The sequence below is a fragment of the Bufo gargarizans genome, chromosome 6, assembly GCF_014858855.1.
Source record: "Bufo gargarizans isolate SCDJY-AF-19 chromosome 6, ASM1485885v1, whole genome shotgun sequence".
Taxonomy (NCBI): domain Eukaryota; kingdom Metazoa; phylum Chordata; class Amphibia; order Anura; family Bufonidae; genus Bufo; species Bufo gargarizans.
In genome coordinates this window covers 374,534,926-374,823,283 of record NC_058085.1, presented here as the reverse complement: position 1 = coordinate 374,823,283, position 288,358 = coordinate 374,534,926, and the positions used below count along the sequence as shown (strand labels likewise).

General features: G+C 43.7%; 1 protein-coding gene across 1 annotated transcript; it reads left to right on the top strand.

Annotated features, from left to right (window-relative positions):
- The first annotated feature begins 45,359 nt into the window (after positions 1 to 45,359).
- RBM20 (RNA binding motif protein 20) lies at positions 45,360 to 263,866 on the top strand. Its single transcript, XM_044299840.1, has 14 exons — positions 45,360 to 45,481; positions 185,722 to 186,646; positions 198,038 to 198,099; positions 198,179 to 198,264; positions 202,604 to 202,704; positions 212,675 to 212,818; positions 213,266 to 213,397; positions 236,889 to 236,968; positions 237,055 to 237,673; positions 240,173 to 240,271; positions 248,116 to 248,704; positions 252,088 to 252,189; positions 252,367 to 252,488; positions 259,782 to 263,866. The coding sequence occupies exons 1-14, from the start codon at positions 45,396 to 45,398 to the stop codon at positions 259,890 to 259,892; spliced, it is 3,258 nt and encodes a 1,085-aa protein (XP_044155775.1). The 5' UTR covers positions 45,360 to 45,395; the 3' UTR covers positions 259,893 to 263,866.
- The last annotated feature ends 24,492 nt before the right edge of the window (positions 263,867 to 288,358 follow it).

The window sequence follows — 288,358 nt, the reverse complement described above, 5'->3', positions numbered from 1 at the left end:
CTTAGACCGCCGCTCAGGCAGCGTGATGACGTCATCGCGCCGCCTGCACTGGCCTCTGTGGAAAGGGTAAGGAAGACGCCTCTCCCCTGCCCTGCAGCACATCCGTATTGCTGTCCTGAGGACGGCGATACAGATGACTATGGAGATGAGCGCTTCCACAATCGAAGTGATCATCTCCCTGTGCCCTGCTATCGCCTCACTTTGCCTAATTGGCGGTGTGGCCCTGCTGGCAGCCCTTAAAATTTTGCGCGTGGGACAAAAGCCCCCCACCCCCACGCTACGCCACTGTATGGGGGTCTGATCTGAGGTGTGATATGGGGGTCTAATCTGAAAGGTAAGTGGCTATGTAAGGGGGTATTTTTTGAACCGGTGCACATTATAAGGAGGTATTTTTTTGTACTGGCACATTTTATAAGGGGGTATCTTTTGTAGGGTGCACCTTATAAAGGGGTATTTTTTGTACTGCCACACATAAAAAAAATAATAATATTACTACCTTGGGACTATGGGAGCATTGGGGTCATTATTACTATTGGAGGCACTGTTAACACTCTAGCAGATAATTATTTCTATTTTTTGGGACTTTGGGGAGCACTTTTACTGTGGGGGGCACCCTGGCACAGTAGCAGCTTAGCACAATTATTTTGGGTGACATTATGTGTACCCTATTAGTGTTGGGGACACAGTTTCCTTGGTGCAGTTACTTTTTAGGGCACTGTGCGGGGGTGCTATCTGTGCGGTACTAGTATTTTCAGGGGGACTTTCTGCAGTATAGTATAAGGGAGCACAGAGGGCATGGTATTGGGGGTGGCAGGATGGGGTGTTTAGAAGGTGGGGAGGATGATGGAAAAGTAGGAAACTAAGACATCTGTTTGTCAAACTCTGCAGAAACAAGACACAGCTGAAAGAAATCATCATGGCGGTCTGGTCTGAATGGAGAAGATGAGGAAAGAGAACGTCTACATCAGGGGAGACATCACTGGATGTAAGAGGTATGTGGAGCTGTATTACCCTGTATGTTTTGTAGAGCTGTGTGTAATGTTTTCCAAGTATGTCTCTAACAGTAGGGCTGGAGGGAAGGGGTTAGGTTGTTAATTTGGCATTGGGTGGAGTTGGGGCCCAAGCTGAAATCTTGCACCAGGGCCCCTGACCCTTTAGCTAGACCCCTGGTGTGCGGTGTAGTATCATGTTAGTATAGTTTCTCACTGTGTTACGATATTATGTTGTTGTTTTTTTCCTGTGGCTGCATAACAGCGCTGTGTGCTTTTTTTTAGCACTATATGGTGGTAGTAAATGCGACGGACTCAACCGCAGTGAAAGGTTGCCATGACGGGAAGTGAAGCAACAAGGGCACAGGGCCCCTTTTAGTGATATGGATGGTACCCAGTGTAGGAATGACAGAGTGGTGTAGGGCGGTCTAAATGTTCCTTAAAGGTGTTGCACGTGTCACGGTGCTCCTACCTGGATACGTTGGACCCCAATAAATTGAGTCCAGACCTTGTATGTGGTTGAACAACAGCTTTACTTGAATAAACTTTCCTTCAAACGATTTAGACCTCTTGGCTTGTCTTGGCTTCCAACAGGCTTTGGCATTAACTGTGGCAGGCAAACACCTCTCTGCTACGTCAGTTGCTCTCTGGCTCTGCTGTACTAACAGGATAGCTGTAGAATTTAACTTTAGCTGTAGGCTGTACTTTTATCTGTAATCTGGTCTGTCTCTAGCTTTATCCAGGGAACTTTCTCCTCCTGGCTTCTGGGGCTTTTAGCTGTGGCCTCCAGATCCACCTGAGCTGAAGGTGCTCTAGCTGTCCAAGGCAAGGCTCGTCCAACGGGGACGGGCTCCTGCTACCTTCCCCTAGAAGGGGGTACTCTAGACTCCTAACTACCTAAACTCCTTCCTAGAGGGAGAAAATAGAATGGAAAGAAGGTTCCATTCTATGTAAAATAGCTCTGCTATTAATGCCGCCACCTGCTGGTGAACCAGGCACATTACGCCTTAACAGTTACATAACAAGAAATATGAATTCACATTTTGCAGGATCTGGAAATTAATACATATGATGTTACATGGTTAACCATAGGAGATAGTAGCAAGGTGTAAAGGTGGTAATGCACCTCTGGGGCACAGCCGAACTATTTCAGAAGTTTTACACAATTCTACTATTTTTTACACCTAAACTACAAATAGTGGTCAATGTTTGGTCAGTGTTTCCCATCAGTGATTATGAGCCAAAACCAGGTGAAGGTCAAAAACACAGAACTGGTGCAAATCCTTCCATTATACCTGGTCTCTGTGCAGTCTCCATTCCTGATTTTGGCTCACAATCACTGACGGAAATCACTGATCAAACACTGACAGTGTGAACTAGGTCTTATTCTTGGTTTGGCCCTGTACCCAATGAAATGACTTCCTGGTCATAAATGAACCAATTGACTAAGCACTCCCAGCCTTCAATTCCAGTCCCACCAGTGTCCCGACTAAGACTAAGGACATCTGTCCGAAACGCGTCAACAACCACTTTGTGCGAGGATCTGTTTGTACTTGGATTTGTTACGTTCAATAAAGAGGAAGTTTTTTACTGAATATCATTCCAGTGCCGGATATTTTTCCTTTCTTCATATCCCTAGTGTCCCGCTCAGGAAGTGAGGTGTGCCCCATGAAACTACCTCCCCAATCTCTGCAGATGCAGACACCCTCTTGCATATTACTTTTTGTCGGCTTTTACTATCGGTGTAAAAATAGCTGCGCTGCCCCCGTCCACTCAGGGAGAGATTCTTTCCGCTGAGTGTAGTAGGGGACAATGCAGGGTGCAGAGGAATTCACAGGTCAACCTTTTTACTAGCTGAATACATGGCTGCCCACGGGTACTGATTCAATGAGGAGCGCCGCTCGGGACGTGCGTGATTGAGCCCTGCAGAGGGGCGGTGCGAGGAGCATTGTATGCTATGCGGTGTATGTTGTATGTTTGGGCATTAGGTTTTTATATGGTTTCCATAACTGGATGTGCTCTATTTATGGACCTGTAGATGGGACTTTTCTATGGTGTAAGCCCCGGCCTTGCTGTTTTCTTACGGTTTCAGTTACATAAGTGCGTCTGTGGGATTCTGCTGGGAGTACGGAGAGCCTACAGGATAGTTGATGTCTATGGCCGCTCGTAACACATCTGCCCTTGGCAGCAACGAAACAATCAGGTTCAGAATGTGACCACGACCACCATGTGTGAATAAACCCTTCCTATTTTTGACTCAAGCCCCGCTGCCTCCAAATTGTCCCTCTTTGCTCATTAATACCTGTGTATTTCTGATTTTACCCAAAATGCGGACAGCTATTCCCTGTCAAACCACTGTCGTCCAGCTTTCTGCAGACCAGGAATGGTGCAAACTTTCTGTATTATAGTACACCGTCCCCTTGATGGGAACCCAGGTAAGAGTATAATGCACTCAAAGATAGACAAACAGTGGAGATAATCCAAATGAGAATAGGGATCTGGTTTTTAAAGCCGATGAATTTCTCAGTTGATGGACCTATGTGTCTCCATGGTTACAGACTACAAACAATCCCTGTGTGTAGTCTGATCCTGCAGCCATGAAGTCAACTTCACGGGAGTCTGTCACCACTATAGGACGTTATACACTGGCTCTGTAGCACACCTATACATTAATGTAATGGTACCTTTGTAAACGCCTCCCCAGCCTCTTTTTTTGCCCGCCCTCCAAGTCCCTGCGTCATTGCTAGGTCCGGCCGAGATCCTGCGCCTGCTCCACCGGCCCGGTGCGTGCGCACTACGTAAAGCGATGCCGAGCCCACAATGGGCAGACTCCCTTTCAGCTAGTGGCCATACAACTTCAATATCTGTCAGCCGACAACTATTCCTCCCAACTCCCCCATACACATGCACACTTTAGGGTCCATTCATACGTCCGTATGCGGATCCGCAAAACACAGACACCGGCAATGTGCGTTCTGTATTTTGCGGACCGCACATCGGCGGCACTCTCATAGGAAATGCATTTTCTTGTCCGCAATTGCGGACAAGAATAGGACATGTTCTATTTTTTTGCGGAAGGGATGCGGACCCATTTTGCGGACGTGTGAATGGACCCTTAGGCTGGGAATGCATGTGTTCTCAGCTGGGAGAGGGGAATAAGCTGCTGCCAGTTTCCTCTGACGGCAACGTATCTCCCTTAAGGATAAAGGATCAGACATGTTGCAATTCAATGTTGAAATCAGAGGTTTGAGCTCACATTAGTCGGTGTTCGGGCAGCTTTATCTCTATGTAAGGCCTATAGCCTGGGGGGGGAGTCCCAAAATTAGGCCCATATAGAAAACCCCTTTCAATGCACAATCCGTGTGACCGTGTGATGTGGATTCGCACCAGGCCGGTGAGCGGCTCTACTCCGGGTCTTGGTGCTCGCTCTGAACTCTTCCTGTTGATCTTCACAGCAGCTCCACCACAATGTCCCCGAGTCGGGTGCACAAATGTGCCGCATGCTCCACTACGTGACCGTCACTGGTTAAAAATGTTTTACAAGTTTCTCACCATATTGAATAGAAGGGGAAGTCCTGGGTATGAATAGCTCGTCTTCATCGATTGTCAACTGAAACAACTGGAGATTACGGCAGATATTTCACGCCTGTGCACAGACTCTCCTGTGATGCCCTTGTGATGTACTACCACCCTCAATATTGTTTTTTTTGCCTAAGTGTGATGTTTTGGTCATGTCCACATTGAAAGGCATCAGTGGGACCTCTGGGACCACCTAGAATGAAGGGGCTGTGGTGCCTTCAGCCTTTTTCCAGATCCATCCCAGACCCGGCGATATGTAGGGAATTACAACATTCAAGCAGATGGCGGTGTGCCGCAGTTCCTACATGGCACTGGGATGGTGAAGGTGCTGAGCAAATAACATCAAGGTACACTTTGTTCTACACAGTGTAAATACCCCTGCTTGCTGTCAGTGAATGGAAAGAATCCTGTTAAATAGGTCACCCCAGAATTACAATGTATCACCTATCCACAGAAGAGGTGATGTGTCTGATTGGTGGGGGTCTGACTGCTGGGACCCCAATGATAAGGAGAACGGGGTCCTGTGTCCCCGTTTCAGTGGAGCGGTGGTTGAGCATTGTGGCTCCATCCCAAGTCTTTGGGACTGCTGAAGACTACAGCGTTTGGTTATCTCTGCAGAGTTTGAATGCAGTGACCTCCGCTCCATTGTTACGGAGACAAAGGACCTTGTGGCAATCGGACCCCCACTGATCAGGCGCTTTATCCTGTGGGTGGGTGATAAGATGTTATACTGGGACCACCCCTTTAGGATCCTGAGGCTGACCCTCACATGTCTCATTACAGTGTATTGGAGTGCTTCCTTCTAAGGAAAAACAGGGTTTCAGCTTCATGGAAAATTAAAAAAATTGGGTGTTTCCATTCCTTGACTTTTTGCTTTGACAAAAAGACACTACTGCTCCTAAGCCTTTGCCCATCCAAGAAACGCATATAAAAATGGAAGCAGACAGCAAAAAAGTTCCTGAAAATGTACAAGGGCTGACAATGCTAAAAAAAACTGGTTCTGCCCCAAAAGAAAGAGCAGGTCTGACCACTGCGACCTCCGCCAATCACCGGAGCAATGTGACACGAAAAGCGCCTCTTCATCTGCTGTTTGGCTTTTTGTGGGTGTCCAGAGGGGCATTAAGGTCATCCATGTGGCCACCCCGTGCTTTCTCATAGCGGTCAGTCCCCCCGCTACCATTATGCTGCCAATATCTGTGGTTGGCGACCCCTTTAAGGCATCCACTATATTTACACGGGATGTAAATTCCCGATCTATAATATAATACAATAGATAAATACCGTTCTAGAAAAGGATGTTTTCAGGCTTTACGCCCCACTGGTAGGACATAGCACACATTACTCAGAACCCACGAGGCACTGCAGCACCTACCGCGCGGATATGGGAACATCTAGTCAAGTGATGGAATGTACAAATGTTTGAGGTAAACATGAGGTTAAACCCGACCATAAACCAGGACTGCAGAACATATTAAAGCTGTCACATACGGTGTTTTACAGGACAGCAGCTGTCCCATCCCCATGTAATGGATAGCACAAAGCTTGAGGTGCTTTCTCTTAGCATGTATGGGGCGGCCTGAGTCGTCAGCAAGGTCACCTCCTCATCAACAAGGGTCTGAACTGGTCAGAAAGATAGAAAGATCTCTGTTCAGGGACCAACTGACCTCTGACCAATGGAGAATCAATGCTAGGCAGCAGCTACTAACGAGTCAATGATTGTGTGCAGGGATGGCGGATACCAGCGCCATTATACCACCGCAGGGCGTTCACATCTAAAGAACTGAAAGGGCCCCCCCAGTCTCAGGTGAATCATTCTATTCAGTTTTTAAAGATCTCTGCTGCTTGTCAGAGAATGGAACTATTCATGTTTATACCCGGAGGGCGGGAGACAGCTGCAGAGCTTGTTACTAGAGAGGACGTTTGGGCCACGTGGTGGAAATTCTGCAACAAATTACAGCGCAATACACGTGAATGGGACTTTCTAAACCCTTTCAATACCTAGCGTGGATTTGCTGAGGATTTTTGCTGCAAAGATCAAATGTCCTGTAAATCTGAAGCAAAATCTGCATAGAGTTAGGCCTCATGCACACAAACGTATGTGTAAAAAAAAAACGGATGATGTCCGTATGGCATCCATAGTTTTTTTTTGCGAATCTGTTATTTTTGCGGATCCATTGTAATAATGCCTATCCTTATCCACAAACTAGAAAAAAATAGGACATGCACATTTTTGGGGCGCGGGGCTACGGAAATGACATACTGATGCGGACAGCACATGGTGTGCTGTCCGCATTTTTTGCGGACCCATTGAAATGAATGGGTCCACATCCTATCAGCAAAAAAAACGGAACGGACAAGGAAACAAAATACGGTCGTGGCATGAGACCCTACAGATCTGCAACCTTTGTACGTATCCTTAAAGGGTTTGTACATATCCTTAAAGGGGTTGTCGGGGATTCTAAAAAGTGTCTGGAGACATGCACAACCCCATTCAGATTAATAGAGCTGCTGTATCTATCCCCTGACTGGTGAATATACCCTGAGGCCAAATATGGGGGATAACTATTGGATCAGTGGGGGTCCTACCTCTGGGATCCCCACTGATCACGAGAATAAAAAAAAACGTACGCCACAGGGCCTACCAAAATGAGTGGAGGGGCAGGCCAGGCATTGTCACCACCAGACATCTGAGAAGCTCTGACAGACGTTCTTCAGAACCTCCTCCTTGAGGTTCCTTTTGTTTTGCTTTCGTTTTCTCATCTCGTTGGCCTCTCTCAGCTGTCATGTAGTTGCACTGATTGCATCCCTTTAAATCCCTTCCCATACTGCATCACTTTGCGGTTTATACAACTTCCTGGAGTGTGTGCATGCTGGATGCTACTACTGAGTCTTGTACAGATAAGTTATGTTCATTCATTTGTGTTTTCCTGTTTGCTGGATCCCAGGTGACCCTGACTCCCTCCGTATCAAGTGTAGGGAGCCGGTGGTCGTGTCCCCTCACTATTATAGGGTGTTCAGGTGTTATACAGTCGAGGTACGAGGATATGCGATCATCTACCATTGAGATTTTTGCATAGGCTGAGCAGTTAGGGAGAGAGCCAGGTCTGTTGCAGGGCTCTCCCTTTTGGTTCCTTAGTTTTGGATCCAGTCAGTCGGATCTTCATTTTGTGTCTTCTAGTTTTCTGTACACCTTCCGTGACATTATAAACCGCCAAAACCGTCTCAAGCATGGATCCGGTTTCACTTTTGACTGAACACATGCAGGGTCTTTCATTGGAGGCAGCAGATCTCCGTAAAACTGTTTCTCAGTTTCAGGTGACCGGTTCAGCTTGCGTTCATGGAGTTTGTTCTGAGCCTAAGATCTCTCTCCCGGATACGTTCTCCGGTGGTAGTGAGAATTTTGTTCGTTTTAGAGAGGCTTGCAAACTCCATTTTCGCCTACTTCCCCATTCCTCTGGTGATGAGGAGCAGAGGGTGGGGATCATCATCTCGCTGCTCAGGGATAACGCTCAGTCCTGGGCCTTTTCGCTGCTGGTGGGGGCACGGCCCCTCTGTTCAGTGGATGAATTCTTTTTAGCCCTGGGTCAGATATATGATGATCCGGATCGTATTGCTCTGGCTGAGTCTAGACTACGTCTTTTATGCCAGGGTAAACAGTCCGCATAGATATACTGTTCAGAATTTCGGAGATGGGCAGCTGATACTGGTTGGAATGATACTGCACTCCGAAGTAAATTTTGCCATGGTCTTTCAGAGGGATTGAAAGATGCATTTGCCTTTCATGAGACCTACCTCCTTGGACTCTGCCATGTCTCGGGCCGTTCGTATTGATAGGCGTCTTAGAGAGAGAGGAGAGATCACTCCTTCCTGTCATACTCAGTCCAAGGACAGTGTGGCGGTCTCATTCAGTGCACAGGGGTCTCAGTCGCTCTCAATCCCTTCTGAGCAGGGGCCCATGCAGCTGGGTTTGCTTGCCTCTGACAATAGAGGATTCAGCTCTCATAGGAAGGTTTGTTTCTGTTGTGGAGGTATAAATCATTTGGCAAATGTTTGTCCCTCTAGGAGATTGAGGCAGTTTTTTGAGAGTAATAAAGAAACAAAAAGAAAAAAATCCTCTAAAAACGTTCCATCTGTTACTATTGGCAAGGTTGATGTGGAAATTGAAGGTTTTCCGTTTGCTTGTAGTTCCCGTTTTGTCCTACCTGCCAGGGTGGCGCTAGAGAGCAAGAAAAAATTTTGTGTGAGATTTTTGTAGATAGTGGAGCAGCTGTCAATCTCATTGATAATCAATTTGCTATAACTCATGGTTTCCAGGTATGCACTTTGGGAAAGGATATACCTGTTTTTGCTATTGATTCCGTTCCATTTTCTCAGAAATCGTTAAAGGGCATAGTTCACAATATCCGTTTGATTGTGAGTGATACTCATGTTGAGGATGTGTCATGTTTCGTCCTAAGCGGGTTGCCTACTCCTCTAGTGTTGGGGCTACCCTGGCTCACTAAACATAACCCCACCATTGATTGGCAAGCGAGGCAAATAAATGGTTAGAGTGACTTTTGCAGAGAGAATTGCCTCACGACATCTGTTTCTGAGGTTTCTACTAAGACTGTACCATCTTTTCTCTCTGAATTTTCGGATGTGTTTTCTGAGAGTGGTGTTCAGGAATTGCCCCCTCACAGGGAGTACGATTGCCCTATTAATCTCACCCCATACGACCCTCGAAGTCACCTGTTGCCGCTGGTTTTTTCTTTGTTAAGAAAAAAGATGGTTCTTTAAGACCATGTCTGGATTTCAGGGAGCTGAACAGTATCACAATTTGTGACCCTTATCCGCTTCCTCTGATCCCGGACCTGTTTAACCAGATTGTTGGGGCTAAAGTTTTTTCCAAGTTGGATCTAAGAGGGGCATACAACCTGGTCAGGGTCAGAGAAGGAGACAAATGGAAGACGGCCTTCAATACCCCTGAGGGCCATTTTGAGAATTTGGTTATGCCTTTTGGTTTGATGAATGCTCCAGCCGTCTTTCAGCATTTTGTGAACAGCATTTTTTTATCATTTAATGGGGAAATTTGTATTAGTGTATCTAGATGACATTTAGATTTTTTCTCCTGATTTCAAAACTCATAAGGAACACTTACGTCAGGTCTTGCTCATCCTGCGGGAGAATAAATTGTACGCTAAACTGGAAAAATGTGTGTTTGCGGTTCCAGAAATTCAATTTCTGGGGTTTCTTCTCTCTGCTTCTGGTTTTCGCATGGACCCCGAGAAGGTCCGCGCTGTGCTTGAGTGGGAGCTTCCTGAGAATCAGAAGGCGCTGATGCGTTTTTGGGGTTTTGCCAATTATTACAGGAAGTTCATTTTGAATTATTCTTCTATTGTTAAACCACTCACTGATATGACCAGAAAGGGGGTAGATTTTTCTTCTTGGTCAGTAGAGGCGCGTAAGGCCTTTTCTAATATCAAGGAGAGTTTTGCTTCCGCTCCCATCTTGGTACAACCTGATATTTCTCTACCCTTCATAGTTGAGGTTGATGCTTCTGAGGTGGGTGTGGGTGCGGTCTTGTCTCAGGGTCCCTCTCCTGCCAAATGGCGACCGTGTGCCTTTTTCTCGAAGAAACTCTCCTCCGCAGAGAGAAATTACGATGTGGGAGATAGGGAGTTGTTGGCCATCAAGTTAGCTTTTGAGGAATGGCGCCATTGGCTAGAGGAAGCCAGACACCCTATTACCGTGTTTGCTGACCATATGAATCTGGCCTAATTGGAGTCAGCCAAGCGTCTGAACCCGAGACAGGCCAGAAGGTCTTTGTTCTTTTCAAGGTTTAATTTTGTTGTCGCGTTCCGCCCTGGGGTTAAGAATGTGAAGGCGAATGCCCTGTCACGTTGTTTTCCGGGAGGTGGGAATTTTGAAGACCCGGGTCCCATTTTGGCTGAAGGTGTGGTGGTCTCTGCTCTTTATCCTAAATTGGAGGCAGAGGTTCAGGTAGCCCAGTCAGAGGCTCCTGATCTTTGTCCTCCTGGGAGGTTGTTTGTGCCTCTCGCTTTAAGACACAAGATTTTTATGGAGCACCACGATACTGTCCTTGCTGGGCACCCGGGGGCAAGAGCCACAGTGGATCTCATCGCTCGGAGATTCTGGTGGCCGGCGCTTCGTAAGTCGGTTGAGGGTTTTGTGGCAGCCTGCGAGACCTGCGCTCGTGCCAAAGTCCCTCATTCACGGCCATCAGGTCCTCTCCTTCTGTTACCCATTCCGTCCCGTCCTTGGACACATCGGTCCATGGACTTCATTACGGACCTGCCTCGTTCCTCGGGGAAGACTGTGATTCTGGTGGTGGTGGACCGTTTTAGCAAAATGGTGCATTTCATTCCTTTTCCTGGTTTGCCCAATGCTAAGACGCTGGCGCAGGCATTTATTGATCACATTGTCAAATTGCATGGTATTCCTTCAGACATAGTCTCTGATAGGGGCACACAGTTTGTTTCCAGATTCTGGAATGCTTTCTGTTCTCGCTTGGGGGTTCGGTTGTCATTCTCTTCTGCTTTCCACCCGCAGTCGAATGGCCAGACAGAGCGCGTCAATCAGAATCTGGAGACATATCTGCGCTGTTTTGTGGCGGAGAATCAGGAGGATTGGTGTTCTTTTTTGTCCCTTGCTGAGTTTGCTTTAAAAACCGTCGTCAGGAGTCCTCTGATAAGTCACCATTTTTTGGTGCATATGGGTTTCATCCGCAGTTTGGGACATTCTCTGGAGAGGGGTCTTCTGGTTTACCTGATGAGGACAGATTCTCCTCGTCTTTGTCATCTATTTGGCAAAAGATTCAGGATAATCTAAAGAGCATGAGTGAGAGATATAAGCGTGTGGCGGATAAGAGACGTGTGCCTGGTCCGGACCTGAATGTTGGTGATCTGGTGTGGTTGTCTACTAAGGATATCAAATTGAAGGTTCCCTCCTGGAAGTTGGGTCCTAAGTTTATTGGGCCTTACAAAATCTTGTTTGTCATCAATCCTGTTGCCTACCGTCTTGATCTTCCTCAGACTTGGAAGATCCATAATGTTTTTCATAAGTCCTTATTAAAACCTTATGTCCAACCCATTGTACCCTCGTCTTTGCCTCCTCCTCCGATTGTGGTTGATGGTAATCTTGAATTTCAGGTCTCTAGGATTGTGGATTCTAGTGTTGTCTGCGGTTCTCTCCAGTACCTCGTTCATTGGGAGGGTTATGGTCCTGAGGAGAGGATGTGGGTCCCAGTGACGGACATTAAGGCCACTCGTCTCATCAGGGCTTTCCATAGGTCCCATCCTGAAAAGGTTGGCTCTGAGTGTCCGGAGTCCACTCGTAGAAGGAGGGGTACTGTCACCACCAGACATCTGAGAAGCTCTGACAGACGTTCTTCAGAACCTCCTCCTTGAGGTTCCTTTTGTTTTGCTTTCGTTTTCTCATCTCGTTAGCCTCTCTCAGCTGTCATGTAGTTGCACTGATTGCATCCCTTTAAATCCCTTCCCATACTGCATCACTTTGCGGTTTATACAACTTCCTGGAGTGTGTGCATGCTGGATGCTATTACTTCTTCTACAGATAAGTTTTGTTCATTCATTTGTGTTTTCCTGTTTGCTGGATCCCAGGTGACCCTGACTACCTCCGTATCAAGTGTAGGGAGCCGGTGGTCGTGTCCCCTCACTATTATAGGGTGTTCAGGTGTTATACAGTCGAGGTACGAGGATATGCGATCATCTACCATTGAGATTTTTGCATAGGCTGAGCAATTAGGGAGAGAGCCAGGTCTGTTGCAGGGCTCTCCCTTTGGTTCCTTAGTTTTGGATTCAGTCAGTCGGATCTTCATTTTGTGTCTTCTAGTTTTCTGTACACCTTCCGTGACAGGCATGTGCACAGCATGTCCAGCCCTCTCTATGAGACTGCCGGGGAAAGCCGAGTTCAGTGACCCATAGAGATGAATGAACTGGCAGTGCTTATGCCTCACCTGCCCCTCCATTCGTTTTGTGGGGTAGGTCCTGCAAGATACGGGGCCCAGGAGTAGATTGGCCATAGACCTTAACCACCTCTGGACCGCCTAACGCAGATGTGCGTTCCGGAGGTGGCAGCCCTGCGCACAGTCACGCATATACGCGTCATCTCGCGAGAGCCGGGATTTCCTGTGAACGCGCGCACACAGGCGCGCGCGCTCACAGGAACGGAAGGTAAGCGAGTGGATCTCCAGCCTGCCAGCGGCGATCGTTCGCTGGCAGGCTGGAGATCTGATTTTTTTAACCCCTAACAGGTATATTAGACGCTGTTTTGATAACAGCGTCTAATATACCTGCTACCTGGTCCTCTGGTGGTCCCTTTTGTTAGGATCGACCACCAGAGGACTCAGGTAGCTCAGTACAGTCGCACCAAACACCACACTACACTACACCCCCCCCCACCGTCACTTATTAACCCCTTATAAACCCCTGATCACCCATGATCACCCCATATAAATTCCCTGATCACCCCCCTGTCATTGATCACCCCCCTGTCATTGATCACCCCCCTGTCAGGCTCCGTTCAGACGTCCGTATGATTTTTACGGATCCACGGATACATGGATCGGATCCGCAAAACGCATACGGACGTCTGAATGGAGCCTTACAGGGGGGTGATCAATGACAAGTGGGTGATCACGCATATAGACTTCCTGATCACTTCCCTGTCATTGATCACCCCTCTGTCATTGATCACCCCCCTGTAAGGCTCCATTCAGACATCCGCATGATTTTTACGGATCCACTGATACATGGATCGGATCCGCAAAACACATGCGGACCTCTGAATGGAGCCTTACAGGGGGGTGATCAATGACAAGGGGGTGATCACGCATATAGACTTCCTGATCACTTCCCTGTCATTGATCACCCCTCTGTCATTGATCACCCCCCTGTAAGGCTCCATTCAGACATCCGCATGATTTTTACGGATCCACTGATACATGGATCGGATCCGCAAAACGCATACGGACGTCTGAATGGAGCCTTACAGGGGGGTGATCAATGACAAGTGGGTGATCACGCATATAGACTTCCTGATCACTTCCCTGTCATTGATCACCCCTCTGTCATTGATCACCCCCCTGTAAGGCTCCATTCAGACGTCCGCATGATTTTTACGGATCCACTGATACATGGATCGGATCCGCAAAACACATGCGGACGTCTGAATGGAGCCTTACAGGGGGGTGATCAATGACAGGGGGTTGATCACCCCATATAGACTCCCTGATCACCCCCCTGTCATTGATCACCCCCCTGTAAGGCTCCATTCAGACGTCCGCATGTGTTTTGCGGATCCGATCCATGTATCCGTGGATCCGTAAAAAATCATACGGACGTCTGAATGGAGCCTTACAGGGGGGTGATCAGGGAGTCTATATGGGTGATCACCCCTCTGTCATTGATCACCCCCCCCCTGTAAGGCTCCATTTAGACGACCGCATGTGTTTTGCGGATCCGATCCATGTATCCGTGGATCCGTAAAAAATCATACGGACGTCTGAATGGAGCCTTACAGGGGGGTGATCAGGGAGTCTATATGGGTGATCACCCCTCTGTCATTGATCACCCCCCCCCTGTAAGGCTCCATTCAGACGTCCGCATGTGTTTTGCGGATCCGATCCATGTATCCGTGGATCCGTAAAAAATCATACGGACGTCTGAATGGAGCCTTACAGGGGGGTGATCAGGGAGTCTATATGGGTGATCACCCCTCTGTCATTGATCACCCCCCCCCTGTAAGGCTCCATTCAGACGTCCGCATGTGTTTTGCGGATCCGATCCATGTATCCGTGGATCCGTAAAAAATCATACGGACGTCTGAATGGAGCCTTACAGGGGGGTGATCAGGGAGTCTATATGGGTGATCACCCCTCTGTCATTGATCACCCCCCCTGTAAGGCTCCATTCAGACGTCCGCATGTGTTTTGCGGATCCGATCCATGTATCCATGGATCCGTAAAAATCATACGGACGTCTGAATGGAGCCTTACAGGGGGGGTGATCAGTGACAGGGGGGTGATCACCCTGATCACCCCCTGTCATTGATAACCCCCCTGTAAGGCTCCATTCAGACGTCCGCATGTGTTTTGCGGATCCGATCCATGTATCCATGGATCCGTAAAAATCATACGGACGTCTGAATGGAGCCTTACCAGGGGGGTGATCAGTGACAGGGGGGTGATCAGGGAGTCTATATGGGTGATCACCCCCCTGTCATTGATCACCCCCCTGTCATTGATCACCCCCCTGTCATTGATCACTCCCCCTGTAAGGCTCCATTCAGACATTTTTTTGGCCCAAGTTAGCGGAAATTTTTTGTTTGTTTTTGTTTTTGTTTTTTCTTACAAAGTCTCATATTCCACTAACTTGTGTCAAAAAATAAAATCTCACATGAACTCACCATACCCCTCACGGAATCCAAATGCGTAAACATTTTTAGACATTTATATTCCAGACTTCTTCTCACGCTTTAGGGCCCCTAAAAAGCCAGGGCAGTATAAATACCCCACATGTGACCCCATTTCGGAAAGAAGACACCCCAAGGTATTCCGTGAGGGGCATATTGAGTCCATGAAAGATTGAAATTTTTGTCCTAAGTTAGCGGAAAGTGAGACTTTGTGAGAAAAAAACAAAAAAAATCTATTTCCGCTAACTTATGCAAAAAAAATAAAAAATTCTATGAACTCGCCAGGCCCCTCATTGAATATCTTGGGGTGTCTTCTTTCCAAAGTGGGGTCACATGTGGGGTATTTATACTGCCCTGGCTTTTTAGGGGCCCGAAAGTGTGAGAAGAAGTCTGGGATCCAAATGTCTAAAAATGCCCTCCTAAAAGGAATTTGGGCACCTTTGCGCATCTAGGCTGCAAAAAAGTGTCACACATGTGGTATCGCCGTACTCAGGAGAAGTTGGGCAATGTGTTTTCGGGTGTCATTTTACATATACCCATGCTGGGTGAGAAAAATATCTTGGTCAAATGCCAACTTTGTATAAAAAAATGGGAAAAGTTATCTTTTGCCAAGATATTTCTCTCACCCAGCATGGGTATATGTAAAATGACACCCCAAAACACATTCCCCAACTTCTCCTGAGTACGGCGATACCAGATGTGTCACACTTTTTTGCAGCCAAGGTGGGCAAAGGGGCACATATTCCAAAGAGCACCTTTCGGATTTCACAGGCTATTTTTTACAGATTTTGATTGCAAAGTTCTTCTCACACATTTGGGCCCCTAAATTGCCAGGGCAGTATAACTACGCCACAAGTGACCCCATTTTGGAAAGAAGACACCCCAAGGTATTCTGTGAGGGGCACGGCGAGTTCCACGAATTTTTTATTTTTTGTCGCAAGTTAGTGGAATATGGAACTTTGTAAGAAAAAAAAAAAAAGAAAAAATCATCATCATTTTCCGCTAACTTGTGACAAAAAATAAAAAGTTCTATGAACTCACTATGCCCATCAGTGAATACCTTAGGGTGTCTACTTTCCGAAATGGGGTCATTTGTGGGGTTTTTCTACTGTTTGGGCATTGTAGATCCTCAGGAATCATGACAGGTGCTCAGAAAATCAGAGCCGTTTCAAAAAGCGGAAATTCACATTTTTGTACCATAGTGTGTAAACGCTATAACTTTTACCCAAACCATTTTTTTTTTTGCCCAAACATTTTTTTTTATCAAAGACATGTAGAACAATAAATTTGGCGAAAAATTTATATAAGGATGTCGTTTTTTTTGCAAAATTTTACAGCTGAAAGTGAAAAATGTCATTTTTTTGCAAAAAAATGTCAGCAGCAATAAAATACCACCAAATGAAAGCTCTATTAGTGAGAAGAAAAGGAGGTAAAATTCATTTGGGTGGTAAGTTGCATGACCGAGCAATAAACAGTGAAAGGAGTGTAGTGCCGAAGTGTAAAAAGTGCTCTGGTCATGAAGGGGGTTTCAGCTAGCGGGGCTGAAGTGGTTAAAGGGCTTCTGTCACCCCACTAAAGTCTTTTTTTTTTCTGGGTACTTATAATCCCTATACTGCGATATATCAATACATAATGTTATTAATCATTTTGGTTCAGTAGATAATGGAAAAAACAGACTTTTATCATATGCAAATTACCTGTCTACCAGCAAGTAGGGTGGCTACTTGCTGGTAGCAGCCGCATCCTCCTCTCATGTTGATTGACAGGGCCAGCAAACACGCTCGTTCTCTGCTGGCCCTGTCTGCAATCAAAATCTGGCGCCTGCGCCGTACCTGTCTTCAGTCGGCGCAGGCGCACTGAGGGGAGGACGCTCGCTCGGCCGCTCCTTCCTCAGTGCGCCTGCGCCGATGACGTCACATCTACACCCGGAGCAGGCGCACTGAGGAAGGAGCGGCCGAGCGAGCGTCCTCCCCTGAGTGCGCCTGCGCCGACTGAAGACAGGTACGGCACAGGAGCCAGATTTTGTATGCGTTCGCTGGCCCTGTCAATCAACATGAGAAGGGGGCGTCTTTATGAGAGGAGGATGCGGCTGCTACCAGCAAGTAGCCGCCATACTTGCTGGTAGACAGGTAATTTGCATATGATAAAAGTCTGTTTTTTGCATTATCTACTGAACCAAAATGATTAATAACATTATGTATTGATATATCGCAGTATAGGGATTATAAGTACCCCAAAAAAAAAAAAAGACTTTAGTGGGGTGACAGAAGCCCTTTAAAGGGAAATTTCCCAGTGGGCCGATGCCCAGGGGGGCACGTGGGTCCTCCTCACGGCCGGACTGTGGAAGTTTTTGGGGATGTATTTTGTGATGCACTGCGGTATTTGGCTTTGTTGGGGCGGTATAATGTGCCACAATATCGTATTGTTGGCCCTGCCTTCCATCAATTTGGGCCTGACTACAAAACAGGGTCACTTTTAGTATTTTTTCCAGGGCCACTTTAAGTTCCCAGTCCGCCCCTGACGGGGCCCATGTTCTTGTGATCAGTGGGGGTCCCAGTGGTAGGACCCCCCCCCCCCACCAATCTAATACTTATTCCCTATCCGTCTATTGTGTACTGTGAGAATGTCTACACAGCGGGCCAATTTACTAATCCTAATATGTGTAAACCTAGTAGGGGGATGTAGGAGGGTAACATCTGGAAGTACTTTGATGGTTGTCTGCTATTTAAAAAGTCATTTTTGGCGACAAAAGTTACCAAATGTCACATTAATGACCGAGTGATTTTTCAGTTTAATGTAATTTTTTATAATGGTTCCATCAGTTTCTACTCCACCAGGCGACTAGAGGGGACTGTAGACAGTTTTTGCGACCTCTCTGGCTAAAACTCTGCCCACAAAACATCTGTCCACGCCTTAGTAAATACAAAATGATGGGCATGGAGCAAACCACAAAAAAAGTCACAAACACTTCATACATTTGTCACATTTCCTATTCCAACAAACCAGCTAGAACACAAAGCACAAAGCCTTTCATACAGTATTGGAGAAAACAAGTGGTGTGCAGGGCACTCAGATATCCGGTTGTTGCAAGGAAACGTACCACATATATGGACATAAAAATATTTATTTAATATATATTAGTAATAAGATCCAATTTAGGCTAGTTTCACACTAGTGGCAGGGGACTCCGGCAGGTTTTCCGATGGGTGAACAGCCTGTCGGATCCGTGCTGCCGCCAGTGTACACGTGCCGCCGGAGGTACGCTCCGTCCCCATTGTCTATAATGGGAGTAGGGAGGAGTTCCGGCGACAGCACGGAAGCGCACGCCGAGAGGGGGCCGGGATAAAAGTCCTGCATGTAGTTCTTTTATTCAGGCCCCTTCTCGGTATGCTCTGCCGTGCTGCCACTGGAACTCCGCCCCGCCCCCATTATAGTCAATGGAGACGGAGTGTACCTCCGGCAGCACACGTGCACTTGCGGCAGCACGGATCCGACAGGCTGTTCACCCGCCGTAACAGCCTGCCGGAGTCCCCTACCTCTAGTGTGAAACTAGCCTAATCCTAAAAAACCATAAACAAATAATATACATACAAAATACATCAAAGGTAAAAACATTATAAAATAGAGGAAAAACATGAGAATAATAACCCCCTATCAATAATTCAAATATATATTGGGTAGGGGTGTGCACACAATATATGTTCCATTCTTAAAAAGTCCATGATTTGCACATATGGATTGGACAATATGGTTTATATAATGGAAAAAGTATTTGAATTTAAAGCAGCATATGTTTAGATCTTAAATGGAAAAGCAAATCAATGTTTTTTTTTTTAAATGGATATCTGTAAAGCAGAGCTCTGTGTATAAATAAATTAGAGTTGTTGCGATACCAAATTTTTGATTCGGTTTCGATACCATGAAAAAGTATTGCGATACTCGATACCATTCGATACCACGCGAAAAAAAATAAACCAAAAAAGCCACGTGCATTCTGCATGTTTAAAAATGGCGAATCGCGCAGTTTTTATTAATTTTTTTCTGTTCCGGCGTTCTGGCGATATCTAATATGTTTATTATTTATATATTTTATATATGTGAAATTGGGAAAAGGGGGTCATTTATACTTCATATTTTGGTGGGGGTTTTTTTAACTTTTTTTTTTACACTTTTTATTTAATAACTATTTCCCCTCTTAGGCTACTTTCACACTAGCGTTCGGGTGTCCGCTTGTGAGCTCCGTTTGAAGGGGCTCACAAGCGGCCCCGAACGCATCCGTCCAGCCCTAATGCATTCTGAGTGGACGCGGATCCGCTCAGAATGCATCAGTCTGGCAGCGTTCAGCCTCCGCTCAGCAGGCGGACACCTGAACGCTCCTTGCAGCGTTCGGGTGTCCGCCTGGCCGTGCGGAGGCAAGCGAATCCGTCCAGACTTACAATGTTTACAATGTAAGTCAATGGGGACGGATCCGTTTGAAGATGACACAATATGGCTCAATCTTCAAACGGATCCGTCCCCCATTGACTTTCAATGTAAAAGTCTGGACGGATCCGTTCAGGCTACTTTCACAGTTAGAATTTGTTTTTACAATATAATGCAGACGGATCCGTTCTGAACGCAAGTGTGAAAGTAGCCTTAGGGGCTAGAACCTGGGATCTTTCATCCCTTGTCCTATTCAGCTCTATCAGGGTGAATAGGACTTCACACTGTCCCTGCTGCTCTGTGCCTTGTGCACACCGCATCAGGGATGTTACCATGGCAACCAGGGCTTCTGTAGCGTCCTGGCTGCCATGGTAACTGATCGGAGCCCCAGGCTTACACAGCTGGGGCTCCGATCAGAAGCTGCCACTGCACCACCAATGAGGGGGAGGGGAGAGGTCCCTGTGGCCACTGCCACCAATGATTTTAATACTGGGGGGTTGAGAGGGGCCGGCGCACTGTGCCACCAATGATTTTAATGGGATGGGGGGTTGAGGGGCACACTGAACCACCAATGATAAATTACCCCTTTATACAGGAGGCGGGTACTGGCAGATCAGCAGTTAACCCCTCAGGTGCGGCACCTAAGGGGTTAACTGCCTCTGATCGCAGCTCCCTGTCAGGGGCAGGGTGCCGGCAATGCGATTCTGCTGCCGGCACCCGCCTCCTGTATTGTGTTAGACTGACTTTCACTATCAGGCCACACAGAGCGGCGCCCAGCGATGTCCCAGCACTCACCATTAGTCCTGGGCGCCGCTCCGTTCGCCCGCAGTGCCCCATTACTGTCTCCTCTCCTGCTCCACATGCTGCTCATTACTATCGGAGCGATGGGAGGAGACATCAGCTTTACTAGTGGGCGTTCCTTCTTCCTGGCTGTAGCGCTGTCCAATCGCAGCGCAGGGAGAAGGAACGCCCACTAGTGAAGCTGATGTCTCCTCCCATCGCTCCGATAGTAATCAGCAGCATGTGGAGCAGGAGAGGAGACAGTAATGGGGCACTGCGGGCGAACGGAGCGGCGCCCAGGACTAATGGTGAGTGCTGGGGCATCGCTGGGCGCCGCTCTGTGGGAAATGGGAATAGTCCTATTTGGTAGCGCAGAGCGCCGCCCCTCCTCCGCCCCTCTATCCTCATTGGTGGCGCAGTGCGCCCGCCCCTCCTCCCCCCCTCTCTTCTCATTGGTGGCAGCAGCAGCAGCACAGGGGGAGGGAGGACAGCTTCCTTCTCCCTGTGCTGCTGAGAGAACATGAGCGCGCCGATAGCAGCCCAGTATCGAAAAAAACGGAAATCCCGGTATCGTATCGATACCGGGACAAAAGTATCGATTGGGTATCGAAATTTCGATACCCGCAACAACCCTAAAATAAATAATATGATGCTGCCTTGTGATCACATAACACAGGCATCCTCAAACTGCGGCCCTCCAGCTGTTGCAAAACTACAACTCCCAGCATGCCCAAACAGCCTACAGGTATCAGCCTACAGCAGGGCATTGTGGGAGTTGTAGTTTTACAACAGCTGGAGGGCCGCAGTTTGAGGATACCTGACATAACACATATGCGTCCGGTTTTTATTGTAGCAACGTCCTTATACCCCGCTCAATTCAACTGGCTGTCTTGTATAAATGTTGCATCCGGAATAGTAAGTGTCCGTTTTATATACATAGTAACATAGTTTATAAGGCTGAAAAAAGCCATCTGTCCATCCTGCAAGTTGATCCAGAGGAAGGCAAAAAAAAACTGTGAGGTAGAAGCCAATTTTCCCAACTTAAGGGGGAAAAAATTCCTTCCCGACCCCAATCAGGCATCAGAATAACTCCCTGGATCAGCGACCCCTCTCTAGTAGCTATAGCCTGTAATATTATTACGCTCCAGAAATACATCCAGGCCCCTCCTGAATTCCTTTATTGTACTCACCATCACCACCTCCTCAGGCAGAGAGTCCATAGTCTCACTGCTCTTACCGTAAAGAATCCTCTTCTATGTTTGTGTACAAACCTTCTCTCCTCCAGACGCAGAGGATGTCCCCTCGTCACCGTCCTGGGGATAAATAGATGATGGGAGTGATCTCTGTACTGACCCCTGATATATTTATACATATTAATTAGATCTCCCCTCAGTCGTCTTTTTTCTAAAGTGAATAACCCTAATGTTGATAATCTTTCAGGGTACTGTAGTTGCCCCATTCCAGTTATTACTTTAGTTGCCCTCCTCTGTACCCTCTCCAGCTCTGCTATGTCTGCCACTATGTTCACAGGAGCCCAAAACTGTACACGGTCCTCCATGCGTGGTCTGACTAGCGATTTGTAAAGGGGTAGGACTATGTTCTCATCACCGGCATCTATGCTTTTTTGATGCAACCCATTATCTTATTGGCCTTGGCAGCAGCTGCCTGACACTGGTTTCTACAGCTTAGTTTGCTGTTTATTAAAATTCCTAGATCCTTTTCCATGTCAGTGTTACCGAGTGTTTTACCATTTAGTATGTACGGGTGACTTGCATTATTCCTTCCCATGTGCATAACCTTACATTTGTCAGTGTTAAACCTCATCTGCCACTTCTCTACCCAAGCCTCCAATCTATCCAGATCCCTCTGTAGTATATACACAGTATACTGTCCACTGTAGTATATATACAGTATACTGTCCTCTGTAGTGTATATACAGTATACTGTCCTCTGTAGTATATATACAGTATACTGTCCTCTGTAGTATATACACAGTATACTGTCCTCTGAAGTGTATACACAGTATACTGTCCACTGTAGTATATATACAGTATACTGTCCTCTGTAGTATATATATTGTATACTGTCCTCTGTAGTATATATACAGTATACTGTCCTCTGTAGTATATATATTGTATACTGTCCTCTGTAGTATATATACAGTATACTGTCCTCTGTAGTATATACAGTATACTGTCCTCTGTAGTGTATATACAGTATACTGTCCTCTGTAGTATATATACAGTATACTGTCCTCTTCCATGTCAATTACTTTATACAGTTTAGTGCCATCTGCAAAAATTTATATTTTACTATGCAAGCCTTCTACAAGATCATTAATAAATATATTGAAGAGAATAGGGCCCAATACTGACCCCTGAGGTACCCCACTAGTGACAGTGACCCCATAATACTGACCCCTGTGGTACCCTACTAGTAACAGTGACCCCATAATACTGACCCCTGTGGTACCCCACTAGTAACAGTGACCCCATAATACTGACCCCTGAGGTGCCCCACTAGTGACAGTGACCCCATAATACTGACCCCTGAGGTGCCCCACTAGTGACAGTGACCCCATAATACTGACCCCTGAGGTACCCCACTAGTAACAGTGACCCCATAATACTGACCCCTGAGGTACCCCACTAGTGACAGTGACCCCATAATACTGACCCCTGAGGTACCCCACTAATGACAGTGACCCAATCTGAGTGTGTACCATTAATACCCACCCTCTGTTTTCTATCATTGAGCCAGTTACTTACCCACATACAGACATTTTATATACTAACCTTTTATGTGGTACAGTGTCAAATATATATAGCAGCACAGTTAATTGATAATAAATACTTCACTGATGTCCCTGAATGTAACTTGTTGCGATCTCCACATTCATAATAATTATAACTTAAATAAATACATTACCAGTCTATGATCAGGGAGCTGTATATGTAGAGTGTAAGCAGGGCCGGTGCAAGGATTTTTGCCAACACAAGCGAAGCTCACCTGGCCCTGGCCACGTCTGCAGCAGCTGGCTTCTCCTCTGTGTGGTCCTGGTATCTTCTCTCTGCTTCAGACAATCGCTGGTTTGAGGACCGTCTTTTTCGCCCTCTAAGACGCACCTAGGTTTTAGAGGAGGACAATAAGAAAAAAATATTTTCCATTACACCTCAAGTCAGACCAGCAATCAGACCCCCAATGTTAATCAGACCTCAGCTCACAGCCCCAATCAGACCCCCAATGTTAATCAGACCTCCGATCAGACCCCCATGTCAGACATCAGCCCCCCATGTCAGCCATCATGCCGCCATGTCAGCCATTAGCCCCCCATATCAGCCCCCATCCATCATGCCCCCATGTAAGCCATCATGCCCCCCATGTCAGCCATCATGCACCCATGTCAGCCATCAGCCCCCCATGTCACATTTCTCCCCCTCCATGTCAAATCACCCCCCTATGTCACATCAGCCCTCCATGTCACATTTCTCCACCCTCCCCCAGGGTGCGCTCCACATTTTTCCACCCTCCCCCAGGGTGCGCCCTAAGGCAGCCGCTTGGTCTGCCTTATGGTAGCACCGGCCCTGAGTGTAAGTGTGTTCCTGCAGCCACTTTGCCACGTGTTACGGGACTGGCGATCCTTCCTGCTCCTAGTTAGCTGATCAGTGAGGACTCCTGTTTGCTGTAAGGGAATTTATGCAGAGTCCATTGCTTCATCAGTTTGGATATAAGTATTCCCTTGTGTACTTTCTCCTCTTTGCAACCAGACGCGTTTCGGAGCTTCATGCTCCTTCATCAGTAGTGGACAGTACACTATTTTCTGGATCCTTCTAAAGGTGGATCTTTAATTGAGGGTAGGTATTTGTAACGGTATCAAACATTAACACATGGAGTGGATTTTGCCGATCTTACAGGCAGTGTTATGCTCTCACATATCATTATCAAATAAAACGGCATCATCGCTTTCTCACATAAAATGATAGTAAACAGTCACTACTTGCTTATAATGACCATGTATCTTTATAAAAAAAATCTCAGGTTGCAATAGAATACTATACAAGAAAGTGTGGATAAACAGCAAATCCATGCATCAAAAACGCACCTGCATTTAACGTGCGTTATTGATTTTAAGTTTTTTTTTCATTTTTGTAAATCTATGATTAATTTAACAGGTTATAAGAACCCCAGCTATATTCTGGGATATCCAAGACTATATAAGGGGTATATAATCAGATCTATAGAGAAATAGCATAAGTATGGAGAGCACCAATGGTATACAGGATCAACCCAGACATATATATTATTATTTCCCATTCCTGCATCGTTGTATGCCATATAAACTGTAATGGTAATTAAAATGTTTATTTATTTTATATATTTTTTTTCTTTTTCTTATTTCTCAATGCTATATCTTTTTGTTTTCTTCTTTCTACTGGTTGTCTCCATTTTTTTTTTGTCTCTCATTTGTATTTCCCATTATCAGGTGTACAAAGGGATTAATAGGGATGGGGGCCTACCAAGGAGGGGAGATCGAGGTGCTGGTAAAACAGCCGGACCCCAATGTCCCTTCCTCGATTGGCACCCATCCTGGATCTACAAGAAGCCAAACAGTTCCATTTCTGTATTTAGACCAGCGGGGATTATTGTGTCAAACTCTGAGATTTTTCTTGATTCGGCTCTGGACATATTAGCGATATGATTGCCCCCTCTCCATGGTCTCCTAACCTTTTCAAGGGCCGCAAATGTAAGTTTAGTAGGGTTTTTATTGTGACATTCTTTAAAATGTTGTGAAACCGAATTTTAAATCCCTTTTTGATGTTTGTAATGTGTTCCTCTACTCTCTTTTTCAGTGTTCTTTTAGTTGTTCCTATATATTGTTTGTGGCATGGGCCCTCTAGGATGTATATTACATCGGTTGTATCACAAGTCAAACTGTCCCTAATTACATGATGAAATTAATTTTTTTGCATCTCCCGCATCGATGAAAGCCTTTTAAGAGTAACCAATTTGATTTAGTCCCCATTGTCCTTTTATTTGTAGTTAGTGCAATTATCAGACCTAAATTGGGTGCTTTGGCGTATGTTATTTGGGGAATAGTTGTTGATATAGGTCCCATAACTTTGTCCCTCAATAAATGGTACCAATGTTTCTTAATTTTTTCGATTATCCGATATTGTGAGTGAAATGGAAGTACGATACGGAGATTATCATCTTGTTTCTTTTCCTTCTTGTTAGTTGTAAAGAAAGTATCCCTATTAATTTCTCTAACTTTATTCAAAGATGTTTCCAATACTTTGTCCGGATATTGTTTAATTGAAAACTGTTGTTTTAGTTGCATGGCCTCATTTTCAAATTGTTCATTAGATGTACTATTACGTTTAATTCTTCTGAATTGACTAGTTGGAATATTCAATAACCATCTAGGGAGATGGCAGCTTGAGTATAAAATATAGCTATTTTTCATGATAGATATTACATATCAATCTATGGTTGGCAATCCTAATGGTTAAATCTAAAAACTCTATTTGTGTCCTGCTTATATTGGTTGTAAAATTTTAATTCCTCTCATTAGTATTAATTTGTTTTAAGAAGGTATTTAAATGGTCCAAATAAATATGATGTCGTCAATGTAACGACGCCAGACACCTTTCATACATTAACCCCTTACAGTGTCTGATGCTGGATGATAAATCTGGCACACCTTTACTGTCTAGTCTAACTTTACACCACCTATTAGTTGGATTACTTTACACAAAAATGTGCCCGTCTGTCAGCGCAAAATGTGTCAAATGTACTAAGAGGTACAGGTCTCTGAATAAATTTGGTGCATCAAATGGCAGCCCATGCATTAAAAATTCCACAATGCCACCTATGAGCTAGTGTAGATTTCATATATAATTTATGCCCGTGTCTGGCATTAATTATAATCAATCTGAGGGGCCGCAGAGGCTATGCCTTCTCCTGCCTAGCCTGACCCAATTATCTTGCTACTTTTGAAAAGAGTAAAAAGTTACAAATTATTGTGCAGTGATGATGTGTGCCATAATTTTCAACTTTAAGCCAATTTTTTTAGATGTCTTTTGTGGTGTAGAAAGCTTTATAAATGCGCCCCATTATAGCATTTTAAGCACTTGTCGTAAGACACTAAATAAATGTGGTGTAAGGCATGTACTGCAGTTTTTTGGCACACATTGCATTAGAATGCTGGCACATTTTGATTAGTAAATCTCTCCCCGCTGACATTTGCATCATTTCAGTGGTGTTTTTGGACAGTGTTTTGTCAGGCGTTTTCCTACAGATGGTTTTCAATAGGACTATAAAAACATATAACAAAAAAGCCAAGAAATACTGCAAACGAAAAACAGGGTAAAGCAAGGCTTAAAGGCTATGTACACCTTTAGGGGCATTTTTTTTTATTATTGCATAGTACTCATTTTGAGCTAAAAATCTTTTTTTTTGCAATTGGTCTTTATTTTAAAAAAATTGCCCCATCCTCTGTATAGCCTTGAGATTCTCTAGCAGCAGGCTCTGTGTTTTTACTGTGTTCTGTCAGGCTGCTCAACTGATGGCTCTAAACACTCATTGTAGCTCAGTTCTTATCTTACTGATAAGAAGGTGGCTTAAATAAGTGTTTTTGACCTTTTAGTAATTCAGTGATAAGGTTTAGGACACTCACACAGCTAGACAAAAAGTTAAACCTTTGTGACAGAACTGCGGAATATTTTTAATAAAGAACAATTGAAACAATTATTTTTAGCCCAAAATGAGTAAAATGCAATAATAAAAAAATTGCCCCCAAAGGTGTCATAGAGACATATAAAAAGTTTAAATCGGTCGGGAGAGCCTCCCATAGTGCGCTCTCTCTCCTCATTGCTGATCACGGAATTGAGATGGGCCGATAAACTTCTATTGAGTCTGTCTTCTGCAGCGAGGAGAGAGAACACGATACGTGAGCACGTCTCCCCTCATTCTACAGATTCTCAGTGCTCAGACCTTCACCAATCTAAACCCTTGCAGCCCCAGAGGGTTTTTTTCGTTTTTGTTTTTCACTCCCTGCCTTTCAGGGGCCATAACTTTTTTATTTTTCTGTTCACGTAGCAGTATGACAACTTTTTTTGGCGGAAAAAGTTCCACTGATTCCACCATTTGATATATGATGTGGGTAGGGGCTGGAAAAAAGTTCCAAATGGGGTGAAATTGGAAAAAAAAATGCAATTTGTTTTAATACTGAACAAAAAATTGAAAACTATTATAGAAATAGAAAATAATTTTTTTCTTTTCATCACCATATTCTGACCACCATAACTTTTTTGTAATCGTGTTTACGGAGCTGTGTGATGGCTCATTTTTTGTGGGGCGATCCTGGACTTTTTTCACACACAGCAATGCCCATGATGTGTATTTTTTTAAATTGTTTATGTATTTTTATTTTCATTTTGCGGAAAGGAGGGTGATTTGAGATTTTATATTTTTAAAAACATTTTTTATAGTTCCCATGCTTCTCTTATAGACTCCAATGCATTAGCATTAGATTCTATGAGAAATACACTATGGGGGTCATTTATTAAACTGGTGTAAAGTAGAACTGGCTTAGTTGTCCATAGCAACCAAGCAGATTTCACCTTTCATTTTCGACAGCTCCTTTGGACAATGAAAGGCGAAATCTGATTTGTTGTTTTGGAAAACTAAGCCAGTTCTACTTTACACCAGTTTGATAAATGACCCCCTATGTTCCTACGGACCTCTGCCACATGCATTGTACATTGTTTAGCGGCTGTGCTTAATATTGCAGCACAATCCCATTCATATGAATGGGGCTGAGCTACTCAGAGGCTATGTGATCTGATGTAATGTCACAGGACAAGGCAAGGGCCTCTTCAAACAGCAAGTGGTGGTGGTGGCAGGAGTCAGAGCCCCATAATCAGATATTGATGACCTATCCTGAACTATGCTAAAAGATGTACAGTGGCATGCAAAAGTTTAGGTACCCATGGTAACAATTACTGTTACAGTGAACATTTTTTTTATTTTCTTCTTTTACATTTTCAAAATAACAAAAAAAGGAAAAAGAAGCAAAGGTTTGGGCCCCTTGCATGGTTAGTACCTAGTAGCACCCCCTTTGGCAAGTATCACAGTTTGTCTTTCAATTCTTGTTTGAGGGATTTTCATCTATTCTTTCTTGCTAAAGTCTTTCAGTTCTTTAAGATTCCTGGTTTGTCTTGCTTGCTCTGCTCTTTTGAAGTCTATACACAGATTTTCAATGATGTTCAAAAGATGGGACTGTGAGGGCCATAATAAAACCTTCAGTCTGCACCTTTTGAGGTAGTTTCAGGTTGCTATTTCGTCAGTTTGGAATGTAATTTAGAAAGGCAGTTAACAAGAACAGTGGAGATCAAGAGAAAGTCTGGAAGACTTAGAAAAATGTCAGAGAGCAGCTCATAGGATTGCTAGAAAGGCAAATCAGAATCCCCATTTGACTGCAAAAGACTTTCAGGAAGATTTTGCAGACTCTGGAGTTGTAGTACGCTGTTCTACTGTTTAGTGACACCTGCACAAATATGGCCTTCAAGGAAGAATCATCAAAAGAACACCTCCTGCGTCCTCACCACAAAATTGAGAGTCAGAAGTTTGCATACGGACATCTAAACAAGCCTGATGCATTTTGGAAACAAGTCTTGTGCACCAATGAGGTTAAAATAGAACTCTTTGCCCACAATGAGCGAAGGAATGTTTGGAGAAAAAATTAGATGAACACCTCTCCAACCATTAAGCATGGGGGTGGATTAATCAAACTTTGGGGTTGTGTTGCAGCTAATGACACGGGGAGCATTTCACAGGTAGAGGGAAGAATGAAGTCAATGAAATTCCAGCAAATTCTGAAAGCAAACATAACACCAACTGTAAAAAAAGGTGAAGCTGAAAAGAGGACAACTTCCACAAATGTAAAATGATCCTAAACACACCTTAAAATCCACAATAGACAACCTCAAAAAGGTGCAAACTGAAGGTTTTACCATGGCCCTCACAGTCCCCTGATCTGCTGAAGGTTTTACCATGGTCCTCACAGTTCCCTGATCTGAACATCATTGAAAATCTGTGGATTGACCTCAAAAGAGCAATGCATGCAAGATGGACCCGGAGTCTCACAGAACTGGAAGATGTTTGCAAGGAAGAATGGAGGATGATCCCTCAAACAAGAACTAAAAGACTCTTGGTTGCTACAAAAAGTGTTTACAAGCTGTGATACTTGCCAAAGGGCGTGCTACTAGGTACTAACCATGCAGGGGGCCCAAAGTTTTGCTTTAGTTTTTGCTTAAAATACAAAGAGAATGGGGGAGATTTACTAAGCATGTTGCACCAGAATTATGGCAGAAAATGCACCAAAAAGAATGGCGTTTTGATTTTCTCCAAATATATCAGCAGTTTTCTCCATAATTTTCACCATAAAGAATGCATCACGCCAGAAATGAGTTATAAATGTCAAAGTGGGCGGGGCTATCAAACTGGTGCATATTACGCCTCATTTATCATCCTCTTATGGGCAGAAATGGCTCAAATTGTTGCAGACATTTAATCCAGCAGATGTGGTGGTGGTTTGTGCAAAAATTTGCATTTATGGAATGAAGATGCGACTTTTTGTCATTAAGTCGCATTTATGAAAAGTGAAACCAACTCATGGTGGGAACAAGTGATAGGTAAGTATTAAAACAGGATGCAATTATTTTTTATAATATGAGCTAAACAGGGTTTTGTCAGTAAACTGACATCCAACAAAAACAAAACAATAGCAAAAACTTCCCAAAAGTCGCAATTTACCAGCGGAAATGTCGCAAATATGCTTCAAAAGTTGCAAGTACGTTTCAAAAGTCTCAAGTGTAGTCTGGCAGGGGGTTGGCTGAAATGGCGCATTTTGGTTTAAAAAGTCACATTTTAGTGCTGTTGGTGTTAAAATGTCATCATTTAAGAGAAATAGGCAGATAATCAAGTTGACATTTTAAAAAGTCACATTTTACAAGTGGTGTGCGCCTTTTAATATATGAGGTAAAACAAACCACCAGATTTGATTTGTAACTTTAGTATTTTTTGGGCGCAAATTACGCCATTATTGATAAATGTCCCCCAATGTGTTATCTTTACCTTTATGCCTTTTAGAGATCATTTCATGTTCAACTTGTTTAACGGTTCACAGTAACAGTAATTTGGACCAAGGGTGCCTAAACTTTTGCATTATATCACCACCATTATGTTTTTTTCCAATCTCAAAAATCTTAGGAGACACCTTTTAAATGATTTATTTTGGCGGCCATGATCTGGATGTGCACAGGTGGCACACTTATTAATGGCACCCACCCTCAGATAATGACTTACCCAGGTGACAAAAGTGGGGGTGATGTCTGAGAATCTGTCTGGAGATGGCTCCAGAGACGCCGCTGTGTGTTTGTATGTTTTGTAAATGAGTGTCAGCTATAGCCGGCCACACACATAACACCGCCAGGTGTCAAGACCAATGTCTATAACCGTACAGAGCAAATGGCAAGGAAATGCAGAACATACATAGAGATCCAACCTGACAAAATAAAGCCATCCTGAATCAAACACTTCAATATTTTATTAAAGAGGTTGTAGAAGCGGGTGCGCCATGGGGGTCTTACTGCTTTTCTCTCACTTTTGGATGGAACGGATCATTTTATTCTTTGCAGGGAGTCCGGTGGTCCCCATACCCACTAGATGGACGGCAGATCCCACTGACATTTAATATAATGTGTGTAGGAACCTCTAGCAAGTTGCAGGAAATAGTTGCTCAGTTCTCCGATCACTTGTAGCAGGAGTGAGAACATATAGAGCACATGGTATAGTGATGCCCCAGCTTTACCAATGGGCACACACCAGGTAGGACCGGCCATTGTTTTCCAACATTAGGAAACTGGAGCAAATACTTTGGTGGATCAGCACCTATTAAAACAATTTCCTGCAACCTTTCCTAAAACTGATTGCTTCTACAGTTTGCATTTCTGCGTTGTGGAACTATTTTGATCGGAGGAATTCATATGATCTCCTTCTGAGGTCAGGAGGAGAAATGCCACTTCTGCTTCATGATGTCAAATGCAAAAATCCCCTCTCGGCCGTGCATCAAGCAGCTAGACGGAGGGAGGGTAACCTGGACAGATGTCTTTCTCAGCCTTGTTAACTAGATGGGATAGATGAAGCGATGAGAGACTGTGCCGTCCACTCTCCTTCACAGCCACAACTTTAAGTGATGAATGATGAGAACTGGAGTGACTAAAGGCCCCTAAACCTGGGATGGCTCTTGGTCGTGTCCTGCACCGGGATGGCGTGTGCGCGGGGAACATCTGACATGGCAGATATGTTTAGGATGCTGAGTGAAGTGGTGTTGAATTCTATAAATGCAAACAATGCTTAGATAATCAGGGATACAATGTAACCTTGTGACTGCAGATACTGCTCACACTATAGGAGGATCAGCTGCCTATGGCTCAGTGTTTTTCTACCTGTCTCTCAGTAATTTGTGCAGGCAAAATATGGCCGTTTGTCGACAACTGTGCACAGTCTCTGATTTACAGGGAAGGAGTTTAACTATCGCTTGTGTGATCCTTGGGTTAATTGGCCGAGGCCTTTGACCTTCATGATCAATGTACTCCAGATGTCACAGAAATCACAGGTGCTAGACACTAAATGAATATGTCCTATGTATTTCTATGAGATAACAGAGACTCTAAGCAGAGGATCCATCTTGTTGCAGGTCCTCCTCTTCATCTTGACACTATGTCAATACAGAATAACTACTCTCTCTGGAGTCTGGTCAGGGACTCATTTGTTTTTTGTGTTCCTCTAAACCTCAAAGGACTTCAACAATACAAGTCATCAATGCTTTTTCTGCCCCGCTTCAGCTTAAGGGGATAGTGACTTTCCTTAAGGAGACCAGTTGTGTACGGAGACTTAGTGGCCATGCTCCATGGGAAAATAATATGCAAAGAAGTATCTCCCAGGTCAAAGAGAACTTTCTCGCTAGTGCCTCCATTTGGAAGTGGTTTCCTATATGTCAAAATTTGACTATTTGGTTTGGCTTTTTACCATGTCATGTCTGAAGGCTTGTTAAAAAGTCAGACTCAAAAGGAGCCACTTCCAAAAGGTGGCGCTAGCGAGACAGCTTCTCTTTCCCTGGGAGATGCCTCTTTGTATATTACCACCCCACTTTATTATTGATCACTGCCAACACCATCATGCGGACAAGGCTGTCTACACAGCGGACAAGGCTGTCTACACAGCGGACAAGTGAGCAGCAGAAGACAGGAAGTGACGGTCTACTGTGTGCTCTAGTGGCCAGTGTGAGAACTGCAAGAACTAAAGAGGTTCCTTTTTTGTGCATAGTAACAAAACAAAAAAAAGCACCAATAAAATGTTTATAGCATTGAGGGGGCATGCTGACTGCAGTGGGTACCTACTTTAGTTTAAATGTTGCTTGTGGACAGCCGTAGTGCTTCCGATCCATGCCTCCGTTCCGCAATGCACAGTATCTTCTGGTTTCACTTGAATGGGAAGCAATACAGGCACGGACCAGCTACAGTCGTGTGCATGAGGCCTAAGGAAGGAGGCCAACATTGCTGCAGTTGCTGATCTGCCAGATAAACTGAGGCTGGCTATGCAGCTGGAATATATGGCATGCATCAGAACTGAAATCTGACCGATGCCCGGAATTCGGGCGATGAAAGTGGGGAGGTGGTCCCGAGCAGGTGGACTACACTCTGTGCAGAGGAGAGAGGGCAGACGTTTGATTTACTACATCATAGATTAGGCCGTGTTAAGGGATCACACTGGGATCATAGGAAGGATAACACCATCAAAAATCTTTCAGGCCTATATGAACGGCGTGAAAATTTTTGTTTGTTTTCAGTTTCACTAAAAGCACCAAAAATGCCTAGAAGGGACAAAGCTGTGAGGTAGGATTTCGTTGGAGAAGGAGAGATCTACATTATTGAAAAAGTCACGTGTTTGATTTATCTGCATTACCTTCGGTGTAGTCTGGACTTTGCAGTGCAGAATAAGTATCTCATGTCCTATAGAGTCGGTGATGTGAAAACTCCAGACAAAAAACACCAGGAGCTCCAGCAAGCTGCATTTTTTAAAAGAAGCAAGAAAGACAAAAACATCACTTACGGTAATTAAGAAAAATACATTTCCTATAGACCTTCAGCTAATATTGGGAGCTGGTGCTTTTACTGCAAAAAAAAAGCCACAAGAATGCAAAAGTGTTAAAACACGGCATTGCAAAAAATATGAGTGAAAACTGCCTAAGGCCACCTGCATACGTGCAGATTACGAGCATTTTTTTCACCCAGATTCTCATGCGGTAAAACGGCAGTGTAAATCAGTGCCAGCAAAGTATATGAGATCAGACAAATCTCACGTAGACATTGCTTTTTTTCTTAGGTATGGAAATTAATCTGCTGAGCGGATTTTGAAATCTGCAGCATCTTAGCTGTTGTTGCTTTTTTCTTGTGCGGATTTCACCCTTATCAACGGAAAGGTGAGAATATCTGCATCAAATGTGGACCAATAACCGCATAAAAACCCCACATAAAACATACCAAAAATGCAATAAATAATGCAGATTTATGTGCGGTTTTAGTGCAAATTTCATTTGGATTTTCTGCACACAAATATGTGAACACGTGTAAGAATGTAAGATCCGCACCACTGATTTCCGTGTGGATTTAATGTGCATTTCTGCACCATATCCGCGCCAAAATCCGTAATTTCTAATTGTGGATTTTGGTCCAGGCTAGAAGAGGTTTTGGCGCCCTTTCATTGAAAAAGGTAAAATCTGCAGCTAAAACAGCAAACATAATTGACATGCTTTGAATTTGGAAATCCACGCAGCGGGTCAATTTCCGCACAGAAAGAATCTGCAACATGTACAGGAGATGTGTGTAATCTCATACACTTTGCTGGTACTGTACCAAGCACCGGAATCCGTGCGTAAAAACCATACATATTCCTCAACGTGTGCAGGCAGCCTAAGCGTGGTGTCTCAGGGGCTTTCTGTGGACTTTCTTGTGCCGTTTTTGAGCCAAAGCCAGGAGTGGATCCAGAAGAAGAAGAAGCAGAAGTCCTTCCTATATATTTCTCATTCCATTTTAATCCACTTCTGGATTTGTTTCAAAAGACAGCATGAAAAACAGCCAAAAATGTTTTTGTTTTTATTTATTTTTTAAAAGCCATGTGTGACTGCCCCATTATAACATTTGATGAAAATAACACTTGGCCGCTCGCTGATGGCTTCCAGGCTACTGTTTTCTTCACACTTCAGAGAGAAATAATAAAACTGAAAAGTAAGTAAAAAATTTAAAAATCCAATGAGGATATAAGCAACTAGATTTTTCATCTGCTTCCCATACATCAGATGTCATGCAAACCGGAGTGTCACTAAATATTGTTTGCAGAAATGTATGCCACTTGTGTGAATGGATCTTACAGAAACCAATGTCCCTATCGCAGATATGGCGGCAAGCAAAGTTCATGGGGTGTTACTATATATATATATATATATATATATAAATGAAGATAGATATGCATACATATATATAGTGTATCATGTCATACCCCCATATGGCAGTGGTACACAATATATATTAAGGGGCAGCAGGCAAAGTTCATGAGGAGGGTGTATGGCGGTGATACACTATATCAGGTATGCCCAACCTGCGGCCATCCAGCTGTTGCAAAACTACTACTCCCAACATGCCCTAAAAGCTGCAAGCAAATATCTTGAAAATGGTGAAGAATCTAAATATAAAAGTATATTAGAAAGTTGCAGAACTGTTCCCATCTTAAACATTGATGGTATATTTTGAGATGGGAATATCCCTTTAAGTTTTATTTATTTATTTAAGGGGTGTTCCACTAATAAATAATATATCTATTGTACAGACTATAAAACATTTAGCAATAGTTACAAATTATCCAGTAAGGACTTATGATATTTGCTTACATAGTATAGCGCCACCTGGTGTTCAAAGTGCATAGCAATGTGCATATCCAGCTACTGAGCTGAGAGGCGGTGGATACTCAAACTCGGGTCACTCTCCCCAATGTTGGATCCTCATTTCTGTTCTCAGTGTACTGATCCTTTGTTTACAGAACAGCAGTAAGTACAAATGGCGTCTACATTGCTGGTCAGAGAAGGGCCGGTGTCTGTGCAGGAGCATGGCAGTATACAGCAAGGTGGAGGACACTGCTGCTGAGCACTTACAAGTACTATTTCTTTTCACTATTCCATGGTACAGTCAGGAAACTGGGAAGTACTTGGGGCAATATCTACAGCTGCCAGAGGGGAAAGGAGACTCACTGGGGCTATATTTACAGCTGCCAGAGGGGGAAGATGTATTTTTAAGGAACTCACTGGAAACTGCATTTACAATAGTCCACCCAGAAAAAAATATGAAAAAGGTTTACATTTGCATCAAAACAGATCTTTCAAATGGTAAGAAACTGAAACGAGAACAGGTAAATATTAATTGAAACAAATTTTTCCTGTTTTTGCCCATCTTTTCCCAATATAAGACCTACACAAGATTAAAAAAAATCTCCAATTCAAAAACATTTGAATAGAAGAAATACCATCATTAGGGTACTTTCACACTTGCGTTGTTTGATTCCGGCAGGCAGTTCTGTTGCCTGAACTGCCTGCCTGATCAGGCAAACTGTATGCAAACGCATGTCATTTTTTCTGACTGATCAGGCATTTTTCAGACTGATCAGGATCCTGATCATTCCGAAAAATGCCTGATCAGTCAGAAAAATGCATTGCAATACCGGATCCGTTTTTCCGGTGTCATCCGCCTTAGGCTACTTTCACACTAGCGTTTTTTTTTCCCGGCATAGAGTTCCGTCACAGAGGCGCTATACCGGAAAAGAACTGATCAGGCATATCCCCATGCATTCTGAATGGAGAGTAATCCATTCAGGATGTCTTCAGTTCAGTCATTTTGACTAATCAGGCAAAAGAGAAAACCGCAGCATGCTACGGTTTTATCTCCCGCGACAAAAACGGAAGACTTGCCTGAATGCCGGATCCAGCATTTTTTTCCATATAAATGTATTAGTGCCGGATCCGCATTCAAAATACCGGAATGCCTGATCCGTCCTTCTGGTCTGCGCATGCGCAGACCTTTAAAAATGAGAAAAAAATAAGTACTGGATCCGGTTTGCCAGATGACACCGGAAAAAACGGATCCGGTATTGCAATTCATTTTTCAGACTAATCAGGCATTTTTCAGACTGATCAGGAAGTATGGTGGTGGGGGCATCATGGTTTGGGGCTGCTTTGCTGCGTCAGGGCCTGGACGGATTGCTATCATCGAAGGAAAAATGAATTCCCAAGTTTATCAAGACATTTTGCAGGAGAACTTAAGGCCATCTGTCCACCAGCTGAAGGTCAACAGAAGATGGGTGTTGCAACAGGACAACGACCCAAATCATAGAAGTAAATCAACAACAGAATGGCTTAAACAGAAGAAAATCCGCCTTCTGGAGTGGCCCAGTCAGAGTCCTGACCTCAACCCGATGGAGATGCTGTGGCATGACCTCAAGAAGCGTCAATTTTGACGTAAATTTGTTTTCCCTTAGTCCTAACAGCAGCACAAGTGGGGTATTCGCCCCTGTGAAGCTGGTCAGGACAGGCGGAATTTTTGCTGAATAAAATTCTGCATCTCTAGTAATTAATTAATTAATTAATTAACTCCCCCCTCCTTATATAGGCCGCCCTCACACAGGGCTAGTTGCTTTTTTAACAAGTAAACATAACAGCATAGAGGGAGGGATATTTGTGTGCTGCTGTTAGGACTAAGGGAAAACAAATTTACGTCAAAATTGACGCTTCCCTTTCGTCCTAACCAGCAGCACAAGTGGGGAAGTAGCAAGGAACCTCACACAAATCTTGGGAGGGCAAAGGACTAGCACTAAGTAGCTAATAATCCCACAGGAGTTAGAGAGCTGACCTATGGACGAGCAGCATCTAACACGGACCGTCCAAAGGCTGTTCCCTCAGAACGCCTATTCTCTAGGCGGTAATGGGCAATAAAGGTGTTTTGCGTGCTCCACGAGGCAGCCGCACAAATTTGCTCTAAGGGGATTAGCTTCCTTTCCGCATATGATGTAGAAACTGCCCTTGTAGAATGGGCAGATAAGAAAGATGGCGGTGGTAAGTCTTGGGACGTAAAAGCCAGCTTAATAGCGTCCTTAATCCATCTGCTCAAGGTGGGCTTGGAAACCTTGAGCCCTTTATTGTTTCCCGAATAAGAGATCAGCAGATTTTCTGATCTCCTGAACTCTTCCGTTCTATTCAAATAAATTCTAAGGACTCTTGGGATGTCCAAGGAAAGTAATCTCTCCTCCTCAGGAGAGTTAGAGGTAGGAGACAACACCGGCAGTGTTATCGTCTGGTTGGTGTTCGCAAACGAAGGAACCTTTGGTAAAAAGGTAGGCAGAAATCTTAACAGGACCTTGTCCTGCAGAAAACTTAAGTATGGTTCCGCTGCCCCCAGAGCCTGGAGCTCCCAAACCCTCTTGGCTGATGTTATGGCCAAGAGAAAGGTAACCTTGAGGGAAAGGTACTTTAAGTCTACCTGTTCCAAAGGCTCGAAGGGGGGGGAGCACAACCCCCTTAGGACCACTGGCAGCTCCCACTCAGGGATTGGTCTCTGGATGCTGGGCCTAAGCCTCTGAGCACCCTTAAGGAACCTCTTAATTAGGGGGTCCTGAGAAATTGGCTTACCAAGGCATGCTGACAAGGCAGCGACGTGAGCTCTCAATGTAGATGGGCTTAGACCCTTGTCTAGACCATCTTGCAGGAATTGAAGAATCTCAGAGAGAGGAGGATCTGAGGAAACTACCTCTCTATCCGTGCACCATCGCATAAATATCTTGAATATGCGGGAATATTTCTGATTCGTAGAATCCGCTCTGGAGTGAGAGATTGTTCTCAGGACCTCCACCGAAAGCCCTCTAGCTTCTAGAAGGGACCGGTCAGTCTCCAGGCTGTCAGACTGAGCCTCCTCAGATCTAGACAGGGACCTGTGTCCTGATACACAAGGTCCTGTATTAGGGGAAGTCTCCAATAATTGCCCTGACTCATCTGCATGAGCTGGGTGAACCAAGACCTCTTCGGCCAGAATGGGATGATGGCTATCACTGAGGTCTGGTCTTGCTTGATCTTCATCAATACCCTTGGTATCATGGAAATTGGAGGGAATACATAGGCCAGCCTGAACCTCCATGTTATGGACAGAGCATCTATCGCTACCGGATTGTCCTCCTTGTACAAGGAGCAGAATTTGCTTACTTTGGCGTTCAGACGGGTTGCCATCAAATCGATCTCTGGAGTCCCCCAGCGTTGGACTATCCTGGAGAAGATGTTGTCGTTCAGGGACCATTCTCCTGGTACCGGAAGGCCCCGACTTAGGCGATCTGCTACTATATTGAGATCCCCTCTGATGTGAACTGCCACTAGATGAGATAGATTGCTCTCTGCCCAAGATAAAATCAATCCCACCTCCCTCAGGAGGGTCCGGGATCTCGTACCTCCCTGTCTGTTTAAATAAGCCACCACAGTCGTGTTGTCGGTCCGTACTCTCACGGCTTGACCCTGAATGAGAGGTGAGAAGTGATTGAGGGCTAACCTCACCGCCCTTAGCTCCCTCAGATTGGACGACAGGAGTCTCTCCTGAGGCTTCCAGGTATTCTGAACTGTATTGCGTCCCAGATGGGCTCCCCAGCCCAGAAGGGAGGCGTCCGTGGTCAGGATCACCCAAGTAGGTTGGGTTAGAGGCATTCCATCCACTAGGTTCTTCCACCACCTGAGGGAGGAACGGACTTCTGCAGACAGGGAGTGGTTCCGATCTAGGTCTCTGGGTTTGCGATTCCAAACCGCTAAGACTTCCTCTTGTAGTGGCCGAAGATGCCACAAGGCCCAAGGTACTGCCTCTGCAGACGCTGACATGTGGCCTATCATCCTCATTAGAACCCGAATAGACACCCGCCTGGGGGGTAGGAGAAACTCTGCAGCCCTTATTACTTTGTCTCTCCTCTGAGGAGATAGATATAGGGTCATTAGTTGTGAATCTATCACAAACCCCAGAAACCGCCTTGTAGTAGAGGGGACCAGCTCTGATTTGTCCCAATTCACGAGCCACCCTAGGTTCTGCAGAGTGTGGAGAGCTTGTTGAAGCTGGGCTTGTAAGATGCCTGCGGACGCGGCTTTTAAAAGCCAGTCGTCTAAATAAGGGACGACCTCTAAGCCGAGGAGCCTTAAGTGGGCGACCACAGGAGCCACAACCTTTGTGAAGGTGTGTGGAGCAGAGGAGATGCCAAAGGGCAACACAGCAAACTGGTAGTGCTTCACTACCTCCTTTATGCAGACAGCAACTCTGAGAAATTTCCTGTGGGCCGGACAGATAGGAACATGAAGGTAAGCATCCTTCAGATCTATCGTCACCATCACATCTGCCGGGTTCAGGATGTTGAGGACTGAGCGAATGGTTTCCATCCGGAAACGCTTCTTTCTGATAAACCGATTTAGGTAACGCAGATCGATAATCATGCGCCAGTCTCCTGACGGCTTTGGAACGAGAAAGATGGGAGAATACACTCCCTGACCGAGCTCTTGAGGAGGAACCTCCTCTAAGGCCCCTTTGACAATGTACTGGAGTACAGAGTCTTCCAGGATCAGTTGTCTGCTGGGTGTTAGACGTCCTGTGAGGACGAACCTCTCTTGAGGTTGGGAACTGAAATCGATCCTGTAACCGGTGCTGATGACCTGCAGCACCCAAGGATCTGGAATTATTTTCTCCCAAAAATTTCTGAACAAAAATAAACGACCTCCTACTGGAGGATTCAGGCAGGGAGATTCGTGTGGGAGTGAGGGGGGTGGGGACGGGGAGGTGACGGGCTGCCGAGAGTCATTGCTCAGCCCTGCGGTTCCCGCGACCGCGACCTCTACCTCTCCTGTTAATTTCGGAACGTCTCTGGTTCCTCTCTCTTCCTTGGAATCTCCCCCCTCTGCCTCTCCCACGTCCTCGAAAGGATTGCTGAGGGAGTGACTTTCCCTTCTTGTCTGCTAGACTCTCCATGAGGCGGTCTAGCTCGGAGCCGAACAACCTGCCAGGCTCGTAAGGGAGGGAGCACAAATTAAATTTTGACATGTTGTCCGCTACCCAGGGCTTCAGCCATAAGGGCCGTCTGCTGGCAGCAGACAAAGCCATTGACTTGGCAGCAAGCCTTAGCTGCTGCTGAGACGCATCCGCTAAAAAATCAATGCCTAATAGAAGGGTCTTGAATTGATCCAGGATGTCATCTCTGGCGATTCCCGAGTCTATGTCTGCCTGGATCTTCAGCGTACGGGCGCGAATAAACTCAGACACCTCGGTACCGGCTATGGCCACAGAGGCAGAGGCGGACGCCGCAGCATAGTTGCGCCTAAGCGAACATTCTGCGCGTCTATCCAGGGGATCCTTCAGGTTACTCCCGTCATCGGAAGGTACCAAAGTTCTTTTAGAAAGCTTGGCTATCGCCATATCCACCTTAGGCGGAGGGACCCAATCCAGGGAGTCCCCGTCCTGTAGGGGGAACATCAGCTTAAACCTCTTGGTTAAGACCGGTCCCTTTTCTGGATGTTTCCATTCGGTCGCCATTAGTTTTTTAAGCGACTCGTCCACTTTGAAGGCCCTTGGCCCCCTAGCGGTGGAGTGTGGAGCTTCCCCATGCTCAACATCCTGGTCCCTTGACCTGATGGAGCGCAGTAATCTTTGTGTCTTCTCCGCCGGAAAAGAAAAGACCGACTCCTCTTCCTCAGAGGAAGAATTCTCGCCAAGCGAGATCACGTCTTCTGACATAGGAACAGGCCCAGGCGAGGCCTGCCTGGGTCTCTTGTTGGAGACCGCCCCCTTGATCTCCGCGACGGAGGTGTCCAAGAACTCCTTCATCCAGGAAAACATTTCAACAACCGTCGGCTCAGGATTGGCTGGCCTAGGGCGGCAGCCTGGACAACGATGAAACTCGTAGCTGTCGGGTAACGGGGTGCCACAACTGGAACAAGCCAGGTGCTTCTGCTTGTGGGTGACTTTTCCTAGAAAAGAAGTAGGCACTATTAAAGCTGGTTTCAACGCGCCCAGGGGGTCAAGCGCAGACGTCAATCTTACCTTGAGATGGTGACGTCATGACTCTAAGAATTCTGAACAACCTAGAACCTTCTGATCAGAGTAGGTACTCTCACAGCCTTAGCACTGGATCAGCAAACGTCAAGGTCAGCTGCACACAGGAACTGAGTGCAACACTGACCCTGCCAGCAGCCTGGCCTTATATAGCAGGAAGGGGAGGGCCAGGGGGAGGAGGAGCAACAGCTCCTGCCCCAAAAATCTCCAGGCTCCCCACCCATTTATAAAAAACGAAGTTTTATTAACAACTTAATCGAATTCGCTCCTCCCCCCTCCTCCACAAGCACCATCAGCTAATTCGCGCTAATTCGCGCTAATTCGCGCTAATTTTTATCGCGGCGGCGATTTTTTTTTTATTTTTTTTTTGCGGACCGGAAGTGACAATGACGCACTTCCGGTCTCGCGTCCGATACACCGGAGCTGAGAACCGATCTCAGGGCCGGCCGCAGATTACAGAGGAGGTAGGAGGGGAGCGCAGGAGCGGAGCGGAGAGGAGACAGGGGGGAGGGAGCTCACAGCTCCGCTTACTGAGTACACCCTGTCAGAACTTACCGGCTACCTGCAGCCAGACCGTCTCCATACTTACGCTCCCAGCCAGGCAGGAGACCTGTAAAAGAAAATTGTAACATTAAGACAAAATAAAAGCAGAAATTCAGCAAATTTCTCCCCCAACTACTGAGGGAGAGACTCAGAATAGAGTCTAGCCTGTCAGACCAACACACAGGACAAAATAAAAGCAACTAGCCCTGTGTGAGGGCGGCCTATATAAGGAGGGGGGAGTTAATTAATTAATTAATTACTAGAGATGCAGAATTTTATTCAGCAAAAATTCCGCCTGTCCTGACCAGCTTCACAGGGGCGAATACCCCACTTGTGCTGCTGGTTAGGACGAAAGGGAAAGCGATTCACACCAGACATCCCAAGAATATTGCTGAACTGAAAGAGTTCTGTTAAGAGGAATGGTGAAGAATTACTCCTGACCGTTGTGCACGTCTGATCTGCAACTACAGGAAACGTTTGGTGGAAGTTATTGCTGCCAAAGGAGGTTCAACCAGTTATTAACTCCAAGGGTTCACATACTTTTTCCACCTGCACTGTGAATGGTTACATGGTGTGTTCAATAAAAACATGGTAACATTCAACTCTTTGTGTGTTATTAGTTAAGCAGACTGTGGTTGTCTATTGTTGTGACTTAGATGAAGATCAGATCACATTTTATGACCAATTTGTGCAGAAATCCATATCATTCCAAAGGGTTCACATACTTTTTCTTGCAGCTGTATTAGGAGTTGTAGTGCAGGGGACTACAGGGGGCAATAAAAGGGTTCTCTTGGATATTGATATTGACTGTGCAATGGTCCTGCACCCCCTGCCGATCAGCTGTAAGAAGAGGGCTGCGGTGCTCGGTGAGTGCCACGTGATGTCACATTCATCAGTCACGTGATGTCACATTCATCAGTCACATGGCCTAGGCACAGCTCAGTCCCATTTAAGTAAATGGGGCTGAGCTGTGATACCAAACACAGCTGCTACCAAAGAAAAGTAAGTAGAGTTGGCGCCGGCGGTGGAGAGAAATCAGGAGATTCTGAAGCCCTGGAGCAGCCATGTCCAGAGTGTAATATAATAAAAATAATACCTTTTCGATCCCCTACTGACCCCGTCCCGATGCTTCCCAGACCCCCGACTAGTCTCTGCACTTCCTGGTTGTTGTGGGTTACTACTACGGTCAGTGATTGGCTGCAGCTTCACGTTTGTATTATGATGGACTAGGAATTACATGGACCGGCCGGTGACCCGGAAAGCCTCAGGACAGGAGCGGCGGGGGGGATCGGTAACTGGTATACTGCTTTGTTATTTTACGCCACTCTGATTGTTTTTTAAAGCTGACTATACACCAATGGCGGAAATGATGATTCACGTCAGCTGACACTCCACAATTGTCTACCGAAAAAGTGGTCGTCGTGTAGGATTCATCGGGCTCTATAAGACCTGGCAATAGTCGGGCTCGGTAGCGATAGTCTGCCTGTGTTATACCGCCGCCGCAATCTTTAAGCAGGTTTAAAAATCTTCGTTGTCTAATCACAATCTGCTGCCAGCAAATAATGATTCAGTACGGGCGATGGCATAGCGATCACTGCTCCCTATACTGTGGAGGAGATCCCGCATATAATAGCAGCAGTCTCCTCCACCGACGAGCAGGCGATTGTTGGGAAAGAACGCCTCTCTTGACAATCACAAGCAAAATCTGTAATAAATCCAGCCGCTTGTTACTTTGACATGTTTTAGGGGAGAACATTCTCAAGTGTATGAAGGATGGTCCTTTTAGCATCACCAGCTTCATCCCGAGCAGAAGCTGGTGGAGTACAGATGCATTCGTGGTGGGGGATAACAATAGATAATTGGTGTCCAAAACTGCAGAGAGTTAACATGGAGGAGCAGGAGCACATTGGGATGGATCAGAAGGGTTAATGTGGCCAGGCACAGGGGACAGTCTGATGGAAGAAAGAACAGTAATGATGGGCGATATGTCCTGGGTGCAGGGAATTACACTGGAGCGTAGCAGCTGGAGCACATCTGTGTAGGGATAGGGGGTCTATCTGTGTAGGGATCGGGGGTCTATCTGTGTAGGGATAGGGGGTCTATCTGTGTAGGGATAGGGGGTCTATCTGCGTCGGGATAGGGGGTCTATCTGTGTAGGGATAGGGGGTCTATCTGTGTGGGGATTGGGGGTCTATCTGTGTAGGGATAGGGGGTCTATCTGCGTAGGGATAGGGGGTCTATCTGCGTAGGGATAGGGGGTCTATCTGTGTAGGGATCGGGGGTCTATCTGCGTAGGGATCGGGGGTCTATCTGTGTAGGGATAGGGGGTCTATCTGCGTAGGGATCGGGGGTCTATCTGCGTAGGGATCGGGGGTCTCTGCGTAGGGATCGGGGGTCTATCTGTGTAGGGATAGGGGGTCTATCTGTGTAGGGATAGGGGGTCTATCTGTGTAGGGATCGGGGGTCTATCTGTGTAGGGATAGGGGGTCTATCTGCGTAGGGATAGGGGGTCTATCTGCGTAGGGATCGGGGGTCTATCTGCGTAGGGATCGGGGGTCTATCTGCGTAGGGATCGGGGGTCTATCTGCGTAGGGATAGGGGGTCTATCTGTGTAGGGATAGGGGGTCTATCTGTGTAGGGATAGGGGGTCTATTGGCTAGATCTGAGACACTTGATGGAATTTGTGGAGAGGAAGATGCAAGAGGGATATACAGGGTTAATCTATGGAGTCTGATCCTGGATCGGGAATAGTTAACTTGTAGAGGAAGGGCAGGACACTAGTTGTCAGGAGGTCTGTTTTGTCCTGGGATGGAAAGGGTTAATGTACAGGGTCTGATGTAGGACAGGGGGCTAGGCTGGGTCCTTTCTCTTTCTGAGTTTTTTCTTCGAAAAAATCAGTCTATGAAAAACATCTAAAAAATAAATGCCCCTCCGAGCAGACTGTCAGAAAAGACAGGAAACTGCCTGAAAACGGCTACAAGGACACAAGCGCAAGGTGAAGCCCCCAGCACCATGCGTCCACACCTGCAGCCAAGTACACACGGGGTCGGGGCCCCTCACAGGCCTCTCTGCGGGGCTCCTATAATCTCCTGGTTATCTGGACCCTGCGGTTTTTACTGTTTTAGAAGCAGCCTTTCTGAGACAGGGGTCCTGGATTGGAGAGAGTCATCCTGAAGAACAGCTGGGGGGATACCAGGGGGTCTCCAGGGCTGGGCAGGGTTAACTTCTAGGGGCTTGGAGTAAAGTTTTTTTTCCTGTTTGGTGGGAATGATAGCAGGGGCTGTAGTGTCCCGGACTGGGAATGGTTAACAGAGAGGGGCGTGTCCAGCAGTCCAGGCCCCTGTCATGCTTGTTGTGACAGCCCCCCAGCCCTGCACTGGATGTCAGCCGCGGCCGTCGGGGGATTCGCTGCTGCCCGTGCTGAATGCTATTGGCAGCCATGAGTCAGGCCAGGGGCCCCCGAGAGCAGGAGCAGCCCGGGGGAGCCAACCGCCCTCAGCTGGGACACAAGTAAGTCCTGGGGGCCACACTGTGCGGCACAAGTCAGGGGGGGTCTGTGCTGATCTGCATTTAGATACATTGTATCCAGCCCTCCCCACTGTGTACCCGGCAGTCATCAGGTCACTATTGGGGGGATCAGCCCCTGGACAAGGGAGAGCAGCAGGAGCTTCACTTTACAATGTCACCATCAGGGTCAGTGTATACACTGTATAATATCACTGGGTGACTGTATATATCAGAGCCAGAGTCAATATATACTGTATAATATCACAAGGTGAGCGTATATACAATATGAAAATCAGGGCAAGTCCATAGACTGTATAATATCACAGTAATGAGGAGTTTATATACAATATGAGAGTCCGGGTAAGTGTATAGACTGTACAATATCACAGGGTGAGCATATATACAATGTAAGGGTCAGAGTAAAGGTATACACTCTATAATATCACAGTCACGGTGAGCATATGCAATGCCAGTATCAGGGTGGGTGTATATAATATCACAATCAGACTAAGTGTAACTGTATGCCATGTCAATCAGAATCAGGGTGGGTGTATATAATGTCACAATCTGAGTCGAGATGAGTACTTGTGGTTTGTTGTCACAACAGTCTGTGAACATGTACAAAATGAGGCACAAAATGACTGTTTATACAATGTCACAATCTGAGTCAGAGCTATATACACAATGTCACTATCATAGTCAGGGTTATTGTCTATTCATTGTCACAGTCAGAGTGAGTGTATACAATGTCACAATGACAGTCAAGGTCTGTATATATACAACCAGAGTCCTAATGAGTATATAAAATGTATTAATCAGAGTCATTGGTTTATATACAATGTCACCATGAAGTGAAGTGAAACAATGTTACAGTCAGGGTTATTATATATACAAAGTCACAGTCAGGGCCAGTGTGTATGCAGTACAATGTCACCATGAGGGTCATTCTGAGTTTATATACAATGTACAATCAGAGTCAGTGTGTATACAGTGTCATAGTCATAGCATTGTTCATGCAGAATGTTACAGTCAGCGTTAGGGTTGTGGTATATTCAATGTCACAGTCAGGATGTATACAGCCCTACGGTTTTTGTGTCAGTGGCTCTATCAATCAGACCATCTATGTAGAAATGTTATAATGATCTGTTATTATTGTTACTTGTTTTAAAATAATGATTTTTAATATGAAGGGAATAACTGCGTTCACTACCAACGATATCACGCACCTTCCATCAGTGGCCAGTATTTCCATTGTGCCTCCCAGTGAATAACCATGTTACAGCTGTACGGAAAACACAATGAAAAGTTATCAGAATGCGAGGTCCGGGTTTAAATATTATGGACACTGGTTCCTGACGGAAAGCTGTAAAATCACCTGAAATTGTGAATTAGAATGAATGTGCAGACAGTGAGGAAGTGGGCGCAGTGAGAAATGACAAATGTCACATCTGGATGTAAGTGTGAGGAGGACACAGGAGGCCATAAACCTAATGATAAGTGTTAAGAGGGCAATTAGCATCTGATGTCACCAAAATAACAGGTTTGTTGATTCTGCCTCATCTGTGGCAACACATTGAGAACTTGCTCAAACTTCTTTTTATTACTTTTTACGATCATAGCTTTTAATGAGCTCTTGTACAACACAAGCAGCATTACCCAAAAACCGTATCAGAAACCGCAGGAGCAATGTGACTGAAAATAATTCCCATATTAGAGAAATCGTGCAGTGATGTATGTTGGACTGCTGCTTATCTGGGTCAGATCCATATTGGCGGATATAATAAGGTGAACTACAAAGATAAATGACAGATGATATCAAATCACCAACATCACGGCTCTATGGCTGGGTGTTTACAGATACTGCTGAAAATAGATACAAAGAGAGACACAGATGGATGGATAGATATGAGATAGATAGATAGATTGAAAGATAGATAGATAGATACAGTAGATAGATAGGAGATAGATAGATACAGTAGATAGATTGAAAGATAGATACAGTAGATAGATAGGAGATAGATAAATAGATAGATATGAGATAGATAGATATCCCAAAAAAATAATGAGGCAGCGACTGGGAAAATTAACGGGTCAAACACCCTTCACTGGAACTTATTATTTGTTTTTAGATACGTTTTGTGGATTTTTGCCTGAAATCCAAGAGAGATTGCACCCAACCTCAACACTGACTGTGCTGCTGCTAATTTTTGTTTATTAGATAGATAGACAGATACAACTATTAGCAGATTCCTCAGTCAGTGCCGCCTATCCAAGTACCAGGTCTGTAGCACAATATTAAAGGATTAACTCTGTTCTACAAATATCACACAAATGATATCAAGGTCAGAGGGCATATATGGGCTGATGATAAAATACTTTGCAGTCAGTCCTCTACACAATCCTTAGGCTACATTCACACGAACGTATTTTGCTTCCGTGTCCGTTCCGTTTTATTTGCAGATTGGATGAGCACCCATTCATTTTAATGGGTCCACAAAAAATGCGGACAGCACACCATGTGCTGTCCGCATCCGCATGTCCGTTCTGTAGCCCTGCAACAAAATATAGAGCATGTCTTATTCTTGTCTGTTTTGCGGACAAGGATAGGCATTTTTACAATGGATCCGCAAAAAATAAAAAACGGATGCAACATGGATTTCACACCGATGTCATCCGTATTTTTAGCAGACTTAAATATACATATGGTTGTGTGAATGTAGCCTTATCAAGAGACCTTAAAAACCAAACAAGTTACAGATTTTCTGTCAATTACTTCTCTGCTGTGGAGGGATTAATATTATACCTAAACATTTACATGTCAGGACTTTACTTCACATTATCTGCCCTTGTGATGATACTGCTCAGAGGGTGGACCTGTGACAACCATTCATTGTTATATCTCATATCTATCTGTCCGTCTATCTTCTACCTATCTCATATCTATCTATCTATCTATCTATCTCCTATCTATCTATCTATCTATCTATCTCCTATCTATCTATTATCTATCTATCTCCTATCTATCTATCTATCTCATATCTATCTATCTATCTATCTATCTCCTATCTATCTATTATCTATCTATCTCCTATCTATCTATCTATCTATCTCATATCTATCTATCTATCTATCTATCTCCTATCTATCTATCTATCTATCTCCTATCTATCTATCTATCTATCTATCTATCTATCTATCTATCTATCTCATATCTATCTATCTATCTACTATCTATCTATCTCCTATCTATCTATCTATCTATCTATCTATCTAGCTATCTATCTATCTATCATCTATCTATCTATCTATCTATCTCCTATCTATCTCATATCTATCTATCTATCTATCTCCTATCTATCTCATATCTATCTATCTATCTATCTATCTATCTCCTATCTATCTATCTATCTATCTATCTATCTATCTCATATCTATCTATCTATCTATCTATCGTTGTTAACCCAAAAAAAATCATTTTTTTCTGGACAACTCAAAATCATTAACAGCCAACATTTTTTCCAGACAAACTGGGAAACCATAATGAATGATAAAGATCAGATACATGTCTATAGCTCAATATAGTGATAGGAACTCAACACCAGCATTTACTGTGAGCTGTAAAATTATTATAATTACAACCAAAATAAATCTAGTCAAGTACCACCAGTCGTCTCAAAAAAATCACAGACACATCTATATTTTTCACAGCCACAGGAAAAAAGTTGCCTATTTTTATGGACTGTCCAGAAATTTCTGGACAGTTGGCAACCCTGCTATCTATGTATCTATCCATCTATTTCATATCTATCTATCTACAGTTCATCTGTCAAAACACTTAGAATAAGCATAATCTGCCGCCTGCCCCGCTAGCGGGCCTATGGTGTGTATGCCGGCCCTGGCTACGCAAATATTGTAACTTGTACCGTTTTCAACATGTCCTCCTTTGGCTCTGAAATGTGATCGTGTTATTTTGAAACTTCACTGCATAACTTTACGTCTGTTGCCATGTTGAGCTGGCGTTCCGCCCTCACCGGCCATTAATTCACTGGAATCTTTTTTTAATTGTTTTCAATTAGGTGTATCATTTAAAAATATAAAATTGAAGCTCGCAGATTAAAATTAGATGAAGCTGTCTATTTTAACTTTTGTAGATTGTTACAGATTTTACAGATTTTACAGATTTGCCTTTGTTACTGGCAAATGATGATTATTACTTTATTTAATTAAATTGATTGTTCTGTTTATATAGAGAAAAATACTGAAATTATAAAACCTTTTGTGGCGGACGATGCTCTTTAAATCACTTTTAAAAATTATGTTTAATAAAAAATAGAAATCTGGATTTTAATAACATTTTCTCCAGCTCTATAATCACTGCCATGTACACTTAATATCCAATAAATTACTCTGCAGTGAAGTTTTTATTACATGATTAAAGGCGCGGAGATTTGAAGGCGAGCTTTAATACCTCTTCAAAACGCTAGCAACTGGCTTTAACTTTAACTTGCATTATAATCTTAAGTCCTGTCGTATCGGACACACAGTCCACCGCAATATTTATACAATTTTTAAGTGGAAACGAGAAATGTATTTAAAAGTCACAAGAGAAAAAAAATGTGTTATATAATTTTTTATGTGTTGTTCTGCATTATACGGTATGTAGGTATTCGTGTGGCCCGTCTTCTACTCGTACCGTCTCAGTGTTACTGGTGCAGATGTGCAGGTTTTCTTAGTGAAGGGTATTTTTTAAATTGCTTACATGGCAGATCATGGTAAAATGATACTCTGGTAAGAATACGGCTCACACGTGGCACCTAAAGCACTTTTTTAGCAGGTATTTTTATGGGTTCACTATTTGTATTTTCGGACAAATAAATGGCTGTGTTGCTGTTTTCACACATGCAGTTTTTGGTACCTTTTTTTAACCAAATACACAGCAGATACAGAAGAGTCGATAAGTTCTTACTTTATATATTTTGATCCACTATTAGCATTTGTGAATCCAGCTCTGTTTCTGTACTCATTCTAAAGTACTATATTTAGTGATTGTGACTAATATTGTAGCAACTAAGCACAAAGGTGAATTAACAAAAGGAAATTCGAAATTTCAAAAATTAAGAAATGTTTTCTTTCACTTCTAGAAAAGGAATTAGAAAAATAATAACCTCTACAAATAAAGTTTGCTTTCTCAATGTTATAGCAGACAGTTTGTAACACATATGTTATATATAACTTTACTTTACTGTGGCATGGTGTATATTGTATATTGACCAATAGGGAATAATTAGGCTGAGAAACTGTATAACATGAGAACCACGAAATCTGTCTATTTTTTATTTATTTGTATTGCTTCGTTGGAGCCTTTTTTTTCTAGTATGTTAAGGCCGGAAAATCCCATTTCCCTTGTAAATCTCTACTAGTTGTAAGTAATACTCCTGGGTCGTAGATGAAGCCGAATGTTGCGTATTGTAGACATTAGGACTTGTTTTCCATTGTACACACAGGAATGAATTCAGACCTGTTGTGTGATAGCTACGACTTTACTTTCTGCTGTTGTTGTTTTGTTTTTTTGGGGGGTTGGAAATGTTCTCAGTATAAAATGGCCACAAGGACCTGGCAGCGATGACTGAAGTATGTCAGCTGTGTGCGGAACGGGATAAAAGGTTTAAAAGCCAATCAAACATCTTAGAGTTACTGTCACATGAAAGAAAGTGAGAGGGCATGTGCTGGGCAATCTGTTCAGTCCGATGGGATTTCTGTGAACTATGGAATATCTTCCCGCCGGGCTGCAGTTATATTCATTTCAGAATAATCAGAGACATTAGAAGGGTTATCCAGGATTATTCATAATCTCAATGTTCTTGTTACACTTTATTTATTAACGTGAAAAAAAATCCAAACCACGGAGGCCATTTCTCAGAGAAACCACATTGCGGAGGATCTGCTATATATTACACTAGTCCCTGAAACCCTATTTCACTCATAAATAAACTTATATTAAAGGGGTCCTCTCACTTCAGCAGATAGCAATTATCATGTAGAGAAAGTGAATACAAGGCACTTACTAATGTATCGTGATTGTCCATATTGCTTCCTTTGCCGGCGTAATCACAATACATTAGTAAGTGCCTGGTATTCACTTTATCTACATGATGAAGTGAGAGGACCCCTTTAACATAAGTTTATGAGTGAAATAGGGTTTCAGGAGAAAAGTCTAATTCCCAGTATTTTCCCAGTCTCGCCATCAACAAGCAATAGACCACTGGTCTCCAACCTATGAGGAAATTACAGTTCCCATCATCAACAGCTGGGAGGCCACCACTACCATGGACTCGTATATAACCCTCTGTAGTCTGGATCACACATTGTAAAAGGCATCTGTAGCCTGATGACGAATTCACCCAGCAGGGAGTAGATGCAATTCTAAAATATTGTGGAACTGCCATTATTATTATTAGCTACAGAGGAGAATCTAACTTTTTATTTTCTCCATAGGGAATTGCATTTGGATGCTTGCAGATAGTTACAACGTTAAAACTTTATCTTTGTAATAAAAACCCCACAGGCTTTGTAACAACAAAAGCTAAACGTTAATATTAGATGAAACCATATTACCCCTGAGGAGTGCAGAGCCGCCCCTGTGTAGTGCTGGGGACGGTCCTGCCAGGAACTACTTGACCCGTTAACTGAGTTCTGGCCGGGGTCTGGAGCACAGGAACGGAACACGATCAAGTGTTTCATTTCCTTCTACTAAAAATGATGATGAGATGATGGCACAAGAACACGATGTGAAGTTGCCTATAGTTCTAGTCTGGTTCCTTTCAGCACTCATTGAGTGTTGACCATGTATAGAGCTTCTGATGCAGAACGTGCCTGTTTCTGGACGCGTTTGCTTGCAGACCAAGGCATAGCTATATACTGCTGTTATTTCAGGGTCTGAAATTCTGGCCCTGTCGTCTCATTTCAAAAATGTCATAGGGAAGCGGATTACAGAACGGTTCCTATAGTCTGGTATGAGAAGAGGGTTGTCACGGGCCGCCCCAGTCTGGAAGCCCACCTGAGCTGAACAGCATGCACACTGTTGGGGTTGTGGGTAATACATTGGGCAGCTTTGGTTTTGATTGCCCTTCACACTAACAGGGAACATGTTATTCCAGGATTTGTGGGAGTCATCTCATAATAATAAGGCTGGGGGACTGCTGGATGTTCATGTCTCACAGTAAAAAGATTCAGCGAAAAATACGGATGATGTCCGTGTGCATTCCGTATTTTGCGGAACGGAACAGCCAGCCCCTAGCAGGAAAGATGAAAGGACCTTAACATGTAGAGCTTGGAAGAAAGAGGAGACAGAGGGGATATGATAGAGACTGCTAAATACATAAAGGGAATCAACAAGGTAAAAGAGGAGAGAAGATTTAAAAGAAGAAAAACTACCACAAGAGGACATAGTTTTAAATTAGAGGGGCAAAGGGTTAAAAGTAATATCAGGAAGTATTACTTTACTGAGAGAGTAGTGGATGCATGGAATAGCCTTCCTGCAGAAGTGGCAGCTGCAAATACAGTGGAGGAGTTTAAGCATGCATGGGATAGGCATAAGGCCATCCTTCATATAAAATAGGGCCGGGGCTATCCATAGTATTCAGTATATTGGGCAGACTAGATGGGCCAAATGGTTCTTATCTGCCGACACATTCTATGTTTCTCATAGAACAGTCCTATCATTGTCCGTAATGCAGACAATAAATAGGACATGTTCTTTTTTTTTTTTTTGTGGAACGGACATGCAGAAACGGAATGCATACGAAGTAACTTCCGTTTTTTTTGCGGATTCATTAAAATGAATGGTTCTACATACGGTCACCAAAAAAAAAACAGAATCGTCACGGAAAGAAAATACGTTTGTGTGCATGAGCCCTTAATGATATGAGAAGTGGGCCTCATCCACTGCCGGCTAAAACTGCAGGAAGTGCCTGCAAAGCCCATCAGCACTTGTTTCTTCCAGTGCGCAGGCTCGGCAGTAAATGATCTGGCTGCTTTGGGCAATGACTTTTCTCCATCCATCTCGTGGACATCATCTAAATACATAAAAGCAGTAATAAATAATAATAATATAACGCATCTGAGGGGCAGGAAGTCATTCTGATTTCTGCATGTGATTGGCTGCTGTGGGATAGGGCGCTGCTTGTTATATCCTGGCTCAGTAGACTTATGATGGTCGGGGTCACAGATCTGTCAGGGGGTATCCTCAGAGATTGTTCTGCCATTTTTCCAGATCAGCTGTGTCGCTATCAGTCGATTCTGTTACCTCCTTAATCTCTTTTGTGGGAGACGCATTTATCATGTGCTTAGAACTGCGAGGTCTGAACAGGTGGTGAAATCTGTTCTTCTCTCTATACATTAATGTAAATGGCGGTGGATTGGCCGGCTTGTCCTGGGCTGCTTTGCTCCAGGGGTTACATTCTTCTCCTCTTGTGATACATACACGTATTTTGTCGGGTTTGTTCACACCTACGCACGTTTCGCTTTTATAGACTTAGTCCATTTATATCATGTTGGTATCAGGTTTGTATGTTTTTATTCCTTTTATTATTAATGAAGGAAAAAAATGACTTCTAAATCATAAATTATTTCTTTTATTGTCACATAGATTGCAAGTAAAAGAAAAAAGTCTAAATCGTGTAAAAATAATTTGTAAAAAACCCAAAAAACGCATCTCACTTTTTTATTAATAACCCAAAAATATCAAGGAGTCATTTAAACAAGTAAGAGTTAAAAGCCCCCAAATAATGAAAATAACTTAGTTTAAAAAATATATTTTTTTCCAAATACAATCCAGGTTCCTGTTGTAGAGCCTAGTCCTGGTGGGTCATCTTACTGGTGAGAGGCTTAATGTATAGCCGTGATTCCGCACCCTTCGCATTCTTTCAAGTATCTGCCACATGTCGCTAAATGATCCATAATTATCCCTCGTAATCCTCAGGAATACTCGGCAGGAAATGTATTCTGCTCAGGGTGTGAGGGGGATTAACCCATTAGCCCAGGTATCACAGGGGCCACTCCGTTAGTGTGAAGGCTCATTGACACCACCGAACACCTCCTGTCCCTCGAGGACGTGGGATGTAGCGACATATAAAGTTACTGGTGTTTTGTTCTCCTACAATTTGGTCTTGGGCCACGTACACGCGCTCTGAAGCCCCCTCCTCTCCGCAGGAGCTCTGCATTTACATGGCACATATTATGATAGTGGTTTTGAACAATGGAGGTCAGATAAATGTTCAAATCTTTTATTATGATTCGCTCAATACCTTCCTGTTCCAGCCAATGGGTCATTTAGTTCCCATACAATATAATGTTAATTACATAGTAAAACAACCCACGCATTTCAGCCCTCGGGGTACTTAGAGAAGGGTCTGGGGGGCTATCATTTGTAGCACAGATTTGACAATATGAGTAAAAGTTACATTTTATCTGAACTGAACGACTGACTTTTCTGGATTTCCTTGTGTTTTACTGGATTGTGATTCTTTGTGTGGCGTTACACGTCAGCACCGGGGATAACGGGGACAACCTGGTGACAGTTTTCACTTTTTGTGAGAAAGCAGTTGTTACCATAATGAAACATTGCTATTTTAGAATTATGGATGTAAATGATCAGAATTTGATAACATGACAGCAGAGGAAAGGCAATTGTAACATAACGATTACAGATTGGTAATGGCTTTACCTTGTGCAGTCCAGTCCCGAAGCCATCGCCGTTCGGGGATCGCAGCCCGTACATCATCTACACAGCAGACCATACTTGATGAAAGTCCTGGAGCACATTTATCCATAGTTTCTAAACTGCAATAAAGCGGTTCTCTCACTTTAGCATATGGCGTTTATCATTAAGGGAAAGTGAATACAAGGCACTTACTAATGTGTTGCGATTGTCCATATTGCCTTGATATTCCATCACATTATACACTGCTTGTTTCCAGCAGCGGTGGTTGTGCTTGTACAATATGGGAAAAAGCACTGGCCTCCCTGATGGCCAGGACCATAGGAGCGCACATAGGCACGCCTGCGCAGCAGCTTCAGTCTCAGCCGGATTATTTTTTGAATATATGATTACATGGAAAAAAAGAAAATAAAATACAAGCAACTCTGATCCTGATGTAATGTATCTGCCTCACTATACACTGGATGCTAACAAAAGGAGGTCGACATTTTGGTCACTTTTCAGGTTGTGCTGTTTACACTAGGTGTAGGGTCAGCAGTCATATCATTATCATCACAGGCAGGATTACAATGAAAGGTAATGCCATTCCCTTTCACCATTACCAAAAGCTCCCCCTCCTGCTCTCTGCAGTGACCTCTGCATATGCCCCAGATCATGCCCACAACTCAGAGCGTGCCCACAACACAGAGCGTGCCCACAACACAGAGCGTGCCCACAACACAGAGCATGCCCACAACTCAGAGCGTGCCTACAACACAGAGCATGCCCACAACACAGAGCGTGCCCACAACACAGAGCGTGCCCACAACACAGAGCGTGCCCACAACACAGAGCATGCCCACAACACTTACCCAAGAAGTAATTTTCGGTCATAGATTTCCTATGTCCTGGTGCCAGTTGTAAAGTACATTTTTTGGAACTTTTTTGAAAAACATAGATGCCCCTATAATCTTGCAAATAAAATAAAACACAAAGAATAAAATTATACAATTAGAATTTATTTCTGTATAAATTTATATAATTAATCAAAAATGAAGGTAACCTATTTCCCCTGATTCATTTGTATCGTAGATGTAAAGAAATAAATCTGCATTATAAATATATATCACTATAAGGTATCTACCTTCAGCCTATGGATACTTAGACGATCAGGGTGTCTGTTTCAGTAAATACTTGTATTTCCCATTACACAGTTTCTTATAACTCTACGTTACACTATTCCTCTGTTATTCCTCCTATGTCTGAATGAATTGGCAAGTGGTTGTTACCAATCTCTTTGCCAAAGGCGTGTGTCCTCACATTGCCTGGCACTGTCAACACTGATTGAACTATATGAGAGTGTGCAAGGAACCCCCCTCCTACCCAATCTGGTAACACCCAGGTGTCAGTTTATTCATAGATTTACAGGAGGAATAACAGAGCGGTGGCATAGTGCAGAAAAGATGCTCCGGGGCACGGACAGAAACACCATGGAAGCAATCTGTAGTGCTTCCGTGGGGTTCCGTACCGCAGCTCCGGATTGCGGACCCATTCAAGTGAATGGGTCCGGGGATGTGGGGAGCAGATTGCCGGTGCCTGCATATTGCGGAGCCGCTGTTTGCCGCAATACGGCCATGTGCACGAGGCCTTCATCAGATATCGCAGGCACTGCTCAAATTGATGACAGTTTTAACATAAAGCCAAAACCAGTCCCCGCAGAATTTTTGAGGTTTTGTATTGTGCTATAATAAACTTTTCCATCTATAATCGCTTCAGTAGACTTCGTCTAACATGGAAGTCTCCTCCTTTAAAGCTGCCCAAGAACTGAAGGTGCAGAACCTGAGTCCTGAGCAGGGACTGAGCTGTGGCAGCCGGCTGCCAGCCTTACCCACACTGTGGGCAGTGAGTAAAGGCATATTATTGATCATGGATGTTGCAGAGCTGGCGTCATACAGCGTTTTCTGGATGCGGGGATGGAATTCCTCACATCTGTGGCTCAGACGTCGCTCCATTTCGCTGTAATGTTGTGTTTAAGACTCATTGCACAGAATTTCAGGGATATAATGTCCTGAAACAGAAGAGAGCTCTGAGGGTGAGAGGAGCGATAGCCTGCAGTCCGTCTTCTGTCACGTGATGTGTATTCGTATCCAATCCATCGTTCTATGTTATCAGCCACTTCACCCCGGACTAGGTCTGCACGAAGGGATACGTGACTGGAAGAGCTACTTTATGTGACATGCCTCCAGTGCGGAGGACGTCCGGAGACATTCACACCTGTGTCTGATACCTGGGGCTCCAGCACTATGTGCGCTGTGTATTTACGGTGCTGGATCTTCACACGAAGCGCTGTTAGGCCTCTTTCACACGACCGTATGGCTTTTCAGTGTTTTGCGGTCAGTTTTAAACAGATCCATTGTTCCGTTTTTTGTTTCTATTGTGTTTCCGTTCTTCCATTCCGTTTTTCCATATGGCATAGTTCACACAAACGTTTTTTGCGTACCGTATACGGGCCGTTTTTTTCGTTCCGTATACAGAACCATTCATTTCAATGGTTACGCCAAAAAACGGAATGTACTCCGTATGCATTCCATTTCCGTATTTCCATTCCGTTCAAAGATAGAACATGTCCTATTATTGCCTGCAAATCACATTCCGTGGCTCCATTCAAGTCAATGGGTCCACAAAAAAAACGGAACACATACAGAATATACTCGTTCCGTTTTTGCGGAACCATCTATTGAAAATGTTATGCCCAGCCCAATTTTTTTCTATGTAATTACTGTATATACTGTATATGCCATACGGAAAAACGGCCCGCAAAACACTGAAAAAGCCATACGGTCGTGTGAATGAGCCCATATACAGTAATTACATAGAAAAAATTGGGCTGGGCATAAAATTTTCAATAGATGGTTAAGCAAAAAAACGCAACGGATATGGAAGACATACGGATGCATTACCGTATGTGTTCCGTTTTCTTTGCGGACCCATTGACTTGAATGGAGCCACAGAACGTGATTTGCAGGCAATAATAGGACATGTTCTATCTTTCAACGGAACGGAAATACGGATACGGAATGCATACAGAGTATATTCTGTTTTTTTTTTGCAGAACCATTGAAATTAACGGTTCCGTATACAGACCGTATACGGAACGCAAAAAACAGCCCATAAACAGAAAAAAAATACGGTTGTGTGAAAGAGGCCTTAAGCGTACCCCGATGAGGTTGTGGACACAGCTCCATCAGCAGCGGGTGTCAGCAGAACCTCATGATGTGTCTGCAGGGTGCTGATGGGTTATCATGGCAGCCTGGGGCTAATGAAGAGCCCCAGGTCGGCCATCTTTGAAGATGTCTGACAGTGTTACAAAATACACTGCAGTACAGAAGTCAGGTAAAGTAAAAAGCTAGGAAAAAATAATAAAAAATTAAATATTTTCTTATTAAAACACTTTACAAAGAATATATATAAAAAAAAAAAATGTACACAATACTGCTTCCATGACACCAATTATGACCCCCTCTATAAAACAAATTTAATCCACACGGTGAAGGCTGTAAAAAATATAGCAGGATTGCTGTTTTTTGCTCATCTTGCCACCCCAAAAAAAATGAATAATGTATAATAAAGTAATATATAATAAGTGTTCAAGAAGCTGCATCTACCAAGAAAAATCAGCTCTCACACAGTAAATGTGACGGGTCTTGGAACGCAGTAACAATTTTGTAATGGTTTTCATTGTGCAAAAGAAGTAAAAAAAAACCTGCATAACTTTGATATCGCTGTATTCATACTGACCCTCAGAATAAAACCCTAAAAACGGTGTTGGAAATTACTGGCGTTTCTCCACCCCCTCCAAAAAAATTATAAATAAATTATATGAAAAAAAAGAAGCCCCTGTGTTGACAAAACATAAATAAAGTTACACGTCTTAGATTACAGAGGTGGAAAAAAACCTCAAATTAAATTTCATTAAGAAACATTTTTATTCCTCGCAGAGCTGATATTTCAGTTTTCAGTTATAATTTATGTCCTAATCGACGAGAGAAAGATATAACATTTTGCTGTAACATAATATTAAATAATTAAGTTACGGTTCTTATGAACCCATTAACACAGGTAATTAGTGGATTTGTCCTCAAGTACAAACCATCATTATGAGAGGAGCGTTCCGTTGTTTCACACGGGGCTCATGATGTTATAGTAGTAGCATAAACTGATTAAATTACTTAGAAAATAGGGTAACTAAGTTTAAAAAGTACTGCCCTCACGATGAAGTTACAGCCTCGCTCACGGACCTTACAGATTATATGTCTTGCCTTGTTAAATGGACGTTACAGGTTTGTTAATGTTACAGGACGTGAATGCGCTTGGCAGGGCGGCGAAATATCAGCGAATGTGAGCAGTGACCGAAAGACTAAAATATCTAATACAATTTGTAACACCGCAATTGATCATCTGATTGTTAAGCTTTCTGTCAGAGTTTCAGGTGGTCGCTGAGACCACACAGTAACGTTGGAGCTCGGGAAGGATTTCGGAGCTATACGCCGAGGTTAAGCCTGCAGCTTTTAGTTCTCCATAGCTGTCTATTATAAAGGGGGAAGCACTTCAGCTGCCACACGCGTTATAATAACCTGCAGAGGATAAGCCCGCCGCCGTCCTCTGTGTATCATCTATACGTGTGCAGGTCACTGCAAAATAGAAACTGTCAGGAGAGATAAGAAAATTCAAAGCACATGAATAAAAAGCGCCATTTGAACATGACGCTAAACTCACCAGACATGTGCCAGGGTGGATCGTACAGAAATCACACAAAAGGTGCGAAGGAAACTACATCTTGTAACCTTGAAATTTTGCTCCTAATGAAAAAGTCCAAAGTAGGACTTGTCCGATCTCGCACAGGTTGCCTTAAAGTATTACGGAAATGTTGGACGCGCGAATGTGGTGAATGATTGTGACAAACTAACCACATTAGCAAACTGAAACCTGACGGCCACACAGGCCAAAAATGGCGGATGGATCATTTGTGAACATGGGGCACGTCCTTGCACCTTTTATGTCCTAGTTACTAGTTCTTCTAGTGTATGGAGGTTGTGGGAAGAGGAGATCACCGCCAGAAGTCCTATATGTTGGAGCATGGGCACTGAAGCATCGCTGTGTGTATGCAGAGTTTCTAAAGATAAACTTTTCCTGATTTGTTACCACAAAGAACAAAATGTGATTGCAGAATAGTATTATATTTGACCACATTTATTATTACATTTTTTTCACTGATTTTGAAAGTAACTGCACAAGTAAAATAAAAATCCATTTACAATTAAGCAAAATCAAAATTTTACGAAAATTGTCTTTTTACTCCAAAAATGAGAACTGCTCAGGAAATGACCTTAAGGGCTCATGTACACAACTGTATGTATTTTGCGGTCCGCAAAAAACACGGATGACGTACGCGTGCATTCCGTATTTTGCGAAACGGAACAGCTGTCCTCTAATTGAACAGTCCTATCCTTGTCTGTAATTCAGACAATAATAGGACATGTTCTATTCTTTTGTGGAACTGGCATACGGAAATGGAATGCACACACAGTTACATAGTTAATACGGTTGAAAAAATACATACGTCCATCAAGTTCAACCAAGGGATCGGTGGGGACGCGAATCCCAGAAGGAAGTGAGACTCAGCTTTCTACACGTTTTCATAAGCATTAGGCTATATTCAAACGTCAGTATTTTTCTATATCCAGAATTTCGGTCCGTTTTTTGCGGATCCGTTGTTCCTGAAAATGTTTCCGTATGTCATCCGTGTTTTGCGGATCCGCAAAAAACGGAAACATGTATAAATTTCACAAAGCAAATAAAGTTGTTTGGATTTCTTTGAAAAAAAATTGAAAAAAAAAAGTGAATAAGTGATTTCTGTGGGCAGGATTTAATTTCCAGGAACAGATTCCGCATAAAACGGATGACATACGTAATGACATACGAATGTCATCAGTTTTTTGCGGATCTATTGACTTTGTATTGTACCAGGATCCGATTTTTGCGGAAAAGAATAGGACAAGTTTTATATTTAATCGGACATACGGAACGGAACAACGGAAACGGACAGCACACATTGTGTTGTCCGATTTTTTTCCAGGACCCATTGAAAATGAATGGGTCCAGAACTGGTCCTGATCTGTTCCGCAAAAAACGGAACAGATCAGGAAAGAAACAACGGACGTGTGAATGGACCCTAAATGTCATTTACTTTTAAGAATTCGTCTACACCCTTTATAAAACTGTCCACTGTTCCTGCTGTGACCACGTCCTGAGGAGTCTATTCCACAGCTTCACGGTTCTTACAGTAAAGAAGCTTTGACGCTTCTGGAGACAGAACTTTTTCCTCTCCAGTCGGAGGCAGCGCCCCCTTGTCTTTTGAGGACATTTTACATGGAACAGCTTTTCACTGTATTTTTTGTTTGGCCCATTTATATACTTGTACAGGTTAATCATGTCCCCCCTTAGATGTCTCTTCTCAAGACTAAATAAATTCAATTCTTTTAATCTTTCTTCATAATTAAGACCCTCCAGGCCCCTTATCAGTTTAGTCGCTCTCCTCTGTACTCTGTCCAGCTCCAGGGCATCCTTTCTATGGACTGGTTCCCCAAAACTGAACCGCATATTCCAGATGAGGCCGCACCAACGCTTTGTAAAGTGGTAATATCACATACCTGCCCTGCGAGTCCAGGCCTTGTTTAATGCATGACAATATCCTGGTGGCCTTAGGAGCAGCTGATTGACATTGAATGCTGTTATTTAATCTACCATCCACAAGGACACCCAAATCCTTCTCTATGACTCCCCCAGTGCTACATCACCTAGGACATATGAAGCACAGAGATTATTACTACCAAGATGCAGAACTTTACATTTATCCACATTGAACCTCATTTGCCAAGTTGATGCCCAATCACTCAGTCCAAGTCTAGTTTATGGACATCTTCCATAGACTGTACAGTACTACACAGCTTAGTGTCATCTGCAGAAATAGATATGGGGCTATTAATCTCATCCTCGATATCTGTATTAAATAAATTAAATAATAGAGGGCCCAGCACTGAACCTTGGGGTCACCACTTATAACCCGGGACCATTCTGAATAGGAATCATTGACCACAACTCTCTGGACACAGTCCTTCAGACAGTTCTCAATCCAATTACAGACTATATTTTCCAAGCCTATAGACATTACTATATTTATTAAGCGTCTATGAGGGACAGTATCAAAAGCCTTTGAAAAAATCCAGAAACACTACATCCACAGCCGCCCCTCTGTCCAGGCTTCTACTCCCCTCACTACATCCACAGCCGTCCCTCGTCCAGGCTACTACTCACCTCACTACATCCACAGCCGCCCCTTTGTCCAGGCTTCTACTCCCCTCACTACATCCACAGCCACCCTTCTGTCCAGGCTTCTACTCACCTCACTACATCCACAGCCGCCCCTCTGTCCAGGCTTTTACTCACCTCACTACATCCACAGCCGCCCCTCTGTCCAGGCTACTATTTACCTCACTACGTCCACCCCTCTGTCCAGGCTACTACTCACCTCACTACATCCACAGCCGCCCCTCTGTCCAGGCTACTACTCACCTCACTACATCCACAGCCGCCCCTCTGTCCAGGCTACTCACCTCACTACATCCACAGCCGCCCCTCTGTCCAGGCTTCTACTCACCTCACTACATCCACAGCCGCCCCTCTGTCCAGGCTACTACTCACCTCACTACATCCACAGCCGCCCCTCTGTCCAGGCTACTACTCACCTCACTACATCCACAGCCGCCCCTCTGTCCAGGCTACTCACCTCACTACATCCACAGCCGCCCCTCTGTCCAGGCTTCTACTCACATCACTACATCCACAGCCGCCCCTCTGTCCAGGCTTTTACTCACCTCACTACATCCACAGCCGCCCCTCTGTCCAGGCTTCTACTCACCTCACTACATCCACAGCCGCCCCTCTGTCCAGGCTTCTACTCACCTCACTACATCCACAGCTGCCCCTCTGTCCAGGCTTCTACTCACCTCCTCATAAAAACAAATCAGGTTAGTCTGACAACTTCTGTCCTTGGTAAACCCATGTTGGTTATCACTTATTTTTATTTTTTTTGCAGACCCATTGAATGGTTCCGTATATGGTCCATAAAAAAACTGAACAGACACGTAAAGAAAATATGTTTGTGTGCATGAGCCCTAAGTGTAGTGTATGGCTGCTCATGGTCAGACAGTACAAAATGCACCAGATTTATTAAGACGCACAATTTATACAAACCACTCCAATTCCAAGTGCAAAGTATGGCATTGTTACAAATGTGGGCCTTTGTTCAGTCTTTAAGGGTAATGTATTTACATGACTTTTTGTTCTCATTGTTTGTAGTATCAGTATGAAGTCAAGGGTTTTGCTCATTTTTTGCAACAAAGTTACAAAATGTCACACAACATTTGTTAAATCTGTCACGAGAAATAAATGTGGATTTTTCAGGCTAAAGTCTAAGGGCATGCGCTGATTTTCTGCACAGTTTTGGAGCAGTTTTTTAGCTTCCCATTCATTTTAATGGTGCGGATTCCACTCCAAGATACAGCGTGCTGCTTCTTTTTTCCATTCTGATTTTTTCAGCAAGTTCTGCTTGAAATGAAATGAATGGGTGGCTTTTCAGAGGTGTTTTTTTTTCCCCAAAATGCCCTAAGGCTAGTTTCACATCTGTGGCAGAGTTCTCCAGATCAGGCATTGCCAAATAGTGCTGCCTCCCGCTGGACCCCATTGACTAGAATGGGATCTGGCCGCTCACTGGCAAAGATGCCGGGATTAGTCCGGACAAAACCTGCTGCACACAACGTTTTTTGTCCTGCCGATTCCCAGCATCCTCTGCCGGAACAACCTGCCGGAGAGCTGTGCCGCGGATGTGAGAGTAGCCTCATCATATTTGTTACAACATTTCCATCAGTTTGTACACCACCGATGGACTTGAATACACTTGTGACTATTTTTGTGACTTTTTGCAAAGAGTCACAATAATAAATCTGGCTAAAATGCAGACCCACACATAAAACATCTGTCCGCCCCAGGCCTGACACAAACCACCCTAAAAATGACACACAAATGTCATAAATCTACTCCACCAACAAAGCGGGCAACATCACTCCACTTTTCTGGAGCAGAGCACTGGATACGTTAACCCCTTGTTTCCATCCTAGAGACAGGAGTTGGGACCGATGCTGTGGCTGTGTTGCTGACGTGTTACTTTAGTTCTATCGTGTGTGGTGTCAATTTTGAGGGGACAATTGTATTACATTTATGGCTTGTGCAGGGTTTATGTCCCCATGAGATGGAAAAAAATAATTGGAACGTATTTGCCAGATTTCACCCTATGCATTGCAAAGGATTAAATCCGTAGTGAAAATCTGCAGAAAGAATGGACAATTGGCGGATACAAAATCCACACCGCGCGGTCATTTTCCACAGGGAGTGAATGGGATTTGTTAAAATGTCATCCACTTTGCTGCCCCAGCGATATGCTCACTTCCGCTACGGGTGGACGTATTCTTACTGTGAGTGTTTAATCCAGCTATTAAATTCTGTAATATTTCAAATGCCATATGCAATATGGCATTATTATGTACGGGGCTTCCAGCTGTCCCAGGGGAAGGCATGTAGCTACAAAAATATCAGATAGAGGTAAAGTGATCCACATTTCAGGGGAACTGCCGACAGAACGGGAGCCCCTTTAATTTGGGGTCACAGACCAGTTCTGTTATTTTTTTATTGCTGTTTTATGAGAAACTCGATGCATCTGTTTCCTTTCAGGCACAGAAACAGCAGATGGGCAGAAAGAGCAGCTTGCCATATCGCACCCCTCCATGATCCCTAATATTTTATTATAGGGAACCAAAGATTCAGAATTAGGTATCAATCTGATGTCGGGAACTGAGGAAAAGCAGAAATCCGTGCTAGGGGCTGATTCACATGAAGGGTCCAGGAAACAGTTTGTGTGTCAGCCGCACCTTTCAGACCAACTGCGGCTTCCCTGACTGAGTGTTTTATGATTCCGTCCGTTCCTATCACATCCTAGGTCTGTTGTACTGCGCTCTCATTCCTGCACCGAGCACGGCCATGTGAATAAGCCCTAACAGACTAGTTCTACAGATTTCCAGTTGGCAACTCAAAGATTAGGTGGTGTTTGCTGCTGATTCCCATCACAGATTTGTATTGCGCAGCTTACCCTTAGGCACAAACATTGCAAAACTGTAAGGCCTCTTTCACACGGGCGTCGCATGTGAGGGCTGGATAAGAAAGCGTTTTAATGCATTTTGCACGCGCGTGAGAAAAATCGGCATGTTTGGTACCCAGGCCCGAACCCGGACTTCTTCACAGAAGTTCGGGTTTGGGATCGGTGTTGTGTAGATTTTATCATTTTCCCTTATAACATGGTTATAAGGGAAAATAATAGCATTCTGAATACAGAATGCTTAGTAAAATAAAGATGGAGGGGTTAAAAAAATATAATAATAATATAACTCACCTTAATCCACTTGTTCACGCTGCCCAGCTTCTCTTCTGTCTTCTTCTTTGATGATCAGGAGGAAAAGTACCTGTGGTGACGTCACTGTGCTCATCACATGGTCCGTCACAAGATCCTTCACCATGGTAAAAGATCTTGTGACGGACCATGTGATGAGCGCAGTGACATCACCACAGGTCCTTTTCCTCCTGGGCATCAAAGAAGAAGACAGAAGAGAAGCTGGGCAGCGTGAACAAGTGGATTAAAGTGAGTTAAATTATAAATATTTTTTTTTAACCCCCTCCATCACAATTTTATTAAGCAAAAACCGCACATTTTCCCGCAGCGCACCCGCATCCTATCTGGCCCTCACACGCGACGCCTAACAGACAGAGAGTGCAAAGATTTTATTATATTGAGCCGCCATTTCATTTGGAGAACGGGCACGTTGTATAACCGAATGGATCAAAAGAAATTAGTAAACAGGTGCAAACAATAGTGAGAAATTCTATCTCTATTTCCAGTCCAGAGTGGACAAACCTGCCAAACATGTCAGCAACCGAACTGTTTGAGAGATTACGTTATAGCTTTATGTAGTATATGTAGCGCACTGGAGTAATGGCAATGCCCCATGGATAAAAAAATATGGAAATGATCTCATATTATCCAATCCAGGAACATGTTGGGGGGGTGGGGGGGTTTACATGGCGGGGCCTCCTCCACATGTCTGTATCTGTGATTCTGTCAGTGATATGGTGAATTGGTCGTATACTGCAGTTTGTTTCTGCTCAGACTTTTTGGCTGACATTACGTAGTGTCTAGCATCTCTGACAGACTGCATCCAATGCTGTGACTGGCAGGTTTTCATAGGGGACGATTAGTTTCATGCCCGTGGGTCTGGACATCATCAGGGCTGAGCAACAGGTGCAGGTTTGGGAGTGGTTTTATTTCTAAAAGAAAAGCTGGATCAGCGCTTTCCAGACATCTCCTCTAACAGAACATAAAACCTGAAATATTAGGATCACATCTGCGCCGCGATGAAACCAATCTGTACGTTTTGTCCTTTCCCCGCTGTAGTCTATGGGTGACCTGGTTATAATTCATACATGGAAAATAGTTGTTCTAAGCCCTTGAATACCGGAGGTTTTTTCGTTTTCGCGGTTTTTCAGCCTTGTCTTCCCAGAGCCATAACTTTTTTTTTTCAGTCACATAGCTGTATGAGGGCTTGTTTTTTTGCAGGACAAGTTGTACTTTCAAATGCCACCATTTACTATGGCATACAATGTAGTGGGAAGCGGTAAAAAAATTCCAAATGGTGTGGAATTGGGAAAAAAATGCAATTCCGCCACAGTTTTATGGGTTTCGTCTCTACGGCATTCCCAATATTATAAAACTGACCACATTTATATAGTTTAAGAATTATTTTTTCTTTTCATCGCCATATTCTTACCCCCATAACTTTTTTATAGTCATGTCTACGGAGCGGCTCACTTTCTGTGGGACGATCTGTAGCGTTTATTGACACCATTGTGAAGTGTGCGTGACTTTTTGATCACATTTTATACAATTTTGGGGGGTATGTGAAGCAATGAAAAAATGACGAATTGGTAATTTTGATGTTTCTTTCTATTACTCTATTTGCTGTACAGGATAAATATTTTAATAGTACAGGAGCTTTGGTACACGGTGATGCCAGTGATCATTATGCTTTTCTGTTTTTATTTTACTTCTATGTAAAGGGAGGTGATTTAAATAAAAAAATTAAAAATTTACTTTTTTTTTTAGCCCCTTCCCTAGGAGGCTACAATATGCAACACTGTGATTTATTTCAGCTTAGACTGTAGTTCAATAGAACTACAGTCTAAGCTTCATTTGCGGCTATGCTATTTGCCACCTGCAGGCCTCCATAGGAACTGTGGCTCTGATACGCTAGGTTTCTTCAGAGAGAAGGAGCGGCTCCACTGATCACTGCATGGGAAAGCCAGTCCTAACCCAGAAACGTGCACTTCTGTTTCTCTGGCATTTAGATGCCATGGTCATGCTCGACCACTGCAACTAAAGAGTTAAATGTATGCGATTATTGCTGGTATGCAGCAATATTGCTGGTTGCAGACATTAGCCCCGGGCCTCTGCTGTTTGAAACAGCAGAGACCCGCCAGCTATGGCGTCATATTTAAAACATGTACTTCCAGGGGTTAATAAAGTCGCCATATTCCCAAGAATATGCAGCAAGTAAGCATACAGAGTAAGGCCTCATGCACACGGCCGCTGTTGTGGTCCGCATCTGAGCCACAGTTTTTGCGGCTCGGGTGCGGACCCATTCACTTCAATAGGGCCGCAAAAGATGCGGACAACACCATGTGCTGTCCGCATCCGTTGCTCTGTTCCGTTGCCCCGCAAAAAAAAATATAGCATGTCCTCTTTTTGTCTGTTTTGCGGCATTTCTACAATGGGCCGCCTGTTCCGTTCTGCAAATTGCAGAAGGTAAACGGGCGGCTTCCGATTTTTGCAGATCCGCGGTTTGCAGACCGCAAAAAATAGAACGGTCGTGTGCATGAGGCCTAAATCAAGCAAAATAATTTTCCATAGAACTATAACTTTTTTATTTTTCTGTCGACATATGAAAACTTGTATTGTGGGGCGAGTTGCAATACAGAATCCAAGGATCCATTTAAAGGTTTCTATAACACATTGAGAAACTGTAAAAAATTTATTTGTGGGGTGGAAATGAACAAAATCACAAGTCCGCCATTCACAGTGCAATTAAAATGCCATGTCTTTAGCTGCAGGCCAGTATGAATACAGCGATACAACGTTTATATAGTTTTTGTTATGTTTTGCTACTTTAAAATATATATTTTTAAAAACATTAGGGAGTAATAAGGTCATCGTGCAGACCACAGCCAATGAATTCCAAAACTGCTGCCAAAGCCACTCCGGGTATTAGAAAGCTAAGGCTATCCCTAGGTTCTTCACCAAAGTCCGCTGTGAAGCCGAATGGACTCTGCTGCTAGGTGACATCTGTGAAGTTTACAACAGAAAACTGGGGTGGGCACACTAGTGGCAGACCTTCCAGAATGACGGGGAGGTACAAAAGAAGTCAGCAAGCAGGGTCAAAACAAGAAGAGACAGACACAGCTAATGTAGTAAACAAGAGGTTAATCCAGGCCAAGGTCAGTTACCAGGAGAGAATTTATAAGGAACAGCAGCCAGAGGTTTAATCCAGAAACACAACAGTAGTCAGTTTCTCCAGGAGAGTCAATATACAGGAATATGATATTGCTCAGTATCACAAGCAAGTTAATTAGGATAAACTTGATTGACTTTCCTTCTGGTCACATTGACAGGTCAACCAGCTGGGACTTGGATGGTCGGCACAGTAACCCTCTGTCACGCTTCGGTGTGGGAGGGAAACACCACACCGAGCATAAGAGGGAAGGGGGGAACAGGGAATCAGGCCTAAGAACTAGGGAAGGAAGATGGATACCTCCTAGTAAAACCCTAACCAAAATCCTGACTGACTACCAGTATGAACAGACCCCAGAGTTAGGTATATTCATATGCAGGAATACCTAGAGTCCTATCTAGCCCTATAGGACCCTGGTACTAATGGCAGGGACGAGACTACCTGTTCCTCCAAAAGGAAGGACGAACAGGAGTCTTCTTCAGGCCTAATACAAACAATAGGGAAATGCAACACACAGAACCCAAACAAAATCCAAAAGAGAAAGGAAAGACTTAACTTCAAAGGGGCTATGCACCAGGAACTCCGCTGAGAGCCACACACCAGCAATTCACAACTGAAACTGAATCTATAAACCGCACAGCATAGTGGGAGAAGCAACAATAAATAAGAAAGTGTAAATGACCACATTAGCAACACCTGAGGCAAGGGGTGCGGCCATTACCAGAAACAACACAGACGCCTATTTATCCACAAGGAAAACCTGTCAGATCAAACCACGTGTTGCCAGTCTCACAGATCTCCTGCCACCTGTCGGGGGAACGTCCGTGACACCCTCCTAGCACAGCCCTGCATGGTTTGGCTGGGTGAACTCCTGGAAAAAAAATAGCTTTTTGTCGCCATATTCTGACAACCATAACTGTTTTCTTTTTCTACTGATGGATCAGTGTGAGGGCTCTTTTATTTTTGTGGGCGGGCAAGTTTCATATTGATACAATTTTCATGTACAATTGACTTTTTAATAATTTTTTATTTAATTGTTTCAGAGACAAAGTGAACATAAAAACAGCAATTCTGGCATTAGGGATATTTTTTCTTACTGCGTGTAATGGATAATATCATAATGTCATATTTTGACATTTTCAAATATGGCAATACCAATTATGCTTATTTTTTATATGAGAAACTCATTTTTATTAATATTTTTTTTAAAACTTTACTCAGCTGATTTTTACTAGATCCTGAATGCCATAGCAATCTATCCACATCAGAAGACAAAGGCAGCAGGCTCCCTCCATCTAACCACTCAGATACCGCTGTCACTATTGATTATGGCATCTGAGCAGCTAGCTCCAACCCCAGCCTCTACCAGTGGGTGTCAGCTGTGTAAGGAAAAAAATATTTTTCAACAGACCTCAGCTCAGAGCCCCAATCAATGTTAACCACTTCACACCCGGGCCATTTCCCCCTTTCTGTGTTACTTTATGTGGTAATAACTTTAAAACGCTTTTACTTATCCAGGCCATTCTGAGATTGTTTTCTCCTCACATATTGTACTTCATGACAGTGGTAAAATTGAGTCAAAAAATTTCATTTTTATTTATAAAAAAATAGCAAATTTACAAAAAAAATATAATAATTAGCAAATTTCCAAATTTCAATTTCTCTATTTTTATAATAGATAGTAATACCTCTAAAAATAGTTATTACTTTACATTCCCCATATGTCTACTTCATGTTTGGATCATTTTGTGAATGTCATTTTATTTTTTGGGGACGTTAGAAGGTTTAGAAGTTTAAAAGCAAATCTTGAAATTTTTCAGAAAATTTACAAAACCCACTTTTTAAGGACCAGTTCAGGTCTGAAGTCACTTTGTGAGGCTTACATAATATAAACCACCCAAAAATGATCCCATTATAGAAACTACACCCCTCAAGGTATTCAAAACTGATTTTTACAAATGTTGTTAACCCTTTTCCACAAGAATTAATGGAAAATGGAGATGAAATTTCAGAATTTCACTTTTTTGGCAAAATTTCCATTTTAATCAATTTTTTTCCAGTAACAAAGCAAGGGTTAACAGTCAAACAAAACTCAATATTTATTGTCCTGATTCTGTAGTTTTCAGTAACACCCCAAATGTGGTCGTAAACTGCTGTACGGGCACACAGCAGGGCGCAGAAGACCCCCTGATGCACCCTTAGAGTAAAAATTCCAAAAAAGTGCCCCCATTTTGGAAACTACGGGATAAGGTGGAAGTTTTGTTGGTACTTTTTTAGGGTACATAGGATTTTTGGTTGCTCTATATTACACTTTTTGTGAGGCAAGGTAACAAAAAATAGCTGTTTTGGCACTGTTTTAAATTTTTGTTATTTACAATGTTCCTCTGACAGGTTAGATTATGTGATATTTTTATACAGCAGGTTCTTATGGACGCAGCAATACCTAATATGTATACTTTTTATTTATTTATTAAAGTTTTACACAATAATATCATTTTTGAAACAAAAAAAAATCATTTTAGTGTCTTATAGTCTGAGAGGCATATTTTTTTTTTACAGTGTTTATCTGAGAGGTTAGATCATGTGATATTTTTATAGAGCAGGTTCTTACAGACGCGACGATACCTAATATGTATACTTTTTTATTAAAGTTTTACACAATAATAGCATTTCTGAAACAAAAAAAAAATATATTTTTATGTCTCCATGTTCTGAGAGCTATAGTTTTTTTAATTTTTTTATTGATTTTCTTATTTAGGGGCTTATTTCTTGCGGAATGAGGTGACTGTTTAATTGGTACCATTTTGTAGGACATACGCCTTTTTGATCACTTGGTGTTTCACTTTTTGTGATGTAAGGTGACAAAAATTGCTATTTTTTTACACAGTTTTTATTTTTTATGGTGTTTATCGGACGGGGTGGATCATGTGATATATTTATAGAGCCAGCCGTCATGGACGCGGAAATACCAAATATGTCTATTTTATTTGTTTTTCCCTATTTTTTTATATATATATTTTATTTTATTTTTTTCTTACTTAATTGGAGATTTTTTTTACATTTGAAACACTTAATTTTTTTTATTTTTTTTTATTTTACACTTTGTGTCCCTTATAAGATCATACATTTGACTTCATTTTTTTTTTCACTATTGATTTCTCCTATAACTGGGGCTGACATAGTAGCCCCAGTTACAGGGGAAATACACCCCCCAGAGAGGCTGTACAGCGCAATACAGCGCTGTACAGCCTCAGTGCAGGGCTGATTGAGGTCTGTGAAAGACCTGACAGCTCCTGCACTCTCCCGGCCCCGGGTGAGCGCTGTGTATACAGCGATCCAGAAGGCAGTGACACCTGGGCACTGTCCCTGCCTTCTCTCTGGGTTGCCCTGATGTCACTGACAGCGGTCAACCTGCTCTTCAGCTGCACGATTAGCGTGCAGCTGCGATCTCTGAATGGACGTTCCAGAACGTCAATTCAGAGTTAAACATCCACGCATAGGCTGTTTATATCCTATGGGCGTCTGTAAAGGGGGTTAATAAGACCACTAATCAGTCCTCAGCTCAAACCCCCCAATGTTTATAAGACCCCCAATTAGACCTCAGATCGGACTCGCAATGTTAATAAGACCCCTATTTAGACACTCAGATCAGAGCCTCAATGTTAAAACCCCCATTCAGACCTTAGATCCGACAAAAAAAAATCAATCAACTTACCTCTCCTGCTCCGTTCGCTTGCGTCTATCCAGGGATCCAGCACTCTTCCTGAGTTCACAGAGCAGAGCTGACAGAAGAAGCGGTGAGTACGGGTATTTGCCCCATAAGACGCACTGACATTCCACTCCCACTTTGGAGGGAATAAAGAGTGTCTTATAGGGTGAAAAATACTGTAAATAAAATAAATAAAATGAGAAAACATAATAAAACCAAAAAAAATTTAGAAATATAAAAATAAAACAGCTACCACCTCTTCCAAAAAACCGCACACCTCTCCAAATCGACACACCACGATTGCAGAAAACACATTTTGCAGGCTGCAAAGGACAAATGAGAGAACGTTTTTATAGAAGCCCAAAATAAGGACAATGCAGTCATAAAAAATGCATTGAAAGGAGTCTATATCCCCAAGATTTATTGGGGCAGGACTCCCGGTGGATCCTTAGTGGGACTATGTACTAGTTATTTCTTCACCTTTGATCAGACATTGTACACTGGGCTTGTCCAGGTGACGCAACAGACTTGAGGATTTCAAGTCTTAGGGTCCATTCACACGACAGTATTTCTCGGTCTGCATCCTTTCCATGATTTTGCGGAACGGGTGCAGACCTATTCATTTCAATGGGGCCGCAAAAGATGTGGACAGCACACTGTGTGCTGTCCGCATTGGTAGTAACGTTCCGTCGCCCCGCAAATTGCGGACAAGAATAGGCATTTCTATCATGGGGCCGACAATGTGCGGTTTTGCAAAATGCAGAAAGCACATAGCTGGCATCTGTGTTTTGCGGACGTGTGAATGCCCCTTAATCCAAGGAAAATGTACATAGTGCAGACCATTATATAATTCTGTTGAATTTCCTTAGTGAAGTCAGGGCTCTTCCCTACAGTAGTTTGGTGGGTTTCACCAGTTTGCAGAATGAAAGATGCATGGAATAAACATAAAAGGGAACTAAACCCGGAATAACATAAATAACACAAATGGATTTAATCCATAGTGCACATAGAGCTATGTCTATAAGGTGGTCCCCGTACTGCTGTCATAAGTAGTTTAGGAGAGATCTTACAAAGAACTCCCCCCCATTTTTCTCTATCTTTGGCTACAGAACGGCTAGGTGAATGAGCATCACACACACACTGAACAGGAAGGAGAGGACCAGGGATTAACCACACAAATGCCAGCAGATTATAGGAGTCCCTGTCCTTGGTCCCGACAGAGACTTTCTCTCCCACTCCCCTGAGATCATCTATCATCTTCCTCTCTGCCTTTTCATCTTGCTCATTCTGCTCCAGCCAATTTCATTTCACCCCATTTACCCATTGAGACAGAGCTCAGCAGTGCAGAGAAGTGGTGAAGGACCTGAGTGATGTCACCACATTGGTGGAGTTCCTGTGCTGTGTGTGAGAGTGTTTCTCTTTTTAAGGCCTCATGCACACGGCTGTTGTTTTGGTCCGCATCCGAGCCGCCGTTTTGGCGGGTCGGATGCGGACCCATGTGCTGTCCGCATCCATTGCTCCGTTCCGTGGTCCACAAAAAAAATGGCTGTCTGTGCCGTTCCGGACGTGTGCATGAGGCCTAAGTTGTCAAATACTAGAACCTGTAGTTCCTGATACTTCCTGTAATGTCCTCTGATAGCACATAACATCCTAGAAATGCTGAGAGTTGTAGTTCTCTCCTGTTATTATATTACTCTTGATGCCATGGCCACTGATGCCCCATAATAACAGTCTAAACATGCAAGGAGTTGTAATGCTCTCCTCTTATACCCCTCTCCATGTAATGGCCACTGATGAAACCATATGCTGGAGTTGCATATGCTGGGAGTTGTAGTTCTGTCCTCATACTCCTCTCCTCTCTTATTGATGCCCCTAAATAACAGTCTGGACATGCTGTGTGTTGTAGTTCTCTCCTCTTATACCCCTCTCCCTATAATGTGAAATGATGCCCCATGATAAAAGTATGAACATGCTGGGAGTTGTAGTTCTCTCCTCATACCTCTTTCCCTATTATGTCCACTGATACCCCATAATAACATGTAGTCTATTTACAGCTCCACATGGTTGTAACCAAATCTAATTTGTACTATCACTAACTAGTAGATGTAGCCACCATCACTGTATAGACAAACATTATCCGTACTAAACCTAGCCCCCTCCTCCTACACTTCCTGGCTCACATGCACTAGCATCGGAGGGGTAGAGGAAGGGGGGAGAAGTCATGGCTGAAGCCTGAGAGGACAACTCATTGCTTTTCTATTGTATTTTTCATGGTCTGCAATTGTGATATCTAACGAAACGAGCAAATAACAAAGACAATGAGATTATGTTATGCTTTGTTGGTTGTTTTTTTCTATTAGAATTTTGGGTTTAGTTGCCCTTTAATCTGTCAGTCCTCACAGTCCTCTCTTTCAAGTGGCTTTGCACTTCATTCTATGCCACGGTATCTTAAGTGGAACTTATCACTGGCACAAATGAAATGACTGAGTCTGCAGCAGTGCTGCCAGATCTGATACTAGACACTGCATGAGAAGCCGGGCACAGGTACCCACACTGCCAATGGCGCGCTCATCAAAGACTCTACTGTTACTTTTATGCTTAACCCTTTACTAGAAGAAGTGAGGGCTTATGCAATATTATAAAATATTTAATAAAGATCCGACCATATGCTGCACTCTGTCACAAGCGTGCCTCAACTTACCATTTAACTGGGTGTCACATGACATGATGTCTGACTTGTGGTTATTATAGGTGTGTCACATGACATGATGTCTGACTTGTGGTTATTATAGGTGTGTCACATGACATGATGTCTGACTTGTGGTTATTATAGGTGTGTCACATGACATGATGTCTGACTTGTGGTTATTATAGGTGTGTCACATGACATGATGTCGTCTGACTTGTGGTTATTATAGGTGTGTCACATGACATCATGGTAATAAGTGTGTCACGTGACATAATGTCCAATAAGTTGGTAAGTTATTACATGTGTGTCACATGACATGATGTCTGATAAGTGGTGGGGTTATTACAGGTGAGTACTGCGGTATATCATGTGCCCATTTTCCGATGACTGTCAGGACGGCAATGTCTACGAGTCACGCTGACAAGACTTACAGGGGTCAGTGATGGGGCCTGCTGGCTGCTCGCTGTATAAATAGTGCAGGGCGTTGAGCTTTCTTTTTATAATGATTCAGAGAGGAGTTTATGTAAAAACAGTCTCAGTGTGAACGCTGCTCAGCAGCTAAATATATCAGTGAGGTCAGAGCTTGACGCCATATTAATAGGCCAGTTAGATTCTCTGCTGGGTCTCCCCATAGCTGAGCCAGGACTGCACCTATATACAAAGAGCCAATAACTATAACTCCTATCAGAGCCCCGCAGTGCTCTGTGTGCCAGGCGGAGGTTGGCACAGGCCCATGTCATCACCATTGCTTATGATCACAGTACAGATCAATACCAGGTGACTGGTACCAGGTACAGTCTCCATGTTTGCAGGTGGGGGGAGGAAGGTGCGCTGGAGCTGGCTTGAAATGAAGATCCGAGAGTGTATATAGGGTACGGGCACCATGACTATTCGTCTGAGTGGCTCCATCTCTGGGACTACAGTACGGTAATTGGCATAGAACATGTGCGGGGATAAAAGCTCTCATTTTACATAATGCAGCCAGGTAATGAAAAGACAGATAAATGTATGGCGCTTGTAAAAACCTCAAGAAATTCATGCTTTTTACAATACTTTTTTGGCGGAGATGTTTTTTTAGTCAAACGTTTTACTTGCATTTTTTCCAACATTTTTTCCCAATAGAATATTCTATGGTAAAACACCTGAACAGACACCATATCCAAAGCCTGCTGGCATTTAAAAAAAACGACAAGGGACAAACATGTCAGGAAACGTATAATTTCCTGTGGTTTTGGTGTCAGTTTTAAGTCTGTCTTTGCTTTGTCAGGTTCTACCAAATTTATGAAATGACGCACAGTAATAATATATTTCACTCAAGAGCCACCTGGTTTACGCCTCCGTCTGTGAAAGTACAGCAAGGGGCTGCATAGAGACTTCGGGTAATAACTTCCTAAATTAATTTGTACTGTAAAAAAAACATTTTCCGAAATCTCTGGTTTTGTTCCAAGTGTTACCTTGGAACCGAACCAGAGTTCGGGAAATGTTTTTTTCACAGTACAAATTAATTTATGAAGTTATTACCCGAAGTCTTGCAAGACTTCACAAAATAATAACTTCGGCTCATCAGAGCCAATACATTCTGCTCCGTACAGTATTAGAACAAAGTTTTATGCAAATCGACTTTGGATATTTCATCCGAAGTCGATTCGCTCATCCCTACTGGGCATAAATCCTACTGAGAGGTGATTGCCAGAATTCAATCAGAAAAGCGGCCACATTGCAGGCGACAAGTGATAAGATTAGTCCACAAGCAGCAGCCGGTGCTCTTGGACACGGGGACGCTACCCCAGCACAATGCTTATGCAAGATGTGACCAAGTACAGGGCAGGACAGGCAGTAACCCACAGAGGGATATGGATGATGGAAAAGGTCATTTATCAGAAGAAAATCTGCAGCCACTTATAGAAGGACTGCGGACAGAGGTGCACCACCAATCAGGCCAGGCGAGGCAGCACCAGGTAGGGGCAAGAGGGGCGGCAGCGGAAGGGCCATCGGCAATGAGCACTTTCATTGTGGCAAAAGGTTTAGGTTAAGAAATTGGCATGGGGGGGGGCACCGTATCAGTTTTGGCCTCAGGCAGCAGAAAGGCTAGGAGCACCCCTGACTGCGGAGGACAGTTATTACGTCCTATAGTTACCCCAGATAAGACCAGAGCATAGACGGAAATTTGTGGTCTGCTGATTACGAAATATCCAGTGATAAATGTGTCACAAATTGTGCAATATTTTTATTTATTTTACTTACTTATATAACGCTGACATATTACGTACTTGCTTATAGAGCTCACAATATAAATATCCAGTGATAAATCTGTCACAATTTGCACCATTATCTTTTTATTTTTATTTTACTCACTTATATAAACTTAGATATTCTGTACAGACATTCTCATCACTCTCTGTCCCAGGGGAGCTCACAATCTAAGGTCCCTATCAGTCTGTCTTTGGAGGATAGGAGGAAACCGGGGAACCTGGAGGAAACCCACGTAAACACGGGGAGAACATACAAACTCCATGCAGATGTTGTCCTTGGTTGGATGTGAATCTAGGACCCCAGCGCTGCAAGGCTCCAGTGCTAACCACTGAGCCTCACCAGTGGTTAGGGTAGGGAAAAAGCACTGGCCTGTATGTAATTTTTCCCTTCCATAACCGCTGGCGAGGCTCCTGGCGCATGCGCACTCTGCCGTGAAATTTCCCTACCCCGTCGTTGTGTGCGCCTGCGCGGCGCGGCACACCTCCTCACGTCATGTCCGGTGCGACCGGAAGTGACGAGGGTAGGGAAATATAACGTTACACCGGCCCTGACAATATCCTGCCCGCACCGCTGCTCCAATTAGCATAGCCAGAGCACAGGCTCTGCTTCAGCTTTGGAACGGTGTCTGTCCTGTCAATCTTGCGTCAGGTAGCCATTTCCTCATCTGCAGGGACAGCCCCACACAGGTGGAAAAGCCCTGCTAATGAGGGGAATTGATTCGCTAGAATCGCTAGTTAGAGCCGAATTGCTCATCTCTAATTTATGTTGATTATTGAGCCCCGATTCCTCAGGGCGGTATGTAGAGGGTCATCATTTACATCAGTCTCACAGGTGAATTTCCCCATTTATTTATTTATTATACTCACCTATATAGCGCTGATATATTCTGCAGCGCCATCACTTGGTGTCCCAGAGGAGCTCACAATCTGAGGTCCCTATCAGTCTGTCTTTGGAGTGTGGGAGGAAACCGGAGAACCCGGAGGAAACCCAGGCAAACACGGGGACTCCATGCAGATGTTGTCCACTAGGATCCCAGCGCTGCAAGGCACCAGTGCTAACTACTGAGCCACCACTAACCACTCAGCCACCACTAACCACTCAGCCACCACTAACCACTGAGCAACCACTAACCACTGAGCAACCACTAACCACTCAGCCACCACTAGCCACTCAGCCACCACTAACCACTGAGCAACCACTAACCACTGAGCAACCACTAACCACTGAGCCACCACTAACCACCGTGCTACCCATCTCCCATAGACACTGTGGTGCATTTGTGACAAATCAGGCCACACCCTTAGGGTAGGTTAGTTTTTTAGAAGAGGTCTTGAGGCAGATTCGCCTGCAGGTTTTTCAGCCAAAGCCAGAAGTGGACATGAGATGAACTGGAAATATAAAGGAAGGACTGGATCTACTTCTGGCTTTGGATGAAAAACCTGCAAGAAAATCTTCCTGAAATCTTCCTTCAAATAAGGCCCCATTCACACGTGCGCAATTTCGTTCCGCATTTTGTGGAACGGAATTGGGGACCCATTCATTTCTATGGGGCCGCACGATGTGTGGTCCGGCTCCGGAAATGCGGACCCTCACTTCCGTTCCCGAAAAAATAGAACATGTCCTATTCTTGTCCGCAATTGCAGACAAGAATAGGCATATTTTATTAGTGCCGGCAATGTGCAGTCCGCAAAATGCGGAACGCACATTGCCGGTGTCTGTGTTTTGCGGATCCGCAAAACACGCTACGGACGTGTGAATGGACCCTAACTCTGTGTGAACCTTCAGTTAACCCCTTCTCTACCAGTGCCGTACATGTACGGCGCTGGAGTGATGTGTAAACATGGTGCCCGCTCGCACGTGCAGCGGGCTCCATGGCCGGGAGATCTCTGCTGTTTCAAACAGCAGAGACCTGTGGCTAATTACCGTGACCGGCATCTAAATGCGCAAAAACCCGCTTGCTACCAATGCCCTGTGTGGCCAATGTGGGCATCGGTAGTTGCGCTGAATACTTTTAGCCTCTCTGACGAGGCTGAAAGTGTTCATGCTGCAATTCTTATTTTGGCAACCAGATGGCAGGCCAGGATAAGAAATGGGCAAATTAGGGTTTAAAAGTCAATTTAAAAATCCCTGATAGAACAAAACTTTAAAATTTGAAAACATTATTTATAGGGTCATATCAGAGCTTCAAAATGATCACAAAGTTTAAATCACCCCCCTTAACGTATGATTAAAAAAAACAGTACCTAAATAACAATAAATATAAACATCATGGGTATCATCGTAACCAAAAACACCCATACTATTAAAATATTTTAAAAAATCCAATACGGCGAATGGCGTAACAGAAAAAAGGGTAAAAATGGCCAATTTGCCATTTTTTCATTGCTTCTCTTACCTAAATAAAATGTAATAAAATGTGATCAAAAAGTCACGCACACTTCAAAATGGTATCAATAAAAACTACAGATTGTTCCTCAAAAAATGAGCCCCTAAACAGCTCAGTAGACATAAGGATAAAAAAGTTATGGGGGTCAGAATATGGTAATGTAAAAAAAAAAAATTTTTAATCAAAGTTGACATTTATTTTTACACTATTTAGACATAAAAAAAACTACACATATGGTTTATCGTTGTAATCATACTGACACAGAGAATGAAGGACATGGGTCAGTTTTGCCATAAACGAAACGCCGTGGGAACAAAACCCGTAAAACGGTGGAGGAATTTTTTTTTTTTCCAATTCCACCCCATTTGGATATTTTTTCTTTCGGTTCCCACTACATATTATGCCATAATTAATGATGGCATTTGAAAGTACAACCTATCCCACAAAAAATAAGCCCTCATACAGCTATGTGACCGGAAATATAAAAAAGTTATGGCTCACGGAAAATAGGGAAGAAAAATGAAAACGCAAAAACTAAAAAACCTCCGGTATCCTGAGGGTTGTCTGACCTCAAATATTGGTGGCACATTGCTAGGATATGCTTCCAGTGTTGGATAGGTAGGAGCCCCAACTCTGGGACGCACACACGTATCTCTAGAATAGAGCGCTCCAAGTGAAGGAGAGAGCACCGCACATGCGCAGACTCCCTCCATTCATCTGAGCGGAGCACACAGTGAAGAAAGTATCCGAGCGGAGCACACGGTGAAGAAAGTATCCGAGCGGAGCACACGGTGAAGAAAGTATCCGAGCGGAGCACACGGTGAAGAAAGTATCCGAGCGGAGCACACAGTGAAGAAAGTATCCGAGCGGAGCACACAGTGAAGAAAGTATTCGAGCGGAGCACACGGTGAAGAAAGTATCCGAGCGGAGCACACGGTGAAGAAAGTATCCGAGCGGAGCACACAGTGGAGAAAGTATCCGAGCGAGGCACACAGTGAAGAAAGTATCCGAGCGGAGCACACAGTGAAGAAAGTATTCAAGCGGAGCACACGGTGAAGAAAGTATCCGAGCAGAGCACACAGTGAAGAAAGTATCCGAGCGGAGCACACAGTGAAGAAAGTATCCGAGCGAGGCACACAGTGAAGAAAGTATCCGAGCGGAGCACACAGTGAAGAAAGTATTCAAGCGGAGCACACGGTGAAGAAAGTATCCGAGCAGAGCACACAGTGAAGAAAGTATCCGAGCGGAGCACACAGTGAAGAAAGTATCCGAGCGAGGCACACAGTGAAGAAAGTATCCGAGCGGAGCACACGGTGAAGAAAGTATCCGAGCGGAGCACACGGTGAAGAAAGTATCCGAGCGGAGCACACGGGGAAGAAAGTATCCGAGCGGAGCACACAGTGAAGAAAGTATCCGAGCGGAGCACACAGTGAAGAAAGTATCCGAACGGAGCACACAGTGAAGAAAGTATCCGAGCGGAGCACACGGTAAGGAAAGTATCCGAGCGGAGCACACGGGGAAGAAAGTATCCGAGCGGAGCACACAGTGAAGAAAGTATCCGAGCGGAGCACACGGTGAAGAAAGTATCCGAGCGGAGCACACAGTGAAGAAAGTATCCGAGCGGAGCACACGGGGAAGAAAGTATCCGAGCGGAGCACACAGTGAAGAAAGTATCCGAGCGGAGCACACGGGGAAGAAAGTATCCGAGCGGAGCACACGGTGAAGAAAGTATCCGAGCGGATCACACAGTGAAGAAAGTATCCGAGTGGAGCACACAGTGGAGAAAGTATCCGAGCGGAGCACACAGTGAAGAAAGTATCCGAGCGGAGCACACAGTGGAGAAAGTATCCGAGCGGAGCACACAGTGAAGAAAGTATCCGAGCGGAGCACACAGTGAAGAAAGTATCCGAGCGGAGCACACGGTGAAGAAAGTATCCGAGCGGAGCACACGGTGAAGAAAGTATCCGAGCGGAGCACACGGTGAAGAAAGTATCCGAGCGGAGCACACGGTGAAGAAAGTATCCGAGCGGAGCACACTGTGAAGAAAGTATCCGAGCGGAGCACACAGTGAAGATAGTATCCGAGCGGATCACACGGTGAAGAAAGTATCCGAGCGGAGCACACGGGGAAGAAAGTATCCGAGCGGAGCACACGGGGAGGAAAGTATCCGAGCGGAGCACTCAGCTATTTTTGCCACTGCAACAGAAATGAATAGAGGGCGGCCGCACATGCTCAATGAGCTGTTGTTCACTTTGGGGGCTCCATTCTAGAGATAGGTGGGGGTCCCAGAGGTGGAACCTGCACCTATCTGATATTAGTGGCATATCCTAGAGATAAGTGCGGGTCCCAGATGTCTGACATTGGTGGCCTATCCTAGTGATAGGCCACCACTCTTTGAGGGGAGACAACCCCTTAAAGCAAAAAGCTATTGTACGTGAGAAGAAAAAGCCATAGGATGGTTTCCAGATACTTTACATATGGCACATTCACTTGCATCATATTTAACGTCGGAAAACCAGTGACTTCAAGTAAAACTTCCTCTTTATTGTGGAAAAATGTAAAACGGTCTGAACACGGATCCAACAGTGGCGTAATCTCACTTATGCGTTTTGGATATAAAAATCCTTTAAACGCCATTAAACTTGAGATCCACTCCGAGAGTGGTGTTGGATGGGTTCTAGGCTGCGCTCTGCCCTTTCCTTGTGGCACCTCAGTAAAGAGCGCAGCGGGCACGCTCGTGCATGCTGCCATGATCAGAGTGCTGCTGGCACGGGCACACACTGTCCTATCCGCCCCTTCTCTGTTTCTCCCAAGTCGTGTTCTCTTTCAGCCTAATGACAGTCAGCCTTGTAAATATGTCAGCGCAGATCATTCGAAACTCATTTATCACCGTATTAACTAATTGGAACGACCTGATAATGCCTTATAACATCACAAAGCAGCTGGGGCAGCCCGAGAGCGGCTACATCCACTGGGATTTTCAAGAGACCGTAAAAAGATTAGGAGTCTGAAGTGGGATACCGCGTGGCTGCTAAGTCACGGAGGCTGCGCCTTGCGATGGATGGACTGGATAATATTACGGCAGCGCGGATTTTGCCATCTGACCCCAAGCTTTGCTGCAGATATGTTTCATATAAGTTCTCGTCATCTGCCCGACGCCGGCTCTACATGACATAGGAGTTTGGGTAGGATACAGCACCGGATCTCGCCATTGACAAGTCTACGCCCTCTCGTAGGGAAGGTCGGCTGGAATGTGTCAAGGCAATTATGTTAATGACCATGTCCTCCAGAGGGATAATTAATTGCTAATACAGATTAGGATCATTTGAATATCACATGCTCTTTGTACCAGCTGCCTGGGCTTTGATGAATATTTGAGTCGTGGCCATTTGGCTATTTCTATGCTTTCAAGTTACTTGGAGACATTTGCCTGGTGCGGACTCTCGGGAAGCGTTTTCCTAAGGTTTTTTCAGTATGTACGACAAAGGCTGAGCCCGGGGGTCCAGACACAATTCTTCTTTTGTTCTCTGTGCAGCTGTTTAGAGTTTTAAAGCCGGTGACATAGGGATAAAGTATCCTCATCCTGCCGCACGTGCTCGACGCCTGCAAATTAAGTGGTAATAGCAGTAATTCCTCTCATTAGCTGTAACACTTAGGCCTCTTTCACACGGAAATCTCGCCGCTGCAATGCGTAAGGAGAACGCATTGCACCCGCACTGAATCCGGACCCATTCATTTCTATGGGGCTGTGCACATGAGCGGTGATTTTCACGCATCACTTGTGCGTTGCGTGAAAATCGCAGCATGCTCTATATTGTGCGTTTTTCACGCAACGCAGGCCCCATAGAAGTGACTGGGGCTGCATGAAAATCGCAAGCATCCGCAAGCAAGTGCATTTTCACGCACGGTTGCTAGGAGACGATCGGGATGGGGACCCGATCATTATTATTTTCCCTTGTAACATGGTTATAAGGGAAAATAATTGCATTCTTAATACAGAATGCATAGTACAATAGGGCTGGAGGGGTTAAAAAAATAAAATAATAATTTAACTCACCTTAATCCACTTGTTAGGGCAGCCCGGCTTCTCTTCTGTCTTCTTTCTTCAGGACCTGGGTAAAGGACCTTTGATGACACCACTGTGCTCATCACATGGTCTATCACATGATCCATCACCATGGTGATGGATCATGTGATGGACCATGTGATGAGCGCAGTGGTGTCATCAAAGGTCCTTTACCCAGGTCCTGAAGAAAGAAGACAGAAGAGAAGCCGGGCTACGCGAACAAGTGGATTAAGGTGAGTTAAATTTTTATTTTATTTTTTAACCCCTCCAGCCCTATTGTACTATGCATTCTGTATTAAGAATGCAATTATTTTCCCTTATAACCATGTTATAAGGGAAAATAATACAGTCTACTCAACACCTTTTTCCAGCGACGCACCCGCATCTTATCCGGCTCAAATCCATGACGCCCATTGAAAAAGAGGCCTTAGGCCTCTTTCACATGACTGTATGGGTTTTCAGTGTTTTGCGGTCCATTTTTCATGGATCCGTTTTCTGTTTCCGTTGTGTTTCGGTCTCTGTTCTGTTTTTCCGTTCCATTTTTCCGTATGGCATATACAGTATACAGTAATTACATAGAAAAAATTAGGCTGGGCATAACATTTTTAATAGATGGTTGCATAAAAATGGAATGGATACGGAAGACATACGGATGCATTTCCGTATGTGTTCCGTTTTTTTTGCAGATCCATTGACTTGAATGGGGCCAAGGAACGTGATTTGCGGAACTATTGAAATTAATGGTTTCGTATACGGACCCTATACGGAACGCAAAAAACGGCCCGTAAACGGGGAAAAAAAACGGTCGTGTAAAAGAGGCCTTAGGCTACACCCGCATGGGTCATGCACTGCTGACTTGCATGTAGGTTTTGCTGCACATTTGCCATGGATTTCCCCAAGGCTTTACAAAAGGTGAAATCTGCAGCATAAATTGAGATGCTACGGATTTAGCCCACACTGCATGTTTTGTGTGAATTTGCAGGAGTTTAAAAATCTCATCCACTTTGCTGGTGCAGTAACACGCTGCAGACTTTCTGTGCACAAATCTGCAACAAGAAAACCCTTAGGGCTCATGCACACGACCGTGCCGTTTTTTTGCGGTGCGCAAATTGCGGATCCGCAAAAAATGGATGCCACCCGTGTGCCTTCTGCAATTTGTGGAACGGAACAGGAGGCCCATTATAGAGATGCCTATTCTTGTCTGCAAAACGGACAAGAATAGGACATGTTTCATAATTTTTGTGGGGCCACGGAACGGAGCAACGGATGCGGACAGCACACAGAGTGCTGTCTGCATCTCATGCAGACCCTTTGAAATGAATGGTTCCGTATACAGACTGTATACGGAATCAAAATACGGTCTGTATACGGACATGAGCCCTTAGGCTGGGTTCGCATGTAGCAGTGGAATTGCATTGTACAGTACCAGCAAAGTGGATGAGAATTTCAGAATTCTCATCTTTATGCTGCGTAAAAAAAAAACCTTAGTCCTCTTTCACACGGGCATCGCGTGTGAGGGCCGGATAGGATGCGGGTGCGATTAGGGAAAATGCGCAATTTTTCAGCGCGAGTGCAAAGCGTTTTCATGCGTGTTTGCTACCCAGACCCGAACCTGGACTTCTTAACATGGTTATAAGGGAAAATAATAGCGTTCTTAATACAGAATGCATAGTACAAGACGGCTGGAGGGGTTAAAAAATAATAAACAAATTTAACTCACCCCCATCCACTTGGTCGCGTAGCGGATCTCCTCTTCTTTCTTCTTTCCTTAGGACCTGGGTAAAGGACCTTTGATGACGTCACTGCAATGTGATGGATCATGTGATGGACCATGTGATGAGCGCAGTGACGTCATCAATGACGCGCGTGATAAAAAACGGAAGGTTTACAAACAACATCTCCTAGCAACCAGTGAAAGACGCATCGCACCCGCACTTGCTTCCGGATACAATGCGTTTTTTTACTAAAGCCCCAATAACTTCTATGGGGCCAGGGCTGCGTGAAATACGCAGAACATAGAACATGCTGCAATTTTCACGCAACGCAGAACTGATACATGAAAAAAAACTCATGTGCACAGCCCCATTGAAATGAATGGGTCCGGATTCAGTGCGGGTGCTGTGCGTTCACCTCACGCATTGCACCCGCATGGAAAACTCGCTCATGTGAAAGTGGTCTTAGCAGTAAAGTTGTGGTATTGCGGATTTGAAATCTGCAGCATGTTAGGCTAGCTTCACACCAGCGCTAGAGATCTGACAGGCTGTTCTTCTCCGGGAACTCTCTTGGATCTCTCTGCATTCCAGCATCGCCCAAAGCTTGAATGTCTCAGTTCGGCCCTGTTAACTGTAATGGGGACTGGCGGAGATCTGGCCGCAACTTGGCAAATATGCAATTTCCAATGCAAAGAATGAAACTGTGTCTGATCTGCGGCTTTTCTGCAGTGTGTGTACGCACCCTTTCATACGTTTCTTTCTGCTGCAGATTAGACGCAGAAATGCAGCAGATTTGGTGCTGCAGAAAACCCTCAGCTAATCAGTCACATGTGAACCCAGCTTTACAATGGTTTTATTACTGTGTGTGGACGTGGCATAATGTGGCCAACTAGAAGAACTGTGAACCTACACCGAGAGCCATAAGGAATCTGAAAGAGAAAGGTTAATGGCATGTGCCGCCCCCGTAGACATTGCTGGAGGATCCTATAGAGAATCTCGTGTCCATTTCCACCTTTATTTTCATTTCATTTACATTAGACCTTCTCCCCGTTCACATAGATCAGAAGACTCGATTCCAATCTCACCTTCGTCTGTCCTTTAAAATGGAAATGGTCCTTGAAATCTGCATTAACCAAACTGAAGGACAGGCATTTGTTAATTAACTTTCATCATCTCCATCGCTTTCGCTCTGAGCAGGAAAGATCCAAACACCGAGGAGCAGCTGACGGGAAATTCAACCTCACCTCAGTTGCTCTTGGAGGGTGATGACAGACCATGAGCTGCCATCTATAGATTTCTTAGGGGACGCAGCCTTCATCTTGCCTGTCGGATACAAGAAGTCCACAATATTCCATAAACAGAGGCCAGGCGTTCTGCCATGTGTGAGGACATTACACACACACAATCTAAAGTAACGGGTATTGTCTACGCAGTGACTGTGATGACGTCTCTAACAGGGAACCACTGGAGAGCGGACGATTTAAAAGGTTATTATAGATTGCTCTTCACACACTTGACGATGGTCCCATAAACCTTCATTTCTGCCAATAGCTATTCTACCCCATACACATGCATGCTGAGCTCGGTCAGTGTGGAATTTTAGCCCATTCCTCAGTACAGAACAGCTTCAGCTCTGCCATGTTTCCTCGCTTCGGGTCCTTTCATAACATTTCTGCTGGATTTGGGTCCATTTACACAACCATATGAATTCACGGACAATAGGCATTTTCTATATAGTGTGGGCATGTGCGGTCTGCAAAATGCGGAGCGCACACGGCCGGTATCCATGTTTTCCGGTCTTATTGTCGTGTGAATGTAGCCTTTTTTAAAGTGGTTATGAAATGTCTAAAACATGCCCGGGCCCCCCATATAGATTACCCCGCTCCCCGGCACCTGCGTCACTCCTGATCCCTGCATGGCCGTTGCTACTTCTCCCAGTTGTGCGGATCAAAACGGCGACGGGGGAAGCAGCCATTAGCAGGCCGTGGCGGGGACGAGCCTCCCTGGCATTGCGGGTGATGCTAGGACAAGTTGTAGTTTTTAATGGTGACATTCATTAAAGGGGCTGTCCGCTTTATTTACTGTATATTTATAATCTATCCTCAGGATAGGTCTTCAATATCAGATCAGCGGGGGGTGGACACCCGACACCCCCTCCGATCAGCTGTTTGTAAAGAAGGCTGCGCTCCTGCGTGCGCGGCCTTCTCCTCACTTTCATCATCTCCATGATGTGCAAGCGGCCATCTAGCAACCCATGTCCTCAGCTCTATACACAAAATCCTGGTGACGGTTTCCCTTTAAGCTGTCCCATTCACTTCAATAGGACGGCTCTTACCTGTACACGGGTTTGCGATGGCGAGAAGGCCGCACTCACACCCTTATCTTCAAACGGCCAGGAGTCGGACCCTGTCCGATCTGATATTGATGATCTATCCTAAGGAGAGGTGATAAATATAAAAAAGCGGAAAAAACAGCAATACTGCCACTGAGTTTTTACCTTCTAAATTTTGCTGTGTTAATTTTTCAGCATAAATAACATGATAACTTTATTCTCTGGTCACTACGATTACAGCTATGCCAAATAAATATATATGGTTTACGTTTTACTACTTTTACACAATAAAAACCCTTTTTAAAAAAGAAAAAGAAAATCTTTTTGCATCTCTGCTTCCCAAGATCCATAACTTGTAGTTTTCATTGGTACTGTATAATCTTGCATACATAACACTTTTTAACCACTTTATTCTATTTTTTTGTGGTGAATAAGCAAAAAACAGCAATTCTGGCATTGTTTTTTTGCTTGTTTTTTTACGGTGTTCACATTGGGGATAAATTATGTGATAATTGTCTAGTGTGCAGTGTTTCAGATGCAGCAATACCAAATATGTGGAAGGGTATTTTTGCAATTTTTCCATTGAAAAGCATTTTTTCTATGGAAAAAGGAAAATTTTTTACTTTAACAGTTTTTTTTAAAACTATTTACTAGTCCCCCAGGGGACAGTGACAGCTTGGACCACTTTTATAATACGAGGGATGTTCAGTAAGTTATCTACCTGAATATGAAAACAACATTTTTGGAGAAAATTGAACATACTACTTTTCAATGTAGTCCCCCGTGACTTCAGCAGTTATTCCACTTCGCCTCCAGTGATCGGATGCCTTCAGAATAGGAGACTTCTTGCTTCTGCAGGAACCCCGTCACCGCCTCTGACTGCATTATCATCAGGAAATCGTTTCCCACTCAGAAATTTCTTCAGGTTCCGAAAGAAAAAGTAATGACTGGGAACCGGGTCTGGTCTGTAGGGTGGATGGTCAAGCTCCATGAAACCGCGTTCCCTGACAGCAGCTTATGATTTGCGAGACTTGTGAGCTGGCGCATTGTCGTGAAGCAGCAACACCTGTGGTGTTTCTCTTAGATTGCCTCATGTAATGCCTTCTTGTGTGGCATGAATTCTAGTAATAAAATGCCTTCTGTATCCCAAAAAACTGCTGCATGATCTTTCCAGCTGACTGCTTCTTTGGAGTTGGTGACCCTTGTGCTTCCATTGCACGGACTCTTGTTTGGTCTCAGTATCATGTGGTGGACCCATGTTTCTTCACCAGTAATTATTCAAGAATAGTGGAAGTCTCCTGGATTTTCTCTAAGCATGTCTAAGTTCTCTTGGCTAAATTGCTGGCAACAAGTTTTTTGCTCAGGCGTCAATATTCGTGGCACCAACCGGGAAGTGACTTTTGACATCATCAAAACATGATGAATGATACTGGAACCTGTGCCAACTGGCGCTTGATTCATGAGCTATAACACTAACTTTGACCCGACTTCCATGGCCTCCACTTTCTGACACATTTCCTGGTGTCATGGTAGCTATTGACTGCAGCACTTAAAGGGCTATTCCTAGCTTAGACAATGGCGGCATATCGCTAGGATATGTCCCCATTGTCTGATAGCTGCGAGTCCCACCTCTGAGACCCACACCTATCTCTAAAACGAAGTCTAAAACTAAGCCGGCAAAGTGGTGACCAGCAGTGCCGGGTCTGGCCACCACCAATCGTTCCTAATGGCTCGCAGAAAATAGCTGACGGGTGCTCGGCTATTTTTGGAATCCCCATTGAAATTAATAGAGGACAGCCCTGCATGCGCGGTGCACCCTCCTATACTTTCCTGACTAGGTTTACAAGATAGATGCACCTATCAGACAATGGGGGCATATCATAGCGATATCCCCACATTGTCTGAGATGGGAATACCCCTTTAGAGGGGTTCTCTCACTTCAGCAAATGGTATTTATCATGTAGAGGAAGTTAATACAAGGCACTTACTAATTTAGTGTTATTATCCATATTGCCTCCTTTGCTGGCAACAACCACCCTGTAATCCAGCAGCGGTGGCCGTGCTTGCACATTATAGGAAAAAGTGCTGGCCTATGCATACTCCCACAGTCCTGGCCACCAGAGAGGACGGCACATTTTCCTATAGTGTGCTGGACTCCTGCTGTTTGCTGCATGGGCTACACATGCAACGCTAAGAATAGGCCGCCATGAAATGGAACAGCATAAGACCCATTAGCGACTGCTATAGAAAGGTGTATTGACAGTCACTTATGGATTAAACAAACAAAAAAGTTATACTTTGGTCTCATCCGTCCACAGAACATTGTTCTAATAGCCTTCTGGCTTGTCCAGGTGATCTTTACAAACTGCAGACGGGCAGCAATGCTTTTTTTTTTTGGAGAGTTGAGGCTTTCTTCTTGCAGTCCTGCCATGCACACCATTGTTGTTCCTTCTGATGATGGAACATTAACATTAGCTAATGTGAGAAAGGTCTTTAGTTGCTTACAGGTTACCCTGGGTTTCTTTATGACCTTGTGGACTATTACATGTCTTGCTCTTGGCTTGATCTTTGTTGGTAGACCACTCCTGGGTAGGGTAATAATGGTCTTAAATTTCCTCCATTTGTACGCAATCTGTCTGAATGTGGATTGGTGGAGTCCAGACTCTTTAGAGCTGGTTTTGTAACCTTTTCCAGCCTGATGAGCATCAGCAACTCATTTTCTGAGATCCTCTGAAATCTCCTTTGTTTTTGCCATGATGCACTTCCACAAACATGTACTGTGATAAATCCTTGTTCTTTACGCTCACACCTGATTGTCATCCCATTGACTGAAAACACCTTACTTTTATTTCACCTTCAAATTATCTGCTGAACCTAAAGGTTCACATACTTACCACTCACAGACACGTGATATTAGATAATATTACTTAACAAATAAATGACCAAGTTTAATATTTGTGACTCATTTGTTTGGTTCTTTATCTAATTTTCGGAAAATCTGAACTAGGTCAAAGTTATGTAGAAATATAGAATATTCTGAAGGTTTCACAAACTTTGAAGCACCACAATATATATATATATATATATATATATATATATATGTATGTATGTACAGGGGTGTTGTATCAGAGATACTTCCTCATCAGTTTCGGACTACAGGCATCCGGTGGTCGTACATGAAGCCTCCACTTTACCACCATCTATAGACTTTCTACAGTGTGTAACCTTAACTCCAAAGCTATTGTGGGTCACTGTAGATTTAGGGTTAGGGTTACATGGTAAGCTAAAACCGGGGATGGGGAAGACTATTAAAGTGAGATATAATTAGATGTAGAGTTGTAAAGGCTATACCTACCAGCTTCATATATTTCATATATGTTTAGTCTTTGTGCTGAACCAAAGTTTATGGTGCCCCCAAACAGACCATCAAGAGGAAGTGATGACCAACACTGAGATCTGGCCGCCTTCTATCACCAGTCCTTCATCTGTAATGTCCTAGCAGCACCAATTTTGATGTCTATGAAGATAAAAACAATATTCTACAGAAATCACAGCGGTGTATTAAGAAATGTATAGGTGGTCCTACGTCTTAAGTTCATATTTGGCCAATACAGCCGAGCAGCCCTCATTACAGTTCCATTTACACATCGTATAAGGGGCCACATGTGTTGCTAAACACTGACATTTTGTTTTATGATGCCCCCGAGGCTTTAGGCCAGCCAGATAAAACAAACGGTGGAGGGCCTTCACTAAAGATTGTGTTTCACATACAAGTCTTACTACAAGTTGGAGGAAGATGGGACCAATTTATTGAAAAGTGAAAGGACAGAAACTGAAATGTACACCCGCTATGGGTGGGCATAGGTTTCAGTTATAACTGGGACAGTTTTCTGGTGTAAATTATTGTACATGTTTTGGGCCACGATCTACCAGCCCCCCCCCCCCCCCCCCCCCCCCACACACTAAGCTTCTGCTACTTTTAAAGAAAGTGTCGAGAGTGTCGTAGAAACACAAAAAGTTGTGAATTTTTACACAAAATGTCATTTGCACAAATCTGCTGTACATGACCCCAAGTGCCTATATTCTGCAGAGGGGTTCACAGGACAAAAGTGTGTTGTAATCTGTTTGATTATTATCAGATTTTCCTCCATTCCAAACATATGGCTATATCACAGAATTTTTGTTTTAGGTATCACTGTGCTGTGCGGCCAGTGCAGATCGCTCCTCACATGAGATATATCCGTAGCTCTAAGTTTCCCATTCATCTGCCAGGTATTGCAGCCTCCTCGGCAGTAAAGCCTCATGGTCATGTCTTGGAGTGTCTTACAAATGTAAGTAGGATTTAAAGAATCTCTGTGTGGGAGACAGACATTCCCAGCTCGGCCTGTGTTTGCTCAGCAAGTGTCTCTTGACCTTTCTGTGCTCAGAGCCCTGTTATTGTGATGTCTAGAGCAGGACTTTACACTTGCCTTGTGTTTGAGAGACAATAGGGCAAGTTTTAGGGCAATTTCAATTCCAGGGCAGGACAACATTTCCGAAGAAACTTCACCAAATGTACTAAAGTGAAGCACGTTATTATTATTATTATTATTCATTATCAAAGCGCCATTCATTCCATAGCGCTGTACATATGATAAGCGGTGCACATACATAATACAGACAATTGCACTAATTATAAACAAGACGAGTTACAGACTGGTACAGAAGGAGAGAGGGCCCTGCCCGTGAGGGCTTACAATCTACATGGTATGGGAGAAGGACACAGTAGGTGCGGGTGAAGCTGTTCATGGCGGTATAGAGGCAGCAGGGTCACGGGTTGTAGGCTTATCTGAAGAGGTGGGTTTTCAGGTTTCTTTTGAAGGATTCCACTGTAGGTGAGAGTCTGATATGTTGGGATAGCGAGTTCCAGAGTATGGGGGATGCACGGGAGAAATCTTGGAGGCGATTGTGGGAAGAGGTGATAAGAGGCGAGAAGGAGGTCTTGTGAGGATCGGAGATTGCATGTGGGGATGTATCGGGAAAGTAGCTCAGAGATGTAGGGAGGGGACAGGTCATGGAAGCCTTGTATGTATTTGTTAGTATTTTGAACTGAATTCCCTGGGCAATGGGGAGCCAGTGAAGGGATTGGCAGAGGGGAGAGGCAGAGGAGTAATAGGGTGAGAGTTGGATTAGTCGGGCAGCAGAGTTGAGGATAGATTGGAGGGGTGCGAGGGTGCTGGATGGAAGGCCATAGAGGAGGATGTTGCAGTAGTCTAGGCGGGAGATAATGAGGGCATGTACAAGCATTTTCACAGATTCAAAGTTAAGGAAAGCGCGGATGTGGGAGATGTTTTTGAGTTGGAGGCGGCAGGTGGTGGAAAGGGCTTGGATGTGCGGTCGGAAGGAGAGAGCAGAATCCAAGGTCACTCCAAGGAAGCGGACTTGGTTGACCGGGGAGAGAGTGTGCAGCCATTGATCGTGACAGATAGGTCTGTTGGGGAATTGAGCAAGATGGGGGAAAGATGATGAATTCTGTTTTATCCATGTTAAGTTTTAGAAAGTGAAAGGCGAAGAAGGAGGATATGGAAGATAGACATTGTGGGATTCTGGATAGTAAGGTGGTAATGTCTGGACCAGAGAGGTAGATTTGTGTGTCATCAGCATAAGAGTGATACTAAAAGCCATGGGACTCTATGAGATGTCTCAGGCCAACATAATCTATTCGGTGCAACTCACAACCTACCAGATAGTCATTATGGCGGCTGCATACCTAGCTCAGGAATTTGAGTAAAAAAAAAAATGGTGCAAATTCATAAAAAAAAATCATTTGAACCTTTTAGATGAATCTTTTTTTTTGTCACAGAACATCAATCTTCATCTGATAAACGTGGTCTGTGAGGGCAGGCAAATATCATGGGGAGATATTTTGTTCTCATGGATGACCATGGAGGAAGGTCGCTGTGCACTTCTACAATGGGATCATTGTCCGGATCACAATGCATGATTTCATGTTACATTTATATGATACAAGACATAGAAGGCAGCAGCCGGAGAATTTATGTCTGTACAAGTATTTCTCAAGGTTTTATAATTGTCTTTATAGAGAGTAGATTTAGAAATGTGCTGGTACTGAAGCGTTTGCTACCTTCAATAATTCATCCAGACTTTAATATTAGCCGTGGATTCACAAAATACACTGCGTATACGGTATTTATTGCAAATACGCTGATGTGAAAGAGGCCACAGTGTGAAGGTGCTGTAGCCATTCATTAAGAGCATGCCATATTTTCTGTGTGAGGACAGTTTGCATTCGCTGCAGCTGCAAAAAATGCTAATACTTTGGATTTATAGCCTTCCATTGTTGACCCGGAGACACATGGGAATGAGGCCCTGTGCTCCAGAAAAGTGCCATCAAATGACATTGCTCTTACTATAATATACACCAGAAACCGCTGATGAATGTAGCGCAAATCTACACCAGCTCATCTGCCGAAGACTGCCAGAAAGATGCACCTGTGTAACAGACTTTTAGTAAGAATGATGTATGAAATGCAAGGACCCTGTTATCACAATCAGTGGGGTCCCAGCGGGCGGACCGCCACCCCCAATCCCCTATGCAGTGGAACAGCACTTCTTAGATACAGAAGGCGTATGATTACAGGATCAGACAGGGCTTGTTTGTATTGCATTTTGGAGCCATGTCCATTATAATAATATCATGGCGCTGTATACATGTAGTCATGCGGTGCTGCTGACACATTGGTAGAGGCGTCACAGCAGTGAGGAGACACTCGCCATATAATGGAGGCTTGCTTCTACCCCTACATTCATTTGCTAAGCACTGGTGGCTGTTCTGTCTCCGTCCTGACAGCCCTTATCTCTGCTTCTCCCTGGTCTCGTGGGGCGATGTGATAACACTGCCATATAAACACCTAGATAGCAGTAGTAGAAATTCCTGGCTATTTCTGTCCTCTGTACCTAATGACAGAGATGCCAGGACCAACCCTGAAGTAGGGCACTGCTGAATCTGGCATCTCAAGGACGGCCAACTCTGTTTACGTGCAACCATGCTGGTGGCACCTGGAGATTGTCACACAAGGTAAGGAGGGCGCCAACGCATTGCTGAACTGGGCTCAAGGTCACCAGTGTTCTGGAAAATCATTATCCTGGGAAGCCAGTCCGGGCCGGCTGATGGATCTCAGCCAGATCCCAGCTCTGTCTATTCCAGCTCCAGAACTGGCAGTGTTAGGGTTCAGCGGAGAGATGGCATATGGAATTCAGCTGCTGCCAGGGACGGATTCCTGCAGGGCCAGGGGGTTTTCAAGGAGCTGGAATGGGCAGAATTCACTGCCTGGCACAATGTCAGAATATTTTTTGGCGTAAAGGTTGAAGTTCTGTTATTCAAGTCTCTAAATGTATTGTGTCCTTAATGGAAACAAACAGCAGGAAGTGCAAGATTGTCTTTATCCGCTTACTTCATCGCCTTCCGAATTTACATCTTATTTACTTCTGTCCCCAGGTCCGCTCCTCATTACAGCTAGAGCTCCATCAAATTATAAAACCTACGATAATAATTTACCAGCCATTAATAATAATGTAATAATTATAATCATTTACTGTCCATTTATAATAATATAATACAAAATAATAATCATTTACCGGCCATTTATAACAATCTAGTAGATATGATTTTGTAATACACATGATGTAAATGATATGTATCACTGGAAGGTCAGTAACGGATGCTGTGTACAGCAGGCATGCTTAACCTGCGGCCCTCCAGCTGTTGTAAAACTACAACTCCCATCATGCTCGGCTGTAGGCTGATAGCTGTAGGCTTTCCAGGCATGCTGGGAGTTGTAGTTTTGCAACAGCTGCAGGGCCGCAGTTGTAGAGGACTCCTCTGGCACAGCCCTAAGCTGGCGCCGGCCTCTCCATAACCGCGGTGCATCCAGCGCCACTTCTAAATCTACGCCAGCTTCCTTGCTGTGTTACATTTAGACCATTTTCTATGCCTGACTGAGAGGAGCCTGCCGGGCCGTCCTCTTCCCTGCCTACCCCATCCCCACAATTGTAGACCTGCAGCTCTGACGTATGATGCGCCTTGTAACACTTGAACGGCGCCATTTTCTGTATGCAGAAGACGTGTGTGATAGCTAATATGATCTCCCATAAGTAGGTTACGTATCTCCATTACTTTACCAGATGCTGAGGTGTGAAATATCTTGTGTCCGGCATCACTGGGTCCTGATGAAGTGATGGATTAAACCCAGTTTTCTTGCCAGTTGTTAGGCAGTCACTTCCATCTTTCTGGCTGTTCCTCCAGATTGCCCCATCTACCTTCCCTGTGTGGATTAGGTGGATTTTGGAAGTCTGGACCAAAAACAATGAATGGTTCTATTTACTGACAGGGAGCAGAGGTACTTAAAATGGTGAGCAACTGACACACAAAGTCCATTATACAATATTCTGTTCTATTAAATGTTCGGACCCTTTAGGAAAGTTGCAATTTGCCTAATTTTGTACAAGGTGTTTCCTTGACCTCTTGGTTCCCCCTCAGTGACTGAATGACGCTTTCTATTATTCAGGCCTCGTTTCTTAATAGACACGATTCGGGGATAGGATCTCTCCGTGGGGATAGCTGCCGTATATCTGATGGCATTAGAGGCAGAGATTGTTCAGAGCTCGTTTGCATCCCTTCTTCCTTCAATAGACAGGACGGCAGAAGCAATGGGATCCCAGCTATGAAATGTAATGGGTCCTACACATACAGATGTAGCAGGGTTAACACTCATGCTGTATGAGACGTGGTATTTAAACTAAATGCAACTGAATGCGTTAAGCAATTGCTTTTCAATGGCTTTTGTTTCAAGATAACGCGATGAGTTTAGAAATTTGAGTTAAGAGTGTGCGTGTTACCTCTGCTACATCTGTACATCCCGCTGCTTATGAGACTGGGCAGCGACGGTCATTCTGCCTGATCTGGGCTCGCATTCTCATCGCTGAGCGGGCCAGCGCTTTCCCTAAAAGGTTATGCTGCATGTGGCGTCAGGTGGAGGCGTCAGGCGTAGGGAATAGTTTTCTCAGTGATTTTAGTAAGCCTCCGATCTGAGGTGGCAGTGACAGATTTATCCAAAGATGTGAGTTGTTTTACGGTAAGATCATTATCGTATTATCCGCCTGTGACATCTCACAAGCTCCGAATTATACTGCTCTTACATGCAGCGTTTCATGTGAAGACTGAGCGATTTATTGTTTCTCAAGAATTCTGAACGGGAGCGATCATCTACTCCCTGCTAGGAGGAGAGCTTAGCCGTAATCAGGAGAACGACAGCTCCGGAGCTTAGAAGAACCTGATACAGAAGAGAGGAAGAGTGTACAATAAATGGCAGACATGACAGAACGAGAACTGTGCGGATTACAGCTACGGCTGTGGGGCCAAATTAAAATGGTATCTGTCAGTTTTGGAGGCTTTTTTCTGTAAATCTACAAAGTGTCAGTATAAAAAAGTACCGATTGTATAGAACAACTGAATATATAACCGGTAATTCTATAGAGAACCAATCTCCTCCCCTGACATGTAATAACCATTCTGGAGCATCTTTTCTTCTAAGGGCTCGTTCACACGACTGTTGGTGTCCCATGCCCTGAACTGCAGATTGCGGCCCTCAATGCACGGGCCCCTTCCGTGGGGCAGGAGCAAGTTCTATCTTTTTGCGGTGCGGAGGCATGGAACGGAACCCCAGAAAGCACTCTGTAATGTTACGTTCCATGCTTCCGTTCCACATCTCCCGATTTGCGGACCCATTGAAATGAATGGGTCCGCATCCGTGATGCGGAATGACAACGGAACGATGCCTGTGTATTGCGGATCTGCAAATGCAGTCCGCAATACGGGAACGGGACACCAACGGACCTGTGAATGAGCCCTAACTCTGCGCTGTTCCTCTTTCATTCCTCTGAGAAAGCAATGAATAAATCCTAAGAGTAGTAAGTTTTTACTAAGTATTTATGTAAGTATTTACTAAGTATTTACTAAAACAGACAACAGAACCGTCATTAAGCTGTAGGGTTCGGCCCATGCTGCAGCTTCGGATCGCTATACGTTTTTTTCTTTACATACAGGTCAGGCTGGACCGCACTAAGACATTAGAACTGTGTGGCTGAATGATATTCTGCACAATTATTCATAAAAATTGCTGGTTCGTTAAGCATTTGTGGCAGCCATTGCTGGGCCAGTTTTAGGCTGGGTTCACATGTGACTGATGTGGATTTGCCGTTATGAATTTTCGCGTGGAGAATCTGCAGCATTGCACAGTACCAGCGAAGTAGATGTGAACTTCTGAATGGTCATCCACGCGCTGCGTAAAAAAAAAAAATGCAGCAGAAAAGGGTGCGGTATTACTTATATAACAATTTATGGATTTATGGATATCACCCTGTCCAGTGGAGAGGGGGAGACTGGTTGGTTTTTCCGCTGCAAAAACGGCATGTAAAGCATGTAAGCTTTGCTTGGCTCTTTGCTGAGGATAGGTCATCAGTAGCAGATCGGCCGGGGTCTGGCTCCTGGCATGAGGTCAGGACTTCAGGCAGTCTGTGCCAACAAAGGGTTTTCAACCAAGTATTAGAAATTAACATTTTATTTAGGCCCCTTTCACACGAGCGAGTATTCCGCGCGGGTTCGATGCGTGAGTTGAACGCATTGCACCCGCACTGAATCCTGACCCATTCATTTCTATGGGGCTGTTCACATGAGCGGTGATTTTCACGCATCACTTATGCGTTGCGTGAAAATCGCAGCATGCTCCTCTTTGTGCGTTGCGGTGCGATAATCCACGCAACGCAGGCCCCATAGAAGTGAATGGGGTTGCGTGAAAATCGCAAGCATCCGCAAGCAAGTGCGGATGCGGTGCGATTTTCATGCATGGGTTCTAGGTGACAGTCTATTCACTGTATTATTTTCCCTTATAACATGGTTATAAGGGAAAATAATAGCATTCTGACTACAGAATGCATAGTATAATAGTGCTGGAAGGGTTAAAAAAATAAAAAAGTTAACTCACCTTATCCTCTTGTTCGCGTAGTTCGTTCCCGTTCTGCTAGCTGTGGGCTTGGGCTAAAGGACCTTTGATGACGTCAGATCACATGCTCATTCACCGTGGTGATGGAGCATGTGATCTGACGTCACCACAGGTCATTCAGCCCAAGCCCACAGCTAGCAGAACGGGAACGAACTACGCGAACAAGAGGATAAGGTGAGTTAACTTTTTTATTTTTTTAACCCTTCCAGCACTATTATACTATGCATTCTGTAGTCAGAATGCTATTATTTTCCCTTATAACCATGTTATAAGGGAAAATAATACAAACTTCAGAACATCAATCCCAAGCCCGAACTTCTGTGAAGAAGTTCGGGTTTGGGTACCAAACATGCGCGATTTTTCTCACGCGAGTGCAAAACGCATGACAATGTTTTGCACTCGCGCGGGAAAATTGCGCATTTTCCCGCAACGCACCCGGCTCTTATCCGGGCAAAAAACATGACGCCCGTGTGAAAGAGGCCTTACAATTATTTAACTTGTCCAATTACTTTTGAGTTTAAAAAATGCTTTTGTTCCTCACATTTTTATGCCATCATTCTGTTCAACCCACTGAATTACAGCTGAAAGTCTGAACTTCAACTGCATCTGAACTGTGTCCAAAATCCATTGTGATAATGTACAGGACAAAGATTAGAAAAATGTTGTCTCTGTCCAAGTATATATGGACCTGACTGTATGTGGCAAATCCGCAGCACCTCGTGTCACACATGCAGAATCTGTTGCAGAATTGTGGCAAATACCAAAGCGGAACAATATCTGCTGTGCATTGACTTATCGGTGGACACAGAATCTGGAGTGAAATATCTGTGCAGAGCCCGAGCATACACCGAGGTGGCGGCATGCAAACACGTGTATTGCGGCATTAACTGCTTTCAGCTTCTCGTCTGACTAGATTGCACAGCGCGGACACTTGTCAGAGCCGCAGGGTTATATTTCAAAGTGCTCTAATTAGCAGAGAAATGTATGTAACCCCAACAGTATAAGTGATCTGATGTTATATATAACATGACCACGGTGTAATCTTATGATTTATGAACTTGTCTGCAGCAGCCAGTAGCTGGTCCTGTATATACGGTCTGCGGTAAGCCCAGTCATCGGGCTGCTGTGCAATTAAGATGCTTGTGACTAAAGAAGCTATTGCCCTGTGACTGTCAGAATAGGAAGCATGAACCTCCCATGGGGAACACAAGAAAACACCAAGTTCCAGTGATAGAGTCCAGGCCGGCTCCACTGGCTGCAGCTGTTCCCACAGCGGATGAGGGGAAGGGACATTCCTGCTCCCCTCTCCTGATAATCTGAAAATCTTCCCTTTAAGGTTGGCTTGCAGCAGGCCTGCAAATCCTGAATGGCAGACAAGCCTCTGTTCCATTCCACCGAGGTTATGTGAATGGCTGGAGATCAGTCTGCAACGCCATGCATCTTACATATGTTAACCAGCGCCGGAAAAGAGAATAATATCCAAAGCACAGGTCTTCAGTATCTGATCGGTGGGGGTCTGATGCCTGGTGCCCCATGATCAGCTATTTGAAGAGGTTGTGGTGATCCGGTGAGTGCTGCAGCCACCTTGCAGCTTACCAAGCACAGCGCCATCCACTGCATAGTGGCTGTGCTTGGTATTGCAGCTCAGCCACATTCACTTGAAGGCCATGTGACCGATGAACATGACATCACTGGCCTGGGAAGTGACCATAGCACTCACCAGAGCACTGCGGCCTGTTCAAGTAGCTGATTGGCGGGGGGCACGAGGAGTCCAAACCCCACTGATCACCCATTGATGACCTATCCGGAGGATTCATCAGGAAAACACCTCTACTAGTCAGCCCAGGGTATGATCATAGGCTTGGGGTAATTGTATGTAACTTGTCTAAATCGTACTACCCTTAAAGGGTTTGTCTCAATTCAGCAAATGGCATTTATTAGGCAAAGTTAATACAAGGCACTTACTAATGTGTTGTGATTCTCCATATTGCCTCCTTTGCTGGCTGGATTCATTTTTCCGTCACATTATACACTGCTTGTTTCCATGGTTACGACCACCCTGCAATCCAGCTGTGCTGGTCGTGCTTGCACACTATAGGAAACAGCGCCGGCCTCTCTGGTGGTCGGGACCGTGGGAGCGCATAGGCACACATGCAAATCAGCTCCCGTCCAGGCCACCTGGTATCTGCTCTGCCCCGGTGGCCGTAACCCCTGGATATGAGCCATGTATAATATGACGGAAAAATTAGTCCGGCCAGCAAAGGAGGCAATATGGAGAATACATTAGTAAGTGCCTTGTAGCAACTTTCTCTACATCATAAATGCCATTTGCTGAAGTGAGAGATCCCCTTTAAAACAGTGAGAAACACTGATCAAATATCCTCTGTCAGCTACATACATCAGCAGCACAGATCTCTCTCTCTCTCTCTTTGGTCCTGATAGTTTGTTACAATGTATCAGTGCAGAAAAAATGTATCAGCAAAGAGTCAAGGTTGTACAGAGACTGGATACAACTATAACAAACTCAGTTATGAGAAATATTAGAAGTTTCCATCCTCTGGGCATAAATAGCTGTCATTTACTGCAAGCAAGCAGAGATCTTGAGGTACTGAAACACAGCTGTGTTATACAGGAGATACTTGCCTTTAATGGGTCAGGATCAAAGGTAGCTCCGTTCCATACGGGCATCAAGGAGGTTAGATAAAGTGGGTGGTCTCCCTCTGCCATCTGTTTGGGCCCCACTGCGACACAACTGCAGGGCTCCGAATGGTTCATTGCAGTCCAGGGGCCAAATGATGGCCCCCCCCAGTCCTGCCACCTTAGTGCTCTTACTGACCTGACCAGAAGCAAAGAATAGTATATCAGTAAAAGCACAATATACTGCAATACAAAAAAATAAAAAACACTTTAGAAAGTTTTACAAAAAAATATTTAAAACCCCCCACAAATATTAAAATGTTTTTTAAAATGTCAATTTACTATCTAAAAAAATACAGTATATATTATACCAAATATATTGGTGATTTGGTGCAATGTCATGACTACTGTACTGTATATAAACCGGACTGACCCACAGTATAAACTTCACAGTGAACCCCGTAAGAATGAAAAAGCCAAAAAATGATGGTTTAGCTGCCCCTTTTCGTTCTATTATAACCCACAATAGTTTTTTTAAGGTTCCTCAGTACATTATGTGGAACATTAAACGCCATTAAAACTTGTTGTGCAAAAAAATAAGGTGTCATGTGACAATGTTCATGGAAAAATTGAAAAGTTCTGTTTCTTGGAAGGCAGAGAGGAAAAATGTAAAGTCCCTGGTTTTGTTGTTAAAACAATTTTGGTTGTTATGCGGATGATTACTGTAATATCATGGACAGAACAATCAGTGCTCAACTGCCGACGAATGCGACACTCAATTCCATCAAAGCTCTAAGTCCAATCAATTCTACAAAAAATCTCCGTCCCACATGTATAAGGCCCCTTGCAGACGAGCGTTCCTCCCGCAGCGAATCCGCATCGCAGCACCCGGCCTGACCACCCATCGCTGCTGGGAGTCACATAGCATTACATTGATTTATGATGCTATATAACCCTTACAGTTCTGGAATGTACTGGATAACACTGGCAGCATTATGCCAGTGTTATCCAGTACATTCCAGAACTTTAAGGGTTACATAGCATCATAAATCAATGTAATGCTATGTGACTCCCGGCAGCGATCGGTGGTCAGGCCGGGTGCTGCGATGCGGATTCGCTGCGGGAGGAACGCTCATCTGCAAAGGGCCTGAGGCCACATGCACAGTTTGAACGGTGCACATTCTGAAATCATGGAGTCTGTGTTCCCTTAGAACGGCAGGTTTGGCTGACAGTCTAATGTATGTAGGGGCGGAGGCCCTTAAAGTGGGACCATGTTGTAGGTGGGTCCAAATAACCAGAAGGCAGGGCCAACACATGTAGGTGTGTAGAACAAAATACCGTCCCAGCAGAACCAAAAACCACAGTGCAGCACAAAATACTGCCCCAGCAGAACCAAACATGGATGTGTATGGGGGAGTTGGGAAACATAACTGTCCGCTGTATAGCCGCCTTAAAGGCTATGTACACGTTCGGAGGCAAATTTTTTATGACTGCATTTTACTCATTTTGGGCTAAAAATTTTTTTTTCAATTGGTCTTTATTAAAAATATTGAGCCGTTCTGTCACAAAGGGTTAACTGTTTGTCTAGCTATGTGAATAGTTCTTTTTACTTTCACTTTGTGCACAACCCTTATCTCTAATTTACAAAGAGGTCATAAACACTTATTTAAGCCACATTCTTATCAGTAAGATAAGAACTGATCTGTAATGAATGTTTATAAGGTCAGAGAGCAGATATAAGAGAGAAAATTCAGATCCCTCTATTAGAGCATCTCAGCTCTGGACAGAAAAAAGGGTTCTATATTTGTACTATAAAGACCAATTTAAAAAATTATTTTTTCGCTCAAAATGAATACAATGCAATCATTAAAAAATTGCCTCCAATGGTGCTAATAGTAAGAAAAACGAGCCCGCACTGACATAAAAAAGATACAAAGAATATAATGAACACAACCGGTACTTGCCGTTGGTGGTGTAGTATAAGTCCTGTTCCGATTGTCAATTTCAGTTTCAGAGAGAGGTAGGAGATGGTACAATCTCCAGCTTCCTCCTTACCAAGTGCGCGGTTCCGGCCGGTAGCTCGTGCGAATGAGGAGAAGCCCTGCCGCTGTTCACAGGAGGACGGGCCTTCAGTGGGATGTCACACGCTCGTTCCTACGGATGCCTCCTAAGTCCACACTTCCAACGCGTTTTCAGAATATTCGGATTCCTTCATCAGGGATGAATGTTATTCTTACTGCTTGAAGTTTTATAGGAGTCCGTCTCCATAGTAACCAGCCCTTTAAAGTAGGAAACTAATATTCTAATATGAGCCTCCCATGATCACTTTCAATATCTCCTATTATATTCACAACCTAAATCAATATATATTGTCCATCGCTATATAGTATGTTTATTGTAAAACCAAATAGAATATAAATCTAATATATAGAGTGTATGTATGCGTGTGTGTCCGCTAAAGGAATCGGCACCGTTGCATTTACAATCACGACATTTGGCACACAGGTACATCATTTCGGGTCTCATTTCTCTAGGGCGTACCGTTCCTGAAATATTCCCAAAAAATGCAAATATGGCATATCACATGACCTACATTAGCCAATAGAATCCTGCAGGTCTTTCTCTTCATATCCCAAATGCCATACACACAGTCACATGTCCCTTATCAGCCAATAGAAGTTTGCAGGTCCTTAGTCTCCACATACACACAGTTTTACACCAGGATTCCAGAACAACCCAGCCATTTTTCTTCACTGCTGCAGGTCAGCTTTAAAGGGGCAGGGCGCGGTGGATGTCACTGTTAGGGTCCATTCACACGTCCTGTTTTTTTTCATCCTGAAAAACGGTCCGTTTTTTGCGGATCCGTTGTTCCTGAAAATGTTTCCGTATGTCATCCGTATGTCATCCGTTTTTTGCGGATCCGCAAAAAACGGAAACATGTATACATTTCAATAATCAAATAAAGTTGTTTGGATTTCTTTGAAAAAAAATTGAAAAAAAAATATAAAAAAAAAATTTGTTATGTGTTTCCAGGAACGGAATCCGCAAAAAACGGATGACATACGGAATGACATCCGAATGTCATCCGTTTTTTGCGGATCCATTGACTTTGTATTGTACCAGGATCCGATTTTTCAGGACAAGAATAGGACATGTTTTATATTTAAACGGACATGCGGAACGGAACAACGGAAACGGACAGCACACATTGTGCTGTCCGATTTTTTCCAGGACCCATTGAAAATGAATGGGTCCAGATCTGGTCCTGATCTGTTCCTGAAAAAACGGAACAGATCAGGAAAGAAAAAACGGACGTGTGAATGGACCCTTAAGGGAGCGGGGTGCTGTGGAAGTCACAGTTCAGGGGGCAGGTAGGGTGACCATTCAGGCCACCCTCAAAAGGCAGACTTAAAAACCCCACCCCCAGGTCCCATTAAGCCATGCCCTGATCCAGTTAGGCCACGCCCTATCCCACTCTGCAGCCAACAGGGACTAAAAAAATAAAGGTTAAAATCAACTTCTGTGAGCTGCAGGGGTGGCAGGGAGGATGACTTTCTCCCTGCAGCTCACACTCAGACAGCACAGTGCTGCTGTCTGAGAGTGAGCTGTTCAAAAGAACATCCCTGTGCAGGGCCTGGACAGAGGACAGGGAGTCTGAAAGCCGGACTGTCTGGGCTAAAACTGGACCTCTGGCCACCCTAGGGGTGGGCGTTGTGGAGGTCTCTGTTAAAAGGACAGGGAACTGTGGAGGTCACAGTTAAGGGGACGGTCCGCTATGGAGGTCAGTGTTAAGGGCGGGGTACTGTAGAGGTCACTGTTAAGGGAGCGGGGTGTTGTGGAGGTCACATTTTAATGAAACAGAGCTCTGTAGAGGTCACTGTTAAGGAGGCAGTTTATTGTGGAAATCACTGTTAACGAGACGGGGTACTGTGGAGGTCACTAATAAAACGGCGGCCGTTGAGGAGGTCACTGTTAAAGGGGAGGGCACTGTGGATGTTACTGTTAAGGGGCAGGCTGCTGTGGAGGTCACTGTTAAAGGGGCAGGGTACTGTAGATGTCACTGGTATAGTGGATACTGTCGATATCATTTAACAACACACAAACAATAAATGAAATAGATGAAATATACCCGAGCAAAGCCAAGTCCTTCTGATAGTATAATTATAATTACCCAAGCCTTTTTATTGGAAATCTTACTGTCATATTTCTACCAGATTTTTCTTCCTTATTATATATTATTAAATCCACTTCTATACTTAAATAATATATATATTCACTAAATAGCAAATAATTTTAACTCCTAGTTCAGTCCCATAGGTTCAAGACTATAAATCCATTTACTCTCATTTCTAGACATGAGTTTGATATATTCTCCCCCTCTTGGATCTGGTTTTACTCGTTCAATACCCCCGAATGTGGAACCCCCAAAATTCCCTCCATGTTTTTCTCTATTAAGGTCGTTAGAGTGGACGACCATCAATTTTTTTAAAATTAATATTCCTTATATGCGCCCCTATTCTAATTTGCAATGTTCGTTTTGTTCTTCCCATGTATAGTTTAACCTAGGGGCATCTTATATAGTAAATAACTCAGCTGGAATAACAAACAAGGTGACTATTAATTTTATACATTTTCTGTTTATTTTTCAATTCTGTGATAGATTTTTTACATTTCAAAAATTGGCAAGCTTTACATACGTTACAGGGGGAAAAAACTTTTTTTTTTTTTTTTCATGATTGTATTAGTTTTAATGGAGGGAGCTACTAAATTCCCTAGGTTTCTGGCTTGTCTAAAAATTAATTTAGGATGTTGGGATAATTTTTCCCCTATTACCTTATCTTGCTTCAAAATGTGCCAATGGCGGGCTCGTTTTTCTTACTATTAGTATCATTTAACATACAGGGTACTGGCAGTGGGGGCACGAACCCAGCAGCAACACAACTACCCTAGTTTTTATTTACTCAGGCGGCAGTGCTGGTATTAATGACCTATTTATATTGAGCAATTCTGGAATCCATATGAAAATAAGCCATTGAGCCCATGCACCCTTGCTCCTCCTTCCTGTCAAGAAGAAGAAGTAAGAGGAGCAAGGGTGCACAGAGTGGCTTGCGTCCATCTTTAGGGCATTTACTTGTCATCTGCATATTATGGATTAATAGTATTTTTTTCTTTAGAATGAAAAAACCCGATCGCTAAGTGAAAGGCACCATTACTGTGCATTCAGCTGAGCGAGCCCTGCACGGTGCCTGGAGTCAGAGTGGATTTCTTGGTGATGAGCTCCCTTTAAATAATAGTTAAATTCTCTGAACTGTGGTGAACACTTTATATTCGATATCCTCTCTGTAAACCTCAGTGATGGCAGCAATGTCACCACAATGCAAACAGCATCTTCCAAGAGATTCCCAGTTCCTTCTCTAGTCTCATATCTTGAGTGGGAATTTCCAACAGGGTTTTTTTCCAATGTAAAATTCGATCTAATATAAACCCTCCTGGCGCCTGCAGAGTTCTCTTTGCTGGCGGCCTAATACCACAGCCTCAGATAGGGAAGACCCCTCTAACTTTTGGGTTTGACTAGCAAGGTCTAAAAAAAGATCATATAATGAAATGTCTTTGTGTACAGACGTGTCACTGCTCCATATGAAATAACATTGCAAATTATAAAGAGTCTGAGGGGCATTTACTTTGGCTTTTACACCAGAATTCTGCTGTGGAAAAGTCACAAATGTTGTTGCACTCTGTATTTGCAGTGAAATGTGCAACTTTTTGGCACTCGTGCCAAATCCGGCTCGGATCATCTTCAATCACACCAGAATAAACATAGAAACCTACGGGGGCTGCCATAGATTTAGGCATGTCGCACGGCCTGCGCCTCCATATAAATGTGTTGCATCTTTCGACAGCACAGACGGAATCAAGACCAGTGCTTGAAACGCCGATCTTGATAAATCTGCCCCTCTGTGTTCATCTTATTCTTTCAAATAATAAGGCTGGTGTCAATTTTGACAAATTTAATCATAATATATTTGGCATAACTTGCTTGACACTTTTCTTTATGCCACTTTCTGGCTGGTGTTTACTTTATTTATTTATTTAGCTCAATTTCTGCAGAATTTGTGCACTTTTTCTTATTAAATCCTTCCATAGTGGTTTGTAAATAGTGTATAAACTAGGTTCTACATGGTACTCATTAGGAGGCCTTCACACATTGGTTTTTAATGACATTTTTCTGCACTTTAGTGTTTTTAGTGAAATTATGGTTTTAGATGCATTTTTTTGTGGTAAATTGCAGACTCCAGTTAGCTGAAAGCCAATGGGAAATATGAAACGCAGGACGCACAAGCGTCTTTTTTTTTTTGCTACTAGTGTTTTTGTTTGATGGCTGAAGATTTCTCGAATTTTGACATCTTCTCTAAAGGGAAAAAATTTCAGAAAAAAATGTGGTCCAACAATTAAAAAAAAAAAAAAAAAAAAAGCTGCTAAAAACACTATAAAAAAAATCGCATGCAGTATGGAAAAGTGTGAATGGTTTCAATAGCGTTTCTTGATCCTTGTAGGCCCTAAGAGTCCTTACACATGTGAATTTGGCACTGGCGTTTTTTTTTACCTGAAAAGAAAAAATGCTAGAATAAACAAGTTTTTCTTTTTGTACCAGTTTTTTTTAATGGTGTTTTTACAGTCATTTTTTTCCACATAGTGGTGTTAGATTTATCATAGAGCAGCATTTTGTGCTGGTGTCTGAACTCTACTGCGCTGCCGTAGGCAGGGTCATAAATTAGTCTCCGGCAGTCCTTGCGCCTACAAGGACCTTGGAGCTGCTGTAAAGTTCTGTCTTTATTTACGTCAGAAAACTGGAGTAAATGAAGATAAAGTCACTGGGTCCCTGGACCTGCCCCTCCCTCGCTATGCTGCCTTTTCGGAAAGTGGCGAGGGCGGTGTAGAAATGCCAGCTGCGACACAATTTGTGACTTTTTTACGACAGAAAACTGGTGTGGGGAGAATGATAAATTCCCCCCAGTGTGTTTTACCCCTAGCGTTATCTTCATGGTGTTCTTCTCCTATAGAGAAGGTGATATCAAAACGCCTTAAAAACGCCAATAACTTCAGCAGGACGCATTTTTTTAAAGAGGCCTGAAGGACAAAAAAACACCACCTAATGATAAAAAACACCAGAATTAAAAATTCTTGTGTGTCTTGCATTTCATATTTCCCACACTCACCTTCTAAATGTCTCCCATCCCTGCTGGGCCTGCGGCGGTCACGTTCCTCGTTCACTTGGCCAGTCACTGGCTATAGGCATCCCGGGCCATGGGCACCGTATGACGGGTCTGTAATACGGCCACGTGCATGAGGCCAAACACACTAAGTGCAGTGTATAAAGATTCAGAGATTGTTACATGATATGAATTTCCTCTTTCTAACGCAGATTACATCCTCCTCCTCCAATATTAAATAGGAACTGCAGAACGTCATGGTGGATTACAGCTTGTAAAACCCAAAACTGGTAACCGCACGAAATCTGCAATGAAAATGTAAGAATGCTGCCGCGGAGGACAGATTAGATATAATCCAATTCCATTTTCACGTACGGTTTTTGGCAATAATCAACAGATTAGTTCATTTCTGAACGGATCAGGATAGATGTTATCTTCCTGCGGTCAGGTTTCCTGTTTGTTAGACGCTCTGGGTACGTTTTCTGTCAGTCTTGTAGTCAAAGCCAAAGGTCGTTTTCTTGACTTTCAGGCACAAGGGACATATTTCTATAAAATTTATGAGCACACAATCCTTTTCGACCAGTTTGCTGTCCCCGTAGATCCTGCCCGCTGTGATAGCCATCAGGCTGTGTTTATGGCGTCTCAGCCGTGATGCATCTGTTACACTGGGTTGTATTTGGTGCCCTCTTAACAAATTTACAATCAGCGACACAATGAAGATGGCGATTCTGGGGAGAATAATCCGACCGGAAAGTTCACTATTTATTTTATAGTTTGTTAGTTTACAAATTGTACGCTTCCAAAAATTAAATATTTAACATAAATTATAATATATAACATCATTATATTAGAAGAATTATTTAAGGTCTGTTTTTAAAGGATAGCTTTCTGGAAAACAGGCATTAAAAACAGTCCCATTGAATTGCATGAAGTTTGTCGAGCTGTGAAAACTGACAAGATACGACGTGTCCTAATGGGTAAATACAAGCACATTGTTCTGTAAGGTCCCTTTACACTGCTCAACTGAACAGATAATTGGCGCTTCCTTCCTGGTAATTGCTCGTCAGTGATCTCCTCCACAGTATAGGGAGCAGTGATCACTCGTCCCCATACAGAAGCATTGTTTGCCAGCGCAATCTGCTGCTGGCAAACAATGATTTAGGGGACCGCATGAAAGATCCAATTACCCAATAAACGAGCATTTCACAGATTTATCGGGTAATCGGCGGCATCTTCACACAGGCACATCATTGCTCACAGGGCAGTGTAAAAGGCCTGTGGCTCCTTGATGGTAGTCCATAAGAATGCATTAGGACAGTGGCATGTGCAGGCAGCATTTACGTGACTTTCTGTGGGTGTTTGAAGACACAGTACTGAAAAAAAAATACTCCTAAAAACAAGTGATTCCTGCAAAATCTTGTATCTGCAACCTGCCGACGATGGCGACTATTGGCAGCGGAGAATGTCCAGGTGATCCATCCGGGACCTCCCCCATTCATTCTGATGATTATGTATGTAATTTTTTAGAAAGCGTTTTTGCATGTTGTATTGAGGTCAGCTTCTTTGTGTTAGGATGGATTTATGGCTGTATACAAGGGGAAGCATTCCGACAGCAGCTTTATGTAGAAGTAGTAGTTGCCAGCAGCCCTGGAAATAAGAAAGTTTAAATCTTGTTTCAAGCTCCGTTTTACGCTACATTCACACGGCCATTAAAATGGACACTGTCAGTTTTTTACGCTCATTTTGCATCAGAGTGCGCATCCATTTCCTGGCCATCTATCCGTCTTTAAAGGGGTCCTCTCACTTTGGCAAATGACATTTATCATGTAGAGAAAAGCACTTCCCTATTGTGGTTCTCCATGTTGCCTCCTTTGCTGGTTTGATTCATTTTTCCATCACATTATACACCGCTCGTATCCGGAGGTTACGACTAGAGATGAGCGAAGGGAGCTTCAGATGTTTACGTCCGAGGTCGCTCTGTTCAAATCTTCGGAATGATACTGTACGGAGATCCGTCTTCGTAGAGTATTAGAATGTATGGGCTCCGATGAGCCGAAGTAAGTTATTCGCGAAGACGTGCCTGACTTTGTTGCATAACTTCAGTAATTGATTTTTAAAGTATAAAACCACTTTAAAACTTGAACTTTTCTTTGGTTCTGAGGTGCTAGTCGGAGCCCCTACATTGTAATACGGTACGGAGACGGATCTCTGTACAGTATTATTCTGAAGTTTTGAAAGAAGCGACTTCAAATGTGACATCCGAAGCTCGCTTCGCTCATCACTAGTTGCGACCATCCTACAATACAGCAGCGGTGGTCATGCTTGCACACTATAGAAATAAGTGCTGGACTGGGTACACTTCCACGGTCCCGCCACCAAAGAGGCAATATGGACAATCACAATACATTAGTAAGTGCCTTGTATAAAACGCATCTACGTGATAAATGTCATTTGCTGAACTCAGACGACCCCTTTAATGGCTTTTTTGCCTCCCTTCTTTACCAGCGGTTAAAAACAGCCATTAAAAATGGATTTCATTGGCTTTTTTTCCTGCAGTGCATAGTGTATACATAATGCCCACTGGACATCAAATAGACCACACAGTGCCCCCCAATATGCATAATGTCCCCTTAATGCTTCCCAGTATATATAAGGCCCCCTAGCATATAAAGCCCTTTTTAGTGTACACCAGCATTTTAATGCCCCTCTTAGTGTCTCCTAGTATAGCGCCTACAAAAAATAAAAATCTACTTCAATGCGAGGGGACACTATCTCCTTACTGCAGCAGGACCTGACACTCTAGGTCAGATGATGTCACATGACCACGCTGGGAGCGCAGGTCCTGCAGCATCCAGTGAGGAGATGTAAGCAGTGTCCCTGCGCATTCAGTTGGATGTGGTAAGTATATTTTTATTTTAACCCTTGGAAGGTCATTGTAGTAATTTTTTACGGCTATTAGATGGGTGCACTCCTATTTTTGGACAGCTGCTATTCACTGGCCGTTAAAAAAAACAGCCATGTGAATAGACCCATAGACTTTAATTGGTTGTGAAAACTCTCTTTTTTCACTGCCTTGCGAATGAGGCCTTGGACTTCACTAGCTTTTACACACTGTGCAGATGTTTTACAGCAGCATGCAGGCAGAGAGCGCGCAGAGCCAGGACATCTGAATTTCCATACAGGCCTACAGAACGTATTGTTGGAATGCAACACATTTGTATAAGCAGCTGTCCTGATTGTGTGTGTATATATATATATATATATACAGGTGAAACTCTAAAAATTAGAATATTGTGCAAAGTTCATTTATTTCAGTAATGCTACTTAAAAGGTGAAACTAACATATGAGACTCATTACATGCAAAGTGAGGTATTTCAAGCCTTTATCTGTTATAATGTGGACGATTATGGCTTACAGCTTATGAAACTCCAAAGTCACAATCTCAGGTGCCCTTTGCTCAGGGGGTACGGATTAATTAGCTGACTAGAGGGCGACACTTTGAGCCGAGAATATTGAACCTTTCCACAATATTCTAATTTTTCGAGTTTCACCTGTATATATATATACACACACACATATACAGTATACTATATATAATATACAAACTGGCTCTGTTAAGATGAACCTATACTGTGAAAATAATTTTTGACAAATACGAATGACTTAAAAATGGAACTTTTTGACATTTTTAGCTTAAATGAATCTTAGAAATGAGTTGGATCATTGTAAAGACGTCCCCAAATAACATTTCGGATGAATCCCGCTACAATCCATTCTGAGTTCAGTCTCAGAAAGGCAAAGTATCAGATGCCGCCTTTTACTGGAGGAGAAGCAGATTCGGGGCGGCATGGCTTCTCCTGTAATCTTCTGGTAGGAGGGTGAATATTCATTAGGGATTTACAAACAGTGGGAGAGGAGTGCAGCCACATAAATTACAAGGTGACAGACTCTGAAACGATGTCTTAGAAATGTGCGATGAAGCAAAGTCTGCAGAAGGACAGGAGGCGTGATAACCGAAGCTGCTGAATGATGGAGAATGCTGGAACTGCAGAGTGACAGGGACAAAGTGATGGAGAGAAGCTATGGCTGTTACTGCTACAGAATGACAGGGGCCATGACGAGAGACGAGCAGGACGACGGCAGCTGGGGAGCTGTGGTCATTTAGTATGACCCTGTGCGCCAGAAACTGGAATAAAAAGGTCATACAAGCCTTTTGCAACTTTTTGAACACCTATGCGCCTAAATGTAGGCTCACATGGTGTTTGTAGGTCGCCCGCTTCACTGGTGAGTGGCGGGATCGGTGGGACCATCACGGGACAATCAGCCCAGGCAAATTCAATTCCTGCTGTAAATGATGACTGAAATCTGCTCCACCTAGGGGCTGTAATAGATTTCTCTCTAGGCGCATGGGCTGAGCCTAATTTATGACAATGCCTGCACCTCATCATAAATTAAGCACATCCTCTGGTAGCACAGGGGATATCAACCGGCATAAAATGTCTGACTTTGTTATATGACCCCCAAGGACTGCAGCTGTGGAGTAGAAGAGGGCACAATGACTGCAGCTGTGGAGTAGAAGAGGGCACAATGACTGCAGCTGTGGAGTAGAAGAGGGCACAATGACTGCAGCTGTGGAGTAGAAGAGGGCACAAGGACTGCAGCTGTGGAGTAGAAGAGGGCACAATGACTGCAGCTGTGGAGTAGAAGAGGGCACAATGACTGCAGCTGTGGAGTAGAAGAGGGCACAATGACTGCAGCTGTGGAGAAGAAGAGGGCACAATGACTGCAGCTGTGGAGTAGAAGAGGGCACAATGACTGCAGCTGTGGAGTAGAAGAGGGCACAAGGACTGCAGCTGTGGAGTAGAAGAGGGCACAATGACTGCAGCTGTGGAGTAGAAGAGGGCACAATGACTGCAGCTGTGGAGTAGAAGAGGGCACAATGACTGCAGCTGTGGAGTAGAAGAGGGCACAAGGACTGCAGCTGTGGAGTAGAAGAGGGCACAGTGACTGCAGCTGTGGAGTAACAGGGGGCACAAGGACTACAGGTGTGGAGTAACAGGGGGCACAAAGACTACAGGGGTGGAGTAACAGGGGGCACAATGACTGCAGCTGTGGAGTAACAGGGGTCACAATGACGGCAGCTGTGGAGTAACAGGGGGGCACAATGACTGCAGCTGTGGAATGTTCTTCCCCATCTGACCCCTCAGCTGCCATTGTTGCAATTGACCATGGAATCTGAGGGGTTACATTTCCAGGATTGGAGTTGTCTCCAATCATGGACATTAGTGTCGGGTTTCTGCTGTGTGAAACAGCAGGCACACCCTGGCTACGGCATGCTGAGCTGGAGCTTTCCTTAACCACTTAGGGACAGAGCCATTTTCTGTTTTTGCATTTCCATTTTTTTCCTCCATGCCTTCCTATGTGGTAAAACTGACCTGTTATCTTCACTCTCCGGGTCAGTACAATTACAGCAATTAAACATTTGTATAGTTTTTATTGTGTTTCAATACTTCAGAAAGTAAAAACTTTGACACAAACTGATTTTTTATTTGCCATCGCCATATTCTGACCCCCATAACTTTTGTATTTTACAGTATGTCTATTGATCTGTGTGGGGACTAATTTTTGTGCGGGGTCATCTGTAGTTTTCAGTGATACCATTTTGGAGTATGTATTACTTTTTGACCAATTTTTGTTAAATTTTTTGGGGGAGGTGAAGCGATAAAGAAATGTTCAATCCGGCATTTTGATTTTTTTTTCATGTTACAGCATTCAGAGTTATGCCATAATAGTTCGGTTTTTTTGGGACGCGGCGGTGACAATATATATTTCTTTTACAGTTTATTTTTATTATAGTATAGTGCAGGGTTCAGCAACCTTCGGAACTCCTGCTGTTGTGAAACTACAATTCCCAGCATGCTCTATTCATTTCTATGAGAGTTCTGAGAAGAGCAGAGCAAGTAGGCATGCTGGGAGTTGTAGTTTCACAACAGCTGAAGTGCCAGAGGTTGCCTACCCCTGGTATAGCGAATAGGGGGTGGTTTGAATTTTTATATATTTTTTAAAATATATTTTTAAACTTTTTAAACTTTTTTTCACTTACATTTAGTCCCTTTAGGAGACTTTAACATAAGATCATTACATTGTTTGTCCCATAGACTATGACGAATTACCAGTGCAGCCTATGGGACATATAGAGCCCTGCCACAGGATCCTTCAGAGGGACCAAGGCTACTACGGGGAATGAACGGCTCCCCCAATTCTCCGCCTCAGATGCCATGGCAACAACTGACAGTACATCTAAGGGGTTAAATGTCTGTGATCTGCTTTATCACCACATGTCTGCTGTGTGAAAGTGGGCGCCATCTATAAAGTGCATACATCCTGAAGGGGTTAAAGACTTGGCTTCTGCCATGGGTCGTGCCATTTATTCTTCACTACCTGTGTCCACTAACATATAAATCTGGAGGCTTACGGATGTGTAGTATGGGCACACAGCAGAATGCAGACACTGGAGTAATGTGGCTGTGTGCATGCTTCCTCGGGTATAGATACTACAATAAAAGAGGTAAATGAAGCAATACCAAATGCAACCAAATCAAAGACAAATGCACTGGGATGGATTTACTATTCCTGATTAGTGTTGAGCGAACTTGCGTTTTAAGTTTGGCATCTAAAGTTCGGGTTCGGGTTATCGAAGAATCACGTTATGGATTCCGCTACCACGGACCCTAACGGAATTTAGAATCCATAACGGGATACTTCGATAACCTGAACCCGAACTTTAGATGTCGAACTTAAAACACAAGTTCACACATCACTATTCGTGATTACTTTAACTAGACAGTCTAAAAATGCAGCAGATACGACCCCTTACTGGTCAGCCATGTGTCGAGAAAAGTGTCTAAAACACTGAGGTGCAAGGCATCTATGTCACTTTTTGTGGCACAAATTCTTCTAGATTTCTGGTGCATTTCTATTAGTAAATCTCCAATTTTTTGTAGCACATTAAATATGTCACTATAGTCCTGAATATAACACCTGGCACATAAAAAATGCAGTGAAAAGCGTTATGTGAAATTTTCCTTATATATGCTTATTAGCGCTCCCTGTGCACGCGGCGGCATCCTGAAAATAACACAGGAAAACAATGGGCCATTTGTGGCTTTCCTGACAGCAGCCTGGGGTCGGTGCGCTATCGATCTACGACCTTATTACATCGTTTCCAGAGAGTTGTTCACATAATATGTGTATATGACGGCATTGTGACCCTGCTGTGTATATTAGGATTTTACCTCCACCATATAGTAGAACTGAAGAGGTGACATTGAGCATCAGAAGATGGCAGCGATCTATGGATCTCACCTGAAGGAGGAGGCCTGACTGATGGAGGTGTGATACTTACCTGGAGGAGGAGGCCTGACTGATGGAGATGTGGATCTTACCTGGAGGAGGAGGCCTGACTGATGGAGATGTGGATCTCACCTGTCGGAGGAGGCCTGACTGATGGAGATGTGGATCTCACCTGGAGGAGGAGGCCTGACTGATGGAGATGTGAATCTTACCTGGAGGAGGAGGCCTGACTGATGGAGGTGTGATACTTACCTGGAGGAGGAGGCCTGACTGATGGAGATGTGGATCTCACCTGGAGGAGGAGGCCTGACTGATGGAGATGTGGATCTCACCTGGAGGAGGAGGCCTGACTGATGGAGATGTGGATCTTATCTGGAGGAGGAGGCCTGACTGATGGAGATGTGGATCTCATCTGGAGGAGGAGGCCTGACTGATGGAGATGGGAATCTTACCTGGAGGAGGAGGCCTGACTGATGGAGGTGTGATACTTACCTGGAGGAGGAGGCCTGACTGATGGAGATGTGGATCTTACCTGGAGGAGGAGGCCTGACTGATGGAGATGTGGATCTCATCTGGAGGAGGAGGCCTGACTGATGGAGATGTGGATCTCACCTGGAGGAGGAGGCCTGACTGATGGAGATGGGAATCTTACCTGGAGGAGGAGGCCTGACTGATGGAGGTGTGATACTTACCTGGAGGAGGAGGCCTGACTGATGGAGATGTGGATCTTACCTGGAGGAGGAGGCCTGACTGATGGAGATGTGGATCTCATCTGGAGGAGGAGGCCTGACTGATGGAGATGTGGATCTCACCTGGAGGAGGAGGCCTGACTGATGGAGATGGGAATCTTACCTGGAGGAGGAGGCCTGACTGATGAAGGTGTGATACTTACCTGGAGGAGGAGGCCTGACTGATGGAGATGTGGATCTCACCTGGAGGAGGAGGCCTGACTGATGGAGATGTGGATCTCACCTGGAGGAGGAGGCCTGACTGATGGAGATGTGGATCTTACCAGAGCACATTTCCTTCTGTGGTAAAGCTGATATCGGATAAACAAGCGTAACTTGCATTCGTACTTCTTTCTCTTTACAATCAAAATGTCTTCTTTCATGGAAAAAGAGCGCGGAGTGGCCACCCTGCTGTTTTTATTGAGCTTGAAATTGCTGCAATATTTCCATCTATATAACAATCATCGGAATGGTGCTCATAGCCCCTCAGTCTGCAGAAATGCCACCCTTTGTCTGCAGTTTGGAGCTTTTATGACTGGGAAGATCGTGCTAAAGAGCGGATTGCCTTCATTTCCATGGTTGAGCTGTTAGTAAAAAGAAGTAAATCCAGCGTGCGGATCAGTACATGACACAACTGTTGTCCTTTCTGCTTTGTATAAGGTAAAAGTCATGAATTTTTCCAAATACAACAAAAGCTTAACATTCCCATACAGGCCTTAGAGAAACCGTCCAACCACCGGTCACAGAGACACTGCTTGGCATTATACTCTACCCTGTTGTTGCATTCTGCCAGCAAAGATCTGGATAACATACCAGACCGGTGCCAAAGACACACTGCTGGCTGCCCGGGCCGCCATCTGCAGGAATGCACTGATTCTACATGAGACTTTATGTTTCATTGGCGACATAATTTCCCTGAATAATTGAAAGAGAGCGTGAAACACATGGTGTTCATAGTTCTGGGCTCAAGATGGTATCTGTCTTTGGCACAGCAACCTCTGGTGCATCCGGTTTGTCTCCCGTCTACTAAACAAGTTTGAAGGTTGCAGATGGAGAAGTGGCGTTCATATGGAATATTAGGGTACCTGAAAACGGCTGCTGGTTTACTAACAGAAAACCACATGTTTTACTTGCGGTTTTTGGTGCGGATCTGATGTGGTTTTGTCACAGGTCTCACCCGTCCATTGAAAAGGGTGAAATTTGCACAAAAGAACCTCACAAACCATTGACATGCTGCAGAGTGTACATGAGATCTATCTAATCTCAAACTTTGCTGGTACGGTATTAGGCCTCATGCACATGGCCGTTGTGCGGACGTTCCCCAATGCACGGGCAACATCCGTGCGGCGGCCGGGATGGATTGAGACCCAGTCAACTTGAATGGGTCCGTGATCCGTTCACACCGTAAAAAAATAGAACATGTTCTATTTTTTTGTTGTGCGGAGGCACAGACAGAAACTGTTTGCGGGCTGCAAAACAGCCACCGCCGGGCCATGTGCACGAGGCCTTATGCTGTGGGTTTTCTGCACAAGAATCTGTGTGCAAAAACTGCATGTAATCTGCATTGTGTGCAGAGAGCCTTAGAGCAGATATGGAAGGCAATGTGACTGCAGGATCAGGAGACACAGAGTTTGCTTGTCGTCTTTATCTTGAAGACACAAAATAATAGGGAAATTTTAATCAAAGCCTATTACAAAGTTGTTAAAATTTTGATTTTATTTTGGACACATTGGTGGGGATGGTTGCATAGTTGGTAAGGCTGTAATTAGACACGGGTCCATCAAGTCCAACCTATATCCCAATAACGTAGATCCAGAGAGAGGCAAAAACTCCTAAGAGAGGGAGGCCAGGGGGAAAAAACCTTCTCCCCGGATCAACGTCCCATCTACAGAAATCCAGTGACATTTAGAAACACAGGGTTTGCGACTTTTTTGCGCCATAAAGATGATAAATCTCTCCCATGGAATCGTTTGCCAGATAAGACCACATTTCCGTGTCCGTGCCAAAATAGTGAAAGGCTACTCCTGAGGTTCAGTGACTTTTCATTGACAAGGACGACGGACGGTTCTTGCTCAGCGTAAGCGAAACTTCGAGAGATAACTAACACTAATTGTAAATCACTCACATGGACATCGTACACAACAACTGCTCCGAGCCCCTGCAGTCATTAGATGTCAAAAAAAGGAAAATATTCAAGTCATTTGCAGGTTTTGTGTTTCATGGCCATGTCTGGTTTTTAAACTCATCATGAAGTTGGTGCTGGGAATCATCAGCCTTATTGGGGCAAGGGCAGAAAGCTGGTGACAGCAGCTGGTTCAAGTTCATGGAAGTGTCCCTCAAGGTGACGGCACCAACAGACTACACTTAGAATAACCAATAAACCTAGCACTTAGTCTTAGAGAACCAAACACCCTAGAACACAAGGGTCACAGGAGTCAGTGCAGGTGGCAGCAGATTCACACATGGCTTGCATTCATGATGAAGCTATGACAGACACCCCGCTGACTCATAATTGGGTCCATCAGATTTCGGCAGGGTTCAGGTTGGTAATATTTTCCCTGTGGAATGCTCTTTTGTTGCTGTCAATGTGGCAACGGAGCTCCACTGCTTTTGGCCCAAATGCCATATTTCTCAACATATTGATTTAAAAAAGCTGGGCCAAAAATGTTGATAAACCTGTCCCGATGCGTTTTGAGACAGTTTTTTTGGCCATAGAACTCAGATATTGCGCCATCTGCTTTTCTTTACTACAATTGTGTTTGATTTCATATTGTTTAGGAATCCACTATGGAGGACACTCTCCCAGTATGGGGCGCAGTTGGAGGACACGCTCCCATTATGGGGTGCAGTTGGAGGACACTCTCCCAGTATGAGGTGCAGTTGGAGGACAATCTCCCAGTATGGGGTGCGGTTGGAGGACACTCTCCCAGGATGGGGTGCGGTTGGAGGACACTCTCCCAGTATGGGGTGCAGTTGGAGGACACTCTCCCAGTATGGGGTGCGGTTGGAGGACACTCTCCCAGTATGGGGTGCAGTTGGAGGACACTCTCCCAGTATGGGGTGCGGTTGGAGGACACTCTCCCAGTATGGGGTGCGGTTGGAGGACACTCTCCCAGTATGGGGTGCGATTGGAGGACACTCTCCCAGTATGGGGTGCGGTTGGAGGACACTCTCCCAGTATGGGGTGCGGTTGGAGGACACTCTCCCAGTATGGGGTGCGGTTGGAGGACACTCTCCCAGTATGGGGTGCGGTTGGAGGACACTCTCCCGGTATGGGGTGCGGTTGGAGGACACTCTCCCAGTATGGGGTGCGGTTGGAGGACATTCTCCCAGTATGGGGTGCGGTTGGAGGACACTCTCCCAGTATGGGGTGCGGTTGGAGGACACTCTCCCAGTATGGGGTGCGGTTGGAGGACACTTTCCCAAAATGGGGTGCGGTTGGAGGACACTCTCCCAGTATGGGGTGCGGTTGGAGGACACTCTCCCAGTATGGGGTGCGGTTGGAGGACACTCTCCCAGTATGGGGTGCGGTTGGAGGACACTCTCCCAGTATGGGGTGCGGTTGGAGGACACTCTCCCAGTATGGGGTGCGGTTGGAGGACACTCTCCCAGTATGGGGTGCGGTTGGAGGACACTCTCCAAGTATGGGGTGCGGTTGGAGGACACTCTCCCAGTATGGGGTGCGGTTGGAGGACACTCTCCCAGTATGGGGTGTGGTTGGAGGACACTCTCCCAGTATGGGGTGCGGTTGGAGGACACTCTCCCAGTATGGGGTGCAGTTGGAGGACACTCTCCCAGTATGGGGTGCAGTTGGAGGACATTCTCCCAGTATGGGGTGCAGTTGGAGGACACTCTCCCAGTATGGGGTGCAGTTGGAGGACACTCTCCCAGTATGGAGTGCGGTTGGAGGACACTCTCCCAGTATGGGGTGCGGTTGGAGGACACTCTCCCAGTATGGGGTGCAGTTGGAGGACACTCTCCCAGTATGGGGTGCAGTTGGAGGACACTCTCCCAGTATGGAGTGCGGTTGGAGGACACTCTCCCAGTATGGGGTGCGGTTGGAGGACACTCTCCCAGTATGGGGTGCAGTTGGAGGACACTCTCCCAGTATGGGGTGCAGTTGGAGGACATTCTCCCAGTATGGGGTGCAGTTGGAGGACACTCTCCCAGTATGGGGTGCAGTTGGAGGACACTCTCCCAGTATGGAGTGCGGTTGGAGGACACTCTCCCAGTATGGGGTGCGGTTGGAGGACACTCTCCCAGTATGGGGTGCGGTTGGAGGACACTCTCCCAGTATGGGGTGCAGTTGGAGGACACTCTCCCAGTATGGAGTGCGGTTGGAGGACACTCTCCCAGTATGGGGTGCGGTTGGAGGACACTCTCCCAGTATGGGGTGCGGTTGGAGGACACTCTCCCTAGAAGCAGGAGAGCTCTGTATACAAAGCATTGTACGGTGGCTCATTAGGTCCTGCACGCTCCACATACAATACTCTGAGGGTTGATCTACAGTTTCTGTGCTGTGTGGACCTTACACATTTATTTCCTTGTCTTTGTGTCTTCACTGTAGTTCTGGCATTGTGTTCAAGAACCAGAAGGCTCAGGATGAACATGGTTATGGCTCCCTTTCAGCATGAGAACACTTGGGATTTTCCGTTAATAAGCAATCTTTTTTTGTACTAATTTCAGCTGATTTCCTCCTCTGTCCGTCCGGCCTTCGTGTCAGTGATTGCACCGGGAGCTCGTTCTGCTTGGTGCAGGAGTATTTTCATTCATCCCTCTTAATGACCGCTCGTCTGGGGAGCCGAATATGAACAACTGTTTTTATGCCGCTTTGCATATCTAAGTTATTTTTATTTCTCGGGCACATCTTCAAACAAATGATGTCATCACTAAGCCCCGGCTGAGGCTTTTTTGGACGCGAATGAAAGTTACATTGCAGAAACAAATTACCATTTCCTGTCAGGACAGCGCAGGCAACGAGCGGCTGGTGCGGCCTGACCCAACGCCCACTGGGGGGCGACACTCTCACTGTTAATACGTATCCTTCTTATTGTTATTAATGTGAAACATTTCTCAGTTTCCATATTAATGGGTGGGGGTCTCATGGTTATGGTACAGTAAGCGCTGGTCCAGGGAGGTGGACGAGTGGCTGGAGCCCCACTATTTCCGTAACCCCTACAGCAGTGAATGGAGGCTGCGCAGGCTATGCTGTTCTGGTGACTCCTGGCTTATAGAACCAGAGCAGTTTGCCTTGCTAGCGGAGTGCTGGACGCTCGGATGTTTCAGTAATTCCAGCCAGCGCAGGCCAGCACTTATTTCAGGTTATTCCCATTTCGGGCATGAAAGGCTAAGATAGGACAATCCGACAACCCCTTTAAGCCCAGCTTTCAAAAAAGTGCTAGTCTGACAGAAAACTGCTGCATAGGCACTAATAAATCTCCTCTTTTGGACTTAAAAAGGGTTTTCCGTAATTTTAATACTGATGACCTATTCTTAGGACAGGTCATCAGTAGCTGATCTTTAGGGGTCCGACACCTGGGACCGATCAGCTGTTTGAGAATGCAATGGCTCTCCTGTGAGCGCCGCGGCCTTGTCCGTACTCACCAAGCATGGCGCCGTACATTGTATAGCGGCTGTGCTTGGTATCGCAGTCCCTTTCACTTCAGTGGAGCTGAGGTGTACCGAGGCCACGTGACCGATGAACGCGTCATCACTCGGCCTATGGAAGGCTGGAGAAGGCTGTGGTGCTCACAGGAGTGCAGATGCCTTCTCAATAGCTGATTGACCCCCACTGATCAGATACTGATGACCTACCCTGAGCAGGGACGGACAAGCCATAGACCCTACTGGGAAATTTCCTGCTGGGCTGATGCCAAGGGGGCGACCCATGCCCTCCTTACTGCCGCTGGCAGATGCATTATGATCTGATGTCCTGAGTTGTGATTAACGCAGGGAGCATCAGGTACTCGTGTTCCTGGACGGTGGCTGCAGATACAACTGGAGGAGGACAGAATGTGCAGCTACAGAGGGACAGCTTCTGGGGCAGTACCTAGTGCTGCACTGTAGTATTTAGTTCTGCTGGGGCGGTATTTTGTGCTGCACTGTGGTATTGCTGACCCCGCCTACTTGTGTTGGCATTACCTACTTGTGTTGCCCCGCCTTCTATCAATTTGTACCCGCCTACAAAATGGGGCCACTTTTATTTATTTTTTCCAGGACCACTTTAAGTTCCAACTTCCCAGTCCTCCCCTGATCCTGAGGATAGTCCATCAGTATGAACATCTCGGAAAACCCCTTTAAATGTAAGAATTTTTACAATGGCAGTAAGCAGAGGTCTTGGAAATGGTGGAGAACTGAAATGCATAGGAGGGAATTTATCAAGTTTGTACAATAGTTTTCTGGCGTAGAAAAGTCACAAATACTGTATTTACAAGCCCATTTTGTGAAAAAAAATAATTATAATTGACTTTTCCCCCACTTACGCTGCATTCCTACTTTTGTTGTATGGGCGAGGAGTGACGGGGCCTGCACAAACTGAAAACAGAGACATCAGGAAACTGGTGTGAATTAGAGGGGATGTTGGCTACTGGCTGCCCCAGAGTTCAGTGTAGTGCGGCTCTTAATAACTATCGGACTCTGTACTAGGCCCACAGTATGGAGCATGGTTCACATCTGTGCTGTAAACTCCGGCACTCTGTTCCGGTCACTGTACACTATGTGCAGAATTATTAGGCAAATGAGTATTTTGACCACATCATCCTCTGTATGCATGTTGTCTTACTCCAAGCTGTATAGGCTCGAAAGCCTACTACCAATTAAGCATATTAGGTGATGTGCATCTCTGTAATGAGAAGGGGTGTGGTCTAATGACATCAACACCCTATATCAGGTGTGCATAATTATTAGGCAACTTCCTTTCCTTTGGCAAAATGGGTCAAAAGAAGGACTTGACAGGCTCAGAAAAGTCAAAAATAGTGAGATATCTTGCAGAGGGATGCAGCACTCTTAAAATTGCAAAGCTTCTGAAGCGTGATCATCGAACAATCAAGCGTTTCATTCAAAATAGTCAACAGGGTCGCAAGAAGCGTGTGGAAAAACCAAGGCGCAAAATAACTGCCCATGAACTGAGAAAAGTCAAGCGTGCAGCTGCCAAGATGCCACTTGCCACCAGTTTGGCCATATTTCAGAGCTGCAACATCACTGGAGTGCCCAAAAGCACAAGGTGTGCAATACTCAGAGACATGGCCAAGGTAAGAAAGGCTGAAAGACGACCACCACTGAACAAGACACACAAGCTGAAACGTCAAGACTGGGCCAAGAAATATCTCAAGACTGATTTTTCTAAGGTTTTATGGACTGATGAAATGAGAGTGAGTCTTGATGGGCCAGATGGCTGGATTGGTAAAGGGCAGAGAGCTCCAGTCCGACTCAGACGCCAGCAAGGTGGAGGTGGAGTACTGGTTTGGGCTGGTATCATCAAAGATGAGCTTGTGGGGCCTTTTTGGGTTGAGGATGGAGTCAAGCTCAACTCCCAGTCCTACTGCCAGTTTCTGGAAGACACCTTCTTCAAGCAGTGGTACAGGAAGAAGTCTGCATCCTTCAAGAAAAACATGATTTTCATGCAGGACAATGCTCCATCACACGCGTCCAAGTACTCCACAGCGTGGCTGGCAAGAAAGGGTATAAAAGAAGAAAATCTAATGACATGGCCTCCTTGTTCACCTGATCTGAACCCCATTGAGAACCTGTGGTCCATCATCAAATGTGAGATTTACAAGGAGGGAAAACAGTCCACCTCTCTGAACAGTGTCTGGGAGGCTGTGGTTGCTGCTGCACGCAATGTTGATGGTGAACAGATCAAAACACTGACAGACTCCATGGATGGCAGGCTTTTGAGTGTCCTTGCAAAGAAAGGTGGCTATATTGGTCACTGATTTGTTTTTGTTTTGTTTTTGAATGTCAGAAATGTATATTTGTGAATGTTGAGATGTTATATTGGTTTCACTGGTAAAAATAAATAATTGAAATGGGTATATATTTGTTTTTTGTTAAGTTGCCTAATAATTATGTACAGTAATAGTCACCTGCACACACAGATATCCCCCTAAAATAGCTAAAACTAAAAACAAACTAAAAACTACTTCCAAAAATATTCAGCTTTGATATTAATGAGTTTTTTGGGTTCATTGAGAACATGGTTGTTGTTCAATAATAAAATTAATCCTCAAAAATACAACTTGCCTAATAATTCTGCACTCCCTGTATAGGCCGGCGTTTGGCCGGACAAAAAATACTACATGCAGCTTTTTTTGTCTGGCCAAAAGCTGGCATCTATACTGGAAATGAGCAGGATTTGGCGGCGCGCAGTGGTATCCGGTTATGCTGGATACATTGAACTCTGACAGTCTGTTCCTCCGCCGAACACAGATGTGAACGCGGCCTGAATAAATTTCCCCCAAAGTGTTTTAGGAAGTTGAAAACATTTACATGATATATTGAATAAGCTTAAAGAGTAACCAAACCTCTGTGTCAAATTTTAATACAGTGTCCCTAATGCCCTAATAAAAGATTTTCTAATATACTTTATTAATTAACTTTGTATTTTTATTATACTTTTTCCTCCCTAAAGCGCACCATTCCCTGTGCACTTAAAACTGACCGCGGACAGCGCAGCAGTGTACGGAGTACAGACTGTGAAGTGTATGGATGGGGCCACACCGCAGTAAGTACGGGCAGGAGCACATATTGCTGCTCCTGCCCGTGCCTCCCAGAGGATTACTAACTGCTTGCATAGCACATCAGAGACATGCAGGACTCTTAGCTTAGCGGAGCAGGCAGAGGCAGGAGCCCGCTCAGCTAATCCTGGCATAGTACATAGGTACAGGGTACTGGTGTGCTATGCAAGCAGTTAGTAATCCTCTGGGGGGCACGGGCAGGAGCAGCAATATGCGCTCCTGCCCGTACTTACTGTGCTGTGGCCCCATCCATACACTTCACAGTCTGTACTCCGTACACTGCTGAGCTGTCGGCGGTCTACAGAGAAGTCAGTTTTAAGTGCACAGGGAATGGTGCGCTTTGGGGAGGAAAAAGTATAATAAAAATGCAAAATTAATCACGGTAATAAAGTATATTAGAAAAACTTTTATTAGGGCATTAGGGACATCTTAATACAATTTTACACAAAGGGTTAATTACTCTTTAATTAATAAAACAGTAAAATCTGTTTACAGAACAAAAACAAAGAGAACAGAAATGTCCTTTTTTAACGAGCTCAAACAGCGCAGCCGCCTGGGCCGCCCGGCAAGTTCTAAGGGGGCTCTGATACAGAGCGATGGAAACATTACCGTTTTATATCCTTTATTTAACCCACTGAAATCAGTGGCCTCTGCGGACACCAGTGTGAACGGTTGTTTTCATCCTTTCTATGGAATAGGCTTAATATACCCCACTTTCCACTGTGAGACGCAGTTCTGGCTACTATGGCTATGATTAGTAAATACGTATTGGAAAAATACGACTTGTATTTGCAGCAGAATCTGAGGCCTTGGATTTCTGCTTTGGTTTTATAGTTTCCACCTGCGGATTTAATAAGGGCGCATGTTGCTCTGGCTTTTTGCCACAATGTATACACAGAACAATCTGCATAGTATAAACTATAAACTAATGTGGATTTCCCATTGAAAACAATGTGAGGCAAATTCCAGTGAATTTTGGTGTGGAATATTTGCCAAAATTCACATGTAAAAAAAAAAAAAAAGACAGATAAACAAATCCTAATAAAACACAGAGGACGCACCTAGATAAAGAACTAAACCGTGCTGTAGGACAACTGCCCAATGCAGCAAGAATTCCTCTCCATTGCGTGTTACTGTTGGGCCCCACTTTGCAGCTGCTTGTCATGGCTATGGGAAGTACGGAGATCTTTAAATATACCCCAATAAATGTCTAGTTTATAGCCGCGTGGCGTGTGCATACTCTGTACACCATGCGGGCTGGTAATGCTCTAGGGATCCTGTGAAGGGTGAAAGATTGACAGTCACAGCTTGGTCCTGATGACAGATGTGAAAGTGCTGTGTCTGCAGGCTCCTGCTCTCCTGCATAGGTCTGTACTAGACGGTCCCCATCACAGATCGGAGAAACCAGAAAAGGGCCCCCTCTACAGGAAGCTCCAAGCACTGCACTCCTAGCAACTATAACAAAACATGAAGTAAGAGGGTAAACGGCATATTGTGCATAATCTGCAGGGACGAGGGGACGAGCAGCGAGAAGGGACATGATGCATAGAGAAGGGCACACATAATGTGCTCATACTAGGTGGGAACATACCTTATAGCCTTAGGCCTCATGCACACGACTGTATGTATTTTTCAGTCTGCAAAAAACGTATACGCAAAAAATTGGGATGATGTTCGTGTGCATTCTGTATTTTGCAGAATGGAACAGCTGGCCCCTGATAGAACAGTCCTATCCTTGTCCATAATGCTGACAATAATAGGACATGTCTTATTTTTTTGCGGAACGGAAATACGGACATACGAAAAACGGAATGCGCATGGAGTACCTTCAGTTTTTTTGCGGACCCATTGAAATGAATGGTTACACAAACGGTCTACAAAAAAAAACGGAACGGACACGGAAAGAAAATACTTTTGTGTGCATTAGCCCTTGGGCTATCAGTGATTTTGAGCCAAAACCAGGTGCGGCTTTAAACACAGAACAGGAGCAGATCTCCCACCCTTACGCTGGGTTCAGACCTGAGCGTACTTGAACGTACGCTCTGTATGCGCGATTGTACGGGCGTTTGCAATCGCGCATACAGAGACAAGCGTACGCCCATTGTTGCGCGTTCCCACTGAAGTCTATGTACGGGAACGCGCGACAAGACACCCCAAAGAAGCTCATGTACTTCTTGGGGCGTCGGGCGTTTTACAGCGCGATCGTACGCGCTGTAAAATGCTCAGGTGAGAACCATTCCCATAGGGAATCATTGGTTCTGGCCTGTTGAGCGTTTTACAGCGCGTAGGAACGCGCTGTAAAACGCTCAGGTCTGAACCCAGCCTTATACCTCATGTCTGTGGAGGCACCAGTCCTGGTTTTGGCTCACACTGACATTTGAACGATGCCTTGGGGCTCATGCACACGGGCATAGCCATTTCTGCAGACCAGAAATTGCAGATCCACCAAACACGGATACCGGCCGTGTGTTTTCCACATTTTGCGGAATATCCGACACATAATATAACAGTCCTATCATTTCCCCATAATACGGACAAGAATAGGAAATGTTCAGTTTTTTTGCGGGGCCACGGAACGGACATACAGATGCGGACAGTGCATGGTGTTCTGTTTCCATCTTTTGCGGCCCCATTGAAGTGGATGGGGACTGTGAACTGTTTTCTGCTGTGGCGGGGAGCATAGGTAATCGGGAACTTCCAACAGTGCGCCTTATGGACCGTCGGTCTACAGAGCAGAGAATATATAGATTTTCTTCACTAATTTCACCCTATGGGGGGAGTGTACATGGGACTGCAGGCCTATATTCTGTTTCAGGTGCAATTTCAGATCACACAGATATTTGACATTGTATGGGACAGCAGTAGGGGAACAGATACATTCACTTGTGTGATAAGCAAATCTCCTTGTATACTTGGTGATGGACCATGTGATGAGCGCAGTGACGTCATCAAAGGTCCTTTTGCCAGGTCCTGAAGAAAGAAGAGGAGATCTGCTACGCGACCAAGTGGATGGGGTGAGTTAAATTTGTTTATTATTTTTAACCCCTCAATGGACATTTTAGTAAGCATTCTGTATTCAGAATGCTATTATTTTCCCTTATAACCATGTTTTAAGGGAAAATAATAAAATCTACAGAACACCGATCCCAAACCCGAACTTCTGTGAAGAAGTCCGGGTTCGGGTCTGGGTACCAAACATATATATATATATATATACACTGTATATAGACTGACAAGCCAGAGAGAAAGTTTCCCTTCTCTTATAATAACGTCCATATCTGCAGATCCAGTTCTAGTTTGTGTTATATTTCACTCTAATCAATTGCTTTTCGGATCAGGTGAAGATCATGTCCCCCTGGATTATATAAATGATTTCACTAAATTTCTTAAAGGGTTTATCCCATGAGTAATGTATACAGATATACAGAACATGACAGTCTCTTTCTAACAAACTTAGAACCAGCCCTGCACCTCACATGGATCCAGAGATCTCCCCATTCATTGCTGCAAGTGCGTTAATGGATTAAAGGGGTTATCCAAACCCTATAATACCCGGGCACCTCACACAGGTTGTACTTACCTTTCTCCCGGGCACCTCACACAGGTTGTACTTACCTTTCTCCCGGGCACCTCACACAGGTTGTACTTACCTTTCTCCCGGACACCTCACACAGGTTGTACTTCTCCTGGGCACCTCACACAGGTTGTACTTACCTTTCTCCCGGGCACCTCACACAGGTTGTACTTACCTTTCTCCCAGACACCTCACACAGGTTGTACTTACCTTTCTCCTGGGCACCTCACACAGGTTGTACTTACCTTTCTCCTGGGCACCTCACACAGGTTGTACTTACCTTTCTCCCGGGCACCTCACACAGGTTGTACTTACCTTTCTCCCAGACACCTCACACAGGTTGTACTTACCTTTCTCCTGGGCACCTCACACAGGTTGTACTTACCTTTCTCCCGGGCACCTCACACAGGTTGTACTTACCTTTCTCCCGGGCACCTCACACAGGTTGTACTTACCTTTCTCCCGGGCACCTCACACAGGTTGTACTTACCTTTCTCCCGGACACCTCACACAGGTTGTACTTACCTTTCTCCTGGGCACCTCACACAGGTTGTACTTACCTTTCTCCCGGGCACCTCACACAGGTTGTACTTACCTTTCTCCTGGGCACCTCACACAGGTTGTACTTACCTTTCTCCCGGGCACCTCACACAGGTTGTACTTACCTTTCTCCCGGACTCCTCACACAGGTTGTACTTACCTTTCTCCCGGACACCTCACACAGGTTGTACTTACCTTTCTCCCGGACACCTCACACAGGTTGTACTTACCTTTCTCCTGGGCACCTCACACAGGTTGTACTTACTTTTCTCCCGGGCACCTCACACAGGTTGTACTTACCTTTCTCCTGGGCACCTCACACAGGTTGTACTTACCTTTCTCCCGGGCACCTCACACAGGTTGTACTTACCTTTCTCCCGGACTCCTCACACAGGTTGTACTTACCTTTCTCCCGGACACCTCACACAGGTTGTACTTACCTTTCTCCCGGACTCCTCACACAGGTTGTACTTACCTTTCTCCCGGACACCTCACACAGGTTGTACTTACCTTTCTCCTGGACACCTCACACAGGTTGTACTTACCTTTCTCCCGGGCACCTCACACAGGTTGTACTTACCTTTCTCTCGGACACCTCACACATGTTGTACTTACCTTTCTCCCGGGCACCTCACACAGGTTGTACTTACCTTTCTCCCGGGCACCCGTGTCGCTTCTGATGCCCACCCGGCCGCTGCCCACATCCGGCGATAGGGGGCAGCCAATAGCAGGCCGTGACGGGGACGAGCCTCCCTAGCATCACTCGCGAACTGGTGCCAGTTGAAGGATGGAACGGAGTATGTACGTCAGTGTTGGTGAGCCGGACAGAGAAGTTAGAAAAAGGGCAAACAGCAGGTGGCGCTATACAGATAGAGGTCGGTGAATAGCAGATATATTCACATGCAGGCGCTGGTTTAACAATAGAATATATTTAATGATGTAGAATATTTATTGTGGGACAACCCCTTTAACCCCTTAAGGACCCTGGGATTTTCCTTTTTGCGTTTTCGTTTTTCACTCCCCGCCTTCCCATAATGCAAACTTTTTTATTTTTCCATTCACATAGCCTTATGAGGGCTTATTTTTTGCGGGACAAGTTGTACTTTCTAATGGCACCATTTACGGTTGCATACTATGTAGTAGGAAGCGGGGAAAAAATCCAAATGGGGTAGAATTTGGAAAAAACGCAAATCTGATGATTTATTTATTTTTTTACACTGTACACTATGCGGTATAAATGACCAGTTATCTTCATTCTCCAGGTCAGTACAGTTACAACGATACCATACTTGTATAATTTTTCTTGCTTTTTAATGCTGAAAAAAAAATCAAAACCTTTGAGGGAAAAAAAACATTTTTTTTATAACCATATTCTGACCCCTATAACCATTTTGTAGCTATGTGTACGGGGATGTGTGAGGGCTCATTTTTTGCGGGACGATCTGTTCTTTTCAGTAATACCAATTTGAAGTGTGTGTGATTTTTCTGATCACTTTTTTATAGAAAAAATAATTAGATAGTTGAAGTGACAAAAAATGGCAAATTGGCTTTTTTTGTTTTTTTTATCGTTACGCCATTTGCTGTATGCCATTAATATTGTTATATTTAATAGTATGGGCATTTTCGCACACGGCGATGCCCATGATGCTTATTTTTTTATTGTTTAAGTATTTTTATTTTAAGGAAAGGGGGGGTGATTTGAACTTTTTTTTTTTTGCAAAACCTTTTTTTTTTTACTTTTTTAAAGTCACCTTGGGTGACAATAACTGGCAATCATTAGATTGCCTATTGTGTTAATTGATGTCTATGTAGACACCATTGAACACGTGATTTGCACTATACTAATACAATGCTGCCACCTACTGGCCTGTATTGGTATGTTCATCTAATAGGCACCGCAGCCTGCTTGAGGCTTCAGCCTATTAAATCAATGTAACAGGTTCCCCGATCTCAGCCGGACTGCGCAGATGCCATGATCACAATTGACCACGGCATCTGAAAGGGAAAATATATGTGATCAGCCTTATGGCTGGTCGCATGCATGTGCTGCGGGTCTCTGCTATTCAAAATAGCAGAAACCCGGCGGCTATGGCACCCGCTGCGCGTGCGAGCGGGCGCTATGTTTGGGGACCGGACTTCCTCCGTTCATGTATGGAGGAGGTCCTTAAAGAGTTAACACCTGCCCATATTTTTGGTGATTGCAATTAATGATTGATGCACAGTGTATTGGTTGTTTTATATTTCATAAAGAAATTTTGTGAAATAAATTCATTTAGCCTGTATGACTGGGGCATCAGAGCACGGCAAGGCTTTTTCTTCAGGCTTCTCATGGGTATGCGGAGGCTTCTGCCTAGCAGTGAGTCTGGTAGAGTCACCTGCACAAGCGGACAGTCCTTAGTACCGCCTTAGGGTCCATTCACACGTCCGCAAAATGGGCCCGCATCCGTTCCGCAATTTTGCGGAACAGTTGCTGACCCATTCATTTTTAATAGGGCCGGAATGTGGTGTCCGCATCCTTATTTGCGGATCTGCACTTCCGTTCCGCAAAAAATAGAACATGTCCTATTCTTGTCTGCAATTGCGGACAAGAAAAGGCATTTTCTATGAGAGTGCGAACGATGTGCGGTCTGCAAAATGCGGATCGCACATTGCCGGTATCCGAGTTTTGCGGATCCTCAAAACACATACGTGCGTGTGAATGGACCCTTAGGCTGTTTAACAGGCTAGGGCAGCGCTAAACACCGCCCATTAGTGCCAGTGACATCACCAGGATCACTGCTAGGTGTAAGGCTGTATGCTCCACTCATACAGGCTAAATGAGTGAATCAGTGAAGGGGAGCTTATGTCCGGGCTCAGCTCTGACTCACACTGCACTCATACAGTACATGGTAAGTGAGTGAAGGGAAGCTTATGTTCGGGCTCAGCTCTGACTCACACTGCACTCATACAGTACATGGTAAGTGAGTGAAGGGAAGCTTATGTCCGGGCTCAGCTCTGACTCACACTGCACTCATACAGTACACGGTAAGTGAGTGAAGGGAAGCTTATGTCCGGGTTCAGCTCTGACTCACACTGCACCCATACAGTACATGGTAAGTGAGTGAAGGGGAGCTTATGTCCGGGCTCAGCTCTGACTCACACTGCACCCATACAGTACATGGTAAGTGAGTGAAGGGGAGCTTATGTCCGGGCTCAGCTCTGACTCACACTGCACCCATACAGTACATGGTAAGTGAGTGAAGGGGAGCTTATGTCCGGGCTCAGCTCTGACTCACACTGCACCCTTACAGTACATGGTAAGTGAGTGAAGGGGAGCTTATGTCCAGGCTCAGCTCTGACTCACACTGCACTCATACAGTACATGGTAAGTGAGTGAAGGGAAGCTTATGTCCGGGTTCAGCTCTGACTCACACTGCACTCATATAGTACATGGTAAGTGAGTGAAGGGAAGCTTATGTCCGGGCTCAGCTCTGACTCACACTGCACTCATACAGTACATGGTAATTGAGTGAAGGGGAGCTTATGTCCGGGTTCAGCTCTGACTCACACTGCACTCATACAGTACATGGTAAGTGAGTGAAGGGAAGCTTATGTCCGGGCTCAGCTCTGACTCACACTGCACTCATACAGTACATGGTAAGTGAGTGAAGGGAAGCTTATGTCCGGGCTCAGCTCTGACTCACACTGCACTCATACAGTACATGGTAAGTGAGTGAAGGGAAGCTTATGTCCGGGCTCAGCTCTGACTCACACTGCACTCATACAGTACATGGTAAGTGAGTGAAGGGGAGCTTATGTCCGGGCTCAGCTCTGACTCACACTGCACCCTTACAGTACATGGTAAGTGAGTGAAGGGGAGCTTATGTCCGGGCTCAGCTCTGACTCACACTGCACCCTTACAGTACATGGTAAGTGAGTGAAGGGGAGCTTATGTCCGGGTTCAGCTCTGACTTACACTGCACTCATATAGTACATGGTAAGTGAGTGAAGGGGAGCTTATGTCCGGGTTCAGCTCTGACTCACACTGCACGCATACAGTACATGGTAAGTGAGTGAAGGGAAGCTTATGTCCAGGCTCAGCTCTGACTCACACTGCACTCATACAGTACATGGTAAGTGCGTGAAGGGGAGCTTATGTCCGGGCTCAGCTCTGACTCACACTGCACTCATACAGTACATGGTAAGTGAGTGAAGGGAAGCTTATGTCCAGGCTCAGCTCTGACTCACACTGCACTCATACAGTACATGGTAAGTGCGTGAAGGGGAGCTTATGTCCGGGCTCAGCTCTGACTCACACTGCACCCTTACAGTACATGGTAAGTGAGTGAAGGGGAGCTTATGTCCGGGTTCAGCTCTGACTCACACTGCACGCATACAGTACATGGTAAGTGAGTGAAGGGAAGCTTATGTCCAGGCTCAGCTCTGACTCACACTGCACTCATACAGTACATGGTAAGTGCGTGAAGGGGAGCTTATGTCCGGGCTCAGCTCTGACTCACACTGCACTCATACAGTACATGGTAAGTGAGTGAAGGGAAGCTTATGTCCAGGCTCAGCTCTGACTCACACTGCACTCATACAGTACATGGTAAGTGCGTGAAGGGGAGCTTATGTCCGGGTTCAGCTCTGACTTACACTGCACTCATATAGTACATGGTAAGTGAGTGAAGGGGAGCTTATGTCCGGGTTCAGCTCTGACTCACACTGCACTCATACAGTACATGGTAAGTGAGTGAAGGGAAGCTTATGTCCGGGCTCAGCTCTGACTCACACTGCACTCATACAGTACATGGTAAGTGCGTGAAGGGGAGCTTATGTCCGGGCTCAGCTCTGACTCACACTGCACTCATACAGTACATGGTAAGTGAGTGAAGGGAAGCTTATGTCCGGGCTCAGCTCTGACTCACACTGCACTCATACAGTACATGGTAAATGAGTGAAGGGGAGCTTATGTCCGGGTTCAGCTCTGACTCACACTGCACTCATACAGTACACGGTAAGTGAGTGAAGGGAAGCTTATGTCCGGGTTCAGCTCTGACTCACACTGCACCCATACAGTACATGGTAAGTGAGTGAAGGGGAGCTTATGTCCAGGCTCAGCTCTGACTCACACTGCACTCATACAGTACATGGTAAGTGAGTGAAGGGAAGCTTATGTCCGGGCTCAGCTCTGACTCACACTGCACTCATACAGTACATGGTAAATGAGTGAAGGGGAGCTTATGTCCGGGTTCAGCTCTGACTCACACTGCACTCATACAGTACATGGTAAGTGAGTGAAGGGGAGCTTATGTCCGGGCTCAGCTCTGACTCACACTGCACCCATACAGTACATGGTAAGTGAGTGAAGGGGAGCTTATGTCCGGGTTCAGCTCTGACTCACACTGCACTCATACAGTACATGGTAAGTGAGTGAAGGGGAGCTTATGTCCGGGTTCAGCTCTGACTCACACTGCACTCATACAGTACATGGTAAGTGCGTGAAGGGGAGCTTATGTCCAGGCTCAGCTCTGACTCACACTGCACCCATACAGTACATGGTAAGTGCGTGAAGGGGAGCTTATGTCCGGGCTCAGCTCTGACTGACACTGCACTCATACAGTACATGGTAAGTGAGTGAAGGGGAGCTTATGTCTGGGCTCAGCTCTGACTCACACTGCACCCTTACAGTACATGGTAAGTGAGTGAAGGGGAGCTTATGTCCGGGCTCAGCTCTGACTGACACTGCACTCATACAGTACATGGTAAGTGAGTGAAGGGAAGCTTATGTCTGGGCGCAGCTCTGACTCACACTGCACTCATACAGTACATGGTAAGTGAGTGAAGGGAAGCTTATGTCCGGGTTCAGCTCTGACTTACACTGCACTCATATAGTACATGGTAAGTGAGTGAAGGGGAGCTTATGTCCGTGTTCAGCTCTGACTTACACTGCACTCATACAGTACATGGTAAGTGAGTGAAGGGAAGCTTATGTCCGGGCTCAGCTCTGACTCACATTGCACTCATACAGTACATGGTAAGTGAGTGAAGGGGAGCTTATGTCCGGGTTCAGCTCTGACTCACACTGCACTCATACAGTACATGGTAAGTGAGTGAAGGGGAGCTTATGTCCGGGCTCAGCTCTGACTCACACTGCACTCATACAGTACATGGTAAGTGAGTGAAGGGGAGCTTATGTCCGGGTTCAGCTCTGACTCACACTGCACTCATACAGTACATGGTAAGTGAGTGAAGGGAAGCTTATGTCCGGGTTCAGCTCTGACTCACACTGCACTCATACAGTACATGGTAAGTGAGTGAAGGGGAGCTTATGTCCGGGCTCAGCTCTGACTCACACTGCACCCTTACAGTACATGGTAAGTGAGTGAAGGGGAGCTTATGTCCGGGCTCAGCTCTGACTCACACTGCACTCATACAGTACATGGTAAGTGAGTGAAGGGAAGCTTATGTCCGGGCTCAGCTCTGACTCACACTGCACTCATACAGTACATGGTAAGTGAGTGAAGGGGAGCTTATGTCCGGGTTCAGCTCTGACTCACACTGCACCCATACAGTACATGGTAAGTGAGTGAAGGGGAGCTTATGTCCAGGCTCAGCTCTGACTCACACTGCACTCATACAGTACATGGTAAGTGCGTGAAGGGGAGCTTATGTCCGGGCTCAGCTCTGACTCACACTGCACTCATACAGTACATGGTAAGTGAGTGAAGGGAAGCTTATGTCCGGGTTCAGCTCTGACTTACCCTGCACTCATATAGTACATGGTAAGTGAGTGAAGGGAAGCTTATGTCCGGGCTCAGCTCTGACTGACACTGCACTCATACAGTACATGGTAAGTGAGTGAAGGGAAGCTTATGTCCGGGCTCAGCTCTGACTCACACTGCACTCATACAGTACACGGTAAGTGAGTGAAGGGAAGCTTATGTCCGGGTTCAGCTCTGACTCACACTGCACCCATACAGTACATGGTAAGTGAGTGAAGGGGAGCTTATGTCCAGGCTCAGCTCTGACTCACACTGCACTCATACAGTACATGGTAAGTGAGTGAAGGGGAGCTTATGTCCGGGCTCAGCTCTGACTCACACTGCACCCATACAGTACATGGTAAGTGCGTGAAGGGGAGCTTATGTCCGGGCTCAGCTCTGACTCACACTGCACCCATACAGTACATGGTAAGTGAGTGAAGGGGAGCTTATGTCTGGGCTCAGCTCTGACTCACACTGCACCCTTACAGTACATGGTAAGTGAGTGAAGGGGAGCTTATGTCCGGGCTCAGCTCTGACTGACACTGCACTCATACAGTACATGGTAAGTGAGTGAAGGGGAGCTTATGTCCGGGCTCAGCTCTGACTCACACTGCACTCATACAGTACATGGTAAGTGAGTGAAGGGGAGCTTATGTCCGGGCTCAGCTCTGACTGACACTGCACTCATACAGTACATGGTAAGTGAGTGAAGGGGAGCTTATGTCCGGTTTCAGACACTGCACCCTTACAGTACATGGTAAGTGAGTGAAGGGGAGCTTATGTCCGGGCTCAGCTCTGACTGACACTGCACTCATACAGTACATGGTAAGTGAGTGAAGGGGAGCTTATGTCCGGGCTCAGCTCTGACTCACACTGCACTCATACAGTACATGGTAAGTGAGTGAAGGGGAGCTTATGTCCGGGCTCAGCTCTGACTGACACTGCACTCATACAGTACATGGTAAGTGAGTGAAGGGAAGCTTATGTCCGGTTTCAGACACTGCACCCTTACAGTACATGGTAAGTGAGTGAAGGGGAGCTTATGTCCGGGCTCAGCTCTGACTCACACTGCACTCATACAGTACATGGTAAGTGAGTGAAGGGAAGCTTATGTCTGGGGACAACCCCTTTAACATAGTTTTTCAATACATTTTTGATAACTGCATAGTTCTCTTTTGCCAATAAAGTAAGGAAATTGTGGAACCTTAACCCCTTAGTGACTACTAATACATATTTTTTACGGCAGTCACTAAGGGGCCTTAGATCGCCTATTAAAGTCCCTTTTTATGATTAAAAAAAGTTCTATTTAATAAAAAATTCCAAGTTTAAAAATAAACCTGTTTTCAACTGAAAAAAAAGCTTTTAATGGAAAAAAAATGCTAAACATATTTGGTATCACCACATCTGTAATGACCCACACTACACAGTTATTATGTACAGCCTTACACCTGACCATTTTTCGGCTACCAAGGGTTCGTGTAAATGCTTGTTAGCAATCATCTCGCAGTGTAATATTGCTGCAGATTTCCTCGTTCATCGGTCAATCCAAATCTTTTGACATGTTAAACAATTATTGTTTGCAGACGGCAGATCATGGTGTCTAATAACGATCTGCCGGCAAACCACTACACAGCATGGGGAAGAGTGATGGCATAACGATCGCTTGGCCCTATACTGCGGAGGAGATCACAGCAGGTAATAGCAGCCGATTGCTGGGAGGGAACGCTTCCCTCTCGACAACTGTCTGCCACATCGGGCTGTGTAATACCGGCTTAAGTTATCCCGTGCGGTGAACATCATAAAAAATAAGAATAAAACAATGCCAGAATTGCTGCTTCTTTTTAAAAAGAGTTTTTTAAATGTGCAAAAGTAGCAAAACGTTAAAAAAAATATACGTTCTGTATTTTGTAATTGTACTGACCAAGAGAATAAAGTTATTTATGCAAAAAAATGAACACAGCAAAAATCGATCTATCTATCTACTTTTCTCATCCTTCAGACATTGCAGTGTGAATTAACCCTTTATTGTGCCGATTTTGAAATCCACGTGCTCATTTCTAATGTAAGGTACTTACATCGCTTGTATGAACCAGGGCTGACATTTGTGCCAGCTCATGTTGCCCCTTATACTGGGTATTATAATATGGGATTTCCAACAAGTGCGATTGGAATGTAATTGAGCAGTTATGATGAATGGGAAGAACGCAGAGCTCCCTAACGTATGGACGGGAGCAGCGCTTAACTAAAGTGCTTACAGGCAGCATTTAATCTGAGTTATAAAAATTCTAGGAAGACTTTAAAAGCTCCACACGAAACCTGATATGGAGCAAATAGATCCGGCCGTACCTTGATTTCTTCTCTTTTTTGACTGACAGGTGCCAGGCAGCAACACGCTGTTATCTTATGTTTCTCTCCTGTGCCAGAAGGACATTTCCATGGCTTTGTACAGTCATACTTATTTAACATTTTCAGAAAAATGGTGCAGGTGAAAGCATCCTCTGGATAGGTGATCAGTATCTGATCGGTGGCGGTCCAACACCAGGGACCCCCGCCGATCACCTGTTTAAGAAGGCACCGGCACTGCTGCTGTGAGCGCCGCTGCCTTCTCTCAGCTCACCAAGCACAGCGCCGTACGTTGTATAGTGGCCATGCTTGGAATCGCGCTCAATGGCTATGTACCGATAAATGTGTCGTCACTGGCCTAGGAACAGCAGAAAGAAGGCTCACAGAAGCGTCGTTACCTTCTCAAACGACTGTTCGGCGGGATCCCGGGTGTCGGACCTTCGCCGATCAGATACTGAGTACCTATCCTGAGGATAGGTCATCAGTATGAAAATCTTGGAAAACCCCTTTAAGGCCCCTTTCACATGAGCAAGTTTTCCGCGCAGGTGCGATGCATGAAGTGCTTGCGAAATGGTGCGAGTTTCACTGAACGCATCCTGACACAATCCGTATGGTTTATGTGAAAGAGGCCTAAGTCTGCTGTTAGGTTGCTCCTTGTCCTACTGCTCTGCTGGCATTACTGTCACTCTTTACTGAGCCCCTTGCATTGCCTTCATAAGCCAGGAACTCAGGGCTACAGGTGCTGTAGTATTTGATACAGAGGATTGGGAAAGGAAAATAAATGGAATGAATACGGTAAGATAAAGCTTGTATCGCTTCTTTGTCGACCTGCAATAACCCATTTCTGCCAGCCCGATGTGAAGTCCCTGTGCCATTATCCCTTTAATGTACATATTAAAGGTGCACAGTTTGTTTTCTCCGTACCCTTGATCTGTTGGCAGGACAATCACAATTTTAGGACGTGTAATGGCACAATGGGTGAAGGCGGTTGGCAGTCACAGAATCAGACAGTTGTGGGTCTTTTCCTGGCACGCACCTTCGCACCACGTGGCAGCAGCTTACTCATGTGTGACTTGGAAGGAGAAACGCGGATATTATTTGAACGGCTGTGGGTTTTCTTTCGTACTCTAACACGTCTCTCCTTCTGTGCTTAAAGCCAAGGAGCTGTAAGCTTGTGAATTTTCCATCTCTGGGGCTTTGAATGGCTGACCCTTTTGTAGCCAAAAGATTGGGTTTCAGTCCTTAAAACAAAGAATTCTGATGGAATTTCCTTTTCATATTTCATATGTCATTAACATGGAAATAAGCATTAAAGAGGTTTTCCAGAATTTAGATATTGATAGCCTATCCTCAGTATCAGATCGGTGAGGACCTGGCACCTCCGTGATCAGCTGTTTCAGGCGGCACTGGCACTGCACGGTGTATGGAACGGCTGCCAATCGGTGATGGTGCCAGGTGTCGGACCCCTACCCAGCTGGTATTATTTAAGTCTCGAAAAAACCCTTGAGCAGACATACAGAAAATGGTTCTTCCACTAAGGCCTCATGCACACGACCGTGGTTTTGGTCCGCATCCGAGCTGCAGTTTTTTCAATGGGGCCGCAAAAGATGCGGATAGCACTCCGTGTGCTGTCCGCATCCGTTGCTCCATTCCGTAGCCCCGCAAAAAAGAAATTACATGTCCTATTCTTGCCCGTTTTGCGGACAAGATAGGCATTTCTACAATGGGCCGCCTGTTCCGTTCCGCAAATTGCGGAAGGCACACGGGCAGATTCTGTTTTTTGCGGATCCGCTGTTTGCAGACTGCAAAAAGCGGAACGGTCGTGTGCATGAGGCCTAAGTGTGTATGGTTGTGTGGTTCTGCAAACCATAACTTTTTGCCACAATTTTTTTGCAGTCTGCTTGGGGATTTTAAGGGTCCTATTCACTTGTATACAACATAATTTACACACATTGTGAACTTGTAATTTTTTGTGGATGAGGTGACTTATGGCAAAACGTATGGCACTTTTACACATGGGCCCCACAGAGGCTTTTAAACAGTGTTGTATTGAAAACATAGATAGGGGGTCATTTACTATGCTCAAATACTCACGCCAGGTCTAAAACGCCAGTCTTAATAAATGTGAACCATAGTTTGTAAGGCTAAAAAAAATATTCGTCCAACCAGTTCAGCCCAATATCCTTGATCTAAGGATTGGCAGTGGTGGTAAACCTATGGCACTCAGAGCCGTCTCTGTGGGCACCCGCACCCCAGAAAAAGTCTATGATCTACCAATACGCCTTAGACTTTTCCTGCCATTCATCAGCGCAGGGAGCACTAGGAACGGCACATGCAGCGCAGTGAAAAGGCCGACTATTATTGCTAAATGATAAAGTAACATGGTCTCACTGCTCTTACAGTATATAGTCCCATAGTCTCACTGCTCTTACAGTATATAGTCCCATAGTCTCACTGCTCTTACAGTATATAGTCCCATAGTCTCACTGCTCTTACAGTATATAGTCCCATAGTCTCACTGCTCTTACAGTATATATTCCCATAGTCTCACTGCTCTTACAGTATATAGTCCCATAGTCTCACTGCTCTTACAGTATATAGTCCCATAGTCTCACTGCTCTTACAGTATATAGTCCCATAGTCTCACTGCTCTTACAGTATATAGTCCCATAGTCTCACTGCTCTTACAGTATATAGTCCCATAGTCTCACTGCTCTTACAGTATATAGTCCCATAGTCTCACTGCTCTTACAGTATATAGTCCATAGTCTCACTGCTCTTACAGTATAGAGTCCATAGTCTCACTGCTCTTACAGTATATAGTCCCATAGTCTCACTGCTCTTACAGTATATAGTCCCATAGTCTCACTGCTCTTACAGTATATAGTCCCATAGTCTCACTGCTCCTACAGTATATAGTCCCATAGTCTCACTGCTCTTACAGTATATAGTCCCATAGTCTCACTGGTCTTACAGTATATAGTCCCATAGTCTCGCTGGTCTTACAGTATATAGTCCCATAGTTTCGCTGCTCTTACAGTATATAGTCCCATAGTCTCGCTGCTCTTACAGTATATAGTCCCATAGTCTCACTGCTCTTACAGTATATAGTCCCATAGTCTCGCTGCTCTTACAGTATAGAGTCCCATAGTCTCACTGCTCTTACAGTATATAGTCTCATAGTCTCACTGCTCTTACAGTATATAGTCCCATAGTCTCACTGCTCTTACAGTATAGAGTCCATAGTCTCACTGCTCTTACAGTATAGAGTCCATAGTCTCACTGCTCTTACAGTGAAGAGTCCATAGTCTCACTGCTCTTACAGTATAGAGTCCATAGTCTCACTGGTCTTACAGTACAGAGTCCATAGTCTCACTGCTCTTACAGTATATAGTCCATAGTCTCACTGCTCTTACAGTATATAGTCCCATAGTCTCACTGCTCTTACAGTATAGAGTCCCATAGTCTCACTGCTCCTACAGTATATAGTCCCATAGTCTCACTGCTCTTACAGTATATAGTCCCATAGTCTCACTGCTCTTACAGTATATAGTCCCATAGTCTCACTGCTCCTACAGTATATAGTCCCATAGTCTCACTGCTCTTACAGTAAAGAGTCCATAGTCTCACTGCTCCTACAGTATATAGTCCCATAGTCTCACTGCTCTTACAGTATATAGTCTCATAGTCTCACTGCTCTTACAGTATATAGTCCCATAGTCTCACTGCTCTTACAGTATATAGTCCCATAGTCTCACTGCTCTTACAGTATATAGTCTCACTGGTCTTACAGTATATAGTCCCATAGTCTCACTGCTCTTACAGTATATAGTCTCATAGTCTCACTGCTCTTACAGTAAAGAGTCCCATACTGCTCTACCGTAAAGAGTCATAGTCTCACTGCTCCTACAGTATATAGTCCCATATTCTCACTGCTCTTACAGTATATAGTCTCACTGCTCTTACAGTATATAGTCTCACTGGTCTTACAGTATATAGTCTCACTGCTCTTACAGTATATAGTCCCATAGTCTCACTGGTCTTACAGTATATAGTCCCATAGTCTCACTGATCTTACAGTATATAGTCCCATAGTCTCACTGCTCTTACAGTATATAGTTCCATAGTCTCACTGGTCTTACAGTATATAGTCCCATAGTCTCACTGATCTTACAGTATATAGTCCCATAGTCTCACTGCTCTTACAGTATATAGCCCCATAGTCTCACTGCTCTTACAGTATATAGTCCCATAGTCTCACTGCTCTTACAGTAAATAGTCCCATATTCTCACTGCTCTTACAGTATATAGTCCCATAGTCTCACTGCTCTCACAGTATATAGTCCCATATTCTCACTGCTCTTACAGTATATAGTCCCACTGGTCTTACAGTATATAGTCTCATAGTCTCACTGCTCTTACAGTATAGAGTCCATAGTCTCACTGCTCTTACAGTATAGAGTCCATAGTCTCACTGCTCTTACAGTAAATAGTCCCATATTCTCACTGCTCTTACAGTAAATAGTCCCATATTCTCACTGCTCTTACAGTATATAGTCCCACTGGTCTTACAGTATATAGTCTCACTGGTCTTACAGTATATAGTCTCACTGTTCTTACAGTATATAGTCCCATAGTCTCACTGGTCTTACAGTATATAGTCCCATAGTCTCACTGGTCTTACAGTATATAGTCCCATAGTCTCACTGCTCTTACAGTAAATAGTCCCATAGTCTCACTGGTCTTACAGTATATAGTCTCATAGTCTCACTGCTCTTACAGTATATAGTCTCACTGGTCTTACAGTATATAGTCCCATAGTCTCACTGGTCTTACAGTATATAGTCCCATAGTCTCACTGCTCTTACAGTATATAGTCCCATAGTCTCACTGCTCTTACAGTATATAGTCTCACTGGTCTTACAGTATATAGTCCCATAGTCTCACTGCTCTTACAGTATATAGTCCCATAGTCTCACTGCTCTTACAGTATATAGTCTCATAGTCTCACTGCTCTTACAGTATATAGTCTCACTGGTCTTACAGTATATAGTCCCATAGTCTCACTGGTCTTACAGTATATAGTCCCATAGTCTCACTGCTCTTACAGTATATAGTCTCATAGTCTCACTGCTCTTACAGTATATAGTCCCATAGTCTCACTGCTCTTACAGTATATAGTCCCATAGTCTCACTGCTCTTACAGTATATAGTCCCATAGTCTCACTGCTCTTACAGTATATAGTCCCATAGTCTCACTGCTCTTACAGTATATAGTTCCATAGTCTCACTGCTCTTGCAGTATATAGTCCCATAGTCTCACTGCTCTTACAGTATATAGTACCATAGTCTCACTGCTCTTACAGTATATAGCCCCATAGTCTCACTGCTCTTACAGTATATAGCCCCATAGTCTCACTGCTCTTACAGTATATAGCCCCATAGTCTCACTGCTCTTACAGTATATAGTCCCATAGTCTCACTGCTCTTACAGTATATAGTCCCATAGTCTCACTGCTCTTACAGTATATAGTCCCATAGTCTCACTGCTCTTACAGTATATAGTCCCATAGTCTCACTGCTCTTACAGTATATAGTCCCATAGTCTCACTGCTCTTACAGTATATAGTCCCATAGTCTCACTGCTCTTACAGTATATAGTCCCATAGTCTCACTGCTCCTACAGTATATAGTCCCATAGTCTCACTGCTCTTACAGTAAAGAGTCCATAGTCTCACTGCTCCTACAGTATATAGTCCCATAGTCTCACTGCTCTTACAGTATATAGTCTCATAGTCTCACTGCTCTTACAGTATATAGTCCCATAGTCTCACTGCTCTTACAGTATATAGTCCCATAGTCTCACTGCTCTTACAGTATATAGTCTCACTGGTCTTACAGTATATAGTCCCATAGTCTCACTGCTCTTACAGTATATAGTCTCATAGTCTCACTGCTCTTACAGTAAAGAGTCCCATAGTCTCACTGCTCCTACAGTATATAGTCCCATATTCTCACTGCTCTTACAGTATATAGTCTCACTGCTCTTACAGTATATAGTCTCACTGGTCTTACAGTATATAGTCTCACTGCTCTTACAGTATATAGTCCCATAGTCTCACTGGTCTTACAGTATATAGTCCCATAGTCTCACTGATCTTACAGTATATAGTCCCATAGTCTCACTGCTCTTACAGTATATAGTTCCATAGTCTCACTGGTCTTACAGTATATAGTCCCATAGTCTCACTGATCTTACAGTATATAGTCCCATAGTCTCACTGCTCTTACAGTATATAGCCCCATAGTCTCACTGCTCTTACAGTATATAGTCCCATAGTCTCACTGCTCTTACAGTAAATAGTCCCATATTCTCACTGCTCTTACAGTATATAGTCCCATAGTCTCACTGCTCTCACAGTATATAGTCCCATATTCTCACTGCTCTTACAGTATATAGTCCACTGGTCTTACAGTATATAGTCTCATAGTCTCACTGCTCTTACAGTATAGAGTCCCATAGTCTCACTGCTCTTACAGTATAGAGTCCATAGTCTCACTGCTCTTACAGTAAATAGTCCCATATTCTCCACTGCTCGTACAGAATAGTCCCATATTCTCACTGCTCTTACAGTATATAGTCCCCACTGGTCTTACAGTATATCGTCCTCACTGGTCTTAACAGTATATAGTCTCACTGTTCTTACAGTTTATATAGTCCCATAGTCTCACTGGTCTTACAGTATATAGTCCCAATAGTCTCACTGGTTCTGTACAGTATATAGGTCCCATAGTCTCACTGCTCTATACAGTAAATAGTCCCATAGTTCTCCACTGGTCCTTATCAGTATATAGTCTCCTAGTCTCACTGCTCGTTACAGTTATAGTCTCACTGGTTCTTACAGTATATAGTCCCACTAGTCTTCACTGGTCTTACAGTAATATAGTCCCATAGTTCTCACTGCTTCTTCCAGTCTATAGTTCCCTAGTCTCACTGCTCTTACAGTATATAGTCTCCACTGGGTCTTACAGTATATAGTCCCATAGTCTCAGCTCTTACAGTATATAGTCCATAGTCTCACTGCTCTTACAGTATATAGTCTCATAGTCTCACTGCTCTTACAGTATATAGTCTCACTGGTCTTACAGATATAGTCCCATAGTCCACTGTCTTACAGTATATAGTCCCATAGTCTCACTGCTCTTACAGTATATAGTCTCATAGTCTCACTGCTCTTACAGTATATAGTCCATAGTTCACTGCTCTTAGTATATAGTCCCATAGTCTCTGCTCTCTACAGTATATAGTCCATAGTTCACTGCTCTTACAGTATATAGTCCCTAGCTCACTGCTCTTACAGTATATAGTCCTAGTCTCACTGCTCTTGCAGTATATAGTCCCATAGTCTCACTGCTCTTACAGTATATAGTCCCATAGTCTCACTGCTCTTACAGTATATAGCCCCATAGTCTCACTGCTTTACAGTATATAGCCCCATAGTCTCACTGCTCGTACAGTATATAGCCCATAGTCTCACGATCTTACAGTATATAGTCCCATAGTCTCACTGCTCTTACAGTATATAGTCCCATAGTCTCACTGCTCTTACAGTATATAGTCCCATAGTCTCACTGCTCTTACAGTATATAGTCCCATAGTCTCACTGCTCTTACAGTATAGAGTCCATAGTCTCACTGCTCTTACAGTAAAGTCAATAGTCTCACTGCTCTTACAGTATAGAGTCCATAGTCTCACTGCTCTTACAGTATATAGTCCCATAGTCTCACTGCTCTTACAGTATATAGTTCCATAGTCTCACTGCTCTTACAGTAAAGTCAATAGTCTCACTGCTCCTACAGTATAGAGTCCATAGTCTCACTGCTCTTACAGTATAGAGTCCCATAGTCTCACTGCTCTTACAGTATATAGTCCCATATTCTCACTGCTCTTACAATATATAGTCTCATAGTCTCATTGGTTTTACAGTATATAGTCTCATAGTCCCACTGGTCTTACAGTATATAGTCCCATAGTCTCACTGCTCTTACAGTAAATAGTCCCATAGTCTCACTGCTCTTATAGTAAAGAATCCATAATCTCATTACTCTTCCAGTAGAGAGTCCTATACTCTCACTGTTTTTACAATGAAGAGTTTCATAGTCTAACAGCTTCTACAGTAAAGGGTCCTATAGTCTCACTGCTCTTACAGTAATTTATATATACACACACAGTAGACTGTCCTCTGTAGTATATATACAGTATACTGTCCTCTGTAGTATATACACAGTATACTGTCCTCTGTAGTATATATATATATTATACTGTCCTCTGTAGTATATATACAGTATACTGTCCTCTGTAGTATATATATACAGTATACTGTCCTCCGTAGTATATATATACAGTGTGATGTCCTCTGTAGTGTATATACAGTGTACTGTCCTCTGTAGTATATATATATTCATATACAGTATACTGTCCTCTGTAGTGTATATACAGTATACTGTCCTCTGTAGTATATATATATATATACAGTATACTGTCCTCTGTATTATATATACAGTATACTGTCCTCCGTAGTATATATATACAGTGTGATGTCCTCTGTAGTGTATATACAGTGTACTGTCCGCTGTAGTATATATATATTCATATACAGTATACTGTCCTCTGTAGTGTATATACAGTATACTGTCCTCTGTAGTGTATATATATATATATATATATATATATACAGTATACTGTCCTCTGTATTATATATACAGTATACTGTCCTCTGTAGTGTATATATATATACAGTATACTGTCCTCTGTCCCCAATGGATTCGTGTAGCGGGTCCTGCTACACAGACGGCGTCTCACATGGTTTGGAGCCGATCATGTGATGCAGGGATAGATCACGTGTTCTTCCTGCTTGTGACATGCCTCTTGTTCCTATTATAATTCAATGGTATCAGATACTACTCTGAGTATACTAGATATTACTCTGATTTCTTCGTATCATGTAGTGCCAGACATCAGATTAAATACATAGAGGGTCCAGTCCTATATCCGCCAGACGCATTTCGAGGTATTCCAACCTCTTCCTCAGAGGCCACTGAGTGTGAGGTCACTGTTAAGGGAGTGAGGTACTGTGGAGGTCACTGTTAATGGACCGTGGTACTGTGGCAGTCACTGTTAAAGGGACGGGTGCTGCGGAGGTCTCTGTTAAGGGGGCAGGGAACAGTGGAGGTCACAGATAAGTGGATGGTCCCCTATGGAGGTCAGTGTTAAGGGGCGGGGTGCTGTATAGGTCACTGTTAAGGGGACGGGCCCCCGAAGAGGTCAATGTAAAGGGGCGGGCTGCTGTGAATGTCAAAGTTAAGGGGATGGGCTGCTGTGGAGGTCCCATTTTAACACTGTGGGGGGGTCAGTGTTAAGGCGTGAGGGCTGTGGCGTTCACTGTTAAGAGGGGAGGTGCTGTAGAGGTCACTGTTATGGGGGATAGTGTGGATATCTTTTAACGACACACAGAAACATTAAATGAAATAGATGAAATTTACCCGTGTGAAGCCGGGTCCTTCTGCTAGTATATATATATCCTCTGTAGTATATATACAGTACAGACCAAAAGTTTGGACACACCTTCTCATTCACAGAGTTTTCTTTATTTTCATGACTATGAAAATTGTAGTTTCACACTGAAGGCATCAAAACTATGAATTAACACATGTAGAATTATATACATAACAAAAAAGTGTGAAACAACTGAAAAGATGTCATATTCTAGGTTCTTCAAAGTAGCCACCTTTTGATTTGATTACCGCTTTGCACACTCTTGGCATTCTCTTGATGAGCTTCAAGATGTAGTCACCTGAAATGGTCTTCCAACAGTCTTGAAGGAGTTCCCAGAGATGCTTAGCACTTGTTGGCCCTTTTGCCTTCACTCTGCGGTCCAGCTCACCCCAAACCATCTCGATTGGGTTCAGGTCCGGTGACTGTGGAGGCCAGGTCATCTGGCGCAGCACCCCATCACTCTTCTTCATAGTCAAATAGCCCTTACTTTCAAAGTTTTCCCAATTTTTCGGACTGACTGACCTTCATTTCTTAAAGTAATGATGGCCACTCGTTTTTCTTTACTTAGCTGCTTTTTTCTTGCCATAATACAAATTCTAACAGTCTATTCAGTAGGACTATCAGCTGTGTGTTCACCTGACTTCTTCTCAACGCAACTGATGGTCCCAACCCCATTTATAAGGCAAGAAATCCCACTTATTACACCTGACAGGGCACACCTGTGAAGTGAAAACCCTTTCAGGTGACTACCTCTTGAAGCTCATCAAGAGAATGCCAAGAGTGTGCAAAGCAGTAATCAAAGCAAAAGGTGGCTACTTTGAAGAACCTAGAATATGACATATTTTCAGTTGTTTCACACTTTTTTGTTATGTATATAATTCACATATGTTAATTCATAGTTTTGATGCCTTCAGTGTGAATCTACAATTTTCATAGTCATGAAAATAAAGAAAACTCTTTGAATGAGAAGGTGTGTCCAAACTTTTGGTCTGTACTGTATATATACAGTATACTGTACTCCTTAGTATATATACAGTATACGGCCCCAGGATGAGTGTGACGGGAAGCAGTGTCGGACTGGGGAATCTAGGGCCCATCAGTAAAATGTATTTTGGGGGCCCACCGTACGGACAGATTCAAATATTCCCTGCTCACACAGCAGCAAGATGCTACCAGATGACTGAATATGGGGGCCCCTGCAGCAACTCTGAGAAGGAGTAGAGAAGAGGACACTGGCGACTTTCCTCTATACCTAGAAGTCATCTCAGCTCTGACTGTGTCTATAATAATAAACTGTGGAGTTTCTGGTTGAGGTGCTGTACATTGAAAACATGTATGTAGTGCAGTATGTCTACATATGCCACATGTGCAGGGGATGGGAGACTAGGGGCCCACCTTGCTCAGGGGCACACCGGGGGATTCACCTGTACCTCTGTGGGCCAATCCAAGCCTGATGAAAAGTAAGGATGAGCATGATGTAAAGTAAGGAGGAGCTCGACAGGAAGTAAGGATGAGCGTGACGGGAAGTGAGGATCAGTGTGACGAAGAGTAAGGATGAGTGTGACGTAGAGTAAGGATGAGTATGACGTGAAGTAAGGATCAGTGTGATGAAGAGTAAGGATGACTGTGACGTAGAGTAAGGATGAGTATGACTTGAAGTAAGAATCAGTGTCATCTGAAGTAAGGATGAGCGTGACGGGAAGTAAGGATGAGCATGACGGGAAGTAAGGATGAGCGTGACGGGAAGTAAGGATGAGCATGACGAGAAGTAAGGATGAGCGTGACGGGAAGTAAGGATCAGCGTGACGGGAAGTAAGGATGATTGTGACGGGAAGTAAGGATGAGTGTGACGGGAAGTAAGGATCAGTGTGACGTGAAGTAAGGATGAGCATGACGTGAAGTAAGGATGAGTGTGACAATTAAGGTTACTGGTTATTTATATAAGGATACCACAAGACTTGAGTCAGTAAAAGAAATATGTCTGGTGCAACACTGTCCTCTGGTGGGCACACAGCAGGTGTGCTCCGACATTGAAGGGTGTATCCCGCTTACCTGGGCTACTGTGTGAGGAACATATATCATGTGCAATTCACTAAAATACAGATGAGCTGCTGACAGATTCCCTGTGGCTGTCTGCAGAGCAGGGCACATCACACGTCTTTAGAGCGCTCCTGGGGGCTCAGCCTGCAGACTGCAGTAGTGAAGGACCGGACTTCCAGAAGAAGCAATTCTAAAATGAATATATGTATTAAGGAACTGATTAAATATTTCACGTTATCTCATTATAACAACATTTTAATAAATATATTGGGGGTCATTTACTATCAAATATACGCCACTTTTGTGGCATATATCTGGCGCAGATTCTGTCTCACGCCATGTTGTGGCAGAATCTGCGACTTCTTCCCGACTCACGCCAGGTCTAAAAAAAGTGGCGTGGGCAGTGAAGGGGATGGGCCGGCAGGTCCGTCTCATTCATCACTTTCTATGCCTGGTTTAGGTGTATAAAATGGTCTAAATGTAAGTCAGCGCGGAGGTTGTCTTACATTTAGAATCAGCGGTGGATCCGCCAAAGTCGTGTAGAGGCCGGCGCCTCTTCATAACTTCGGCAATTCACCACCAGCGCAGGGGTGTTAAACACCAGTTTTAATAAATTGTTTTGTCCTCCCCTCAACTATGGGTTTTAACGCCCACACATAATTTCGACAGTCGGATGCCACTGGTGTTAGTATTTCTTGCAGTTTCTACTACATTTACTATTGTGGCTGCACCTGAATTCTGCAGCAAAATCTGTTGCATTTTTTGCCCGTCTCATTTTTCTATAACCCTAATTAAACCACACAGAACAATCCACATTCATCAATGGGGCATGGCTTAAAGGGGTTTCCCAGTAATCATGATTTTTAAGCAAGTGCCGGTAGCCTGCCCCCTGAAACAGAGGATTCATACGTACCTTCTCCACACTGCGCCAGTCCTCTGCGCTGCCTCCATCTTCCGGTCCTCGCACTGCTTTCTTCCGGCAGTGCATGGGCTTTGAACGAAAGATCTTTCGTCTGACTACTGAGTGAGGATATTAAAGGGTTTCTGTCATCAGAAATAACGTTATGTAGCTGACTGACATTAGCGATGCAGTACATAACCGTGCGCTCTATAACTCCCTGCCTGCCTCGTTCTCTTAAAATAAAGACTTTTAAAATATGCTAATGAGCCTCTAGGTGCTATTAGGGCGTTGCTTCAGCACCTAGAGGCTCGGGCTACTCACCCTTTGGCACGGCCAGGTCCCGTTGATTGACTGGCGAGTTCTCCTCTTTGTCCAGTAAATCCCGCGCCTGCGCCGTCCCGTTTATTATTCGGCGCAGGCGCAGTGAGTGAAATACGCGCTCCTTCACTCAATGCGCCTCAATACTAAACGGGACAGCGCCTGCGCAGTGAGTGAAGCCGGCACAGGCGTAGTGAGTGAGGCTGGCAGCAGGAACGCATCCTTCACTCGCTGCGCCTGCGCTGAATACTAAATAAGACGGCGCAGGCGCGGAATTTACGGGACACTGAGGAGAACTCGAAAGTCAATCAATGGGACCTGGGCGGCAGGCAGGGAGTTAGAAAGCATACAGTTATGTACTGGTGACATCGCTAATGTCAGACTTCTTTGTCTATACTAGTTAATGAATATAACTGCACTAATACATGTATTACCCTCTGTTCACATTAGCGCAGTGGTTTCCGTTCTAACAGCTGTGAAAAATGCACTTTCAAATGGATACCAACAGATCTTCATGGATCCTAGTGATGTATAATGACTAATGATGTAAACCCGACTTGGGTAGATAGATTACATAGATAATAGATAGATAATATATATGAGATATTAGATACACATAATAAAAGGTTTATATTAAAAACTGAAATTAAATTTTTCTTAGAAAAAGAATAGTTTAGACCTCGGTGAATTTCATTGCAAACAGCAGGCTGAATGCCTTTTGGTGTCTGAAGGATCAACAGGTGGATGGAAGAGGAAGGGAAGGTGTGACTGGGATCGCGGCTGTAAAGGAAGTTGCAGGACAGAGACAATAAGGGTCCAAACAGCTGCTGTACGGTGCAGACAGTGGGAAGAGGAGGAGTGGTCTTCTGGTGGTGGGCAACGTTGCATAGAGCTTCAGGAATACTGTGGTTCAAAGCTGTGTAGATGTCCCTGAGAAACTGATGAGAAAACTGTACGTCCTGTGCATGGAGCCTTCGTCAAAAGAATGGACATGCCTGACCTGATGAGATCTTTCAGGTGACTCCTTATCATGGGGTATGGGTGATGTAGGGTATGGGTGATGTGGGGTATGGGTAATGTAGGGCATGGGTGATGTAGGGTATGGGTAATGTAGGGCATGGGTGATGTAGGGTATGGGTAATGTAGGGTATGGGTGATGTAGGTCATGGGTGATGTAGGGTATGGGCGATGTAGGGTATGGGTGATGTAGGGTATGGGTGATGTAGGGTACGGGTGATGTAGGGTACGGGTGATGTAGGGTACGGGTGATGTAGGGTACGGGTGATGTAGGGCATGGGTGATGTAGGGTATGGGCGATGTAGGTCATGGGTGATGTAGGGTATGGGTGATGTAGTGCATGGGTGATGTAGGGTATGGGCGATGTAGGGTATGGGTGATGTAGGGTATGGGTGATGTAGGGTACGGGTGATGTAGGGTACGGGTGATGTAGGGTATGGGCAATGTAGGGTATGGGTGATGTAGGGTACGGGTGATGTAGGGCATGGGTGATGTAGGGTATGGGCGATGTAGGGCATGGGCGATGTAGGGCACGGGTGATGTAGGGCACGGGTGATGTAGGGTACGGGTGATGTAGCTGCCTGATACATTACAGGTCCTTCTAAAAAAAATTGCATATTGTGATAAAGTTCATTATTTTCTGTAATGTGCTGATAAACATTAGACTTTCATATATTTTAGATTCATTACACACAACTGAAGTAGTTCAAGCCTTTTATTGTTTTAATATTGATGATTTTGGCTACAGCTCATGAAAACCCAACATTCCTATCTAAAAAAATTAGCATATTTCATCCGACCAATAAAAGAAAAGTGTTTTTAATACAAAAAAAGTCAACCTTCAAATAATTATGTTCAGTTCTGCACTCAATACTTGGTCGGGAATCCTTTTGCAGAAATGACTGCTTCAATGCGGCGTGGCATGGAGGCCATCAGCCTGTGGCACTGCTGAGGTGTTATGGAGGCCCAGGAGGCTTCATTGCGGTGTGGCATGGAGGCAATCAGCCTGTGGCACTGCTGAGGTGTTATGGAGGCCCAGGATGCTTCGATAGCGGCCTTAGGCTCATTCAGAGTGTTGGGTCTTGCGTCTCTCAACTTTCTCTCCCCAATATCCCACAGATTCTCTATGGGGTTCAGGTCAGGAGAGTTGGCAGGCCAGTTGAGCCCAGTAATACCATGGTCAGTAAACCATTTACCAGTGGTTTTGGCGCTGTGAGCAGGTGCCAGGTCGTGCTGAAAAATGACATCTTCATCTCCATAAAGCTTTTCAGCAGATGGAAGCATGAAGTGCTCCAAAATCTCCTGATAGCGGCTGCATTGACCCTGCCCTTGATAAAACACAGTGGACCAACACCAGCAGCTGACATGGCGCCCCAGACCATCACTGACTGTGGGGACTTGACACTGGACTTCAGGCATTTTGGCATTTCCCTCTCCCCAGTCTTCCTCCAGATTTTGGCACCTTGATTTCCGAATGACATGCAACAGTCCAGTGCTGCTTCTCTGTAGCCCAGGTCAGGCGCTTCTGCAGCTGTTTCTGGGGAATGCGGCACCTGTAGCCCATTTCCTGCACACGCCTGTACACGGGGGCTCTGGAGGTTTCTACTCCAGACTCAGTCCACTGCTTCCGCAGGTCCCCCAAGGTCTGGAATCGGTCCTTCTCCACAATCTTCCTCAGGGTCCGGTCACCTCTTCTCGTTGTGCAGCGTTTTCTGCCACACTTTTTCCTTCCCACAGACTTCCCACTGAGGTGCCTTGATACAGCGCTCTGGGAACAGCCTATTCCTTCAGACATGTCTTTCTGTGTCTTACCCTCTTTGCTTGAGGGGTCAATGATGGCCTTCTGGACAGCAGTCAGGTCGGCAGTCTTACCCATGATTGCGGTTTGGAGTAATGAACCCGGCTGGGAGTTTTTAAAAGCCTCAGGAATCTTTTGCAGGTGTTTAGAGGTAATTAGTGGATTCAGATGATTAGGTTAATAGCTCGTTTAGAGAACCTTTTCATGATATGCAAATTTTTTTAGATAGGAATTTGGGGTTTTCATGAGCTGTATGCCAAAATCATCAATATTAAAACAATAAAAGGCTTGAACTACTTCAGTTGTGTGTAATGAATCTAAAATATATGAAAATCTAATGTTTATCAGTACATTACAGAAAATAATGAACTTTATCACAATATGCAATTTTTTTTAGAAGGACCTGTATTATACAATGTATGGCTGGACCGATCTTAGTGCCTAATGGCTTATGAAAGTCTGTCTAGGTGGGCAGAGGGTCTGCAGGGGGCTGTGATGGAACTAGCACCGTGTCTCTGAATCCCCTCAGTCTCTGGGCTGTTGCGGCCATTATTCTGCTCCTTTCATGACGGTTTGTAGGATTAGCATCTATAGCAGATTCCTTGTCTCTTTGTCATCCCTTCATTTCACTGTAGTCACTGCGCATGCACAGCTGCATTTCCACCAAGTCCTTAATTTCTAGGGGACATGCCATGAAGGTGAGCTCACAGAAAACCCTTTGGTTAGGATATCCTCTCCATGCTTTGCTGCAGCGGCTATGAACCTGTTCACACAGCACTGGTTTTACTGGTGCAGCACTGCTGTGCTCTCTCATTACATCCCTTGTGCAGAGTCTAACAGGACATTAGAGAAGTCGATTCTGTTCTCGTCGCTCGCTTTACGTGAACCCTGCACTAATGGATTACAAGACTTCAGAAGGAGCGTTTTTACTTTTTACTCCCTTGTCTGCACTGTGATGTGTGATGTACAGTAACCTGATGATGGATGTATAGTCCCCGCAGCTTACAGTCTGCTCTGTGATGTGTGATGTACAGTAACCTGATGATGGCTGTATAGTCTCCGCAGCTTACAGTCTGCTCTGTGATGTGTGATGTACAGTAACCTAATGATGGATGTATAGTCCCCACAGCTTACAGTCTGCTCTGTGATGTGTGATGTACAGTAACCTGATGATGGATGTATAGTCTCCGCAGCTTACAGTCTGCACTGTGATGTGAGATGTACAGTAACCTGATGATGGATGTATAGTCCCCGCAGCTTACAGTCTGCACTGTGATGTGTGATGTATAGTAACCTGATGATTGATGTATAGTCCCCGCAGCTTACAGTTTGCTCTGTGATGTGTGATGTATAGTAACCTGATGATGGATGTATAGTCCCCGCAGCTTACAGTCTGCACTGTGATGTTAGATGTATAGTAACCTGATGATGGATGTATAGTCTCTGCAGATTACAGTCTGCACTGTGATGTATGATGTATAATAACCTGATGATGGATGTATAGTCCCCGCAGCTTACAGTCTGCACTGTGATATGTGATGTATAGTAACCTGATGATGGATGTATAGTCCCCGCAGCTTACAGTCTGCACTGTGATGTGAGATGTATAGTAACCTGATGATGGTTGTATAGTCTCTGCAGATTACAGTCTGCACTGTGATGTATGATGTATAATAACCTGATGATGGATGTATAGTCCCCGCAGATTACAGTCTGCACTGTGATGTATGATGTATAATAACCTGATGATCGATGTATAGTCCCCACAGCTTACAGTCTGCTCTGTAATGTGATGTACAGTAACCTGATGATGGATGTATTGTCCCCGCAGCTTACAGTCTGCACTGTGATGTGTGATGTACAGTAACCTAATGATGGATGTATAGTCCCGCAGCTTACAGTCTGCACTGTGATGTGTGATGTACAGTAACCTAATGATGGATGTATAGTCCCCGCAGCTTACAGTCTGCACTGTGATGTGTGATGTACAGTAACCTGATGATGGATGTATAGTCCCCGCAGCTTACAGTCTGCACTGTGATATGTGACGTATATTAACCTGATGATGGATGTATAATCCCCACAGCTTACAGTCTGCACTGTGATGTACAGTAACCTAATGATGGATGTATAGTCCCCGCAGCTTACAGTCTGCACTGTGATGTGTGATGTACAGTAACCTAATGATGGATGTATAGTCCCCGCAGCTTACAGTCTGCACTGTGATATGTGACGTATATAAACCTGATGATGGATGTATAGTCCCCACAGCTTACAGTCTGCACAGTAACCTGATTATGCATGTATAGTCCCCACAGCTTACAGTCTGCTCTGTGATGTGTGATGTACAGTAACCTGATGATGGATGTATACTCCCTGCAGCTTACAGTCTGCTCTGTGATGTGTGATGTACAGTAACCTGATGATGGATGTATAGTCCCCGCAGCTTACAGTCTGCACTGTGATGTATGATGTATAATAACCTGATGATGGATGTATAGTCCCCACAGCTTACAGTCTGCACAGTAACCTGATTATGCATGTATAGTCCCCACAGCTTACAGTCTGCTCTGTGATGTGTGATGTACAGTAACCTGATGATGGATGTATACTCCCTGCAGCTTACAGTCTGCTCTGTGATGTGTGATGTACAGTAACCTGATGATGGATGTATAGTCCCCGCAGCTTACAGTCTGCACTGTGATGTATAATGCATAATAACCTGATAATGGATGTATAGTCCCCGCAGCTTACAGTCTGCACTGTGATGTGTGATGTATAGTAACCTGATGATGGATGTATAGTCCCCACAGCTTACAGTCTGCTCTGTGATGTGTGATGTACAGTAACCTGATGATGGATGTATAGTCCCCGCAGCTTACAGTCTGCACTGTGATGTATGATGTATAATAACCTGATGATGGATGTATAGTCCCCGCAGCTTACAGTCTGCACTGTGATATGTGATGTATATTAACCTGATGATGGATGTATAGTCCCCGCAGCTTACAGTCTGCACTGTGATGTACAGTAACCTGATGATGTATGTATAGTCCCCACAGCTTACAGTCTGCACTGTGATATGTGATGTATATTAACCTGATGATGGATGTATAGTCCCCGCAGCTTACAGTCTGCACTGTGATGTACAGTAACCTGATGATGTATGTATAGTCCCCACAGCTTACAGTCTGCACTGTGATATGTGATGTATATTAACCTGATGATGGATGTATAGTCCCCGCAGCTTACAGTCTGCACTGTGATATGTGATGTATATTAACCTGATGATGGATGTATAGTCCCCGCAGCTTACAGTCTGCACTGTGATGTGTGATGTACAGTAACCTAATGATGCATGTATAGTCCCCGCAGCTTACAGTCTGCACTGTGATGTATGATGTATAGTAACCTGATGATGGATGTATAGTCCCCACAGCTTACTGTCTGTACTGTGATGTATGATGTATAGTAACCTGATAATGGATGTATAGTCCCCGCAGCTTACAGTCTGCACTGTGATGTATGGTGTATAGTAACCTGATAATGGATGTATAGTCCCCGCAGCTTACAGTCTGCTCTGTGATGTGTGATGTACAGTAACCTGATGATGGATGTATAGTCCCCACAGCTTACAGTCTGCACTGTGATGTATGGTGTATAGTAACCTCATAATGGATGTATAGTCCCTGCAGCTTACAGTCTGCTCTGTGATGTGTGATGTACAGTAACCTGATGATGGATGTATAGTCCCCGCAGCTTACAGTCTGCACTGTGATGTGTGATGTACAGTAACCTAATGATGCATGTATAGTCCCCGCAGCTTACAGTCTGCACTGTGATGTATGATGTATAGTAACCTGATGATGGATGTATAGTCCCCACAGCTTACAGTCTGTACTGTGATGTATGATGTATAGTAACCTGATAATGGATGTATAGTCCCCGCAGCTTACAGTCTGCACTGTGATGTGTGATATATAATATTGCAAAGATTCAAATATAGAAGAGATTCCACGGCACCTCCATGTGGTGAAAAAATGGTGTCTTTTATGAAAAAAGTCCCAGCAAGTGACTGAAATGTTGCACGGGTGAATGAAGGACGCCATTTTCCCCCACGTGTAGGTGCCGTGGAATTCCTTCTGTTATTGCTGTTGACGTGGACTGTGGGTGTCACAATGATGCGTTTTCCTGACGATCGTTCGCTCCTTGTTACTTCATTCCTATCAGAAGAGACGTCTTTTTGGTCTGAGTGACTATCTCGCCTCTTACTATGGAAGCCGAGGCTGTAATGCCTTCATTTCTATGCAGAGATCTGGCAGTGACTGCTCTCAGCTGCTCTATGTGAAGACTGCATTGGTGGTGGGGGTGCCATGCTGCGCCCAGCGGGTGGCCCAGGTGTTAGAGGGCACCTGTCTGTTTTTACCCCCCACACAGGCTCCTCGGCCTAGTCCGAGAGCACATGTACGGCCGGGATCACTGCCGATTGTATAGATTCAATCATTATTTCAATCTCTATTAGGGCGAAATCTGTCACTGGAATTTTGGAGAGGTCATTGTGCTAATATTCCGACGGTGGCCGCCTGGTGTCTGCCTCCTATTATTGTCCATGCAGTTTGCAGGCTGGCGGTATAAAGCCGTGGCAGCACCATGTCCCTTCTTGGCCTGGTGTCTGCCTCCTATTATTGTCCATGCAGTTTGCAGGCTGGCGGTATAAAGCCGTGGCAGCACCATGTCCCTTCTTGGCCTGGTGTCTGCCTCCTATTATTGTCCATGCAGTTTGCAGGCTGGCGGTATAAAGCCGTGGCAGCACCATGTCCCTTCTTGGCCTGGTGTCTGCCTCCTATTATTGTCCATGCAGTTTGCAGGCTGGCGGTATAAAGCCGTGGCAGCACCATGTCCCTTCTTGGCCTGGTGTCTGCCTCCTATTATTGTCCATGCAGTTTGCAGGCTGGCGGTATAAAGCCGTGGCAGCACCATGTCCCTTCTTGGCCTGGTGTCTGGATGTCATTCATTATCAGAGATTGTATTTATTTATGGATTTCTCCTATCTGCTGTCTGTTTACCCAGCTGCGACATGTGACTTCTACAGCCAATCACTGGCCTCTTCGGGGCACCACTGAAGCCAGAGACTGGCTGCAGCAGTCATGTGTTGTCTACTTGACATCTCCGCTGCAGCCTCAGTGTCTGGCCAGGAGAGCAAGAGCGGCAGTGTATGATCTGCGAGACGAGTAATGATGGCTTCAGTGAAGCAGACATTAGGACGTGTTGGTGTTTTCTTGTTTAGATAGTGGTGGACCCTTTTTCCTACTGGGGGCCCACCGTAGGATCTTTGGATGTTCTGGTGGGCTAGTCCGACTCTAAGGGGGTCATTTACTAAGACTGTCCCCTTCCACTTCCACTTTTTTAGACCTGGCATGAGCAGGGAAAAGTTGCAGGTTGCGGCGCGACTAAACGATGCACCGTAATCTGTGCCGGAAATATGCCTGATATAGGAGTATTTCTGCAGAATAGATGACCCCCTAAATGTCTTATAAAGACAAAAAGGAACAAATGATTTATCTCATCGATTTGAAAGCAATTTTTGCAAATGATAAACTTGATGCTTCTCAGTCAGCGTATGGTGAGACATGGCGGTCTCATACTTTACTACACGGTCCCCGGCTGAGCTGGATACAGCAGCGCGCTGGTTACCATTCAATTAGCATGTATTGTAAAACACAGGAATGTTTGGGAGGTTTCTGTCCTGGCACCTGGCTTCAGTATGTCACTATAGTATGCACGTGTCATGTGGCCAGCGGGCGCGCTGAGAGGAATGTTTGCCCAAAGAACAAGGGCACAAGTGTCTGTCAGTCAGCAGAGAGGACAAGAGAGACAAGTGGGCCGATCTGAGCAGAGCCGCAGTCTATCCGAAAGATTGCTGAAAGTAAGAGCAGTTGTCACTCTGAGGGTCTGACAGCGTTAACACTTTATGTGTCAGTGCGAATCATAAATCTGTCTTTCCCCCAAAAAAACACCCTAAGGCCTCATGCACACGACCGTTGTGTGCATCCGCGTCCGTTCCGTCAACTGATAGTTTTTTCTCCGCATCCGTGATTCCAGTCCATAAAAAAAATATAACCTGTCCTATACTTGTCAGTGGAAAACGGAGGACGGACCCATTCAAGTCAATGGGTCCATCAAAAAAAACGGACGCACAACTGGTATGTCGTCCGTGTCCGTTTTTTTTTCTACAAGACCTTGGTGCAATAAAATTACACTTTTCATTAACCTTCCTTTTTTTCCCCTGTCAGACAAAAAAAAAAGGAAGACACGAGGAAACACAACTGAAGCAAAATCACTGACAGTGAAAAAACACTGTCGTGTGCATGAGGCCTAAAGCGCATATGTCAGGATGATCAACCCTGTTATACCAAGCATATTGCCTGGTAGGGTTGGTCATGCTGAGTAAATTGATACATGTCCTTTCTTTTCAATAGTTGTCGAGAGATATAACTTTTTAGATTTATGTAAATCGCCTGTTTCGAGCACCAGGGGCTGGTCGTAGCACATTTGATATATTGCTATGATGTTTTAGATATGACGGATCTCGTTCATCCTTGTGTCACTGAACATGGCGGCCAGTCCACATCCGTGCTCAACCATCCACATACTTCTGTATGGCCACCTAGGTGCTTCTTCACACAACGGGGCACATTTATCAAGCTCGCCAGTTTTTCGCCAATAATATTAGACAGGTATTCATTCATTCCGTATTTCATTTGGCTGTATTTAATAAAAGTCGCGCATTGTTACGATTCTGGTGGTTGTTTTTCAGTATGACAGATTCATATTCACTTAGACTGGTCTAATTTATCTACGCGGGAGAAAAGTCGCATGTCACCCTGAAAGTGCGACTTCTAATACAAAATAAAGTTGCAACTCAACACCGAAAAAAGATGAAGAAAATCACGCCAGCCCAGGGGTGATGTAGAAATTAGACTGGTTTTTCAAATTCAGGTGCACAAAAAGACGCACCTACATAAATAGGTCAGAAAAAGTAGCAAAAGTTTGAAAACTTCGGAATTAGGGTTCATGCACACAAACTTATTTTTTTTCCATGTCCATTAGGTTCTTTGCTTCTCTTATGCGGAACCATTCACTTTAAAACGGAAATGACTCGGTTTGCATTCCGTTTCCGTATGTCCGCATATTGTTCCGCAAAATGATAGAACATGTCCTATTCTTGTCTGTTTTGCGGATGAGGATAGGCATTGTTACAATGGATCTTAAAAAAAACAAAAAAAACTGATGCAACACTGAACTCGTTTTGTATTTTTTGTGGATCCGTGTTTTGCAGACTAAAAAACAGGAGCAAGCACTTTAGTAAATGTGACCCAGTTTGTGTTGTGGTTTTTGTGTTGAGGGCTCACACACACGACTGTTGGTGTTTTGCAGTCTGCAAAACGCAGATACAGGCCGTGTGATTTCCGTATTTTGCGGAACGGAACAGCTAGCCCCTAATAGAACAGTCCTATCCTTGTCCGTAATGCGGACAATAATAGGAAATGTTCTATGTTTTTGCAGAACGGCTATGTGGACATACAGACACGGAATGCACGCAGAGACATTTCAGTTTTTTTGCAGCCCCATTGAAATGAATGGTTCCACATATGGGTTGCAAAAAAACGGAACAGACACGGACCAAAAATACGTTTGTGTGTATGAGCCCTGATTGAGAGGTGTTCCTCCCCCAGTGTTACTCTTCACAGCAGTACGGGAACAATGCATTGTTGTAAAAGCAGCAGACAATGAGGAACAAGAACCCACCAGACTCAGAGGATGCTGCGATTTAAAAATAAAAAAAGGCATTGACCCAAAAAATGCAGCCCAAATGTTACCAAAAACATCATTATGAAAATGCTTCAGAAGTGGCTTGTTACTTCTTAGTGGATTGAGAGTGGTTTTTGCATTGAAGTCAATGGAGAAGCAGAAATAAAATGCTAGAGGTTTTATTAGCGTTTTTAGCAGCATTTTTTTCACCATAAAAGCTTCAGAATTTCCCCACCCAAGGGCTGGATTAGAAAAACTGTGGCAAAAACACTTCTAAAACCTCTTTTAAAAAACTCTTCCAAATCCTCAACCGAAAACTATTTTAAAACGCAGAAATCTGCCTCCAAAAATGACCTGTTTTCAGCTACTGATCTTGTATGAACATACCCTGTAAGGCTACTTTCACACTAGCGTTGTTTAAATCCGGCGTTCAATTCCAACACCGGAACTGCCTGCCGGATCCGGAAAAACGTGTGAAAACGGATTACATTTGAATCCTGATCAGGATTTTGATCACAATGTAAAAATGCATTGGAAAAAACGGATCCGCCATTTATGGACTTTTTTTCACATTTTTTGGGTTTAACATGTAAAAGCCGGATCCGGTTTGACTGAACACACGGCGCCGGATCCGGCGTTAATGCAAGTCAATGGGAAAAAGGCCTGATCCGGCGTTCAGTCAAAGTGTTCAGGATTTTTGGCCGGAGGTAAAAATTCTGCATGCTACGTTTTTCTGAAAAGCCTGATCAGTCAAAAAGACTGAACAGAAGACATCCTGATGCATCCTGAACGGATTACTCTCCATTCAGAATGCATGGGGATATGCCTGATCAGTTATTTCCCGGATTTGAGCCCCTGCGACGGAACTCAGCGTCGGAAAAGAAAAACGCTAGTGTGAAAGTACCCTAAGAGCAGAGCCTGATATCCCCTGCACTGCAGTACCCCTGAGTATCCCCTAGGTGGTGCCCTGACAGAAACATTTGCTACCTCTACCTCAAATGTCAGTAGAAGTCCAGTACAGATAAATTATTCAAAACACGAGCCTCCTGATAAGGGGACTTTCACACTAGCGTTAGAGGAATCCGGCAGGCAGTTCTGCCTGCTGGATCCGGAAATCCGTGTGCAAATGGATAGCATTTGTTTCCGGATCCGGATGTGGATTCGTCTGACAAATGCATTGAAATACCGGATCCGTCTCTCCAGTGTCATCCGGAAAAACAGATTGGGTATTTATAGGTTTGTGCATGGCATTCCGGCAAGTGTTCTCCGCCCAAATACTGTAAACGTGACTGAACTGAAGACATCCTGATGCATAATGAACGGATTGCTCTCCATTCAGAATGCATTAGGATAAAACTGAAGTGTTTTTTTCTGGTATTGAGCCCCTTGGACGGAACTGAATACCAGAAAACTGTAACGCTAGTGTGAAAGTGCCCTAAATCTGATGCATCTGGAAGTGTCTTTGATAAACAAGGCTGAAGTCTAATCTCCGCATGGCTAGGCACACACACTTCCATTGCCTGATTCCTCTTTAGGAGTGAGAAGATGAAATGATACAGATTTTGGTGAAAATCTGACAAGTTTACTTATGCACACGAATGTTGTTTGTTTCCATGTCCGTTCCGGTTTTTTTTGCGGATAGAATGCGGACCCATTCATTTTAATGGGTCTGCAAAAAATGGGGACAGCACACCGCATCAGTATGTCCGTTCCGTAGCCCCGCAAAAAAAATTGAACATATCCTATTCTTGTCCGTTTAAGGCATTGTTACAATAGATCCGCAAAAAAAAAAACGGATGGCATACGGATGGCAACACATGTTCTGTTCTTTTAGTGCACACATGCTTCGATACTTCGATTCGCCCAACCCTACACCTCAGTACTATTCACTTCTGCACAGCTGAGCTGCAAGACCAGACAGAACCCCAGGAGCGCTGTGGTGCTGTTTTTGGAAGAAAGCAGCCATTTAATTATTATTCAAGACCATCTATTTAAAGGCTATGAACACCTTCTGAGGCAATTTTTTTATGATTGCATTTAAGGCCTCAGGCACACGACTGTTGTTGTGTCCCGTGTCCGTTGTTCCGTTTTCCGTGATTTTCTGCGGACCTATTGACTTTCAATGGGTCCGTGGAAAACTCGGCTAATGCACCGTTTGTCATCCGCGTCCGTGATCTGTGTTTCCAGTCCGTGAAAAAAATATGACCTGTCCTATTTTTTTCACGGACAACGGTTCGCGGACCCATTCAAGTCAAGGGGTCTGTGAAAAAACACACAAGATTGTCATCCACGTTTTTTTCCTATCATTTGCATGGCAAACTAAACTTTTTTTTACTTTCCTTCATGTTTGGAGATCCTCCAAAAATAAAGGAAGACACACGGAAACAAAAACGGACACGGATCACAGAACAACGGAACCCCTTTTTGCGTATCGAAAAAAAATACTGTCGTGTGCATGAGGCCTAACTAATTTTGAGCTAAAAATCTTTTTTTCAATTGGTCTTTGTGACAGAACGGTTCAATATTTTTTAACAAAGGGTTAACGGTTTTTCTAGCTATGTGAGTAGCACTTTTTACTTTCTTGCTGTGCCATAACCCTGATCTCTAAATTACTGAGAGGTCATAAACACTTTCTTAGTAAGATAAGGACTGAGCTTTAGGAGGTCAGAGAGCAGAGATAAGGAGCCGTCAGATCAGCCGGCTGACCGAGAAGAGAGAAAATTCTAATCCCTCTATTAGAGCATCTCAGCCCTGTACAGAAAATAGGGCTCCATATTTGTAATAAAGACCAAACTAAATAATGATTTTTAGCTTGAAATGAGTACAATCCAATAAAAAATAAAATAAAATTGTCCTCAAAGGTGTACATAGCCTTTAAGTAAGTAATTGAAAGTTCCTATCACATTGGTGCGCCCATCCTGTACACACGCCATAGAGCAGATAAACGCAGTGTATAACAGAGGCAGATAGTGGGATCTCCTGGACTAGATTTAGTCACAAGATATTTATTGAGCCCAAACTACAAACGCTTGGGTTTGTAGGCATTAGAAAGCATTTGAGATCATCATCCCACCATGTTCGAAATGAACATCTTTTTCTACTCCATGCTTTCCCAAAGCTGTTTCTTTTTTTTGGCAGGACAAGTATATTTTCATTTTTTATTCCCTTTTATTCAATGTTTTTGGGAGGGAAAGCGGCCAAATATCGTACATTCGGACATTCTGCTATCTCTCCTGATCCGCTCATACATATATGGATGCTCAGCTGGGTTGGACATGCATATGTAGTGAATGGGGGGAAAGCCACTGTCAGATTCCTTTGGCAGCGGTTTAGGCTTTGTTCACAGTTGCGTTGGGAATCCAGCAGGCTAAGCCTGTTTCGGCATAAATACCATCCGTCCACTGGAAAAACAGCGGTATTTGTCCAGCTGAAACCTGCATTTATGCTAGATAAGAGGCCGGATTACCGCCGGACCCATTATAGACAGTGGGGATCCAGCAGCACACGGTTGTATCCGGCAAGGACAGATACAGTGAGCTCTGGTAGTCCTCAGCTGAATAAGGCTACCGAAATTCAAACATAACATCCCCGCTAACAGAAGGATCAGGCAGTTGAATCCAACATGCCCAATCCTTATCTTTCCTGTCATCAGCTGCTGGGGGAGAATCAGGAGGCCCCATACCCATTAGATGGTCAGCCTAACGTTGGGTTCACCTGGTACAGACGTGTGTAGGGCCAGCTTAACGCTTCTGCCTTTCCCGCTGCTTTTTCATTAGACTCCTCTCCTCCAGGAGCCCAATCTTATCTTCTCCTATAGTTTTCTAACGTCTTTGTATTTATCTGTACAGTGAACTACATTTATAACGTGGCACCTTGGTTGACCAGAGTACATTTCTAACCCGGTAACCTCAGGTGGGATCAGTAGTGGGCGGCATTACATGTTACCCCCACAGTTGGGAATTAACCCATGCCTAAAAGATAATACGAGAACTTCCTTGGCATCAAGCCTGGAATTGGTCACATATCTTTCTTAAGATAAAATATCTTTGGCAGAGATCCCAGCAAATACTAATGTTGTGAACGAGAGTTCTCCCCAGGGAGCAGCAGGACGCCACGTATCGGGGCAATCACAGATGGAGGTGAGTCCCAGCTAGGGGGTCTGAGAAGATGCAATGCAGACATGTCATTGGATCCTGCCCTCACTCAGGTCTTCTTACATGGCTGCACCTTTAAATAGGCCCATGCAGTTCCATGACCTGTTTACACAGACAGGCATGTGCAGCTACAAGCGCGCGTGTTCCCCTGGTGAGCTTCCCTCGCCACCCTCTTATTCCCACCAATCCTACATGTAAGGCCTCATGCACACAGCCCTGTGGTCCACAAACCATGGATCCGCAAAACACAAATACTGGCCCGCATCCCGCATTTTCCCTTCTGCAGGTCCCGCAGTCTGTTTCAAATGCAAAATGGACAAGAATAGGACATGTTCTAATTTTTTGTGGGGCAGCAGAACTGATGTGCTCCCCGCATCTTTTGCAGCCCCATTGAAAGGAATGGGTCTGCATCCGATCTGCAAAAAAATGCGGATTGGATGCAGACAGAAATGACGGTCAAGTGCAGGAGCCCTAAGGCATTTAGTGGTGCTGTTTTAGGCTAGGTCTACACGACGACATTAGTCGCGCGACAGATAGGGCACAACTACACTGCAACATTTGTCGCGTGACATTTTGTTGCACCAGTGTCACGTGACAATTTTTATAATGGTAGTCTATGGTGTCGCACTGCCACATGCTGCGACGCGACAGTCGCAGAAAAATCAATCTCGAATGTCGCGTCGGAGCGGCATACATCGTGCGCACGGGAGCACACAGCATCGGGAGCACACATAAATAGGAGAGGGGATCCCACATACTAGCACCCTATGGGAGCTAATAGTGAGAAAAAAAAGGTGAAAAAAATTAAAAACATAAAATAAAATAAAAACACTATATATTAAATGTTTGTTTATAACACCCCCCTTTCCCAATTTTACATATAAAAATATATAAAGAATACAAAACATATTAGGTATTGCAGCATCCAAAAATGTCTAAACTATTAAAATATCAAAAAAAATCCTGTATGGTGAACGCCGTAATGGAAAAGAAATTAAAAACACATCATTCGTGATACGCGATTTTGAACAGTGATCAAAAAGACGTACATACTACAAAAATGGTACAAATTAAAAATACAGTTCATTATGCAAAAAAAAAATGGCCCTCATACAGCTCTGTAGGCCAAAATGTAAAAGAGTTATAGCTGTCAGAATATGGCAATGCTAAGAAAATGCTGATTTTTTTCAAAGGTTTTTATTTTTTTTAAGTAGTAAAACAAAAAAAAATCACATACATGTATGGTGATGTCATAATCATATTGAGCCACGGAATAAGGATGTCGGGTCATTTTTTGCGCACAGTGAACGGAATGATGTTTTTTTTTTTTTCAGTTTTGCGACACAAATAATTTTTTCTCCGTTTTTCAATACAAGACATGGTAAATTAAATGGTGGTATTAAAAAATGCATCGTGTTCCGTAAAAAATAAGCCCTCATATAGCTATGTGACCGGAAAAATAAAAAAATTATGATTATTGGAACGCGGGGAGGAAAAATCCAAAATGCAAAAATGAAAATAGGCCTCGTCTTTAAGGGGTTAAAACACAGGATGATCTTTTTGGTGTTTAATTTTCTGTTCTTCTGACGATCAGAAACGGAAAACTAAACCGTGATGTGAACCCATTAAGGACGCAGGCGAGTTTGGTTTGGTGGTTTTCTTGTTTTTTTTATCTCGACATTTTTTACAAGCTGCATGATGACTTGTTTGTATGTGGGGCAAGTTGTATTTTTATGGCCCCATTTTGGGGTAAATCAGGTGGATTCTGTAAGTTAAAAAAAAAATTGGGTGTGAAAAGAAAATGCAATTCCACTACTGTTTTTAGGGTTTAGTTTTTACAGTGTCCACTACATGGTGATAATGACATTTTAACTTTATTCTGTAGGTCAGTACGATTATGGAGATACCAGATTTATATGTTTTTTGATATTTTTACTAATTTAAAAAAGTAAAATGCCCTTTTTTTTAAAAAAAAATGTCGCCCATAACCCATTTATTTATTTATTATTTTTACATTTTTCTGCTGACGGAGCTGGGCGAGGCTCATTTTTTGTGGGGTAAGCTACAGATTTTATTAATACTGTTTAGGTGTATCCCTAAATATCTGGGACACTTAGAAACATTTTTTGCGGAACGGACATACGGAAATGGAATGCACGCAGAGCAACTTTGTTTTTAGTTTTTTTGGCTGACCCATTGAAACGAATGGTTCCGCATACGGTCCGCAAAAAAAGAACGGAACGGACATGGAAAGAAAACACGTTTGTGTGCATGAGCCCATAGACCGTGCGGATAGTGTAGATCCAGAAAGTGCTCAGAATTCGCAGAACTGATATCGTACAACTTCCGATGGAGCTCACAATCTGCTCGACAACTGTTTGCTCTTTTCCACCTGATCGAAAAAAAAAAATTTGTGGTATTGTCTCGAGGGCTGTATAACATTTCTTAGATGCATGGGGCTGAACAACTTTGGGAACATTTACGAGCTGTAACTAAACAAAGAAGGAAAAATGACTTGTATCCCATGGAAAATGCCGAAGAAAACCCGTTAGACAGCTGTGTATTAGCTACAAGCGCTGAACATGCCGGCTGTGCAGTATGCACCGGGCCTTTACTAAAGAGAGGATCCTTTATTTTTAGAAGAATAAGGCCTCATGCACACGTCAGTATTTTTCTATATCCCGAATTTCGGTCCGTTTTTTGCGGATCCGTTGTTCCTGAAAATGCTTCCGTATGTCATCCGTTTTTTGCGGATCCGCAAAAAACGGAAAAATGTATAAATTTCAATAAGCAAATAAAGTTGTTTGGATTTCTTTGAAAAAAAATTGAAAAAAAAAAAAGTTTCTGTTTGCAGGATTTAATTTCCAGGAACGGAATCCGCATAAAACGGATGACATACGTAATGACATACGAATGTCTTCAGTTTTTTGCGGATCCATTGACTTTGTATTTTACCAGGATCCGATTTTTGCGGAAAAGAATAGGACAAGTTTTATATTTTTTCGGACATGCGGAACGGAACAACGGAAACGGACAGCACACATTGTGCTGTCCGATTTTTTTCAGGACCCATTGAAAATGAATGGGTCCAGATCTGGTCCAGATCTGTTCCGCAAAAAACGGAACAGATCAGGAAAGAAAAAACGGACGTGTGAATGGACCCTAATAGTGATGTTTTTATCGTGTACTTGTGGTGACTACAACTATTAAATTAGATTTGCAGAAATTCTATAACATACACCTCACAGAGCAGGGAAGAAACCCGCGGAATCCCTATTAATGCACAAAACGTGCGTTCAATAAAACAGCGTCTCTCCATTTTTGGTTGGTTCCTGCAATGAGATATGTATTAGGGAACTGCTGTTTATATAATATCTCAGTAGTATACGTTAATAGGTGACGCCACCATGTCTGTCTGTTGTCCCCTTCTCATTGTACAGACTCTTATTAGCAATTCCCATCTACGCAAACCCTACAGTACAGCTTTAACCACTTCCATTGCTTTAGACCTGAATTTTCAAGGTCGGGTGTTAAATAAGTCTCCTTAAAAATTATTCTTACTAGAAAACATTTTTAATATGCCAAATTAACTATGTAAATATAGAATGAGGACCAGCTGAAAAAAACAAACTCATGTAACCGCTTTCTGAGCAGCGTCTGACATCGTGAATATATCCACACAGTTAGGCTAGATCTACACGACGACATTTGTCGCACGACATTTTGTTGCACTAATGTCGCGCGACAATTTTTATAATGGCAGTCTATGGTGTCGCACTGCGACATGCAACATGCTGCGACTGCGACAGTCGCAGAAAATCCATTCGAGATGGATTTTGCTGCGACTGTCGCGTCGCAGTCGCTGCATGTCGCATGTTGCAGTGCGACACCATAGACTTCCATTATAAAAATTGTCGCGCAACAAATGTCGTCGTGTAGATCTAGCCTTACTGGCTGAATGTAGGGAGACCTGCCATTTCAGACAATCTCTATCCAGTGCACACCGGTCCTCAAGGAGGAAAGACTCTATGTGGCAGATCTCAGATCTGGGCAATACCAACTGGGGCAGAATGTAGCTGCACACACTCATACAGTACACACACATACACTCATACAGTACACACACATACACTCATACAGTACACACACATACACTCATACAGTACATACACTCATACAGTATACACACATACACTCATACAGTACACATACACTCATACAATACACACACATACACTCATACATTACACACACATACACTCATACAGTACACACACATACACTCATACAGTACACACACATACACTCATACAGTACACATACACTCATACAGTACACACACATACACTCATACAGTACATACACTCATACAGTACACATACACTCATACAGTACACATACACTCATACAGTACACACACATACACTCATACAGTACACACACATACACTCATACAGTATACGCACATACACTCATACAGTACACATACACTCATACAATACACACACATACACTCATACATTACACACACATACACTCATACAGTACACACACATACACTCATACAGTACACACACATACACTCATACAGTACACATACACTCATACAGTACACACACATACACTCATACAGTACACATACACTCATACAGTACACATACACTCATACAGTACACACACATACACTCATACAGTACACACACATACACTCATACAGTACACATACACTCATACAGTACACACACATACACTCATACAGTACATACACTCATACAGTACACATACACTGATACAGTACACACACATACACTCATACAGTACACACACATACACTCATACAGTACACATACACATACACTCATACAGTACACATACACATACACTCATACACTCACATACACTCATACAGTACACACACATACACTCATACAGTACACATACACTCATACAGTACACATACACTCATACATTACACACACATACACTCATACAGTACACACACTCACATACACTTGTACACACATACTCACTCACACACACACTAGTATATTATAATTCAATAAGAGTATTTCAAAGAGTTTCAGACAATTACTTTAGGAAAACAGAATCTAAATGAGTCACACAACATGTGATATCAGGTTTCCTGGATCTGCAGTTCTGCACAAAAATACAGAGGTGAGGCTGGTAAGGAATTTCCCCCAATAAGGGATAATTGTCATCCACCTCATACGGATTTTTGTCTCCCTCTGGATCAACACGATAGGATTACAATTTGAATCTGATGGAACTGTGCCTTTTTTCTACAATGTCACTAGTAGGTACCGTATATTTATGAAGAGGAAGAACAGAATAAAAAAATATATAACGATAGATAGATACATACATAGATAGATAGAAAACAAAGTTTGCAGACAGCACAGCAGTAGGTAGGTATAAAGGAGTGCCAGCGGCTGTAGAGGCGATCCACCAACCATATAACAAATAAAAAAAACGAACTCCACGGCACTTCCAAAAAAATTTGTGCGTTTATTCACCAAATAGCAGCAACGTTTCCGTTTTCTCAATGGGACCTTTCTCAAGCAGTGACAGCAATATAATGGTGCTCCATACAGATATAAATACATGCCCACATGATAATTGATTATTAAAAACAATTAACAAATGAAAATAAATAATGTGCACATAATAATACATGTAAAGTGACATTCATAATCATTAGATCACACTGTGCCCAATTCATATATAGTAAAGCAAATACAAAGTGTATATATTATATTCCATCATTAAATATATCATGATTAAATAATTAAAACCACATGTGAAGTGCCAAGTGCAAAAAATAAAAACAAGATTAACCAATGAGCAAGGAGGGTTTGTATTAGGCCTATTGCACACGACCGTATGGCTTTTTCAGTGTTTTGCAGTCCGTTTTTCACAGATCCGTTGTTCCGTTTTTTGCTTCCGTTGTGTTTCCGTTTCTGTTTTTCCGTATGGCATATACAGTATACAGTAATTACATAGAAAAAATTGGGCTGGGCATAACATTTTCAATAGATGGTTCCGCAAAAACGGAACGGATACGGAAGACAAACAGAGTAGATTCCGTATGTGTTCAGTTTTTTTTGCGGACCCATTGACTTGAATGGAGCCACATAACGTGATTTGCGGGCAATAATAGGACATGTTCTATCTTTGAACGGAAAAACGGAAATATGGAAACGGAATGCATACAGAGTACATTCTGTTTTTTTTGTGGAACCATTGAAATGAATGGTTCCGTATACGGATCTTATACGGAACACAAAAAAACTCGCAAAAAAAAAACGTTCGTGTGAACTAGGCCTTAACCAGCATTGAAAAATCAGTATGTCCCTGGCATCTCTCATTACAGACTGCGCATGTCAGGGAATTGATCAAAGGGAGAAGCGCTCGATCACGTGACCGTACCCGGTCTGGAGTACAAGTTGAAACGCAAGGAAAAGCGCTCAGAGACACGTGACGCACAAGGCTGGAACGCAAATTGAAGCTGCCGCTTGACAACGCGATCATATTATCGAAGAGGCTTCAGTGCATCCACTCGCCCATTATTTCAGTGTATGACATAATCCAATGTAGATATATTTATTGTATTATAATGACACAAAAGGTCCATGTTATTCAAACCATCAAATAGTACACACTCAAAAGAGTAATATAATAAGGGTAATGGATGGGGAAAAGAGACGCAAAGCAAAACATATTTTAAAAGTAACCACAACTAACCCCCATAATGGAATGGACACCAATGTCCCCCCTCCCCCGTCAAGGATGTTCAACACAAAAGCTCCCGTTAGGTAAATAACGTAAATAAAGATAATGATAAATAAAAAAAATGTGAATAAAAATAATAATGATGATGATAAAAATAAAATATGAAAATGACAGGGACATTATACAAATCAGTAAGTTTTTAGGAGATAGATGGATATAAACCGGTTCATGTTTCCTAAGACTTTTACAGTCAGAGGCTTCACAAACATGGCGACATACGTGTTTACACCCTAGAAAACTGGAAAAAGTCCACAGATTTTCTGTACGCTAGCTGACCCCGATATCCATGTTCCCTGGTCAGTCGTATCGTCGGCACATGCGTGCTCTGCCCAGCTTCTCCGCGGGGTTAGTGCCAGTTTCTCTTTGTTTGTATTTAGAAAACTGTTATGTGTGCGCTGGCCTTTATAAATAGAAGAACACAACATGGAAAGACGCGAATGCTGCTGCAGCTACTTTGCTGGCTGTGAATTTAACACATCCAATTATAACGAGAGAAGCCAGCATGCCTGGGCATCATTCTTCACGGGTTGGAAGGCCTGAGAGTTGGGCTGTCAGTAGCTCGAGCAGGAGGGGACGGCGAACATATGGCATACGCATCAAATGATATTGCTGTGTGTAATGCTAACAATCCTGCAGAGCATGTGACGTCCCCTCCTGCCCTCCTGCACGCTGCTTCATTAAACGTTGTGCGGTTTGATGCGAAGCAGGATTGTAAATACAGGGCGAGTATACAGCTGGCGCAGGGCGACTGATCTGTATGGAGAAGAGTGTAAGTCGTACCATAGGAAAGAGCTTCCCACCGTGCCCCTCTGCACCGCTCTGGGGGGCTGCTTGCCGATGGAGTAAGGTAGGAGTGTCGAATACTTTGGCACGGCTTTAACGTTTTACTGAGGTCATCTTTTCTGCCTTTTATTGCTCGGTGTCAATTATTTTTGGTTCTGTCGGGTGATCTACCTGACCTTACATGCCTCATAAAAATTTGGGAAGCCTTTTACGGTTGGGCGGCATCTACTTGCCCGTACCAAGGTCACTAAGGACAGGAGAAAAATAACTTATGTACGTTATAAGAATCCAGAGCCTCTCCCTCTACCCTACAGAAAAGATTGTTTGCTATAAGGGTCATTTTCTATAATTACTTGGGAAGACGAGGAATTCTCTCCCCAGGACTAGGAGTGAAGTCATACAGCAGTTTCGAACATGAGAATGAATGGATCTGTAATTCTGTATATCAGGTGACATGCATGACATCTGTATACATTCTTCTGTGGAAGAGCAATGTGCGGATTCATTGCATTATTGTAAGTGTTGCTTTATATAGATACATTTTGTACAAAAATGTCTCTATGGATTTCATGTCTCTATGGATTTCTCCCTATAGACCCTCAGTGCTTATGTCTGCATTGATGGCAGTGCCCTTCCTATCAGAAACATGCCCACTTTACGAGCCCCTGCCTCATGTATACATCCAGTACAGACAGCTGCAGGCACTGAATCCGTGTCTTACAACGCAGGGGCCACATGCCCGACGACCCTCTCACGGGGTGTTACATCTATACAGACTGGTCAGGGTCCAGCACTGTTTTTTAGTCTTTGAAAATGCTCACATTATTCTGCATGGAAAATGTATAAAAGGTTTGTAAGACCATTCGGTAATTAAATGTAACGCTGTAAACAACGCACAATAAACCAAACATTTTACATGTTTGCAAATAAAAAAAAATATAAAAATATATTATAATGGCCCTTAGAATGATACTGTAAATAGAAAAAAGTCTTCTGGCGATTAGGACGTTAAATTGTGTATATTTGTGTATATGGGGCAATTTGTCTAATGTTTCACGTTTGTAGCAAACATTATATCAAAAAGTTATTGCAGCCATATAAGTAAGGGGACTTTCAGGGTCCATTGCCGGAACTGCCTGCCGGATCCGGAAATCTGTATGCAAACGGATATCACTTGTTTCCGGATCTGTCTGACAAATGCATTGTACATACCGGATCCGTCTCTCCAGTGTCATCCGGAAAAAGGTATTCGGTATTAATTTTTTTTCACATTTTTAAAGGTCTGCACATGCGCAGACCAGAAAACCGGATCAGTCAATGCGGCAATTTCATGAACACTTGGTACCGGATCTGGCATTAATACATTTCAATGAAAATTCAGCAAGTGTTCTGGAATTTTGGCCGGAGAAAATACTGCAGCTGCTATATTTTCTCCGGCCAAATACCGTAAAAGGGACGGAACTGAAGACATCCTGATGTATACTGAACGGATTGCTCTCCATTCAGAATGCATTAGGATAAAACTGATGCGTTTTTTCCAGGTATTGAGCCCCTAGGACAGAACTCAATACTGGAAAACTTTAACGCTAGTGTGAAAGTAGCCTAATACAATCTGACAGTCACCCGGAACGGGGCCGTGTCCACCTCAGGTCCAGATGCTTGGTGTTACCTGCATGCTGGGAACAGTTCAGTAAAGTTCAACATTTTTTTAGATGTCTGCAGTTGTATCTTTTCTTTTCTGAAATATTCAGGCACAACTAAATTCAGCCAAAAACATGCTGGAAATGCGAAAATAGTACACTCTAAGGGCATCTTATCAGGGTCTGCCAATGTTCTATAGTAATTTTATATACAGGTAAAACCTGAAAAATTTGAATATTGTGCAAAGTTCATTTATTTCAGTAATGCAACTTAAAATATGAAACTAGCATATGAGACTCATTACAGGCAAAGTGAGATATTTCAAGCCTTTGTTATTATTTGGATGATTTTGGCTTACAGATTATGAAACCCCAAGGTCACAATCTCAGGTCCCCTTTGCTCAGGGGGTACGGGTTAATTAGCTGACTAGAGGGCGACACTTTGAGCCGAGAATATTCAACCTTTTCACAATATTCTAATATTACGGTAAGTTGCATTACTGAAATAAATGAAGTTTTGCACGATATTCTAATTTATAGCTGTGTTAGTAAATAAGAATAGTTTATTTTATTTATTTTGTTGAAACTGAAACTAAATGACAAGTCACAGACAGGACAACTTCAGGGGACATTATAATTATAAAGCAATCTTGTCATTGAAGCTACACAGGTTCTTGATATTTGTTCCTATTTGTTTTCTTTTACTAGTGATGTATGACTTTATCTTGGAATATAAAATACTAAAAAGAAAGGCAATGAGGGCAATAACAAAAGTGCTAATTTATGTATGTAAGAATACATATTTCTATGAAACAGTACGAAACCAACTGGTGCAGATGTACGCCACAACAGCCATACGTTTGGTCCATAGAAACCTATGAGTGCATCACAGGACACATTTGCCCATTTTTCCCCTAACCAAGCACATGCTCAAGACATCGCTCATACACGTGGTGTGAATAGAGACTGATACTAAGGCCTTGTTCACACTTCTGCGTCTATTTGACGTATGTGGAAAATCCCTCTGTGTTTCATCTGTCAGGTATCTGTGTTTGGTCCGTGTGTCCATTTTTGCCCTCCGCGTGTCATGTGTATTCCATGGAAGCGGCTCAGCAGAAAATTATTTTCCACAGCATCTCTTACAAATGGTCCGTGAAAAACCACTGACAGAACACTGATGCCATCCAGTGTTTTTTCACAGACCCATAGACTTTGATCGGTGTGTTTGGTCTGTATCGTGGACAAAAGTATTGCATGTCTCCGTGGTTTCTCCAATGATGTGTGAACAAAGGGTCCTCCTTGAGCAGCACACATCTGTGATTCACTGTGTGAACGAGGCCTAAATCTTCTATTCCCAGTCACTTTCAAATTAGAACACTCTTGTGTGAAGTTGGTAATTACCCTTAAAAGGACACTTTTCCTGTGGTTTCGTTTTTCTCCATTTGCTTTGCAGTTGAAAATAATTTCCTTTCCATGTAGGGAAATACGTGACAGAAAGTCCAGAAGCCTCCCTGCCCCCAAGATTACTACTTAATGTCACATATCTTCAGAACCAAGAACATTTACCATTTCATGTCTTATATGTAAGACACAGGTTTAGTGCTCCTTTAAAGGGGTAATTCCAGGGTTTTACTATTGATAATCCGCTCCTCCGCCAATCAGCTGTTCTGCAGGAGCTCTGGGGCTGTGAGTCAGCACTGGAAATCCATCCATTGTATAGAGGACGGAGCTGGTTACTGCAGCACTGCTCCCACTGAAGTGAATGGGAACGGTGCTGCAGTAACCAGTTCTGACCACCGCACAATGGACAGAGCCGTGTAATACCGCCACCGACATCCAGGGCTGGTACTACTTCTGAACAGCTGATTGGTGGAGGTGTGTGGTGTCAGACCCCCACTAATCAGATACTGAAGGCCTACCCAGAGAACATCTGGAATACCCCTTTAATGTTATGTAATGAAAGGCTATTCAATCATTCCTGGATATCATGTTGGTACGAAGTGAAAACTAGCATTTGATAATCCTTGATGCATAGGACAGAGGTGGATATACACAGTAAGGACTCATGCACACGACCGTTGTTTTGCGGTCCGTTTTTCATGGATCCGTTGTTCCGCATCAGTTTTTTTTTCCTCTGATTTAAGTCCTCTTCCGTTCCATTATTGCACAAAACATATCCATACGAGTTCAGCATTTGATCAGTTTTTTTTCTCTCTGATTTAAGTCCTCTTCCGTTCCATTATTGCACAAAACATATCCATATGAGTTCAGCATTTGATCAGTTTTTTTGCGGATAGGAAACGGAAACAGGAACTTATGAATCACCAAACACATGAGCAATATAGGCTGGACATAGCATTTCTACAGTATGGATCCGCAAAATACGGATGAAATACGGATGTGTTCCGTGTGCTCTCCGTATTTTTTTGCGGACCCATTGACTTGAATGGGGCCTTGGACCGTGATTTGCGGACAATAATAGGACATGCACTACTTTTTTGTGGAACAGAAATATGGAAACGGAATGCACACGGAGTACCTTCCGTTGTTTTTGTGGACCCATTGAAGTGAATGGTTCCGCATACAGTCCACAAAAAAAAAGGAACGGAAGCGGAAAGAAAATAAGTTCGTGTGCATGAGCCCTAAGTGTACAATCAGTAGTAAATACAAGTGTATGTCACACAATTAGTATTGGGCTACATGCATACGAACGTTGTTTGTTTCCATGTCCGTTCTGTTTTTTTTGGCGGATAGGATGCAAACCCATTCATTTCAATGGGTCCGCAAAAAATGCGGACAGCACACCGTGTGCTGTCCGCATCAGTATGTCCGTTCTGTAGCCCCGCAAAAAAAAATTGAACATGTCCTATTCTTGTCCGTTTTAGGCATTGTTACAATGGATCTGCAAAAAAAAAAACAGATGGCATACGGATCCCCAAAACATATACAGTCGTGTGCATGTAGCCTTAGGCAGAACTTGGCATATCAATAAAAATATCATTATTGAGACCTAATGATAATAATACAAATAATATTAAAAAAGAGTCCCTCAGTAAAAAAAACAACAGGACGGCATATATATAGTATTACATTAATAGTGTACTGCTGGTATAACCCTGATGTGTATGACGTATTATACAGTCATGTGCATTGGCGCAGTAGCTAAATGGGGCTATAGAACATACCAACAGATAACAACACCTAATGTAAAGCACAACGAGGTGACGCCCTCTGCACGGTCCCTTACATGGGTTGGTACTGTTGCTGTTATCTGTTGGTGACGGGGGGGGAGATTTATCAAACTGGTGAAAAGGAAAACTGGCTTAGCAGCCCATAGCAACCAGTCAGATTCCAAATTTTACTATGGGCCGTTTTCCTTTACACCAGTTTGATAGTGTCATACATATCGGGGTTCATGCTAACAGTAAGCTATTGTTATAAACTTTTGGATATTTATAGCCATATAATAATGTCTTCTTCTTCTCCTTTTTTTGACTGTGGGAATCTTGGTATTGTTTATTGTATTATTTTAACAGCTGTCCGACATGTACAATATGTGACTCTATACTACAGCTTTCTAGTATTTTGCTGTAGTAGGTTTGTATTGCTATAGTAAGGCTTCATGCACACGACCGTATGTCAGCAAAAAATACAGTTGACATCCGTGTGCATTCCGTATTTTGCGGAACAGAACAGCTGGCCCCTAATAGAACAGTCCTATCCTTGCCCGTAATGCCGACAATAATAGGACATGTTCTATTTTTTTGCGGAACGGAAATACAGACATACGGAAACGGAATGCACATGGAGTAAATTCCGTTTTTTTTTTGCAGACCCATTGAAATAAATGGTTCCGCAAAAAGAAAAAGGAACGGACACGGAGGGAAAATTTGTGTGCAAGAGGCCTGATCCTCAGTGTAGGTTTTGTAGGTGTAACATCTATAATCTACGGCATTCTGTAACCTGAATCTATGTGTATATAATCGCCAAACTAGATCATATGTTCGCTGAGTCCTGTCGGTGCAATGCCCACAATTCTAAGACCGTCACAGTCATGACAGATCAGTCAACAGATCGTATTAATTGCTATGGGACTGATTCACAAGTGCCTCCATCATCAGTGCTGCCATGGTTGTTGTTTTTTGATATAATTGAGGTCGGTGGTGTTGGATCTAAAAAAATAAAAAATAAAAAAAATATAGGTTCACCTCATTTGCAAATCACAGAAAATAAGTGAATCCACATTTATTGAACAGGGAGGTCTTGTTTAACTATGTCTACTCTACGAAGCACCCCTGTAACCGCGCCTTCACATGCAGAAGAATTTTCTTTGGCTGAATATTAGCTCCATTCATCTGAATGGGGTGTTTGGAAATCTGTGTTCTTGCTGCCAAAAAAACTCCATTCAAGTGAACGGAACTGATTTTGCTGCGTGTGAAGGCGTCCTAAATCTCTCCGGGGTGAGTCTGGCAGCTTTCCTGCTACTGCTGGGATCTTACTGTACTGGCATTGATAAACTAGTCTAAGGCTGAGTTCACACTGCGTTTTTCCCATCTGTTTAACGTATACGTTTTTTTAGTGGACTGCAGGATACAAGAACACATTGTGCTGCGTTTTTGTATCCTTTTTTTTCTAACATATACGTCAAAGGGAGGCATAAAACGTGCTGTGAGCCCAGCCTTATGTGCAGCAGTGATCAGCCAAGCATGGATAATTGCAGAAATGCACTGTAGACATGTTCCGCACATTGCAAACTATGCCCATGTGTTACAGCCCAGGTCAGAGTAATACTGGAACACAGTACTAGCACGCCGAGAACTCTGTGGTATACCGTGCATAGCTTATTTTTTATATTTATGAATAAGTGGAGAGGTAAACGCCATCTACATTACAGCACTTATCATTTAATGTCTGCAAATATTTCTCATGATGGGCGTGAATAGCTTGCGTGCCCTCTTAAGGTCTTTCCTCCAGAATTTTGGAGTATTTTGAAGGAAAACTGGTAAAAACTGAGTGATCTCTATAGTAGACTCTGACTGTGCAATGCTCTGCGGAGCACCTCTCCTAGACACGAGTGGACCTATGAACACTATCTCTCTAATGACCAGTGTCTGAGCTGCACACATACCAAGCAGTGGCCCAAATATGTGTGTAATGGCTCTGGATGAACGCTCAGGACCTGCATTAGGATGGGGGTGGGGGGGGGGGGGGGGCACGTTCATGCATCTCTCAAGTACTGCCAGAATATTATTATTTTTTCATTATGACTAAAGACTGGGAGAAGGGATTTATTCAGGGAATGTGAATTCATTCATATAGATTTATAAAATACTTAAAAAAAATCTCATTTGATAATTTTTCTTTTTTTACATGGCATAAATATGTCTTAGTTTGATGGTTTTGTTTCTCCGCTGTTGCTGTGACACAGTATACTAAGATTGGTTTACTCTGCGCCAGAATATTGTGCTTGCGATGTTTTTCATTTATGCTAGATTTATGACCAATATGTATTTGGGTTGTTAAATGTATTTAAATCTGTGATGTCGTGAAGGGCAGATGTGCCACAAAAATCACTGTATGTGCCACAATGCTCCATAGGGCTTTATACTAATAGAATGTTACACCACTTTTGTGCTAGTATAGTTTTTGGCAAAATATGTTTTAAAAACTTGTTGTGAAATTTATCAAAACTGGTGCAATGGAAAACGGACTTGCCCATAGAAAGCAATCCGATTGATCCCTTCATTTTCCTAAGGAGCTCTGAAAAATTAAAGGTAGAGTCTGAATGGTTGTTATGGGCAACTGACAGTTTTCCTTTGCCTCAGTTTTGATAAATATCCTCCTAAGGCCTCGTGCCTCATGCACACGACCGTTCTGTTTTTTGCAGTCCGCAAACCGTGGATCTGCAAAAAACAGAAGCCCATTGTAGACGTGCCTATTCTTGTCTGCAAAACGGACAAGGATAGGACAGGCTATATTTCTTTTGCGGGGCCTCGGAACGGAGCAACGGATGCGGACAGCACACGGAGTGCAGTCCGCATCTTTTGCGGCCCTATTGAAGGGAATGGGTCCACACCCGAGCTGAAATAACTGCGGCTCGGATGCGGACCCGAAAAACGGTCGTGTGCAGGAGGCCTTAGACTACGACAAAACAAGGTGCAAAACAGGACTAGGCAAAAATTTGGCGTAAAAGTTGTCTAAAAAACCCTTGTGTCTAGCATGTCGTAAATAAAACAAAAGTGTGTCGCATACACTTGAGATATTTGGCGCAGCGAGCGTGCACCACAAATTCTGGCACAAATCAAGACATTTTCCAGGCGGAATGACATCTATATATCTCAATGTAAAAGTAAAGCTCTTGTTCTGATCACAATTGACTGTTCAGTCAGTGTAAACTCTGGCACCTTTATAACGGTATATCTGTATTCACTAAAGGGGTTGTCTCATCATAGACAATGGGGGCATATCGCCAGCGGTGGGACCCACATCTGTATAGAGGACAGAGCCCTGCAAGGTGGTGGCTGGAGGACTCCGGTCAGGCCACTACCAAGCCGGCTCCCAATAGAAGAGAATGGGAGCGTACCGAGCATGCGCGGCCCCCGCTCCCATTCATTTCTATGGAGCCGACAGAAATAGCCGAGCCAGCGCTCGGTTATTTTTGCCGTCCCCACGGAAAATGAATGGAGGGCGGCTGTGCATGAGCAGTGCGCCCTCCTTCACTTGCGGGGCTCTGTACTCGATATAGCCTATATCCTAGCGATATGCCCCCATTATCCATGATGAGACAACCCCTTTAACATGAACTACTTGTATTGCCCATGTAATAACTATTGTGGAGCATCTATTCTTATGACAGTGTGTTGTGCCATTCCTTTAATATTCCTGCTAGAAGTTATGAATTAAAGTGAATGAGTTCTCATGGAATAAGACAAATTCAAATACGTAAATATCACTTTATTATAAATATATTCCCAAATACCTTTTATTAGTAATAATGGCTTTGTCTGGGGAGCAATCATCAGGGAAAGCAAAATGGCCGCCGTCCTAATAGTGTGCACAAAACCTGTCCTAATCACACAGGAGGACAAGTTACTTGAGAGCACTGAGCTATAGAGCTGCCTCATCCTCCTCTCTGCTCTGCTTGTGAGGGATTATGATCCTGAATTCAGCTGATAAAATCTTCAGCTGAATATCTGTAGGAATGGAGATCATGAGAAGACATGAATTACAGAGGTGGGAATGTGGATAATGAGCAGCACTTGTATGCAGCCTCCATTACTACAGTCTGTCCTGTCTGTCCTCTGTGTACTTCATGTCTCCTCATGGACTCCATTCACACAGAGATTTAGCTGAAGATCTTTTCAGCTGTATTTAGGATCATAATCCCTGACAAGTAGAGAGGAGGACGAGGCAGCTTTTTAGCTCAGTGTTCTGCAGTAACTAGTCCTCCTGTGTGATTAGGACAGGTTTTGTGTGTACTGATAGGACGGCAGCCATTTTATTTCCCCTGATAATTGCTCCCCAGACAACATGAGCCATTAAAACTAATGAAAAGTATTTGGGAATATATTTGGAATAAAGTAATATTTAAGTATTTTAATGTTCTTAAATCCTGGAGAACCCCTTTAATTGCTGGCAATTTGCAATGAAGGTCCCAATGGGTGTTACCAGTTGGGGTGTGTCCCTCCACAGTGACACTGGCAGCACTGATTTGATAATGTCAGGCTGTGCAGAGACACATCCCTCATCTGGATCTTCATTGCAGACTAGTAATTCATTCATAACTTCTAGCAGGAATAATTAAAGAATGGCACAGCATTAGATGTCACAGTTATTACATGGGGAATGCAAGTAGTTACTGCAACAGACATGTCAGGAGAGGTGAGGGGTCCTCTTTAACCCCTACCCCGTATGCATTTTGGATCTTAGTGAGCAAACACTTTTTTTTTCAATTTTTTCATTGTCATGTTTCAAGAGCTATAACTTTTTTATTTTTCCATCTATGTATCCTTATAAGGGCTGATTTTTGGCGGGAAAAGTTGTAGTTTTTAATGGCACCCCTTTCGGGTTCACATAACTTACTGATTACCTTTTGTTAACTATTTCTGGGGGGATGGGAAAATGCAGCAATACTGTTAGAGTTTTAATGTGATACATTTTAGGTGATAATTTTTCTGCATAAATAACATGATGACTATATTCTCTGGGTCAGTACGATTACAGCAATGCCAAATACATATTATTTGTTATGTTTTACTACTTTGGTACAATTTTTACCCTTTTTTTAATAAAAAGAAAATGTTTTTGCATTGCCACCTCCCAAGACCTCCCAAGGGCCTTGATTTTTGCTGGATGACCTGTACTTTACATTGGCATCATTTTGAAGTACATAACACTTTTAGAGAACGTCATTTCGGACACGTCAACACCAAATATTTATTTTTGTGTTTTTTTCCTATAGAATATTTTTTTTTTAAAGGTATATTTTTTAACTTATTTAATATTTTTTTTAACCATTTACATTGCAGGTAGGCCTTGGGCCTTCACTAGGCTTTAGGCTTCCATGCAATGACATCGGCATTCTGCATTCTTATTTGCAGGGTACTGATAGGAGACCGAGGGGAGTTCCCTCCCTCTAAACCCCTTAGATGCTGTGGTCGCTATTAACTGTGGCATCTAAAGGGTTAAATGGCCCAGCTCTCGCGTGAGAACCGAGCCCCTGTTCTCCGCTGCATGGAATACCTGCGTATTTCTTCTTCTATGCAACGGTAGAAAGCCGAATCTCTAAGAATAAAGACCATTAATGACTGCCGTGGAAACCCGTAACTACGGTCATTATGGGGTTAAAGTACATTTTACCCCAATTGCATGTTTCCTTTTTTATTTACAACATCCTCTGTCTTGCATCTGTGGCTGTCCTGCTCCAATTTCAGATCCTTTCCATTATAACATTATTTTAGGGAGCCAGTATAAGAAAAGCTTGTCCCCAAAATGGTGCTCAGACAGTCCTGATGCACACCCCAGTATCTCAGGAGAGTTTGTCTATACATTTATGCATTTTTAAAGTTCAACAGAACTCGGTATTAGATTGTGTTGCTTTTGTTTTATAAGCTGTCATCCTTTGGAGTCTCAGCTTCTTTTCCAGCTGTTACAGATAGTTACATAGTTGCACACTGACATTGCATGGCAGTCATGATGGTGAAAATGATCACTCTTTTAAGTCAGATTAAAGCCCCCGGTGTCAACAAATTGAATGTGAGCTCTTTGTCCCTATGGTCATGTATGTCTGGTACGTCTCTATCCTTGTATCATAGCCTTAGTTTGCATTTTCTACAATAAGTGGTAAGATAAGATTTCAGAAAGTTGCAGTGTGGTGGGGTGAGTGCTCGCTGCTGGCTTTCTATTAGCGCAGGTGCAGCTTGTTTTTCAAATTTAATCGTCTCATCGCCTCCCTCACCAGCATTACTCACTTAATCCCAGAGTCTTGAGACTTTAGCACCACAGAATCCTAAACAAACTGTTCACACCCCTTAATACATTGAGTTAAAAACAGTTGTGAAACCAAGCAGTGAAAGGAGCGAACGAAATACAGAAGCCATTGGTACTTGACATAGAAAATGTCATTCTGGCTGGTGGTGACCACAATAGAACGAGGAGACAACAAGGCATTTCGGCTGCTAAAATTAGTCAACTTCGATCAGACGAACCGCATAAATATCCATCTACTGGTGCAAAACTTCTTCACTCTTTAGTTTACCAGCAGAGGACAACATTTTTACAACCACATTAAAAAATATATATATATTAATTTCACGGTTTTCTGAATTAAAAAAACCTTTATTAGGGAAATTCAATTTTTTTTAATTCTGTAACAGAATATTATTAAACTGTATATTTACACATTTTATTTTCCAGTGTATCCCAATTTCTGGAGACGAATCCTTTTCCTGTCAACGGCCCACTAGGCAGTGGAACAGCAAACCCTCTCCTGCCGTCCCCTGCCAGTCTACAGCTCGCTCAGCTGCAGGCTCAGCTCACCCTGCAAAGGCTAAAATTGGCGCACAGTGCAGTGACCAACAACACAGCTGCTACAGTCCTGAACCAAGTCCTCTCCAAGGTGGCTATGTCACAGCCACTGTTTAATCCACTGAGAAATGCTACCATGATCGGTGCACATGGACCAGCTGGAATGGCTTCTCTAGGCTCCACCATTCACAATGCCAGATTTCCTTCACCTGGATTGCCGTTTTCTGCTCAAAATCCAGTTATGCCACCAAAGCACTCTCAGAATCCAAACCAAAACTCTATGCATCCTTTTGGAAAATCCATGGGTGGAAACAGGCCTGATGGATTCCACCTTGGGCCTCAAGCAATCACTTCTGAGATGGATCAGTCTTCTTATCATGGCTTCGCTTGTGGGTCAGAAGAGGCATCGGATGCTTGTTACCCTTCTAAACATAATAACCAATCTGGATTTAAAAATCAGTATTTTGATAAACATGGGCCGCATCACTCCATGAGCACTAAAAAAGATGTCAGTCAGGGGGGTCAAGCCTTGCCATCAAACAACCAGTGGGAATCTTCTCGTCAGTGGCCATCACACAACCAGCATTATGAGGCCAGAAGTGACCTGTACAACCCAGAAGAGCCAACTCCTGATACTAAATTTAGCCCCTCAAATTCTCCAGCTTTCCACCGACATAACAACGGAAAAATCAACACATGTGTTTCGTCTCTGAAGAACCTAAAGCCACATGAACTGAATGATTTACATGGTATAACGCCTGTGCACCTACCACATACATGTATAGTGTGTGACAAAAAGATCTTCACCATAAAGGTAAGCAACTGTACAGCATGGGGCCCGTTATATGAAATAATAGATAATGATCCATGTTTAGCATTGCTATTAGGGAAAGGCACTTTGGAATGCATTATAAAGCAAAATATCCATCAGAAAATCCCGTTCATTTCCACGGGTTTTGAAATACGGCAATCGGCACATTTTTGTGTCAATTTATATTTCTAAATTTGTTTTGTCTTCATGGATTGAAAAATTGCTATGTGCTGCGTTTTTAATTCTGGTTGCAAAAAATAAGTTATTTTCTTTTTTTACGCTACTGAAGATCAGTGGAAGACTGGACTTGTAATGATCAGGTTTCCTTTTTTACGATTGTCTAGAAAAACATACACTGATTGGGGGAAGTTATTCTTTCTTCTGTGGATGAGATTTTATCTCCAGTAAAGTCCTGCAGCCGCCACAGACACTTTGTACAGAAGCAGCTGTTCGGTGTGGAGAGCAGTGACCTGGACTTGGGGCGCCTTCACACGCGGAAGATTTTGTTGTAGACATTTTCTAGGACTTAAAATCAGTTCCATTCACCTGAATGAGGCTTGAAGAAATCCATGTGCGTGCCGCCAAAGCAAACCTATTCAAAGAAATGAAATTTCTGCAACAAAATACTAAAAGGGGGGATCTTTTTAACTTGGCGTCCCCCTGATGTAACAGTCTGTGAGTGGGGCGTGAGAGAGGCAGTGAGCCGAGTCTGAGGCACGGCTTCACAGGCAGCCTGTCAGAATCCCGTAGACTACACTAGTATTCTATTGCAGTCTCTGGCACAAGTGGTCAGAAGATCGTTCAAGATTGTTTACTCCCCTAAGGGGACAAAAAATTGCAGTAAATAAGATTTATATTATAAAAAATAAACAAAAATATAAAAATAAAAAAATCACCTCCTTTTCCTAATTTTACATATACAAATAAGCTAAAAAAAAGTAAGCATAATTTGTATTGCCGTATCCAAAAATGTGTATTAAAATATAAAAATAATTTCCCTGCGCGGTGAATGCTGTAACAAAACAGCAATTGTTTTGATCACTTTGTCTCTGCCAAAAACTTGAATACAAAATGGTCAAAAAGTACCAATAAAAACAATCAAATGGTACCATGGACTAGAGCTCATCCCACAAAAAAACAAGCTCTCACACAGTTTGGTAAACAGAAATCTTAAAAAGTTATGGGTGTCCAAATATGGATGGCAATACAACAAAAAAAATTTAAAGCTTTTTATTTTTTAAGTACTAAAACATAATAAAAACAATATAAATTGGTGTTGCTGTAATTATACTGACCCACAGAAAATGCTTGTCATGTCACTCATAAAAACAAAACCTGTAAAATCAATATTTTTTCCTGTTTTTCAATACCAGATAAAAGTGATTTAACTGATGCTATTAAAAAATACAACTTTTCCCACAAAAAATAAGCCCTTACAAGGCCTCATGCACACAACTATGTGCCGGCCCTGCCCGTGCTGCAGACCGCAAATTGAGGTCTGCAATGCATGGGCACTGATCTGCATCCGACGGTCCACACTACAATAAGTAGTGCATGCACTACTTTTTTGCGGTGCGGAGGCACAGACAGAAAACCCATGGAAGCACTCTGTAGTGCTTCCATGTGCTTCCACTCTGTGCCCCCATTCCGCACCACACTGTACATTCCGGATTGCGGACCTATTCAAGTCAATGGGTTACGGCATGGAGCAGTCGTGTGCATGAGGCCTAAGGCTGGGTAAACAGAAAAGTAAAAAAAGTTATGGGTCTTGGAATGCAGGGAGGAGAAAACGAAAATGTCTTATTTTACACAAGCAATACGGAATGACCCAGGGTCTGTTCGGGGAAAAAACAATGGTTTTTCAGCATAGATACAGTTTATAAAGCGTTTTTCACACTCCTAAAGAGAAAATGAAGAATAAGCCCTCTTGCACATGAATGTTGTGTGCCGTGGCCGTATTGCGGCCCGCATATGGCGGGTCCGCGATACATGGGCACTCCGCATCACGGATGAGGACCCATTCACTTGAATGGGTCCACAATGACGGAAATGCGGAATGGAAGCATGGATCGGAACCCCACGGAAGCACTCCGTAGTGTTTCTGTCTGTGCCTCCGCACCGCAAAAAAATAGAACTCGTTCTATATTTTCTTGCGGTGCGGACAGATCACGGACCCATTCAAGTTGAATGGCGGTCCCCAATGCACGGAATGGATGCACAACGTTCGTGTGCAAGAGGCCTAACACTCAGCATCTCCTCGCAACCATCAGTGAAAAACACATTGCTTCCAGATGCCTTCCATTGGTCACGCACACTCCATTCCTTTCTATGCTATCTGTTCACAACACGCATCGCATCCAGACAGAAAACTTGCTTATGTGGAAGAAGTCTAAGGTCCCTTTCACACGAGCGAGTTTTCCGCGTGGGTGCAATGCGTGATGCGAACGCATTGAGCCTGCACTGAATCCGGACCCATACATTTCAATGGGGCTGTGTACATGAGCGTTGTTTTTCATGCATCAGTTCTGCGTTGCATGAAAATCGCAGCATGTTCTATATTCTGCGTTTTTCACACACCGCTGGCCCTATAGAAGTGAATGGGGCAGAGTGAAAAACGCATCTCATCCGCAAGCAAGTACGGATGCAATGCGTTTTTCACTGATGGTTGCTAAGAGATGTGGTTTGTAAACATTTCGTTTTTTATCATGCGTGTGAAAAACACATCAATGCGCATTTCACCCGCACAAAAAAAACGGAACCACTGAACGCAATCGCAGACAAGACTGACTGAAATTGCTTGCGAATTGGTGCAAGTTTTCCCGAACGCATCCGGACCTAATACCTATTGTTCGTGTGCAAGAGGCCTAAAGGTGGGAGAAGGGGGTGGGGAAGATCTGTGAGGCCTCATGCACAGGGCTGTTGTTCCGTGCACGGGCAACATGCGTGCGGCAGCCGGAACGGATCCGTCCGCACCGTAAAAATATAGCACATGTTCTGTTTTTTTGTGGTGCGGAGTCACGGACAGAAACACCACGGAAGCACTCCATAGTGCTTCCATGGGCTTCCGATCCATGCTTCCGTACCGCATCTCCCGAATTGCAGACCCATTCAAGTGGATGGGTCCACATTTGTAATGCTAGGAGCACATGGCCAGTGCCCGTGTATTGCGGACCCTCTGTATGCGGGCCGCAATACGGCCACGGCTGGGCAACGGCGTGTGCATGAGGGCTGAAGGAAAGCATACTTACCTGCTCTCGGTATCAAAACTGCAGTTTACATCCTGGGAATGCAGCTGAGGCCTGGGAGAAAACTAGCGGGGAGCCAGCACCAATAAGCAGGTAAGTATGCTTCCATTCACACGTCTGCCCAAGGGGGACCCCTTTAAGGGCTCATGCACACAACCGTATGCATTTTGCTGTCCGCAAAAAAGGATCCGCAAAAAATACGGGTGACATCCTTGTGCAGTCTGTATTTTTTGTGGAACTATCCTTGTCTGTAATGCGGACAAAAATAGGACATGTTCTGTTTTTTTGCAGAACAGAAATACGGACATACGAAAATGGAATGCACACGGAGTAACTTAAGTTTTTTGAAGACCCACTGAAATGAATGGTTCTGCATAATGTCCGCAAAAAAAAAAACTGAAAGAAAATACGTTTGTGTGCATGAGCCGTAAGAGGTTAAGCCCTCTACTCCAGAATTCTGGTTTCAAAAAGTTGCAAAGTAGGGCTTTGCAAGTTTTTGAGCTTATTTGCACAAATATTCTGCAACATTTTGCACTTTACACCACTCACTCCATTTTTGTGCACAAATTTCTTCAATGGAGACTTTTTCTCTCATAATAAATTCTCCCCAAAGAATGCTTGTGCAGGGAGATGAGAGGTGGACTGAAATTTGCTGTAGGATTTATTTCATGAATGATCTGATTTATTGTGGTTTAGAAACTGGGAAACAAGGTAACTTTTAACACATCTGTAAGGATGGGTTCGCACTAGCGTTATGCCATTTATAACGAAATATACCGGAATGGCCAGACGGAATGCAAAACGGAAGCCTTTAAGAGGCATTCCGTTTTGCTCCGTGCTGCTCCGTCTGTGGGCAAGCATAACGGCTCCGTCTTGTTTCCTGTCTACAGGATTTTTCTTTCCGTCCTGCATAACGGAAACCAGACGGATCCGTTATACTTGCCCACAGACTTCTATTAGGACAGAGAAAAACGGAATGGCTCTTAAAGGCTTCCGTTTTGCATTCCGTCTGGCCATTTAGTTATAAACGGAACCTAAAACGGAATGGCATAACGCTAGTGCGAACCCACCCTAAACAGCAGGACTGCAGTTACATGAAAAATACAAAAACAGGAACATATAACAAAGAAATCAATCTAAATCCATAATTGCATATTTTTTTACCTTTTCAGTGGATATTGTAATATTTTTTCATGCATTTGGGAGCAGCTATTTTAGTGTAAGACACGGACATGTTGTGGTGTTCCTCTCAGCGGTTTTTGTTTTTTTATGTCAAGAAATGCCGCAACTGGATGTTTACTGGGCTCTGCAAGGAATTCTGAAACACACTCTGGCGCTTTTCTCCCCATAGACCCCTATTGGTTTATTATATCTTAAAAATGCATGTGTAATATATGATCTTTGAATCACAAGTTTTTTAAATGTGATAAAGGCACTAAAAACACATGATAAATGCAGGCACTAAAACACTCCATTTTGCCACAATGCTATAAAAATGTTGTGAAAACGGCAGAAAAAAATTGTCATTTAAAAACAAGGCTGGTGTTTTTATATGCATTATTTTCAATGAAAAAAAGTCACAAGAAAGGTTGTGTGAAGAAAGCCAAAAAATAGGGTGGATTAATTATATCAACCTAGATCAACCACACACGTTTTCTGTTCCCTTATAAAAAATATATATTTGATACGCTTTCTTAAATTTGATCAATTGCTACATCTGTTGCCCCTAAGCCTTGCATATAACCTACTTTTAGTAAAACCATGTGATGTTTTACCCAGTGTCGGGTGACACCATTATATCTGACTGGAGAGCGTGTTTTTCGAGCTGTCATGTCTGTCAGCGATACATCTCATGTCATCTCTGTGTCCACTGAGACCAAGCGCTGAGTCTCTAGACGGTTAGTAGTTCTGATAATGGTCTGTATGTGCCGGTGTAGGGGTGATGCTATGTTCACATTAAAGTTTGGATTTCCAGGGTCTGTTTTTGATGTTTGATCAAAACTAAAAAGGAAATGTTGATTGGTATTAATGCGATTCTAAGAACTGATACAAATATTCATTAGGCTACATGCACAGGACCGTATATGTTTTGACGTTCCGTATGGCATCCGTTTTTTTGGCGGATCCGTTTTTTTGGCGGATCCATTGTAATAATGCCTATCCTTGTCCGCAAACTAGAAAAAAATTGGACATGCACAATTTTTTGGTGGAGCAACGGAACGGACATACTGATGCGGACAGCACACAGTGTGCTGCCCGCGTTTTTTGCGGACCCATTGAAATGAATGGGTCCGCATCCTATCCGCAAAAAAAACCGGAGTTGACACGGAAACAAAATACGGTCGTGTGCATGAAGCCTTCTCCTGTATCAGTCAGGATCTGTTTTATTTTAAATATAAATCTAGATCCAAAAAACGGATTGAAAAACTAAACCAAAGAGACGACACTATATATATTAGTTTAGATAACATGGCTCCTTACCATACCACTCCCATTATCAATATGAAGAAAACAAAAGACACGTGTCTGAACATATCCTGAAATGGAAAAAAATGACTTATTGTCATAAAAATTTTTACTTTTTACGTTAAACATGTGTAAGATTTGGTGGTGTCTTTATTGTGCCCTGTTTTGAATTAAAAACCGGTTTTAAATCTTGCAGCTTTTCGCACTGGCCGCTAAGCTTCTGGCTATGTCAGCAATAATTTGGCCTAACTCCCCCATACGCATACGCGTTCGTATGGCACGGACCATGCCCACAACACTCACCCCCATTACAGTTATGGGGGAATTTACTGACTGGCTTTTCATACGCTGGTCCTAATGAAAAATATGCTGGTGTAAGATTCACTAAATTTATTAGGAAAAGTTCAATTGTGTGTGTAAACAGACAAAAAGTCACTAATATTTATATAAAACACAACTTTTTGGTGCCACTATTCTAGACCAGGGGGTTTGTTAAATTCCCCCCAAATGAGCGCTTTTCTGATTTAGGTTCCTTATGTCGAGGAGGCAAAGCAAACAGTAAAGGGAATCTCTAGAGCTGCTGCGGACAGCTCAGATAATATTGCTGTTTCTATAATAATGAAAAGAAACCTATACAAGTGAAAACGGATCAGAGAAAGAGTGTTTCACATCCCGTTTAAGCATTATAATTCCTGTGCCGACTTGTGCGCTTGTGATATAGGGCGCCCAGTTCTTCACATAATAATTTCCCAGCACTCGGCCAGCAAGATATGTCAGACCTTGGAGTATCGTTGTTATAATCCAGGGGTGTTGACATTCAGGAGCAACTGTTATATGAAGCGACCAATGTCAGTCTGACCCTGGTCTAACCCCACGTTGGCACATCTTAGGCATGCTTCATTAGTTCTCATGTAATCAGGATGCCTCTCTAGGATCACAAGGGTCCATGTCATTTTATAAACTTGGCTTTCTTCCCACAAATTCCAGCAAATGGTACTTGGTACCTTGGGAAATTAGCCGGGCTAGCAGCCAGCAGGTGAGCCTGGAGGATTTCTGTAAGTATTCTATTTCAACATTTAAAATTTTTTTTTTTTTACTTCCAACAGATTTTAAATCCACAGCATGACAATTAACATTGCAGGTTTTCACTATGGACTTCGGGGGAGATTTTTTAAACTGGTGTAAAGTAGAACTGGCCTAGTTGCCTATAGCAACCAATCAGATTCCACCTTTCATTTTCCAAAGGAGCTGTGAAAAATTAAAGGTGGAATCTGATTGGTTGCTATGGACAACTAAGCCAGTCCTATTTTTCACTAGTTTGATAAATCTCCTCCTTCATTCTTTGCAATGCATAGCATGAAATCCATGGCAAATCTGCAGCAAAATCTTTAAAATACAGATATTCGTGTAGACATACGTTACCAAAATGAATCAACTGGTTGCCATTTTTTGCACATTTAAGGCCTCATGCACATGAACGTATTCTCTTTCTGTGTCCGTTCCGTATACAGAACCATAAATTTTAATGGGTCTGCAAAAAAAAAAACAGAAGTTACTCCGTGTGCATTCCGTTTCCGTATGTCCGTATTTCCGTTCCGCAAAAATATAGAACATGTCCTATTATTGTCGGCATTACGGACAAGGATAGTACTGTTCTATTAGGGGCCAGCTGTTCCGTTCCGCAAAATACGGAATGCACACGGACGTCATCCTTATTTTTTACGGATCCGTTTTATTGCAGACCACAAAATACAAACAGTCGTGTGCATGAGGCCTAAGTCTGACACTATTCAGTTTGTCAAATTTCACATTGACCAGATTTACAAGTGGAAGATTGTGGGTGTTACAAAGTACATTATGTGTTCCTAATTGACATGCACCCATACAGTATTTTTGAATACATTTATGAATTGGATACCAATGGAAAAAAAATAAAAAGTTATCAAACTGACACAATATAAATATAGTAGAAACGAAAAGAAAGGACACTTGACTTTCTCGGTCGAACGTATGGACAGTAGGAGGCGCACTATCACAACTAGGTAATTTGCAGGTGTGTCAGCGTTCTCCTCGTGCTGCTGATACGCCAGCCGTGCCGCCCGCACCGCTGACACAAGGTTTTTATTAACGATCAAAAAACCTCCGACTTGATAAAGGCGTCAGAAGTACCCCGAAACGCGTTGTCTAATAAATAAACCTAAAAAAGTTGCAAATTACCTAGTTGTTATAGTGCGCCTCCTACTGTCCCTACGTTCGACTAAGTCAAGCGTCCTTTCTTTTCGTTTCTACTGTCTGACCCGAGTGGTGGGGTGGCTCCCACCCAAGGGATTTGGACATATCTGGGCTGCACCAACTGTGAACCATCTACATAAAACCTCCACTGTGGTTGCACCCAATTAGGTGCAACCTGAATAGGTGAGCATACCTAGAAAACTTCTTATAGTGGATTATCCACTTATTTAATATACTCACCCTATGAGCGCCTCTCTCTACCCTCTGGCCATTATTTACAATATAAATATTTCACACTTTTAAAAACATAAAACCATGTACACCAATGTCCATCAACAAATAAATGATCAGGGCACATTTTTATGCTTGAATAGCCTTCTAAACTCTACACGACTTCCACCTAAAACATAAAATGGACCATATATCAGACTATACCACTGGGATTTTAGGAAGTCACTAAAGTTGTATTAGGTGTTGGATTAGAATAGCAGGTCAACACCAAATGGGCCGGTTACATCATATCTGGTGTCACTTATATAACTATATAACTATGTCAAATAAATAAAGTTATGGTCGTCAGTAGGAAAGACACGGAGTGTGAGCCCTAACTGGAACCCTGCCCGCTTTCCCTGCCTACTTGCAATGCAAGCCCTAGGCGGAAAGTCCACAACTGGTCGACATTCCCTACTCTACTAAGGTGCAAGACAGATGAAATGCAGAGACAAAACCACACAAAAACAGAGCCGTACAGGAATAGATCAGAACCAGGAGGACGATACAATACCAAATCGAGAGACAGAGGGTAGTCAAAAGGCCAAGCCGAAATCAGAACCAGACGAAAAAGACAGTATCAAAAACACAAGGCAGAGAGTGGTCAAAAGCCAGCTGAGGTCAATAATATAAGCAATCCAAATGCATAGACAGAACTGGAATCGGGAGCACAGCTGGGGAGTCGCAGACTATCACTGGCACTGGTATAAGGCCAGAAAGGGGTTTAAGTAGAGCACTGAATCCCAGAATTAGAACCTGATAGATCCATGACTCAGCACTCCATTAGTCAGACCACTAGCACGCAGGAATAGATCAGCTGAGCAAACGCACTGCTAGTCTCCTCCAGCACATGCCCACTGTGGGGAGAAAGAGCATTGCAACCTGTTGCTAAGGGCACTGTCGCGTCACTGGGGGTGTGGCTATGGAGCTTGTCATGGGGGGCGTGGCCCGGCAGTGCGTCTCACCTGGCGTCACCGCGCTGAAGCCAGAGACCATAGCGAAGGAGCCCGGAAAGGTAGGTTTATACATGTGTGTGTGTGTGTGTGTGTGTGTGTAAGAAAGACATAGCTGACCAGAAGCGGGTGAGGAAGAAGTAGAACAAAGTAATTACAGGAATGGATGCACTGCAGTACCAAGAGAGACTTAAAGGGGTTCTCTGGGAATTAATAAAATACATTTACTGAAAATACGTAAATATTACTTTATAAGGCTGGGTTCACATCATGTTTTTGTCATACGTTTAACGTATACAAAAAACATTTACCTGCCTATGACAGATGCTATGCAGTGGCACAACTCAGAGCTAAAGAGCTGCCTCATCCTACTCCTCTTTGCTCTGCTTGTCAGGGATTATGATCCTAAATACGGTTGATAAGATCTTCAGCTGAATCTCTGTAGGAATGGAGTCCATGAGGAGAAATGAGGTACAGACAGGACGGACTGCATACGAGTGCTGCTGCTTATTATTCACACCCCTACCCTCCTCTCTGGCCTAAAAGGGTTGTTCAGGATTAAAAGACCATGGCTACTTTTTTCTAGAAACAGCATCTCTCCATGGGTTGTGTCTGGCCTTGCAGCTTAATTACACTGAAGTGAATAGGGATGAGCGGCGATATAATACACAACCTGTGGACAGGTCTGCTGCTGTTTTTGAAAGAAAGTAGCCATGTTTTTCTAATCCTGGACAACTCACTTAAAGTGGTTGTCCTACAAAAAATAATGTACAGTTTTCACTGGATCTGAATACTTTTGTAATTGCATGTAATTAAAAATTTAGCAGAGCCACTGAGTTATTCAATAAAATGTATCTTTATAGCATAGCGCCACCTATTGTTTTTTTTATTTTTTATTTCTTTGTCCTACTCACTGATATGGCTGCACATGCTCAGTTTCATCCTTCAACTGCCTCCAGAGTTGTGATAGGGAGAGCTGAGACATGCCTCCTGAGCTGTGATAGGGAGAGCTGAGACACGCCTCCTGAGCTGTGATCGGGAGAGCTGAGACACGCCCCCTGAGCTGTGATAGGGAGAGCTGAGACACGCCTCCTGATCTGTGATAGGGAGAGCTGAGACACGCCTCCTGATCTGTGATAGGGAGAGCTGAGACACGCCTCCTGAGCTGTGATGGGGAGAGCTGAGACATGCCTCCTGAGCTGTGATAGGGAGAGCTGAGACACGCCTCCTGAGCTGTGATAGGAAGAGCTGAGACACGCCTCCTGAGCTGTGATAGGGAGAGCTGAGACACGCCTCCTGAGCTGTGATAGGGAGAGCTGAGACGCTCCCCTTGAGCTTTCAGCTTGATATAAATCTAGCAATAAATGTGAAGCAGAGCAATAAATGTGAAGATCTCTGGATCCATGTGAGGTAAAGGGCTGGTTCTAGGGCTATGATGTCTGATTTTCATTTTTTACATTAGTCATGGGATAACCCCTTTAAAGTAGGACTAATAGAAACTAATTGAATTTTTATTCTCTGACCTGTTAAAAAGGTACATTATGAAGACTGTAGTGGAGGCAATCTCATTACCAGAGTCTATATTTGTGAGTTATACCCTCCCTTCTGATCCTCAGCTGTGTCATGTGACAGACACTCAGATCTCCAAATGACACAGGACAGGAAGCCAGTTATTTCTCTATTCATTCCTATGAGGCCAACATTGAGGCTCCCATAGGAATACATAGAGAAACTGGTGTCCTGATCACACATAAGATGCTGTTTTATTTTGAAAGTCAGAGTGCTGGTCACATGACACAGCTGAGGATCAGAAGGGAGGTGATAACTCATATATACAGTCACTGGTAAGAAGATTACCTTCACTACAGATTACATCATGTACCTTTCTAACAGGTGACAGAATAAACATTTTTGTGGTAGTGCTTCTCCAATGATTATTGCAAAACAACTGAGCTTTACTGATAATGCAGCAGCCAATGGGCACATGGTTTTGAAGTTAAAATCTCAGTTTTACCTGAACTATTGTCCCTTTATTGGACGTTGAGGTGAGAGCAAATTTGGAAGCGTCACCATCTCAACCCTATTTCAGCTTTATCTAAAATAGAAACTTCCAATCACCACCTGCCGATGAGATGTCCCAAATTTAGTCTTCTATATAAATGTCATATTTGGCTGTTTTGCCATCCAAATTAATGTAAACTTGTGTATTTTTTAATTTCTCTCTGCAGGACTGGGACCTGCACATTAAGGGCAGGATGCATATTCAGAATGTGATGGGTTACTCTGAAAGGTAGGCGTGCAAACGATGTAGGTCATATCCTAGAAATGCCATTACAAAGCTAACTGGAGTCTTCTCTTATTTTTTTTAGCGCTGGTATAAACTGTGCTCCGAGCTCTTCCGATGGGGTATTACCCGCTTCTCTAAATCCAGACTTTCACAACATGAATAACGAAGGTGAGAGACACTCTGTCCTAGAAGCAGGGTAATCTATTACTTGACAAAGTTTGACACTTGGCTCAGAAATGCATCCAAGTGTATTAAACATGAACGCCAGATCAGACTGTAACACATGGCAAAACTATTTAACCTTATCAAATATTTCGGTGTGAGCCCAGCTCTCCAGACTACATAAACATAAGAGGTTGGCAGTATCTGCCCTTACCAGAGATTATTCATCTGGTTCAAGCTACAAGGAAATTACATTGAGCGTGACTCAATAACCTTGACCAGAGAGTAACCTCAGGTACTGAATATTGATAACCGAGTATAGTGAAGATGAGCAAGTGAGAATATGAATCCTATACATCATCCAGAAGGATTGTTACAGTATATCATGCTTCTCTATAGGTGACGCCACACATCAACAGCTTTCCCTAATATATTCATATTCTCAGAGTTGCACCATTTACAAGTAAGAGTCCACCTGACCGTGGAGAGTTCAGATTGTATAATTTGCCTATGCAAATCCTTGCACTGAAGCATTATACTATAATAAAAATCTAATAGGGAATTGCTGTTTTTGCAGTTCCCTAATAAATGAATACAATAAATAGACATCATTACTTAAGCAACTACTTCCAAAAAGGAAAGAGAGGTTATAGTTAAAGGGGTTTCTGAGACTTTTATACTGATAACTTATCCTTTCTATAGGTCGTCAGTGTCTGATCGGTGGGGGTCCAATATCCGACACCCCACTGATCAGCTGTTTGACAAGGCACTGGCAATTTCAGTAGCACTGCTGCCTTCTCTCAGCTCACCAAGCACAACGCAGGTCACATCAATGGGGCTGAGCTTTGCCTAAGCCATTTGACTGATGACCGTTGGTGCCTTATCAAACAGCTGATCAGCGATGTTGGACCCCCACAGATCAGATACTGATGACCTATCCAGAAGACAGATCATCAGTATAAAAGTCTCAGAAAACCCCTTTAAAGTATATATATTGTAGGAAGGCACAAGGGACCATCGTTGATGGTGGATATGTGTCACCAAGGTTCCTGGCCTCGATAAAGCAAGAACCAGTATTTCAGGTGTCAGCAGCAGTAGGTGGTTGACACTTTATTAATTAATATAGCTGTGAATAGCTGATTTAGGACGGCTCTTACTGGGAGTAGTCATAGTGCTGAGTGGGCCGGGTCTTGACTGGCCTTGACTGTGTGGGCCGGGTCTTGACTGGCCTACAAAAAACAGGCAGCAGTGTCAGGTGGGGGTGATGACTTCTCTGACAGTCTGAGCTGGAGTTGCTGTGCCTGAAAGACTGAGGACAAAGCGAGGTCCACATACACCCCGTGGGGTGACTGTACTGTGCAAAACCATAGCTGTGTGATTCTATAGATACGGGACTTTATTGTTTCTTTAACGCTGGCTGGAGCAAGCCTGTCACTGCCGATTACTGCCTGAATGTTTTATCAAGAATAAAAGACAACCGTTGCTTTGCTTTCACCGCTAAAAAGGCTGCTGCTGTGTTCTTATCTGAAGGCTACCATTGGAGCAGATCCCTACTATCTATATATATCTATATATATATATACAGTACAGACGAAAAGTTTGGACACACCTTCTCATTCAAAGAGTTTTCTTTATTTTCATGACTATGAAAATTGTAGATTCACACTGAAGGCATCAAAACTATGAATTAACACATGTGGAATTATATGCATAACAAAAAAGTGTGAAACAAAAAATATGTCATATTCTAGGTTCTTCAAAGTAGCCACCTTTTGCTTTGATTACTGCTTTGCACACTCTTGGCATTCTCTTGATGAGCTTCAAGAGGTAGTCACCTGAAATGGTCTTCACTTCACAGGTGTGCCCTGTCAGGTTTAATAAGTGGGATTTCTTGCCTTATAAATGGGGTTGGGACCATCAGTTGCGTTGTGGAGAAGTCAGGTGGATACACAGCTGATAGTCCTACTAAATAGACTGTTAGAATTTGTATTATGGCAAGAAAAAAGCAGCTAAGTAAAGAAAAACAAGTGGCCATCATTACTTTAAGAAATGAAGGTCAGTCAGTCCGAAAAATTGGGAAAACTTTGAAAGTGTCCCCAAGTGCAGTCACAAAAACCATCAAGCGCTACAAAGAAACTGGCTCACATGCGGACCGCCCCAGGAAAGGAAGACCAAGAGTCAACTCTGCTGCGTAGGATAAGTTCATCCGAGTCACCAGCCTCAGAAATCGCTGAGAACACACATCTCTAGAACAACTGTTAAGAGGAGACTGTGTGAATCAGGCCTTCATGGTAGAATATCTACTAGGAAACCACTGCTAAGGACAGGCAACAAGCAGAAGAGACTTGTTTGGGCTAAAGAACACAAGGAATGGACATTAGACCAGTGGAAATCTGTGCTTTGGTCTGATGAGTCCAAATTTGAGATCTTTGGTTCCAACCACCGTGTCTTTGTGCGACACAGAAAAGGTGAACGGATGGACTCTACATGCCTGGTTCCCACCATGAAGCATGGAGGAGGAGGTGTGATGGTGTGGGGGTGCTTTGCTGGTGACACTGTTGGGGATTTATTCAAAATTGAAGGCATACTAAACCAGCATGGCTACCACAGCATCTTGCAGCAGCATGCTATTCCATACGGTTTGCGTTTAGTTGGACCATCATTTATTTTTCAACAGGACAATGACCCCAAACACACCTCCAGGCTGTGTAAGGGCTATTTGACCATGAAGGAGAGTGATGGGGTGCTGCGCCAGATGACCTGGCCTCCACAGTCACCGGACCTGAACCCAATCGAGATGGTTTGGGGTGAGCTGGACCGCAGAGTAAAGGCAAAAGGGCCAACAAGTGCTAAGCATCTCTGGGAACTCCTTCAAGACTGTTGGAAGACCATTTCAGGTGAATACCTCTTGAAGCTCATCAAGAGAATGCCAAGAGTGTGCAAAGCAGTAATCAAAGCAAAAGGTGGCTACTTTGAAGAACCTAGAATATGACATATTTTCAGTTGTTTCACACTTTTTTGTTATGTATATAATTCCACATGTGTTAATTCATAGTTTTGATGCCTTCAGTGTGAATCTACAATTTTCATAGTCAAGAAAATAAAGAAAACTCTTTGAATGAGAAGGTGTGTCCAAACTTTTGGTCTGTACTATATATCTCCATAAAGAGGTAGCAACTTCATTTTTCTCATACAGACCTCCAGATCCTCCTATTCCCTTCAAACAGCCAAAGGACAATATTATAACATTTTGTGCACCTGAACCTACCACATAAAAAATCATCCTTGTTGAGCTCCCCCTAGTGGTTGTATCAGGGGACCTGGAGCTCTGTATTGGAAAAACCCTAACCTTTGAAAAGATATGTGTCACAGTCCATCAGGTGACTGATGTCAGAAAATCAAGAAGATTGGCATGGAGGAATCTAACAGCCTCCTTGATTTCTCTTGATTCAGTGTTGATAGGGTTAATGGCTACTTCCCTTTTCTCAGCTGTTGCTCAGTGGTCATCACTTCTACTCTTTATAGTCTCTCCCCACCCTTCTGACTATACGGTTGATAGCTTCATTTGGGTTTGGCTGAGCTTGTGTAAGATCCTCTTTGGTGTTCCTGTTCTTCCATCTGTACAGAAGTTAAGTGTCGCGCTTGTTTGTATTTGTTATATTCCCTGTTGTTGTATCTGGGCCTGAGACAGACTTCTATTCATCCATCCGGGGAGGAATGGGTTGTCTCTAGTCCTATACTTATTCCAGGGCCTTATAGGGAAATCAGGGCCTAGGTATCCTGCTTATGAATATTCCTACCTTCAAGGTCTATTCATATTGATAGGTAGTCAGGGCCCGGATTAGGGTTGTCTAGGAGGTGACCTGTTTCTTTGCTAGTTTCCAGGTCCAGTTACTGTTCCCTTTCCCTCCTGTGTTCAGTGTGGAGTCCCCCCCACACACACACTGATCGTGACAATATGAGATTAATCAGCACAGGGATTTTGAGACCGAAAAAGTCAAAGCTTGCCACACACCCCTAGAACCAGGATCTCAGTCTGTAAACAGTATTATACACCTGCTGAGACCTCTAATAATACCCCGATGCAATATCCACTTGCAACTAGAGAAGGAAAACTGCAATGGAATGAAATGTATAGAGCAATAGATAGCTTTACTTCAATGTTTGATCCATTTTTGCATTTGTCAGGATTGTACCATAAGTAGAACGTGTGGTAAATTTTCTAATTTTAAATGTTTGGGCTTATTCGCACATGTTTTTGTTAACTAAAATTGCAACAAAAAAGCATTTTCACCAAAAGTTGTGAATATACCTTCATTTATAGCTATAATTTTCATTTGCCTAGGCTTTGCATCGGACATTGATCATCTCTATGTCCCTGCTGCACCAGCTGCCTCATTCCTCCCATCTGGAGCTCCCTTCTCTGGACCACCCATTGGTGCAAAGGTAAAGTAATTAGTCTGCTACATTAGCTGCCTGGGTGGTGAATGTTCTCAGTGCTTCTGTGTGACTTCCACACGTGTTTTACAAATTTGGGATTATTTACAAAAGGGTAGAATAATGCAGCAGCCATGGTATGACTGCTGGTCTGTCCAGGATAACAGGTGTCCCCAGAAAGGAACTTGCACAACTGCTGCAGTCCAGACTTGTAAACTGTCTGCAAAAAGAAGGCTTATAAATAGTGTTGAGCGAACTTGTGGTTTAAGTTCGGCATCTAAAGTTCGGCTTCGGGTTATCGAAGAATCCCGATATGGATTCCGAATTCCATTGTGGTCTGTAGTAGCAGAATCCATAACGCGATTCTTCGATAACCCGAACTTTAGACGCCGAACTTAAAACACAAGTTCGCTCAACACTACTCATAAACCAACACGTTTCTGTGCTTATCTGACACCTAAATTAAAACTTATTTGTACATCACTGCTCATATTTCTACATTTTCTAAGATCAATATATGTGTTTTTATACCTGGAAAGGTATTGAGAAGGTTGAGTTGTGGGTGGGTTTGCCTAATTAGCAATTAATTAGGTGCTGAATTGAGAGCCCAGTAGCTCCTGATAGCAGGTTAATAAAGGGGTTATACATTTGCTTTACAGCTTATGGCTGGTTTAGGGTACCTTTCACACTCACATTTGGTGCGGATCCGTCATGGATCTGCACAGACGGATCCATTCAGATAATACAAACGTCTGCATCTGTTCAGAATGATCCGTTTGTATTATGTTTAACATAGCCAAAACGGATACGTCTTGAACACCATTGAAAGTCAATGGGGGGGCGGATCCGTTTTCTATTGTGCCAGATTGTGTCATAGAAAACAGATCCGTCCTGGCACACAATGTAAGTCAATGGGGACGGATCCATTTTCTATGACACAATCTGGCACAATAGAAAACGGATCCGGCCCCCATTGACTTTCAATGGTATTCAAGACGGATCCGTCTTGGGCTATGTTAAAGATAATACAAACTGATCCATTCTGAACGGATGCAGAAGGTTGTATTATCTGAATGGATCCGTCTGTGCAGATCCATGACGGACCCGCACCAAACGAGAGTGTGAAAAGTAGCCTAAACCAGCCATAAGCTGTAAAGCAAATATATAACCCCTTTATTAACCTGCTATCTATTCTTATGTCTCTATGTTGTGCCGTTCCTTTATTATTTCTACTAGAAGTTATGAATGAATTGCTAGCAGTCTGCAGTAAGGGTACAGAGGGGTAGTAACAAGTCGGGGGGGGGGTCCTTGCACAGTCTGACAATTGCAGCATTGATTGGATAGAGTGAGTCTGTGCAGGCACACCCGCCCAACTGGTGACCTCCCCTCTGTACCCTTACTGCAGACTGCTAGCAATTCATTCATAACTTCTAGTAGAAATAATAAAGGAACGGCACAACATACAGACATAAGAATAGATGCTCCAGCATTGTTATTACATGGGGAATGCATGACGCTATTAAACAGGCATGTCAGGAGCGGGGAGAGGTCCTCTTTACCAAAATGTATGAATCTGTCTGCAATTTTGCATACTATAAGGATATAGAATATATTCCCCCAACATTTCAGCTCTTTGTTAGAGCTCATGCACACGAACATATTTTCTTTCCGTGTCCATTCTGTTTTTCTGTGGACTGTATACGAAAGCATTCATTTCAATAGGTCCGCCCAAAAAAACGGAAGTTACTCCGTGTGCATTCCGTTTGTCCGTATTTCCGTTCTGCAAAAAAATAGAACATGTCCTATTATTGTCCACATTACGGACAAGGATAGTACTGTTCTATTAGGGGCCAGCAAAATACAGAATGCACACGGACGTCATCCGTATTTTTTGCAGATCAGTTTTTTGGGGACCGCAAACTACATACGGTCGTGTGCATGAGGCCTTAGTCAGAAAATGAACTTTTTGAAGAACCCTCATATTTACCGCTGCAAACCTATACCGCAGTGTGATAAAGGCAATTTACTGCACATTTGCAGGAAACAACCCGCTCAATTCAGATAACCCTGGTATTTTTAAATGATACAATCACTTTAACCTCTTAAGAACACAGGGCGTAGCTGTACCTGTAGTGCGGCGGTGATCGGAACAAGGTGCCTGCTCAAATCATTGAGCAGGCACCTTGGGTCAATGCCGAGGGGGGTCCTGTGACCCCCCCGTATCGGCGATCATGGCAGATTAACCCCTTCTATGCCGCTACCGGCATAGAATTAATAAAGTAATAAAATGTATAAAGTAAAAGAAAAAAAACATGCCCCTTTCCCCTTATTTTATAATAAAAAACAAAAAAAACACATATTAGGTATTTAGGTATCGCCGCGTCTGTAATGATCGGCTCTATAAATATATCACATGATCTGTCCTGTCGGATAAATACCATAAAAAAAAAAATTCTAACCGTCACCCGATCCCGCAAAAAATGAGCCCCTACCTAAGCCAATCGCCCAAAAAATTAAAAAACTATGGCTCAAAAATGCTGGTATTGTGTAAAACTTAAGTAAATAAAAAAAAGTATACATAGGTATCGCCGCGTCTGTAAGAACCTCTATAAACATCTATTAAAATATCACATGACCTAACCCCTCAGGTGAAAGCCATTTTTTGTCACCTTACATCACAAAAAGTGTAATAACAAGCGATCAAAAAGTCATACGCACCCCTAAATAGTGCCAATCAAACCATCATCTCATCCTGCAAAAAATTAGACATATTAGGTATCGCCGCGTCCGTAAGAACCTGCTGTATAAAAATATCACATGACCTAACCCCTCAGATGAACGCCGTAAAAAAAAAAAAACGGTGTAAAGAAAGCTATTTTTGGTCATTTTACATCACAAAAAGTGTTATAGCAAGCGATTAAAAAGTCATGCGTACCCCAAAATAGTGCCAATCAAATCGTCATCTCATCCCGCAAAAATCATACCCTACCCAAGATAATCGCCCAAAAACAGAAAAAACTATGCCTCTCAGACTATAGAGACACTAAAACATGATTTTTTATGGTTTAAAAAATGAAATCATTATGTAAAACTTACATTAAAAAAAAGTAGACGTATTAGGTATTGCCACGTCTGTAATAACCTGCTCTATAAAATATCACATGACCTAACCCCTCAGGTGAATACTGTAAAAAATAAAAACGGTGTAAAAAAAGCAATTTTTTGTCACGTTACATCACAAAAAGTGTGATAGCAAGCGATCAAAAAGTCATACGTACCCCAAAATAGTGCCAATCAAACTCTCATCTCATTCAGAAAAAAATTAGCCTCTACAGAAGACAGTCGCCCCAAAAAATAAATAAAACTATGGCTTTCAGAATATGGAGACACTAAAGAATATTTTTTTTTAAAATGCTTTGTCATGTAAAACTAAAGCAAATAACCAGAAAAAGTTGTCATATTTGGTATGGTCGCATCCGTGACAACCTGCTCTATAAAAATATCACATAATCTAACCTGTCAGATGAATGTCGTAAATAACAAAAAATAAAAACGGTGCCAAAACAGCTATTTCTTGTTACCTTGCCTCACAAAAAGTGTAATCGAAAATCATATGTACCCTAAAATAGTACCAACAAAACTGCCACCCTATCCCGTAGTTTCCGAAATGGGGTCACTTTTTTGGAGTTTCTACTCTAGGGGTGCATCAGGGGGGCTTTAAATGGGACATGGTGTCAAAAAACCAGTACAGCAAAATCTGCCTTCCAAAAACCGTATGGCGTTCCTTTCCTTCTGCGCCCTGCCATGTGCCCGTACAGCAGTTTACGACCACATATGGGGTGTTGATGTAAACTACAGAATCAGGGCCATAAATATTAAGTTTTGTTTGACTGTTAACCCTTGCTTTGTAACTGGAAAAAATTGATTCAAATGAAAAATCGGCCAAAAAAGTTAAATTTAGAAATTTTATCTCTATTTTCCATTAACTCTTGTGGAACACCTAAAGGGTTAACAAAGTTTATAAAATCAGTTTTGAATACCTTGAGGGGTGTAGTTTGTAAAATGGGGTCATTTTCGGGTGGTTTCTATTATGTAAGCCTCACAAAGTGACTTCAGACACTGGTCCTGAAAAAGTGGGTTTTAGAAAATCTGAAAAATTTCAAGATTTGCTTCTAAACTTCTAAGCCTTGTAATATCCCCAAAAAATTTAATGTCATTCCCAAAATGATCCAAACATGAAGCAAACATATGGGGAATGTAAAATAATAACTATTTTTGGAGGTATTACTATCTATTATAAAGTAATATTATAATTGTAATGAAGTACAATATGTGCCGAAAAAACTATCTCAGAACGGCCTGGATAAGTAAAAGCGTTTTAAAGTTATTCACACATAAAGTGACACTGGTCAGATTTGCAAAAAATGGCCTGGTCCTTAAGGTGAAATATGGCCGTGTCCCTAAGGGGTTAACGAGCATCTGTCAGCATGCTCAACCCTATTTAACCAGGCATATTGCCAGATAGGGTTGATTATGCTGAGTAAAATTATAACTTTTTTCAGTAGGATGAACTGCTTCATTTTTATTTTTATGCAAATTAGGAACTTTGAGCACCAAAGTGCTGGCCGGCGGTCTTGGAGCACCGCTAACACAACGCCCCTGTGCTCTGTACACTGCCCCCTCCCCTTAGATTGACAGGGCTAGACATCTCATCTAGCCCTGTGTTCTTGCGCCTCTCACAATTCAGTGGATCTGATGAGCTCGGAAAGCAGCATCAGATCCACTGAGCAAGCGCCGAGTCACTGAGCTGACTTGCCACAGGCACAAGAACATAGGACAAGATGAGATGTCTAGCCCTGTGAATCAAAAAGGAGGCCTCCGGCCAGCCCTTTGGCACATGACATTCTCAATGTGCATAAATATAAAAACTAAGATATCGCTGAAGCAGTTCACCCTACAGAAAAAAGAAAGGTATAATTTTACTGAACATGATCAACCCTACCTGGCAATATGCCTGTTTTAATAGGGTTGATCATGCTGACAGATTCTCTTTAAAGTTTGGTTTTCACTTGCTAAACAAATAATGGCCATTACATTTTTGAACACAGTTAGTGTAACATGACGATACATATATAATGGATGAGAAATATGAAGCGATAATGAGACTTGCGTGTTGATATCATTTACTGCCTTTTAGGTATTTTAGGAAGTGTGGGATGTAGAGTCGCACAGAGCATGACTTTTAATAAGAAACATAGACATTACTATTCCAGCCAAGACAGTGGCAAGCCTTCTACTTCCCTCTAAGCCTGGTGCTAAGACCATGTGAAGTTCAGCCGAGGGCGGTGCTGAATGTTTGCACAGATGTCAGGATACCTGTCAGCACTGAGGAGTACAGTAAGGTGGACGGGCGACCCCCACATCCCGCTCACACAGGACCAGTCGGATATTCTGGGATTTACTCACATTTAATATAATAGTTTCCTGAACAGCAACCAAGAAACAATAGAGGCTCAATGACATGGACTTAACTAACCCAGAAATGTAACTTTCTGGATCAACTTTCTAATAAACTTTGTGCTTCAGTTACTCACAGATGTCAAGATCTTTGCTAGCTGTCAGTGAATGGGAGCATTCTTGTTTACATCCACAGCTTGAAAACCTGTGCAGACCTAACACATCTCACAGCTGAGGATTTGCTCTATTTATACCCAGTCTAGACAATCCTCTGGAATCCAGGCTGACATATTTTACCTGCACTGACAGACTGTAGTAAGCTTTCAGAACAAGAGAAAGATTTGTGTTGCTGATGTACTTAAAGGGGTATTCCCATCTCGGACATTGGGAGCATATCGCTAAGATATGCCCCCAATGTCTGATATAGGTGGCGGTCCCACACTGACAGCCGCTTCAGACCTGAGCGTACTGACCTGAGCGCTGTGTATGCGCGATTCTCCGGCGTCTCACATACGCGGCTCCGGTAGTATGCGAACGCCCATTGATGCGCGTTCCCTGAAGTCTATGTATGGGAACGCGCGACAAGAAGCTCCTGTACTTCTTGGGGCGTCGGGCGTTTTACAGCGCGATCGTACGCGCTGTAAAACGCTCAGGTGAGAACCATTCCCATAGGGAATCATTGGTTCTTGCCTGTTGAGCGTTTTATAGCGCGCAGGAACGCGCTGTAAAACGCTCAGGTCTGAACCCAGCCTGATACTTATAACAGTGCCCACAAAGTGCCGGAGGGCCCATCACACATGCGCGGCCGCCCTCCATCCTAGCCATATGCCATACCCAGAGGTCGCACTACGTTTTTTCCAGAAGAGTCAAAATACTCCTCTTACCATTTCTGAGGAGTATTTTTACCCGAGGATTAGTACACGCGGTAACACAAATACATAATACATAGGACTACACTTGCCCACATCTGCGTTTGGAGCCTCTGTTGCAGATTCTGTCAAAACGACCGGACAAAAAAGCCTTACAGGGAGCACTTTGTTGTCTGGTAAAAAGAGAGGATCCCGAATGTAAACTGAATGGACTCCATCATAGTCAGCGGAGACTGTTCAGCTTCTCCCCATAAGTTAGGCCGGGTTCACATCACATCACATTTTGATCATACATTTAATGTACACAAAAAAATAATAATTATATACGTTAAAAGAAGCCACAGACAGACGCCATACCGTGGCATCCGTCACCATTGTAGAAAAATAAGTATATGTTAGCCTACATGTTTTTTTCTGTTGGACTTTGCAGGATAGAAAAACGTGGTACACTACGCTTTCCCATCCTGCTGTTACAATGGAACTCTATGGTGACGGATGCCACAGTATGGCATCTGTCTGAGGAGTCTGTTGATGTGTGCGTTTTTTGTGTACGTTGAACGTATGACAAATATCCAGCCTTACGTGCCCGATCCAGCATTTTAGTTAATTTTGTTGCTCTTCTCAAGTAACGGAGCAGAAACAACAGAAATAATTACTGGCAGTGTGAACGTGGCCTAAGAGGTGGGGATTTATGCAGGGAACCATTACTGGTCTAAAGAACATCAGGCAATTATAGCCGTGATAAAGTCTAGTCCATATAACAGATCCTCCCTGTACTTTATCACTTGGCTATAATATCCTGCTGTGCATTCACTACACAGTGCACTACATACATCAGTGTGAGATTTCCGTGGTGCAGTGTGTGATGTATGTGGTGCAGTGATGATCACACACTGCACCACACTGCTGTCACCTTGCTGTCACCTTGAAGTCCGGGGCTTTGCTATTGGTTATTTCAGGCAGCATCACTGCGCTGCTCGTGCCGTTCACTGAGCGCTCTGCGCTGATGAATTTCATGGAAAAGTCTAAGGCCTCTTTCACACGGGCGTCAGTTTTTTTGCCCGGATAAGAGCCGGGTGCGTTGCGGGAAAATGCGCGATTTTCCCGCACGAGTGCAAAACATTGTCATGCGTTGCACTCGCGTGAGAAAAATCGCGCATGTTTGGTACCCAAACCCGAACTTCTTCACAGAAGTTCGGGCTTGGGATTGATGTTCTGAAGATTGTATTATTTTCCCTTATAACATGGTTATAAGGGAAAATAATAGCATTCTGACTACAGAATGCATATTATAATAGTGCTGGAAGGGTTAAAAAAATAAAAAAGTTAACTCACCTTCTCCTCTTGTTCGCGTAGTTCCCGGTCTGTTCTTTGCTAGCTGTGGGCTTGGGCTGAATGACCTGTGGTGACGTCAGATCACATGCTCCAATCACATGGTCCATCACCATGGTGATGGAGCATGTGATCTGACATCACCACAGGTCCTTTAGCCCAAGCCCACAGCTAGCAAAGAACAGACCGGGAACTACTCGAACAAGAGGATAAGGTGAGTTAACTTTTTTATTTTTTTTAACCCTTCCAGCACTATTATACTATGCATTCTGTAGTCAGAATGCTATTATTTTCCCTTATAACCATGTTATAAGGGAAAATAATACAGTGAATAGACTGTCACCTAGAACCCATGCGTGAAAATCGCACCACATCCGCACTTGCTTGCGGATGCTTGCGATTTTCACGCAACCCCATTCACTTCTATGGGGCCTGCGTTGCGTGGATTATCGCACCGCAACGCACAAAGAGGAGCATGCTGCGATTTTCACGCAACGCATAAGTGATGCGTGAAAATCACCGCTCATGTGAACAGCCCCATAGAAATGAATGGGTCAGGATTCAGTGCGGGTGCAATGCGTTCAACTCACGCATCGCACCCGCGCGGAATACTCGCTCGTGTGAAAGGGGCCTAAGGCTTATTGGTACGCTCTAGACTTTTTCCAGGGAGTAAAATGGCCTTAACAGGCATCTATGACACTTGTACCGGTGTTATTGTGACCTATGGCCATACCCCTTAACTGGCAACCGATTGCACAACTTAATAATGCCAATTATGATGCAATATCTGGAGACCACCAGTTCCTGCAAAGTTATTGGTTGAGAAAAAGACAAAATCACAAAACGAGCTCCCTAAAAGAAAATAGGGGTTTAGACAAACAGCATAAAAATGTGTAACTACTGGAGGAAAAAAGTGTAGCAACACATGGGGTAACTGCAATATATAGCAAGTGAGAATGGAGGTGCTCATCTTTCCTTGTTGTGATAAGGTTCAAAAACTTTAAAACAGTGTGAATATGTCCAACTGTGAGGAAAGCCGGGGGTGCTACAGACCATAAGCGCTGCTGTGTTAGAGAAGAATAAGTCTTTATTGGAAATAAAAAGTCCATAGAAATATTAGGTTTCGGGCATCTGTGCATTCTTCAAACAGGACGGCTGAAGAAGGGGCAAGTGACAGAAACATGCTATCCTGATGGACTTTTGCTCTTCAATAGACCTCACTCTTCTCTAACACGACAGCACTAGTGCCCCGTATTCTCTGAATTGTTCATATAAAATCTGGACCCTGTTTCTGCAGAGCCAGGACATTATCGGCAGTCAGTGCTAGGCTGCTATAGAGTTGTGCATGGCTGCACAGGAGCTGTCTGCTGCAGTCAATACAAGCAAAAAAGAACCTTAAGGATGTCTGGTCAAAATTTTATTTACCGCAACACTTTGATCACAAGACCGAAATGACTTGTGTGGCAATATTCACTTCCAAATCCGGCATGCGGTGCTGTACTGGACACAGGAGATAGACTTGGCCTTTGCTTTAATCATAAACAAACTGGTCAGGTTTCTCGAATAGTCTGGCCATGTATTCTATAAATAGGGAGGTCGCTGTACACAGGGCACATGCTGGGTACTGCCCTGCACCGTCTGCAGTGCTCTTTGGTTTTTGTGATTTTTACCGCCAAGGATGCAGCTTTCGTTTTAAAGAGGACCTGAAGCTATAAGCTACTTTCCCTGTGTAATGTCTGCATCAGGCCTTAGCTGTTGTTGTGGCCGATACACAAGGGGACAAAAGACATCCATACTGGGCACTGAAAACTAGTGACTAAAGCAGTATCACGCAGCTTCTAACTTTCCAAACTTCAAATGACAAAATAAATGGGGGAATATGGAATAAATGCAAATACCGACATAAAACGTATATCGCCTGATCTATTAACCAATGATACGACAGGAGGACGTTCACCCCTTTGTCACATCACTAACAATCTGAAGCTGGAAGAGATCTCTTAAATCCCCTCTCCAGAGAGAAGTGGATGTGTTGTCCCCGGCCTCTCCCGTCATTCTGCAGGTGCTAAGCTCTCTATCCACTCTAGGAAAGTTGTAACGGGAGAGCTTTGCACTGTCCTGTCAGCCATCCAGCATTATTTCGCTTCCATTTATACATTTAGAAGTGGCTGCTAACATTGAATAAACAGAGTGATGAGAACAGAAGTAAAACTGATAATGAGAGTCCCTCTGTGAAAATTATTCTGCGTTGTTTACTTAGTAAACAGTTAGTAATAATGGGTATTTTTATATATATTAATCCTGATGTGGTGTTTTCTTAGTTCACACAGAGGAAATCTTCAGCTGGCCGGGTGGTTCATATTTGCAATCTCCCTGAAGGAATCTGCAATGAGACCGACGTCGTTAACCTTGGTCTGCCATTTGGGAAGGTCACCAACTACATTTTCATGAAATCAACAAATCAGGTAATTTTAGGCGGTTGCTATTAATATTAACAGTATTTAATCTTAATATGTTTCATTAGAATATATTATTACTATTTGATTGGTGGATGTCTGACTGCCAAGACCCCCAACAACTGTCAGTATTAATGGGGTATTCTTATGTTGGACATGCAAGTGTGCTCAGCTGTTCTCAGAGCTGCCATACAAGTGGAAGGAGAAGTCGTGGGACGGCGGTGAGGAAACCCTCATTCTGGGGAGGGGGGGCATTATCCATCAGTCATTTCTGGCATCTACAAGCTCCATTCACTGATTAAACATCATAACATTTAATTTAATTGCTTTTCACTATTATCACAGTACCTGGAGACGTTACATCTGCAGTATTGTTACTCGCTCCAGTGCTATTATCTACGGTATATATTTGTATGATGGATACTAAGAAGACACTTTTTCTGAATATATGTGCAGGCGTTTCTAGAAATGGCATTCACTGAGGCAGCTGAGGCGATGGTTCAATACTACAAGGAGAAACCAGCAATGATGAATGATGAAAAATTACTGATCCGCATGTCAAAGAGATACATAGAGCTGCAGCTGAAGGTAATGCATTACATAGTCACCGGAGAGAATGGTCTGTGTCTTGTATTTTTACTGATACTGGTCCCAGTCACGTTAAAGGGCCAGTCCCACACTGACAGTCTTACCTTACCACACAGACTTTTTACCTCATTGTACCAATAGAGTGAGCAATAGAAGTCATACTCACAAGTTGCTGGTACAAAACTTTTTGTTTATTTTTATTTCTTTAATTCATTTCAGTATAAAATGGTACAGCATGCATGAGTAAGGGGGCATGTTCTCCGGAAACGCTGCGTGGAGGGGAGGAGGTGTGAACGATGTCTGTCCATTTTATACTGGAATTAATTAAAGAAATAAAAAGAATCAAAAGGTTTTTTACCAGCAACTCGTGAGTATGACGTCTATTGTTCACTCTATTGGTACAATGAGACAAGTCTGCATGTTTGAAAGACGGTCAGTGCTGGGTTGAGCAGAGCTCCCAATCTGGACTTGCATTTGCTACAGGTAGCTGAACATTTGTGGCATATCAGTAGGCCCCGAAGTGCACAGCCACCCCGCCATAGGACTGAGAATAGCACCATTCACAAAGTGCTCTCTGATCATGGCAGGCCTCATTCTTAAGATGGTGGGACCCGCACCTATCAAGCATTTATGGTATATCCTAGTGATATGTTCCAAATGGGAATACCCTTTAAATTTCACTACTTTATAGTAATACAACCTAGAAAAACAACGTCATTCAGGAGCCGGGTGGGTTTGCAGTGGACATTGGAGCTACAGACGTGGACAAAATTGTTGGTACCCTTTGGTCAATGAAAGAAAAAGTCACAATGGTCACAGAAATAACTTTAATCTGACAAAAGTAATAATAAATTAAAATTCTATAAATGTTAACCAATGAAAGTCAGACATTGTTTTTCAACCATGCTTCAACAGAATTATGTAAAAAAATAAACTCATGAAACAGGCATGGACAAAAATGATGGTACCCCTAACTTAATATTTTGTTGCGCAACCTTTTGAGGCAATCACTGCAATCAAACGCTTCCTGTAACTGTCAATGAGACATCTGCACCTCTCAGCAGGTATTTTGGCCCACTCCTCATGAGCAAACTGCTCCAGTTGTGTCCGGTTTGAAGGGTGCCTTTTCCAGACTGCATGTTTCAGCTCCTTCCAAAGATGCTCAATAGGATTGAGGTCAGGGCTCATAGAAGGCCACTTTAGAATAGTCCAATTTTTTCCTCTTAGCCATTCTTGGGTGTTTTTAGCGGTGTGTTTTGGGTCATTGTCCTGTTGCAAGACCCATGACCTGCGACTGAGACCAAGCTTTCTGACACTGGCTAGTACATTTCTCTCTAGAATTCCTTGATAGTCTTGAGATTTCATTGTACCCTGCACAGATTCAAGACACCCTGTGCCAGACGCAGCAAAGCAGCCCCAGAACATAACAGAGCCTCCTCCATGTTTCACAGTAGGGACAGTGTTCTTTTCTTGATATGCTTCATTTTTTCGTCTGTGAACATACAGCTGATGTGCCTTGGCAAAAACTTCGATTTTTGTCTCATCTGTCCACAGGACATTCTCCCAGAAGCTTTGTGGCTTGTCAACATGTAGTTTGGCATATTCCAGTCTTGCTTTTTTATGATTCGTTTTCAACAATGGTGTCCTCCTTGGTCGTCTCCCATGTAGTCCACTTTGGCTCAAACAACGACGGATGGTGCGATCTGACACTGATGTTCCTTGAGCATGAAGTTCACCTTGAATCTCTTTAGAAGTCTTTCTAGGCTCTTTTGTTACCATTCGGATTATCCGTCTCTTAGATTTGTCATCAATTTTCCTCCTGCGGCCACGTCCAGGGAGGTTGGCTACAGTCCCATGGATCTTAAACTTATGAATAATATGTGCAACTGTACTCACAGGAACATCTAGTTGCTTGGAGATGGTCTTATAGCCTTTACCTTTAACATGCTTGTCTATAATTTTCTTTCTGATCTCTTGAGACAGCTCTTTCCTTTGCTTCCTCTGGTCCATGTCGAGTGTGGTACACACCATATCACCAAACAACACAGTGATTACCTGGAGCCATATATATAGGCCCAATGGCTGATTACAAGGTTGTAGACACCTGTGATGCTAATTAGTGGACACACCTTGAATTAACATGTCCCTTTGGTCACATTATGTTCTGTGTTTTCTAGGGGTACCATCATTTTTGTCCATGCCTGTTTCATGAGTTTATTTTTTTACATAATTCTGTTGAAGCATGGTTGAAAAACAATGTCTGACTTTCATTGGTTAACATTTATAGAATTTTAATTTATTATTACTTTTGTCAGATTAAAGTTATTTCTGTGACCATTGTGACTTTTTCTTTCATTGACCAAAGGGTACCAACAATTTTGTCCACGTCTGTATATGTCGGGAGATTTTCCGGATGTATGCGTCAGACTGAAGCCTCCGACATACAGTATTTACGCCTTTAGGGTCCATTCACACGTCCGTTTTTTCTTTCCTGATCTGTTCCGTTTTTTGCGGAACAGATCAGGACCAGATCTGGACCCATTCATTTTCAATGGGTCCTGGAAAAAATCGGACAGCACAATGTGTGCTGTCCGTTTCCGTTGTTCTGTTCCCAATGTCCGTTTAAATATAAAACATGTCCTATTCTTTTCCGCAAAATTCGGATCCTGGCACAATACAAAGTCAATGGATCCGCAAAAAACGGAAGACATTCGGATGTCATTCCGTATGTCATCCGTTTTATGCGGAATCCGTTCCTGGAAACACATAACAAATGTTTTTGTTTTTTTTTCAAAGAAATCCAAACAACTTTATTTGATTATTGAAATTTATACATGTTTCCGTCTCTTCTGACATAAGTTGGGTCCATGGGACGGGGCAGACTGGCAGCTTAAAGTGGCCCTCAAAACAAACCTAAAAGTGGCCTCAAGTTGTAGGCAAGTCCAAATCGACTGAAAATGGGGCAACAACACGTAGGCGGGGCCAACACAAGCCATATATGACCAGGCCATGGGGTCCTATGGGTATGTTTGGCATATGTGATTTATCCTATGGGTTAGTGCGATTACGTCAATAACAAATATGCAGAGATATTTTTAGGTTTTACCACTTGCAATATAATAACACAATCCATGGGGAAAATATTTATTTATTTAGCCAGTGCTGACCACATGTGCCCTGCAGCGGCAGTAAAATCGGAGCCATGGTTTTCATGTTGACCAGCGCTGTTTTGGTTCCTAAAGGATAAATAATTCCATCACTGCATTAAACAAAGTATTGTGAAAACAGAGAGTAGTTCAAAACGAATCCTTTCCTGACATCCGCCATAGGTATATATACGAGGAAGTAGCCAGCTCAGGTCCGTCACCTTAGTACTTCTAGTACACCCTTCCAGAGGCTGGGCCTAATATGATGCCTGTGTTATACTGAAAAAAATTCATATATCAAAGGGAAAAAACAGAACTGGATCGCACACCCACAATGCTATGCTTTGATCTAATTAAACTTGCTTCTCATAGTAGTAACATAGTATAGAAGGCCAAAAAAAAAGACATTTGTCCATCCAGTTCGGCCTGTCATCCTGCAAGTTGATCCAGAGGAAGGCAAAAAGAAAACCTGTGAGATAGAAGCCAATTTTCCCCACTTTAGGCCTCATGCACACGACCGTTGTGTGCATCCGTGGCCGTTGTGCCGTTTTCAGTTTTTTTTCGCGGACCCATTGACTTTCAATGGGTCCGTGGAAAAATTGGAAAATGCACCGTTTTGCAGCCGAGGCCGTGATCTGTGTATCCTGTCCGTCAAAAAAATATGACCTGTCCTATTTTTTTGACGGACAGCGGTTCACGGACCCATTCAAGTCAATGGGTCCGTGAAAGAACAGGGATGCACACAAGATTGGCATCCGTGTCCGTGATCCGTGGCCATAGGTTGCTTTCATACAGACGGATCCGAAGATCCGTCTGCATAAAAGCTTTTTCAGATCTAAGTTTTCACTTCGTGAAAACTCATATCCGACAGTATACTCTTACACAGAGGCGTTCCCATGGTGATGGGGACGCTTCTAGTTAGAATACACTACAAACTGTGTACAAGACTGCCCCCTGCTGCCTTGCAGCACCCGATCTCTTACAGGGGGCCGTGATCAGCACAATTAACCCCTTCAGGTGCGGCACCTGAAGGGGTTAATTGTACTATCAAATCCCCCTGTAAGAGATCAGGGCTGCCAGGCTGTTTTGGTTCCCCAGTTTGAATATCATTGGTGGCCAGTGCGGCCCCCCCCTCCCTCCCTCTATTGTAATAATATCTTGGTGGCCAGTGTGCGGCCCCCCGGCCCCGCCCCTTCCTACCTCTATTGTAATAAATCGTTGGAGGCACAGTGTGCGCCCCCCATCGGGCCCCCCCTTCCTCCCTCTATTGTAATAAATCGTTGGTGGCACAGTGTGCGCCCCCCCCTTCCTCCCTCTATTGTAATAAATCGTTGGTGGCACAGTGTGCGCCCCCCATCGGCCCCCCTCCCTCTATAGCAGTAACAACATTGGTGGCCAGTGTGCGGCCTCCCATCTCACCCCAGTTTAATCGCTGGGGCTCCGATCGGTAACCATGGCAACCAGGACGCTACTGCAGTCCTGGTTGCCATGGTTACTTAGCAATAGTACAATAGTAGAAGATTCATAGTTACCTGCTGGCTGCTGCGATGTTCGTGTCCGGCCGGGAGCTCCACCTACTGGTAAGTGACAGGTCTGTGCGGCGCATTGCTAAATGAACTGTGGGTAAACTGTTTGAAGGTTTTCTGAGAGATGCTATATTAGAGCATCTCAACAGAAATAAGCAAATAACGCCATATCAGCATGGCTTCGTGAGGGATCGGTCATGTCAGACTAATTTAATCAGTTTCTATGAGGAGGTAAGTTCTAGACTTGACAGCGGCGAATTAATGGATGTCGTATATCTGGACTTCTCCAAAGCATTTGACACTGTACCACATAAAAGGTTAGTATATAAAATGAGAATGCTCGGACTGGGAGAAAACATCTGTATGTGGGTAAGTAACTGGCTCAGTGATAGAAAACAGAGGGTGGTTATTAACGGTACACACTCAGATTGGGTCACTGTCACTAGTGGGGTACCTCAGGGGTCAGTATTGGGCCCTATTCTCTTCAATATATTTATTAATGATCTTGTAGAAGGCTTGCATAGTAAAGTATCAATTTTCGCAGATGACACTAAACTGTGTAAAGTAATTTACACTGATGAGGACAGTATACTACTACAGAGCGATCTGGATAGACTGGAGGCTTGGGCAGATAAGTGGCAGATGAGGTTTAACACTGACAAATGTAAGGTTATGCACATGGGAAGGAAAAATGCAAGTCAACCGTACATACTAAATGGTAAAACACTCGGTAACACTGACATGGAAAAGGATCTAGGAATTTTAATAAACAGCAAACTAAGCTGCAAAAACCAGTGTCAGGCAGCTGCTGCCAAGGCCAACAAGATAATGGGTTGCATCAGAAGGGGCATAGATTCCCGTGATGAGAACATAGTCCTACCACTTTACAAATCGCTAGTCAGACCACACATGGAGTACTGTGTACAGTTCTGGGCTCCTGTAAACAAGGCAGACATAGCAGAGCTGGAGAGGGTACAGAGGAGGGCAACTAAAGTAATAACTGGAATGGGGCAACTACAGTACACTGAAAGATTATCAAAATTAGGGTTATTCACTTTAGAAAAAAGACGACTGAGGGGAGATCTAATTAATATGTATAAATATATCAAGGGTCAGTACAGAGATCTATCCCATCAGCTATTTATCCCCAGGACTGTGACTGTGACGAGGGGACATCCTCTGCGTCTGGAGGAAAGAAGGTTTGTACACAAACATAGAAAAGGATTCTTTACGGTAAGAGCAGTGAGACTATGGAACTCTCTGCCTGAGGAGGTGGTGATGGTGAGTACAATAAAGGAATTCAGGAGGGGCCTGGATGTATTTCTGGAGCGTAATAATATTACAGGCTATAGCTACTAGAGAGGGGTCTTCCTCTGGATCAACTTGCAGGATAACAGGCCGAACTGGATGGACAAATGTCTTTTTTCGGCCTTATGTACTATGTTATGTACTATGTTACTTACCAGTAGGAGGAGCTCCCGGCCGGTCACAGACATCGCAGCAGCCAGCAGATAAGTATGAATCTTCTACTATTGTACTATTGCTAAGTAACCATGGCAACCAGGGCTGCAGTAGCTTCCTGGTTGCCATGGTTACCGATCGGAGCCCCAGCGATTAAACTGGGACTCCGATCGGAACTACGCTGCCACCAATGATTGGGGGGGGGGGGGAGATGGGAGGCCGCACACTGGCCACCAATGTTGTTACTGCTATAGAGGGGGGGGGGCGATGGGGGGCGCACACTGTGCCACCAACGATTTATTACAATAGAGGGAGGGAGGGAGGGGGGGCGATGGGGGGCGCACACTGTGCCACCAACGATTTATTACAATAGAGGGAGGGAGGGGGCGCACACTGTGCCACCAACGATTTATTACAATAGAGGGAGGGAGGGGGGGGCCGCACTGGCCACCAATGATATTCAAACTGGGGAGGGGGGGGGGTCTGCCCCCTGCTGCCTGGCAGCCCTGATCTCTTACAGGCGGATATGATAGTACAATTAACCCCTTCAGGTGCGGCACCTGAGGAGTTAATTGTGCTGATCACGGCCCCCTGTAAGAGATCGGGTGCTGCCAGGCAGCAGGGGGCAGTCATGTACACAGTTTGTAGTATATTCTAACTAGAAGCGTCCCCATCACCATGGGAACGCCTCTGTGTTAGAATATACTGTCGGAAATGAGTTTTCATGATGTAACTCATATCCGACAGTATATTCTAACATAGAGGCGTTCCCATGGTGATGGGGACGCTTCAAGTTAAAATATACCATCGGATTGGAGAAAACTCCGATCCGATGGTATAAAAGGGACTCCAGACTTTACATTGAAAGTCAATGGGGACGGATCCGTTTGAAATGGCACCATATTGTGTCAACGTCAAACGGATCCGTCCCCATTAACTTGCATTGTAATTCAGGACGGATCCGTTTGGCTCCGCACGGCCAGGCGGACACCAAAACGACTTTTTTTTCATGTCCGTGGATCCTCCAAAAATGAAGGAAGACCCACGGACGAAAAAACGGTCACGGATCACGGACCTACGGACCTCGTTTTTGCGGACCGTGAAAACAAACTGTCGTGTGCATGAGGCCTTAGGGGAATAAAAAATTCCTTCCCGACTCCAATCAGTTATCAGAATAACTCCCTGGATCAACGACCCCTCTCTAGTAGCTATAGCCTGTAATATTATTAAACTCCAGAAATACATCCAGGCCGCTCTCAGTGTAATATTAGGTGTACAACCCCCTATACTGCATGCTGTACAAGAGGCATTAGAGGCATTCTGATAGCAAGGGACATGTTGTGTTAGACAACTGCTCAGATGGTGCAGCACTGCTTGGTGGCCCTTGTTTTTGTGGTGCTGTGCTGGTGGGTTGGTGGGACCCAGTGCCGTGGGTGGCATAGTCGGATAGCAGGGTTGCTGTTTGACCTCTGGGTCCTGCCACCCACTAGGCAGAGCCATGTTGTCACCGCACTATGCTGTGCCTATTTGTCAGAGTAGGTCCCACTCTAAGAGGCAACCTTTGCGTGGTGAGTGGGCTTATGCACACTAATGCCTCTTGTACAGCATGCAGTATGGGGGGGCTGTACACCTAATATTATGTTGAGAAGTGAGTTTTTTTAGATCTAAGCATAGCTTGTGGATGTGCGATTCAGCTCAGACAAAAATTCACATTGCCCATGGCCTGAAATATAAAATTATCACACACAGGGTGAACGCTGTGAAAAAAAAAATTAATATACAAATAAAAAAAACAATAACTAAATAAATCCCAGAATTATTTGCTAATTGTTTATCCCACCCACATCTAGTACAAGAAAACATTCTTCATTTAGGCTTCGTTCACATCACTGTTCAGCCTTTCCGTTCTCCTGCTCCGTTTAGGAGCAGGAGAACGGAAAGGACGGATTCGGTACATAACTGACCCGAACGGAACCTAAGTACCCCATAGGCTATAATGGGGTCTGTTAGGTTTCCGCTCAGAGGAAGATCTTTGAAGCGGATACAAAAGTCCTGCATGCACAACTTTTGTCTCCACTCCAAAATCATCTTGAGTGGAAACCTAACGGACCCTATTATAGTCTAAGGGGTACTTAGGTTCAGTTATGTGCCTAATCTATCCTTTCCGTTCTCCTGCTCCTAAATAGAGCAGGAGAACGGAAAGGCTGAACTGTGAGGTGAACGAAGCCTTAAAGACATTGTTGGAGTTGTGTTGGTAAAAACACTGGGATATTTAAAATGCACTAAGCTTCCTTAGGGCTCTTTCACACGAGTGGATGCCGTGCGGGTAATCTGCTGTGTGAAAGAGACCAAAGCCCCGTTCCAGACAGCAGAGACACGGAGCATTAACATGACTGATAATGCTCTGTGCCTCTCTGTGACCTTTTTACTACAAAATTACGATGATAACTTTATCTGACTGTGATTTTGTAGTAAAAAGATCAGAGAGGCACGGAGCGTTATCAGTCATGTTAATGCTCCGTGTCTCTGCTGTCTGGAACGAGGCTTGGCTGTCTTTCATGCAGCGGATTACCAACACGGCATCCACTTGTGTAAAAGAGCCCTTAGGCTGGGTTCACACCGGCGTGTCCGGATTAGGTCCGGATGCGTCCCGGTGTATTGCGGCAAACCCGCGCGATTAGGTATGCAATTGCAGGCAGTTTTGACTGCGTTTGCATTCCGATGTTCAGTTTTTATCGCGCGGGTGCAATGTGTTTTGCTTGCGCGTGATAAAATACTGACTGTGGTACGCAGACCGGAACTTCTTCGCAGAAGTTCAGGTTTGGGTTCGATGTTGTGTAGATGTTATTATTTTCCCTTATAAGGGCTCTTTCACACCTGCGTTCTTTTCTTCCGGCATAGAGTTCCGTCGTCGGGGCTCTATGCCGGAAGAATCCTGATCAGTTTTATCCTAATGCATTCTGAATGGAGTGAAATCCGTTCAGGATGCATCAGGATGTCTTCAGTTCAGGACCGGAACGTTTTTTGGCCGGAGAAAATACCGCAGCATGCTGCGCTTTTTGCTCCGGCCAAAAATCCTGAACACTTGCCGCAAGGCCGGATCCGGAATTAATGCCCATTGAAAGGCATTGATCCGGATCCGGCCTTAAGCTAAACGTCGTTTCGGCGCATTGCCGGATACGACGTTTAGCTTTTTCTGAATGGTTACCATGGCTGCCGGGACGCTAAAGTCCTGGCAGCCATGGTAAAGTGTAGCGGGGAGCGGGGGAGCAGTATACTTACCGTCCGTGCGGCTCCCGGGGCACTCCAGAGTGACATCAGGGCGCCCCAAGCGCATGGATGACGTGATCGCATGGCACGTCATCCATGCGCATGGGGCGCTCTGACGTCATTCTGGAGCGCCCCGGGAGCCGCACGGACGGTAAGTATACTGCTCCCCCGCTCCCCACTACTACTATGGCAACCAGGACTTTAATAGCGTCCTGGCTGCCATAGTAACACTGAACGCATTTTGAAGACGGATCCGTCTTCAAATGCTTTCAGTTCACTTGCGTTTTTCCGGATCCGGCGTGTAATTCCGGCAAGTGGAGTACACGCCGGATCCGGACAACGCAAGTGTGAAAGAGCCCTAACATGGTTATAAGGGAAAATAATAGCATTCTGAATACAACATTCTGAAATTGAGGGTTCAAAAAATTAATAAAAATTAACTCACCTTCTCCTCTTGATCGCGTAGTTCCCGGTCTCTTCTTTAATGATGAACTACCGGCTAGGACCTGTGGTGACGGTCACTACGGTGATGGACCATGTGATTGGACCATGTGATTGGAGCATGTGGTCTGACGTCACCACAGGTCCTTTAGCCGGTAGTTCATCATTAAAGAAGTAAAGAAGAGACCGGGAACTAGGTGATCAAGAGGAGAAGGTGAGTAAATATTTTTATTTTTTTTAACCCTCAATTGATCACCTACTAAGCATTCTGTATTCAGAATGCTATTATTTTCCCTTATAACCATGTTATAAGAGAAAATAATACAGTGAATAGACTGTCACCTAACAACCATGCGTGAAAATCGCACCGCATCCGCACTTGCTTGCGGATGCTTGCGATTTTCACTCAGCCCCATTCATTTCTATGGGGCCTGCGTTGATAAACGCACAATATAGAGCATGCTGCGATTTTCACGCAACGCATAAGTGATGCGTGAAAATCACAGCTCATTGGCACAGCCCCAAAGAAATGAATGGGTCCAGATTCAGTGCGGGTGCAATGCGTTCACCTCCCGCATTGCACCCGTGCGGAAATCTCGCCCATGTGAACTCAGCTTTAGACCTCCGGCAGGCTGTTCTGTCGGGTGAACAGCCTGTCGGATCTGTCCTGCCGCTAGTGAACGTGTGCCCCCGGACTGCCGCTCCATCCCCATTGACTATAATGGGCGGGGGCGGAGTTCCAGCGGAGACACGGCAAGAGGCTGCCGGAATAAAACTACAACGCGTCCGACATTTATTCCGGCAGCGTCTTGCTGTGCGCTGCCGTGCCTCCACCCCGCCCCCCATTATAGTCAATGGGGACGGAGCGGCAGTCCAGGGGCACACGTTCACTAGCAGCAGGACGGATCCGACAGGCTGTTCACCCGACGGAACAGCCTGCCGGAGGTCTGTGCCGCTAGTGTGAAAGTAGTCTTATCCATCTGTCAACAAGTCACTTCCTACTACTAGGAGGCTGTAGATGGGATCCTGGGCTACAGACTGCTGTAAGTCAGTCTCTTGTCTGCTGACAGACAGGACGAGAAGCCAGTAGAAACTAAATTCCCTATAACATTACATTAGAGAATTGCCCATACATCTTTGACCTGTAATTGTCCTATGTGCACGGCTGCGCTGTTATTATGTTTCCTCAGCTTTTAACAATTTTATGAAGAATCAGACAGGTTAGTAGAAGGAAGGGCTGAAAAGAATGGATGACACATTTGAAAACAGAGGCGGTGGTAATGCTGTGCGTCTCCCTGTACATTGTAACTGTAGACTTTTCACCTCTCCGCTCCTGATTATTTCTCTCAGCGGGACTTGGGCTGGAAAGTGTTTACAAGTCAGCGGGAGATTTGCTAACACATTACATAATATTCCAGGCAAGGTCAGCGTAATGGTGGAGGTACTTAGTGCGAACACTGCTTTGTAAATGTGTAGGTCAGACACAGAGGCCATGACGCAGAGCCTTGGACAGAACATGGCCGCAGCATACGAGCCGCTATAAGGTTTATTTCCTATATGGCTATAACTCACCTTGTCAGGCATTGTGCACAAAGTGCGGTTTTAGTGCAGTTTTTAAAGCGTAATGAACCCAAGAATTAGATTTTAAAATGAAAATCATGGTTTATTTCCTCACAAAAAGAAATGTGCAGAATTAAACAGCTTTTTTGTTGTTTGCTCTTTCTTCAGTTACTGTGTTTGTTAATGACAGATATTTGCTATTATGCAGCAAATTGTGTGTTTTTTATTCATAGGCAAAAATGTCACCCAAAAAAAAAAACACTTTCAAGAAACACATGAATTTGATGTATTTTTTTTAAAGGACAAGAAACAAATGCCAGTGAAGAGTGTGTGATGCAAGCCTGTAAATGGTAGAGGGTAGATCCGGCCATGCTGAGGTTTCATAGAGCTATGACTGCTAATATGAAAATCTAGAACTTTCCAAATAGTGAATGATCTACAGATGACAAAGCTCTGACAAAGCAACCATCAGCAACAATGAATGACATCTTATTACCTATTAACAGGACAGGTGGTAAATGTCTGATCGGTGGGGGTCCGAACACTGGGACCCCCCAGCAATCACGAGAATGGGAGTGCTGGGTCCGCCATTTAAATGGAGACAGTTGAGCATGGACTGCTGCTCCATTCAAAGCCTGTGGGACTGCGGTCACACCCTCACCATTGCACTTAGGGCTTGTTCACACGACCGCGCCTTTTTTTGCAGATCCGCAAAACACAGATGCCGAGATGCGGTCCACGTGCCTTCCGCAATTTGCGTAACAGAACAGGAGGCCCATTATAGAAATGCATATTCTTGTCCGCAAAACCGGTTAGGGTCATTTATCAGACGGGTATAAAGTAGAACTGGCTTAGTTGCCCAGAGCAACCAGATTTTACCTTTCATTTTCCAAAGGAGCTGTCAAAAATAAAAGGTGAGATCTGATTGGTTGCTATGGGTAACTAAACCAGTTCTTCTTTACACCAGTTTGATAACTGACCCCAATTGTCCTTAAAGGGGGCTTCTGAGATTGCAAGATCCAAGCACCTGCTCAGTAAAATAATGCAAACTGGCGCAATGTGGCACATCCAGGGTTTCTACACTTTTTTCTGATATGCTTGAAAATAGGCAGGGCTTAGTGGAAAGTGGGTGGGGCTTCACTGGAAAGAAGGTGGGGACTAAGATGTACAATTTTGTGCCACAATTTTGGCACAATTCTGGCATAAAAATCTGGCTCAATGTAAGCCAGCCAATAGTTGGTGTAGAGTCAGGCACCAGATTTATCATCCAGCCTGACCCTCTGTGATAAATCAGGTCTGTCTAAGCTTAAGCCATCTACAGGCTTAGTAAATCCGGACCACAGTCTTTTCACATTATGGGGGATCACAACATTTAACCCTTGACAATTTTCTTTGAGAAGACCACCTCCCTAGAAGACCACTTTTCAATGTTTCCAATTTTGGGTGATCTTCTCAAAGTGGTTTTACTGTCTCGATCTAGAACCTGCCACATTTTCTGGGCTGTAACACTTCTACCTTAGTGAAACCAATGAGCAGTACATTACTACACACAAAGTACAGCTATAGGCCTATTGCACACGGCCGTTTTTTTTCCCCGTTTACTGGCCATTTTTTGCGTTCCGTATACGGTCCGTATACGGAACCATTCATTTCAATGGTTCCGCAAAAAAAACGGAATGTACTCCGTATGCATTCCGTTTCCGTATTTCCGTTTTTCCGTTCCGTTTTAACATAGAACATGTCCTATTATTGCCCGCAAATCACTGTCCGTGGCTCCATTCAAGTCAATGGATCCGCAAAAAAAACGGAACACATACGGAAATGCATCCGTATATCTTCCGTTTCCGTTCCGTTTTTTCCTGAACCATCTATTGAAAATGTTATGGCCAGCCCAATTTTATCTATGTAATTACTGTATACTGTATATGCCATACGGAAAAACGGAACGGAAAAACGGAACAGAAACGGAAACACAACGGAAACAAAAAATGGAACAACGGATCCATGAAAAACGGACCGCAAAACACTGAAAAAGCCATACGGTCGTGTGCAATAGGCCATAGAGAAAAGTAAATCACTTCGGAGCTGCATAGTATTAATAGACTGAATCTGATACCCTGAAGTTCAGCATATATTAAATATACATTAACCCCTGATGGTCGGCAGGTTTTTAGCGTCTGTCTAGGTCAGAGATCAGCAACCTTTAGCACCCCAGTTGCTGTGAAACTACAACTCCCAGCATTCACACTTACTCGGCTGTTCTTGTAACTCCCACAGAAGTGAAAGGAGAATTCTGAGAGTTGTAGTTTCAGACTGTGGCGAAACCAACCTCGCCACTGGGTTTTGGAGAGGCCTGTTTACCAGCCTCTTGCCTCAGGATTATGGCCCTTTAACCCCTTAAGGACTCAGCCCTATTTCACCTTAAGGACTTGGCCATTTTTTGCAAATCTGACCAGTGTCACTTTAAGTGCTGATAACTTTAAAACGCTTTGACTTATCCAGGCTGTTCTGAGATTGTTTTTTCGTCACATATTGTACTTCATGACACTGCTAAAATTGGGTCAAAAAAGTAAATTTTTTTGCATTAAAAAAATACCATATTTACAAAAAAAATTGAAAAATTTGCAAATTTCAAAGTTTCAGTTTCTCTACTTCTGTAATACATAGTAATACCCCCAAAAATTGTGATGACTTTACATTCCCCATATGTCTACTTCATGTTTGTAGCATTTTGGGAATGATATTTTATTTTTTGGGGATGTTAAAAGGCTTAGAAGTTTAGAAGCAAATCTTGAAATTTTTCAGAAATTTACAAAAACCCAATTTTTAGGGACCACTACAGGTCTGAAGTCACTTTGCGAGGCTTACATAATAGAAACCGCCCAAAAATGACCCCATTCTATAAACTACACCCCTCAAGGTGTTCAAAACTGATTTTACAAACTTCGTTATGTTAACCCTTTAGGTGTTGCACAAGAGTTATTGGCAAATGGGGATGAAATTTCAGAATTTCATTTTTTTGCCTAATTTTCCATTTTAACCCATTTTTTCCACCAACAAAGCAAGGGTTAACAGCCAAACAAGACTGTATCTTTATTGCCCTGACTCTGCCGTTTACAGAAACACCCCATATGTGGCCGTAAACTACTGTACGGGCACACAGTAGGGCGTAGAGGGAAAGGTGCGCTGTATGGTTTTTGGAAGCCAGATTTTGCTGGACTGGTTTTTTGACACCATGTCCCATTTGAAGCCCCCCTGATGCACCCCTAGAGTAGAAACTCCATAAAAGTGACCCCATCTAAGAAACTACACCCCTCAAGGTATTCAAAACTGATTTTACAAACTTTGTTAACCCTTTAGGTGATGCACAAGATTTAATGGAAAATAGAGATACAATTTCAAAATTTCATTTTTTTGGCAGATATTCCATTTTAATATTTTTTTTCCAGTTACAAAGCAAGGGTTAACAGCCAAACAAAACTCATTATTTATTGCCTTGATTCTGTAGTTTACAGAAACACCCTATATGTGGTCGTAAACCGCTGTACGGACACACGGCAGGGCGCAGAAGGAAAGGAATGCCATACGGTTTTTGGAAGGCAGATTTTGCTGGACAGTTTTTTTTGACACCATGTCCCATTTGAAGCCCCCCTGATGCACCCCCATAGTAGAAACTCCAAAAAAGTGACCCCATTTTAGAAACTACGGGATAAGGTGGCAGTTTTGTTGGTACTAGTTTAGGGTACATATGATTTTTGGTTGCTCTATATTACACTTTTTTGTGCGGCAAGGTAACAAAATATAGATTTTTTGGCACGTTTTTTTTTTGTTATTTACAACATTCATCTGACAGGTATTACAACATTCATCTGACAGGTTAGATCATGTGGTAATTTTATAGAGCAGGTTGTCACGGACGCGGCGATACCTAATATGTAAGTTTTACACAATAATTTCATTTTTAAAACAAAAAAAATGTTTTAGTGTCTCCATAGTCTAAGAGCCATAGTTTTTTCAGTTTTTGGGCGATTATCTTAAGTAGGGTCTCATTTTTTGCGGGATGAGATGACGGTTTGATTGGCACTATTTTGGGGTGCACATGACTTTTTGATTGCTTGCTATTACACTTTATTGTGACGTAAGATGACATGAAAAATGGCTTTTTTTACACCTTTTTTTTTTTTTTTACGGTGGTCATCTGAGGGGTTAGGTCATGTGATATTTTTATAGAGCCGGTCGATACAGACGCGGCGATACCTAATATGTATACTTTTTTATTTATTTATTTAAGTTTTACACAATGATTTCATTTTTGAAACCAAAAAAAATTATGTTTTAGTGTTTAAAGTTAGGACGTACCGGTACGCCCTGAGTCTTTAAGGACTCGGGAAATAGGGCGTACCGGTACGCCCTGCGTCCTTAAGGGGTTAAGATACTTTTACTAACTTCTAAACCCCTTAACCTATTCAAGTGAATTTTGGATAGGTTTGTCCCCAAGTTATACTGGTTAAATTGATATAAGTTATATGTATGTACAATGTAAACTCACAAAGTTGTAACAATTTATAAGAAGTGTAACTTTTCAGCGTAGGAGATAGTTGAGCAGATACAGAAATTGACTCAATTATCTCCTAGACAGAGGGGAGGAATATGCTGGGTGTGTTTCTATTGTCCCATTGTGTGTTTAAATGGTGATTTCTGTCCTGTTGTCTCCACATGTGTATTGGCGATTTCCCTTTGTCCTGAGAGATAATTGAATTGCTCCTCGGGTGTCTCCAGGGCAGAGAGGAGGAAACCATAATGCATTGTGGGGATGTGTTGTGTCTGTGTATCCTGAATTGCTGCATATCTGTCCTGTGTCACAGTCTCCCTTCTGGTCCCCTAGGGGCGTGTCCACCAGATGGGGACCTGCATAAATACGGGCTGTTTTAAAGAGTTCCTGTTTTACCCTTTACCATATTGAGGCTGGTGTTTGGGTAACTGATCAACACTGGGGGATTGCTATACGCTGAAGATTTGCTATACTCCCCTGGCATAACTACTAGCTCTTGTAAGAGCTGTTCCTGCTCTCGGGATTTAGGAGAGGTTCACCCACTGGAGCCTTGTCGTAGGTCCAGGGTGGGTATGAGACGGTGAGACCTCAACCAAGCTTCGGCGGTTCGTGGGGTCTGCAGTGCGTACGGTGTCAAGTGGAGTGCTTGGAGTCCTTCGGAAAGCACTAGAAGCATCTATCGACGGAGGTACCCGTTCGGGGTGCCAGGAGATCCGTTACATTTGGTGGCAAGCAGTGGGATGGCATCCTAGTGTGAGGAGAAGCAGCTCGGAGACACAGTTCGTGGAGTATATTGAGGGCAACGCTAGTATCCGTACAGCGCCCCTGGCTACAGCAGGATGGAATCGGCTAGTCTTCGGACAGCGTTCTAGGACGAGGAGGAGGAGGCAGCCGCAGACTACAGGGATGCAGACAGAAAGGAAGTCTGGTATTATGCCCTGGAAAATGCCCAGCGGCGGCGAGGTGAGAGTCTCCCCAGTTATGAGCAGCGGCTACAGAAGCATGTGGCGATGCGGATGGGTCTCTTGGGAGAGCAGCCCCTGGATGACTGGGTAACAGAGCTCCAGAACCTGGTATGTAAGGAGCTTTGGCTAGAGGACGCTTACCAGGCCCTAAGGTGGCATGTCATTCAACATTCCCCCTGGATGGCTGAGCACGACAGACCCGAGGGTGAGGATTATGATGGACCTGGGTTATTATGGGATGCCTTGGAGGAGGACATTGATCTTGGCAGCACGGAGGAGTCTAGGTTTTGGGACATCTACGACTACCGGATGGGCATGCATGCTTATGCTGACGGAAGGGAGGTGAGCAAAGACATGACCCACCTGGTAACAAGGGAGTGGGAGCTGGAGCAGACCTACCAACACCTGCTCAGCTCTGTTCATCCCCAACCTACTCGACAAGCAGAGCCAGATCTGCCCTCCTACAACTGGGAAGACTTGGCGGTGATACCCCCTGCTTCCCTACCAACTCCCAAAGTAGGGAACTTCATCGACTGGTTCTGGGAAGACCTCCCGACGGCAGGTAGAGATGGGACCGAAGTCTCTCCACCGGCCCTACAGGGATGCTGGGTAGCCGGCCCAGATCCCCAACTAGAGCCAGCGTTACCCGGAGTCCAGACAGTCGGTCTGACTCCCCATCGGCAGCTTAACTTACAGGGAGATATGATAAACGGTCTCTTTCCCCAGCGGCAGACAGGATCACATGGGGAGGAGATTGTCAGTCCCCCGTCCCTGCAGCAACCAGCATTACTAGGAGTGGAGATGGTCGCACCCACTACCCAGCACTAGGCAGCGTTACAGAGAGTTGAGACAGTCGGTCTGACTCCCCAGCAGCAGTGTGTTGTAAAGAGAGAAGAGACAACCCGGTCTCTATCCCCAACCACAGGGGGACAGCACCCCTAACTTCGATGGTGCAGATGGGACCGCGGTCTCTGCACCAGGCCTACCGGGATGCTGGATGGCCGGTTCAGATCCCCCACCAACCCTGCAGGAATGCCTTAGGGTGGGAATGCAGTTTTGATGCAGTTGTGTTACTGAATCAATAACCATGCACTCAGAACACAGTTTTTAAATGTAGCCAGCTGCAATTAAATTAAAGGGGTGGTCCAAGTTATTTTTTATTGATGACCTATCCTCAGGATAGGTCATCAATATCAAATCGGCGGGGGTCTGACACCCAGCACCCCTGCCGATCAGCTGGTTGAAGAGAAGGCAGTGCTGTGTGCCAGCACCCTAAGGGATGAGGCTGAGCATGAGCTTCTTCTAACTGGTAATTGCACTGTAGGTTTTATGTGCGATACAGTTAAAGTAATGCTTGAGGTACTAGTAACACTATACTACTCTGAAATGTGTACCAACCACTGTGCATTATCACAACTTGATGTACACATACGGCCTGATCTATGATAGACCAACAGCATGCGCCAGTTTATATTAACCCTGCTTGTTGCCGGAGGGCGCGACTAATTTATGATGAGGCATATGCCTGTCCATGCCTAAACCAAAATGTGGCTTAAAAGAAGATAAATGTGGCGGTGTCGCTGGCCCTGCCCTTTTTTTGGGAAAGTATAAAAAATGGCTGAAAAACACCACTAGCGGAATTTTTTGTGTTGAAAAAGTGGTGTTGAAAAAGTCGCAACCACACAGTTTGCGCCTTTTTCACTCCAGAAAACTGGCATGATAAATCAGGCCCAAAGTCTGTTAAACAGGATCTGCATTTTGGAATGTGTGTAAGTTTTTGATCACATTTTATTACGTTTTTTTGGGATAAGTGAAGGTATGAAAAATAGAAAATTGGCCGTTTGGAATTTTTTCCATGATGCCATTCATCATATGGGACAAATATTTTTATATTTAAATAGTACAGATGTTTTCGGACACGGCAATGGGCACGACAGCAAATTATTGATTTTATGGGGGTTGATTTGCTTGATTGTGTGAGTATTCCACAGGTAGTTTATATTGTGCGCTGGGAATGTGTGGGTGAGTGCTGCCTGTAATACCAGTTATTAAGGGGGTTTTCCAAAGAGTACAATACTGATGACTTATCCTCCGGATAGGTAACCAAACGCTGATTAATGGGGGTTTTTCTTCGGGCACCCCCTTGATCAGAAGCCGCAGGGCTCAATTGCGTGCTGGTCCTCTTCCTAGGCCAGTGACATCACATTCATCAGTCGAGGCTTAGACGAGGCTCAGTCCCAACTGAATGACCCTTGGCTGCAATACTAAGCACAGCCGCTATACAATGTGCAGTGATGTGCTTGATATGCTGTGAGGTGGTTGCAGCACTCCAGCCGATCGGCAGGGCTGCTGGGAGTAGGACCCCTACGAATCTGATATTAGTGACCTATCCTGAGGAGAGTTCATCAATATTGTGCTCTAAGAAAACCCCTTTAAGCCCTTCCTGACCAGCACTGTAATAGTACGGAGCAGCGGGAAGTGACTTGCCGCCAAGCGCCGTACTATTACGGCCAGCTGAATGGGCGGGTGCAGGAGCTGCGCCCGCCCGATCAGCTGCAGGGGACCGGCTGTTCCCGTTAGCCGGACCCCTGCTGTATGCGCCGACATCGGTTAAAACACCGATGACGGCACATTAACCCCTTCTATGTCGCGGTCAGCGCTGACCGCGACATACAAGGGGTTTGCTGCGGGTGAGGGAGCCCATCGGGTCCCCGTGATGCTGTGGCGGGGACCTGATGGGTGAGAAGGCAGCCCGATGCCATGCAGAGGCTGCCCAATGCCTTGCACGGCATCGGCACCTGCTTTCTACGGGTGCCAAGGTGATCCAGCCTAAGGCCAGTCTACTCGGCAACCTGTTAGTGTAGTACTCTGTAATACACTAACAGGCAATACAATACAATACAGATGTATTGTAATGCATTGCAGAGGGGATCAGACACCCAAAAGTTAGTCAGAAATAAAGTAAAAAAAAAAAAAATAAAAAAAAAAAAAAGGTAAAAAACAGTTTTTATTTTCAAAAAAAGTTTCAAGTAAGAAAAGAAAAACGCCCTTTTCTTCTGATTTTATAATAAAAAAATTGAAAAAAACAAGAAAAAAACACACATATTAGGTATCGATGCATTCGTAACGATTGACTCTATAAATATATCACATGATCCACCCCGTGTGATAAACACCATAAAAAATTAAAACTGTGTCAAAAAAAGCCATTTTTGTCACCTTACATTACAAAAAGTGCAACACCAATCGATCAAAAAGGCGTATGTCCCACAAAATGATACCAATAAAACCGTCAATAAATCCCGGAAAAAATTAGCCCCTACATAAAAAAAACACAAAAAAAATAAAAAAGCTATCACTCTCCGACAATGGAGACACTAAAATATGATTTTTTTTTGCTTCAAAACTGATATTATTGTGCTAAAGTGAAATAAAAAAAAAAACTATACATATTAGGTATCACTGCGTCCGTAAAAACCTGCTATATAAAAATATCACATGACCTATCACCTCAGGGGAACACCGTAAAAAATAAATAAAAAAACTGTATTAAAAAAAGCCATTTTTTGTCACCTTGCATCACAAAAATTGTAACACCAAGCGATCAAAAAGGCGTATGCCCCCCAAAATAGTAGCAAACAAACAGTCATCTCATCCTGCAAGAAAGGAGACCCTACTTAAAGGGAGTCTGTCACCACTTTTTTGCATGTTAGACCATTAAAATAGGGTTATTTGATCCAGCCAGAACATAAAAACGGTACCTTTGTGGTAGAAAACGGACTTTTCAATTTGCAGAAAACGAAGTTATAAGATTATTTTCGGAGCCCTCTCAAGTGCCCAGGGCGGTCTCTCAATCCTCAGAGCCCAGGCAGGCACCTCCTAAACGGCTGATAACGCCGCCCTCCGTGCGCCTCTGCCCGCCCGTTTCCTCCCCTCCCCTGTCCCTTTCCACTGCGGCTGTGCGGTACAAATCGTAGCGGGCGCATGCGCAATGCGATGCCCGCTCCTGGCAGGGCATCGCAATACCTATTGCGCATGCGCCGGCTAATCGCCGTTTAGCCGGCGCATGCGCAATAGGTATTGCGATGCCCTGCCAGGAGCGGGCATCGCATTGCGCATGCGCCCGCTACGATTTGTACCGCACAGCCGCAGTGGAAAGGGACAGGGGAGGGGAGTAAACGGGCGGGCAGAGGCGCACGGAGGGCGGCGTTATCAGCCGTTTAGGAGGTGCCTGCCTGGGCTCTGAGGATTGAGAGACCGCCCTGGGCACTTGAGAGGGCTCCGAAAATAATCTTATAACTTCGTTTTCTGCAAATTGAAAAGTCCGTTTTCTACCACAAAGGTACCGTTTTTATGTTCTGGCTGGATCAAATAACCCTATTTTAATGGTCTAACATGCAAAAAAGTGGTGACAGACTCCCTTTAAGACAATACACTAAAACATCATTTTTTTTGTTTCAAAAATGCTATTATTGTGTAAAACTTAAATAAATAAGAAAAGGTATACATATTAGGTATTGTCACGTCCGTAACTATCTTCTCTATAAAAATATCACATGACCTAACCCCTCAGATGAACGCTGGAAAAATAAATAAATAAAAACTGTGCTAAAATTACTAATCGCCTTACCCCATAAAGTGAAATAATGAATGATCAAAAAATCATATGTACCCAAAAATTGTACCAATAAAAACGTCAAAAAACTAGTCCCTGCACAAGATGATCAGCAGAAAAATTTAAAAAAATATGGCTTTCAGAAAATGGAGACACAAAAACATACTTAAAGGGAGTCTGTCAGCAGATTTACCCCTTTTTAACAGTTGCCATTCCGCTGTAGCCGCAAAACAGATGATTAACACAGTACCTTTATATGCTTTGGTGGACTTTTAAATATGCCAAAAACGAACTTTGATGAGGGCTCGCAAGTGCCCAGGGCGGAGTCCACCGGGTTGGAGCCCAGGCAGCTCTGCCTCTTCGGCTCTTATCCCCGCCCAGCCTCCTCCTCTGCTCGCCTATCTGTTGTCTCTCCCCCTCAGCGAGATCCCGCGCCGACGCGATGACTTCCTTGGTCGGGGCATGCGCATAAGCTACTGCGATGCCGTGTCAGCAATGGGCATGGCAGTGCGCATGCCCCGGCCAAGGAAGTCATCGCGTCGGCGCGGGATCTCGCTGAGGGGGAGAGACAACAGATAGGCGAGCAGAGGAGGAGGCTGGGCGGGGATAAGAGCCGAAGAGGCAGAGCTGCCTGGGCTCCAACCCGGTGGACTCCGCCCTGGGCACTTGCGAGCCCTCATCAAAGTTCGTTTTTGGCATATTTAAAAGTCCACCAAAGCATATAAAGGTACTGTGTTAATCATCTGTTTTGCGGCTACAGCGGAATGGCAACTGTTAAAAAGGGGTAAATCTGCTGACAGACTCCCTTTAAAAAAAAAATGTTTTATTATGTAAAACTGAAACGAAGAAAGTAGACATATTTGAAATCATTGCGTCCGTAACAAATGATGTATAAAAATAGCGCATGATCTACCATGTCAGATGAATGTTGTAAAAAAAATAAACGGTGCCAAAACAGCCATTTTCTGGTTACCTTGCCTAACAAAAAATGCAATATAGAGCAATTAAAAATCATATGTACTCCAAAATAGTACCAATAAAACTGGCACATTATCCCCTAGTTTCCAAAATTGGGTCACTTTTTGGGAGTTTCTACTGTAAGGTGCATCAGGGTAATAAATATTGAGTTTTGTTTGGCTGTTAACCCTCGATGTGTTAAAGAAAAAAATTGACTAAAATGGAAAATCTGCCCAAAAAGTTAAATTTAGAAATTTCATCTCTATTTTCCTTTAATTCTTGTGGAACACCTAAAGGGTTAACAAAGTTTTTAAAATAAGTTTTAAGTAACTTGAGGGGTGTAGTTTCTACAATGGGGTCATTTATGGGGGTACCCACTATGTAAGCCCCACCAAGTGACTTCAGACCTGAGCTGGTCTTTAAAAAATGAGTTTTGGAAATTTTCTTAAAAATGTTAAGAATTGCTTCTAAAACTCTAAGCTTTCTAGCGTCCTAAAAAAATAAAATGACATTTACAAAATGATGCCAACATGAAGTAGACATATGGGGAATGTTAAGTAATAAATATTTTATGAGGTATCACTTTCTGCTTTAAAAGCGGAGAAATTTAAATTTAGAAAATTGCGAATTTTTCAAAGTATTTGGTAAATTTAGAATTTTTTTCATAAATAAAAGGTGAAATATATTGACTCAAATTTATGACTATCATGAACTACAATGTGTCACGAGAAAACTATCTTAAAATGGCTTGGTAATTAAAAGCATTCCAAAGTTATTACCACATAAAGTGACATATGTCAGATTTGCAAAAAATGGCCTGGGCAGGAAGGTGAAAACTGGCCCGGGGTTGAAAGGGTTAATCACATACAGTATTAGTATATAATAGTTATGAAATGGGTAGGTCCATGGTCTAGGAGTCCATGGCTGGCTGAATGCAGATCATCTATTATCACAGGTTATTCCTTATATTCATGATGATTTTATATATTTCTTTGTAGAAGCCTGGTAAGACTGTAGATGCCATTATCCATGACATACATTCGCAGAGGGAAAGAGACTCGTTTCGTGATACAGACAGGTAATTTATGACTACGGTATTGAGGTTACAGAATGCTGCAGTTTGGTTTTCTCTGCCTGTTGTTACACATTTGACTTTACTTTCAGATATCGAAATGAAAGGCCTAGATCACGCAGTCCTGTGAGCCGCTCCTTGTCCCCAAGGTCCTATACGCCAAGCTTTACATCATGTAGTTCAACACATAGTCCATTAGGAGCATCTAGAACAGAGTGGGGAAATGGAAGGGATTCCTGGGAACAACAAGGATATGGCAGGTGGGAGGATGACCAAGAGCAAGGTTCATGGAGGGAGTGTGGGGAAGAAAAAAGGGACAGGACAGACCACTGGGTACATGATCGGAGGCAATACAACAGGCATACTGACAAGCAGGAGCTCGATGAGCGAACTGACTCATCCAGAGGACACAGGGACAAATATAGCAATTCTCACTCATCATCAAGATACAAAAGCAGAGAAGGGGAACACTACAGAAAGGAATCCAAGCTGAAATCCGAGGCAAAAACCTCAGATACATCTGGGAAAATGAGAAGGAAAGACGAGGGCAAGTCACGAGATGACAAAGATAGTCACACAGGAGATGCAATCAAGAAGGACCTGTCTGAGTCAAAGCCAATTAAAGAGACTGAAGGCAGCACGCAGCAGAATGTGGATATCAAAGCTAAAATACATGAAACCAGTGAGAAGGAGAATAAAGACAGTGAACAGGTAAGTGTTCCATCTAGAGGAGGATATAGAAGATATGGACCCAAATTTACTAATGTGTCTGTGTCAAAAATCTGGCTAAAAAAGTGTAACAATAGGGTTTCTCCACTTTTTTCTGACATGCTTGGCAAGGGGGCGTGGCTTACTGAAAAGCAGATGGCGAGTTATATATGAAAGTGGGTGGGGCCTAAGATGCACCACTTTGTGCCAAAGTTTTGATGCAGTTCTGGTGTAAAAATCGATCTTTATTGAACTGGGTTCTGGTCCCAGCCTATAACTTTTGGACAGACAGGGCTATGTGCACTGTTACAGCCAATGACTGGCCTCAGAGGTGACCTGTCCCCAATCGGCACGTAACCCAGCAGTGTCATTGGGGAACTATCACTATTGGGGGCCCCATCCATCTAAAGGTTTACATTTTTAATTTTGATTCGGTTTCGATACCATAAAAAAGTATTGCGATACTCAATACCACGAGAAAAAAATAAAACACCAAAAAAGCCCTGTGGCCACTGCCACCAATGATTTTAATACTGGGGGGGTTGAGGGGGGCGGGCGCACTGCGCCACCAAAAGTAATTAACCTTTAATACAGGAGGCGGGTGCCGGCAGTAGATCAGCGGCAGTTAACACCTCAGGTGCTGCAGCTGAGGGGTTAACCGCCACTGATCGCAGCTCCCTGTCAGAGGCAGGGTGCCGGCTATGTGATTCTGCTTCCGGCACCTGCCTCCTGTATTAAAAGTTAAAGAGGACCTTTCATGGGTTCGGACATTGTTAAGTTAGCAGGCTACATACAGCTGCGCCCAGGGATCTCCCTGCACTTACTATTATTCCTGGGTGCCGCTCCGTTTGCCCGCTGTGGCCCCCATTACCGTCTCCCGCTCCGTATGCTAATACCTACTATTGGAGCAATGGGGAGGAGACATCAGCTTCTCTCCTGGGCGTTCCTTCTCCCTGGCTGTGACGTTCTGCGCTGCAATTGGACAGCGCTACAGCCAGGGAGAAGGAACGCCCAGGAGAGAAGCTGATGTCTCCTCCCCATTCCTCCGTTAGTAGTAATTAGCATACGGAGCGGGAGACGTTAACTGTGCCACAGCAGGGGAAAGGGAGCGGCGCCCAGGAATAATAGTAAGTGCAGGGAGATCCCTGGGCGCCGCTCTATGTAGCCTGCTACTTAACAAAGTCCCGACCCATGAAAGGTCCTCCTATCATTGGTGGCGTAGTGCGCCCCCCTCTCTCTTTATTGGCAGCGTGGCACAGGGGGAAGGGAGAGACTGCTTACTTACAGCAGCGCAGCCCAGTATCGAAAAAATGGAAATACGATACAATACCGGGACAAAAGTATTGATTGGGTATTGAAATTTCGATACCCGCAACAACCCTAGTCTGGGACTGGAGAAAGGCAGCCAAGGAGCTGAAACGCAGCAACGGGGAGCAGGTGTGATTTTTTTTTTTTAACAGGTTCAACAAGCTGCATGGGAAAGACAAAAAATGTCCAATAGCTGGAAAACCATTAAAAAGGGGGGGGGGGGGAGGGAATCAGCTGCTTCTCCAGTTTTTCTGTCCTGTAATGATGATATTGCAAGCGTTCGTACAGGACTGCGAGTAGCAATACCAGTCTGAGACTGTCCAGTCTGCGCTGACACTACAGGACTCATTACAGACACTCCTTTGACAATGTTACTGGTAATGTTCACCTTTGCATTTATTTACTGATTTATAGGATAAATAACAGAGGAACAGCACAACACAGAGTTTTAAAGGCTTTGTACACCTTTGGTGGCATTTGTTTGTTATTTATTGCATTCTATTAATTTTGAGTTAAAAATCTTTTTTCAATTAGTCTTTATTACATTTTATTAAAAATGATGAGCCGTTTTCCCTTCACAGCTTTGAGTTTATCTACTAGCAGGATCTATATTTTCTCTCTGCTCCGTCCGACAGGGAGCTGACAGGCTCCTTATCTCTGACCTTATAAACACTCATTATAGCTCAATTCTTATTTTATTGATAAGAATGTGGCTTAAATAAGTGTTTATTACCTTTTAGTAATTTAGAAATAAGGGTTTTTAGATGACCAGCACAAAGTGAAAGTACCATTCACACAGCTAGAAAAACAGTTAACCCTCTTTGACAAAAAGGCTCAATATTTCCAATGGCAAAAAATGATTTTTAGCTCAAAATTAGTAAAATGCAATCATAAAAAAAACTGTTCACAAAGGTGTACATAGCCTCTAAGTAAAGGTGCTCCAGAATTGTTATTACGGGGAATACAAGTATTTATTAAAGCAGACATGTCAGGAGGGCAGACAGGTTTTGTTTTGCATCCTAGAATACAATCTCATTTGGTTTTAGCTTTAAGTGGGTTTCTAGAATTTTAAGAACCTTGCCTAAGACCAGGAAATGGTCTAAGTATAAAGAAATAACCTATACTTACCTATTCAATTTTCTGTTGCAATGTGAAACATTGTTTGTACATAATATACTTTGTATGATTTATCAGAATGACACAAAAGAAAAAGGAACTAACCAGAATCATGCATTGGACAAAGCTGAAGATGGGTGGAAAGAACCACATACCACGCCACCAACTAAGAATGAAGTAAGTACAATTCAATCACAAGTACAAATTATTTGTCTAAACGTACGACCACAAGGTCAGGTAACATCTCTAGGAAAAGTGTTATATTTAAGAATGTGTCAAAATTAACTGACTTTGATAAAATTTGGCGCAAATTATGGCAGTCTTCAAAACCTCTCGTGATAATTTCCCTCTTCTATGTTGAGATATTTTATAAATAGAGGGAAGAGAGTTTAACTTTCCTTCTCTCCAATTATATACAGAGCTGGGGGAGAGGGAAGCACCGGAAAGCACCTCAGATTAACTATTTTCTTTATAAAGTACATTTCGTGTTTTTTCTAAATTATTAAACGGCCATTTTAATAGAGTACAATAATGAAAGTGTAAAATATCATGTATTTTTTTATTTTTTTTTAATTGAGTGTCCTTTCGATGATTGATTTTTTAATCTATACTAATATGGATGGAACAAGAGATATAAACTGAAGCAGGGCTTCTGTGATACTTTAATTTAATCCCGCAAGCCTTCAGCAGAGCTACTAATGTGCCCTTTAATCTAATAATAAATCAACAATTTGCCGTGTTAACCCACCAGTCATTAAGAGATGGTATTGCATGAACTTAAGCATTTACAGCCTAAAAAAAGAACTGTACCCATTGATGAAAATGATCCGTTGACTTGTGTCCCTGGCCTATGTTATTTCATCTGTAGCAGTCAAATTTGATATATAGTTGACACTGGTTTGAATAGCTGTTGTGTAAGGAAATTGCCCTGCAATGACCTTGCCTTGTAGCTTTGCTTTTTACATGTTTGCTCCGTATATAAATTACTTTGCATGACTTCCCTTGGCAACAGTAACTGGCACATGTGTCAAAGATATATATCAGATGTTGCACAGACGCAACATGCTCTACACAAATTCTAACTATATATGTCCCTCTCCTGCACTTTCTGTCATGGACATTGAGGCAGGACTTTGATTTCAGTTTATTCAGGTAGCAAATGGCACATGATACATTGTGGTTAATGGATATTTGTGTTGGATAAAATGTCCTGGGAATACCTCCAGATCTATTGCTTTCTAATCATGAGCTAATGCTATCAATATCTGTGTGGGCAGACAAACTGATCCTGTAAGCACGGATGGGAGCTATTATAGCACCATAAGTACCTCCAGGGCACTGAAAACTGGATTATTAGACAGCAAGACCCGACGGCTCTGCAATGCATGTAACAGTTGGGGATTCTTAGATATGAAAGCATTCTATAACGGGAAACCGTCAGGAAGATTTAGGCCCTCCCACCGCCACCAACCAGGACAGTAAGGATACATCCACTAGCGGTGTAATTTGAAATGAGAAACATTTGTTGCAGATTCACCACAAGATTTTCATTCAAATTGTACCATGCTTAACTCCGGGATGTCCTATTCTGCCGCCACCACCACAGTCTTTTTGGTGGTGCTGGTGGAGATGTTGGACGGAATACACACAAAGTATGGTTGTCAAATCAATTGTAGGACTCTGCTGTTCCACCAATCAGAAGTTCTGATGGATTGGCCAATAAGGAGGCTCGGTCTGAGGACCAATAAGGGTGTCTGACAGGGTGACCAATCCGAGCGCCTGGCACTGTTTTTGAACCTGGCTTGTGCATCTACCTGTGCCAGTTATTGTGTCCTACAACCTGTTCTCAGCAGACCCTGCTCTTGGATTCACCTTTCCATATGCTAATTGGTATTGACCTTACACTGTCTGATTTCCCATTTTCCATCATTCTGTCACTCCTGGCTTGACTCTGCTCTGCCTCTGTTAGAGGATCTCACATAGCTTAGACAGGGGCATAACTACTGTCCGCACCAGGAGCAGGAGGACTAATTGATTATTATTTCCTTTCAGGGCCCACCACGAGCAGCAGCTGGGGGCCTGGGTCCCCACGGACAGTGGCACTAGGAGACAGACTTCTCCTGTGTCCTGCACTAGTAAAGCCTGTATTACACTAGGAGATTGTCAGGCCAATCACTCGTTAGCGATAAACACTCATTAGCGACGGTCTGGCAGTGTAATACTGCGGCCGACTCATAAATAATACCTACTAGACTGAAAGTACTGCAGACAGCACCCCAAATCTCAGTCAGCACTGCTGACTGAGTTTTGGGGTGCTGTCACTACTGTGTGAGACATATTAACCACTTCAACCCTGCTAGCTAAAACCCCCTTAATGACCAGACCACTTTTTACACTTCGGCACTACACTACTTTCACCGTTTATCGCTCGGTCATGCAACTTACCACCCAAATGAATTTTACCTCCTTTTCTTCTCACTAATAGAGCTTTCATTTGGTGGTATTTCATTGCTGCTGACATTTTAACTTGTTTTGTTATTAATCGAAATGTAACGATTTTTTTGCAAAAAAATGACATTTTTCACTTTCAGCTGCAAAAAAAACGACATCCATATATAAATTTTTCGCTAAATTTATTGTTCTACATGTCTTTGATAAAAAAAAAAATGGTTTGGGTAAAAGTTATAGCGTTTACAAACTATGGTACAAAAATGTGAATTTCCGCTTTTTGAAGCAGCTCTGACTTTCTGAGCACCTGTCATGTTTCCTGAGGTTCTACAATGCACAGACAGTAGAGAAACCCCACAAATGACCCCATTTCGGAAAGTAGACACCCTAAGGTATTCGCTGATGGGCATAGTGAGTTCATAGAACTTTTTATTTTTTGTCACAAGTTAGCGGAAAATGATTATTTTTATTTTAATTTATTTTTTTCTTACAAAGTCTCATATTCCACTAACTTGCGACAAAAAATAAAAAATTCTAGGAACTCGCAGTGCCCCTCACGGAATACCTTGGGGTGTCTTCTTTCCAAAATGGGGTCACTTGTGGGGTAGTTATACTGCCCTGGCAATTTAGGGGCCCAAATGTGTGAGAAGTAGTTTGCAATCAAAATGTGTAAAAAATGGCCTGCGAAATACGAAAGGTGCACTTTGGAATATGTGCCCCTTTGCCCACCTTGGCTGCAAAAAAGTGTCACACATCTGGTATCGCCGGTACTCAGGAGAAGTTGGGGAATGTGTTTTGGGGTGTCATTTTACATATACCCATGCTGGGTGAGAGAAATATCTTGGCAAAAGACAACTTTTCCAATTTTTTTATACAAAGTTGGCATTTGACCAAGATATTTTTCTCACCCAGCATGGGTATATGTAAAATGACACCCCAAAACACATTCCCCAGCTTCTCCTGAGTACGGCGATACCACATGTGTGACACTTTTTTGCAGCCAAGGTGGGCAAAGGGGCACATATTCCAAAGTGCACCTTTCGGATTTCGCAGGCCATTTTTTACACATTTTGATTGCAAAGTTCTTCTCACACATTTGGGCCCCTAAATTGCCAGGGCAGTATAACTACGCCACAAGTGACCCCATTTTGGAAAGAAGACACCCCAAGGTATTCCGTGAGGGGCATGGCGAGTTCCTAGAATTTTTTATTTTTTGTCGCAAGTTAGTGGAATATGAGACTTTGTAAGGAAAAAAGAAAAAAAAAGAAAAATCATCATTTTCCGCTAACTTGTGACAAAAAATAAAAAATTCTAGGAACTCGCCGTGCCCCTCACGGAATACCTTGGGGTGTCTTCTTTCCAAAATGGGGTCACTTGTGGCGTAGTTATACTGCCCTGGCAATTTAGGGGCCCAAATGTGTGAGAAGTACCTTGCAATCAAAATCTGTAAAAAATGGCCTGTGAAATCCGAAAGGTGCACTTTGGAATATGTGCCCCTTTGCCCACCTTGGCTGCAAAAAAGTGTCACACATGTGGTATCGCCGTACTCAGGAGAAGTTGGGGAATGTGTTTTGGGGTGTCATTTTACATATACCCATGCTGGGTGAGAGAAATATCTTGGCAAAAGATAACTTTTCCCATTTTTTTATACAAAGTTGGCATTTGACCAAGATATTTTTCTCACCCAGCATGGGTATATGTAAAATGACACCCCAAAACACATTGCCCAACTTTTCCTGAGTACGGCGATACCAGATGTGTGACACTTTTTTGCAGCCTAGATGCGCAAAGGTGCCCAAATTCCTTTTAGGAGGGCATTTTTAGACATTTGGATCCCAGACTTCTTCTCACACTTTCGGGCCCCTAAAAAGCCAGGGCAGTATAAATACCCCACATGTGACCCCACTTTGGAAAGAAGACACCCCAAGGTATCCAATGAGGGGCCTGGCGAGTTCATAGAAATAATTTTTTTTTTTGCATCAGTTAGTGGAAATTGATTTTTTCTTGTTTTTTTCTCACAAAGTCTCACTTTCCGCTAACTTAGGACAAAAATTTCAATCTTTCATGGACTCAATATGCCCCTCACGGAATACCTTGGGGTGTCTTCTTTCCAAAATGGGGTCACATGTGGGGTATTTATACTGCCCTGTCTTTTTAGGGGCCCTAAAGTGTGAGAAGAAGTCTGGAATATAAATGTCTAAAAATGCATTTGGATTCCGTGAGGGGTATGGTGAGTTCATGTGAGATTTTATTTTTTTAAACAAGTTAGTGGAATATGAGACTTAGTAAGAGAAAACAAACAAAAAAATATATATATATTTCCGCTAACTTGGGCCAAAAAAATGTCTGAATGGAGCCTTACAGGGGGGTGATCAATGACAGGGGGGTGATCAATGACAGGGGGGTGATCACCCATATAGACTCCCTGATCACCCCCCTGTCATTGATCACCCCCCTGGTAAGGCTCCATTCAGACGTCCGTATGATGTTTACGGATCCATGGATACATGGATCGGATCCGCAAAACACATGCGGACGTCTGAATGGAGCCTTACAGGGGGGGTGATCAATGACAGGGGGGTGATCAATGACAGGGGGTGATCAGGGAGTGTATATGGGTGATCACCCGCCTGTCATTGATCACCCCCCTGTAAGGCTCCATTCAGACGTCCGCATGTGTTTTGCGGATCCGATCCATGTATCCATGGATCCGTAAAAATCATACGGACGTCTGAATGGAGCCTTACAGGGGGGTGATCAATGACAGGGGGTGATCAGGGAGTGTATATGGGTGATCACCCCCCTGTCATTGATCACCCCCCTGTAAGGCTCTATTCAGACGTCCGTATGATTTTTACGGATCCATGGATACATGGATCGGATCCGCAAAACACATGCGGACGTCTGAATGGAGCCTTACAGGGGGGTGATCAATGACAGGGGGTGATCAGGGAGTGTATATGGGTGATCACCCGCCTGTCATTGATCACCCCCCTGTAAGGCTCCATTCAGACGTCCGCATGTGTTTTGCGGATCCGATCCATGTATCCGTGGATCCGTAAAAATCATACGGACGTCTGAACGGAGCCTGACAGGGGGGTGATCAATGACAGGGGGGTGATCAATGACAGGGGGGTGATCAATGACAGGGGGGGTGATCAGGGAGTTTATATGGGGTGATCATGGGTGATCAGGGGTTCATAAGGGGTTAATAAGTGACGGGGGGGGGGTGTAGAGTAGTGTGGTGTTTGGTGCGACTTTACTGACCTACCTGTGTCCTCTGGTGGTCGATCCTAACAAAAGGGACCACCAGAGGACCAGGTAGCAGGTATATTAGCTTTGACTCTTTTCAATGCCTGTGCTGTAATGGTTATGATGCAGGTTCTCAGCAACCACTTACTTTTAGCTAATGTGTGACACACCGCTGAAATCATCATTTCTGTCACTAACTTATTGTCACGGCGGACTGGAACTCAGATACACAGACAACCAAATAAACAAGTATCTAGGCGAGGTGCTGGGGAAAGGTCACCTCCTAGCAAATCCCTGACTTCTCTCCCTACGCTGCTAAGCCCACATTCAGACCTTGAAGGTAGGAATAATGTGTCCTCGTGCCTGGACTGCAAATACCCTAGAATCCCTGAGATGGTGAAAGGGGAGAAGGGACAGAAGACACACAAACAGCCTAGACCGCAAATAACAAAAACAGAAACCAAACTTATCTGAGCTGGAACAGAAAATCCATCCTTCCTTCCTTGAATCCAAGGCCAGACTGAATTCTATAACCCGCACGGCCCTATGGGAGTGAAAGCAATTTAAGCCAATGACCCCACCCAGAGCACCCGAAGGAAGGCGGATCCAGCACGATTCCAAAACAAAAAATTAGACACGTGCTGCCAATCTGACAGACCTCCGCAGACCGTCCGAACAGGGCATGACACTTATGCTGCCCTCAGTGAGGTTAGCATAAAGTTGATGACAGGTTCCCTTTCAGGGATTCTATTAAAGGGGCTGTCCATCCTTTTTTTCAGACCCCAGCATTGCCGGACCCGTGCTGGTGATCATGCTTACCTGTTCCCTGCCACTAGATTCTGGCTCCTTTGCTGCAACGCTGGCTCTGCAGGTCCCGGGTTTTCCTGCATCAATATCCATTTTGATGCAGGGCAAGTGACCTGGTCATTTAACACAATAGATGCTGTGGCATCTGAATGGTTACACAGAAGTAGGGGGCTCCCTCTGTCTTCCAATCGTGAGGGGGTTCAATCGGTTGTTATGACAGTCTCGAGCACTGTGAAGTTTCCCAGGCCTGTCACAGTAAGCTGCCCATTAAGCTGTGCCAGCAGCATGGCTCAATAGACAGCCAGTAAAACTCCCACAGGCTGCAATAGTATTCTATTGAAGTCTATGGTATAAGCAATTAGAGGATTGCATCTTCAGGTACCCTAAGGAGGGTAAAAATTACAGTGAAATGACTAAACCCAGCAGCTCTTCTCTGCCCTAGTCATTCGGCGATCACCTGAACACTGTGTCCAATAGAGGAAAAGGCTGCTCTAGCACTATGCACTGAGGAAAGAAGGCAGTAGCGGGACCGCACCTGCTCTGCTCCTGCTAGATTGCATGGGCAGTTGTTTTAACTCTGTGCTGTACATGTTTTTCCAGATTAAAGCCCAGCACCTAACGCTGTACATGTACCACAGATCAATCTTCAGGTGGATTCAGCAAGGTTGTTTCCTGCACAGTGTGGATAAGAATTTGTAGAGTCTCACTTTGCTGCTGCTGTGAACACTACATATTTTCTGCCCGCTATTCCACAGTGGAAAATGTGCAGAGTAGCCCACCTGTATTCACATGTCCGTAGTGTATTAAGGATCCGCAATACACCCGGCCGGGCACCCCCATAGAACTGCCTATTCTTGTCCGCAATTGCGGACAAGAATAGAATATGTTCAACTTTTTTCGGGAGCCACGGACCGGAAGATCGGGGCTGCGCCCTGGAAATGCGGATGTGGACAGCACACTGTCCGGTCTGTTTTTCACTGACACAATATGGTGCAATTGAAAACGGATCCGTCCCCCATTCACTTCCAATGTAAGTTAAGACAGATCCGTTTTGACTTCGACTTTTTTTTTAATGAATTATGCAAACGGATCCGTTATGAACGGATATAAGCGTTTGCATTATCAGTGCGGATCCATCTGTGCAGATACAAGACGGATCCGCACCAAACGTGAGTGTGAAAGTAGCCTAATATAAATATATATAAGTTATTTTTCTACGTTATGCTGCATCGACCAGATTACACAAAGGCATCCTTGTCAATGTATTACCATCATAGATTGAAGGTTTGTGGCAGTTTAAAGGCCTTATATCCTGATGATAGGTTCCCTTTAAATGAAGTTTAATACTAACTGACCAGTAAAGCTACTTTAATCTAGTGATCCACAATCAGCTACATTGTGTTTTACTGTATGTGTATTCTTTAAAATATTCTAAACTTATGAATACAGCACTTATGAATACTACTTTGTGTTTTAGTTACAATTATAACTGTCTGCATCTATTGTATTCACAGGAGCAGGACTCGGACAGCGGAAGTGACCTAGAAGGCGACAGCTGGTACCCAGCTAACATGGAGGAACTTGTGACAGTAGATGAAGTGGGCGAGGATGATCTAATTGTGGAGCCAGACATTACAGAGCTTGAAGAAATTGTTCCAGTTGTCCCTAAGGAAAGCGAGAATTGTATTCAGATGTGTGCACTTGATATTGACACTGTGACTTTAAAATGTCGGTTTAGTGAAAGAACCAGGAGTGAGAGCTCCTCTGGAGCAACGAGCTGCACATCTCTTAGAGGAAGTGCAAGTCCTGACAGTAGCTGCTGTGAGACGGTTGCAGATGTGCCTGATGTAAATGTGAATCCTAAGGATAATTGTGATCAACTGGAGGAGAATTACAAAAGCCCTAAAAGGGTCCACGGACACGAACCTGCACCAGAATGTATAGGTGACATTGCAGATTCTGGAACACCTATGCATATAGATAAGGGCAGTCCAGAACTGGATAAGAGACCAGACTCTCCTGCAGACAGCAGTGTGAAAATGATGGATGTGCACAACCAAGAGCAAAGGCGAAATAAAAGAGAAAGAGAGCCCTCCATTTCCGGTAAGCCACATGAAATTATTCCAGTATACAGAACTTGTGGAATTAGAATGTTAATAACTTGTTTTTATGGCATTTTTTGTATGTTTAGTGATATATAGTAGTAGTGCATTGTATACATGTATACACTATAGATTTGTTCTCTGGGCTGCAGCTGAGGATGCGGCTTTGTGTCTCTGTCCAGTTTATACCTGCACTACCTCAACCACTACCACTCATAACTTCGTGGGGACTGGATTTCTACTATACAGTATATTACAACTAAAGAGAGCAGGATCTGTCAGCTTAACGGCGTTGTCGGAGATTTGTAAAAAACAGGAAATAGCATAAAATAAAGAAAGATCTAATACTCACCCTTTCAGAGTCTTGCAGCGATGACGTCACATTCATTGTTCATTTGACTGCTGCAGCCAATCACTAGCCTCAGAGCTCACATGTGCATGAGAATTATGTGACCGCTGAGGCCAGTGACTGACTGCAGAATGTGATGTCATCAGAGCTGGACCAGAAGTAACTGGTGCCGCGGCGCTGGTGTGGCTGGACATTTAAAGGGTGAGTAATTTCTTTAAAATGTATTCTATACAGTTTCCTACCCTGTGGGGACACACATTAATAGTAGGGACGTAGCTATAGGGGAAGCGACTGCTTTGGGGCCCTGACCCAGAAGGGGTCCATCCAGGAGGAGGAGGACTAAAAGATTTGGTCAGGTCCCACTCAACAGTATTACGCAATGAAATTAGATACAGTGACAGTATAGACAGTGTAGAAAACGGATGGAACAGCTGCCGGGCCTGGTCGGAGAGAGCGATCTTTACTAGCCACAGGAATAGGGGCGGCATGAAAGGAAGGGATTGCAAAAAAATTACTGGGGTGGGGGCCCAGTCATTTCTAGCTACGCCACTGATTAGTAGGTTGACAATGATGTCTTTGTATATTTTGGCTGATGTCACATAATGTAGAAAAATAATTTTGAAAACGGCACACTCTGTGCTGACCGCTCCATGACAGATAAATGATATCTAACTTTTGACATGAACGACGATGTATCACCTACTGTATATTCAATATCTAATGGTACATCAATGTGACTTGTGATTAATTAAACATGTGCAAACTATATTAAGTGCAATCAATACTTGTACAGACCACACATTAGATGAGTCTCTTCCAGCCCAGTATTCTTTTCTCATCTGCCGTCACTGACAGACTGGACAGAGCAGCTGATGTCCAGTGACATTTCTCTCACTAATATCATCTATTTCAGTGTAGTTTAGCCATCACAGTTGCAGGCGTGTGTTTCAGCTCCCTTATAAATTCCATTAAAAGCTGTTCTCTCCTAAAATGTAAAATATCTAGCACTGAACCTACACAAATGTATGGCCTTATTATTAGAACCTCTCCTTTTAGCAGCCAGATCATTTTGATGACACACATGGGCTGCCAGGAATATCTTGTCTATTCCTGTAAATCCGTTAGGAAATGCAGACTGCCTTTTTTATACGCTACCCTGTAGTCTGGAGTTCATTGTCAGACTATGGGACAGATCTCCTAAGACTGGTGTTTCATATGGCAGTCTTAGTAAAATGGTCCAGCGGAGTGATATGCTGAATCTATCAATGGGAGCACGCTCAATGTCAGCTATGATATTCTGGTGTAATAAATGTGGTGGGTCCGCCAATCACCATGACAATTATTGGGGCTGAGTGCTTGTAAAAACACTCATTCCGAATAATGGTCCAGAGTAAATGTGCTGTGATCTCCAGATGTTTGATTATATCTTTCGGCCGGCACCTAAAATCTTTGCTTCTTGGCAGCACATCACCCTGAGTAAACTGCTGCCTACAAACAATGAATCTTTATGGGAACCAGTGATGTCCTCAGAGGATGATGGCTGCCTGTAACTGTGCTCTCCACTCTGCTCAGGCAATTATTAGGAATGAGCGGTTCCTTTCCAATAACTGCCTGTAAACTTTCTCTGCTTCTCCTTATTGCTGGTAATATCTCTCCAAATCCAGGCCCCCCTCAGCAAATCCCCACTATCACCTCTACCTCCACTACAAATCTCTTCTACAAATTTCTGCAACCTCTTAAACCTAATAACCATTCATCTGACTCCTGCTCCTTTGGTACATCTCATAGAGTCCCATGGCTTTCAGTATCACTCCTACGCTGACGACACACAGATCTCCCTCTCTGGTCCAGACATCACCACCTTACTATCCAGAATCCCACAATGTCTATCTTCCATATCCTCCTTCTTCTCCTCTCGCTTTCTAAAACTTAACATGGATAAAACAGAATTCATCATCTTTCCCCCATCTTGCTCAACCCCCCCAACAGACCTTTCTATCACGATCAATGGCTGCACACTCTCCCCGGTCAACAAAGCCCGCTGCCTTGGAGTGACCTTGGATTCTGCCCTCTCCTTCCGACCGCACATCCAAGACCTTTCCACCACCTGCCGCCTCCAACTCAAAAACATCTCCCACATCCACGCTTTCCTCAACTGTGAGTCTGTGAAAATGCGGCCTTCCATCTAGCACTCTCGCACCCCTCCAATCTATCCTCAACTCTGCTGCCCGACTAATCCACCTCTCACCCTGTTACTCCTCTACCTCTTCCCTCTGCCAATCCCTTCACTGGCTCCCTATTGCCCAGCAAATTCAGTTCAAAATACTAACAAATACATACAAGGCATCCACAACCTGTCCCCTCCCTACATCTCTGAGCTACTTTCCCGATACATCCCCACACGCACTCTCCGATCCTCACAAGACCTCCTTCTCTCCTCTTATCACCTCTTCCCACAATTGACTCCAAGATCTCTCCCGTGCATCCCCCACACTCTGGAACTCACTATCCCAACATATCAGACTCTTACCTACAGTGGAATCCTTCAAAAGAAACCTGAAAACCCACCTCTTCAGACAAGCCTACAACCAGTGATCTTGCTGCCTCTATAGCGCCATGAACAGCTTCACCCGCACCTACTGTGTCCTTCTCCTATACCATGTAGATTGTAAGCCTCGCGGGCAGGGCCCTCTCTCCTTCTGCACCAGTCTGTAACTCGTCTTGTTCATGCTTAGTGCAATTGTCTGTATTATGTATGTGCACCCCTTATCATATGTACAGCGCTATGGAATGAATGGAGCTTTAATAATAAATAATAATAATAATAAACTGACCAGCATAAAAAGGACCGTAAAACCTGTGTCCAGCTGATGTACAGCTTATATAGGGTTGGGTAAATTAAACAGCGCTGTATTTCCTTCATTCGCCTGTGTATGATGCTGATGCTGCCATTAGACCGTTACTGAATCACTGTACGCGACATGTTTTTCTGTATTATGTACCCCAATCTGATCTAAGCAATTCTTTACCAACAGAAGGGAAGTCTCCTGAAGGTTCAGAATTAGAAACAAAAGAAATGTACTCTTCGCCTTCCTGGGAGCAGGATGATGTCTATACCGAGCTGAATATCCCTCTAGGTATGTACTATTCATTTTCATAGAAAATACAAGAATTTCACTATAACAAACACATACTTTTTTAACTAACTGTCCAATCACAGAAATTAATGTTATTTGGATTCAAAGAGTGGAAGGCAAAAAGTGTAAATGGATTTACAGTGCTGTTTATCAAATGTAATTTGGTTCTGTTCATAGGTATTGAATTTATAGTTCCTAGAACTGGATTCTACTGCAAACTATGTGGTCTGTTCTACACCAGTGAAGAAGCAGCGAAAACCTCTCACTGTAGGAGCCGAGTACACTACAAAAACCTGCAGGTATTATATTGTACTGGCACTTTTTAGAACAGAAACACTAGGTATATGAGACTGATTAATCACAGACCAGAGACTCTGGAGTTCCATTGCTGTGGCATTATTCTCCTACAAAGTGACAAGTCCTAAAGCTATAGTTTCATAAGGAAAAAACTGATGCTGTGCGCATTGTACTGTATATATGAAAGGTTATACCCATCAACCCTGCTGCACAACATTTTTATAAATATCTCACAGATGCCACAGCCTTAAAAGGGTTATCCTTATTAAGAAATTAGGAGTTTTTAGGAATTAATGGGGGCACTCTCTTTTTTAGACTAAGTAGAAAGAGCAAGTCCTGTGCTGGAAGACCCAGCAGGTTTGAACACTACACAGACAGTCTATGGATTTCATTGACAAGTTGTAATGTTTCACTTTCCCTGTGATGGCACTGCAGGGAAACAGAGGACTTGCTGGCTTAAGTAATATCAGTCTTTTTAAAATTTGGTTTGGTGGGGGGTCCAGGACCGCTGCCGATCACTAGATCTGAGCTGAGCTCTGTCTCTCCCTGCTGACGTTGGGCTCATAGAGAGTCTTTTTAAAATGACTATGTTGTGCTGAATCCTATCCCATACCACGCAACCCCTGAAACGTTGGGCAGTATGGGATAGGATTCAGCACAGCGTTCTCGGAACGAAAAGGAAGGCCTGCGAGCCACGAATTGTGGAAAGAAATAATAAAGAATTGGAAAGTACAGATTGTGCTTCTAAAGAGTGAGCACAGGTCACACGGCTGATCAGATTGTGTTCATTGAGGGCCTAATAGGCTACCACACTTGGCAGATGCATGGACCATTGTTAGGATTCCAACTGCCAGGGGAGAAAGAGAGAGCCCCTAGACTCTGAAACCAATTAGATGCAACAGTTGCTATAGACTACGCCATCTAAGGGGTTAAATGGCTGAACTTGGAGCGGAGCTTGTGTGCAACAGGAACAATGGTGACACCCTCATTGCTCCAAAAGCCTAATTTGCATATTAAGAAAAGGTATAATAACTCAGGAATGGAGCTTCAAATCAACAAATGAAAAACAAGAGTTTTCATCAGGGGAACCAGAGCTATGTGTCTGGGCAAACAGCTGGACAGGGAGGTCGCTGGTGACACATAATCCTAAAATATTATCTCAATTATCAGCAGTCATCTCATTATCCTAAAAGGACGGGTTAACACCTTAATGTACAACCCCAATTCCCAAAAAGTTGGACTGCTGGTAAAATGTAAATAAAAACAGAATGCAATTATTTGCAAATCTCATAAACTCATATTTTATTCACAACAGAAATATCAGATGGTGAAAGTGAGACATTTTACCATTTCCTGAAAAATATTAACTAATTAAAAACTTGATTGCGGCAATACATCCCAAAAAGGTGGGCCAGGACCATGTCTACCATTGTATAACACCCCCTCCTCTATTAACAACAGTCTGTAAATGTCTGGGAGGTGAGGAGACCAATTGGCGTTTTGGGAGAGGAATGTTTCCCATTCTTGTCTGATGTAGGATTCTAGCGGCTCAGCAGTCCTGGGTCATCTTTGCCAGATTTTTTGTTTCATGATGCGCCAAATATTTTGTATTGGAGAATGGTCTGGACTGCAGGCGGCCAGATCTGCACCCGGACTCTTCATGCTGTTGTGATAGATGCAGTATGTGGCTTAGCATAGTCTTGCAGAAATATGCAAGGCCTTCCCTGAAAGAGATGTTGTCAGGATGGGAGCACTAATAGTGCCATTGCAGATGTGTAAGCTGCCCACCCCATAGGCACTAATGCAACCCCATACTATCAGAAATGCAGGCATTTGGACTGTGAGCTGATAACAAGATGGGTGGTCCCTCTCCTCCTGACACTAGGTCCCAACTTTTTTGGAAATGGGGTTGTAGATTATGCAGGAACACACTATTCACAATATGTAATGTCACAGCTCACCTTCTCCCCCTCCCTGCACAGTGACCTCGCACAGGTTACAGAGTATGCCCACAACACTCCCTCATAGAAGTTCCCAGAATGCAATGTGATCCCCAGACTACAGCTCCCTACAGTTTATGGGGCTGCTGTAAAGCATCTCTGAACTGCTGACAACAGAGCAGAGTATTCAGGGAAGATGGCCGCCACCACAATCATGTGCAGAAAATAGTAACTAAATACATTAGAAATATGTTTCAATTCTCTTTAACCCCTTCTGACACATTCTCTTTAACCCTTTCCTGACCTGTACAGCAAACGTTGGGTCTTAATACACGGTGCCAGCTCGGAAGCTGAGCCAGCTCCATAGCTGGTTAGGTGCCTGTTGTTTTACGCAATTTGCGGTCCGCAGCATGGACAAGGCTGGCACACAGTTGTGTGGATGAGCCCTTATGCTGTGGGTTTTCCCAGCATGTAGATGGGATGTTTAAAATCTCATCCACTTTGCTTGTAGTGTAGAAGCGAAAGACTTTCTATTTAAAACTCTGCTGAGGAAAATCCACGGCATTTACAACGTGTGTGAACCCATTTTTATTAATGTCTCCTACTGCAAATTCTTAGTCAATCTCCCTTTTATTGCATTTTTCAAAACTGATAAAGTAATCTGCTAAAAGTAATGGATACCACTGAAGATGATGCATGTCATTTGTGCCATTTATATTTTGCAACTTACACTAATTTGGCCACAAAAAGCTTGAAAAATGTGTCCCGGTTTTATCACACTGCCTACATCTTGAGAGTTGTAGCAGTAAGACGAAGTCGCTCTTCACTAACTAGACGTCTGTTTTGACATCTAGCATTTGAATCAGGGGATTATATTGTATTACCATTAAAAAAACATCTAAACGTTGTTGGTGAAGACACCATAAAACCGATGTGCAGCGTGTGCACTGTGCTAAGCAAAATACCAGCAAAGGTTACTATGTAATCTCATTTTAGATGGCAGCATATATTACTTCATCACATCAAACGCTCGCCGGACCATGATGTTCCAAACTGTTTAGAGATTGCTTCGTGTCATTAGGAGAAATGGCACTGTTGTACAGAAAGATATATGATATCACTGGCAGAAAGCTTTCTGTATTCCCAAAGGATTGTCTTCTAATGATACACTCCGGGGAAGTTCTAATATCCCACCTTCTAAAATGTTGTTTCTCATTAAATCCATAAGCCCAGTGCTAGTGAGACTGTAGACAGATGCTTTCACTTGAAAGGTTTAAGTAGCTGACATTAGCTGGGCTTTGCCCCAGAAAGGGACGTTACAAGACAGTTGGCGTACTTGTCATTTTCAATAGGTTTCTGCTCTGTGCTGTCATTATCCCTAGGTAATATACAAGGCTCAGAGTAGCAGACGACATCAGCAGCCAACATCTAAGCTGAGCACACATATATCATGGTGACATCAGAGGGGTTGGCTGTTTCCTTTTATACACCCATGTTGTCACCTGAAAGGCATTAGTAGCTCTGTCTGTTCAAGAGGGGACTTTGTCACGCTAAGGGTAGGTTCAAAAGGAGGATTCTGTCCGCAAAAAAAAATCCAGAGTGTATCCCACGCCAGAAACTGCTGTGCTGTGATTTCATACAAACCCTCTCTCGTTTTTGCTCAGTTGAATGGAGCTAAGGCTACTTTCACACTAGTGTTTTTTGCAAATCCGTCATGGATCTGCAAAAACGCTTCCATTACAATAATAAAACCGCATGCATCCGTCATGAACAGATCCGGTTGTATTATGTCTTCTATAGCCATGACTGATCCGTCTTGAACTTCATTGAAAGTCAATGGGGAACAGATCCGTTTTCTATTGTGCTAGATCGCGTCCGAGAAAACGGATCTGTCCCCATGGACTTACAGTGTGTGCCAGGACGGATCTGTTTGGCTCTGCTTCGTCAGGCGGACAGCAAAACGATGCAGGCAGCCTCCAGAGCGGAATGGTGATGAACGGAGGCAAACTGACGCAGTCTGAGCGGATCCTTTTCCATTCAGAATGCATTAGGGCAAAACTGATCCATTTTGGACCGCTTCTGAGAGCCCTGAACGGACCTCACAAACGGAAAGCCAAAACGCTAGTGTGAAAGTAGCCTAATCCGTGAGCAGGCTACCGCTGTGGCTTTGCGAGGCGTCCATGTGTGCACCAAGCATGGTGGCATCCATACATTTGAACCTTTCCATCATGGGAATCTGATCATGTGACTTCAAGTCCGCGGCACAGAGCTTGCTCTAATGTGTAAAGAGGAACTCAGTCTCTCCGGTGTAGCTGATTTTCTGGATTACATCATCCCCAATCAAATCCCTCCTGGCAGCTCTCAGGCCCCTCACCACCCGCTGTGTCTCTCTGTATTCTGTTAAAATATATTGTGTCCCCCATCTAAAGGACCAGGAGTGCAGATATATATATATATATATAATAGGAAAGTGCATACAGTGATTAGCTGCAGTTATATATATATGCCTGATTTATACTGCCTGTACTATGTGTGTGTTCTCACTCTCCAGTGTAGCTCTATGGGCTGTATTCACACTGGTCTTCACACTGCATCACACAAAAATACATGGAGACCCTGCAATGTGTGGTCGACGACAGCTGTGCCCCTGATCTGTTATGGCTGCCCTCAGAGGACACAGAGCAGTGCAGTGTGGTGAGACTCTGCGTCCTCTGTCTCTGCAAAGTCAGGCATGATGGGAAATGTAGGGTTCATTAGAAACATATTTCTGATAGGAGAAGGAATCAAGATGGCTGACATCCCACAAATTACACATTAACTAAAACAGCTAAACAACATGGGCTGCAAGGGTAAAGTGCATATGCCAAAATGCAACTAGCAAAACAGCAAACTTCTATGATTTATTAAAAACAAATACCATGTTTATTGAAATGACATTATGTAAAAAAAAACTGATATAATCAAAGGACACATCATTAACAAGGTGATTGCCTAGTGGGGGTCAGAATCTCAAATGCAGGAATGGACACAAAATCCTAATAGTGCAGGTTCTATAATGTAAGGGATCTCTCTTTCAAGCAGGCGGCGATGACAGATTCCTTCTCGGGGTTTAAGTCCAAACTGTGCTTTATTCTGGCACTTCAGCACCAGCACAAACAAACCAAAATAAACACCTGCCCGTCTGGGCTCTACCTAATACATATGTCATCTTTATCTCACCTATAGAGCGTAGTTCACAAACAGGGTATCAGGTTCTGACACTCAGCAGTTCAGCTCATCAGGCACAGTCCCGCACAGGGGACAGATCCGACCTCACACAGCCTCGTGGCCCCTCAGCCCTCCTGGCTGAGACCACACAGAGCCTCTGCAGGCTTCCCCCTCTCAAAGATCACTTCCGCTCCCCTGGACTTCTACACTGAGGGTTGATTTATCCTTCAGCTGGACTCACCTGTGGTGGAATAGGAGTGTGGACTGAAATATCCACCCCCTCTACACCACTATCATGTATGAGGCCTATCACTGCCTCACAATACACAAAAAATAACCAGCCAATAGACATAATACAGACCCAAATATGACATAAACGGATACCCCAACATGTGTTTTGTGTTGCTTCCTCAGACGGATAACTCCATGAGGGTCTCTACACTCTTTGAATACCCATAGTAGCCAATCAGAGTTCTGTTACACATATGCAGGTAGCATTTAACACACAGGAAAGCTGGGTCACATGACCCGCATGTCAGGTGACTGAGCACATGACAGAGTCTCCCTAGCCTAGCTAGGTCACAACTCATTGTGCACTCACTGGATATCATAGAGGATCGGCTTAACCACCCAGTCCAACCCCCTAAATGAGGTGTGTGTCATCCACTATCACATGACCCTCATCGCATGATGATGACGTCACACCAAGAAGCCTAGTCACTATGTGTGCCAAGCAGGAAGAGTACCATAGCCATGGCAACCTTATATACAAAAAGGCATATACATAAAACATCACCAAGATGCAAGGAAATGTGCTCCATGTGCCAATACATATGTAAACATTATAAACATGAATATATGGGTGCCAGGACCACATCGTCACGTGGTGTGCGGCAAAAGCCGCACCTGAAGAGGCAGGACGCCTAAACTGAAAGGATGCAAAATTGCAAGCATATCCAGTTTGAACAGTGCATAAAAAAAAAATAAGTGCACATAGTGTATGGATAAATATGTGTCTAAAACATATAAGTTAACAACTATCACAAAGACCTTATAATAAATATATTGGGATTAAAATATATATAACATGATTTATATGATAGTGATACATAATAAACATACAATTATTATTGGAAGAATTCCATTATTTAGCAAAGAATTGCAAAATTGCTGCAGGATCAATATGTCCAAGTATACACAAGAACCTTTATGTTATCGTTTAATAATAGCCTACCCTGAACTATATAGGCAAAGAAAGAAAAAAAATATCCTGGAGTGTTTTTTAATATATGTTTGGTGGGGGGGGGGGGGGGTCATACCTCTGGGAAACAATCAGTCGGCACAGTGAAAGGACTGCGGTACTCAAATAAGTGTCGACCCCTCAGCTGTTGACTCAGAAACAGCAGCTTGCCTGTCAATGTGGCTTTGCCTGGTACTGCAGCCTGCCCGGTTCACATACCATACCCGAGGGCCAGGGATGCTCGATGAAACAGTGATGTCCATCAGTCCAGCGGAGCCCTTTAAAGGGGTTGTCCAGGTTCAGAGCTGAACCCGGACATACCCTTATTTTCACCCCGGCAGCCCCCCTGAGCCTAGCATCGGAGCATCTCATGCTCCGATGCGCTCCAGTGCCCTGTGCTAGATCGCGCAGGGCACGGGCTCTTGTGTTTTCAATAACACACTGCCGGGCGGTAACTTCCGCCCAGCAGTGTGTTCGGTGACGTCACCGGCTCTGAGGGGCGGGCTTTAGCTCTGCCGTTTTACTGGCTAGGGCAGAGCCAAATCCCGCCCATCAGTGCCGGTGACGTCACCGGGGTTCCTGTCAGCCCCATAGAGAGCCCGGTACGTCACCGGAACTCAGAAAAATGCCTTTGCCCTGTGCAATTTAGCTCATGTGAGGGGGGGCTGCCTGGGTGAAAATGGAGGTATGTCCAGGTTCAGCTCTGAACCTGGACAACCCCTTTAACTCTAGTGTAAGGCTACATGCACACGACTGCAGCATGGGCACGGAGCCCTAACGTTCGTGTGCATGTAGACTAAGCAGAATCTAGCAGCCAGTAGTCCAGTGCAGCGTCGCAGTGATGGAGTACATGCAGATTATAGCTTGTTATACTAACGAGTACGTTGATGTTTTTACTTCTTCCACAGTGTTATTTATCAAGGTTGGCAAAAGATGGTCCAGATATGAATGACAGAGAAAATACTGTTTCGCTTGAGGATGTTGGGATCGTTCCTCAGTTTCAGAGAAGCAAACCCTGAGAAGCTAGCCTACCGACTACTTGTTATGGCCTGTACACGAAAGAGCAATTCGGGTCGTATGAACTGTGAAATAATCCAGAAAGTAAAAAGAACGATGCGTACAAGGGATATGCATGTCAGCTTGTTAAAGTGTCCTTAAACATTGAGGAGAACAAGACCAAGCTATACGCCCAACATGCTGACTATGAAGCATCAGTTACATTCAATGTTCAACAGATTTGACCGACATTTCTTCAGGATGATGACTACTGTACATGATGAGATATGCAGTAAGGAAGGTTATTATTTGTATGCACTCAGAATAGTAAAGCCACAGACTATTTTTCCTTGCCTTATTTGTAACTTATTCAAAAAACTGCAAAATGCAATTTAAGAAATACAAGTTGCCTCAAGAAAAGATAAATTATTAATCTTCCATTGTCAGGGCAAAATTTTTGAATCGTTATGGGGAATAGTGTAGGTGAAGCTTTAGTCTGTAAAATGGGTGATTTAAATTGTCGTTACAAGTCTTGCATGAATTGGCTTCCATATGCAGAATTGAGCCCCTCTGTGCCTTTGTAAATGCATATTTTACCATAGAGGATATTTTATAAGATTCTGATTTTCTCAGGGATTTATTTTTCTTACAGAATTTTAACTCATCCAGACTTTAATGTATTATAATGACCAGTACCTCAGAGTGAAAATGCATGGGAATTGATGTCAAATGAATTCAGGTGTTTCGATGTGATTATGTCTCTGTTATAAAGGAAGCAATACTACTACTGGAAACATCGCGCTCACTTCACTATCAGCTTCTCAGTATTTTGACAGAACAGCAATGCACTGGTTTACTGCTGTTACTAGTTTCAATAAAAATTAAAAATTCTAAAATGTCACAGTATAATTATAAATGTAAACAGCTCAGTGTCCTACGGAAATCGTCACGTTAATGTACCTTGGCCCTAATATACAGTAAAAAGCTTTTTATATACATGGTAAAGCCTAAATAAATGTTTAATCCCAGTGGTAGGTGGGGAGCCATGTTACAGTTTTTGCCTTGGGGCCCAGGATCCTCAGCGTTCATCTCTGGTCGTACATTACTGTGGGTTATGTCTATACTATGTAAATAACTAGAAGGTAAGAGGATCATCGGGATGTGATTTAAATATATTTATATTTTTGTGCCTTGTCTCTGCAAAAAATTCCTGATGAAATCTTATAGTTTTCACATTGGCTTCTAGATGTATAAACGACTGCCACATTTGCCATATTATCACTGGACAGGGGATGCTTTGGTAGCTATGAACGGTAGGCCTTTTATACTGCCTGTGCCAAGATAAGCAGCATTCACACTGAAGTAAAAGGGAAGATAGCTGACACAGAGAGGAGTGAGGGACAGGGTGATGTTGAGAGGGCTCATCACCAGTTACCGAGTCCATTATAGTGGTATTCCCATCTCAACGAGTTTGGAATACCCGTCACATGCAGCAGCCGAGATGGCGAGGATTAGAGAACGGCCAAGCTCTTTGTGCTACACTGTTTGTGGAGGTCCCATTCACTTCCATAAAGAAACAGCAAAGGACATAACAACCAGCTGTTTCTGCAAACATGGCCTTCTGACTATTGTATATGACAAGTATTCTCTAATGACTGCCATCCTGGAACCGCAGAGATAGCAGCCCTGGATGGCCAAAATATTACATGCCAGTCATACAAATAACTTACCCTATAGAGGGGAAGGTGCCCAGGCAAATCCATGCACTAGTAATGTTCTCTATTAAATAATAATACATGATACATATATATACACATCGGGGCAAATGCCATTATTCAGCCACTCGGGGGATTTTGCCGGCTACCTACCTACTTGTACTTGGCCTTTAGTAACAGAAATGTGTTAATACATACTTGCTGAAGACTATCTCACAGAAAAAGAAAACATCTGTGTTCCTCATTGTTTCGAGGACAGTTCACACACCTCCTGTACTATTTTACTATGACATGCAGATAAACTAAGCAAATGACATAGAGGGAATGGATGGCCAGTGTAAACTACGGCTGTGGTCTGTAATGTTTTCTGTTTGCAAACCAATGATGAGCTTCTTGACACTTCATACGAAGCACAGACCTTCTACGGTATTTTTACAGTCTAATATGAATGTGTGTGGCGATCAGGCCACTTCACATTAACTCTGCGTTCTCTGACCATTTACTAGAAACCTTCTGTATGAGTTTTATTTAATAAAAGTATTTAATTCCTAAGGACAATCCTTAGCATTCCTTCCCCGAAATAAAGTCCACCTCACGTCTGAAATGTGCATGCTAGCCGACACGGGACATGGCGAAACGTGTTCAGTTAAGTTCACTGGTCAATATGTATATAATATGATGCAATTTTAACACGCATTTTAACTTTGCTACCCTATTTATAATGTGAATTTTAACTTTTTACTACTTTAAAAAAAACTGGTTCACCAGCAATCTGTCTGAAACGCAAAATACAAAGAATATTTATATAAATTTGTGTGTTTATGTAATTTACAGCTCAGAGTGACTTCAGGTGTGTTACAAGTAGACCAGCACTGGGAATTAGTGGTGTACAGTAGGTTACTGCTGAGCTGTTAACATGATGGGGTGTCCCTAAAGGGTTAATGATACTTATGATCTATAATAAGGATAGGTCATCAATATCAGATCGGTGGGGATCTGACACCTGGCACCCCCGCCGATCAGATGTCCTCTGTAGCTTCTGGCACTTACACTTTGGATGGAGCTAGAAGCACAGCTACAATTAAAGTGTAGCGTCTGTGCTGGGCTATGGAAGCTGAGCTGCAGTATTAACTGAATGGGGTTATCTAATCATATCCCCTGTTACAGAATTATGAGTTAATAGGGGTGGTCCTGGGTTCAGGTCCTTATTTCTTGGGTGGACGGTGGTTACACAGTCTCTTGCTCTAGAGGGCCTGTTCAGTCCTGTATTTCACAGACAACCCACTGAATTGAATGGGTTTTGTGTATTGCTATTTTCTCCTGTGGTGGCACTACAGGAAATTGTAATATTTTTTATAACATTTCATTCTATTTCACAAAATAATACAGAAAAGTACAAACCAATAGCTACCAAGCAGAGTTTTACAACAAACATCCCTAGGAAGAGGGGTCCGGGCCCCAGAAGGAGGCAAGGAATCTTTAATTCGGACAATTAAGGTATATCGTAAAGGCCCGTAAAATCATCATCTATACTGAACAGACAATATGACACTTCAGGATCACTGTGGGTCTGGACACAGCGCATATTGTGATCTGCTTAATCTGCTTAAAGCAAGGATTATCCAAAGCGGAGACCCCAGGTTCAGACATATACATTTAGATTTTAAATAGATTTAAAAAAATAAACTTTTTGGGAACATGTTTGTATAAGAATACAATGTTTAACCAACTTGTGCGCTGAGGAGACCCAAAAACCAGTAGGTTGAATGTGCCTGACAGTTATTAAACTTTGGCCAGTCTTACAAATTCTGCAAATGTCTACTCTAGTAGCAACTGATTACCATTCAGTGTCTCTGCTTTCTGTGAGTGAATAGAATCATTCCCGTTTGCATCCAGTGGCTGAAACAGGCCCCTACAGAAGTAACCCTACTCCCAGATGCCATAATGTCTCCAGTCAAGGCAGTCCTGTCAGCTGGACAAGGCACCAATCTCTCCCTGAGCCCACAGATTTCCACACTGGCGTAAAAAAAAAGTTGCAAACCCTGTGTTTGTAAACTTTTTAAACGCAATTAAGGCTAAATCAATACGCAAGTGGTGTTTCTACGCCGTCCTGGACGATTTCTGAAAAGCAGGAGAGGCGCGGGGAGGGAAGGCTTTTACGCTAGTTTTCTGCTGCAAAAGAAGACTGAAATCTATGGTCGCTCTGAGCCTCTGCAGATTTCAGTCTAGGTGCACGGACTGCCAGAGGAGGCGTCTAATATATGACGAGGGCTGCGCCTCACTATAAGGGTCCATTCACACGTCTGTTGTTTCTTTCCTGATCTGTTCCGTTTTTTGCGGAACAGATCTGGACCCATTCATTTTCAATGGGTCCTGAAAAAAAATCAGACATTGTGCTGTCCGATTTTTTTCAGGACCCATTGAAAATGAATGGGTCCAGATCTGTTCCGCAAAAAACGGAACAGATCAGGAAAGAAACAACGGACGTGTGAATGGACCCTTAGTTTAGCAAATTCTCTGGCAGCGTAGGGGATATCATAGATAAAGTCCCCCCACTGTGTAAGTATTTAGTAGTTTTGAGTTATTAGCCTGCAGGCCACAATGGGTGATTTTCCATTTTTGCGGTTTCGTTTTTTCTCCCCGCCTTCCCAAAGTCACAACTTCATTTTTCCCTTCACATAGCCGTATGAGGCATGATGTTTTGTGGGGTAAGTTGTACTTTCTAATGGCACCATTTAATATTGCATATGGGGTGGCATTGGGGAAAAAAATCTAATTCCGCCACAGTTTTATGGGTTTTGCTTTTACAGAATTCCCTTTGCGGTAAAACTGACCTGTTACCTTCAATTTCCAGTCAGTATGATTACAATGATTTGTAAAGTTTTTCTTGTATTTTAATACTTAAATTAAAAAAAAATCACTTTGGGGAAAAAAATTATTTTTGCATTTTATTGCCATATTCTAACCCCTATAACTTATTGATTTTTACATCTATGGAGCTGTGTGAGGGCTCATTTTTGCGGGACGATCTGTACTTAATCGTTTCATTGGGGTGTATATGACTTTTTGATCACTTTTAATATTTTTTGAGGCGTTTTTGGACTCCGCTATGCCTATGTTTTTTTTTTTGTTTATTCGTTTTTATTTTGGGGAAAGAGGGGTGATTTTGACTTTTATCTTTTTTACTTTTTTTTTTTAAATGTTTTCCTTTTTCCCCACTTTTTTAAGTCACCCTAGGTGACTATAACCAGCAGTCATTCGATTGCCAAATGTATTCTGAATGGATAATTATCCATGGCAAAATACAGCATTCAGTATGTTCCACTGCAGTGCTGCCACCTGCAGGCCTGGATTGGAATATACCACTGATAGGAGCAGGAGCGTGCGGCTCACACATTTCGTCACATCCAACGATGGCATCTGAGGGATTAAATGTCTGCGATCAGACATATGGCCGATCGCAGGCAATAGCCCTGAGCCTCTGCTGTTTAAAGTGAGGTCGACAAAGTTGGAGTTAAAGGGAACCTGTAATCATGAAAATGTGGAGTAATTTGCAGGCAGCAGGCTATAGCACAGGAGAAGCTGAGCAGATTGATATCTAGTTTAGAAATGATTCAGTATAACTTGTAATTTATACATTTATATCATTCTGAGCTTAGGAGTTATATGGGGCGGTCCTATCAGTGACTGACAATGATCTTTGTATGAGTGTGCACTCAGAGGTAAGTCACTGATAAGACCACCCACATGACTTCTGAGCTGAAACTGAGCAGATATATAAATAACTTACACGTTTTGCTGGATCATTTTTACATTAAACTATATATCAATCTGCTCAGCTCCTCCTGCTCTATAACCTGCTGCCTGCAGACTGCACTGCCGTAAAGTCTCAGCTGTGGGAAAGTAGCAATAGATCTGCATGGGGTTTTCAGCCTCTAGGCATAAACCAGAATGTTTTCATTCACTGACAGCAACCTGGAATGTGCAAATGTTGTAATTCAACCAAAAACATAAATTGATTACATTTTATTTACATATCAATGGACAACCCCTTCCACAATCCCAAATACATGTAATAATGACCACCATAAAAAAGGGATCATGTGAAGATCATGCACCCCTGCATTATTTATTCTAATTTATTTCACTAGCTATAAACTACCGTATGTACATTAATCACTAAAAAATCTTAGCAGGTGTTAATACATTTAGTAAAATAAATTAAATAATCTAGGGGGACACGATCCTCACTTCATCCAAAAAATACCTTTTCTTCTCCTAGTAATGGAATAAGTATTCTCTTTAAGGGCTCATGCACACAAATGTATTTTCTGTCCGCATCTGATCCACATTTTCTGCGGACCGGATGTGGACCTAATAATTTCGTCTACAATAGTGCGGGACATGTGAAACTGGTATCCATGTTTTGCGGATCTGCGGTTTGCAGACAGCAAAACGGATATGGTCACGTGCGTGAGCCCTAATAAACAGTATTTGGTGCTGTTTCTACATATATATTACTGAACAAATTGTGTGTATGATTATTTTTCCGCCTGAACCATTTCAGTAACCTATGCCTTTTGTATACCTGTTTAAAACCATGTAGAATTATAACAGAGACAATGGTATTTGTGGTATGGTAAGTAATAATAATTGAAAACTGGAAAAGCAAAAGAATAAAAAAGGGCCTGTTAAGCTATCACCATTGATCACATAATTTACAATATTTTTTTTAATATTTTACATATTTTCGGATCTGAGCATCACAGTGAAAAAAAATTTCTTTAGATCATCTTGATATATAATACTTATATGTATCCAATGGGAAAAAATTGACACATTAACAAAAAAGTTATAAAGTACAAAATAATGAGCCAAAGATATAACTGGAAGCCTAATAATGGTTATTAGTGTTATGGACACTGGGGGGCGCTATGTCACCATAATCTGTGTTGAGGTCGACTATAACCAGCAAAAGGGCCTGAACTATTATAAATATTAGGAAGAAGATGGTTCCACATTAACACACACAATAAGAAATCTCTCTTTTGCTGCTATGATGGGCAGAGTCTTGAATGTTTATGTCTAATTTTTTGGGGGAAATCTGGGCAAGTCTTGAATTCATTAGTGCCTACCTGACCACTCCTATAAAGTATTATAAATATTCAGGGAATTTCTGTCCTCGAAATGCTGAGGCTACAACTTGTGAATCATAACTAAACTGGACCAGAGAATCTATTTATTGAAGCTTATGAAATATTTATGGCTTGTAAAGAATTGGACATTGAGATCTGTCACAAGCTTTCTTCACTTGTTTCATCACAAAATATTTAAAACTGTGTTTGATTATTATTTGAATAAAGATAATTTTCATGTATCACAGCACGCATCCCTTGTGTTTAGTTCATCAGTAATAACGGGTTATAAATAAAAGAATTACAGGTTATCATGACGAAAAACATTTATGGTTCAATTTTTTAGATAATCATTATATCTACGGCATTGGATATTAGCACTATGAAAAAAGGCATCTATAAGAAACTATGAGAAAATATGTGGCGCACAAGGATGACACACAATCGAGGTAGAGGTGCTCACAGTAAAGAGGAATCGCCCTTCCTCTGGGCGGGTAAAAAAATTGGATAAAGATACTGGGCACTCTCGATATATAGGGACTATACAATTTATTATTTATTATGCTGTATAACACTAGTATATAACAATAGATAAAGCTAAGACGTTAATGTCCTAAAATCACATACATGCTTTAATATCCTAAGATCAATGAAAAGATTCTAAACTTATATAAATCTACCTAAGTGCAGATTATAAAATATAAAATATATGTTATATGAATATGATCTGGGATGGTACAAGATTGAACCTCCGTAATAGATGACACAGCAATAGTCTTGAATTAAGAATCTGCGTTTCTATTAATGTCTTATACGGGTTCTCTAATCAGTAACATTATTCGCATCTCCTCCAAATGCAGTGGTGATACAATAACTATGTATTAGATCTCAGTAATTGTTTAGCGGCGTCCCGCTGTACTCACTGGTCAGCAGCGTCCCGCTGAGCTGTTTCAGTAGTTGGCTTTACAATGCTGATACTCCGGTTGGTGTACTGCTGGGAAACTACTTAGGTGCCTCTTCCGTATCCCTCAATAGCTCTAGATGCCGCTCCGATATGACGACCGCTAAACAATTACTGAGATCTAATACATAGTTATTGTATCACCACTCCTTTTGGAGGAGATGCGAATAATGTTACTGATTAGAGAACCCGTATAAGACATTAATAAAAACGCAGATTATTAATGCAAGACTATTGCTGTGTCATCTATTACGGAGGTTCAATCTTGTACCATCCCAGATCATATTCATATAACATATATTTTATATTTATAATCTGCACTTAGGTAGATTTATATAAGTTTTGAATCTTTTCATTGATTTTAGGATATTGAAGCATGTACAGGTCCTTCTAAAAAAATTAGCATATTGTGATAAAGTTCATTATTTTCTGTAATGTACTGATAAACATTAGACTTTCATATATTTTAGATTCATTACACACAACTGAAGTAGTTCAAGCCTTTTATTGTTTTAATATTGATGATTTTGGCCACAGCTCATGAAAACCCCAAATTCCTATCTAAAAAAATTAGCATATCATGAAAAGGTTCTCTAAACTGAGCTATTAACCTAATCATCTGAATCAACTAATTAACTCTAAATACCTGCAAAAGATTCCTGAGGCTTTTAAAAACTCCCAGCCTGGTTCATTACTCCAAACCGGCAATCATGGGTAAGACTGCCGACCTGACTGCTGTCCAGAAGGCCATCATTGACACCCTCAAGCAAGAGGGTAAGACACAGAAAGACATGTCTGAAGGAATAGGCTGTTCCCAGAGTGCTGTATCAAGGCACCTCAGTGGGAAGTCTGTGGGAAGGAAAAAGTGTGGCAGAAAACGCTGCACAACGAGAAGAGGTGACCGGACCCTGAGGAAGATTGTGGAGAAGGACCGATTCCAGACCTTGGGGGACCTGCGGAAGCAGTGGACTGAGTCTGGAGTAGAAACATCCAGAGCCCCCGTGTACAGGCGTGTGCAGGAAATGGGCTACAGGTGCCGCATTCCCCAGGTCAAGCCACTTTTGAACCAGAAACAGCGGCAGAAGCGCCTGACCTGGGCTACAGAGAAGCAGCACTGGACTGTTGCTCAGTGGTCCAAAGTACTTTTTTCGGATGAAAGCAAATTTTGCATGTCATTCGGAAATCAAGGTGCCAGAGTCTGGAGGAAGACTGGGGAGAGGGAAATGCCAAAATGCCTGAAGTCCAGTGTCAAGTCCCCACAGCCAGTGATGGTCTGGGGTGCCATGTCAGCTGCTGGTGTTGGTCCACTGTGTTTTATCAAGGGCAGGGTCAATGCAGCTAGCTATCAGGAGATTTTGGAGCACTTCATGCTTCCATCTGCTGAAAAGCTTTATGGAGATGAAGATTTCATTTTTCAGCACGACCTGGCACCTGCTCACAGTGCCAACACCACTGGTAAATGGTTTACTGACCATGGTATTACTGGGCTCAATTGGCCTGCCAACTCTCCTGACCTGAACCCCATAGAGAATCTGTGGGATATTGGGAAGAGAAAGTTGAGAGACGCAAGACCCAACACTCTGGATGAGCCTAAGGCCGCTATCGAAGCATCCTGGGCCTCCATAACACCTCAGCAGTGCCACAGGCTGATTGCCTCCATGCCACGCCGCATTGAAGCCTCCTGGGCCTCCATAACACCTCAGCAGTGCCACAGGCTGATTGCCTCCATGCCACGCCGCATTGAAGCATCCTGGGCCTCCATAACACCTCAGCAGTGCCACAGGCTGATTGCCTCCATGCCACGCCGCATTGAAGCCTCCTGGGCCTCCATAACACCTCAGCAGTGCCACAGGCTGATTGCCTCCATGCCACGCCGCATTGAAGCCTCCTGGGCCTCCATAACACCTCAGCAGTGCCACGGGCTGATTGCCTCCATGCCACGCCGCATTGAAGCATCCTGGGCCTCCATAACACCTCAGCAGTGCCACAGGCTGATTGCCTCCATGCCACGCCGCATTGAAGCATCCTGGGCCTCCATAACACCTCAGCAGTGCCACAGGCTGATTGCCTCCATGCCACGCCGCACTGAAGCCTCCTGGGCCTCCATAACACCTCAGCAGTGCCACAGGCTGATTGCCTCCATGCCACGCCGCATTGAAGCATCCTGGGCCTCCATAACACCTCAGCAGTGCCACAGGCTGATTGCCTCCATGCCACGCCGCATTGAAGCAGTCATTTCTGCAAAAGGATTCCCGACCAAGTATTGAGTGCAGAACTGAACATAATTATTTGAAGGTTGACTTTTTTTTGTATTAAAAACACTTTTCTTTTATTGGTCGGATGAAATATGCTAATTTTTTTAGATAGGAATTTTGGGTTTTCATGAGCTGTATGCCAAAATCATCAATATTAAAACAATAAAAGGCTTGAACTACTTCAGTTGGTGTGTAATGAATCTAAAATATATGAAAGTCTAATGTTTATCAGCACATTACAGAAAATAATGAACTTTATCACAATATGCAATTTTTTTTAGAAGGACCTGTATGTGATTTTAGGAAGATTAACGTCTTAGCTTTATCTATTGTTATATACTAGTGTTATACAGCATAATAAATTGTATGGTCCCTATATATTGAGAGTGCCCAGTATCTTTACCCAATCTATAAGAAACTAATGAACACAGCAGGCTGACGAGCTCATGTTGCTGGGGCACGCCCCATGTTCTCAGAACTGCTGAAGCAGCATTCAGCATCCTCAAAAGCTCATATTATGTAACTGTACAGCAGTGCTTGGTGTATTTGGGATTTTAACCCTTTATGCCTATATTATAATAAATGCCAACAGAGGTTAAAGGGATTTTTCCCAGCCTTTGATATTCATGATCTCTACTTAGGATTGATGGTGGTCTGGCACCTCCAGCTTATTAGAAGGGCAGTGTTGATTCAGCGAGCGCCATCACTGTTCACCAGGCACAGCTCCGAACATATTGTAGCTGCTACGCCTGGTATTTTTTCTCTGTGCAGTTCAGCCCTATTTAAGTGAATAGGACTGAGCTGTCAAACCAGACAAGTCGCTACCAAACCTACAGCAGTGTGCCTTGCTAACAATGAAAGGGATGCAGCACTCGCTGCAATGCTACACGAGGATAGGCCATTGTTATATCGGTGGTCCATGCCCACTGCCATACCATGCTCCCCGGCAGGCACAGGCGCTGCTCCTTTCACCACTCTGCCGCTCCAGACCTGCTGGTCTTCCTCTGATTCCCAGTAGTGGGTCCACCCACCAGAGTCCCTCTGTGTATGCCCCTTGCAGGCTACAGCCTGCTTATCGCCACCAAAGCCTCTCCTTCACAACCAATAGGACACAAATGCGTTCCCTCTCCAACTCTTAAAGGGGCGCGCTCTAGTTCACATCAACCAATGGCTGGTTACATGTAGGTACTTAAGGCACTTTCCCCAATGGTGGATGCCTGAGCAATAGGTTGGCTAGCTTGCTAGTTTCCTGTGAAGGTGTGCTGTATTTGTTGTCTGCCTGTGTACCAACCTTTCACTGCCTGACTTCTATGTGACTTCCATATCGACCCTTTGCTGCCTGCCCCTGGATCAACTGTCAAATGCACAGAAACTACTCCAGGAAGAAGCAGACTGGTAGCTCCATGCAGCGAAGTACAGATGCCTGTATAGGGGTTAAAGGGTGAATGGCAGGATAACGGCCTTAGGTTTAGCCCAAAGTCAAATCTCTTGGTTGACACAGTGGCCCCACCCACTGCCGTAATAGCCAGCAATATTAAAGTCCCAGAAACCTCCTTTTATCACTGCACTCAATTCAGCAGATTCCTGATAAATCCACACTAGTGTTCATACTCTGCTGAATGCTGTGCCACTTTGGTAACTTCAGATTCTTATAGAGCCCCTGGTCAGAAGTTTGCAAACATTCCTTCTGTTTATGCAATGCATACTGCATCAATCTTGCTGTTAAAATAGATGGAAACCCTGATTGAGGATCTGAATCCCTTTAGGTGTTCCACAAGAATTAAAGGAAAATGGTGATTACATTTCTAAATTTAACTTTTTCGGCAGATTTTTCATTTTAATAAAAAAAAATCTGTAACACATCAAGGGTTAAGGGTCCATTCACACGTCCGTTTTTTCTTTCCTGATCTGTTCCGTTTTTTGCGGAACAGATCAGGACCAGATCTGGACCCATTCATTTTCAATGGGTCCTGGAAAAAATCGGACAGCACAATGTGTGCTGTCCGTTTCCGTTGTTCCGTTCCGCATGTCCGTTTAAATATAAAACATGTCCTATTCTTTTCCGCAAAATTCGGATCCTGGTACAATACAAAGTCAATGGATCCGCATAAAACGGAAGACATTCGGATGTCATTCCGTATGTCATCCGTTTTATGCGGAATCCGTTCCTGGAAACACATAACAAATGTTTTAACATTTTTTTTTTTACATTTTTTTCAAAGAAATACAAACAACTTTATTTGATTATTGAAATTTATACATGTTTCCGTTTTTTGCGGATCCGCAAAAAACGGATGACATACGGATGACATACGGAAACATTTTCAGAAACAACCGATCCGCAAAAAACGGACCGAAATTCAGGATATAGAAAAATACTGACGTGTGAATGTAGCCTAACAGCCAAACAGAACTCAATATCTATTATCTTGATTCTGCAGTTTACCAGAAACGCCCCATATGTAGTGGCTAACTGCTGTAAGGGCACATGGCAGGGTGCAGAAGAAAAGGAGCGCCGTATAGTTTATAGAAGGCAGATTTTGCTGGACTTGTTTTTAGACACCATGCCCCCTGATGCACTGTTCTTTAATTTCACTGATATTTACTAAATCATACAGAACATTTTATCAAGGTCCAGTTCTTGCCAATTTTGCTCATACAGAAAAGCATATTTGCCCAAAATGTTTTGTTTTTCTTTGCTGTCAGACTGTTGTCCCGGATGAATAAGAGTGACAGCAAAAAGGAAAAAAAAATCTCAAAATCCAGTGTATGTAAAGTGCATGCTTACGAATCCACACGTCAGCAGGAACTATGGTGTTCCTGTTCACAGCCGGAAGGAGGCAGAGGACAGTAATTATTTGCTGATCACTGCCCTCTCCATGCCTTACACCTACTTTGACTACTCAAGTAAAAATAAAAACAAAAGCAATACAAAAAAGTATTTCACAAGAAACTGAAGCGGTGTATAATCCAAAGTGCAAGTGGTTGAGATGCAAACTAAGCATTAATAATAGGTTATGCATGCTATAGAACCAGTGTTCTATATCGAGTAATTTAGGCACGATGTAATACCTTTCTGTATAGATTTACCATCATGTCAAATAATTACTGGGTAGGACTAGACAGCATTATTATAGTGACTGTTTATATCATGTTTTAGGTCTCTGCAGAGCTTTCCTCAGCAGGTCCATTAAGTTCAATAAGGGAAATGAAGCATAAGAGAAACTCTGCTTGACCTGCTTTCTGTCTGTGTACAGTCTCTTTTGGAGGACATAAGAGTGTGGTCTATCATACTATTGTATCCTCCGAAAAAGAAAAATGTACACAGACGAAAAGCAAGTCAAACAGAATCTAACATTTATGGGGTCATTTTATTAAGACTGGAGTTTTAGACAACGATCTTCATACCCCTGCGCTGGCACATGATGCGCCTAAGTTATGTAGAGGCACCGGCCTTAGGCGCATCCACTGCCGGCCTAAAACTACGCCAGCTTCCTTACTGGAGTAGATTTAGACCATTTTCTACGCCTCACGTAGAAAATGGTAAAGGATACGGGCCAGCTGGCTGGCCCCCTTCCCCACCCACGCCCCCTTTATAGACCTGGCATGAGCGGGAAAAGGTCGTAGATTCGGCTGCAAATACCCTTTGCGTCCGAATCTGCGACAGATATATACGCCACAGTTTGAGGTATATCTAATAAATGACCCCCTAAACCCCTTCTACGCCAGGGCAGTTTTCAACCTCCTGCCCAGGCTATTTTTTGCAAATCTGTTTATCATGGGTCAGTTTATGTGGTAATGACAGTATATGCGTAACACTTTAACTTATCCAAGCCATTCTGAGAGTTTTCTCGGGACACATTGTACTTCATGATAGTCACAAATTTGAGTCAATATATGTCACCTTTATTTATAAAAAAAAATCCCAAATTTACCAATTTTCAAACTTTCAATTTTTTCTCTGGTTTTAAAACAGAAAGCGATATCTCATAAAATAGTTCTTACTTTACATTCCCCATATGTCTACTTTATGTTGGCATCAATTTGTAAATGTAATTTAATTTTTTAGGACGTTAGAAGGCTTAGAAATTTAGAAGCAATTCTTAACATTTTTAAGAAAATTTCCAAAACCCAGTTTAACCGCCTAACGCAGGATCGCGGTCTGGTGGCGGCAGTCTCAGGCAGAGTTACGCATATACGCTTCATCTCGCGAGATGCGAGATGACGCTCACAGCCGGCCCGCGCATACGCATCGCGGGCCGGCAAAAGTTCGAGGGGGGTTGCATCATCAGCCTGCCAGCCAATGATCATCGCTGGCAGGCTGATGATTTAAAAAAAAAACGAATCACAGGCCATTTAACACCTTATATTTTTTTAAAATATAAGGTGTTAAATGGCTGCTTTGCTCCTCTGCTGATTCTTTTCGTCGGTTGGTCTCAGCAGAGGAGCACAGTTCACAGTGAGTAGCACCAAACACTTCACTTAGCCCCCAGATCACCCTCCATCACCCCAATTAACCCCTTGATCGCCCCTGTCAATCACCTAGTGAAAGGGAAAAAAGTGATCAGTGTAAACGGTCACTTTTTTTTTCCACTGGTATTGACTGATAGTTTTAGGATAGTTTAGGCCCCTTGGTTAGGTAGTTAGCAATCGGTTAGTGCCCAGCCCACCGCACCGCAGTCGCTGATTAGCGTATCGCTAATCAGCATTTGTACTTTTATAGTATCTGTAAGTTATCAAAACTGATCACAGTCAGATCTATAATAGTATTAGTGTCACCTTAGCTCGCCCTCCACCCAAAACGCAGTGTTTGCCCGATCAGGCCTGATCGGTGGCCCACGTGTGCGTTCACCCACGCCCGCCCCACCACAGTGACAACATTTTTTATTTTTTTTTATCACTGCACAATTACTTTCCAAGCGCTGCGGCGATAAAAAAATCTGTTTTGATATTTTTTATCAATCGCAGCGGCCTCCGGTACTTCGCTAGCCTTTCATTTGTAAGACAGGCTTGCTTTTTTTCTTGGGTAGTCTCAGGGAATACCCCTAAATTTAGTTGCCCAAATGTCAAACAGGGGGTATTCTTCTGAAGAGGCCTACAGGATTCTGACCCAGTCGGATGAGGAATGGGAACCCTCATCTGACAAGTCTAGCGGGTCAGAATATGAACCTGTAGAAAGCAGTGGCAGTCTGACCCAAAGTTCGGACGAGGAGGTTGAGGTCCCTGATAGCACCAGGCGTACCTGGCCCCGTGTTGCTAGACCACAGGTTGCGCAGGATCCGCTTCAAGGGCAGCAGAGTGGGGCTGGCGCTGTCGGATTACGTGGTGAGGCATACACCAGCAGCGCAGCCCTCCCTGGACCTAGTACCAGCACTGCCGTAGAACATGGTGAAGTGGCGAGCACCAGAAGGGCAGTTGAAGCTGGTAAGGTGGCACGTGCAATAGTTACCCTGTCGCAGCCACCGCACAGACAGGACCGTAGACCCCCTAGAGTCCCTGAGGTGCTGGCAAACCCTGATTGGCAGTCCCCAACTTCAGCCACACCATTAGTTCCCCCTTTCACCGCCCAGTCTGGAGTTCGGGTTGAGACAGCTCAGATCGGTTCGGCCCTGGGATTTTTTGAGCTGTTCTTGACTGCGGAGCTTTTGGACATAGTCGTGGCCGAAACAAACCGGTATGCCACTCAATTTATAGCTGCCAACCCGGGAAGCTATTATGCCCAGGCTTTCCGGTGGAAACCCGTCCAAGTTTCCGAATTAAAACATTTTCTGGGCCTTCTTCTCAACATGGGTCTAACCAAAAAGCATGAATTGCGGTCATATTGGTCCACAAACCCAATTCATCACATGCCCATGTTCTCTGCTGCCATGTCCAGGGCACGATTTGAGGCCATCCTGCGTTTCCTGCACTTTAGCGATAACACCACCTCCCGTCCCAGAGGCCACCCATCTTTTGACCGGCTCCACAAAATTCGGCCCCTCATAGACCACTTCAACAACAAATTTGCAGATTTGTATACCCCTGAGCAAAACATCTGCGTAGACGAGTCCCTTATACATTTTACCGGGCGCCTTGGCTTCAAACAATACATCCCAAGCAAGAGCGCCCAGTATGGGGTCAAATTGTATAAGCTCTGTGAAAGGGCCACAGGCTATACCCACAAATTTCGGATCTATGAGGGTAAAGATCAGACCCTGGAGCCGGTCGGTTGCCCTGACTACCTGGGGAGCAGTGGGAAGACAGTCTGGGACTTGGTGTCACCCTTATTTGGCAAGGGGTACCATCTTTATGTGGACAATTTCTACACAAGTGTGCCCCTCTTCAGGCATTTGTTCCTAGAACAGATTGGCTGCTGTGGCACCGCGCAACCTAGTCGCAGGGGCTTCCCCCAACGGCTCGTTACCACCCGTCTTGCAAGGGGGAAGAGGGCTGCCTTGTGTAATGAAGAACTGCTCGCGGTGAAATGGAGAGACAAGCGTGACGTTTACATGCTCTCCTCCATTCACGCAGACACGACAATACAAATTGAATGAGCAACCAGTGTCATTGAAAAGCCCCTCTGTGTCCACGACTATAATTCGCTCATGGGAGGGGTGGACTTCAATGACCAGATGTTGGCTCCGTATTTAGTTTCCCGACGCACCAGTCGCTGGTATAAGAAGGTGTCTGTATATTTAATTCAATTGGCTGCATATAATAGTTTTGTTCTCTACAGTAAGGCTGGGAGAACAGGATCCTTCCTCAAATTTCAGGAAGAGATCATCGAGAACCTCCTGTATCCAGGAGGTTCCGTGGCCCCATCCACCAGTGTAGTGAGCCGACTACACGAGCGACATTTCCCCAATGTCGTTGCTGGTACCTCAACCCAACCGTCACCCCGAAAAAGATGTTGTGTCTGTAGCAGGAGTGGAATAAGGCGTGACACCCGCTATTTCTGTCCTGACTGCCCTGACCACCCTGCCCTATGCTTTGGGGAGTGTTTCCGGAAGTACCACACACAGGTACACTTAGCATAGGGATCACATCTCACAGGACAGGCACACAGGGCTATTAGGGCCCATTCACACAGAGCTGCTGCAAACCTCTCCTTTCACCTGGGACAAAGTGCATAATGTACTTCGCCACATCTTTGGGCGATTTGCGCTTTGCACATTGTCCCATGGGGAAGGAGAGGTTTGTCCTATAAAGGTAAAAAAAAAAAATCACCAGTAAGCAAAAAAGTTAACGTTCTGTTCAAAAAGTTAAATAAAGTTTATATGTTCCGTTCAAATGTTATTATAACGTTAATAGATTTATTGCGTTGCGGCCTGGTTTTTTCTTTTTACCTTCCAGGTGGACCAACCGATCGACTAGCTGCAGCACTTATGTGCATTCTGACAGAAGCATTGCGCTGCTGTCAGATTACACAAAAGTCGGTGTTTGCGGCGCTGCATGACGAGATTTCTCCTCTGCAGTAAAAGATACGTTTGCCGAGGCATATGAGCTGAGGAGGCGGCGGTGTTCATATGCTTTGGCAAACACTTTGTATATAAAAAAAAATAAGAAAAAATCCCGGCAATGATTTATTAATCCACATCGATTGATGTGAATGGAGAAATCGGGTTTGCCAGGGCATACGAGCTAAGTGGGTATGGATGTTGGGCGGAGCTCCTATGTCCTGGCAGACGCCTTTCCCCTCCTTTTTTTTTGACAAAAAATAAAAACTTCCATGAACTCACTATGCCCATCAGCGAATACCTTAGGGTGTCTACTTTCCGAAATGGGGTCATTTGTAGGGTGTTTCTACTGTCTGAGCATTGTAGAACCTCAGGAAACATGACAGGTGCTCAGAAAGTCAAAGTGCGTAAATTCACATTTTTGCACCATAGTTTGTAAACGCTATAACTTTTACCCAAACCAATAAATATACACTTATTGCATTTTTTTTCATCAAAGACATGTAGAACAATAAATTTAGAGAAAAATGTATATAGAAGTGTAGTTTTAATTGAAAAACTTTACAACCGAAAGTGAAAAATTTCGGTCAATTTAGATTAATATGAAAAAATATAAAAAATTTAAAAATGTCAGCAGCAATGAAATACCACCAAATGAAAGCTCTATTAGTGAGAAGAAAAGGAGGCAAAATTTATTTGGGTGGTAAGTTGTATGACCGAGCAATAAACCGTGAAAGTAGTGTAGTGCAGAATTGTAAAAAGTGGTCTGGTCATTAAGGGGGTTTAAGCTAGGGGTGAGCTGAGGTGGTTAAATACACACCGAGGGATACGTGTGCAGACAGTCTAACGGACACCTTATATACCCACCGAGCCCGCTCACCACACGTGACTTCTTTCATCGGCTACACCAGGGGTAGGCAACCTCCGACACTCCAGCTGTTAAACTTCAACTCCCAGCATGCATAATTGCTCTGCTCTTCTCAGAACTCCCATATAAATGAATGGAGCATTCTGGGAATTGTAGTTCCACAACAGTTGGAGTACTGAAGGTTGCTGAACCCTGAACCTCAGCGGATGTTGAAAATAGGAATTGGTCAGAATAATGGGACTGTGTAAATATTCCTAGTTCACTAAGATTACGACCACACAGAGGCTGGCTGCATGCGACCCAGCCACACCCAATGTGGGGTCGTACCCTTAGAGCCTGTTCACATGGAAAATTTGCTGGCAGAATATTGCACGGACACCGCACCAAAATTTGGGTGGCGGTCACGTGTTTTCTGCATTCCATTAAAAACTCAAGGGCCGACAATTTAAATCCGTGACTACATCAAGAAGGGACGCTTGTGTTTTAGCTCTATTCAATGGAGCTAAGACGTGAATGGGTCAGCGGCTGCTGTGTGGCAGCGTCCTGACTCTCTACTATTCAAAACTGTAACTGCGCTGCAGACTCTTACCACCTTCCAATAAATTCATTAATGGACTTTACTTTGTTGCTCACAATGTTGGAATATTCCATTAAATGAGACAGAAAAAAACTCCTGATGTGAATATTTTTTTAATGTTTACATTTTTCCTCTCTGATGGATCAAGTTTATGTATAAAAAAAATAGAAGCTTTCATCTGATAGACTTTGCTAGGCTCTCCGGTTATTTATATAGCCATCATGACATTGACTGCTAACTGCCTGCCAAGCAAAATGTCAGCAATTATCATGTATGCTTCGTTCAGAGAGATGTAGCATCTACTGTATATGTAGAAAGGTTAAGGTCAATTTATAAAAAGGATTTCTAATGGACGTGCATTTGCAGCAAAATAATGTTATTTTTAGTGTTTTTTCTACCTTAACAGCAGCAGTGAAAGAGAACCTGCTAGAATGAACAAGCTGGTCTAACCGATGGCTGCAAATTATAGAGCAGAAGGAGTGTATGGGGGATTTATCAAAAAGGTTATGTCTGGAGTCATTTCTTGCTTAAGGCCTCATGCACACGACCGTTGTTTCATTCCGTGTCCGTTGTTCCGTTTTTCGTGATTTTCTGCGGACCCATTGACTTTCAATGGGTCAGTTGAAAACTCGGCTAATGCACCGTTTGTCATCCGCGTCCGTGATCCGTGGTTTCAGTCCGTCCAAAAAATATAACCTGCCCTATTTTTTTCACGGAAAACGGTTCGCGGACCCATTCAAGTCAATGGGTCTGTGAAAAAACGCGGAGGCACACAAGATTGTCACCCGCGTCCGTTTTTTTTCCTATCATTTGCATGGCAGACTTAGCTTTTTTTCCTTCATGTCTAGAGATCCTCCAAAAATAAAGGAAGACACACGGAAACAAAAACGGACACGGATCACGGAACAACGGAACCCCTTTTTGCGGACCGCAAAAAAATACTGTCGTGTGCATGAGGCCTTAGGCTACTTTCACACTTGCGTTCGGGGCTCCGCTTGTGAGTTCCATTTGAAGGCTCTCACAAGCGGCCCTGAACGGATCCGTCCAGCCCTAATGCATTCTGAGTGGATGCGGATCCGCTCAGAATGCATCAGTCTGGCACCGTTTGTCCTCCGCTCCGCTCAGCAGGCGGACACCCGAACGGATCCGTCCCCATTGACTTAGGCCTCCTGCACACGGCCGTTTTTTTTCCCCGTTTACTGGCCGTTTTTTGCGTTCCGTATACGGTCCGTATACGGAACCATTCATTTCAATGGTTCCGCAAAAAAAACGGAATGTACTCGTATGCATTCCGTTTCCGTATTTCCGTTTTTCCGTTCCGTTTTAACATAGAACATGTCCTATTATTGCCCGCAAATCACGGTTCGTGGCTCCATTCAAGTCAATGGATCCGCAAAAAAAAAGGAACACATACGGAAATGCATCCGTATGTCTTCCGTTTCCGTTCCGTTTTTTCCTGAACCATCTATTGAAAATGTTATGGCCAGCCCAATTTTATCTATGTAATTACTGTATACTGTATATGCAATACGGAAAAACGGAACGGAAAAACGGAACAGAAACGGAAACACAACGGAAACAAAAAACGGAACAACGGATCCATGAAAAACGGACCGCAAAACACTGAAAAAGCCATACGGTCGTGTGCAATAGGCCTTAGGCCTCTTTCACACGACAGTATGTCCATTTCAGTGTTTTGCGGTCCGTTTTTCACGGATCCGTTGTTCAGTTTTTTTGCTTCCGTTGTGGTTCCGTTTCCGTTCCGTTGTTCCGTTCCGTTTTTCCGTATGGCAAATACAGTATACAGTAATTTCATATAAAAAATTGGGCTGGGCATAACTTTTTCAATAGATGGTTCCGCAAAAAACGGAACGGATACGGAAGACATACGGATGCATTTCCGTATGCATTCCGTTTTTTTGCGGACCCATAGACTTTGGCCTCTTTCACACGACAGTATGTCCATTTCAGTGTTTTGCGGTCCGTTTTTCACGGATCCGTTGTTCCGTTTTTTGCTTCCGTTGTGGTTCCATTTCCGTTCCGTTGTTCCGTTCCGTTTTTCCGTATGGCAAATACAGTATACAGTAATTTCATATAAAAAATTGGGCTGGGCATAACTTTTTCAATAGATGGTTCCGCAAAAAACGGAACGGATACGGAAGACATACGGATGCATTTCCGTATGCATTCCGTTTTTTTGCGGACCCATAGACTTTAATGGAGCCACGGAACGTGATTTGCGGCCAAATATAGGACATGTTCTATCTTTAAACGGAACGGAAAAACGGAAATACGGAAACGGAATGCACACGGAGTACATTCCGTTTTTTTTGCGGAACCATTGAAATGAATGGTTCCGTATACGGACCGTATACGGACCGCAAAAAACGGCCCGCAAAACGGAAAAAAAAAACGGTCGTGTGAAAGAGGCCTTTAATGGAGCCACGGAACGTGATTTGCGGCCAAATATAGGACATGTTCTATCTTTAAACGGAACGGAAAAACGGAAATACGGAAACGGAATGCACACGGAGTACATTCCGTTTTTTTTGCGGAACCATTGAAATGAATGGTTCCGTATACGGACCGTATACGGACCGCAAAAAACGGCTCGCAAAACGGAAAAAAAAAACGGTCGTGTGAAAGAGGCCTTACAATGTAAGTCAATGGGGACGGATCCGTTTGAAGTTGACACAGTATTGGCTCAATTTTCAAACGGATCCGTCCCCCATTGACTTTCAATGTAAAGTCAAAACTGATCCGTTTGCACTATTATGGTTCATGGTAATGCAAACGGATCCGTTCTGAACGGATCTAAGCGTTTGCATTATAGGTGCAGATCCGTCTGTGCAGATACCAGACGGATCCGCACCTAAACGCAGGTGTGAAAGTAGCCTTAGGCCTCATGCACACGACCGTTTTTTTTTTAAGGTCCGCAAAAACGGGGTCCGTAGGTCCGTGATCCGTGACCGTTTTTTCGTCCGTGGGTCTTCCTTGTTTTTTGGAGGATCCACGGACATGAAAAATGAAAAAAAAATCTAAGTCAAGTTTGCCATTGAAATGATAGGAAAAAACGGACACGGATCACGGACACGGATGCCAATCTTGTGTGCATCCATGATTTTTCACGGACCCATTGACTTGAATGGGTCCGTGAACCGTTGGCCGTGAAAAAAATAGGACAGGTCATATTTTTTTCACGGCCAGGAAAAACGGATCACGGATGCGGCTGCCAAACGGTGCATTTCCCGATTTTTCCACGGACCCATTGAAAGTCAATGGGTCCGCGAAAAAAAACGGAAAACGGCACAACGGCCACGGATGCACACAACGGTCGTGTGCATGAGGCCTTAGTCTGTATTGGCGTACTGTGCTCAAAATTTATGAAATGTCACACGTTAGGGCACATTTATAATAGTGTTTGCGCCTGTTTTTGGACAAAAAAAAAGCTGTTTTAGACAGTCTGTTTAGGAAGCATTTGCACCTCGTTCGAAAATTTCGATGTTTTAGAATTCTGCTGTTGTCTAATTTTTGTATCTATTTAAGTAGAGGCACCTTTTATTACTTTAATGTGCGCAAAAACAGTCTAATTTTTACTTCACTCCAGGGCTGGCTTATTTTTTAAGTCAGTTTTGAGTGGTAAAGTTCAGGTAGACATGCGACTTTTCACAGCAAATTTGCGACTTTTTTCATGCCCGTACTAACTAGACCAGTCTAATTGAAATTGAACCACCATAGACCAGACTAAAACCGACGCCTCGCCTCATTCATCAACTGCTGTGTGACTTTTAATAAACCGCCTGCAAAATACTGACTAGTAAATCCACTACACCAGTCTAATTGCAGTCTAAAAAGCAGACGAGCTTGATAAATGTGCACCATTATTTGTTAGATTTGGTGCATGTTTAAAGAAGAACTTCGGAAAAAAATGTTCTCTTCTCTGAACTGCTAGAAAGGTACATGATGTAATCTGTGGTGAATGTAATCTTCTTACCAGTGTCTGCATTTGTGAGTTATCCCTTCCCTTCTGATCCTCAGCTGTGTCATGTGACCAACAATCAGACTTTCCAAATAACACAGCTTCATATGTGTGGACAGGAAACCAGTTCTCATGTATTCCTATGGGAGCCTTAGTGTCAGTCTCATAGGAATGAAAAGAGAAGTAACTGACTTCCTGTCCTGTGTCAGTTGGATATCAGAGAGTTGGTCACATGACACAGCTGATGATCAGAAGGGAGAGGATAACTAACAAATACAGTCACTGTTGAGAAGATTACATTCACTACAGATTACATCATGCACCTTTTTAACAGGTCAGGAAAAAAAATACAAAATTTGTGGGAGTGCTTCTTTAAATCTGTCTAGAAATCCTACTCCATTTCACCCTCCTACTGGAGTGAGTTTGCCACTTTTTCAAAAAGTAACAGAGTGGAACTCTCTAAGCACCTAGCTAACCACGACCACCTTCTGACCCACTTTTTAAAACTGGAGTTAGCAGTTTAAAAATGCTAAATGTTGCAAAACTTTTGTGCAAAGCCTAACTTTTTGAAGCCAGAATTATAGAATGCAGATGGTGATAAACACCGCCCTATGCAAGTCCCTTTTTTACCGGCTATGTGACAATATTTAGTCGCGCGGTTTTACCTCATGTTTGGCAGTAGGGCAGAATGGGGATAGAGCAGGGGCGTCCCAGGGGCCATGCTGGTGCTGGGATCCCGGCCAATTTACTAACATAAAATAGGCATAAATGCTGGAGAAAAGCTACACCACCCAGGTGCTGGTGTAGTTTTTTTGCCAAGGGCAAGGACTGTCATAGATGCTAGTAACAAATTAGATAATTATGGACGACCACTTGAATCAGACAGAGGAATATGAAATAGTGGTCAGAATTAAAACTTAACATTTAATACGTAAATTTTAGAAAATAAGTCCCATGGTGATTGAATACAAAACATAAATATAAAGAAGCAACGCGGCGGTTTGCCACACAGGTAAAAGTGGTGCACAAATCCTAGTCACAAAGATAGAAATAAAGTGCTCGGCGGCACCATAAAAATAACCAGGTGGTCCTACCGCTCAGATGAAACGCTCCTTGAAACAACGATTGTCTAGCAGGCGTTAATAGATGCTAGCGGCAGTTGTTGAGACACAGGGTGGTATGTAGTGCTGGCTGGCCCTAGTGATACCCTAGAGCCCTACAATGGCCTACGTGACCGGATAACGGAAAAGCAACCAGTCACCTACAGGAACCTCACCCTGGAATTAGTGCGCCCTAGAAAGCCCTCGCCTACCTGGTCCCTACACGCATGTTTCGAAAGTTGTGACTAAAAAAGTTATAATAGCATTGAAATCTCATAATCGGGTTTTGCATCCCTAACAAAAACAGGCGTAGGGGGAATAATGCATTTCCCTCTTTATGTTTTTACCAAAACATATAGATGGATAACATAAAGGAGTCATACTGTAATGCAATACTTAAGTCTAGAGGCCTAAACATAAGCGCGGTCTGGCTGTGTGTTTTATGTTAAATAAGCCCTTCCCGACCAGTGCTGTAGATCAGTGCCAGAGCCATAGCTGCCGGGTGTCTAAAGTCTGACTGCAGTCATCAGGGGCTTTTTATTTCTAATACCCTTGGTTTCTATGAAGAAATCCATTGGGGCACATTTAACAAGCTCGCCTGTTTTTAGGCGTAAAATTAGACAGGCATATTTGCTTGACTAGACTGGTCTAATTAGTATGAAAATGTTACGCAAGTGAGCTGAAAGTAGGTGCACGTCTCCATGACGAAGTGCGACTTTTTAGGAAAAATATTCAGAAACTTAACTGAATTAGTCTCCAAAACAGGTGCATTTTCATTAATAAATGCGACTAAAAAACTAAGGGGGTCATTTATAATTAGATATATGCCACTTTTTTGCGTATATCTGTGGCAGATTAGGTCGCAAAGGGGATTTGTGACTTCTTCCTCTTCTACGCCACGTATGCCAGTTCTAAAAAAGGGGACGTAGTGTGGGAAGGACGAGGGGGCGGGCGGCTTAAACTGCGCCAACTGCCAGCAAGGTGCTTTTTGGTGCGTTTTTTATGCAGGTTTTAGTGTGGATTTTTCACAGATCTCATCCTTCCATTGAAAAGGGTGAAATCTGCACAAGAAAAAAGTGACGTGCTGCAGATTTCAAAATCAAAAGTGTTCATGAGATTTGTCTAAACTCATACACTTTGCTGGTACTGTATTACACACTTTTAAACACGCACTTTTTTAAACAAGACACCTTTTGTGTCACCCCTATCTCCTCATAGATTGTAAGCTCTTACGAGCAGGGCCCTCATTCCTCTTGTTCTAAGTATGGACTTGTCTGTTGTTATGTTATTTATGACTGTCTGTATATGAACCCCTGAACTGTAAAGCGCTGCGGAATCTGGTGGCGCTATATAAATAAATATTATTATGCTTCATTTTTTTCCACAAGAAATCCATGTGGAAAAAACATGTGTAATCCACACCGTGTGCAGCACCCTTAGGGCTGTAGTTCTATGGAGACCGGCATCGCCATGTTTTAAAATGCTCGAACTATTAAAATCTAAATGTACTGCCAACAGGAAAAAAAGTGTAAATGGGTCCCAAGCCCCCAATTTCTCCTCTCTGTTCAACCGCAACAAGGAGTTTGTACTCAGCATCAGTGATGGCCAGTTCGCATTGTTCGCCCGTGAACATATGTGGGCTGCCATCTTTTTTCACAAGTCCGGCGAGGCACAGGTAAGCCCTTACCTGTGCCTGTGCCGCGAGCCGGTCTGAAAACAAATGCGGTCACTGGGAGCAGGCAGTTCCGAGAACAGCCCGATGAAGGCCCACGGTGGCTGTTCTCGGAACTGCCTGCTACCGCTGACCGCACTTGTTTTCAGACCGGCTCGCGCACAGGTAAGGGCTTACCTGTGCCTCGCCGGACTTGTGAAAAAAGATGGCAGCCTGCATGTGTTCACGGGCAAACAATGGGAACTGGCCATCACTGATGCTGAGTACAAACTCCTTGTTGTGGTTGTACAGTGAGGAGAAATTGGGGGCTTGGGACTCGCTGCCGTAGTTTTTAGCTTACATTTGCGCCTGTTTCCAGGCCGGGGAGTCCCAGCCCCAGCATAGCACCTGACACACACATCCCCCACACCTTTTCATGCCCAACTGGCGCACAAGGCACAAAACCGGCCGTGCGACAAAACTGTGTTGCACAGCCAGACAGAAGAGAGGACTAGCAACGCTTTTTACGTCTTGTCGCAAGTCTATTAGTAAATGTGCCTATTGAACAGAGCAGCAGATGGTCCTCATTCAGTGACATGTATCACCTGTATCCTTGGTGAAATAACTTCTTTAATGCACAGACATGATGGTCCTCCAAAGTAAGACATAGTGAAGCTCTTTGTAGTTCTTTCGTGCCCTGGGTAATTTCAGTACTTCCACAGATTCTTCGGGTAGACAAAAACTTACCGTAATTGCCCTATAGACTGCTTAGCCCAGGGTGACCCCCTGATGGTGGAGGCTCCCTGTCCCCAAACCTATTGCTATCCAGTCCCTACACAAACCCTATTCAGGGAAAAGATATTTACAAATATTCACAAAAGATACATAGAGAGTGGATGGTGGTCCAGAAAAATGGACGCCACCAGCCCTCTCTAGACTAATACACGAACCCTGACGCGTTTCGCCTGAGACTCGTCAGGCTCATCAGGAGGTGGGTATATTATCAAGATGAAATAAAGCATATATGATAAAGAGACATGATACAAAAAAGATACTTAGTTAAAAAGGCCAGATGTCAGAAGACGCAGGTTTTTGGGTTACCAAAGAGAGGAGACAGAGCCCACTAAAGATACCTATGAAAATACATAAATAAGAAACATATCAGTGGGATGCCCACATGCTACAAGAGCTATGCACTCATACCACTGAACACTTGGGCACTGCTAGGATGTACAGAGCTTACATTTAGAGAGAATGGCGGATTTCCCGCAAAAAACAGCTAAGGGCCCAGCTAACTCTGGCGGTGAGGACGCCGGGTATTTAAAGTCTGCGCTCACTCAGGTGATCACATCCGGACGCCGGTACCTCCGGACCGCACTCTGGAGCGTACAGGACTTCCTGTCCATGTCACTTCCGGTGTCGTGACACGCATCGTGAGCCGCATAGGGCTCGATGCCGACACCGGAAGTTACTGCTGGAACGCACCGTGCTGAAACGCACCAACGAGGCCAGCAGTTCCCGGTAGCTGCCGGACAGGAAGCACGATGTATACGAGGTAAGATAATAACACATCGGAACCTAGATTCAATATAACAACCGGTTCGATGTGGCATTGTGGAAAAATAAATAAATCAATAGTGGCCCCAAACAAACACCACCAGAGGCAATAGGACGCCATCACACAAGGAAGATTTTTCAAATGATAGTTTAAGATAAGAAAAATAGTGGTCACCTAGGTCATCTGTTATAATAATGATAGACAACAGTACCAGGTTGCATTAAGATATGAGGAACTGATAATTGTTCGCCCATTAGATCAAGATGCTTTTCGCATCAATTAGGTCAGAGTGAAAGGGTCACATACCAATAATAAATTAATTATTACTGAGGGACAGTAGGTATTTTATCAAAAAGGGAAGTTCTAAATGAAGCATGCAAAATTAAGTCTTTTATTTAGACCTAGGGGGGACTGGGACTGGAAGCGGTAAATCCATGAGGATTCTTTTTTGAGGATCCTCTTGTCCCAGTCACCTCTTCTCTCAGGTAAGGGGACTACCTCCAGGACAGAGAAGCGAGCAGAGCTCACGTCGCCCATATGGCAATTGTTAAAATGGTGGGCCACGGGGGTATCCTTTAATTTCTTAATATCATTTAAATGCTCGCAGACCCTTCTACGAAACTCTCTTTTGGTCTTACCAATGTAGTCCATAGGGCAACTACATTGGCAGATATAGACTACGCCTTTTGTTCTGCAGTTTGCAAAGTCCCGGATGACAAAGGACCGTTGCGTCACCGAACAGGTTATTGACTTTGACGTATTGATAAAGTTGCAGGCCTTACACGATTCACATTTGAAGACACCCAGAGGCTTGCGGTCTAGCCTGGTGCCCTCTTTTTTGGGGCCCTCATAGTGACTGTGGATTAGACGATCCCACAAGCTCCTTCCTTTGCGGTAAGTCACTTGGGGGTATTCCCTAATCACCTGTGTTAAATCAGGGTCCATCGTGAGAATTGCCCAGTGTCTTTTTAGCATGGATACTACTTCCTTGTTCCCAGAGTCGAAGGTCGAGATTAGGCGTATCAGACTCTCATCTGAAATGTCCCTATGCCTTAGTACTAAAAGGTCCTCCCTTTTCTTCGACTCTGCGAATTGGAAGGACTCCCTTAAGATGGTTAAAGGGTAACCCCTCTCTCTCAGTCTGTTTTTAAGTTTTTTTTTATTCAAGGTAGAAGCTACCTTCCGAGGAACAGTTCCTGCGGACCCGCAGGTACTGTCCCCTGGGGATCCCCCTCTTCACGGCAGTGGGATGGT

Bases quoted from the DNA above. Each gene is read 5' to 3' on its own strand.
- RBM20 (XM_044299840.1), top strand. From the start codon at position 45,396: ATGCTATTGGCAGCCATGAGTCAGGCCAGGGGCCCCCGAGAGCAGGAG. The intron at 45,482-185,721 runs GTAAGTCCTGGG...TTTATTTTCCAG, and splicing joins CGCCCTCAGCTGGGACACAA to TGTATCCCAATTTCTGGAGA. The intron at 202,705-212,674 runs GTAAAGTAATTA...GTGTTTTCTTAG, and splicing joins GACCACCCATTGGTGCAAAG to TTCACACAGAGGAAATCTTC.